Raw genomic sequence first — 270671 nt, 5'->3', positions numbered from 1 at the left:
AACGAAACTTGTCTAGCTTGAAGGGGGAAACCAGATGGCGCTATGGTTGGCCCGCTAGATGGCTCTGCCATAGGTCAAACGGATGTTATTGTTCTTATGGTCCTCAGCCCAGAGACTGGTTTGATGCAGCTCTCCATGCTACTCTATCCTGTGCAAGATTCTTCGTCTCCCAGTACCTACTGCAATCTACATCCTTCTGAATCTGTTTAGTGTATTCACCTTTTGGTCTCCCTCTACGATTTTTACCCTCCGTGCTGCCCTCCAACACTAAATCGGAGATCCCTTTATGCCTCAGAATATGTCCTACCAACCGATCCCTTCTTCTACTCAAGTTGTGCCACTAATTTCTCTTCTCCCCTATTCTATTCAGTACCTCCTCATTAGTTATGTGATCTACCCATCTAATCCTCAGGATCCTTCTGTAGCACCACATTTCGAAAGCTTCTGTTATTTTTTTGTCTAAACTATTTATCGTCCACGTTTCACTTCCATACATGGCTACACTCCAGACAAATACTTTCAGAAAAGGCTTCCTGACAGTTAAATCTATACTCGATGTTGACAAATTTCTCTTCTTCAGAAACGCTTTCCTTGCCATTGCCACTCTACATTTTATATCCTCTCTACCTCGACCATCATCAGTTATTTTGATCCCCAAATAGGGTCAAACGGATATCAACTGCGTTTTTTAAATGGGAACCCCAGTTTTTATTACATATTCGTGTAGTACGTAAAGAATTATGAATGTTTTAGGTGGACCACTTTTTTCCCTTTGTAATAGATGGCGCTGTAATAGTCACAAACGTATAAGTACGTGGTATCACGTAACATTCCGCCAATGCGGACGGTATTTGCTTCGTGATACATTACTCCTGTTGAGAGGAATGTCGTTACACGTATTGCCAAATGCACCGAGGTTTACGGACATCATTTTGAGCATTTATTGCATTAATGTGGTATTTACAGGTAATCACGCTGTAACAGCATGCGTTATCAGAAATGGTAAGTGCACAAAGGTACATGTATCACATTGGAGCAACCGAAATAAAATGTTCAAACATAGCTACGTTCTGTATTTTAATTTAAAAAACCTACCTGTTACCAACTGTTCGTCTAAAATTGTGAGCCATATGTTCGTGACTATTACAGCGCCATCTATCACAAAGCGAAAAAAGTGGTGCAACTAGAACATACATATTTCTTTACGCACTACACGAATATGTAATAAAAAATGGGTGTTCCTATTTTTAAAAATGCAGTTGATATCCGTTTGAGCTACGGCAGCGCCATCTTGCGGGCCAACCATAGCGCCATCTGGTTTCCCACTTCAAGCTAGATAAGTTCGTTCTTTGTAGTTTTTTCGTTTGACACTTATTTCGTGAGATATTGGCCCGGTCACGATCAATGGACCACCCTGTATAGTGACAATGCAAAATGTTGATAGTAACAGAGAATTATTTCGCATGGTGAGTACACTATTTTGACGAAGGAAGCGAAGTGGGGTGGAACCAAAAGAATTTACGTGTCTGAATTTGTACGTAAGCGTGGAACACATTAAAGTGCAGCTGCAGCTCTGCTGAGGGTTGTTACAAAACTTCCAACACAGGTCGCTTGACGCTATTCGCTTGCTTCTCACTACAACTCAGGAGGAAATTACTAATTACCGATTACCAATATCAGCAACAGAGCACTCTAGATGTTAGAAACTGAAAACATTTACGTAAGTGATACTGTCGAGTGTCAGTATCTCCTCATCGCAGATAATTTCTGATGTTTGCAGTGAAACGTGCGAGGCGCTTGAAGGCTTTACGAATAAAGTGCGTACAACTAACATAATGCCAATAAAATGTGATTAATGAAATATCCTTCCGATCTGTTACATAGGCAACTTGATAAAATCTGCTATATACAGGGTGTTACAAATAGGTACGGCCAAACTTTCAGGAAACATTCCTCACACACAAATAAACAAAAGATGTTATGTGGACATGTGTCCGGAAACGCTTGATTTCCATGTTAGAGCTCATTTTAGTTTCGTCAGTATGTGCTGTACTTCCTCGATTCACCGACAGTTGGCCCAATTGAAGGAAGGTAATGTTGACTTCGGTGCTTGTGTTGACATGCGTCTCATTGCTCTACAGTACTAGCATCAAGCACATCAGTACGTGGCATCAACAGGTTAGTGTTCATCACGAACGTGGTTTTGCAGTCAGTGCAATGATTACAAATGCGGAGTTGGCAGATGCCCATTTGATGTATGGATTAGCACGGGGCAATAGCCGTGGCGCGGTACGTTTGTATCGAGACAGATTTCCAGAACGAAGGTGTCCCGACAGGAAGACGTTTGAAGCAATTGATCGGCGTCTTAGGGAGCACGGAACATTCTAGCCTATGACTCGCGACTGGGGAAGACCTAGAACGACGAGGACACCTGCAATGGACGAGGCAATTCTTCGTGCAGTTGACGATAACCCTAATGTCAGCGTCAGAGAAGGTGCTGATGTACAAGGTAACGTCGACCACGTCACCGTACGGAGAGTGCTACGGGAGAACCAGTTGTTTCCGTACCATGTACAGCGTGTGCAGGCACTATCAGCAGCTGATAGGCCTCCACGGGTACACTTCTGCGAATGGTTCATCCAACAATGTGTCAATCCTCATTTCAGTGCACGCAATTGTGCAATCACGTCATCAACACAGATTTTCTGTGAACGTTTGGGCAGGCATTGTTGGTGATGTCTTGATTGGGCCCCATGTTCTTCTACCTACGCTCAATGGAGCACGTTATCATGATTTCATACGGGATACTCTACCTGTGCTGTTAGAACATGTGCCTTTACAAGCACGACACAACGTGTGGTTCATGCACGATGGAGCTCCTGCACATTTCAGTCGAAGTGTTCGTACGCTTCTCAACAACAGATTCGGTGATCGATGGATTGGTTGAGGCGGACCAATTCCATGGCCTCCACGCCCTCCTGACCTCAACCCTCTTGACTTTCATTTATGGGGGCATTTGACAGCTCTTGTCTACGCAACCCCGGTACCAAATGTAGAGACCCTTCGTGCTCGTATTGTGGACGGCTGTGATACAATACGCCATTCTCCAGGGCTGCATCAGCGCATCAGGGATTCCATCCGACGGAGGGTGGATGCATGTATCCTCGCTAACGGAGGACATTTTGAACATCAAAGTGTTTGAAGTCACGCTGGTACGTTCTGTTGCTGTGTGTTTCCATTCGATGATTAATGTGGTTTGAAGAGAAGTGATAAAATGAGCTCTAACATGGAAAGTAAGCGTTTCCGGACACATGTCCACATAATATATTTTCTTTCTTTGTGTGTGAGGAATGTTTCCTGAAAGTTTGGCCGTACCTTTTTGTAACACCCTGTATAGGGTGACCCAAAAGTCCATTAACATTTAAAAATTCAGTATTTCACGAAGTAGTAACACGAAAATTGACACACATGCTTAAAGTAACATGGGGTTCCCCCCATGAACCATGGACCTTGCCGTTGGTGGGGAGGCTTGCGTGCCTCAGCGATACAGATGGCCGTACCGTAGGTGCAACCACAACGGAGGGGTATCTGTTGAGAGGCCAGACAAACGTGTGGTTCCTGAAGAGGGGCAGCAGCCTTTTCAGTAGTTGCAGGGGCAACTGGATGATTGACTGATCTGGCCTTGTAACATTAACCAAAACGGCCTTGCTGTGCTGGTACTGCGAACGGCTAAAAGCAAGGGGAAACTACAGCCGTAATTTTTCCCGAGGACATGCAGCTTTACTGTATGATTAAATGATGATGGCGTCCTCTTGGGTAATATATTCCGGAGGTAAAATAGTCCCCCGTTCGGATCTCCGGGCGGGGACTACTCAAGAGGACGTCGTTATCAGGAGAAAGAAAACTGGCGTTCTACGGATCGGAGCGTGGAATGTCAGATCCCTTAATCGGGCAGGTAGGTTAGAAAATTTAAAAACAGAAATGGATAGGTTAAAGTTAGATATAGTGGGAATTAGTGAAGTTCGGTGGTAGGAGGAACAAGACTTTTGGTCAGGTGATTACAGGGTTATAAATACAAAATCAAATAGGGGTAATGCAGGAGTAGGTTTAATAATGAATAAAAAAATAGGAGTGCGGGTAAGCTACTACAAACAGCATAGTGAACGCATTATTGTGGCCAAGATAGACACAAAGCCCATGCCTACTACAGTAGTACAAGTTTATATGCCAACTAGCTCTGCAGATGATGAAGAAATTGATGAAATGTATGACGAGATAAAAGAAATTATTCAGGTAGTGAAGGGAGACGAAAATTTAATAGTCATGGGTGACTGGAATTCGTCAGTAGGAAAAGGGAGAGAAGGAAACATAGTAGGTGAATATGGATTGGGGGGAAGAAATGAAAGAGGAAGCCGCCTTGTAGAATTTTGCACAGAGCATAACTTAATCATAGCTAACACTTGGTTCAAGAATCATAAAAGAAGGTTGTATACCTGGAAGAATCCTGGAGATACTAAAAGGTATCAGATAGATTATATAATGGTAAGACAGAGATTTAAGAACCAGGTTTTAAATTGTAAGACATTTCCAGGGGCAGATGTGGATTCTGACCACAGTCTATTGGTTATGAACTGCAGATTGAAACTGAAGAAACTGCAAAAAGGTGGGAATTTAAGGAGATGGGACCTGGATAAACTGAAATAACCAGAGATTGTAGAGAGTTTGAGGGAGAGCATAAGGGAACAATTGACAGGGATGGGGGAAAGAAATACAGTAGAAGAAGAATGGGTAGCTCTGAGGGATGAAGTAGTGAAGGCAGCAGACGATCAAGTAGGTAAAAAGACGAGGGCTAATAGAAATCCTTGGGTAACAGAAGAAATATTGAATTTAATTGATGAAAGGAGAAAATATAAAAATGCAGTAAATGAAGCAGGCAAAAAGGAATACAAACGTCTCAAAAATGAGATCGACAGGAAGTGCAAAATGGCTAAGCAGGGATGGCTAGAGGACAAATGTAAGGATGTAGAGGCTTGTCTCACTAGGGGTAAGATAGATACTGCCTACAGGAAAATTAAAGAGACCTTTGGAGAGAAGAGAACCACTTGTATGAATATCAAGAGCTCAGATGGCAACCCAGTTCTAAGCAAAGAAGGGAAGGCAGAAAGGTGGAAGGAGTATATAGAGGGTTTGTACAAGGGCGATGTACTTGAGGACAATATTATGGAAATGGAAGAGGATGTAGATGAAGACGAAATGGGAGATAAGATACTGCGTGAAGAGTTTGACAGAGCACTGAAAGACCTGAGTCGAAACAAGGCCCCGGGAATAGACAACATTCCATTAGAACTACTGATGGCCTTGGGAGAGCCAGTCATGACAAAACTCTATCATCTGGTGAACAAGATGTATGAGACAGGCGAAATACCCTCAGACTTCAAGAAGAATATAATAATTCCAATCCCAAAGAAAGCTGGTGTTGACAGATGTGAAAATTACCGAACTATCAGTTTAATAAGTCACAGCTGCAAAATACTAACGCGAATTCTTTACAGACGAATGGAAAAACTGGTAGAAGCGGACCTCGGGGAAGATCAGTTTGGATTCCGTAGAAATGTTGGAACACGTGAGGCAATACTAACCTTACGACTTATCTTAGAAGAAAGATTAAGAAAGGGCAAACCTACGTTTCTAGCATTTGTAGACTTAGAGAAAGCTTTTGACAATGTTAACTGGAATACTCTCTTTCAAATTATGAAGGTGGCAGGGGTAAAATACAGGGAGCGAAAGGCTATATACAATTTGTACAGAAACCAGATGGCAGTTATAAGAGTCGAGGGGCATGAAAGGGAAGCAGTGGTTGGGAAGGGAGTGAGACAGGGTTGTAGCCTCTCCCCGATGTTATTCAATATGTATATTGAGCAAGCAGTAAAGGAAACAAAAGAAAAATTCGGAGTAGGTATTAAAACTCATGGAGAAGAAGTAAAAACTTTGAGGTTCGCCGATGACATTGTAATTCTGTCAGAGACAGCAAAGGACTTGGAAGAGCAGTTGAACGGAATGAACAGTGTCTTGAAAGGAGGATATAAGATGAACATCAACAAAAGCAAAACAAGGATAATGGAATGTAGTCAAATTAAATCGGGTGATGCTGAGGGAATTAGATTAGGAAATGAGACACTTAAAGTACTAAAGGAGTTTTGCTATTTAGGGAGTAAAATAACTGATGATGGTCGAAGTAGAGAGGATATAAAATGTAGACTGGCAATGGCAAGGAAATCGTTTCTGAAGAAGAGAAATTTGTTAACATCGAGTATAGATTTAAGTGTCAAAATGGTTCAAATGGCTCTAAGCACTATGGGACTCAACTGCTGTGGTTATCAGTCCCCTAGAACTTAGAACTACTTAAACCTAACTAACCTAAGGACATCACACACATCCATGCCCGAGGCAGGATTCGAACCTGCGACCGTAGCAGTCCCACGGTTCCGGACTGCGCGCCTAGAACCGCGAGACCACCACGGCCGGCATTTAAGTGTCAGGAAGTCGTTTCTGAAAGTATTTGTATGGAGTGTAGCCATGTATGGAAGTGAAACATGGACGATAACTAGTTTGGACAAGAAGAGAATAGAAGCTTTCGAAATGTGGTGCTACAGAAGAATGCTGAATATAAGGTGGGTAGATCGCGTAACTAATGAGGAGGTATTGAACAGGATTGGGGAGAAGAGAAGTTTGTGGCACAACTTGACTAGAAGAACGGATCGGTTGGTAGGACATGTTTTGAGGCATCAAGGGATCACAAATTTAGCATTGGAGGGCAGCGTGGAGGGTAAAAATCGTAGAGGGAGACCAAGAGATGAATACACTAAGCAGATTCAGAAGGATGTAGGTTGCAGTAGGTACTGGGAGATGAAGAAGTTTGCACAGGATAGAGAAGCATGGGGAGCTGCATCAAACCAGTCTCAGGACTGAAGACCACAACAACAACATGGGGTTATATTGAAAAAAAAAAAAGACAAAATGATCAACAGACAGAACTTAATATGATAAAAAGCGATAAATATCGTAACAACTGGCTTTTAGCTAAGATGATGTTCTTTATAACAAATGCTCAACCTGTCCACCGCCATTCGTCAGCACCTGTAGTCGAGGGACAATGTTGTGAACAGCAGTGTAGCAATAAGTATGGTGAGAAACTCCCTAATGAGATGGTATGGTCGAGTTAGACTTGAGACTTTAGCTAAGCCCCAACTAATAATCACCCGGATTGTGGTCTGGGGACCTGGGAGGCCAAGCGGCTCAGCACGCGATCCTTACCAAGCGATGTGCGCAAGAGGTGCCTCACACGTGTGGCAGTATGGGGTGGAGCGCCATCCTGCGTAGAAGTTGTACCTTCCAGCAGGTGTTTATCTGCCAGGCTAGGGTTGATCTGACTCCCTCTCTTTTTTTTTCTTTATTGTTATTTTAAACACCTTGTACAAAGGTGGGCTGGCAGCAGCAGAGTACGCTGCTCTTCAGCCGCGAGTGGTACAATAAATGACATAACGGAGGTACAGATAATACAATAAAAATGGCGGGCAAAAACTGTAGACAAGAAAAGCAATATACACGAAGCCGTTCACGCTGGACAAGAAAACAACACTAAAACCTGTTGACACGGCACACAAAACACGGACGACTGCAACGGCACAGGTGAACGGTGGTGACATGACAGCGAAAGAACACTAAACACAAACACGAAGGCACACACAGGAGACACTGATGGCGATGATCTCCGGCGCGCGTATGTCCACTGAGCGTGTACGAATCTGAGGACCTGCCAAGAGAGGAGGAGGGGGTGGGAGAGGGAGAGGGGAGTGCAGAGATGCCAAGGGCAGGGGGGACAGGGGGAGGAATGAAGGGAGGAGGGGGGGAGGGTAAGCCCAGTGGAAGAGGGGTGGAGGAAGGGTGATGGGGGGAAAGGAGAGAGAAGGGAGGGAGTGTGCCCAAAGGAAAAAACACAGGAAGTGGGAGGGGAGGATCAAATTTGATAGGAGGGGTAGATGGAGGGGAGGAAGGCATCATCAGGGAGAGGGAACTGGCGGAAGCCACCTTGGGAGAGGGTAAGGAGGGTGGAGAGATGGAGACCGTGTGGGACGTGGAAATACAGTCGCGGCAGTGGGCAGGGGTGGGAGAGTATGGGTGAGAGAAGCGGGTAAGGATGACCGAGTTTACGGGAGGTGTAGACGGTCTGTATCCGTTCAAGGAAAAGGAGGAGGTGGGGGAACGCAATTAGCTTGTACAGGATCCGCATGGGGGAGGGGAGACGGATACGATATGCGAGGCGGAGAGCATGGCGTTCAAGGATCAGAAAGGATTTGTAAAAGATAGGGGGGCGGAGATCCAGGCCGGATGAGCGTAACAGAGGATAGGGCGGATAAGGGATTTATAGGTGTGGAGTATGGTGGCGTGGTCCAGACCCCACGTACGGCCGGAAAGGAGATTGAGGAGTCGGGAGCATGCCTTGGCTTGGATTGTCCGGAGATGGGGGGTCCAGGAGAGGCGACGGTCGAGGGTGACACCAAGATACTTAAGGGTGGGGGTGAGGAGGACGGCCATAGATGGTTAGATAGAAATCGAGGCGAAAGGAAGGGGTGGTTCTGCTTACAATGACCGCCTGGGTTTTGGAGGGATTGACCTTAAGCAACCACTGGTTGCACCAAGCGGTGATCCGGTCAAGATGGGATTGGAGAAGGTGTTGGGAACGCTGCAGGGTGGGGGCAAGTAAGGTGGTGTCATCGAAAAGATGTAGGAATCCGTGTTAAGGATGGTGACGTAGGAATGACGGTGGGGGAGAAAGGAGCCCATCAGACGAACGTAGTTAATGGGAAGGGCGAAGGTTTGGAGCTTGAAGAGGAGACCGGAATGCCATATGCGGTCATAGGCACGTTCGAGGTCCAGGGAGAGGAAGATTGCGGAGCGACGAGAATTAAGCTGTTCGGAAAGGAGATGAGTGAGGTGAAGGAGAAGGTCATCGGAAGAGAAGGATGGCCGAAAGCGACACTGGACAAGAAAACAACACTAAAACCTGTTGACACGGCGCACAAAACACGGACGACTGCGACGGGACAGGTGAACGGTGGTGGCGTGACAGCGAAAGAACACTAAACACAAACACTAAGGCACACACACGAGACACTGATGGCGATGATCTCCAGCGCGCGAATGTCCACTGAGCATGTACGAGTCTGAGGAGATGCTGGTGGATGTGTCGGGTGAGGATGGATTCCAGGACCTTGCTGAAGACCGAGGTAAGGCTGATGGGACTTTAGGAGGAGACGGCAGACGGTGGTTTACCGTGTTTAAGGAACATCAGGATATGGGAGGTTTTCCACAGGTCGGGGTAGTAGTCGGTAGTAGCTCTACATTGTAGAGCCTCGCCAGGGTGGAGAGGAAAGAGACAGGAGCTTCACGAAGGTGGCGGTAGGTGACACGATCGTGACCAGGAGCGGTGTTGCGTTTTGTGCGGAGTGTAGCAATGAGATCCTGTGTAGTGATAGCGGCATTGAGTTCCGTGTGTGCAGTGTTGTCCAAGTACTGGAAACCAGATGCGAGGGAAGGGACAGAGGTATCAGTTCGATCGCGGATATCCGGGAAGAGGGAGTAATCGAACTGGGGATCGTCGTGGATGGAAAAGACATCAGAGAGGTAGGAGGCAAAGTGATTGGCCTTACTAAGGGTGTCAGGGAAGGGGTGATCATCATGGAGGAGAGGATAGTAGGGGGAGGGTTTAGTTCCGGTAAAGCGACGGAAGGCTGACCAGAACTTGGACGAGTTTATAGGTAGGGTAGCATTTAAACGGGTGACTCCCTCTCCCACTACAGCTCGTTTTATACACGATTCCCACTGATGTCTTGCTGTCCAGCGCCATCTGTTGGCCAGTTTTTGCACCCGTTTTTGGTTACAACAGAAACTCATGTCATTTCAGGCATTTGTGTCAATATGTACGTTATTCCGCGAGAATTATTGGATTTTCGAATTCTAACGGAATTTCGCTGGGTGGCAGATACCATGGTCCCTAGTAAATCATTTTTATGTATCATCAAAAAATCTCTAAGATAACAATCATACGTGAGCCATGTAATTACAGGTACCTTTAACGTAAACAATGACAAAGATGTTTTTAATTTTAATCAGTGTAATATATGTATTTGTTCTTGTCTTCTTGCAAAGAAATTTCTTTCAATAAAATTTCTTTTAATAAAATAAGTAGATAGCTTGCACTTTCCCCTCCCCGCATGATGTTTGCATATACTGTAATGGAGTTCCCGCCTTTCTCGCATCCACACTAGGGCTTTAGAGTGTGTCTCGTGTTCTTCGTTCAAAGAAATGTCGCCCGAAGAAGTCGGGACTTCCCAACAGGCAGTTTCTGGACAAGTGGCCACAAAAGCCTCAACAATTTTGTATGTGTTACTTTTTCTTCGGTATTTATGCTGTGGATCTCCTGTATCCCTGAAAGAAGTACAGAGGCTGCACTAAAATATGGGATCACTGAGAGAAATATTTGCTTCACCATCAATGCAGATTTTTACCAAGAGTGGGCTGTTGTATCTGACCACAAAGGACACCCACATGCAACGTCTTCAACACGTTCCGTGGTCCGAACAGCGTTCTGTGTAGTTTTTACTGTATTGTGTAAGAGCTAAGCGAATTCTAACGGGGACAAATTGTTGGTTCTCCCATGTGGGCACTTCCGTAACCAAGGTATTCGCAGAGCGTGGTGTTTCAAGAGGCATCGTATAGAAAATTTGTACAGCTTGCACGGAAAGCGGGAAAACATCTTCCGCTAAGTTGGGACTCAGCCTAAGGTGTGTGTTGAGTGATGTGACGGACGATCATTGAAGAGAATTGTTACGAAAAGTAAAAAGATGACACAGTAGCAAAAGTGTCTGCCGAACTGTATGTTGCTCTCGCGAGCCGGTAGACAGCACGATGGCAGGTCCAGAAGCAGAAAATTTCAGGTAGAGATGAAATTCCAAAACGGTCTATGGAACAATGGTACTAGTCTGGTGGGACGAGTTTTGTTTCACGCTGTTACCAAGTTCTGGGCTAGTTGATGTCGAAATACATGGCGAAGGTTCGGTGATGAGCAGGCTTATCGTGGTACTCCATGGGTCCCATGGTTGGTCAGCAAGATCGCATTACCGCCAAGGACTATGCGACCACTTTGGCTGATCAGGCCTGTAGTCCTAATGGACTATGGGCTATTGTTGCTGAATGCTGATGCTGTGTTGCAAGATGGCAGGGCTTCTGTTCACATAATATACATCACCTAGGACAGGTTTTGTGACGACGAGGATGTATTGTCGCATTTACCTGGTCACCACAGTCACCACATATAAATCTTGTTGAGCCTTTATTGACAGCTTTGGAGACAATGGTGTGTCATTGTTGTCAACCACAGCCATCGTTACCTGAACTTGCCACTATTTTCTCATAAGTTTGGTATACGATTTCCCTCAAAACATTGCAGGATCGGTATCCATCCATCTCGAGACGACTGGAAGCTCTTTTGAATGCCAGAGATTTAAGCATGCTGATGTGTTGTGTTTGTGATACTTTCACATTTTCGTTGTCCCCTATATTATACCCACATTAATTAGTCAGTAACATCACAATGCCTTCAGACTGATTTATCCCTCACACAGCTCATGTCAAAAACAACAAAACAGAAGACGCACGCTTTCCCTACTGCTGGCGCCGAAGGAGGGAGGAGGGGAACTTCTTTTACTGGTTTGTAGTGGTATTCAAATGTAGGTTCTGGCTCACTTTGAGAAATCGGTTAAAATATTAAAATTTAACGGTTAAATTTTAGGTTCTTAAAGTTGTACCATATAATTCATCTGGGTGAAAAATTTGGTTCTGTTCATTTACAAAATTATACCAAATTTTTATTTGACTGAAATACAGTACATAATGCGAACAATCCAAATAAAACAAGGCAAAGGAGATAAATATAATAATATGATAAAAGTAGTTGTTGAAGAATGTTTTCCTAGTTTCTCAAAAAGAAATCTTCACAGTTCATTAGAAAAAATTCATGAAGGTTTAATAAAGAAATATACAGAAAAGCCAGTCAAATATGTTTTGATGAACAATGTTTGTCAGTGAATCGACAGATTGTCAGCAATTCGTAGTGAAGAATTATCTAGAAATAACAAAATATCCCAATGAAGTTGGAATAACTCAATCATTAACATATAAATTTCGTCATTTTTCTATTAATGATAAAAAGGAATTCCATATTTGATTAGATTTTTCAATAATCTTCCTTATATATTTTGGAAATCCGGAAAAAACAGAAAATGATTATTTAGTACTATAATTAATAAATTACCTTATAAATTATATATTCCTGGTTATAATTATTGTGGTCCTCAGACAAGATTAGAATAATTATTATACAAAAGTGATGAAGGAATTAATAAATTGGATGAAGCTTGTAAAAAACATCAAATTTTTTTATAAACATAATAAAGATTTGGAAAAAAGACACAAATCCGATAAAGAACTTAAGTTAAATGCAAAACAAAGAATGTATTCAAATTCAACATCAGTTAGGGAGATAGCGTACAGAATAATAAAATTAGGAGTGAGTACTGAAAATGATGAAGATGGATGGAGTTTATAAAATTCATTTATAATTTTTTAATCTCTATAAATGAATAACTTTAGTATAGATGGTAAATTGGTAAAATTAAACTAAAATCAATTATAGGTAAATTAAATATTGTGCAATAAAATAGTATCTGTAAATTTTTCGCTGATAGTCAAAAAAGAAAGACACATAAGAAAAACGGTGGAAATTTTCGTACTGCATTAGATATTCATATTGTGAAAAGAATTAACCTACATCTAGTAAAAAAGAAAGAAGGTTCTGGATTAACAAAATATGAAGGAGTATTTTTACCAGTGTTATTGGCTTCCTTGGGTGCTGTTGGTTCATTAATTGGTAGAATTCTTTTTTGTTGTTTCATCTGTTCATAATAAAGAAAAAATCATAACAAAATACAAGAACAAAGAAGACGTAATTTAAAGATAGAAAAGAAAGGGAATCCGTCTTCAGGCCACGAGTGGCCTACCGTGAACATCTGACCGCCGTGTTATCCTTGGCGCAGGATGTGGATAGGAGGGGCCTGGGGTCAGCACGTCGTTATGATGGTATTCTTGACCAAAGCCGCTACTATTCGGTCGAGTAGCTCCTCAGTTGGCATCACGAGGCTGAGTGCACCCCGAAAAATGGCAACAGCACATGGCGGCCTGGATGGTCACCCATACAAGTGCCAATCACGCCCGACAGTGCTTAACTTTGGTGATCTCACGGGAACCGGTGTAACCACTGCGGCAAGGCCGTTGCCCCAGAAAAGAAAGGACAGGATTGAAAAAATTAAAAAAATTCAAAGAAATTATCAAAAACATAGCTACTGTGTATCTTTTTTTGATGTAGAAGAATTAATTAAATAAAAATTAAACACTTCTGTGGTGTATTCATGATTTATGAGTTATCTGGTAAATCAGTAATAACTGAATATGGTATAGTTAATTTAGATATTTCCAATAATATTCATACTCATTGGATTTGTTATTATAAATCTAAAATACAAATTATTTTCGTTTTGTTTGGTGGAAATATCCAAAAGAATTATTAAATTATTTAGGTAAAAATAACTTGTATTATAATGCTGAAAGAATACACAATTTTTATGAATTTATTTGTAGTCATTTATATTCATTTGTCTCAAAACTATTATCAAATGTTTACAAATTTTGTGAAATTTTAAGTTTAATAAATTGACATTTTTGGAAATAAGTTATATCTGAAAGACAATGGAGAATTAGAAAAAATCAAAGATTTTCAATCATTAGAACAGAAAATTAAACAAGAATTAGCTAATCTTAGTGAGATGATAAAGATAAGAGAATCAACAATTATAGATATTCAGTCACTAGAACCGAAAATTAAAAAAAAATTTGATTCAAAATTGGAAAAATAAAATTGTCATTACAGTCGTTTGAAACAAAATTTAAAAGTAATGTCCAGGATCACAGGGTTCCGGGTTCGATTCCTGCCTGGGTTCGGGATATTCTCTGCCTAGGGACTGGGTGACTGTGTTGTCCTCATCATTTCATCATCATCATCATTCGTGACAGTGACTAGATTGGACTGGGTAAAAAAAATGGACTGTGTAAAAACTGGGAATTTTTAAGGGTTCTGATAACTGCACAGTTGAACACCCCTACATAAGAAAAAGAAAAAAGAATTCTATTGTACCAATAAATGTTTATGATTTTGCTAACAGTATTTAGAAAAAGAATCAACCAATCTTTTTACAAAACCTGAACACACAAGTATTTTAATACAGTTCAATAATTATATCATAAAGAGGAATTTTAAAAAATCTTGTTAGAAAGAATGAATATTCAAGTATTTTAATACAGTTCAATAAATATGTCTCTAAAATGTATTTTAATGTAAAGGTTAATCAACTTAATAAAACTAATCTAACAAATTACTCTACAAGAACGGAAATAGAAAAAGTTTTTTTCAGATTAATCCTCAAAGAAAGATTTAGCTCCACACACGAATCAATGAACTAATCTTTGAAATGAAATATGGTAAACAAATATTGAAATTTCGTTTATAAGAGGAATTGAACAACAAGTACATAATTTCGAGGAGTATGATTTTATTTTTAAGAAAATCGTTGTTTTTGGTGAAAACATAATTAAAAAATTACCTTTAACAATTCTGATATTTTGTTAAGCGTATTTCATAATCGCTACAAAATAACCAATTCTATAAATCAATAAAAATATTACATAAATGAAGTTTTCTAATAGTAAAATTTACATCTTCTAATAAAACTGTAGCAGGATGTTTAAAAATAATTTTGTTTGGTGCATTGCTGTTAGAATGAAATGAAGACGAAAGGTTAGAACTACAATTATTTAACCGAAATTCAACATAATCTTTTTGTATTTTTTAATACTTTCAAAGGAAACCAAACGACAGTTAAAATCGTCCTTTAAACCAGACGCCATTTAAAAGAACAGTCAAGAATTTAAAATTTAAGCGTTGACATTTAATGGTTAAAATTGTAATATAATAACGAATTGTCGAACTTGAACCCTAAAACAGTATTTTAACCAAGAACCTAAAATTTTGTAGTTAAAATTTAATATTTTATCCGCTTTTTTCAGCCTGAGCCAGAATGCCCATTGTATACTACTGTTCACTAAAAGGCCGACAAGCAGCGCAATACGACCGATCACAGCGAATGCGAACCGAATGCTACCGACTGCCAGTTGCTCACGTGCACTGGCATGTATAACACAGAGAATTATCGTTCCCCGTTGCGCTTTCGCTGATATTCTCAAAAGCGTAAAGGGGGTTTAAGACACAGACCGCACTTAGCATTTCGTGCAAGAATATAAAACTAGTCATTTTACAAGAAGGCATCACTCTCGGGAAAAGCACTTACTCATCGTACGTCGCAGGACCAGCGAAGTGTACCGAGCAGTTGTTGGGAAAAAGCGCAACTCATGCTGATTATCAACAAAAGTGTCATCGCACTCATACGGATAACTATAGGCCTATATCACTGACGTTAGTCTGTTGTAGAATCATGTGACACGTTCTCACGTATTATGACGTTGCTGTAGAACGAATCACCTCTATAAAAAGCAACAGAGATTCCTTATACACAGATCTTGAAAAACACATGTCACTGTGTTTCGTCCATGAAATACAGAGCACCGTGTGCAAAGGTACCCAGGGCGATGACGTGCTCCTTGACTTAAGGAATGCATTCGATGCGGTTCAGTGTTGTCGTAGAGTGAACAAGTACTCGACATCGTTCTTAACAGAACAAACACGACAGATGTGAAGGCAGTACGGAAAGGACCCCAAGAGAGTGTTATTAGGGATTTACTGCTTGAAAACTATATATATTTACATTCTTGCGGATGCTCCGTGGAGGCTTCGCGAGGCTCCTCTCAAATCACGCTCCTGTCTGTAGGAAGGAAGCAGCGCCAGCAGACTGTAGGGAGGATCAGAAAGACCAACAGAGGATCGACTGATGATGCATGGGTCGTAATAAATGTAGCTTGCTAAGTACGAAATAGGCGAAAAGTTCCGCTATTCTTCGAATACACAACGGCTAACAAACACCTGAAACAGTAGTAAAAGCATATGCCAGTCTGTGGTTCATTTGGAGAATCTTAAGGAATTGTAAATGATACATAGAAGAAGTGGCCTAAAAACACTTGTTGGAGGGAGTCTTGCGTACAACTCCCTGTCGGGGACCGTTACAAGTGGGAGTAATAGAGGAGATAGATAAGATGAAACGAAGTGTGAGGCGTTTCGTCTTGCGATCGTTTACTCGGTGCGCGAGAGCGTTACACGTATGTTGATCAAACTCTAGTGGCAGGTTTTGCAAGAGAGGCGTCGTGCGCCACGAAGAAGCTTACTTTTGAAACTCTAAAAGAGTGCCTTCCACGAAGCGTTGGACAATATATTAATCCCTCCCACAAATCTCTCGCGAAATGATCACGACTACGAAATCAGAAAATAGAGCAAATATGGACCTTCACCAACAGGCATCCTTCAAGTCTTCCATTCGTGAAATGGTCTAAACAATATCAAATAATTTCTCCTAATCCAATATAGATGCCTAACTCCGAACATATAACCCTGAAAATGTATGCTTGTGCATTTTCAGTACATTGAAGAGCCAAGGAAACTGGTACACTTGCCTAATATCGTGTAGGGCCTCCGCGAGCACACAGAAGTGCTGCGACAAGACATGTCATGGACTCGACTAATGTCTGAAGTAATGCTGGATGGAAATGACACCATGAATCCTGCAGGGATGTCCATAAATCCGCAGGAGTACAAAGAGTGGAGATCTCTTCTGAACAGCACGTTGCAAGGCATCCCAGATATGCTCAATAAAGTTCATGTCTGGAGAGTTTGCTGCCAGCGAAAGTGTTTAAACTCAGAAGAGTGTTCCTGGAGCCACTCTATAGCAATTGTGGACGTATGGGGTGTCGCATTGTCCTGCTGGAATTGCCCAAGTACTTCGGAATGCACAAGGTGATCAAACAGCATTCTTACGTACGTGTCCTGTCAGAATCGTATCTAGATTGCACACGCCCCACACCATTACAGAGCCTCCACAAGCTTGAACAGTCCCCTGCTGACATGACATGTCCATGGATTTATGAGGCTGTCTCTATACCCGTACACGTCCACCCACTTCATACAATTTAAAACTAGACTCGTCCGACCAGGCAACATGTTTCGTCATCAGCAGTCCAATATCAGTATTGACGGGCCCAGGCGAGGCGTAAAGCATTGTGTCGGGTTGTCATGAAGCGTACACGAGTGGGCCTTTGGCTATGAAAGCCCATATCGATGATGTTTCGATGAATGGTTCGCACGCTGACACTTTTTATGGTCCAGCACTGAAATCTGCAGCAACTGGCGGAATGGTTGCACTTCTGTCACGTTGAACGGTTCTCTTCAGTCGTCGTTGGTCCTGTTCTTGAAGGATCTTTTTCCGGTCGCAACAATGTTGGAGATTCCATGTTTCACCGTAAATCTCCACTTCATCGCTACCTCTGAGATGCTGTGTCCCATCGCTCGTGCGCCGACTATAACACCACGTTCAAACTCACGTAAATTTTGATAACCTGCCATTGTAGCAGCAGTAACCGATCTAACAAGTGGTCCAGACACCTGCTGCCTGATGTAGGCGCTGCCGACGGCAGCGCAGTATTCTGCCTGTTTACATATCTGTATATTTGAAACGCATGTCTATACCAGTTTCTTTGGCGCTTCGGTGTAGCTATGATAAGACGTGCAAAATTTAAAACGAAAAACGTGGGGCGCATGCAATAGATAATTGACGGGATGCATAACTGTGACGAACAGTTTAATTGTACTACAAATGATATGAACTGTTATGTGATTTTCTCAACGGCAACTATTCTCTATAGTCCTTACCATTACCTGTTCCATACGCTCCATGTTAGGGGTTATGAATTTGTGTGGAGCTAGGAGAAATTATTTTATATTTAAAACGTGTTATACTAAACGTTTTTATGTAAATAATTATTTTCTGCTTTTTCATCCTCCGCATGGAGTTCTTGAATCGATTTCAAACATTTTGATGAGAGTACAACACAGACTCGTGGTAAATTTCGGGTTTATTTCAGTTTCTCTTCAACTGAGTCAACCAAAATACTGCTTCCGCCTACGGACATCTCGAAAAAAAAGTCCTTGAACGTAAAAATTAGGGAGTATGGACCTCATGCGGAAACCAGCAATCGTTTTTATCGCGAAACGTCCGATACTGGTACAGGAGTAAGGTGAAATAGCAGTGATACGCAAAATACCCTGATCCGAACACCGGGCAAGGAAGCTACTTAATATTGCGTTGTCATCCTGTGAGCTCTCTTGAAAATTTATCGAGAAATTAGTTTCAATTCAGTAACAAAATCTGTATCGAAGAGACAAACAGACGAGGAAGTAACTTAATAAACATGAGGTATAAATGCGGAGGAGATAGTGGTTGCAAAGTAACCTACGCCACACACTTTGAGCTGGCTAGCGGAGCATTTATGGAGATGTAGAAGTATCAGTCACCTCCTTACCAGAGCATGCCGTCTATTCGGAGCGCTGCAGTACTGCTACCACGAGCTGGTGCGACCCTGCGGCGCTGACGTGGGGCCCGGTCCAGAGGCGCCGTGCATGCGGCAGCCGGTTGTACAGAGCATCGCAGTAACGTGCGGGTGGACATGGAGGCGTGACGGAATGACAGCAAGCAGCTGTCACGTTTACAAGCGTCAGTGATAAAACAAAAGACAAAGGACTCTCTCTCAGATACCAAGCACGCTGTGAGAAGTTCACGATGACTGCTTCTTCTTCTTCTTCTTAATATTATTATTATTATCATTATTAGTATTCATGACGAAGTAAACAAATTTAAATGTGTTGGTCCTAGAACTCAAGGTTTAACACGTGCCCCACAACACACTGACGTTCCGTCTGAAGAAATGTTCCAAAAAGTTACGGAAGAAAGATATCGGTTTACCGCGCTCTCTACAACTAGGTCATTAGAGACGCAATTGAAGCTGAAATTGATAAAACCGTTGGAAGTATATGGACTTTGGCCTTTCAAAGGAAAGCTGATTTAGGAGAACCAAAATAAAACTGTCTGTGGATAGCTAGGCGTGGTATGAAACCCGCTCCTTCCGAATGGAACGGTCGATAGCGTTCGTGGTGACAAAAGAAAGCGAATGAGAAAAGTTTGTGTCGTGTTGATTCTGTAAGAAAAATCAACACTCGAACATTATGTCTGGTAAAGTTGAAAAATATTGCGAAGGGAGTCTGGAGCCGTATTGCAAATCCTGAGAGATACCTTCTGTCGTAGCTGCGCTTCTAAAACAAGTAGTAGACTCTTTGTTGTTAGGAAAAGAGACAACGATCTTCCCGTGAGTCACAGTCATTATTTCGAAATCTATAGGAGTTTTTTTATTCTTAACTGAAAATTTTGAAGCTGAAGCTAAGAACTGCGCGCAGAACGTAATATTACGCGACTATGATGGACCTTAGCTACTGAGATGGCAAAATTGGACTATCAGAGATTCTAAATTTCTCTCCACCCACCCTTTTTCCCAGAATTGCGCGTATTTTCCCTCGTCAATGTCAGTGTTTTGGAGGAACGAAATGTTCTTAGAATAAAAAAGTTATCCGTAGCGTAAACGACTGTTGTACAGAGATGGAATAGCTTTTTTATGCTAAGGCAATTTAGGGTTTAGAATTTACGATTTCACACGTCAAACTAATGACTCCTTTCCCGTGCATCGTGACAGCAGGACTCGCTTCTTCTTAAGGGGCTCCGGAAAGGCTCAAAATCATGAAAAGTTCAAGTTTTACTTTTTTGCGTTTTCTGAATCTGCAGACTATTACCTTTTAATAGATATATAATTTATTCCTTTCCGAAGACTACAACTATTTTTAACTTTTTTTTTGAAATGTGTTCTACATGGGCGTGACCCACTGTGGCGCTGTTAAACTGCTGTCAAATGGTGTTATTATTAACGTCCATGTTCATCAGGTACATTTTAGTGATGTGAGATAAAGTATGTGTTGTGGCTAACCTGTGATGGTTCAATATATATCGCTGGTGTGATTGTCGATTGTTTCATGTTTATTTACTCTGTCGTTATCTCGAAAATATTCGTAATTAATTCTGTTTCTTGAGTCTCTGTTTTGTTGAAGTATAATAATGAGTAAAAGTAAAGTTATTAGAAATCCTCTGAAGGCTTTTAAGAAAAGGAGAAATGTTGGAAAGCCAAAGGTATGTGTTATTACTGTAAACAATAAAGACGATAACCAAGTGAGTGAACCTAACCTCTCAAGTACACCTGCCCATAGCAGTCAAAGTGGGAAAGAAAATACTTCACAGAAGAAGCTTGGTTCAATGAGTGAAAACTATGAATGTTTTATGGGCGAATCGAATGTGAATGAAATATTTGATATGTCGGTTCTCAAAGGAATTTTTTCAAACTGTGTAAGATGTATTCATTGTAGTGAAGTTGGTCTGGAACTCTCCATAATAAAGCACGTAGGACTCGCTAGTGAAATACAACTGAAATGTGATAAGTGTTCATACATGACCACCTTTTGGAACAGTGTTGCAGTAACTGCAACTGAAGAAAATGGTAGCAAAATCTACGAACACAACATTAGATTTGTTTATTCCTTGCGTTCAGTTGGTAAGGGTGCTACTGCAGGTGCAATTTTCTGTAGCATCATGAATCTTCCAAATCCCCCAACCAAGTTTACGACCTATAATAAATTAATAGGGTCTAAAGTAGAAGATGTCTGTATAGAATCTATGAAGAACGCTGTGGAAGAGGCAGTAATGGAAAATAATGGTAACAGAGATTTGACTGCAGCGTTCGATGGTATCTGGCATAAACGGGGACACACATCTCTTCATGGTGTAGTATCTGCCACCAGTATGTATACAGGGAAAGTTTTAGATGTAGCAGTAATATCAAAATATTGTAGATGTCCACAAAAATATAAAGGTACACATGAAAATAATTGCAAAGCTAACTATAGTGGCAGTAGTGGAGTAATGGAAGTGGCTGGTGTTGCCAGTATATTCCAGCGTTCTGAGGCGTGTGATAAAGTGCGATATGTTAATTACCTTGGTGACGGTGATTATAAAAGTTTCAAACATGTTAAAGGACTGAAGCCCTATAGTGATGATGTTGTAGTGCAGAAATTTGAGTGTATTGGACACGTACAGAAGCGAATGGGAATAAGACTTCGGCGACTGAAAGCTTCGTACAAAAAACAAAAACTCAGTGATGGTAAAGGGTTGGATGGGAAGGGAAGGTTAACTGACAGTGTAATTGACAAAATACAGAACTATTATGGAATGGCTATTAGGCAAAATACACAAAGTGTCGACGAAATGAAGAAGGCTGTTTGGGCTCTTTTTTTTCATACTTCTTCAACCGATGAAAATCCCCAACATAGCTTGTGTCCCAAAGAAGAAGACAGTTGGTGTAAATATAACAAAGGATTGCTAACTGGTGAAGTGTACACTCATAAGCATAGTCTGCCTCATGCAATAATGGAGGTGATAAAACCTATTTTCAGAGACTTAGCAGCACCTGAACTGTTGAAAAAGTGTATTCACGGAAAAACTCAAAACCCCAATGAAAGTGTAAATAGTGTTATATGGTCGAGAATCCCCAAGACTGTATTTGTTGGAATAGAAACACTTCACTTTGGTGTGTATGATGCTGTTGCGACTTTCAATGACGGCAACATTGTAAGGTGCAAGGTATTTAGAAATATGGGAATGAAGATAGGTTCTAACATGGTACGAGCGATGATTGCTTTAGACAAGGAACGCCTTCGGGCTGCAGACAGGGCTGTAAAGAGTCTAGAAATACAAGCAAGAGTAAACAGGAGGAGGAACAAGAGGAAGCTGGAGGAGGAGTTTGCAGAGGATGAAGATAATCCATCCTATGGACCTGGAATGCACTAAAAAGTTAATCCAATCTTTGTCGCTCGATTCCCAAAACTTTTATTTTCTCATACTAATTACATGTTTTCTAAGGATCTTCCAAACATATTTGTTTCAAACTTTCAGTAAATGTTACACAGTACCTTCTGCATAATTTAACACAGCTTTTTTCCAAAAAACTGTATATTTTTGAATATATAAATAAAAAATTGCAAAAAAATGTTGTGAATTTTCATTACAATTGAAAAAAAATCATCTTTAATAACTGAACTAAAATTTTGTAAAATCCCTGTGTTAAGTTGAAGTTCAACTTCCTACCTCAAATACTTTGTGAGGAAAGATGTAATTTATAAGCGTTATTTTAACATTGCAAGTATAGGGCGTTCCGGAGCCCCTTAACTGGGCAAAGTGGCGAAACGTAAGACTTCCCACAGTACTTGGGCTCCGTGACGTAGCTGCACTACTTCATCAATGGAACAAACGTGACTCTTCAGGCTTTTCCCGGTGCATATGTTCAATAAAAATCTCCCGAAATTAACACCAGATCAAGTTTTGTGTGTCTGACAATATTTCCTCGATACAACTCCTTGACATCGTCAGATGGTTTCTGCTGGGCACTGGCGATACGGGGACGTCCATTAATTTCGTGAGTTAAATCGGAGGGGAAGGGGTCCAGCAGAATCTCACCGTACATCATTTAAAGGGAGAAGGAGGTGGGCAATGAAACTCTCACGTCACCTTTTGAACTTTAGAGCTGTCCTTGAAGTAACCGATTTGTAACAGTTCGTTGTGTCCCTGTGGTGCCAACTGCTCCTTAGATTGCTGGTGCAGACGCAGTCTGAAGCTCCAGAGCCGTAAGCCGGACACGATGGTCTTCCCTCTCGGTAGGACCATGCGACCCTCCAGAGGCCGGCCTCACAGCGCATAAAGCGAACCTGATTTTCATCTTCATAGTGGCGCGAAATTTGAATATGCATCATCTTTCAGATGTAGAAACACACCTATGAACTTTAGCTAATGTCGCACAACTCAGCTCCTTCATTCGTGTTGCGAGGTTAGTTACGCCTTCACGAGCAGTAAGGGCTGAAACGTGTTAGAGAACGGCGAGCCCTAGCGGCTTGGTTTGCCAGAGTGCTGTGACAGTGCGCCCACGTCTTTAAGACACACCCTTTCCTCCTGTGCGCTAGGGAAAGAGTCAGTTACAAATCTGAAACTTTGGAGCAACTAGCCAGTGCCAAAGAGGTGATTCCTCGTGAAGTTTACACTCTTTTGTAGAAACTTACTTTGTCAGTGAATACAGCTGAATGAGATATACAGCACTTGTTCTGTCCCCACTGTGGAACTTTAGGGCCATTGTCTCAATGCGCTCTTTCAGGTGCAGACTGTCCCATACGACACTGGTGCTCGAATTCTGATGTCCTCCAAGTAAGTTATACGAGTATTTTGTATCTCCATCCTTTTGACAGGAGGTTTTGGGGAGCACGGCCGTTCACTATTGTAAAAAAAATGAAATGCTTACAACCGTCCTTATGATCTTATTTATTGTGTACCTATCAGTTTCGTCGGCCGGAGTGGCCGAGCGGTTCTAGGCCCTACAGCCTGGAACCGCGCGACCGCTATGGTCGCAGTTTCGAATCCTGCCTCGGACATGAATGTTTGTGATGTCCTTAGGTTAGTTAGGTTTAAGTAGTTCTAGGGAACTGATGACCTCAGAAGTTAAGTCTCGTAGTGCTCAGAGGCATTTGAACCATTATGAGCTATCAGTTTCGGCGCTTGTGTCATCTTCGGGCCAATGTTGATGCTGAAGTGGATATCACGATCCATATATACACTGCATCGGTGGCCAACATAACTAACTTACGCAGACTATCGGAAACTCAGTGCTGACACCACAGTTATAGATAGTCTCCGTAAGCCAGTTATGTTGGCCACTGATGGAATGCATATATGGATAGTGATATTCCCTTCGGCATCAACTACGGCCTGAAGATGGCGCACTGAAGCGCCGAAACTGGTAGCTACACAATAAATAAGATCATAAGGACGGTGTAGCCATTTCATTTTCTTGCAAATAAATTATTTTGAGGGCAGACAGACGCTGTACAGATCAATTAAAAACTAACTTTTCCCCTATGCGTGGTAAAATCCGACTGCCAGCCTGACTGGCACGACGTTTGATGTGCAAGTCTGACTTACTAAGGCCATTTTCGGTACGTGAAAATTCTTGCAGGGATGTGAAGGATGGCTCAGAGGCAAAGCGAGGAGGACGTTCTGGTACTAGATTCTGATGGGAGCACGAGAGAACCATTCTGGCGGCAGACTGGGTTGGGAGCAGACTTTTGAGTCTGGTGTTGGATGCCGAGGAGAGAAGACCCCTACATACTGTTGCTCTCTGATCCCGAAGTGTGCGGTCTCTGCCTTCTCTCCATGATGGCGATGGTTTTATTTGGTACATGCTGCATCACTTGATAGGGTGCTAGCTTCGGCCAGAACTTAAATAACAGTTAAACAGCTTTGCAGGAACGCGTATTTTATGTGGTTGGACCCCATTAATTCCACCAGATGCTTTTTCCTTTGAATCCTGGACAAACGACAGTTTCACGAATCGAGTCTGCACATGCCACGCAAATTGCTCACTGAGTCTGGGACAGGTGTAGCTCACCCTGTGCATGTTGAACTAACCTTCATTTTGAAGTAATATGATGGTCAAAGCAATTCTTTCTGGATACTACCTGAATATGCAGACCTTTTGCGAAGCTTACCAGAGGTGATGTGTTTCATTTATGTCCCACTAGTGTTTCCTGTGGTACACTCGCTAGTTTAGGATGTACTGTACCTGTGATCCCTTAAGGATAACTGTTACGATGTTGTTTCCTTTTTCATCCCTGAATTCTATATGTATTCTTATGCCTTTTGTGAGAATTATGAGAAACATTAAACAATCGAATATAATGTGAACTGATATTTTCCTTTCCATAGCTATATCCAGCAACCAGCTGCCATTCACACTGTATGACATGTTTGGCCTGCATAGGATGTTGCACACTCACACTAAATCTCGTAAGCACCTTGTTTCCTGAGGCTGTGATCGTCTGTGACATGACAGAACAAATTCCTATTCCGCTAGGAGTCGAAAAACACATCTAATGTAGTATCTGACGAGGATTCATTCCATATATGAGGAAATGCTGCAAGTAGTATAACAATGGGGGTGCCACCCCACTGTCCATTGTTGCCAGATGTATCCAACATGGGGGCAATGATGTCATCCAAGACAGCGGCCTGTAGACTTGGCAACAGCGCTTGATGTAATCCAAGATGGCGGCCGTGACGTCAGCTGATGACATGAATACTGTTATCCAAGATGGCGGCTTTTGGTTGGAAAGTACTACACCCCCCTGGTGACAAGTTTGAATTTTGGCAGTAATAAATTGAATTATGTGCTTCTACGGGTCACCTGGCATCCCCCCCACTTTCTGACCTTTTTTGCATGATGTTGAGTCATCCTCTTGGAAAATGGGTGGGAATTTCGAATTTTGGCGGGAATTTCTTTGACCCATGGCTGTGCTGATGTGCCCACCTACCCTATTTGCGGGAATTTTGAATTTGGGACGTATTTTTTTTCTACACTCACGTGACCAGAATTGGTGGCCCATGTTCAGTCTTTGCTGAGCTGTCATTGTGGAACCATCATGATGTGTTCGATCACCGAGATGAATGTGTAGGATAGAGTAGGTTTCAACAGCTGCGTTACATGCACACATTCGAAGAAGGACTGTAGCCACAGTTCATGAGGTATGGAAGACTATCATAATGGAAGAGCATAGGAGAAAGAAGCAGAAGAATTCAGTTCAGCAGATTGCGACAACGGAGAGGGATGGAAGCAAGATGCATGTCAGAACCGATATGTGCTCATGTGCATGTGCAAACAGTTGAGATATTTCACATCAAGTATTCACTCTCCCAAAACGGAAGAGGCAGGCAGTTGATGTCAATTCGCTTCACTGGAAACAAATTTGTAGGAGTTTAACAGCCATGTTACCTGTAAACATACAGCTGAGGACCGCACCCATAGCCTCCTACATGTAGAATGAAAGCAAGTGTTAATGCTTGAGCATATGAAGAGGAAGAATATGGTCTTGCAAATAAATGCTTTGCATCAAGATGCATTACACAATGCATGGAAACATCTGCCTCTGCTGGAACTGTCTGTCATTTCTAAAACCTACATATAAGCTCCCACCCCACAAGAGACAACTGCCTCCAATCCAGCAGACCAAGGAACTGAGCAAGTTCCCAAGTTCACCATTGGAGGGCACAGCGATAGGTCACATGATCATGCAGTTCAGCCAATAGGAGCACAACATCATGATGATATAGGCATGGTGCATATAAGGAGAGTCCCATCAGCTGCTCAAAAACTATCGCCATCAGTCAGCCAGGATGATGAACCGTCAGTCAGCCCAGCAGAACAGGAGGAGGAAGCAGCATAAAGTAAGTATCTACTTCGCTCTATTATTATTATTATTTTCGATTATTCCCATTTATGAGAGCGTTTGAACTTGAATTCCTTTATGATTATTGTTTATGTTTCTTCAGAGCCAAAATTTTCTTCATGTGTTCACTGTGTTGTTTCTTTCGCTCTGCTGTCCATTTGCATCCTAGTCTCTTCTGTGTTGTGGTGTCAAATTTGTTTTTTGATGATGTTCCTGAATTCAGTTCTATTTTCTGCATCATTTACTGTTATGTGTGCTTGTCTGAGGTCCTCTTCAACTTCTTTTATCCAGTTTGTTTTCCCCTGCCTGAGTTGATGACTTTAAGAATTCGCTTTGAAATTCTGTTTTCATTCATCCTATGGATATGTCCGTAGAATTGCATTCTTCTTTTCCTTATTGTATCCGTAATATTGTCAGTGTATTTATATAATTCTGATGTTGGTCTCTTCTTCCAGATTCCTTGCTCTCTTATCAGGCCAAAAATTTTCCTGAGAATTTTCCTTTCTTGTTTCTCCATTTCTTTGATTTTAGTTTGCCCACCTATTTGTGTTGTTTCAGATGCATACAGTGCCTCCGGAAGTACGACAGGGTTGTAGTGCTTTAATTTTGCGTTAATGGATATGGACTTTTTGTTATAATAGTTCCACGTGAGTTTATATGCTTTCTGTAATTTTTTTATTCTTTCCACATTGGCCTTTAGGTTGCTCCCTGATGGCTGGATGATTTCTCCCAGGTACTTAAAATGTGGTACTTGTACGACTTTCCCATGGGTTGTCACAATAGGCAATTTGTCTTGTGGCACTATTTCTATGTACTGGGTTTTCTCATATGAGATTTGCAGGCCAGTTCTTTGTGCAATTTCGTGTAACTTCTCTATGGCGTTAGTGGCTTCTTTTCTATTATTTGTGAGAATTGCAAGGTCATCCACAAAAGCTAAACACTTCACATTGAATCTATTATCTTTTCTAATGCCAATTTGGATTCCTTTGACTTCTTTTTCCCATGTCCTGATAATTTTTTCAAGAATGATATTAAAGAGTAATGGTGAAAGTCCGTCACCCTGTCGCACTCCAGTTTGGATTTCAAATGGTTCCGAGATATCCCCCATAAATTTAACCATGGAGACCGTGTCAGTTAATATTTCCTGAATGATTGCTCTTGTCTTTCTGTCAATGCTGAATTCTTCCAGCGTCTTGCAGAGCGCTACTCTGTCTATTGAGTCGTAGGCCTTTTTAAAATCTACAAAAGTGACCACTGTGTTTTGGGTGTTTCTCATCTGGAGAATCATTTTCAGATTCCATATCTGCTCTATGCATGATCGTCCCTTGCGAAAACCAGCCTGGTATTCTCCTATTTGCGGGTCAGCTTGTTCTTCTAATCTATTCACGAGAACTTTTGATAGGATTTTATATGTGACCGGTACGAGTGAGGTACCCCTGTAATTATTTGGTTCAGTTTTGTCCCCTTTTTTGTTGAGTGGATGGATGAGTGCGCATTTCCATTCAGAAGGGATGTGTTCTGTTTCCCAAATGTTTAATATGATTTTGTGAATTTTTCCTGTTAATCTTTCATCATTTAGTTTCCATAGTTCTGCAATAATTCCATCTTCTCCTGGGGCTCTATTGTTTTTCAGTGTCTTAATAATTTCTACTATTTCGTTGATGGTTGGCGGTTTAGCGTCAGGATTTGGTGTAGACGTCTCGTAGTGAATATCCTCTGTAGGTCTTTCGCAGTTGAGAAGTTTGTTGAAACAGTCTGCGAGGATTTGGCAGTTATTCTTCGTGTTAGTTTCTAGTGAACCATCCGGTTTCTTGAAGCAAAGATTGGGTGGCTGGTATCCTGCAATATGTTCTTTAAACGTCTTATAAAAATTCCTGGTGTTGTTCTTCTTAAAGTCTTGTTCTATCTCACCTAGTCGCCGTTTGTCATAATTTCTTTTTTCCCTCAGAATAGTTTTCGATGTTTGTTTTCGGATTACTAGAAATTGTAATTGTGACTATTGAAGTTTTTCCAGGCATTGGTCCTTTCTTCTATTGCTTGGTCACATATTATATTCCACCACCTGTGTTTTCTCCTTCTCGGGGGTTGACCCAATTTCATCGTGGATTTGAGGACGTCCACAAGTTCTGTCCAGTTTGTGGTGTTTGTCTGACTAATTTCCTGTAAGATGTTTTCCTTGTTGAGTTTTATGTATTCGTGGTCTGGTGTCAGCACTTTGGTTAGTTTTGGCTTTTTTCTATTTGGTTGTAGTCTGGTCTTTATCTGTAGAATATGGTGTGAGTCAAAAAATCCTCTTCTCGTTTTCACATTCAGAATTTCTGCTGTGTTACTCTTGGAGATGGCCACATGGTCTATCTGGAATTCACCCAACATTGTGTTTGGCGACTTCCAAGTATACAGTTTCTTGTTGGGTTTTTTGAATTGTGTTGACATAATTACGAGGCCGAAATTTTCGCAAAAGCTTATCAATCTTTCCCCATTCTTGTTAGTTTTCTTGTGAGCTGTATGGATTCCGGTGATTTTCCTGTATTTTTTCTCTTTGCCTAATTGTGCGTTAAAGTCGCCTAACAAGATTATTACATACTGTTTGGCGATTTTGTTTGTCGTCTCTTCAAGGTCATTGCAGAAGTCATCCACTTTCTGGCGGTTCTTCTTGTTATACTCGTAGTTATTTGTGGGTGCGTGTGCGTTGATCAAGGTATGTGGTTTGTTGGCCGATTTGACGGAGAGCGTTGATATACGTTCTGAGGCAGACTGGAAGTCAATAACAGAGTCGCTGATAGATTTGTGGACTGCAAATGCTATACCAAACTGTTTGAGTCCTTTCTCACTAGTTTTAACTGCTGGTTTTCCTTTGTAGATCCTGTAGTTGTCTGTGTCAAAATGGTTTTCGTCCGTAAATCGTGTTTCCTGGATTGCAAGGATTTTGATCTGGAATTTTTGCAGCACGTCTGTAAGTTGTTTGATCTTGCCCAGTTTGAAAAGAGTATTAGTATTAAGTGTACCGATGAAGTGTCTTTGTTTTGTGTGTAATAATTTGGACGTCGCCTGGTTCTCAACCGTAGGCGCAACATGATGCTCCTGGTCCCCCGGAATCCGATGACCAGGTGAAGCCAGCCTTGCGACTGGTGCCCGGGGTAGTGGATTCATTCCTTGTGTTATCATCATGTTTGGTTTTCAAGTTGAAAACTAACTTGGTGGTGGTCCTTCTGAGGAAAGATCACGAGGAATACGACTTGATTGTTGAGATCAAGAAGGTTGCTGCAGCCGCACCATCTAGGCGAACAGACGCTGACCCCTAACCGCTGGATACCAGGAAGACGGTAGTGGATTTCGGTTGATAGTTTTGGTCCACCCCGGGTATTTTATTTCCCCGGTACCCTCCATATCTGGAGAGCATTCCCCTATCCGCCACCTGGGGAGGCGCCCGATGGGAGACTAGCAACTCCACACGGGCTACTTCGCTCTATTAGTATTATTGTTATTATTATTATTTCTCTAGCAGCAACGTATGATGCTAATGACTATTTTTCTCTCCATAGTCCCCCTCCATCTTGTTTGGGTCAGCACACGTGTCAGCAAGATCCGACCTGTCGGCACCGGCAAGTTCCAGCCCATCGTGAACCACACCCATGGTGCTGGCAAGATCAAACCTGCTAGGACCAGGAAGTTCTCTCCCATCGTGTCCCGCACACGTGGTAGCAGCAAGCTCCGGCCTGTCGAGGCTCACAGTTTCCAACCCGCAGGCGTCTGCACCGAGGGCACCGGTGGTTGTGGTCTCAGCCATGGAGGATACTCTGACGCAGCTTCTCGACATGCTGGATCAGGATAATGAAACTCGATTTTCCGTGCCGCTCAATATTGTCAAGGGTGCAACATCATACTGGGATCCATCGTATTCACTGTCCATTGAGCCAAGTGCAAGAGACATTCCAGCATCAGTGAAAGAACAGATGGCTAACTGTGTTGGTGTGGATGTTGTGGATGAGACGCTATCTACCCCCAGTGCACTGCCACCTTTACTATTCGCCTCATGCCATACCTTAACAACTACCGGTTCAAAAGTCTTCGTCTAGGAACTGAAGTTTCACAATATGAAGATGAGTCAGCTGTGTTAGTGCTTGAAAATGTGCCAAAAAATTAAAGTGCGTTTTTCAGACTATGAGTGGGATGAACTCTATCGCACAGAAGCTTACATCAAGAGGCATATGACTACGGAATATGTTCCAGCCCAATACTACCAGGCATCTACTGTGGAGGCCTAACTGTGAGTAAATTATCAATGTATGATGATGCTACACTAAGAGTTAAAAGTGCTGACGGGCAGAGTATTTACATGCAGCATTCGGCAGTTGATAACTTGTTCAATCTGATGGAAGGACTAAATAGATGGCTCCCTTATGTTCAAGCTGTATACACTGATATCATGAACTGGCTTCACACATGCAGCATTCAGAAAGAAGATATAGATCACTGTTTTAATACCTGTATAACTGGTGTGCCGAAGTCTCTCGCTATTCGTCGAATAGGTGTGGAAAAAGTTGAAATTAAATTTACTGATGGAATACCAGACAATTGCAATGCACCGATAACACTGTGGGATATATGTGCAGAATTTGAGGGATATATGAAGCAGCTATTTTCCAAATACTGCTCTGCTGCACCGATTAAAAAAAAAAGAAAGAAGAAAGTGATCTTTTTGACGGTGATAATGCTATATAAAATTGTCAGTGGTGAATAAACAAATATATTTATTATCTTAAATTTGTGTTTGTGTTATTTGTCCAGACAAAATGACCCTGCACATAACGCCACATGTGATAACGCACATTTTCTTTTTTATATAAAAACCTACTGCACTCCAGGACCTGACACAGTAGGTACCATGGCAGGCTGGGTGAAGCACCCTCGCAACAAGAACTTTGTGTAGGGCTCCTTCCCAACAGCATACGAACTATAATTGCAGTTTCCTCAAACTGTGGCAAAACAAAAGTTCTCATGGCTCTGCTAACAGACACTGATGGAGTCCGCTTCGAGCCTGTCTACATATTCTCCAAAACACTACCTCAACCCAAGTATCGGTTACTGCAGACAATATTAGATGGCGTAGTTGGTGTAGTTGGTGTAACATTCAGAGAAAGTAAAGACTTGCCTCCACCTGAAGATGTAAAGCCAAACACGGTCTTCATATCTGACGATGTAGCCGTTGGAAAGCAGGACCAGATCTGTAGATATTTCTGCTCTGGTCGTCATATGGGTGCTGACGTATTTTATCTGAGTGAAACATATCCCAGGATCCCAAAACAGTTGGTCAGGTATACTCCAACCTCATTAGAGCATTCAAACAAGACAAGCTCAATTTACAACACATTTACCAGGGTCATGTAGGTACTGACATGTCGTACAATAAATTTGTAAAAACATATCAAGTTTGCTCGACTCACTCACTGTACAGGTTTCTCGTTATTGATAAAACTCGAAACCTGAATGATGATAGATACAGCCGGAACTTCCAGCAGTTTCTCCACATATAATCGTACAAAATAGGTGAATGCATCAGTATACTCTACAACATGGACAAGTTCTCACACATGTCGGGCGCTCAGTCTTAGAGGTTACGTTTACATAGACAAAATGCTCCCATCTATACTGATACGAAATTTCTAACCCTTGAGGGAAAGCAGCATACTCGGTAAGGCTGTAAGGGAATTAATGGACAATCAGGTAGTTTTTGTGCTTGACCAACACCAGCTAGAGAAAAGAATTGGCGCAATTTAGGGGGAAAATAGACGGCCGGCCGGTGTGGCCGAGTGGTTCTAGGCGCTTCAGTCTGGAACCGCGCGACCGCTACGGTCGCAGGTTCGAATCCTGCCTCGGGCATGGATGTGTGTGATGTCCTTAGGTTAGTTAGGTTTAAGTACTTCTAAGTTATAGGGGACTGATGACCTCAGATGTTAAGTCCCATAGTGCCCAGAGCCATTTGAACCATTTAGAAATAGAAGCTGAGGTTCTTATTATTGAGGAGGAGGAAGAGGATTCGGGAAAGAAGAAGAAGAAATAGAATAACAAAGCATATATAAAGCTTCGCGATATACAGAGCTCAGATTAGTATGCGTCAAGATGTCGACTAAGCATAAGGCCATTCAGGCGCGTAAAGCTGTTCTAGAAAAATTACGTGTTTTGAAGACGGGGCTTATGGAGCGGGAGATAACACTAAGAGAGACATTTAAACCTGGTACCGAATCTATCAGAAAGCTAGCATCACGAGATGATGAGAGTGTTGAGAACCATCCAATTGCTGACTTCACTAACCAGTACATGACTAGGACAGATAGAAGATTCGGTGTCAACAAGGAGAGACCGTACATGCTCGGCTCTCAATCTATAAGTTTAACTGATAGCACGATACGGATCGGAGATAAGGTGTATAAAAGAACACCTGGCTTAATGAAACTCAACTTCCTAAGAGCCTCAAAACACTTAAAATACTCCTCCAGTGATCGCAAGGTGTTTGGAGAAATACTAAGTTGACTGAATTATATAAGAATGCAGACGGCGCATTGAAAAGTCCACAAAACTCTAAACACAGTAGCATTATACAACCTTTATTGAGTGAGCAGCCCCAAAGCATTTGTGTAGGTCTTGACATTCAACATAAACGAGTGAGCAGATGAACTAATAGATAGACTTCGGCTGTTGATGGCTTCGGCTGCAGCGGGTTATACAGCACATTCGAATGAGGTTGTCTCAATAATTTCAGAACTTAGAGAAAGAGGAATCATCGAATAATAATAGCAAGTATGGAAACAGTAGTTCAGGAGCTGCACAAACCAACATTCAGAACACACCCTCGCAGACATGTGATGATTAAAGGACTGGATGACTTATGGCAGACGAATCTTGTGGATATGGGTCTGTACAACAGTGAGAATAAAGGTTTCAAGTATATTTTAATGGTCATAGATACATACTCTAAATTCCCATGGGCATTACCTGAAAAACCAAAGACAGAGAGAGATGTAGCTGCGATGTTCGAGCGTTTGCTGCAAACAGGGACGAATCGATGTCCAGACAACCTTCAAACAGATTATGGTAGAAACTTTTGCAATGAATATTTCAAGACTGTGATGGAGCGGTACGGAATACACCACTACTCAACATTTCCCAACATGAAAGTGAGTATTGTGGAGAGTGAACAGAACAGTGAAAGCTCAAATGTGGAAGCGATTTGATCTTCGTGGGTCGTACAAATGGACGAATATCCTACCGCAGCTAATAGCAAAGTATAATCGAAACAAACACAATGGAATAAAAAAGAGACCGATTGATGTTCGTGAAATTCACTCAAGGAGTCGGTATATTTCCGCATTAAAATGGTGGATCCACGCAAACAAAGGTTTAATGTAGGTGACTAAGTACGCATTTCAAAGCACAATACTACATTTGAGAAATCGTACTTACCAAACTGGTCAGCTGAAATATTCACAATATCCAAAGTGCAGAGAACGAACCGCCGAACATACATATCAATGTATAGCAAGGGTGAAGAAATTGCAGGATGCTTTTACACAGAGGAATTGCAGGAGAGCTCTGTTACAGATGTATTCCTCGTCGAACGTGTAATAAGATGTCGTGGGAATAGAGCACTAGTTAAATGGTTGGAATTTCCTTTATCAGAAAACAGCTGAATTGATGCTGACGAATTAGTATACACTACTGGCCATTAAAATTGCTACACCATGAAGAAATGCAGATGTTAAACGGGTATTCATTGGACAAATATATTATACTAGAACTGACATGTGATTACATTTTCACGCAATTTGGTTGCATAGATCCTGAGAAATCAGTACCCAGAACAACCACCTCTGGACGTAATAACGGCCTTGATACGCCTGGGCATTGAGTCAAACAGAGCTTGGATAGCGTGTACAGGTACACGCAGCTTCAACACGATACCACAGTTCATCAAGAGTAGTGACTGGTGTATTGTGACGAGCTAGTTGCTCGGCCACCATTGACCAGACGTTTTCAATTGGTGAGAGATCTGGAGAATGTGCTGGCCAGGGCAGCAGTCGAACATTCTTTGTATCCAGAAAGGCCCATAGAGGACCTGCAACATGCGATCGTGCATTATCCTGCTGAAATGTAGGGTTTCGCAGGGATCAAATGAAGGGTAGAGCCACGAGTCGTGACACATCTGGAATGTAACGTCCACTGTTCAAAGTGCCGTCAATGCGAACAAGAGGTGAGCGAGACGTATAGCCAATGGCACCCCATACCATCACGCCGGGTGATACGCCAGTATGGTGATGACGAATACACGCTTCCAATGTGCGTTCACCGCGATGTCGCCAAACACGGATGCGACCATCATGATGCTGTAAACAGAACCTGGAGTCATCCGAAAAAATGACGTTTTGCCATTCGTGCACCCAGGTTCGTCGTTGAGTACACCACCGCAGGAGCTCCTGTCTGTGATGCAGCGTCAAGGGTAACCGCAGCCATGGTCTCCGAGCTGATAGTCCGTGCTGCTGCAAATGTCGTCAAACTGTTCGTGAAGATGGTTGTTGTCTTGCAAACGTCCCCATCTGTTGAATCAGGGATCGAGACGTGGCTGCACGATCCGTTACAGCCATGCGGATAAGATGCCTGTCATCTCGACTGCTGGTGATACGAGGCCGTTGGGATCCAGCACGGCGTTCCGTATTACCCTCCTGAACCCAACGATTCCATATTCTGCTAACAGTCATTGGATCTCGACCAACGCGAGCTGCAATGTCGCGATACGATAAACCGCAATCGCGATTACAATCCGACCTTTATCAAAGTCGGAAACGTGATGGCACGCATTTCTCCTCCTTACACGAGGCATCACAACAACGTTTCACCAGGCAACGCCGGTCAACTGCTGTTTGTGTATGAGAAATAGGTTGGAAACTTTCCTCATGTCAGCACGTTGTAGGTGTCGCCACCGGCGCCAGCCTTGTGTGAATGCTCTGAAAAGCTAATCATTTGCATATCACAGCATCTTCTTCCTGTCGGTAGAATTTCGCGTCTGTAGCACATCATCTCCGTGGTGTAGCAATTTTAATGGCCAGTAGTGTATAATAGTATGCATAGACCTCAGTCACCTCAGTAGCTTAGAATGCATTATAGGAGACACACCATAATAAGAGCTGGAGGTGGTATTCCCGACCAGTTGAATTACACATTCCGGGATATAACTTCTGTGGACCAGGAACAAAGCTTCAGCAACGGTTGGCACGTGGCGATAGAGGTATTAACCTACTCGACTAAGCTGCCTGGAGCACGACCTAACCTACGCCGCGAATAAAGATCTCCCAGCACGTCACGTCGCAGACAGAATTTTTGCTGATAGAGCCAAGGAAATAAGACGAAGAAAAGATATTGGTATAGGTCAACGTGTGGCTGCATTCTTTGTTGGTAAAACCATGCGTGGTAAAATTAAGGCAGGCTTAGGAGTATCATGTCGTGTTTGGAAACCCAGAATCTACTATGTAGGAATCAACATGGATTCCGGAAACAGCGATCGTGTGAGACCCAACTCGCGTTATTTGTTCATGAGACCCAGAAAATATTAGATACAGGCTCCCAGGTAGATGCTATTTTTCTTGACTTCCGGAAGGCGTTCGATACAGTTCCGCACTGTCGCCTGATAAACAAAGTAAGAGCCTACGGAATATCAGACCAGCTGTGTGGCTGGATTGAAGATTTTTTAGCAAACAGAACACAGCATGTTGTTATCAATGGAGAGACGTCTACAGACGTTAAAGTAACCTCTGGCGTGCCACAGGGGAGTGATATGGGACCATTGCTTTTCACAATATATATAAATGACCTAGTAGATAGTGTCGGAAGTTCCATGCGGCTTTTCGCGGATGATGCTGTAGTATACAGAGAAGTTGCAGCATTAGAAAATTGTAGCGAAATGCAGGAAGAACTGCAGCGGATAGGCACTTGGTGCAGGGAGTGGCAACTGTCCCTTAACATAGACAAATGTAATGTATTGCGAATTCATAGAAAGAAGGATCCTTTATTGTATGATTATATGATAGCGGAACAAACACTGGTAGCAGTTACTTCTGTAAAATATCTGGGAGTATGCGTGCGGAACGATTTGAAGTGGAATGATCATATAAAATTAATTGTTGGTAAGGCGGGTACCAGGTTGAGATTCATTGGGAGAGTGCTTAGAAAATGTAGTCCATCAACAAAGGAGGTGGCTTACAAAACACTCGTTCGACCTATACTTGAGTATTGCTCATCAGTGTGGGATCCGTACGAGATCGGGTTGACGGAGGAGATAGAGAAGATCCAAAGAAGAGCGGCGCGTTTCGTCACAGGGTTATTTGGTAACCGTGATAGCGTTACGGAGATGTTTAATAAACTCAAGTGGCAGACTCTGCAAGAGAGGCGCTCTGCATCGCGGTGTAGCTTGCTCGCCAGGTTTCGAGAGGGTGCGTTTCTGGATGAGGTATCGAGTATATTGCTTCCCCCTACTTATACCTCCCGAGGAGATCACGAATGTAAAATTAGAGAGATTAGAGCGCGCACGGAGGCTTTCCGACAGTCGTTCTTCCCGCGAACCATACGCGACTGGAACAGGAAAGGGAGGTAATGACAGTGGCACGTAAAGTGCCCTCCGCCACACACCGTTGGGTGGCTTGCGGAGTGTGAATGTAGATGTAGATGTAGATGAATTTAAAATGAATTATGAAAGCAGCGCGGTCCGCTTTGGGGAAGAAAAAGAAGTAATCAGGCTGCCTAGAAAGCCACATTACCTCGATGTGTTCAGCTAAGCACACAATGATGAGTAAGGAGAAGAAGAACAAGAAGAAGGGTACAAGTAAATCATCTCGCATTCTTCCTTTACCCAAGACATCAGGCGGAATTATTCCGTTCCTCGTTCCAGTCCCTGCGGCTCTATCAGCAGTTGGCTCGCTCGCCGGAGGGGCTGCAGCTGTAGCGAAAACAGTCAAGAATGCTCAAAACTCCTAAGCGCAGCTATAGTAGGAAAGAAGACATAATCCTGTCATGGAAGCTGCAGCCATTGGAAAGAGTCTGTACTTGAAACCGTACAAGAAATGACTTGGCCTCTTCATAAATTAAAAAGAAAAAAGGCCGTTAGCTATTGTACATAATCGAGCACTCAAGAATGAAGGTCTGCTTCAGGTTGTTAAAGAAAAACTCCACATTCCGGGATTCCGCGGTGTCTTAATGCGAGATGCATTACTGAAGACAATGTGGTTGACTAATGAATGTGGAATTGTAAATTTAGGTGTTGCAGGAGGTCCAGGAACCCATTGGGTCTCATATGACAAGGAAAGTGCAAATACATGGCTCTGAGCACTATGGGGCATAACATCTATGGTCATAAGTCCCCCAGAACTTAGAACTACTTAAACCTAACTAACCTAAGGACATCACACAGCACCCAGTCATCACGAGGCAGAGAAAATCCCTGACCCCGCCGAGAATCGAACCCGGGAACCCGGGCGAGGGAAGCGAGAACGCTACCGCACGACCACGAGCTGCGGACAGTGCAAATACAGTTTATTACTTTGATTCATTTGGAGATTTACAGCCACCTGAAAAATTGCACCGATACTCCACCAGCAAAAGACGAGTCTTCTACAATTTTCAGCAATATCAGTACTTTAACACATACTTGTACTTGTGTGGATATCTCTGCATCACGTTCCTCCTCACATCCTTGATGAAACAGCTTGTAAAACTAGACCAATGATAAGAGCATACTCAACATCCAGGACGGTTGAAGTATGTAAGAGCCATCACTGAACGTGACCCCTTCATCAGGTGAGGTTTAGATGCGATGTCGTACACTCTGACGTTAAAAGAACGAGCGTCTGTATTACGTGCAAATTACTTTCCGCTGATCGATTTAAGTTCTGGTGATTGGAGTATTGCGTTGATTGCTCTGGAGACGTATAACAGCATCCCAAATATCACAAACGCCAACAGTAAACTGCATCTGGAAATTGACGGTCAGAAGGATATTCTAGAAATACGGCCTGGTCCCTACGACATTGATGATTTAAACGAAGTCTTAAAACACTCTGGAAAAGGTATTGAACTACGCGCAAACATAAATATGCTTAAATACGTACAGAGATTGCGGATTTAACAGGTTCACTGCTTGTTTCGCAGAGACAGTGTTTTGGTGAAGGATTCCAGTAAATTTTACGCATCAGATCAGGTTGTGGACGTACTACCAGTCAGCACAATCCAGGTTGAGTGTAATGTAGCCACAAACTCATATCTCAACGATAAGATGATTCACTGTATTTACGGATTCTTCCCTACATATGGAACCGGGTATAAGACAGTTCAGACCCACAAAAACGCGATATACCTCCAAGTGACAGTTCAGACATTCAAATACCTGGAGCTACGTATTGTGGATCAGAATAATCGACTTGTCGACCTTCGGGGTGAAGAAATCATTGTACGTCTGCATCTAAGACAAGAGCTCACAGTCAATCAATGTGCCACAGAAGCGCAAGATGATAACGCGCCTTAATTACGGGTTCATTATTTCATTTGGTCTCAAGTCGTGTGATGACGTCACTCAACGTAACGCAGTCAGTGGAGTAGGATGATGGAATTAAACGTCATGAATTTCACTCAAAAAAGCCCTATGCTTCAACCTTATTTAACAAAAATTATGAAATTAGGATTGTTATTCAGCAGCAGGACTCTTTAACACTACCTTGCAAGAGCTTCTTACATTTGGACTGCACATTTTAAAAAACTGATGGCTCTGCGATAACACTCTCGAAGCTGACCCATAATGCTCCAGCATTCCTGTGTCAAGAGATCCATTATGAACTTAATGGAATATAAATCGACCGCACATGTAATGTCGGGCTAGCACCAACCTGCCTGCGATTCGAACAGCTTGGAAAATGCAGGGTGGTTCATAGACGCGCCAGATGTCGGATATACTCGATTTACTGCTTGCGTGCCTCTAAAAAAGCTCTGAGGACATGCAACGAATTATTATGAATGCCAAAGAGGAACTTCTTTTGGTGCGGAGTGCAACTGATGGCAATTCATACACTCAAACAGGGCAGAGGACGTCGAAATCTAGATTAATAGTGTAGTATGGAAAATGCCCCACGTCAGTGTTACTGACGAGGAACGCTTCTAATTTTTAAAAGCACTTAGCTGCCGCCAACTTTCCGATCATGGGAGATTAGAGATTAGATTAGATTAGTACTTGTTCCATAGATCATGAATACGACATTTCGTAATGATGTGGAACTTGTCAGGTTAATAAAAGGTGTCTTTACAAGATATTACATTAGACAAAATATTACATGACACTCAATATTTGTATTTTTTTTTTTTTTTTTTTTTTTTTGTGGAGGTTGGGAAATTACCCACTTACTATATCCAAAAATTCATCTAATGAGTAGAAGGAGTTGCCATTAAGAAATTCTTTTAATTTCCTTTTTAATGCTATGTGGCTATCTGTTAGACTTTTGATGCTATTAGGTAAGTGACCAAAGACTTTTGTGGCAGCATAATGTACCCCCTTCTGAGCCAAAGTTAGATTTAACCTTGAGTAGTGAAGATCATCCTTTCTCTTAGTGTTGTAACCATGTACACTGCTATTACTTTTGAATTCGTTCGGATTGTTAATAACAAATTTCATAAGTGAATATATATATTGTGAGGCTACAGTGAAGATTTCTAGCTCTTTATATAAGTGTCTGCAGGATGATCTTGGATGAGCTCCAGCAATTATTCTGATTACACGCTTTTGTGCAATGAACACTCTTTTACTCAATGATGAGTTACCCCAGAATATGATGCCATACGAAAGCAGAGAATGGAAATAGACGTGGTAAGCTAATTTGCTCAGATGTATATCGCCAAAATTTGCAATGACCCTAATAGCATAAGTAGCTGAACTCAAATGTTTCAGCAGATCCTCAGTGTGTTTTTTCCAGTTCAACCCCTCATCAATGCATACACATAGATTCTTGAATACCCTGTCTTACCTACAGCATCAACACATCCATCAGCTATTAAAACATAAGTGCAATTGGAGGCACCTCGATTCACCATAGTTGTTGCATTTCACACTCAAAAGCGAGGGAATACATCAAAAGACTCAAGTGAATTTGACCAATACAAGTTAACTAACGCCATAGTCTACTTGAATTCGGAACACTATCCATACGATAATTTACGTCTACGGTGGGACAGCAATGTATACAGTCTGGCATTTGACAAGTCTGCAAGATTACGTGCATCTTACTATGAAGGAGTTGAAAATGAGGGTTTTCTACCCAGTCCACAGAATTTCAAGAAGCTTTCACCAATAATTGTGATTGACTGCTTAAAACAGAATGAGATAATTAAATCACGATCGGTAGATGTACGGATTGAATTTTAATCTTCAAGAAACTTCCCAAATCACACTGCAGCATATGCTCTAGTTCTGCATGACCGTGTTGTAAACTATTATCCACTCACAGGTGTTGTACAGCGAGCTGTATAAACTAATTGGTGCTGTGCTAGGTCCAGCACAGTCCACGATGTTACCCCAGGGTGTAAGGATCGTAGCTGACAATCAAGTGTTCTATTACAACGAACGCAAGCGATTCATAATTGAAGACTGTGCAATAACAGCCTTCACACAAAGTGATGGAGTAGTAGAAACATTCGCAGCAAGCATTACATCGCCGAAACCATTCAAGAATGAGAAGTGCGTTAAAACAAGGAGAAGTGCAAAATGGCTAATACGTTTCTTTCATAGACCACTTGGACGATCTTGGTATACCTTATAAAGAATTGATGACGTTACTTTGAGTATTCGATCATCCTGACACCATCATCTACGTCAAAGGCGAGGAGAAGATCGCATGGATGCAGCGAATCTTCAAGTTTGCATCTATTCAAGACCTAGAATTCTACAGGTGCCCTGCTATCTACAAACTCAAGAAGAAGAAGAAGATGTGTGAAAATAGTGTTGTGTCTGCTTATGAAAATGTAAAATTACTTTTAAGTTGGATTAATAAATATGAATGAATTTTCTAACTAAAATTCGGTTTTTCCTTTCTACCTAACTCCTACTTAGGTAGCACGTAGCTTTGGCCACATCCTATGTCTGCGGCTTTGTTCAGGCACAGGAGATATAATTTCAGGCATACTTGCTACATGTCCTTGGAAGCGGACACGAACCCGAGCCGCTTGTTCCCAAAAACATACACGTGCAGCCCGACAGGCGAAATCCCATACAATCATTACATATATTTTGTTATCGTACATCTTAAACTTCACCTCCTTAATAGCATTCATCTTCAGCAAAACTAATGTCATTTGAGATATGCACAGCCTTTATATACATATACATAAATAATGCAACAGGGGATAGTGTTTTATGTAAATAACAACAACAAAGGCGTATGGTGACTAATTTTTTCTTGGTTTATTTAGTTCACACAAATACAATATAGTTCTTGAGGTACAATATAATTCTTGACGTACAATACAGTATTCTTGAGGAATAAATTGACTCTACTGTTCCAATGCAGAAATACTTTTAACTTACATTCTACAACACTAACACTGGTAGTAATGTCTTTTATAAATCTACACTATGTGGAGATACTTTCTTCACTACTACAACTAAATTCCACAGCCCCAGTAGCATAGACTGTGAGCTATATACACTTAAAAACTATTCTGACGTGGATGGCCAGTGGGAGTTGAAAAACTTAAAAGCTATTCTATTCACAACACGCACATGGCTACAGATATGTTGCATATGAACAGATATACAGATATATCAATATGCTATTTCAATATTTTTTCTTTATTCTTGTTCTTTCTTCACACACATGGTGTCCATATATATAAATTTTGTTCTTTTTCTTTGTTTTCCACACATCCTCACTCTCTCTGTGTGTATGCATATACACATGTAAATACTACACAAAAATATTTACACGATACACACACACACACACAATAAATTACTTACACTATGATAAAATGGTCATACTACTACTCCATGGACTCTGTCTCTCTCTCTCTCTCTCTCTCTCTCGCTATCACTCAATCAGAGTCCCCCACCCCTTCTCTCGCTACAAAGTGAGTAGTGTGAGTATAGGAGAGTTTCAATCTCGTCATCACAAATGTCCCTTTTTTCGTCATGAGGCGACAGACCGGTTTTAGACTGCACCACAGTGTACGCCTAGCGTCCTCTCGACCAAATGCTGGTCTGCCATACCATATGCGGTGGTTACAGTGCTGCACGGTGAACACCACCTCACAGGCACCACTAATAGTCTCTGAAAGAGAGGCCTCTCGATGCCATGCGATGCATACCCATAGTCCGCCTCTGGGTGGCGCCTTCCAATATCCGATACGCAAACTACACAATCGGCAATCCATTCGCGTCGTCCTTCATAAGACTGATAACCTACTTGATATGTGAAATAATTCCACGAGGAAATGTCGAATTCATTACCGTGGCACCTAATTACTTCATATGGATAACAGATCTTCACCCAATAGATGACGCTATCTGTATCCATATCAAGTAATTTAGGATCTGCGAAGTGCGTTTTGACAAACTCATAACGAAAGCGGTACATGTGGAGTTTGGATAGGTCTAGTATGCACATCCCCACATAAATAGGTTTCGTAAACTCTACTACAGTCTTTGTCAACTCCACAGCAACAAAGTTCGTATTGAACATGCTGACCCGCTTAAAATTTGGTCTGGCAATGCATTTTCTTACGCCATAACGCCCATTCAATTCGGTTATTATCAAAATTTCACGTTGTTCTCTCAAATTCTCTATTTCTTTTCCGAAAATTGAATTATTCATTAATTTATAAAAATCTTTCTCAAAGTCACACATCATGGAAGCTCTCTGTTTCGTATTCAAATTAATATACTCCTTCAACCAGGGGCACTGCTTGAACGGGATTCTAATGAGCTCCATACCCAAGCTGACACACTGCTGGAGACAATGATAATGAGTGATGTACGTCTACCTATCGTCCAGAATTGTCATCAGTTTTGGTATGGAGCCTCGTTATGGAACTAGTTGCTCTGGACACAGCGGCAAATCGGTGTGCGCATCATGCAAACTAACAGGGTACGTGAGTTCTGCCTCCACCACATATCCTATTTCAGAATCAGCTGCCATACCCCTCATGATTTTTCCAACTAATTCCTTTCATTCGTCTTCGTAATTCCTTTCATTCGTCTTCGTAATTCCTTTCATTCGTCTTCGGACACCCATCGAAACTCATCAACTGGCAGTGATTGCTGCTTGGCATGACCATATAAATTATTTACATCCAGGTACATTCTGTAATGCGAATCAAAGGATGGGATGAACCTGTCACCCATCTGCGGGTTATTTGCTTTCGCGTGCCTATTGACACATTGGCAAATTCCCCCATAGATCCCTTGCGCAAAGAAAAGAAGTATGTCAGCATCGGTCAATAATTCAATGGTGCACTTCGTTTTCTTGAGCATTGCGTCCCAAGACAACCCAGGTGTCATGTAATAAAAGGCGGGATCCAGAGAATGTGTGGTCATGCATAGACTCTGGAATTTCTCGAAAACGTCAGCAAGCAACTGCACGTCTGTGCCCATGTAAAGCCGTGCGTACTTTCCTAAAGTGGAAATATTGAATTCCCGCCATACATTCACGGCCTGCTCATACTCTGCATCCGTTATGGTGTCGCCTGTAAGGTTGCTGGAGAACGCAGTTATGGTGGGTATCCTAGTTTCGTTGAGTTTCGCCATACTATCCACATACTCATATGGGAAAACCCCCTTCCTAGTCACAAGTTGAAAGTTTTCCTCGTCGGGAAATACAGCCCTAGATGTGCATATCCCCCCAAGGTAGAGTTTGAATGCGTTTCTGGAGTGGCGCCTGCATAAAACATAGTGTATCAAGGAAGCGGAGCGTAATTCGTGGCGTCATTTGTTTGGAGAATGAAATGTGTCTCACGACGCTCTCAGGTAGGACACTTACGTGATTTTTCTCCCAACCGAAACAGCCAAGTGCTAAACTAGAAAGTGACTGTCATACCTGCTTAAATTATGAAAGAAAACTGGTATGTGTCTAGGTATCTGTTACTTCAAATTGCATGTGTTGTGAGCTGTGCCATGGAACTTCCCCGTAAAATGACAGTGGTCCCTATGAAGAGTTTTCTGTCTAACGGCACCCACAAATATGACAATCAACCGTGTTATTATATTTGTCGTGGGAACGTTGGCGCTCTGAAGCTTATCAACCTCCAATGAAAATTTTTCGAACTCAGTGTGCAGCCAAACCGCAGAATTATCCCTGATGTAAGATTTGTAGCGGTTAAATCTGGAATCATAGGACAATACAATTTGGTACATATGGTACATGTTTTTTTGTAAGGGTGGTATGTGAGGCTGTAGGCTCACCTTCACAGCTGATCATGGGAGCAAGAAGGCATTCAAAGTCGGCATAGACTACAAATGGGCATTGGTCCTGTTGGTGAGCATTTGGAACTGTATGAATTTGTTTTCTTCAGTAGGCATAATAACACGTACTGGGTCTTTGGAAGCACAGTCTACTAGATGCACCATTTATTACTTGTCAGAGAAGAAATAATTCCGACACTTTAAGGAAATATGCTTTTTACAGTTATAGTTATTCAGTCGGCTCTAAAGGAGTCAGGACATGTCTTTGATCCAAACATAATGATAATTATCACTTTCAGAGAAGAGCAGCATGTTTACATGCAACTCACACTCACCCGCAAATTTTGAGGTATGGAGGGAGCCGACGACAATATGCTTGTCTTGCTCATCTGACATGCTTTTCTTCTCCAGGCCCTAAACATGAACTGATATGCTGGTGTTCTGCTCCTCAAATTGACGTATATCCTGGACATTGATAGGGAAATCGATACCATCGAAGTTACAACACCCATGAATATTTTCACCTACATGGTATGTACTCGGATGCCCATGATTATCTCTGTAATTGTAGTTTCTTTCACAAGCCGCCGGCCGCGGTGGCCGTGCGGTTCTAGGCGCTGCAGTCTGGAACCGCGGGACTGCTACGGTCGCAGGTTCGAATCCTGCCTCGGGCATGGATGTGTGTTATGTCCTTAGGTTAGTTAGGTTTAAGTAGTTCTAAGTTCTAGGGGACTGATGACCTAAGATGTTAAGTCCCATAGTGCTCAGAACCATTTTTCACAAGCCAGGATTGACCACGCAAAATAAGCCTCATCCTTTGTATTTTCGACATTAATGCATGTCTGCTTATTAGCTATATCTTTAGGGAGCTTCATATAGCCAGACCCTCCATTTACCAGATCGTAGACATGTGTATGGATGTTCGGGTGTAGTATTCAGCTGAGTGTTTTAGCTGACCCTCTGACTTCCATCTCTGAAAACCGGCCCAATATAGCAATCAAAGTGAAGTTACGAAACCACCCGGCGATTGATGTGCTCCACGTTATCACGTCATCCCCCCCCCCCCAAAGATAATGAATACTCGTCTCTTCAAGACGAGACTCAACTTTGGGGGGGGGGGGGGAGGGTGCGATGATTTGATGCAAAGCACTGTATTGCATTTAATGGCGGGATACCGAAGATCATTGACTACCTTGAGAAGCTCCGTTTCCACGAGAGGAAGGTGTGCCCTTAGAAAACCAACAGAGCCGTGGTACCCTTCTGCCAGGGTCTTGATCCTGGTGAATGAGATTTGCTGCTAAAAAGCATCTGCAATCACCAAGCACTCTAAGTGCGGTATGGTATCACTGACCTGATGTCCTTCACTAAAAGGATGGGAGAGGGAGCTGCCTGTAGCCATGGGTTCACTGTCATTCATATTACTACTACTACTACTACTACTACTAGGCTGATTTGTCCACCCAGTGGATGACTGAGTTGGGGTGGTGGTCTGCAGTGTCATACACGTGGGGGTGACATGCATGCAGTTGAATAGTACCTGCTGGCAATAGGTGGGTGGAGCCAAAGTTGAGGCGCCACTGTCCGGTCAGTTGGAACAGCCGGGCATAGCTGTGGGCGGGGCACAGTGAATAACGCTGGGCCAAAGCTGCAGGCTCACCCCAGAATTAGACAGTCCACCACCAATTTGTGAGGCATCGGTGGTCATCTGTTGCTGCTGCCCGCCTCCACGGATGACCACGGGCAGGGCGGAAGGGAGGTGGGGACCCAGTGATGGTTGACTCCGTGATGCACAGGTTCAGGTAGGTTGAACCTCGGCTGATAGCCTTGTGGTGATTGGCGAAACTCATGGCTCTGCTCGTAGTACTGGATCTCTAAAGACAGTGCGCCACACCCTGACACCTCCTGTGGCCATCTGAGGCTTCCCCTCTGTGAAAAAATAATAAGCATTGCATTATAGAGCATTTTTAGATAATTATAAACAGATATGGAAATATGAATGATAATAATAAGAATAATATGAAAGCTATAATAATACTCACCTTATTCGTTCCAGGGCCACAGTTCAGTCACAGCAGCCAGCGCTTCTTTGTGAAATTCGGGACTGAAGTCCCCACCCACAACACACTGTGCATCGATAAATGCCTCACGCTAAAAGTGCGCATTTAAATAATGAAGCCAATCCAAATTACCTGTAGCAAAAAAAAAAAAAAAAAAGAAAAGAGAGATTAGAATTAGAGAAAATATATGTGCACAAAAATGTGTTTACATATCGATGGATTCGAATCTTACACAGGAGAGATGGCTCCTCCTCCTGGCGATAAACACCGTCCTCTGTATTGGCTGCGCTGCACCCTCTGCCGATTCATCTGCAACACCACCAATGAAGTATATACTATATTACGGTGTTATCGCACACTCGACATACTACGAAAACACAAAATAAATTTCATACTCGTGTTTTGGAGCTGACAGGGTCGGATTCTCTCTTCCCAGCGCATCATCCAGCGCGTCCAGCACCTCAGCGACGAATGCTGAAATTAGAAGAAAACGAATTCACTTTCACGCATGCACAGAGTAGTTTTGTATTCTAAACGGGGTTTCACACACTAAATAACACTCATATGATAGCAATACCTTATGTGGGACCTCGTTCAGGTGAGGGCGCTTCTCCTCACCACTGCAGTTGGCTGAAGATATCTTTATGATAACTGTGAATAAGACAACGAAATGCAGACAGACGGACTGGCTGACTGTATTGGAATGGAGGAGGACACAAGGGTGCTAGGGTTCAGATAGGAGGCCGAGCCTCCTCCCACGTCACCAAGATGCGAACCAATGTGTGTTGACTTTCTTGGGGTGAGCCCACTAGCATCCCTGGCGACTGGAGCCTGAACTGACCAGATGTGCCCAAAACCTCGAAGAGACCTGAGTCTCTGATCATTTATAGATTTACAGCGATACAATTCGTACTGTAAGTAACAAAACTGTTTCTAATACATGATGGATGATATTGAATTCAACCTCTACAACTGAAATCATTAAGTGTATTCTATTAATTAACCACGCTATATAACCAGCTCAGTGTATTCAGCAGATATATCAGAAGTTTCAGCTGCAAAGAATGCAATTAGGGCTCCAAACACTTTAGAAATATTCTGGCAAATAGCTGGATGAACGAAGCGAGTATTTTTCACAAACTTTACTGGATGCGAGAATGCTTTCAACACTTATCGGGTGGTTGATGAGATATTGCAACTCCCTCAAAGTCTGCAAACTTTGTGATTTTCCATGGTGAATGTTAAATACGAGCAATTCTATGTTGCTAGTATTAATACTAGCTTTGAGTGTTTTATGTAGTGTTTCTTACATTTAGCGTAGCATTGTAAAAAGCTGAAGCAAATGATTTACAAAGTCATCAGATGATAAAAAATGGAAATTTTACTATTTAGGAAAGGTGTACAGTCATAAAGATAAAATTTCAAGTAGCGCTATTGGTGGAATCGACGGCTTATATGACCGCTGAAAGTTTAGTAAATTATTCTACCATGATGCTGGAAAATTTTTACATCAGATTTCTCGAAATGTATAGTTATAACCAAATTTGCACTCGTTTGTACTAAAGTGTTATATGTTTTGAACTTTTCAGAGCTGGAGTTAAATATCTAATGGGTTGAATAGATGTCTTTCAATGTCTTGTTATGCCTGGAAATTATATCAAAGGTGAATATCTTCTTGAGTGATAGAATGAAACGTGCAAGAGAATAATAAAGTAATGAACGCTACAGACAAAGATATAGTCCACTGTAAATTATTATTCTATCGTTCTGCCGCGCACCTAGCAGGATGGTGCAAAAAAATTTCTCAAAATTTAATAGTCATAACTTTTGTACTGAAGTGTTATACGTTTCGAACTCTTTAGAGCTGGAGTTAAATATCTAACATGTTTAATAGATGCCTTTCAGTCTTTCAATACTTCAAAAAGTCGAGACCCATATGTGAAGAGCTTTGAAGGAATTCTTTGTTCATTGCTGTTAAGAACATCTGCCTGTGTTCCCTAGCAGCGCATTGCCTTCGTTTACATTGTTCCTGTTTTAGGAAATATCGACACCTCAATCTCTTAAGGAGCTCGCAATGCCTTTGTTGTCGCTGTTACCTATTATGAAAGCATTCTCAGACTCCTGCAGGCTGGTGTTTGTGTCGTGGCGCCGGCAGGACTGGGAGCAGGCGAATCTTTTGTTCTTACAGGTAACAGGACAGTTGGAAGCTCTGGTGTTTGTGTCGCAGTGCCGGCGGGCGCTCTCTAGCAGTGAACTCGCGAACTAGCTCAGTTTTTTGGTCTTCTGGATCAGAGGCAGTTGTCTCTTGTCGGGAAGGGCCTGAGATAGATGTTACCATGCATTATGTAATGCATGTTTAATGCGAAGCATTTATTTGCAGGACTGTATTCTTCCTCTTCATATGTTCAAGCATTAATGCTCATTTCCATCCTTCATGAAGGAGGCTATGGGCGCAGTCCTCAGCTGTATGCTTACAGGTAACATGGCTGTTAAACTGCTCCTGGTCAGATACCAATAGCTCTTCAATAGAACACATGCTCCTTCCACACCAACAGTGCAACAAGCACTGATATGCCAGCCTCTTGCAGTGGTAACACCACCCTAATCCAATACTGTTGTAGGTAGATAATAAATTTAAACAAATTAGAACAAATTAAAAATATTCAAACAAATTTATACAAATTTAAACAAATTATATTCCAATTGAATGACATAATGAGCAGTCTCTAGTGGCGGCAACACCCTACTGACTCTCCTCAGTTGCAGGAGTAAGCTCTTAGAAAAAAATTGGAAATTCATCATGCAACAAAGTCAGTAAGGGGGAGCGGGGAACTGCCAGGTGACCTGTAGAAGCGCATAATTCAATTTCCCACCAAAATTCAAACTTCCCACTTGGGGGGGGCGTGGCATGGAGGCATGGCACTTTCCTGCCAAAAGCCGCCATATTGGATAATGGTACTCGCGTCATCAGCTGACGTCACGGCCACCGTCTTGGATTACATCATGCACTGTTCCCAAGTCTAAAGGCTGCCATCTTGGGTGACGCCATCACCCCCATCTTGGATACATCTGGCAACAATGGAAAGTGAGATGGCACCCCTGTTGTTCTACTACTGCCACCAAAGTACGACAAGGAAACTGCAGTAACAGCTGCTTCCATTTCTTCATTTTTTTTCTCTTTCAGCGGGACTCGTTAACATTGAATGCAAACTGAATTTGTCTTTCAGAATCACAAATCTGTCGAAAACTGTGGTAGGCGCTGAGTCTCACTCAACAGGCAATCACCATCAGAAAAAACGGGTGCTCTGTGAAACATAGTGTGCAATACACCACCAGTTGTGCCAGATGGAGGTAACTTGTAGCCTGTAGGCACAATTCAGTGTGAGTAGACATGCAATACACAATATGCTACTGTGCTCTGTCGGCTTTCCTTTGTACCAAAACATCCATCAAGAATTATGTGCCGTCCTTAATCCATCGCCACCATAAACTGAATATCCGTATTCCTAAACAGACACAAAATTAAATCTGTCTTTCGGCCTCCAGCGAAACTGGAGATTTTTTTTTGCCATCAGTTTTCTGACTGGTTTGATGTTGACCTCACCACTTCCCCTGTGATGAAGTCTTCATTCAGAGTAGCACTTAGACCCAGTATCCTCAGTTATGTGCTGGATGCATTCCAGTCTCTGTCTTTCCCTAAAATTTTTACTCCCTCCAGCTCCCTATAGTACCATAGAAGTTATTCCCTCATGTCTTAACACATGTCCGCCCATCCTGTTCCTTCTTCCAACACTGTTCTCCACATTTGCTTTTGCTATGGAGAACCTCCCCATTTCTTATCAGTCCACATAACTTTCAACATCCTTCTACACCACCACATCTCAGATACTTAGACTGTGTTCTGTTCCTGTGTTCCACATTGCATGCTATGCTCCAAATGCACATCATTACAAATTTCTTCCTCAAATTAAAACTAGTCTGATACTAGTACACTTCTCTTGACCTGCAGTGCCCTCTTTGCTGTGCCCCTAGTCTGTTTTTTATATCCTCCATGCTTAGTCCCTGACATGGTACTTTGCTTCCAAATTAGCACTTCCTCTTCACATCATCTACTTTGTGATTACTTACTTTGGTGTTAAGTTTATCGTTAATCTCTTTTCTGCTACTCTCAATTTCTTCGTATTTCTTAGGTTTACCCTCAAAACATATCCTGTACTCATTACACTATTCATTCCATTCACCAGGTCCCATAATTCTTCATCCAGTTTCACTGAGGGTAGCGATGTCATCAGCAAACCTAGTAACTGATATCATTTCATCACAAATTTTAATCACCCTCCAAAACTCTTGCTTTATTGCTCCTTCGATATATGGACTGAATAACGGGCAAAAGGCTTCACACCTCTCTTACATCCTTTCCAACTTTCAACCTGAGGATTTCGTTACTGGTCCACCATTCTTATTGTTCCCTATTTCTTTTTTTTTTTACAAACTGTACATTTCCCTTGTATCTCTATAACTTATACCAATATTTCTGAGAATTTTGAACATCTAGCATCTCCTTTCATCCAGGAGCTCTAGTCCTGCAAGTTTCGGAGGAGAACTTCTGTGAAATCAGGAAAGTAGGAGTGAGGCATTAGCAGAAGTAAAGCTGTGAGGATCAGTCGTGAATACTGTTTGGACAGCTCACTAGGTACAACACTTTCCTGCAAAAGTCTGAGGTTCCAGTTTCGAGTCCCTGCACATACTTTTAATATCCCAGGAAGACGACGTGCGTTGTTTTACTTCAGTTGAGACGTTCAATACTGAGGATGCGATGATTTAGTCTAAGCTTTTATTATACGCCAGCACTTTTTTATGGCATCAGCGAGACAATAGTTAACTGAAGGAGATGGGTGCAAAGCAGAGTACTCCCTACGGTTTCTGAAGAAAATGAAGCCTTTCGTTTGGGAGTTACATTGTGACCAGCATGTATTTATTGCAATTTTTCTTTCCTGAAATTACGGACGATGTCGGAGACAGCGACTAGGAGGTTGAACAGAGATTGTTGCCATTGTATATTTCCAGTGCAGTGGTCGAATTTCGGTAATCACCGAGTGAGTGTTCTGTTCTGTCAGGGTTTTGATTCATCATCGCGACTTACAGCAGGCTGTCGACCCCTCTCGTTAACTGTTTTCACTAACACGGGAGCGCAGTAAGCTGCTCCGGGTTCGCCAGTTATCAGTTCCTTTAAATACCCACGTGTGTGCTGCCGGGTCACGTTTTGTGTATCCTACAGGAAGCGTTTCTTCTAGGCAGCTGTTCGGCACCGTCAGGTGTTGTCAGCTGGTTACTGCTTCCAACGGGCAACTTCCGCTCTCCGCTCGGTACCTCATTCATTGTCCTGAGCTAAGGCAATGCTCTGGTTTTGCAGATTCATCCAGTTTCCCCAGACGTGTACAACGATACTGTTCATGACATCGGTCTTGCACTGTACAAGAAGTCTGGTCAACGTACGTCATTCCACACTCACAAGGAATCTTATACACACCTTGGATCCTGAGGCAGAGATTATGTTTGGCAGGACCTAAAAGATTCCAAGGGCAAATAAGTGTGAAAACTATCGCATCGAGCTTAATAACAAGAGTAATATACAACAGATGGAAAGACAACTAAGGGACTGTTTGGCTTCAGGAGAGACCAGATAATGGATACAAGACTGAAGAAAAATCCGGATACTGGCAGAGAGTTTTATGACTAAGAAGTTTTAAAAGAACGCAATGTTTACGCCAGGCTTGTTTACCGTCCACGGCATTTTCATTGGTTCAGCCTCTTTTACAGATATTGAAAAGGAAACCTCACTCACAACCAACTTTGCCAAAATAAGCAAGTTGCCTTTATGTCAAGGTAAGCTCTACATTAAAACCCTTCCTGTAGCATGCACGGATATGAGAAAATCCCTGTAAAGCTGCTATTAAGCGAGTATCCCAACTTCCTTGTGTTTTAGTACGACTATTGAAGATCTACGATACATCGATTACAGCTAGCAACATTGTTCGCTACAGCCCCTATCCATGTCACCATGGACAAGATACTTTGTAGGTATTTGGTTATAGACCAATGATGAGCTGCCCGGAGTAGCAGTTCTTTGTATACAATGCACGGTTTAGTTGTTCTCTTACGTGATTTTGAAAAGAACTGAACAGTAAGCGTCTTTTTGTCCAAGCTGAATACCGTATACTAGTTTTTCTGTAAAGTTTAACCTAGTGTTTATCACTTAACTACGAAAGTCAGTTCACGGAACTCACAAAATATGCAAACAATTTAAGCACTCTGTCTTCAGGTAACGAGTGGCCTACCGGGACCATCCGACCGCCATGTCATCCTCTGTGGAGGATGCGGATAGGAGGGGCGTGGGGTCAGCACACCGCTCTCCCGGTCGTTATGATAGTATTCTTGACCGAATCCGCTACTATTCGGTCGAGTAGCTCCTCAATTGGCATCACGAGGCTGCGTGCACCCCGAAAAATGGCAACAGCGCACGGCGGCCTGGATGGCCACCCATCCAAGTGCCGACCACGCCCGACAGCGCTTAACTTCGGTAACTGGCGGGAACCGGTGTATCCACTGCGGCAAGGCCGTTGCCCATATGCAACCAATTACAAAAAATAGTAAATGTTACTCGGCACAGACAAAAAGAGTGTTATGATTTCAGTTATTCTGAACTGTACTTAGGTTCTACCTAACAACTGCTTACGTCAGCAACAGACAGAATTTCTTCTACAGCTTAACGCAGTTAGACAAAGTCTGCGCCTTTTGCGCATCGATGCACGTATACTTCCCAGATATGGGTGAAATCTACGTTCAGTTTTCTGCCCTGGGCTGCGTCGTCTGCGGCGGGGGCTACGCTGGTTGTAGCGTCAGCTAGGACCCCAGTGGAACGGAAATTGGAAATTAGTGGTATGGTCTTACGGGGTCAAACAGCTGAGGTCATCGCTCCCTAAGCTTATAAACTACTTAATGTAACTTAAACTAAAGGTAGACACACACCCACCCATACCCGAGGGAGGACGAACCTCCGACGGGGGGTGGCGGAGGGGGTGGGGGGGGGGGGGGAACCACGCGAACCGTGACAACGTGCCTGAGACAGCGCGGCTACTCCGCGACCTGCGAATGGACTGTGGACATTGGTGGGGTTGCGAATCTCTGAGTGGAAGGTGAAAGCAGCAGACTCAGTGGTGCATCGTTAAGTCTTAAAAACAGTTTTGAGGGTCTTTGCCGTTACTGACAGTGCGTCTGAGCTACTGAGCAGGCATTAACGCAGCAATTCAGAAAATCAAATGGTTCAAATGGCTCTGAGCACTATGGGACTTAACTTCTGAGGTCATCAGTCCGCTAGAACTTAGAACTACTTAAACCTAACTAACCTAAGGACATCACACACATCCATGCCCGAGGCAGGATTCGAACCTGCGACCGTAGCGGTCGTGCGGTTCCAGATTGTAGCGCCTAGAACCGCTCGGCTACTCCGGCCAGCAATTCCGAAATTACCGTGGGACGTGGCGCCTTATATAGCTCCTCCCTTGAGCCTCTGTATCGGGAGAATGACTCATGTGTACACAGTGACAGATGGTCTGAAGCGGGTTCAGACGAGTAAACTTTCATCAGCTAGAGGACAGTAGTGCACAGAGACATTCAAGAAACAGGTCAAGAGAATGTTTTTGTGAATTGTTCTGTTTATTTCTTGAAGGCTTTTTTGTTTATCTATATTTGTACAGTTTTTTATAAGCTTTAGCAGTGTGAATGATGCGTGAATGTGGTCTAAAGTAAATATCTAGATCATTGCTCTACTGATGAATGCTGTACGAACCAGTGTGAGAAGGTTTTAAGACAGTGTGAATGCAAACGACGGGGAATTTTGTATCATAATATGTGAAGTAACTTTATGGTAAAAGGAAAGCTAATTCGAGTGCAAACGAAAATAGTTAATAACGTAAAGTACAAACATACGTCAAATGTTCAATATTTATTTCGGGAAAAAGTACAGTTCGAAAGTTGTTATTTGTTGATTTTTAGTCATGAAAAGCGCGGACTAACGCGGGAGAATAATGTTTTTCTATTGGCCTTAAAAAAATGACAAATCAGAACGGAGTATTCTTCGTGCATCTTTGCTCTTGTTGATGACTGTGTTAAGATTAGCACGAGCTTGGCAGTGAACGTGCACATTATCAAGGTTCAGAATATACCGAATGTTGTGGATTGGCAAGAGAGCCAACCCACTATGAGAGGAAGCCGAAAGGCACGCGTTTTAACTCACGCAGGCTGGCGTGAGGTCTGGAACAGGTCAAGGAAATGAGACTAACAAAAAACGTGCGTAGCTGCTGGAATACTTAACTTTAATCCATAATTGGTGAACATCGCTCTTGACGGTACATGTTTTACAGCATTAATAGTAACTGGTAATGGCGCCTTGCTAGGTCGTAGCAAATGACGTAGCTGAAGGCTATCGTCTCGGCAAATGAGAGCGTAATTTGTCAGTGAACCATCGCTAGCAAAGTCGGCTGTACAACTGGGACGAGTGCTAGGAAGTCTCTCTAGACCTGCCGTGTGGCGGCGCTCGGTCTGCAATCACTGAGAGTGGCGACACGCGGGTCCGACGTATACTAACGGACCGCGGCCGATTTAAAGGCTAGCACCTAGCAAGTGTGATGTCTGGCGGTGACACCACACCGAAGCTTTGCCAGTATTTACACCTTTCATTCAAAATTAAGTCCTTTACCCGATTCTTGAAGTAGTTACGTTGTATGCAGCCCGGTGCAAGTTGCAGTACCGTGGGTTTCTGCTCGGCGATCTGCTACAACGAGTTCACACGTAGGTGCAGGAAATAGACGAGTTGAGCACGCGATGCCGATGAGTGCGGACAACGAAGCGCGCGCGTCCGAGTCAGCCCCCACAATGGCGACGACCCCTGCAACGGGATACCAGTTCGATTCTACACAGAGTACGCGAAAGAACTTGCCCCCCTTCTAACAGCCGTGTACCGCAAGTCTCTAGAGGAACGGAGGGTTCCAAATGATTGGAAAAGAGCACAGGTAGTCCCAGTCTTCAAGAAGGGTCGTCTAGCAGATGCGCAAAACTATAGACCTTTATCTCTGACGTCGATCTGTTGTAGAATTTTAAAACATGTTTTTTGCTCGAGTATCATGTCGTTTTTGGAAACCCAGAATCTACTATGTAGGAATCAACATGGATTCCGGAAACAGCGATCGTGTGAGACCCAACTCGCTTTACTTGTTCATGAGACCCAGAAAATATTAGATACAGGCTCCCAGGTAGATGCTATTTTTCTTGACTTCCGGAAGGCGTTCGATACAGTTCCGCACTGTCGCCTGATAAACAAAGTAAGAGCCTACGGAATATCAGACCAGCTGTGTGGCTGGATTGAAGAGTTTTTAGCAAACAGAACACAGCATGTTGTTATCAATGGAGAGACGTCTACAGACGTTAAAGTAACCTCTGGCGTGCCACAGGGGAGTGTTATGGGACCATTGCTTTTCACAATATATATAAATTACCTAGTAGATAGTGTCGGAAGTTCCATGCGGCTTTTCGCGGATGATGCTGTAGTATACAGAGAAGTTGCAGCATTAGAAAATTGTAGCGAAATGCAGGAAGATCTGCAGCGGATAGGCACTTGGTGCAGGGAGTGGCAACTGTCGCTTAACATAGACAAATGTAATGTATTGCGAATACATAGAAAGAAGGATCCTTTATTGTATGATTATATGATAGCGGAACAAACACTGGTAGCAGTTACTTCTGTAAAATATCTGGGAGTATGCGTGCGGAACGATTTGAAGTGGAATGATAATATAAAATTAATTGTTGGTAAGGCGGGTACCAGGTTGAGATTCATTGGGAGAGTCCTTAGAAAATGTAGTCCATCAACAAAGGAGGTGGCTTACAAAACACTAGTTCGACCTATACTTGAGTATTGCTCATCAGTGTGGGATCCGTACCAGATCGGCTTGACGGAGGAGATAGAGAAGATCCAGAGAAGAGCGGCGCGTTTCGTCACAGGGTTATTTGGTAACCGTGATAGCGTTACGGAGATGTTTAATAAACTCAAGTGGCAGACTCTGCAAGAGAGGCGCTCTGCATCGCGGTGTAGCTTGCTCGCCAGGTTTCGAGAGGGTGCGTTTCTGGATGAGGTATCGAATATATTGCTTTCCCCTACTTATACCTCCCGAGGAGATCACGAATGTAAATTTAGAGAGATTAGACCGCGCACGGAGGCTTTCAGACAGTCGTTCTCCCCGCGAACCATACGCGACTGGAACAGGAAAGGGAGGTAATGACAGTGGCACGTAAAGTGCCCTCCGCCACACACCGTTGGGTGGCTTGCGGAGTATAAATGTAGATGTAGATGTAGAACGACAACTGATTCTGAAAGGCAACATAATGAGGACAGGACCACGACGAGCGCTGTGCGAATGGAGAGAGAAGCAGATAAAGAGGGGACATGGCTCTGGCCGGAACTCAATACGCGAACTCCCGCCCGTTACTATTTACCATACCAAGAACTACATAGAACTCAACAAGGCGCTGAAGGAGAATATTGACGGCAATCTTAAGGCCATCTACCAACCAGAGAGGATCAAACATCACACTGAATCCTATGAAGATCAACGCACGGGCCATCAATTTCTTTGTGTCGAAGGTCATCCACTTTTTTACACATCAGGCCGCAGAAGACAAGGATCTCAAAGTGGTTGTAAAACGTCTACCTGCCGAAGTTACGGAGGAAGAACTGAAAGATGCACTCATAGAGAAGGGTTTCCCGGTCATCAACGTCCACCAATTTAAAAATCGAGACGACAACACCAAGGAATTACGACCTCAAGCTGCTTACTGTGTCACGATGCCAGCCCAAAAGGAAAACTACAAGATTTACGACATCAAATACCATCTGTATACTAAAGTCGTTATTGAAACCTACAACAAACAAAAAGGACCTGTTCAATGTCGCCACTGCCAGTGATTCGAATATGCAGTTAATTATTGCAGCTTGCCTGCTCGCTGTGTTCGATGTAGAAGGCAACACAGATCTTCAGCACGTATTCATTCATCCCAGAGGAGCTCCACCGAAATGTGTTAACTGTGAAAAGGGCCATCCTGCCACATGGCGTGGCTGCCAGAAGTACCAGGAACTTCTCAGGAAACATAGACAACGGTCTCCGCCGCAGCCCTTGTAACCCCCCCTCACTTATCGACCTTAATGACAGTGAAAAATTAAACCGCGTGTACCTAATGGAAATTTGGGAAAAGCAATCGTCACCGAAGTTAATCTGTCGGTAAAGAGGGAGGAAAGGGTTACATCTAAATGAAAGGAAAAATGCAAATGAAACTGGTGGAAATTAATTTTGAAAAGGGGTAAAGTTAATAAAGAAAGTAAATGTGCGGCCGTTACGTTAACAATTAACTAGCGGTAATTAGATATTTGAGATTTGGGGGAAATTACGGTCGCCAGTCCTATGGACAATTACTATAGTAACTGAAAAAGAAAGGTTATTACACATATAATTAGCACTAGAAGCGTGGCAACTGAAGGTTGACACGTGTAGTGTGGAAACTGAAAGTTTGCCAGAAGTAACAAATTTCGCTACACTCTGACTTAATTTAGCAAAAGAATTAATGAAACCGGAAAATTGAAAGTTAATTTAGTGACTGAAATTAATAGTGAGCTTTGTTTCTGAAGCGCATCGAAATTCAGTAAAATACGGTTAGTGTTGGGCTACCTCAACAATAATTTCAAAAGCTATTTGAATCTACGCAATTTAGAAATAAGAGATTTAACTTTGAACTTGAATTAAATGATTCTGAACAATCAACAATAGTAAAATTTAGTACGTACCAAGCTGAACTGCAGTCACAGGTAAGCCAAAATACGGTAACAAAACTCGCACTCTTAATTTGTGCTTGTGTAATCTAAATATTGTAGCCAGCTATGAATACCTTAACTGAACTTCGAAATTAAAGCAGTGAAATCGAATGATATTACTTTAATGCTGGCGTTTGAATTTCAACGACACCAGGGTTCATTCCGGAAAAGGAAGAGACCCTGCTTGGTAATGCAGTTGGGACAATGACCAACAAAGGTTCATGCTACGTTGCTGTAATTTAGAGAGGAAAATTTAACAGTTTGAAAAGCTGAGGTCTGCCATACAGTTCTGAAACTTTACGTGCTACCAGTCTTCCTTGTTAGTTGATTAAAGGTTTGAAGTCGTCGATCGAGGAGGTGGCGACAGTCACTCATTGTCGGCCGTCGCTGATGCAGAAGCTGGATGTTGGCGCGCCTTCTTCTCGACACGGTCTCCAGCCGAAACGGGCTCTTGATGAGCGCCAGCTAATGCTTCCCGTCCGCGACACCGTGTCAGAAACTATCATAGCAAGTCGAGCGCAATTACATGCTGCCAAACCCCGAAAGCGCGGCAACTCGCGGGAGCGTCACACAACACACCTGCTCCACTGCCCTCCTCCAGCCAGACTCTCTCTGCTCTGCCCGCGCTCCACGAGGCAGAGTTAACACTACCAAAGATCCTAAACACTTTGGTTCTCCACACGACCTATCGATGTATTCGTTCGATAGCATAGTTTTCCCTAGGCAGGACCCAGCGTAAAAATACAAATCATATTTACAAAACAAACCAATTATACATCGACATAAATGCATAAAACAATTACAATATATAAAGACACAGAAATGTCATATTTTCAGGTAACAAAATAAGGAAAAAAATTTATAGTACATTAGATGGAAATAGGAGGATATGCATTTCCGGCGTTACACCCTCTTAACGAAGGACTCGTGTACTACGGAACTCCAACCTGACGACCCATCCACCGCCACACCGTCAGCAAACACCACGAGAACAGCCGGCGACGACACGGCAGCCAGTACTACAGCCTCCTCCTGAAGCATGCCCACCACGACAGCAACGCCAGCATTATTCATACGCCCACGCAGCATCACCACGACGACCGGAACCGGAAACCTACATCTCACCAGCACATTTGATGGAATCCATAGCTCCAGCGCTCTCTGATGTCGCTAACAGCAACAACTAGTGGGGATACTTTCTTTAATCGAAAGTGTGTTGAAGGCCTTTGGGACACCTTAAGATGGATCGCCCTGGGATCACGAGAGACCTGAAAATCTGTATATGAAACGCTAACGGACTGAAACACAAGAAAACAGAATTCACTGACTTTTTACGACGTCACAAATTCGACATCGCACTTGTATTGGAGACGCACCTTCGTCCAACAACTGAGCTCAGATTTCGTAACATGTACGTCTATAGAACGGACAGACAAGGCCAACGAGGTGTAGGGACAGCGGCACCATCATGAAACGCTACCACGCCTCCTACATCTGGAGGCAACAGCAGTAACGGTTCGATCGGCGGCAGGCAACATCACTTTCATCAAGGCGTACAACAGCCCCGGTAATCAACTGGTGCCAGATGAACTACGGAGTATCTTCACCAATTTTGACAAAATCTTCCTAGGAGGTGACCTTGATAGCAAGTACGTCGCGTGGAATTCCCAGCGTACGAACCCTCCTGGACGAACTTTGATTGCCATGGAAGAAGAACTGGGCATCACAGTCCATGTTCCACGAGAGCCCACACGGATTCCTTACTTCGATCGGCAAGAAGCAGACGTCCTACATATTGCTCTCATCAAAGACACTGAGACGAACCTCCAGCTCCGCACCGTCGATGATCTCTCGTCGGACCACCGACCTAATCACAGCATAGTGGAAAACGCAACGGACAACTTTCCCCCCCCCCCCCCCCCCCCGTTCACAATCTCTGAACTGGGGTCAATTTCGGACAATATCCGCCCGACGTAGCACGTTCCAACACCGGAAGGCATCGACATCGCCGTACAACCTTTGACGTAGAACATAAAGGTAGCCAAACGGAGGGCAACTACTCACACGGTCTACCCTGTAGTAGCTTTCGACGAGTTTCCGCCTCTACTCCAAGACCTCAAGACACAGAGAAACAGGAGCAGGCGACGTTGGTTCCGCTATAGAAACCCGATCTATTGACGAGAAAGACACGTCTTAACACGAGAACTGCACAGGAGAGTGGCAGTGTGGCGACAGCAGGTCTGGGAAGATAGGATGGATGAATTCTTACTTCGAACCAAGAACGAATGGTAGTCAAGAACATACGACACCAGCGGCCACCTAAGCGAGCCATCAGAGGACCAGATGGCCTCCACTATGACGAACTCGCCCAGGCGGAGCTGTATGCTGCGACTTACCAAGAACAGATGTCTACACCAGCGACCCCCGTGAACGACGTCCAGCCGGCCGAAGTGGCCGTGCGGTTAAAGGCGCTGCAGTCTGGAACCGCAAGACCGCTACGGTCGCAGGTTCGAATCCTGCCTCGGGCATGGATGTTTGTGATGTCCTTGGGTTAGTTAGGTGTAACTAGTTCTAAGTTCTAGGGGACTAATGACCTCAGCAGTTGAGTCCCATAGTGCTCAGAGCCATTTGAACCATTTTGAACGACGTCCACCTGCAAGAACAGGAAGCCATGGTCAAAGCAGAATGGACTGCTTTTCGTATTACACTTGTGCAGAGCCGCCCACAGCTCATGACACCAGCCAAGATTCGTAAAATTATCCGGAAGACTCGGAATAACGCGCCAGGCAACGACTTCATAAGCAACACCGATTTGAAACAGTTGCCCAAGAAGCCAACTGCGCTCCTTACCCGAATTTTCAACAGCTGTCTCCTGTAGGGATATTTTCCTGCGGCATCGAAGACGGCTCGAATAGTTCCAATACCAAAGCCAGGTAAAGACCCAGCAGAACTCAACAGTTACCGGCCAATTAGCCTCTTGCCGACCCTTGGCAAGGTGCTCGAGAGAGTGCTGTTGAAGAGGCTCCATGACACGCCTACAGCGCATGATGTTATACGACCCGAACAATTCGGTTTCAAGGACAAGTTATCTGCCGAACTTCAACTTCTACGGATCACCGAACGGATACCAGAAGGATACAACAAGCAGCACTTCACAGGTGGTGTATTCCTTGACATCGAAAAAGCATACAATAAGGTGTGGCGGCCCAACCTTATCGTCAAACTACATCGCACCACCTCTATTGCTGATTCTTACATTGGACTCATAAACAACTTTCTGCAGGACAGGAAACTGTATGTCCGAGTCGACGATAAAAACTCCGAAATGAAACTGATCTCCGCAGGAATTCCGCAGGGCTCTGTCATTTCGCCTCTGCTTTTCAACTTATATATAAATGACATCCCAACACTCCCCCTTGTTACGGCGAGTTTTTATGCAGACGATACGGCCTTTCTGACGACTGGACGACACTTGGACCAGCTCATCGCTAGGATGCAACGGCAGCTTGATGTTATGGAACGCTGGGCGCTGCAAAATAAATAACGATCAACCCGACGAAGATGGCAGCCGTTACGTTCACACGGAGGAAACCAGTTCTGAACGACAGACTCCAAATAGCTGACCAATTTATTCCATGGTCGCCGGGAGTGAAGTACCTCGGTGTCTACTTTGACAAAAAATTGCTCTTTACGCAGCATATTGACGACAAAAAGACAGCAGCCCAGAAGATGGCCAGGTCATTGATTCCGTTCCTGAAGAGTAAGGATCTCAACCCTAAGAGTAAACTCCAATTGTATAAGGCAACGGTGGAACCCACAATGTTGTATGGCTCCACCTCGTGGGGAACTACGTGCGTCTCCAACTACAACAAACTCCAAGCGCTGCGAAACATTTGCTACCGATGGATCATAGGCGCTCCACGGTGGACAAGAAACGTCGACATCCGCACCGCACTCCACGACACCACTATACAAGAGAAGGTCCATGACAAGGCTCTACGAGTTTTTGACAACCTCGATGCCCTTAGGGACGCAATTCGACAATTAGAATCGGTTGGAACGGTAAACCCTGCAAGGTGGCACAAGTACCGAATACCGAAGTCAATAACGTTTCACCCTCCCCCCCCCCCCCAAATAGGCGATCTGTCATAACAGGAAGCGGTCACACATAACAACCTAGACACATCTCACCCTCCACAGGAGATAGACATCACCAAAGACAGTGGGCTAAAGGACCCATTGAGTGCCCAAGCCTAACTGAATATGTAATGAATAAAGTGAATAAGACGTTCTCGGTTTTCATGCCGCGCCAGTTCGAACAAAATCCTCGAGCATTCGATGATCATCTCCACCATCGTTATCAGGACTTCACTGACTGCCGGGGCTGCTACGGTTTCTCGCTTGTATAGACATGATGACATCATCAGTAGCCAATCAGATAGGCCCAATGTGGCGCGCGCGCGTGACCCGGGCAGCTAGCGGAGCTGTTGCCCGTGGCAGCACCGGTGACGTCAGGTGGCGCCAGGGGCAGGCGCCACGTTTGAAACTGCCGCTCCCGCGTCGCCCATCCGTCTCTGCTTTCTTTCGAAGTCCAACACCCACCCCCATGCCCTGTTGAGTGTGCACCCCTGGTTTATATTGAAATTGTTGTTTAAACGAATCTCTGCCGCCTCCTTTATAACGGATTCCCAATATGTAGAAGCATGAGCCAACACTTCTGTATTTTCGAACTGTATTTTATGTCCATTTTCTGGGTAATGCTCCGCTATGGCCGACTTGTGAAGTTCCCTTTGTTTTAGATGGCACTTGTGCTCAGTACAACGCTCCGCAGCCGTGCGAATTGTTTGTCCGATATACATGCTGCCACAATCACATGAAACACCATACAGGCCGCACTCGAAGAGCAATGTCGTCTTGAACAGGGCGCAACATATCTCGTATATTGGGGGAGGGCCGGAACACTGGTCTTAGCCCATGTTTCTGCAGCAGACGTCCTGACTTACTGCTAGTTGCTCCACAGTATGGCAGGAATACAGTCCGTTTGGCCTCTTCTACTGATTCACCAGGTGTCTTTTGTCGGCGGTCCTTGAAAGCGTTTGCGATGTCTCTTTTGCTGTATCCATTTTCCCCGAAAACACGTTTTAAGTTCTGCAATTCAGACTGTAGGTGGTTGTCGTCAGAGATAATCTTGGCTCTATGAACCAACGCGTTCAGGACAGCTTTCTTGTGTACAGGGTGGTGGAAACTATTGGCGTTCAAGTACCGATCAGTGTGCGTTGGTTTCCGGTACATTGAATGACCAAGCTGGCCTCCTGCCTTCCGCTCAAGCAAAACATTCAAGAATGGTAGCTTGCCGTGCTTCTCCATCTCGACAGTAAATTTAATGTTGGGATGGACACCATTCATATGATCGACGAACTGCTGTAGTGTATCTTCACTATGAGACCATATCAAGAAGGTGTCACATCGTATCGTAGAAAGCAAGGCGGCCGTAATGTCGCAGTTTGCAGAGCCTGCTCCTCAAAGTGCTCCATGAAGAAATTTGCGACTGTTGGAGACAGTGGTGATCCCATGGCTGTGCCGCCCGTCATCTCATAATATTCATCGCAGTACAAAAAGTACGTTGTCGTTAGGACGTGACGGAACAACTTAATGATTTCAGATGGAAAATGTTGGGCCAAAACATCCAGCGTATCTTGTATTGGCACCCACGAAAAAGTGACATAACGTCCATGCTAACCATTAGGTCGTTTGGGCCTATCTTCATTCTCTTGAGTGTCTCAACAAACTGATGCGAGTTGACAACATGGTGTTAGCAATGTCCCAATTTTGGTGCTAATAATCCTGCCAGATGTTTAGCAAGTCTGTAGGTGGGCGAACTGATTGCACTATGCACTAACAATGGGCCTCAGAGGAAAACATTCCTCGTGTATCTTTGGGTAATCCACAAAGCCTGGGAGGTCTGGCGGCACGAGGCATTAGTTTCTTTACCAGATGAAGTGGTGAAGAATCCTTTAGTAACTTTCCTGTCTTTCTGACAATGGCCTGTGTGGGATCAAGACTAAGCTTGCGGTACGTGGCGTCTTCTAATAAATGTAGCATCTTCAGGTGGTAGTCTGCAGAGTTCAGAACCACGGTGGCATTCCCTTTGTCGGCCCCTCTGAGGCCCACTGTTAGTGCAATCAGTTCGCCCATCTACAGACTTGCCCTTTTGTGTGCCACAGAGTACCAGCTTTTACCCCAAGGTGTAGGGTATATAACCGTATGTTGCACAGCGCTGAGGAATATTAAATATAATCTGCAGCATGTGAAATAAATCCTCATAGTTCATATACATCTTTCATGTCTTGTTTGTCTTTCACCGAAATAAATTTGACGTTCCAAGAATAAAAACTTCCACATCCTTAGCTACCAGATTAGTCCCCAACTTCCTCTACTAGAAATGCCAACCTCAGTGTTTGTTCGCACCTTTGAAGAGGATCAGCCCCAGTCGCGGCAGATGAGGTCTCCCATCCTGACTCCTGTTCAGCTAAACTCCGCTGCTTTCAGCTGCCCAGCAGCCAAACTCGGCAACTTGTCCTAAACGTCTTCAACCGCCCGTTTAGGACCTCCGCAACTAGCGACAGCTTGTGGTTTTCTGTTCATCACTCTCCGCAATACATCAGTAACACATATTCTACGAGTGTAGCAATATTAATCTAATGAACATTATTACATTTTTATCACAAACTTACAAAAAGGTAAATCATTGTCTTGATTACGTTAACGAAAAACTTTACATGAAAGAAAGTTCTTGCTAACGACCACCAATTGCAAGTAGCCTTATCAGAAGGTATAGCTACGCTAACGAAAACATTTGAGATTTGTACGAAACACACTTGAAGGAGTGCTGTACGTTCATTTCCCATTTTTCCGCTACAAAATTTTATTCTGAGTGAATACATGTATTTCTTTGGTTTTTGCTACGGATCTTTAACTGAATCCATTTAGACAAGTGTAGGTGGGTGTTTGTACTATTCTCAAGCTGCAAAACTGAAAATGTTCGAGTGACCGATTGAAACAAATATTAAAACAAAATTAGAAACACTTGCAAGTTTTTGTTGTTCTACAAACATCGCTCGATTCGTCTGCCCTAAAGATGTTCTTTAAATCAAAAATGCATCTGATAAATCCTCATGGGTCAAGCAACGTTATTTCGTTGTGTTTGTTAGTAGTTTTCCTGCCTTCAGTCTCACTATGCTAAATGTCTAACAGTACTTTTCAGTAATTTGCTTCCTCGGAAACTGTGCTCGTCTCTACCACCAGCTACAAGCTACGTGGCGCTAGGGTAAGGTTACCGGACGAATCTGTTTCGCACAAAACGTGCTCGGCTGAGTGGCAAGTTACGGACTTCGCATAGGGGGACTAGTGCGCCTTTCTCCGATTGCGGCGGCGTGGTTTCTTTCGTCCATTACTTGTGTGTGTGTGTGTGTGTGTGTGTGTAGTGTGCGCTGAAGAGATCATCCTTGATGACTTATTCTTCTAGGATGGGATGTAAGGATAAAAGGTAAACACTTTATTTATTATGTGTCCTCGGAGTCTTCCGTGACGGCATACATGAATAAAACGTTCTCGCCGGCCGTTGTGGCCGTGCGGTTCTAGGCGCTTCAGTCTGGAACCGCGTCACCGCTACTGTCGCGGGGCTCGCATCCTGCCTCGGGCATGGATGTGTGTGATGTCCTTAGGTTAGTGAGGTTTAAGTAGTTCTAAGTTCTAGGGGACTGATGACCACAGATGTTAAGTCCCATAGCGCTCAGAGCCATTTGAACCATTTGAAAACGTTCTCGGTTTTCAGTCGTGAAGGCGTTTCACGATCATTTTCAAAACGGCTGTTTGTCTCACACGACTTCAGACTCTTCTCAGTCTTTTTTATGGTCTAGACCGGGAGTTCTACAACCTTTTTTTATTAATTTGCCACGAAGATACTTTTGTTGCACCTAGTTTTTGTAGGGAGACTCCGTGATCACGGCGCATTTCCCCCTCCACCTGGTTGATGATGGTCTCTCGTAATGAGGAACCGACTTTACACTCTCCGGTGATACAGTGGGTGAAGACTGTGTCTGCACAGCGGTCGACGGACCAGGATGTGGAGAAGAAGCGGTAACCAACGCTGTTGTGTTCTCAGAATCTGGCATCATTCTTTCTGTTGTATCTGATGGTGCAAACTCCTCTTCGTCATATGCATTTGCATTAAGCTGAAAAATACCTGTCTTTTAGAACCCATATAGGTCATTTTGCATTGGTGCTGCTCTAGTGCATGCAAGTCCGAACAACTCAGCTATTTGGTACTGGGTTGCCACTCTTCCCGAATGGCTGTTAAGGCATGTCTTAATTTACTAACTGTATAGAGTGCTTAATGGTCTCATCTCAAATGAGATTACACCTCTTCGATAAGGGATAAGTAATCACATTATTAGTGACAAAATAATGTAAAATTGGTGTAAAATAATTATAAACTGTGTATGTAATTGTTGTTGTTAAAATGTCTACACACAAGTGGCTTACCATTAAAAGCATGTACATGTTACGTCACATATAAGTTATATATAACGAAGTCATGGAGTAATGAAACTTCCTGGCAGATTAAAACTGTGTGCCAGACCGAAACTCGAACTCCGGACCTTTGCCTCCCGCAGACAAGTGCTCTACCAACTGAACCACCTGAGCACGACTCACGCCCCGTCCTCACAGCTTTACTTCTGCCAGTACCTCCTCTCCTACCTTCCAAAGCTTACAGAAGCTCTCCTGCGAACCTTACAGTTTGGAAGGTAGGAGAAGAGGTACTGACAGAAGTAAAAGCTGTGAGGACGGGGCGTGAGTCGTGCTCTGCTAGCTCAGATGGTAGAGCACTTGGTAGAGGTCCCGAGTTCGAGTCTCGGTCCGGCACACAGTTTTAATCTGCCAGGAAGTTTCATATCAGCGCACACTCCGCTGCAGAGTGAAAATCTCATCATGGAGTAATATCTGCTAGTTCCGGTTTTACCCCGTTTCTTCCAGCAGATTTTACATCAACTGTACCTTATCTGTGAAATTCCTTCTGTTTAAGAATGAAGTTAAGGAATAATTTAACATGGCATATGCTCATAAAGCCTGTTAAAAGTACTATTCATTGTTTTACTGGTTTCAGCTTGTAACACGACTTTATAAGTTCCTTATTGAACACAAAATATCACATAGTAAGATACACAGCCACGGAAACGTAACACTGCCAAGCCTCGTGGCGGTACTGGCGTTGCCGACTGTCTTCATGGCGTAATGGTCAAAGAACAACATTACCGACTCGTAAAGAGAATTCTGAGGGGTCCCGGTTTCGCCCCTATACCCGATTACACTTCAGCTGCCCCCAACATTCGCCTGGTGGTTGGATCCCCTGACGGAAAAACTGCAGCAAGTGGGGAAGGAAGGCGAGATGTACAGCAGGCTGGGCCGGCGGCTGCCGAGCGCCCTGGGTGCACAAGGCGGCGAACCGTGGCTCGTCTCGCTTGCCATCTGGTTTAAATCGCTTCTTACAGGTGTCTGGACAACGTAGTGAAGGTAGCTTACACCGGAGCGGCTCTCCACACTTGCGTTTAATCAGCACAAACCGTGACAAATGCGTCTACCAGATACACGAAATCTTTTCGAGTATCTTCCTCGTAACGCGACTGGCGGCCTCTCCCCGCTTCCCAAGGCAACACTATGTCTACGGCGCGGCAACTTCCCTCCCGTAGCAGTAATCAATATACAGGATGATTTTTTTGCATCGTTTACAAACTCTAGGGTTTCATCGATGACAGGATACGGAACAAAAAAAGTCTAATGAACTCATGTCCGGAAATGCACGGTTTCCATACTAGAGACAATTTATTCAATCTCTGTAACAGAGACTGCGGTCTAATACTCGCTGTACCATACAGCCACATGCATGGTTTCCTCCTAGAGGGCGGTACTGTTCCTCGTACGTCATTCCCTAGCGCTCTCTCCTACCATTGTAATTGGTACTGTTCTGTCCGATTCACTTCTCTTGCTGACTCGCCTTTTAGTGGATGTGATACAGCGTTGCCGACACGGTGTTTACTTACGGAAAGGCAAATGGCAATGGGCGGCGGGCATCAGGTTAGCATCGGGAGACCTATCCCCGCCGACACAGCACAGCATTCACATCAAAAGCTAAAGTACCGTGGTGCCATGTCAAGCTACGTTACTTAGCTGAGGAACAGGCCCGGCCCCACTTCGTGGAAAGCAGTCGGTTAGCCGCGGACGCTACGTTGGAAAGCTTGAAATGGTACCACGGTAGTTTAGCGTTTTATGTTTGACCGTGACTTATTCTGGCATGTATTAATTTATTTTATGCTTCTGAAGAAGGCTAGATTACTCTAGCTGAAACCTGGGTAAAGACCAGTAACATTTAGCAACTAAGGCGGATTTTTGACGTATTAATTTATCACAATTGCTGACAGGACTCCAAAATGTTAAAAATTCTTAAAGAAAAATAAGCTCGAGGTAGTAGCTTTTTTAGTAAGACTGGCGAGTCCTGTGGGGAGGAGAAAGCTTCCCTTTCACTGGCTACACCCTTGTTTATTATTGTTTACGGTCTACTTTGACACTTTAGGTTATGACTCTGAAATATCAACAAAATAAAGCACCGCCTGATGGAAGTCGCAACTTCAGTTTTCATATTCTGTGCACTTGACCGTGCCAGGCCGACGAATGTCTTCCCAAAAGTAAATACTTAGGTAAGTATCCGCAGCCAGTTGCACGAAATACAGGGATGTTTCCACTTATACATATATTTCTAAAGATGCATTTGATACAGCTTTCAAGTCCATGAAACTCTGATTAAAGGAATAACACGTAATAGTGCTTCTGGGTGATGAATAGATGAATATTCGTTTTCTACATGACTGTAGACGACACGAATTAAAATCACATGGAAATTATGTTTTAATATATTTCTTCAAAGAAAGAGTTAGTTCTGCAATTCCTGTGCTCAAAACATGGAAGGTGGTTCACATGTAATCAGACTTACGCTCAATAAAGTAGTTGCAGAGACCGTATTAGATAATATAACAGAGGTAATTTCTTCTAATTTTTAGACTAAGACAAAAGAATTTCATGCTTAAACTCAAGAACAGTACCAAAAGAAGGGAGATTAAAATATACATTCCCAGTAACGTTGGAAACACTGCCAAGTTGCTCAAAGCTGAGAATAGTAATCCCCCGTTTCCTCTTTAGTGGTACAATCCTATTATTTGACTCAGTTTCAGGAAACTGTCGGATTTCAAGCTTACATTCTTAAACTGTACATAAAATAAAGTTTTAAGTTTAGACTCACTGTAACGTTGACAGTCACTGTTGCACGGGACCGGCAAAACTAATCAGAACCGTTTCCTTGCTTAAGGTACTATCCTATCCGCCACTCTGCCTCACTTAATATCAGACTTGCCGCACAGGCATTCGGAATTGTCACCTCCTGAGGCCTACTTCAGTTCCTTCCCTGTCATTTTGTCACCTGGCCCGACACAGAAAAATTGCTGACTGAAATTTGAGTGTGCCACCGTTATTTATTTACGACGTTTTTGTGTATTAAAAGCATCAAGTCACAGAACTGTAAACGTATGATGTCGGAGGGTACCCCACAGACGTCTAGATAGGAAGAGAGCTAACAAGCTGGATGCAGGTGGGTGCGTGTCGCTGCAACTATAGTGTTTCTCCTATTCGGAGGTAGCACAGTGTGTCATCACCTTTACCTCTGACGGTTTCTTTACATGTATGATACGTTAACTTTATTTACAAGTACTGCATATGTTACTCATTTTTAGGGAGATCTCAACAGGAAAATAAATTCCATCGCCTTAATACTTTCAAACGAACCACCAAGTTTTGCGGATTCTAGGAAAAGCAGTTTCCATCCTGTTTATGTTCTTTTTTCGTTGGAAACTCCAAATTTCTATGACTAGTTTGAGAGCCATTATGCGCAGACTGGGCTACCTCCTCTGATTTTTAATTCATTTCTTCATTTTCATCTGCTACTTTTAAAATTAACGAAATCATCCTTGTAGTGTTAAACTGATTCCTGGAGACGGATGAGTGGTTGCATAGTCCATACGCAGTTTCACTACGTCTCTTCCTTCTAGTTTCCTTTAGATTCAAGTTCATTTAGTGCATGTTTTTTAGCAATGCCAATTGCTTGCTAGTATTGTGTTTCTTTGTGAGCTGTGGTGAGGCGTGGTGCTTTATGTCGCTCCTGTCTGGAGCCTGTGTATCGGGGAAGCGACTCACGCGTGCACAGTGACAGATGGTCTGAAGTGGGTTCAGTCGATTACGTAGCTCTAATTTTCATCCACCAGAATACAGTGGAGAACAGAGACTTTCAAGAAACAGGTCAAGAGAATGTTTTTATGAATTGTTTTGTTTATTTCTTCAAGGGGTCTTTATTTGTGTTTGTACAGTTTTGTGTGTGCTTTTAGTAGTGTGAATGATGCTTGAATGTGGTCTAAGGTAAATATGTAGATCCTTGTTCTACTAATGAACGCTCTAGTGTGTGTGAATGCAGACGACGGGGAATTTTGTATCATACTACACACATCAAAAAAAGTTTTGCATTACCTCGATTCCAAGAGTTCCGCAACCTGTACAGAAAATTGGAATAGAGATCCACATAAACATCATTTCCGCACTTTTTATTGCTCATGAAAACCACAAATTGCATGTTGTGCCACCATACCGCCAGATCTCCAGAGGTGGCGGTCCGGACTGATGTACACACCGGTACCTCTAATACCCAGTAGCACGTTCTCTTGCATGCCTGTATTTGTCGTGGCATAGTGTTCACAAGTTCATCAAGGCACTGTTGGTCCAGACTGTCCCATTCCTCAGCGGCGATTCGGCGTAGATCCGTCAGAGTGGTTGGTGGGTCACGCCGTCCATAAACAGCCCCTTTCGGTCTATCCCAGGCATGTTCGATACGGTTCATGTCTGGTGAACATGCTGGCCACTCTAGTCGAGCGAAGCGATGTTGTTATCATGAAGGAAGTCACTCACAAGATGTGCACGATGGGGGCGCGAACTGTCGTCCATGGAGATGAATGCCTCAACGATATGCTGCCGATATGGTTGTACTATCGGTCGGAGGATGGCATTCACGTATCATACAGCCGTTACGGCGCCTTCCATGTCCACCAGCGGCGTACGTCGGCCCCACATAATGCCACCCCAAAACAGCAGGGAACCTCCACCTTGCTGCATTCGTTGGATAGTGTGTCCAAGGCGTTCAGCGTGACCGGGTTACCTCCAAACACGTCTCCGACGATTTTCTGGTTGAAGGCATATGCGACACTCATCGGTGAAGAGGACGTGATGCCAATCCTGAGCGATCCATTCGGCTTGTTCTATGGACCATCTGTACCGCACTGCATGGTGTTATGGTTGCAAAGATGGACCTACCTACCCATGGACGTCAGGAGTGAAGTTGCGCATCATGCTGCCTACTGCGCACAGTTTGAGTCCTAACTAGACGCCCTCTTGTTGCACGAAAAGCATTATTCAACATGGTGGCGTTGCCGTAGGGGTTTCTCCGAGCCATAATCCGTAGGTAGCGGTCACCCACTGCAGTAATAACCCTCGGGCGGCCTGAGCGAGGTGTGTCGTCGACAGTTCCTGTCTCTCTGTATCTCCTCCATGTTCGAACACCATCGCTCTGGTTCACTCCGAAACGGCTGGACACTTCCCTTGTTGAGAGCCCTTCCTGGCACAAAGTGACACTGCGGACGCGATCGAATCGCGGTACTGACCGTCCAGGCATGGCTGAACTACAGGCAACACGAGCCGTGCACCTCCTTCCTGGTGGAATGACTGGAACTGATCGGCTGTCGGACCCCCTCCGTCTAATAGGCGCTGCTCATGCATGGTTGTTTACTTCGTTGGGCAGCTTCACTGACATCTCTGAATAGTGAAAGGGACTGTGTCTGTGGTACAAGATCCAGAGTAAACGTGTATCTTCAGGACTTCTGGGAACTGGGGTGATGCAAAACTTTTTTTGATGTGTGTATGTTAAGAAACTTTATTGTAAAAGGAAAGCTAATTCGAGTGTAAATTAAAATAGTTAATAACGTAAAGTATAAACAAAATACCAGAATATTAAATATTTATTTCGGGAAAAAGTACAGTTCGAAAGCGCGGACTAATGCGGGAGAATAACGTTTTTCTATTGGCCTTAAAGAATACTGACCAATCAGAACGGAGTATTCTTCGCACGTCTTCTCTCTTGGAGATAGAGAATGCTTATAAGTAGTCGGAGCCCAGCCTTTCAGTGGTACAGTCGTGTGTAGTATGAGCTCCATAGGAAGTTATAGTTTGCCGGTTTTATTTGTGCTACATGCCTCAAAAGCGCCTGGAAGTGAAGGCATATTTATTCGAGAGTGTCTTTTAGAAAGTACGAATTTTTGAAGTAATTTTGTGTATCAGGAAAGACAATATTGAGCAGATAGGTGACCAAAAACCTGAGTGCATTAGAAACCGATAAACTTAATAGTGTGGCAAGCATTTTCATTTAAGAACAATCCGTGCTTAGTTGCTGTGTACATTTCGGGAAATACGTTACCATAAACTTGCTAACGTGAATGAAAGGGTTTGTGCATGGCTGTTAGGATTAGCACCAGCTTGGCAGTGAACTTGTAATTCTCAGCTTCAGAATATACCGAAGTTTTGCCAGTATTTCCACCTTTCATTCAAAATTACGATCTTTACCCATGTCTTAGATAGTTACGTTGTATGCAGCCTGGTGCGAGCTGCAATACAGTAGGTTTCTGCTCGGCGTTCCTACTGCCGATCTGCTGCAACGAGTTCACAGGTAGGTGCAGGACAAAAGGAACCCTGCCATCGCAGTGGGAAGAACTGGAAGAGGCAAGAGGGAAGTCGCTCGTAGTTTCCCTGTCAGCCATTCCGAAGAGGAGGAGTTTCCTAGCGCAGCAAGCGTTTGCCGGCTTAGAGTCAACATCTGAAGCTGAACATTCCATTATCAGCTACCGGGATGGCACTATCAGTGGGACACCTCAGTTCCACAAGACAGCAGTGCCTTTGGGTGTGGGGCTCTCTCAAGAAACGTACAGGCGGACAACGCTTGCGTCTGGGCTGGGGCATATATAGTCTTTCTCACCGAATGCCCACCGGTCTGTGAAAATAGGAAATCAGTTTTGCTTTGAAATGGTGCATTTCTGAAAAAGCTTTCACTAGGATAGCATCTCTCTACGTTGCGTGGGAAGCAGTCGCTACTTTGGGCTATTCTTTGTTCCCGTTTTTTTAGGAGCGGAGGGCACAGTACCGAATCTGGGAAAAGATTTGACGACTCATTTCTCTGTAAGCAAGAATGCAGCACATACCTTCAATCATAAAATTTCCATGAGTGGGAGATGTAACTTTCATGTTTCACTTGCCATTGGAGCTAGGCCTCCAATTGTCGGAGGAAGGTGCATGAAATTACAATATCGCTCTCTGGAGTGGAGAAGCGGAGGCATTAATTGGTAGGCACACTCAGAGTGCTTCCTTAAGCACTTTTCGCACTCGCTCCGGCCTTCAGAGACGAGGGACATCTGGTAGTCCTGCAACTGATGCAAATTGGAGGTACTAAAACCTAGATTACCGTTTTCTTCCTTGCGAGGACGATGGTCGTGTACCACTTACAAAGTAAAACGGTAACGCAAGAGTAATAACAACACATTTTCCCCATGACAGAATCGACATTTATGGAGATAGAATAGTGGCACTTTGCTTTGCTCAACACCTCTACTTCTCTTTGTGAGAACATTACTGGAACACCTTGCTGTGGACATCAAGCAGGGTACGCCGTGAAGCTACCCTTCCCTTTACGAGAACTATTCTCACTCTGGGCCAGTAAGCAAGCGACCGCAGTAGCCTGCCTTATTTCGCCCGCAATGTCGCCAACCAGTCACTGTAGCAGTGAGTGCCAGTCGCACCAGTCTGTGAAGCCTCAATCACCAGATGATCTTTATGATCTTTATTCCGGTCAATCTCGGAGGGACGTTAAATTCTAATGTTCCTTTCTTTCCCCTATAGTGTTGCCAGTCCCCTGAAGATTAGATGGGTAGATCACATAACTAATGAGGAGGTATTGAATAGAATTGGGGAGAAGAGGAGTTTGTGGCACAACGTGACTAGAAGAAGGGATCGGTTGGTAGGACATGTTATGAGGCATCAAGGGATCACCAATTTAGTACTGGAGGGCAGCATGGAGGGTAAAAATAGTAGAGGGAGACCAATAGATGAATACACTAAGCATTGAGAAGGATGTAGGCTGCAATAGGTACTGGGAGATGAAGGAGCTCCCACAGGATAGAGTAGCACGGAGAGCTGCACCAAACGAGTTTCAGGACTGAAGACCACAACAACAACAACAAAATCCTAATCAATCTCGGAGGGACGTTAAATCCTAATGTTCCTTTCTTTCCACTATAGTGTTGCCAGACCCCTCATGCCACTGGAACGACACAGAAGATACCGTCCGTCACGGAATGGACGCTCTCGATATGGTTTGCTTCGTCTGCACAGTGTTAAGTGATTGAATATGTGTCTCATTCATCGACAAAAGACGTGACAGTGTATTCACAGAACATAGAACCGAAAATGGTCAGTACTAAGATTTGCGTTCTGGTTTCTTTTCTAACAGCAAGACATCATGTAGTTTTTAAGAAAAAGGAATCTCTAAAGTCCATGTTTGTTACTTGAACTTATGTTTGTGTGTTTCATGTTAGCAATGCGACAAAGGGTTACTTAACTTGTTGTTGCATAAACAGAGATACAAGCGAACTCGTAGCGTTACTAACTAACCTAAGGACATCACACACATCCATGCCCGAGGCAGGATTCGAACCTGCGACCGGAGCGGTCGCTCGGCTCCAGACTGTAGCGCCTAGAACCGCACGGCCACTCCGGCCGGCTTCAGTTAGTATGTGTCAGTCAACACTATTTTTACTCTGTCTATGTGTCTCAATAAGTCTGGCGGATTTTGCTTGCTGATGTTGTCAATAGTGCATTTCGGTAGCTGTGAGTAAATTATAGTATGATTAGTAGGAGCTACTGAACACAGTTAAATTAATGTGAAAAGGTGTTATTTCCTACTCTGTTGCCAAGTAATTTGCGTGAATCTGGTAACTGCGGAGCCATCAGTAGAATGGAAATAAGAATGTTATCTTCCATGACGGAGCTTGTACACTTGGGGCCATAGAGGAAGTGATTGAGAATAGGGAGCGACCTGAATTGGGGGGCCATAAATGCTGATTGCAGTGACCTGCCCATGCGACTGCTTCTGAGAAACAGTCTTCAGTGTTTCTTAGCTGCAAGGGGACTCCTGGTCGAAGCTCTCTCCTCCTTCCGCTTAGGGTCGGACATAAGGGCAACGGTTCGCAAAACATTTTACCCGGGCCAGGCGCCAGTCCATCGTGGAAGACGGCGGGATGGCTGAAAGTGGGTGGAGGAAGCTATTTAAGAGAGACTGCTGTAAACGAAGCTTTTGTGCAAATGCTGGGAGAGTCATAAATCTCAGTGCGTTCTCATGTTAGAAGTCGCCAGGTTTTTTTAGTAAACGGCATAACCTTATATTTCAAGGGCACCACTGTCTGGGAGGTTTAACAGCTTTCTTTCAGAAACTGAAAATGGTTGACCCAGAAAGATTAGGTCACTCCATAAATGAGAAAAGTGGTCCTATCTAGGAAGAATTTTTTTTTTTTTTTTTTTTTTTTTGCCAAAACATGGCCATGCTTACGGGTAGAACGACGCTTTCTCAATCTATAATCTTCTTTTTACGTACAAGAGAGATTTGGAGGCGCTGACTGGCTCATCTGAGTATATGCAATTAGAGGTTTGCTCCCCCGCGTCGGACCAGGCCAACAGAACACTCAAAAGGAGAGATTCAGTGAGTGGGAGCAAAGTTTGGTCGGCCTGTGCAGTGTGCGGGTGGTTTCGTTTCGCTGATTGGGCTTGGTGGAAGGTGGTTGTGCGGATTCGGGGGACATCGTCTTCTGGTCCTCCCCTTGTGGAGAACGTCAGCTCTTTCCCAAGTGGGTGAGAGCTGTGGTCTGTATCTTGTGGTGGACGAAGAGCCTGTGGTAGTTTCCATCATCTCGGGCACATCATGTGTCACAAGGGTGAACTTGTTTGTGTTGAGACGGCCGTCTGACGTTTTACAATTCCACCACGCGCCTTCGTGCCTGTGCGTCAAAGTGGTCTGGCCAGACAAGAGAATGGATCCACTTCACACTGACATCGACAGGGACTTCAGGGCTATGATAGGGACGTTCCCTGCGTTCTGGCAATCAGAACGCCAGACGGCGTAGTTTGCATGTTTTCACAGATGCGGCAGAACATTCCAGCTGCCTCAGTACACTTCTCCTCGCCCGCAGCGATCCCTTTTCTGCTGCTGCGTGGTATAGCTGATCGTAGTTCATCGCAATTTTACAAATTTGGGCTTCACAGTGGATTCATGTAAACAAAAGGCAGATTGCGTTGTAAAATGGATTTAATCGGCGGAGAATTTTTGCAGCTTCCACCCCAATGTAAGCTCTATCTATGAAATACTATTCCTTGACTGATTTGTGTTTGTCATTTTTGTGTAAGATTTATCAGTTGATTGTCCAAGAGCCAGCAGCTGTGGCCGAGCGGTTGTAGGCGCTTTAGTCTGGAACCGCACAGCTGCTACGGTCGCAGGTTCGAATCCTGCGTCGGGCATGGATGTGTGTGATGTCCTTAGTTTAGTTAGGTTTTAGTAGTTCTAAGTCTAGGGGACTGATGACATCAGATGTTAAGTCCCATAGTGATTAGAGCCATTTGAACCATTTGATTGTCCGAGAAGCTGTAGTTACTAAACTTTTAATAAAATTTGTCATGAAGCTTGGGGTATTCATTTCATTGCAATTTCATTCTAACGAGCTGCATGGTCACCGATAGTATCTGTTCTTTCGGACATGTCCGAAAGAACAGATACCATCTTCACATATATATAAGGCTCACAGGCCATTTGACCTTCTTCTGTGCGGATGCACAAACAGTGCCCGAACTCTTACGGGAATCGGCAAAAAGCCGCGAGTAATGAGTATAATGGGCAGGGAAACTATGAATATAGTGCGGGACAATAAGTTGGGAATGTGGGTCTCACTGGAGGTGTGCCAGAGATAAATACCTGCAGTCGCACTATCATCTGTGTCATCGGTGGCTCAGATGGATAGACGTCCGACCCCAGTAGCTGAGTGGTCTGCACGACAGACCGTCAATCCTCAGAGCCCGGGTTCGATTCCCGGCTGAGTCGGAGATTTTCTTCGCTCCGGGACTGGATGTTGTGTGTCCTAATCAACCTCTTTGGACCGGCACGGTAGCTCAGCATGTTCGGTCAGAGGGTTTAGCTACCCTCTGTAATAAATAACACAGATCAACGAACAACCTGAACGAGTGTCATCAGACGTCCGTCACGAACAAATTCAACGAACAATATAGAACAAAATGAAATGCAGCTAAATTGTAAATTTGCCATTATTTTGGAAACTTAAATACACTGTTCTCATTCATACTCCCTCAGCTATTCACTGTTTTCATTTTATTGTGGTGCTACATAGATACAACAGTAGTGTAATGTTCAACATTATTAAATTAATTAATTTGATTATTGATTTGACTTCTTAAAGTGATTACATGCGTAGGGCAACAAAAGAGCCATAAGTAAATTTACTAATTGATAGAGAAGACTCAGGTGAGTAGCACATGATTTGAAAGTTATTGCCAAAGTAATCTTTTTTATGTAAAAATTGTAACATTTAGGTTCACTCAGACATAAATAGATGATTAAAGTAAGCGACAGGCTACATGGGCTTGTGACAATTGGCAGAGCGTTGCATGGTCTGATAAATCCAGAAACCTTCTTCATTGTGCCAGTGGAAAGGCGCGAATCCGTCGTCTTCCAGGGGAACACTTCCCCGATACCTGCACTGCACGACAAAGACAAGCTGGCGGCGGCTCCGTCCTGCTCTGGGGAACTTTCACGTGGGCACTCGTGGAGCTGGTGGCGCTGGTGCAACGCACCACGACGGCTGAGGAGGGCCGTACACTGGTCGCCGAGCGTTTCCCGACTGCGGTAGCATTTTCAAAGAGATAATGCGCCATGTCACAAGGCCAGGAGTGAGATTCAGTAGTTCGAGGAACACAGTGGCGAGTTCCAGTTGATGTGCTGGACCCCACCCCCCTCCCAACTCGGGATATCTGAAGCCAATCGAGCCCATCGCCCATCTGGAATGTAATTGAACGTTGTGTCATAGCTCATAGCCTCCCGCCACCCCCCCCCCCCCCCACCCCCCCACCTCTACCAAATCTACTGGAATGAGGTGACGCGTGTTCAGATGTGGTGCCAACGTCCTACAGCAAACCACCAAGGTCTCATGGCTTCCATGCCACAATGCGCCGCCGCTGGTATCAATGTCAAAGGTGGACATACCAGCTATTATGTAGGTGATTATAATGTTCTCTGATCACTTAATTGTGCATCTCTTTTAGCAACTCCAACTGCATGCTAGTTTCATGGTTCTTTGTGATCGGTGGGAGCATCTGAGAGGGAGAAGTTCGTCACAGATTGCTCGGCAGGCGTCTCGACTCGAAGGGGAGATTCCTAACGCAGTATGGATTTGCCAACCTACAATCTACACCTGTGGCTGACTGCTGCATTGTGTTGGGGAGACTGTGTAAGTGGAGCGCCCCACTTTTACAGGGCAGCAGAGCGTGTGGAAACAGTATCTTGGTTGTTAAGCGTCAAACTTAATAGAATACTTGTAGGTAGCCTTATATTTGGTGGAGGAAGGGGTACGAAATTACAATGTCGGACTCTGGTTGGTTGAAGAAGGGAGTCACGACGGGCGTTGTATGGTAGACACTCTTGTGGTAATATTGTTGCAGGTCTTGGCTTTCTTGAAGTACTTTTTCCCGTACGCTCTGGACTTGCAAAATTTTCTGCTGATGAACTGCGGAGGGCGGAAGTACGTTGGAGACGAGGAACATCTGGCCACCCTGCAACTGGTGCTTGGGGCTCTTCCCATTGGGACCAGATACATCTTCCAACTATAGTTATCGACCACAGGTTTTCGAGACCGATGAAGTTTGTGGGTGACTGGACCATGGATTACATTCAACCTGAAATCTTCTTTGTACATGAGTCACCAATGACTGATGGGGCAAAACACTGTGCCTGGGGCCATGTACAGCACCATGGGCAGATTAGTATAATCGATCATGCAACTAACCACTGAATTCTGTGGTTGTCCATCAAAGTGTGGTGTTGCCCATTTGCCAGTGCGGTCTTGCCACCCTTAAATTATACTAATAAATTGCATCAATATTTTATGTGGTATTATCTCATTGTTCCATGTTGATCTCATGGAATACACGAAGAGAAATTAAATTTTGTTAATTCACTGGACCTTGAATTTAATCTATGTATTGAGAAATTCTATCGCACTTCATGTTAGATATTGTAAATTTAGAGGTATCGACACCATAACCCAGTTACTCACTTACATTTTTGTGTCATTAAAATAATTAATTTCCATTGCGTAACAATTTTAATAAGTAGTTGAGTTCGTGGAAGCTGTTTCTTCAACGCAGGTCCAAACGGAGCAGATACTTCTTACAGTCGTTTGTTTCTGGGCTCACTGACGTTGTCCACGGTTCCACTGGAACTACAGGCAGAAAGCCATCTGTGGGGTGCTGAATACAACCCTTAACAAGAGAGCCGTGAGGAGGGTCACGGGCAAAGACAACATTAAAAGTTCAATCACATTCGAAATTGAATAATGGTGTTAAATGTGTCGTGTGGCTCACGGAATTATGGACGCAAGACACGAACACAATTAAACGTCGGTTTAATAAATAAGTTATGAAATCTGACAACTTCGTGAAATTTTTTGTTTTTAATTCTACTCACCTAACTTATCTCGTTCGCATACCTATAAACATAATGAGTACGTAGTAAAAATGAAATACTAGTTATTTCTGAAAGATACCGGTTGCAACCTTCTCCACATGATCAACTGTGTAACGTATCCAAAATTTCTCAGTACAGTATCAATACTTGATTACTAAAAAAATATAATACTTAAAGACTGATGGCCCTTGTTTTGATTGCTCGCGCAGTGATTAGCTGTTTATCGCAGAGTAATCTAGAGTGACAGTCAGCGAAACTCACTTATAGATAAAGTTCGTGAGTCACTTGATTTCCTTACAAAAACATAGACATTAGAGAAAAAAATTCTTCAGATTACATAAAACGTTTCAGATGATTTACTTTTCGTTTTCTTGGTTCATTCTCGCATCATATTGCGCAATACAGTGGCCTTTCTATGTGAAGTTTTGCAAATTAACTTTACTATCTTCGTTGATTGACAGATCTGATTGGGTCGCATCAGGATGGCAGAGAGCAGTCGTGCTGCGTATTCGTCTGCTCACTGAAAGTGAGGTCGATCATATACGACTGTGTGGTGTCGTTCTGCCTTACATAACCTACTCTGGCTGCGGAAAACACATCATCTCCGGTATGTGGCAACTAATAGTTAAAAATTCTTGATCAGTAGGTTTTGTGCCAAACCTCTTCGGATTGTACGCCGAAGTGAGGACACAACTCAGATATTCTAGTTGGTGTTTTTCGACAGAAGTAGGCATTCTATCGGGACCGTATTTCATCTTCTCCCTTCCTTAAACAAAGTCAACAGAACGAACTCATCGGTACATAACACACATACTCTTCAGACCTCTACATGAGAGAATTACAGTTCAGACACGAGCTATGCAATTGGCGCCCACTAGAAAAAAACGAAGAAAAGGAAAAAAAGTCATACAAGTGCGTAAAATAATTTCACCTGAGTGTAATCAAACAAGCGACAATTTCTTTCAAAAAAAGAAACTAACATTTCTTATCAAAGAAAAGCCAGAAAACTGCCCTGGAAAACGTGAAGTTACAAATAAATTGTATATGCGTATAAAACTTGGCTATTGCTCAGTTGCCAACTTAACTATTTTCCAACCTAACAAGATAACGTATATTTGCAGTGGAGTATGTACACAAACCACACAAAGATGGTGGTAAATTAAGCATAATTTCAGTTGACTAAAGATGATTGTGAATACTGCTGCACATTGTGTTATGTCATCTTTCTATTTTCCACCATGATTGACATCTCGGCATTTTCTTACTCTTGGAATCGAGCAATCATATTTCTTTTATTCCTGGATCGATTCCTTTCTTTTCTGTCTATTCTCACAATTTCCACCGTGCATCCACCCATTCTTCCGCAAACAGTGGTACGTAGTGCCATACGTCGGACGTGGTATTACGCAACAACTGTAAACTTTTCGTTTGATATGTATTGCAGTCCTCGTATTCAAAACTCTCCCCTTAGTTTATCACGTCATTCAAGGACATTTTTTTCTGCTTTTCTTCTGTTTCTCTGCCCGTAAGTTCAATGTTTCCCCACGCATACGTCAAACCTACACGTAGCCAAACCGTAGGAGCAGCCACATGTGAAGGGTGTCTGCGCAGATGCCAGATCAACACCTGGTTAGAAGAGGGGCAGGGCAACAGTCTGGATGATTGGCTCTTGTGGTTTTATAACATTAGCCAACGTGGCCTTGCTGTGCTCGTACTAATGGGACTGTACAGCCCTTTTTTCCGATGGCATGTGGCTCTGTTGTATAGTACGACGATGATGGAATTCTCTCCGACAAAATATTCCTTAGGAAATAGTCGTCAACAGAAGCAACTATCTACCGTTCCACGCGTCATAGCGTGTTAGAGCAGTTAACAGTGTAGGTAGGTCACAGAATTTAACAAGGGAACTCGGTTGATTGAAGTTATATCTGGTGGACATTAATCAAGTGCTGTGGCAGAAAGGACAGGCCTTCTAGTCAGGCGAACACGAGGTTATGAAAACAAAATAAAATAGGGGTAATGCATGAATAGTTCTAGCAATGGATATGTAAATGTGAATGTGGGAGAGCTATTATGAAACGCATAGTGAACGCGTTATCCTATCCGAGACAGATACTAAGTCAACACCCACCACAATAGCACAAATCTACTAGTTCCGGAATGATGACAGATAGAGTGAATGTACACTGAGGTGAAAAGGGCCTGATATCATGTCGTACCTTCCTTCCGCCCGGCGTAGTGAGCACCTCGACGTGGCATGGATTGAACAAGTCGTATTAAGACCCCTGCAGAAATATTGAACCATGCTGACACTGTAGAGAAAGTATTGCCAGTGCAAGATTTTGTGCACGAACTGGACTCTCTATTATGCCCCATTAAAGTTCGATGGCATTCATATCGAGCAGTCTGGGAGGTCAAATTATTCCCTCGAACTGTCCAGAACGTTCTTCAAACCAATTGCGGACAATTATAGCCCGGTGACATAGCGCATTGTCATCCATAACAGTCCCATGGTGAATGGCTGCAAATGGTCTCCAAGTAAGAGAACATAATCACTTTCTATTATCGGTTCGATTGGACCAGAGGGTCCAGTCCATTGCTTGTAAACACAATCCACACCATTATGAAACCACCACCAGCACGCTCGGTGCCTTGTTAACAACTTGAGTCCATGGATTCGTTGGGTCTGCGCCCTACCACCAGCTCTAACCAACTGAAATCGGGACTCATCTGTCCAGGCGAAGAATTTCCAGTCGTCTTGGGGCCAACCGATATGGTCACGAGCACAAGAGAGCTGCTGGCGAAGGCACTCGCGTCGGTCGGCTGGTGCCGTAGCCCATAACGCCAAATTTCGCATCACTGTCCTAACAGATACGTATGACCCACATTTATTTCTGTGCTGATTTCCACCATTGTTGGTTGTCTGTTAGCACTGACAACTCTAACGAAACGCCGCTGCTCTCGATCGTTAAATGAAAGCTGTCGACCACTGCGTTGTCCGTGGTTAGAGGTAATGCATAAAATTTGGTTTTCTCGGCACACGCTTGATATTGTGGATCTCGGAACATTGATCCCCTAAAGAATTCCGAAATGAAATGTTCCATGCGTCTGCTACAACTACTATTTCGCGTTCACAGTCTGTTTCTCGTCGTGCGGCCATTATCACGTTGAAAATCCAATCCAAACGAGTCACCTGAATTCAAATAACAGCTCCGTCAATGCAGTGCCCTTTTATACTTTGTGTACGGTGCACTACCACGAGATAATTGGTGAGATCACCAAGGGAAACGGGAATTTGCTAGTGATGGATAACTGGAATTCGATTGTAGGGAAAGGGAGAAAAGGTGAAGTAGTAGGAGAAAATGGACTGGAGGAGAGAAATGAAAGGGGGAACCGTATGGCAGAATTTTGCACAGGGTACAATTCAGTCATTAGTGGTACATGGTATGAGACGATTAAAGAAGGTTGTATACGAGGAATGAAATTTTTATGGTGTTTTTGTTTTTCTATCCGTAGGGTCGATGTTCCTCCACGAAACACTAACATTGCCGCAGTGGGGTGAATTTTTTACCAAAAAACTACAGATAGCCGTAGCGTGCAATCACTTCGGAAAGTTTCAGGCAGATTACTTGACGCTAATACGGAGACTGAATCCGGTTTTCAGTCTGCATAACAATTCCAGGAGCACCCATCCGGACGGCCGCGTGCGTTAAAAGGCCGCTTCCGGGATTCTGGCAGACCTCCGAGGTGCGTTAGCGACGAGTGCTGCAGTGCGCCGGACAGCCTGGATGCGGTTTTAGCCTGTTTTCCACATCTGGTTTGGTGAATACCAGGCTGGCACCCACGTCACACGATTCGCAGATATGTGGAAAACGCTATCACACTTTGACGTGCGATACCACTAGACACAGATAGATGCGGTACAGAAGTTAGATCCCATGGAGAAAAGGGCTGAGGACAGCAGGGGCATTCGGCCACCACTCTCAACCACTAACACAGCCAAATTTCAGTAAATGACATGCTGACGCTTGAAGATACGGGATAACACCAAGAGAAAGAAGAAGAAGAAAACTCCAGGAACAGATGTACGATATCATTTATTGGTTGTGAACTGGAGATTAAAATTCAAGAAAATGTAGAAAGGTAGGAAGTTAAGTAGATGCTTTTGGTTAAGCTGCAAGAACCAGAGCTTTCTAAAGCTGCAAAAGTACCAATAGGCAACGACTGACTGAAACAGGGGACAGTTTTGCAATAGGAGACGAATGGACAGCTTTGGGAGACGAAATACTGAAATGAAATGATGATATGGCAGCACTGGTCAGGAGGACCCGTCTGGGTGATGATGATCATGATGATGATGTTTGGTTAGTGGGACACTCAACTGCGCTGTCATCAGCGCCCGGACCCGTCTGGAGTTTGTTCGCCCGCCCGATAGAACTCTCTTTTTGACAACACTTCGGTATCTTGCGCTTCGATGAAGATAAGAGGAAATGATTAGGACAACATAAACACCCAGTCTCCTATCGCAGAAAATCACCGAGCACGACTAATCTAACCTAGTACCACACGATGTAGAGTCAGCGTCGTTAAACATTACACCACTAGCGAAAGACAGGGCTGAGTGCAGCAGACGATGTGAAAGGCAAAGAGACCAGGGCCAGTAGAAGTCTTTGGATAACACGGTTGTTGTTGTGGTCTTCAGTCCTGAGACTGGTTTGATGCAGCTCTCCATCCTACTCTATCCTGAGCAAGCTTCTTCATCTCCCAGTACCTACTGCAACCTACATCCTTCTGAATCTGCTTAGTGTATTGATCTCTTGGTCTCCCTCTACGATTTTTACACTCCACGCTGCCCTCCAATGCTAAATTTGTGATCCCTTGATGCCTCAAAACATGTCCTACCAACCGATCCCTTCTTCTAGTCAAGTTGTGCCACAAACTTCTCTTCTCCCCAATCCTATTCAATACCTCCTCATTAGTTACGTGATCTACCCACCTTATCTTCAGCATTCTTCTCGGTAAGCCTTCCATAAAACATTGGATGTATGTGAGAGAACTGAATACATTGATTTCGAAAACTTTCTCTTCGTGTAACGTATTCAGTTACTGAGCAAAGCTGACTGTTGCTTGGCCCCTGTGTTGCGCATAGGAACTGTGTCGTAAAATAAAACTTTAAACTTCATGAAACGCAAAATTTGAAATCTAATTAAATGCCAAAAGAAGCTAACTGCGTTCTTGGTGAAAACTATATAACTATAACTCAATACCGAAGTACATTACGAACGTAGCGTGATATGAAGTGCAGTATTTGAATTCGAATAACTACAGAAATTAATTACTATTCTACTCGGAAGAAAATTCTGAGGCGAGGCCCGCCCTGAAATAAAAGTGACTTACCTTTTACTTAGCATGCTGTTTTTGTGTCTAGAGTATTGACGCTCTTTAAAGCAAATACAAATCAGCAGATGCTGCAGCTGAAGATAAATAATCTACTCTAAAGATTTTTGCTTGTCGGAAACAACCTGTCACTGCGTGTGGCCTGAGGTGCAATCCAAACACGACAGAATACTTAAAACTTTAGTATGATTCATGGAGGTGGATTTCACTTTAAAGAAAATTGTTTTCGAGAAATAAAACACTGATTATTGACGAAGAGACTGCACAACATAAGAAGACTCCAGCAATTACAAAATTCTCTCATAACAAAGAAACTGCAAACATTAGTTTAAAATTCCTCCAAAATCTTCACCACGAAATTAAACAACAAGAAAAATATTATAAATGAGTTTTCATCTGCTTATTAAAGTATTTCAGACTATTTCTCCCAGATTCGGGGAATCTGTCGCTGATCGAAGCCGCCTCGTGGATTACAGATGAGAGATAGCCTGTCAGCCAACCTGGATGTAATCTTTAGGCGGTTTCCCACATTCAAGCGGGTGAGCGCCGGTCAGGTAGCCACGTCCTGCCTTAATTACGTGCTATGCAAACACTTAGATAACGTTCAGTCGTTTGAACGTGAGATTTACTTCAGATGCAGACAGGTGGGGAACACAAATTCCGTCCCAGGCGAAGGGGGGGGGGGGGGTTTATTTGCGTTAGGAAGGGCGTCCAGTCACCAACAGTGAGTAAGACTTGCCAAACTTCATGTAGCAATGCCGACCCCGTAGAGAAACGCGAAAAGTCAGGGGCGATAAAGTAGACGTGTTATATTCACTGAAACAAGTCTAACGCCCAACACCCTAGGAAAGCAGGAAGCATTTAGTGTGCGCAAAATACCGTGGCCGGTAGATGCGCAGTCGGCAGGGAACGCGTGTGCATTAATTATTATGCAAATGTGGCCGTGGAATTAGATAAATAATTAACTGCCCTTGCTTGCTTTAAAGCTCCTACACCTGAGGGAAATAACCAACTGAAGTAAGTAATTACGAAGTTAACTAATATGTAAGTTCCTTGAAACTAAATTATTTCGTGACAGGGAGGGTTCTTATTAAAATTCAGCTGAGTTAAAATCGTTCATTGCTATCAGTTCAGAGAAAATGCAGATTATCTTCACTGTCTTGGGTGCTCTTAATTAGAGTCCTTACTGTACGTCGTCTAAAATTCTATAGTCCCTGCGGGAATTGTAATGGTGATCGACGATCTCATTGAATACAAGCAGCTGCAGGTCTCCGCCGGTCGCCCGTAAACTGCCGATAATATTTAGGACTTTGTATCGGAGCTTGGGAAACTGCTCCAGTGCAATTCAGTTATCATTTGATCGACGATGAGTAGCCGGACAGCAGATTACTTCAGTCATCGGTAAAAACACCTCCCGATGTATCCTAAGGCCGTGATCCAATTTAATCAGGAAACACCTCGAACCAAGTGTCCAAAGATCCTACAGAAGCCTTACACTATTGGAAATGCACCGTTTATAAAATGAAACTTCTTTACATAGCTTTTCAACACATTATTATATCCTTAGAAGAGATAAAAACTTTGAGGTTCACCGATGACATTGTAATTCTGTCAGAGACAGCAAAGGACATGGAAGAGCAGCTGAACGGAATGGATGGTGTCTTGAAAGGAGGATATAATATTAACATCAACAAAAGCAAAACGAAGATAATGGAATGTAGTCGAATTAAGGCGGGTGATGCTGAGGGTATTAGATTAGGAAATGAGACACTTAAAGTAGTAAAGGAGTTTTGCTATTTGCGGAGAAAAATAACAGATGATGGTCGAAGTAGAGAGGATATAAAATGTACACTGCCAATGGGAAGGAAAGCGTTTCTGAAGAGGAAAAATTTGTTAACATCGAGTATAGATTTAAATGTCAGGAACTCGTTTCTGAAAGTATTTGTATGGAGCGTAGCCATGTATGGAAGTCAAACGTGGACGATAAATAGCTAGACAAGAAGAGAATAGAAGCTTTCGAAATGTGGTGCTACAGAAGAATGCTGAAGATCAGACGGGTAGATCACATAACTAATAAGGAGGTATTGAATAGAATTGGGGAGAAGAGGAGCTTGTGGCACAAGTTCACTAGAAGAAGGGATCGGTTGGTAGGACATGTTCTGAGACATCGAGGGATCACCAATTTAGTATTGAAGGGCAGCGTGGAGGGTAAAAATCGTAGAGGGAGACCAAGAGATGAATACACCAAGCAGATTCAGAAGGATGTAGGTTGCAGTGGGTTCTGGGAGATGAAGAAGCTTGCACAGGATAGAGTAGCATGGAGAGCTGCATCAAACCAGTCTCAGGACTGAAGACCACAACAACAAAAACATTATATCCTTGAGCAAAATTACAGTCTGCTCTCTTCAGTACTTTTAACACATCCGGCACATTGGCAAAGTAAAGTGAAATTCAGAATGAGATTTTCACTCTGCAGCGGAGTGTGCGCTGATATGAAACTTCCTGGCAGATTAAAACTGTGTGCCCGACCGAGACTCGAACTCGAGACCTTTGCCTTTCGCGGGCAAGTGCTCTACCAACTGTTTTTTTTGTGTGTGTGTATATATATATATTTGAATTACAAAAAACAAAAAAAAAAGTTGCATGGTGCGAGATTCGATCCGCCGACCTTCCTCTTTTGTTTTTTTTTTTTAAACGAAAAGAATAACATCCGCTAGGTTTCTTCGAGATTCGAACCCGGGTTCTCCCATTCCGAGTCAGTTAACTTGGCCAATGCGCTATTTTTTTTTCTAACCTTTTTTTTTATACTGGTTTCTCCTTCCAGTAAACAAAAATGAGTCTCCTTCGCCGTGTTGGCGAAGAAGCAATCTTTTGGAATAAAAAAAGTTTCTCAAAGCCAAACTCAAATTTCTTTTTCCTTTAAGAACAAAATGTGAGGAATAAATAAGGAAAAGTTTTTTTTTCAAAAATAAACAAAGACGCAAATTATACTGGTTTCTCCTTCCAGTAAACAAAAATGAGTCTCCTCCGTCTTGTTGGCGAAGAAGCAATCTTTTGGAACAAAAAAAGTTTCTCAAAGCCAAAATCAAATTTCTTTTTCCTTTAAGAACAAACTATGAGGAATAAATAAGAAAAAGCTTTTTAAGTCATCGTGCGACTTATAGTTAAAGTCCAGTTCTAACAGGAGCTCTTGAAGTGTATCCGCCTACAGCATGCCAGCTCGTCCAAACGTGTCCTCTCCTGGCGTAGACGTGGGTTCTGGGTTGCAGATCTATGCAGGTCGGTTCGTTTTATACAGTTTTCAGCTTCTCAGGGCTTGGACGTTCCAGCTACTAGGTGGGTCATCGAAAGTGCTCCGTAAGAAATTGGAAAAATATTGTTTATAGCGTGGGTTGCGTATCAGGACGCAGTGTCGTTCGTTGAGATAAGTCCAATATCCTAGCGTAGATTTGTCGCCAGAAGTAAAAAGATAGCGGATCGTGTGGCCACAGATCCAATTCACAGAGTTAGTTTTGGCGAAGGGGTAGAAAGTCTTATCGGGGTACAAAAGCATGTGGACGTCGATCTGAACCGGTGTCTGGCGAGTAAGAAACGCCAAAATTCGCCGCGCAAGTGTCCAGACGTCTAGCGCTGTGCCACAGTGGAACCGGTGGACATCCGTGTCATCCACTCCACAGTGGGTGCAGAGGGATGAATCGGCGAGATGGATGCGGTGCAGACGATCTCGGTTAACTTGTTTGTCATTCACGGTGATGTACCACGCTGATTGAATGTCTGATTCGAGAAAACGCGCATGGATCGCCTTCCATATGTGTCGCCACACGTACTGTGGATACTTACGTTCGATGGGGTTGGACGGGCGGCACTGTTGTAACAATTCGGAGACTGTTTTCGTGAGGTACAAACGTGTAAGTGGTAAGTACCGGTAGATATAACTGAACTCCAGGAAAAATCGTTGGATGTAATAAAAGGGGGTTGGAATGGTCGATACCAGTACTGGGGCGGAGAAGGAGGCCGGTGCATAGTTGTGAAGCAGGAGGCTAGTAAGGCTCTGTGGGCAACGATGCCAAAGTTTTAGTTGGGAGCTGACGTATAGTGCCTTGACACGAGTCGGCACGTGGATGAGTCCCACCCCGCCACGATCTCGTGGCAGTGCAAGGGATTCATACTGCACCTTGAATAACATCCCCGAGCTGACGAAGGAGCCGAAAGCCATCAACAGTCGTCGCGCCAGGAGATTTGGGACCGGTAGTACTTGAGCCACGTGTGGTATACGGGAAGCGTGATACATGTTCACGTATTGCGCGCGTTGGAGAACGTCCTCCAACTGAGCTACCGAAGCACGACTCACGCCCGGTACTCACAGCTTTACTTCTGCCAGTACCTCGTCTCCTACCTTCCAAACTTTACGAAAGCTACAGTCAGCCATCCGTTACCCAAACTGGAGGAAGAAGAAACTTTCATTAAAGAAAAATTTAACTTAGCACCACAAAATAAAGTAGGTCCATGAATAAGAACAAATTGAGTAGTTTTACCAACTCCTCTTATTTCGTTCTTTTTACCCTTCGCAGATGATGTCGAAGCACCAAGGGTGCCGTCCAAATTGACAAGTGATTTGTAAACCAGCATTCGCAGGCGACGACGAAAACATGCTAACGCTTGCTTATCAGCAAGGTTGCGCAACCGGAAGTGAATTTTCCAGCAACAAACAGACAAGTAAAATAATAGACGGAGAAAAATTCTAAGTACCCCAACAGTGGACAACAATGAAAACAGGATTACATAATATCTATTTTAAGAACAAATGCTAACGCTGTACAGGAAGTGCTTATCAGCAAGGATGCGCAACCGTGAGGTAAAAGGTAGGAACCCTCACTAGCAATAATAATCTCGGAAACAGGAATAGTACGGTAGGCTAAGATTTCCCGAGTTTCAAAGGATTCCAAACCGGCTCTTCCTGCATTGTTGCAAGCAACGAAAGCTACAGTTACCCATCCGTTACCCAAACTGGAGGAAGAAGAAACTTTCATTAAGGAAAAATTTAACCTCGCACCACAAAATAAAGTAGGTCCATTAATAAGAACAAATTGAGTAGTTTTACCTACTCCTCTTGTTTCGTTCTTTTTACCCTTCGCAGAAGATGTCGAAGCACCAAGAGTCCCGTCCACATTGACAAGTGATTTGTAAACCAGCATTCGCCGGCGACGACGAAAACTAGCAATAATAATCTCAGAAACCGGTATAGTACGGTAAGCTAAGATTTCCCGAGTTTCAAAGGATTCCAAACCGGCTCTTCCTGCATTGTTACAAGCAACGAAAGCTACAGTTAGCCATCCGTTACCCAAACTGTAGGAAGAAGAAACTTTAATTAAAGAAAAATTTAACTTAGCACCACAAAATAAAGTAGGTAAATGAATAAGAACAAATTGAGTAGTTTTACCAACTCCTCTTATTTCGTTCTTTTCACCCTTCGCAGATGATGTCGAAGCACCAAGGGTGCCGTCCACATTGACAAGTGATTTGTAAACCAGCATTCGCCGGCGACGACGAAAACAACGTTTACGCATCATTGTAAGAAGCAGTGCCTCAGTGGCTATTCACTCAAACCGAGCGAATGCGCTAGACATGACAGTGTGCTATTTATAGCATCAGTCCTGGCGCACGCAGCGGATGTGGACTCTTATCAGCGCGATTGCGCAACCGGAAGTGAATTTTCCAGCAACACAGACCCTTCAGAAATTCGGCTTCACGCAATGTTGTGCGAAGCTTATGTAATGTGGCCGAGCGAGCGGTTCTAGGCGCTACAGTCTGGAAACACGCGACCGCTACGGTCGCAGGTTCGAATCCTGCCTCGGGCATGGATGTGTGTGATGTCCTTAGGTTAGGTTCAAGTAGTTCTACGTCCTAGGGGACTGATGACCTCAGAAGTTAAGTCCCATAGTGCTCAGAGCCATTTTTTTTATCTAATGTGATCCGATCTCTGTGATTATAATAATTCTATATATGAGGCTGAATCGCGTCTTGTGGGGAAAAATCAAGTAGCGCTTGGTTAGTGCTTCGTATGAAACGTGTGTATTTTATTAGCAACGTTGTGTGAGTATGTGTGTGTGTGTGTGTGTGTGTGTGTGTGTGTGTGTGTGTGTGTGTGTCAGTGTGGTGCTTTGGTGTGGTTTTTAGGCGAGACGAAATACGAAATCAAAAGAGGCAGATCCAGGTTTGTGAGTCAAACACATCAATAAAGAAAACCGGACAAGGAATTGAAAATGAACTGACCAATTGTTACAGCAGTTCGACGTGACGTTGAGCGCTCTGATAGGTGAAGTATCAACTATCAAGTAATTTTAATCGGACTGTAGTTACTTCCTATCTTGGTTGAATGCATGCATTGTTGATCCTCCTTTTGAACAAGGAAAAGGACTGCATGTTTCCTACTTACGTAAGCCCGTGGAGAATTATGTCAACTGTCGTCTTTTAAGTTTGTCTTGGAATCCACGATCAACTACATTTTCACCTTTGGAGGGAAAAAGACTGACACTTACAGCAGTATTTTTGGTGATTCTTATGAGGACTACAGTTCTCTAGGAAAACTCAGAGAAACCTTCTGTACTCAAATGTCTTGGACGTTAAACACATGAAAACAAGTCAGTGGTTAAAGTAAAATTATTGCAGCAAAATAAAAGAGGTTTAAAAATGAAAACGAATGAAACTTTTAAGTTGATTTGAAAGGAGGTCGTCTTAAATGCATGGTGGAGCATATGTCCTCAAACTGCTCCAACTGCAGCTAGTAAAATAACAATGTACTCCTGTCTATTCTGGCCCCTGTACGCAAAGAACAACGCCGGCACAGCAAAGCACAACTTGACAGCGCACCAGGTTACCTTTATACTACTCAATCAGAAAAGTTATAGGACAAGTTAAGTATGTTATAATGGAACTAAAGGCTGCTTTAAACCATTTGTTTCCTTTAAATTTGAACGAGGTGAGTCAAAAGTTATTTGTCTTCAACAGAAATTAATTTTTATTTTTATGTAAAACAGAAGTTAATCAGAAGTAATCTGTCTTTCACAGAAACGTACTTCCTATTGACTGAAGCAAATGTTAAACGTAAGTTAGGAATGAAATAACATCAAACGAACCTCGAATTAGGTTAACAACATGGACGAGAGTAACACTGCGGGAGAAACACTACGGAAGGAAGACTGCACGGAGGCTATCGCACCGAGACATCCTTATCTTTGCAGCTCGTTGACGGGAGATTAAAGAATCTGAATTGAAATTGAAGTCGGAAAATAAGGTTGCGAATCCGATACATATGACAAGCGAACTGCCCAGATTACGGATCGCACTAGCACGAATTGCGAAAACTTAACCTATGCTCCGAGGCAGCTGAGTGCAGCAAACAGTCAATAATTGCCGTCAACTATCGACGCTGTCGACCACCGAACGTGTCCCTTGACAATGCGTCTCCGATTGCTCGAAAAATTCCTTCCGGCTGCTCACGTTCCAACCTCTCGAAAATCACACGTGGAGTGAAATTTTGGAGCAACTGGCGCCAACCCATGGGACCGTAAGATGCAAGAACCGAGTAGCCAATTATAGTAGCCACTTTTATCTCCAAGGGGTGGCAAGGCAGTCGCGGTCACCGCTACCCACCTCGGCGTCGCTCGCGAGGGGCGTTGAGACGCCAGCCAAGGGAAGGACGACCGCCAAGGATGCGTGGCTGACGCACTGAGACTTACCGACGTGTTCTCTGTTGCTACAACAGGCCACGCTACCTCGCCCTGTCACAGCCAGTAGAAAGCGAAGGTTTCTCTTCTAGAAATGTGTGTGTGTGTGAATTCCTAAGGCACCAAACTGCTGAGGTGATCGGTCCCTATTTCTCTTCTAGCAAATAGTCCGAGAGACCATCCATACTCTGTTCATCATAAGAATAAACGTGATGTAAACAAAAATAAACGCCATGATAGTTCAGAGGCCGTAGCACACGTACACTGGTGTTGTTATGACGTTCTTTGAAGTAGGTCCTACTTATCTTTTAGGTACCTTATTACTAAGTTACGTTAAATGAAACTTTAAGATATTCTAATATATTAACAGCGACCAACGTTTTTCTTAAACACGCTTCAGCTATGTAGATTTTATTTCAGCCGGCCGGAGTGGCCGAGCGGTTCTAGGCGCTTCAGTCTGGAACCGCGCGACCGCTACGGTCGCAGGTTCGAATCCTGCCTCGGGCATGGATGTGTGTGATGTCCTTAGGTTAGTTAGGTTTAAGTAGTTCTAAGTCCTAGGGGACTGATGACCTCAGCTGTTAAGTCCCATAGTGCTCAGAGCCATTTGATTTTATTTCAAAAATCGTTGTACAGTCTCAGTCTCTGTACTGTTGTGTTCTGATTGTTGCGCTGTTAAAACGCAGTATGAAAATAGCTGAGGCTGCTTCCTGCTTCGTCGTGAAACACCCGTGTGGAACACTGTTACAAGTGCCGAGAAATAGGTAGTTATTAATGTTTTTCATAAATTTACGGGAAAAAATTGGCTCTGAAGTTTTTGGAGGGACTATATGTGATATAGTTGAGGTTAAAACGTAACCGAACGTAGAGCAGAATCGGTAGCGAAGTGGACAGATAAAATGCTGCAGTTCGAGGATCGCTGGTTCAAGGCTCACTGTCATCATAACTTCGATCAATTTTAAATACCTACATCTTGTAATTCCAAAATTCATCCTTTTTTGTGAATAATGCACGTATCCTTGTTTCTCGTTAAATATTGCACGCGAAATTCCTATTTTCATTTCAAACATAAATTCTGAATTGTCGATATCTTACGAAATATTGTTAATAAAGGTTGCTTAAATTAAGAAAACATAACGATTTAATTTTTAGGAGAAAAAGGGAAACCAAGTATTCTTTATTTGGACTATGTCCATTGTTTTATACCACAGATGTAGGTAAGTGCCGTAGAAACAAGAAGAACAATCATTTTCACAGCATCGAGCACACCACACAAATGCTGTATTTTATACTTGCCACTATACCACTACAATATGAACGAAACTGACCTGGAGCCAAGTTACAGGGTTTGGACCTAGAAGCAACAAGACTGTTAAGCTGCCAGACGTACTGGAACTAACGCACACAACTTTTTCACGCGTCACTGCCGAACGCTGGTGGCATATAAAACGGCTCGTAATAAAAGAAGAGGGGGAAAATGCGGCGCCTAACTGACTTCCTGCACTCTGTTGTTGATCGACTCTTTATCAACGTAACAGATGCCCGTTCCAGAACTGAAACGTATATCAAAGATTCGGATAAGGAAGAAACTAAGAGGTTACTAGGTGACTGACTGTAATTAATACGTTCGGTAGCTTCAGTATTCAACAGTTCAAAAAATGGCTCTGAGCACTATGGGACTTAACATCTGAAGTCATCAGTCCCCTAGACTTAGAACTACTTCAACCTAACTAACCTAAGGACATCACACACATCCATGCCCCAGGCAGGATTCGAACCTGCGAGTGTAGCAGCAGCGCAGCTCCGGACTGAAGCGTCTAGAACCGCTCGGCCACAGCAGCCGGCCGTTGTCGCGCATTATCGCTTAATCCACGTGCGCGTAACACAGCATAAAACGTATCCTTATGATCGTTCTTGACTGTACTGTACACAGCTTGCCATAGTGCTCAGAGCCATTTGAACCGTTTTGATATTTTCTGTAGCAAACACAAGAGGAATCTTTTTTTTGCATCATATCTCACAAAGCCTGTTAGGACGTGTTCATCCATCTGATCTTTGCCCCCCTCCCCTCTTCCCTCCCAGAAAAAATTCTGTATCCGACCCTCTATGTAGTCATTCATGTGGACTGGATTGGGAATATCCCAAATCAAATGTTTACCAAAGGCGATTTATCATCTCTCATTCTGTTACAAGTAGGATTTTTATAGTATACTACCAGTATCTATCCAGTGTTCCATTTTTGTCGTATTTCCTTGTTTCCGCGTACTCTTACTTTAAATCTCATTTCATGTGGAATCAGTCCTTTGTTAATCCTATGTTACATTGTACTAGGCTACGACTTAAATAATGTCTACCGTGAAGTATCAAAACGAATTGCACGATAACATTTTCTGTGTTAGCTTGCTGTATGTGCACGTTCCGAAAGCCAATAAACTGACAAGGTAAAAACAAAAAAAAGAAGCTGGTGTCCCAGCTCTCATAAAGTGCGGAGGTGACGTCACGCAAGCCAGAACTGTGCGGGCACGGGTAAACAGATGCGCCTTCGACTGCTTACTTCTTGTGGATGTGACGGGAAGCAAAAATGTCAAGTAGCGGAAGACCAGCGCCTGCTCCATTATAAGAAACATCTCTTCAGTGACGGAGACGGGCGTCCGCAGTCTGCCAGCTGTATTACAAAGCGCTTGCTTCCACAAAGAAATATAACTTACAGCATCATTACAAACACCTTCACGCAGTAGATTTCGATCGAATAGAAGGGAGTGGTTGGAAGGAAATTTGAAGGGAAACGTACAGAAAGATGTAAGTTAAAAAATATTGTAACTCGTGACTTTTTAGAACCGTAAGAACTTCTTGTCCTACTGTAATTCAATTTAGCTGGATGCTGCTGAAGAAGAGAATCTAAAAGAAGTAGCCCACATCGTAGCACTGAACAGCAAGCTGTTCGTTTTGAGACCTTCTGTTAAATCACGTCTAGCAGCAGCAGAATGCATAGTTCCAAACGAATTAACAACTTTTGAAAGCGTTTGTCTGTCAAATCAAACGAAGTGCCATCGAATCCTCGACACAGCAGTTAATTTCGAGGTGCGACTCAGGAATAAAGGCCACAGTTTCACAGCTTTTTTCTCGCACTCTGTAAGAGCACAGATATATCTGTTTGAACTCAAAGTGCTACTTTTGTACGTAGTTTGGACTTGCAGCTGGAAGTTACGAGGATCTACTACATATGGTACTACGGGATTATATAACACGGGTCGATATTTTTGAAGTATGTAGTCATGAATTTGCCTTGGGAAAATCTTCATTCTGCGGCCAAAGATGCTGCACCACAGAGGGCAGGCATCAGCAAGGGCCGGCCGCGGTGGTCTAGCGGTTCTAGGCGCTCAGTCCGGAACCGCGTGACTGCTACGGTCGCAGGTTCGAATCCTGCCTCGGGCATGGATGTGTGTGATGTCCTTACGTTAGTTAGGTTTAAGTAGGTCTAAGTTCTAGGGGACTGATGACCACAGATGTTAAGTCACATAGTGCTCAGAGCCATTTGAACCAACCATCAGCAAGGTTTCGTCTCTCGCTTAAAAAATAAAATGGAGAATGATTTTGGAAAAACATCTGCGGTATACACTATTTCATTCATCAGCAGGCACTGTATGCTAAATCTGTGGAACTTCATCATTTAACGGACATTGCGGCGAAGTCTATGAACTTTGTACGAAGGCACTGCGTCAATCATCGTCAGTTCGAAGGGCTTCTTCGAGATATAGAGATATACCTTACCACTGCACAGTTCGGTTGATCAGCAGACGTAAGACTGCTGCTTTAAAAAAAATGGTTAGTAAATTGCTTTGTTTCTACATATGAATGGGGCAGAAGTTCCTCGCCTCAGGAAACCAAAGTGGTTATCAGACGATGCTTTTCTGGCACAATGAATGTGTAGCTAAAGGAGAAAAAATCGTTGTACTACACATGCACTACTTACATAATTGAACGTAGTTAACCCTGTGCCTTTCAACAATAAGTGAAGTGCTGCATCATGATGACGGAAATACGCAGGCTCCCAATAAAAACGGCAAACAGGACACAAGGCACTGTTTGCTAGCAAGAGGACTTAGGCGAAATGTCAAGCTGCATAGAACAACAACTGTACCGACTGTAAGAAGCCTGACGATGATGGAAAATCGAAACATGTAGCTTCAGATAAAGCTGTTTATTATAATTGGTAGCAGTACTATTTGTTACTGTCTAGGAAAAGAACCCAGACAGATCAAATTGTGGTGTCACCGCCAGACACCACACTTGCTAGGTGGTAGTCTTTAAATCGGCCGCGGTCCGTTAGTATACGTCGGACCCGCGTGTCGCCACTGTCAGTGATTGCAGACCGAGCGCCACCACACGGCAGGTCTAGAGAGACGTCCTAGCACTCGCCCCAGTTGTACAGCAGACTTTGCCAGAGATGGATCACTGACAAATACGCTCTCATTTGCCGAGACGATAGTTAGCATAGCCTTCAGCTACGTCATTTGCTACGACCTAGCAAGGCGCCATTACCAGTTTATATTGAGATTATAATTCATGTTTCAACAAGAGCGATGTTCTCCAATTATGGATTAAAGTTAAGTATTCAAGCAACTACGGTCTTTTCTTATTAGACTCAACTCCTTTAATTGTTCCAGACCTCACGCCTGTCTGCGTGAGCTTAAACGCGTGCATTTCGGCCTCCTCTAGCAACACGGTGTTGGCTCTTCTGCCAACACATCACAAATATTTACCAAAAGCGTGTGAGTGTGAACGCAGCACTAAAAATTTACAAAGTTTTCACTGCGTAAAAGACTTAACTTTGCTAGTATAGCGAGTAAAACCTACAAAATAAGGTCATTTATTTGCTACGCAGTCACGAAACGAGAAACGACGCTACGTTTTATTGTACTTTTATTGTAGATTCTGAAAAAAAAGAAGCAATGAAATTAAGTCACGCTTGCTTAGTGTTGATTCTAAGTTTTCTGGATGTTTTAAACTCACAATTACATGCTACGCGTAACTAAAAATTGTCTTTATGCCGAGTTTCTATTTGTTTCTCTTCCCCCCACCCCACACCCTCCTCCTCTCCCACCTTCGGGGGGGGGGGAGGGGGCGGCACGTGGTCCCGTGCCCCCGTGTCCTTTGCTCCCCCCCCCCCCCCGAATCCGGCCTTGACTGTAACAATAACATGTTCTTGGTATGTCCTGTGAGAAATGTTTCAAAAGAGAATTTAATTTAATATCTGTGCAGGTCTATAAGTATCATCTAGGGAGAACAGTGTACAAGAACCAGAGTTCTGTATTCCAGCCACACGTATAGGTACGGCACTATTCAGAGAGCTACATTTGGAGGCTGAGCGTGCTGTGTAGCACGGGGGGCTACAGTCACATAATTGAGTTTTGGTCTTCATCTGGCATTCTACGTACCAGCAGCATGAGATTAGTAGCGCTGGGAGCTGTAGCTTCATGTCTGTCGGCACTGTTGAAGAACTCCTACAGTGGCTGATACGTTGCAACATCGTTCGATGCTAACAAGGTCTAGAGGCTGCTTGGGAACTGAAGACCAAGGGCCCGAAGGTTACTTGCAAAGATATTTATGTTATACATGTCCCGAGGATCTTGTAGAAATATATGATTTGGATGTTCTTCCACTCCGCAAACGCGTGGAGAGCTGGTGCTTGGGTTGGGCCGATAGAGGTGTTTATTGAAGTTCAGATGATTAAATTTCAGCCGCGCTATATTTGTCGTGAAGCTCCTTGAAGTCTGCGCTTTATTATACCGTGGTACACTTGGAATCGTGGGACGAACTAATGCGTAGTGACTGCCTTTGATTTTGGTTGTTCACAATCATTTCTCTTGCCAGTCCGAGGTCAACCGCTTTTTGTGGAGAATGGCTAGCATACCTATAAGGGAGACTGTCACATTTAATAGGTCCATACAGAGATGCCTATTTTGGTATGGCATCTACTTGTTCATTTCCAGGTATCACAGAGTGGCCTTTAATCTATACCGTCACAATGTTGCGACAGTTCCTCTGCATCCCTAACGCAATGTCGACAATTGCTGCAACTATGAGGTTGGTACAACTATTATGGTTGTTTCTAATCTGTTGTAGGGCTTACATACATGAGCGCCCCAGAATCTATACGCAAGGCTTTGTACTGCATAACGTCAAGTCTTTGGATCGTGCTGTCTGATGCTGATCCGTGGCATAAGTGTCCGGAATCAAAGTATACTGGTCCCGGCGGAGGTTCCTCCCTTGGGCATGGGTGTGTGTATTTGTCCTTAGGATAATTTAGGTTAAGTAGCGTGTAAGCTTAGGGACTGATGACCTTAGCACTTAAGTCCCATAAGATTTCATACACATGGAACATCGAATCAAAGTGTACCCATAGTAGGGACCGATATAGAGACATCGCTGTCCGCCGGCCACAACCCCATCATACTCCCGCTGTAGCTCTGACGGGATTGCAGGTAATGTGTGTCGGACATGAGGATCCCACCTTAGCCAATCTTCGATAATCATTCCAATACACTGAGCAGTTTTCTCAACTGGAAAAGTATGTTGTAGCACTTACATCGTCTGGAGAAATGAAAACCTGTCTCGAGTAAAGATCATATGAGTAGACATTCTATCAGAGATTTCAAATCCACATTCTGTACACCACTCACGCAGATAGGACATGAACCGTGAATTTACTTTCAAAACCTTTTCTTAAGAATTTACTAGCGATTCATCAACGACATTAATACATTTAATCACACTATGTGAGCGTGAAAGAAGTTGCCAGTGGGTAACTGATGATAACAAATTAAATTTCTTTCAACAAATGAAAATTTTATTCCGAAAAGCCCCTTTTTTTCTAACCAGATTTCAAATTATAATCCGAAAGCACCCTCTAGATATCAAGTTACAATTTATTCAGAGGCAGAAAGAACACATTTTGACAGTATGAGCTTTCGGGCTGAGAACCTTGCCGCTCCCTTTTGACACGGCCGTAGTCACGACCGCTCACAAGAACCTCTGAAAGACTACACTGGCACAAATCTGCAACACACCAGATTACCTTAAACTAAAAATTTTAAGAACTCACACAAGCACATAAACTATGCACCCCGTAGGAGGGATGGAAATGGTAGAAAACACTAACATTAAAAAATTAACTTGCCACCGAAGGTACAACTTGATTTTATAAAAATATATAAAAAAAAACTCTTACGGTGGAAGGGTGGCAACTTTATATACTAAAATGACCATTTAAATAAAAACCCATGAATGCAGTCTTACATAAAATATACAAGGTTGGACAAACATACTCCACATTACACACATACCGCCTCTCAAGATGATAGGCAAGATAAAAACATTTCAGGAATTCGGTTGTTACACTTCAAGCAAGAAATTCGTTAACACCGAATCCGACAAACATGACAGAGGCGGCTATTAAGGTACGCCAGCCCGGCACACAGACAGACAGACATTAACTGCCTAACAAATGCGGACGAGAGACAGACGAGCAAGCTGAGGACGAGGGACTGACCAAGAACACAAGTAGAATTTAAAAAGTAAATGAAACAACATATCACGAATCACTTAACTTTTAATGAACTGCGATGTCTGGCACAGCACCCCCAAAACGCTCTCCCGAACCGTCCGCTGCCAGCCGCTTCAACGGACGCTGGAAGGCGCGCCGATCTCCCGTCTCCCGTCTCACGGCGTCGCAGCTCGCACCGGCCAGACCGATGTCGTGGGTTGACTCCTGTTGCTCTCGCGTCGACCGAGAAGTCACTACACCTCGCTACACGGCGCGGCCCACTGGACTGACGTGGCGACCTCACATGCGCCAACGCTCAAGGCGGACAAGTCACCTTGTGTCCCAGTGCGTGACCGACCAACCGATCGATTCAACCGCCAATGACCATTGCCTGAGCAAAGTCGAGAAGACTGGCGGACTAAAACATACTAGCACTCCGGACGACAGACAGACACAGACTGCTCCACACTGACCCGGCTGACCAACTGACCAAACTCGCCGCCTGGCGAGTTTTTTTTTTTTTAATTGTAATTTCATTCCCCCCCGGCACAATCCGCCGCTCTTCAGCCGAGTGACATGACAACTAAAACAAGAATAAAATGTTACATATATAAGGCGATAAAAAAGGGGAACATAAAACAGAGTAAGGGGAGAAAATGGAAGTAAAAATATACTGACATGGAGACGTTTATGGATGGACATTAAAAAAGTCACCAGAAAGTTGAAAAACACAGTTGGCGATTCTTAAAATACAAAGAAGACACTGAATGCACATGCAGAGGTTAAAAGTCCTTCGATGCAGCGGCGGAGACAGCCGCACTGCTGTGATGAGCTGGACGACACCAGACATGGGAGTGGCAGAACGTCTTGTGTTCACAGGTGTCTCGGCTCTGCGTACGGCATCAAGATGGACAAACTGCAGGAGGAGGCTCTGAGGAAGACGAATTTTTGCACGTTTCATTCAGGAGGCCCTGACACGATGATACGACGAACCACTGCATGTACAACAAGACCACGTCTGTTTTGTGCAGCTTGTAATTCGGACAGCAGCCATTAAATTTCTGACTGGCTAAGTACGGCAAGTGGAAAAGAGCGAGTATAGATAGATAGCGAGATGGATTTAGGTGAGTATGATAAACCTCTTTCCTCGAAAATATCCTCCTTTATACTGCCTCTGTGCTGCCACAGATGACGTGCCACTGATCTCATTTTTACTAAGACTGTAGTACACGCGCGGGGCCTACTTGCTTCCGCCCTGAGTGGAATACATAAATTCTGAATAATGTTCACCAACCTGCAGTCTTCTATAGTTGTTTTCTCCTGCGCAGAGAAAGCACGTAGTTCATGGGTCCGTCATCTTCAAGCTGTAATAAACTGTTAGTGAGGAACTGGTATCGTAAAGATAATTAAATATTATTAAATTTTGAATTGCTTTGTCTAAATAGAATGCCACCCGGTTTTTTTTTCTTTTTTTGTTAACAGAATACGCGAAACTGTACAATTATAGTCCACTTTACGAATCACAAATAATTTTCAATCTTAACACTTTCACAGAGAATAAATACAATTAACTACTTGTTTGCGCAAGTACTATCAAATTACTTCTCAATGACTTGTCCAAAAAACCAGATACTTCTAATTAAGGTCTGTTCTCCGAGACTGCCGATCCACTTGTGGTTTTACAGCCGAACCACTTCGCCCGTCATCCAAGTTAGGCGCGATCTTATGATTTCCGAAGTACTTCGTCTGCCTTTTCCTTTAGCAATTGTTCATTATTCTGCCGGTAATCAACACTTTCGAAGTAATGGAACGATAGCTGCTGTTGAGGGATGCTTTTATATGAAAGGCAAGTAAATTCACCGTTTAGTTTCTCTAATATTAGTGACAGAAGTTTATCATTTTGGCGCGCTATTTCCGAAGAATGCAGTCAATCGCGGAGGAGGCCCGCAGTTTAGGCGCTCTTTCTTGCGTTACACACACTGGATAAACCATCTGTCAGTGGTACCTCACACCACACTAATTCATTTTCCCCTCCGCTGCATTCTCAGCTGCTCTAAGAAGAGCGTCTTGTAGCTGAATATGGTGGCTGTAAAGCCAGAAATATTACACAAGTCCAGTGCGTCTGCTTTATCTTAAAGGTTTCGTGACGTTGTCTTTTAACAAAATAACGCAAGATCACATATTACAACTGCTGTCCTGACCCACCTCTCTACACAGAACGTTGGACCGTTGGTCTGCACAGCGCGCTCACCGACAGCTGCTCATGGATTGCCGAGAGACTGGCACTCCAGCCCTCGCTAGCCGCTACGACCGACGAGTTTTGCAACATAGCTGAACCAGCGTTCAGTCTCCTACCCATGTGTCTCTCACCCAAGATCAGCTGGGCTCGATGGACAGCCAGGTTAGAGCGATTATTGCTGCCAGAGCTGACAGCTCCATGTAAACAATTTCGCTTCCTGTGTATCCCCAGATCACCCGCAAATTTAATCATGTTTTCTTCCTACTACAATGTACGTGCACAGTAACTAACATTTTGTTATTTTCTGTGCTTCCTGGTGCTGCAATTTTAATAGCTAGTACTTTAATTAAAGAGGCCGAGCAAGAAAACTCAACGAGGGGCTCGAAATACTTACTTATGGATTGGAGTATGGTGCAGAGATGTCACTCAAGTCTAAAAAATAAATAAATAAATAAATAAAAGGTAGTAGTTGACCGAGAACTGGTGAGCTATTTACATAGTAGAACAGTTCATGGTGAGATGACACTCCATGAATTACAGCGTCTGTAAAGGAACTTCTAGTAGAACATAGGCTACTTCATAATAGGCGTACAAACAAAGTGTAAGGCTAGAATAAATCCGATACAGAGGCCGCACATTTTATATCTTCTGTTATGTCGCGGTAGAATTACTTTAAATATTGTTACAAATTAATAGAGCGTAGGTTTAAAATGTTTCCATTAGATCACATGCGAGCAAAACGTGGGCAAGTGTAAAGAAAAGGGGGAAAAGAAGAACCAAAGGAATTGCTGCATGAGCGGCGTCTGTCTCTGGAACGCGGTACAGATGCCGACTTTTCTCGGGAGAAACGCCACGCGTAAAATAATAACAAAATCAAATTTAAACTGATTTCTTCAACTTTAATATAACTGATCACTATAATATACAACACAATAATATGCATACAACTGAGCAGTAACATGAACTGATTTACAGTGTACAAGGTACGAGGTACACATTTACATAGATTCTTTCTTTATACTTTATACACTGGACTCGCATTCTGGAGGACGACGGTTCAATCCCGCGTCCGGCCATCCTGATTTAGGTTTTCCGTGATTTCCCTAACTCGCTCCAGGCAAATGCCGGGATGGTTCCTTTCAAAGGGCACGGCCGACTTCCTTCCCTATCCTTCTCTAATCCGATGAGACCGATGACCTCGCTGTCTGGTCTCCTTCCCCACACAACCCAACCCTTTCTTTATACTTAGTTCTCTAGCGTCCTTCCTACCACAATCTACACATATGTCCACACATGTAGAGCGTGATTCACGAAGCCACTGGCTTCAGCTCACATTTTGGATCCAGTCACCTTTTTTGTGGATAGGAAATAATTTTCCCAACATTCACAGCAGCGTCTGGTTTCTGAATTTAATGGGTTCTTTCCAGTTCTTGCAATGACCGTCGTAGCTGATCGTGTCCTGACCTGCGCAGTGACGGATTTTCATACTTCAGTGTTTGTAGCTGACGTCAGTAAATGCTTTGGGTTAAGCTGTGGTGCATATCAGGTCAAGTTGAGCTGACAGTTTTTTTTTTCGTTTATTCCTGAAATAAAGCATTAATTGTAACAAAAGAAGACTTGTCACATTGTTGTTATAGATCATGTACCAGTATAGTTAATTATTTTTTCCAAAATACCTAATATTAATGTGACGGTTATCGTTATTACACGTGGCCATTTGAAAATTGTTGACAGTTATTTTCACAAACGTCATATTTATATTTATTTGGTGAATCCCTGTTTTTTTGCACTGTCAAACTTATTTCGCCGCTTCCTCAGGTGTAGAGGACGAACTATGGCAGGCAGCATTAGTTTTCTGTCGATTCTTCAACAACGCATATTCGTTTTCTTCTTATTACGCTTTTATAACAAATGAAATCCGTTTATATCCATAATGTCCGTTTTTCCCATTATAAGCGTTTGTATTTTATGATTTTTGCGTAATCCAGTACAGATACCAAAACAATTGACATATTACAGTATAGCAGAAAGTATTGTAGGCTAGAGATTTCCTGTGGTGTGTTAGATACAAACTTTCCGTCATTTTAAAACGTTAGTCTTTCATCGAGTTTTATATCTAAGGATGAACATACATTCTAACGTCCAATATATCTCAGCAAGCATTTTGAAGAAGTTCTCTCTCACAAGTGAGATTTCCATCAGTTTACCTAATCTGCAGGATACAACACAAGACTTATGTCAATATACGTGAAAGTCTTTACTTCTAGTATAAAGCACAACATTTTATCTATAAGAAAAGTATCATAAACTGTGCGCTATAATTGCGTAATGACATACTCGGCTTCCTGCCCCGAGTTGCGTGACTTAGATTTGGTTCAGTAAAATGACGCCATGTGCAGCCTATATTATGGGGATACTGGAGTACACACAGAGCTTAATTTTCGCTCCACTGCAAAGATGAGTGATACAGATGTGTCAGTGTCTTTGTGAAACAGCAGAAATCACTAAACTTGAACAAGACCCCAGCGTCTGACGCAGTCCCTATGACATCCTGTGTAGAATTTGCAGCTGAATGAGGCTCCTTCTTCACGGTAATATGCCATAGAACCCTCAAATATGTCTCTGTGTTCAGCGGTGAGAGGGAAACCTCTGCTTACATCCATCTATAAGAAGGATACGTGGGGTGTTCACGAAACTACGCGCCGTCACCATTGACATCCACCTGTTGCGGAACATTAGAACATGTTCTGAGCTCAGCCGCAATGAGGTACCTCGTACAGAATGACCTCCTCCTAGAGAACCAGGATCCGCTCCGCAAAAGTCGGCCATGCACATGACGTTCTGAAAGTTATGGGTCAAGGCATACAAGTGGATACGGTTTTCTGGACTTCCGAAAAGCTTTCAAGTCGGTAATCTATGTTTATTAACGAATGTACGATGGTAAGGGATATCAAATGAAATTTGTGATTAGACTGAGGAGTTCTCTCTGAAACGAAAGCAACATGAAGTCTTGGGAGGAGAGTCACTGACATGCGTGAAAGTAACTTCAGGCGTGCTCCAGGACAGTGCGTTGGGACCCACTGTTATATGTGTTGTATAGTAACGACCTGGAGGCAATATTATTAATAAATTTAGGTTTTTTTCAGATGATACACTTACCTCTGATAACGTACTATCAGAACCAAGTTGCTGAAGCACATTTTCATAACAGACAGTTACCATACATTTTACAGTTCTTTCAAAGACTTGTAAACGGCATTTAAATTCACGAATTTGACTAGATTTACTGCAAGTATTCACACTTCCGCTTTTGTTCTCATCCAGTAACAACACAAGCATCTGCACATGCACTTTTTTGTTAGTTTAGGCTTGATACACACACTAGAGATCCAAAGGTATTCAATACCAATAACTGCCACTATTTACTTTTCACCTGCAGAGGCGGCACACTATGCTTCATTAGATCTCTGTGAAGCTTTTAAATACTTAAAGGTTATTTCTTACTGACAGAACAACTTAAAATATTATTTGTTACTGACATAACAGCTGTGTATTAAGAATCAATTTCTTTCACGAAATTGGCTCTCAAATGATTTCAAGAATTGTAGGAATAACATTACTGTGTATGTCAGACATCTGGAAGAGGCGCTCACCACAAAGTACACACGTGAAGAAAAAAAAAAAAAATAAATGAAAATAAAAAAAAAATGAAAATTCTGGAGCACGTGTGCTACAACAAGCTGCCAAGCTGCGTCTTGCCGATCAGCTTGACACTCGGTAAACTCCGATATCAGAGGACATCGGAGCTAATCTCAAATGAAATCGATTTGTCGCCGATGTCTTGAGAGCGGAGAAGATAGTGCGCTATAGCAGCAGCAGAGATTTACCTGGTTTTGTACGAAGTTTGCGCTTTTTGAGTCAGCAGGCTACATGGATCCTGGTCACGTTCCTACCGTGATGATATTGGCGGTCGTACTGTCTTTGGTGGGCACAGCTGTAACGCAGCAGCCCACCGCAAGCTTTCCTGAGGACTTCATTTTCGGCGCCGCTACGGCCTCGTATCAAGTGGAAGGAGCCTGGAACGAGGACGGTAAGAAAATTTCAGCCTTAGCATTCATTTTTCTCTGGCTGAACCCACATTTTGCGAAGTCTCATAGGGCGTGACGACTAATTCAGGCTTGCTCTTACTGTCGTTAATACATCACGTTCTATCTCTGCCACAAATTTACCCCAACGTGATGTACAAGGCGATTCAGTGATCATGTTACAATCTCTCAGAGATTGTGGAGAAGGGAAAATGTATCACTCCGAGGTAAGGGACCCCGGTCCGGAAACGAAAGAGTCGAAAGTTACTTGCGAGAATCATTCTGACAACTCTGACAGTGGTACACATGCACTGGTAGCGTTGTTGTCAAGATTGTAGGGCAGGACACTTTCACAGTGATAGTGTGGACAAGAGTTATGAGCACTTGTTCATTTCTGCTACTGTGAATCTCGTTTTTTTCTACAAAACGAGACTCAGCTCTTAAGGCATGCTCAGAGCCTGTATTCATTGGACATGTTTTTCTTGTTTTGGTCCACACCTACTCCTTAAAAAAATAAAAAAATTAGAAAACACCCTTGCAGTACAAGAGATGGCTTTCGAAGCTGAACAAGTGCTCGTAGCTGTTACGTACGCATTTTCAATATTTGATCTCTCATGCATTTTCAGAGTACACGTAAGACTTCTTGCTTATGTATCTAAGATCTAGCAGTTTCAGGAAGTAGGATATGTGTGATTGGTTCCCACGAGGGCGCTAACACCGCATGGATGTCAGGAGACCTTCCGTGATGCCTTGAAGATGGAACTTGCTGTTAAGAGACCTCACCAACCACACACACACACACACACACACACACACACACACACGGTATCATTTTCTGATAAGGAATACATCCCTTTCTCCCTGTCATTTTTATATGCACACATGAGTGAGGTGCATTGTTTACATTACACAAAGCGTGGTACTCAAATCTCAGCCAGTAGTCGTTCTAATTCGGTGCTTTAAGTGTACCTTGGCACCTGATATTATAAGGGACGATCAAAAAGAAACGATCCCGAGGCCTAATTACAGAAACCAGTACTTGTATGTTAGAACTATTGGGCCCTGGCTGTTGAGACACTTGTCCCGCTGTGACACAAGGCGGTGAATGGCTGTCTCATAAAATTCCCAGAGCTGTGATCTTAACCAGTTCCGCACATACAGCTGGACGTCGTCGTCCGAGGTGAATCGTTTACCCCTCAGAGCATTTTTAAGGGGACCAAAAATGGTGTAATCACAGGGAGAGGGGTCATGACTGTATGGAGGGTGGCCGAGAACCTCCCATTTGAATTTCTGTAGGAGTGCCGCGACTGTGTTAGCCGTATGAGGTTCTACGTTTTCTTGGAGCAGAATGACGCCATAGATGAGAGTGCATCGTTTTGATTTGATCGCTTGGCGAAGGGTGGTCAAGGTTTGCAAGTAATGCTGGGCATTCACTGTTGTCCCATGTAGCAGGACGTGAATCAGAAGGGGGCCATCTTGGTCAAAGGACAACGTCAGCATAAGCTTTCCTGCACTTGTGTGGATGTCGTGGCTTTTTTGGGTGGTGGTGACCCTGGATGCTTCCACTGGAGACGTTGTCATTTTGATTCTGGTTCGCAGTGATGCCACCATGACTCATCTCCAGCCACCACTCGTGCCAGGAACGCATTCCCTTCCCGAGGATAGCGCTGCAGATGAACAAGACAGTGGGCCGTTCGACATGCTTCCTGGTATGGTTGGGCACAGATTTTGCGCATGTGCAGTCGTTCCTTCATCTTGGTGTCAACACTTCCGTTGCCGGCCGGAGTGGCCGAGCGGTTAAAGGCGCTACAGTCTGGAACCGCACGACCGCTACGGTCGCAGGTTCGAATCCTGCCTCGGGCATGGATGTGTGTCATGTCCTTAGGTTAGTTAGGTTTAAGTAGTTCTAAGTTCTAGGGGACTTATGACCACAGCAGTTGAGTCCCATAGTGCTCAGAGCCATTTGAACCAATCAACACTTCCGTCGCTCAATCCGATCACGGCGGCTATGGCTTTCACTGTAACTCTGCGGTACTGGGTAACGAGAGCATCCACCAGCTGGACGATGTCATCGGTAATGCAATGTGGTGCTCCAGACCGTGCATCATCGGCTAACGACACCTGTCCTTCCCTGAGCGCTTGTGCTGCGCCTTCACCCTTGCAAGGGACAGGCAGTGTTCGGCGTACCCTTGTGACATTCGTCGATGAATATCCGTTCCTCCTACTCCTTCCGCTGTCAGAAAACTAGCAATACCTCTTTGCTCTTCTGTTGACGCCTCCATGTCACTGTTTGCAATGCGACTGGCAGCATGCTTCTGCTAGCTCTGACGTGCGCGCGTGCCCTCTAGCGACGAGCTGTGAACTTCCACGCTCTGGTTGGAAACATCTCGTCACACACGCCACGATATTACCCTCCTGTCACCGGTTTGCGCATTCCAGACTCCTGCTCGTTTCTTTTTGAATGCCCCTTACAGTTTATCGACAAAGGCAAAAAACAGAATGTCAGCATTGGCAGTGGAGATCGTCATGTGAGAATCTTGGATTTTGAGCAAGCCACAGTTGAGAGATTCAGTAATGTTGCATCCACCTACATTCTTATAGTTGACATGTGCTACGGTCGTAACACTTTGCACACTATTGCAGGCGATATATGTACAGCATCAGAAGATTTATGTACTAGAAATAACTGGTGTGGATATAATGCATTGGTTTCCTTACAAAGGTTCAACACACGTATTCTTCACAAATGAAGTCTCCTTCATATATGCCACACATTTTTAAGAGTTAGGATAGTCTCGTTTGTAACTATGTCAACCAATATGCGATTGCTGGTAGCTCTCATTAACAAAGGTTTGGCAGAGGCTGGAATGGTTGTTAATGATCTTGTAAAATCTGTATGTCTGCAAGCCGACTTACCAGCTGATTTTGGAGCCCAAAATTACGGAACTATTGTGCTGATTGGAGCATGATGAATATTCCAATGTTGATACGCACTTACAGCTTAGTGTAACGCTGGATAGATCGTGCAAATCATCTTGCGTTGCCAGAACATTCATCTGATTTGAAACATCGTAATTTTGTTTCTTTGGGGGGATTATGTGAAGACTCTGTAGTGTGGTAATCGGTTGTGACGTATGCTGTGATATTTCCGTTGCTATAATATTACGTCCTGCATCTGGGTCTCCATCTCAGAGTGTTTTTAATACGCCCCGACTCCTTGAACATGCTATTCTTTCATTGAAAAACTATCATAAAGTGGAACGGGGTGTGCGGTGTCATTCTTTAAGAGACAACATTATTTTTTCTGCAGTAGCACAACCAAATTCGTGGAGACACCTTGCATAGCTGACATTATTGTACCTAGAAAAATTGAGATTTTCATCCGTTAACGTACAGTGATACGAAAGCTATCTACAGTGCGTTGTGTGATGCTTGTGACCGTGTTTGGTGTGATGGCGTGAACGTAAGGAAATGTACGTGAGCTCTCGGAAACTGTGGAGGTGTCGGGGATGATCGTAAATAGTTAGTCAATGACAAAACATCGCAGTAAATAACACGCATACACGTATGATGGAAATCGGAGACTACGTTTGTATACTTAAAGAACAAAAGTAAAGAAAAAGTAGAACGACAAGGAATACTATATCGAACGTACACGAACAGCATACAACCGATGTTGCAGCGCGCTCAAGTACGGAAGTAGGTCTTGGTGGTATATATTAGATTTCAGTAATAGAAACTTGAACGAAATGTTGGAAACTGTAGTAATGTGACGTGTATGGGAATATCTTTTAAGGATGTACCAGATCAAAACCGAAATAGACGGCATTATGTGAACATAGACGTAGCTAACCACTTTGCTTCATTGTTGAGTCACTGGAAAGAGAACTTTGTTGAAAAAGGATCAGATCTGGTGCCATGGAAACACTCTTTCTTCAACGTAATGTGCCACTCATCGCTGTAATGGTCTCAAGCATGAGAGGCTGTCAGTCCAGATTCGCATTGATCTCTTTGCTTTACGGTCAAAATTTGGCCTTTGCTTAAGGTGACAATTTGGCTTGACAGGTGAAAAATTTTTGTTAAACGAGGAGGTGATAGCTTGTCAAAAGATATTTCTCAGATGGATTCGAAGAGTTACAATCTCCCTGGCTAAAGTGCATACTAATAGCGCAGGGTACGATGGGAAATAAGTTTATAGGGAAAGTCTTCATTTCTTATTCGCCAGTCTTATGTGTATCCTCTTAAGTGATGCACCGCAAAAAGGGTCGATAACGGCTATCGGATCGGAGAAAAGTCGAGTACACCAACAAATACGTCGGGAACAACGGCGACAGTACACAAAACTAGCAAAGCTAATACAGTTTTACAGATGAGATGACAAAACACTGAAGTTTCATTCTTGACACTGACTCCAGCATATATACAGTGTGATTCTTATTAACGTTTAAAAATCTATGATGCAACGTAGATGAAGCTGAGACAAGTAATATAATATAAGACGCAAAGGCCCACGAATATCGGGAAATAACCCGAAAGTGGGTGAGAAATGAGGAATATGTGACGTCGCCAGATGACGTACCTCGCCGCACGGTGCAGCGGTTGGACTTACCAGTCTGTCGAACCTGATCTACCCAACCCAACTCACGTATTGAGGTCGGTGTGGTTCCGGAACTAGGTGCGCGAATCCAGCTCGCTTGTCACTCAGGGTTCGAGTTTCGCGTCTGACAGGCAGCATCCTTTCCATTGCGTTAGACAATTATGTGTTTACATTGAGGTAAGACTCGTTATTTTATTTACCGGTCTTGCAGTTTCTGCTGGTTTATTGCGAAGTACATTACAACAAAAGTGTGTCGTATTGCGTCACAAGGAGACGGGTATAGACTTCCGAATTTCGTCGTCACCAGTTAATGATCTACATTTTCTTAACTAAATAATGTCTGTAAAGAAAAGAAAGATGGGACGAAAGGAAAGAAACACAAAATAAGATCATCTTTGGCTCGGTTACAGCGAGGACAGTAATTTTGCGACTTTTACGTTTACAACAGATCATGTTTACAAATTTATTCGAAATTTGCTCCGTTGTGCAGAAATGCGTAGTACTACCCCCTACTGGCGACAGTAAGGTCGACAAAGTTGCTTGATGACTTCACATACCGAGCGAGGTGGCGCAGTGGTTAGACACTGGACTCGCATTCGGGAGGACGACGGTTCAATCCCGCGTCCGGCCATCCTGATCTAGGTTTTCCGTGATTTTCCTAAACCGCTCCAGGCAAATGCCGGGATGGTTCCTTTCAAAGGGCACGGCCGACTTCCTTCCCCGTCCTTCCCTAATCCGATGAGACCGATGACCTCGCTGTCTGGTCTCCTTCCCCAAAACCTACCTACCTACTTCACATATTCAACATTTGTCACCCAATTACTTATTACTTATTTATCGCAGTGGCGTCAACGTCGCTTCGTGTGTTTTTAAACGATAGTAATAAGCAGCATCAAGTATGTGAAAAAATATCTGGAGAATACAACTGATTTTGAGGAACGGGAAAGAATACCGAAAAAATACTGACTCACAGCAACACGAACCAATCTTAGCAGGAAATACTCATCGATCCTGTACCAGAAGAAACGGAAAAACCTGTGGTTTTGAGAATGCGATCATCAACGGATAATTGAAAAACATTTGAAGTCGAAATAAAGAATAAATAGTGTGCACGAAACTTTGCTACAGAAAGTGTAGAAGGAATGGAGAACTTGCCGGTTGGAATTAAAGAATGACACGACCTTGTTAGCACCAAAATGTCGTCAAACATGGTGGTCATAGCACTAAGTAGAAACGCCCAGCAAAGAGTACGGCAAACCTACGAAGGACAGTGGTGAGCGAGGGAAAGTGTTTCTAAGGGTGAGCAAATCCGAAGAGGAAATGCTCCCCTAATCCGAAGAGTGTGAGGAAATGTTACTCAATTCTTGGCTGGGAATTAGAACCTCATAGAGAGATTACATGTGGGAGAAGCAAAGGTGTAAACTGTAAAGAAAGAGTGAATGGGACGTTAGACCCTAATCCATGTAGCTTCATTGAAACCGGTAATAATGAATGATACAGATAGCTATTCTGTTTCCAAGTTAAACATTATGACCACCTGTCTAATAGCCGGTGAGTCCACCTTTGGAACGGATAACAGTGGCGACGCAACATGGCATGGAAGCAGTGAGGCCTCGGCACGTCGCTGGAGGGAGGTGGCACCACATCTGCACACACAAGTCACTTAATTCCCATATATTCCGGCGAGGTGGGCGATGAGCTCTGACGCTACGTTCAATCACGACCCAGATGTGTTCGATCGGGCTCAGATCTGGCGCATTGGGGGGCCAGTACGTCAACTGGAACTCTCCACTGTGTTCCTCTAACCACTCCATTACACTCCTGGCCTTGTGACATGGCGGGTTATCTTATTTAAAAATGCCACTCCCGTCGGGAAACATGATCGCGAAGGTGTTTACGTGGTCTGCAATCAGTGTACGATACTCCTCGCCTGTCATGGTGCATGGCACGAGCTCCACTGGACCGACGGATGCTCATATGAATATCCTCCAGAGCGTAACGGAGCCGCCGTCAGCTTGCCTCCGTCCCACTGTACAGGTATGAAGGGGCTGCTCCTCTAAAGATGACGCATTCGCGCCCTCCCATCGGCATCATAAGGAAGGTATCGGGATTCATTAGACGGCGCAGCGCACTGCCCCTGCACCGACGTCCAGTGCCGATTGTCACGAGCGCTTTTCAGTCGCAGTCACTGATGTCGTGATGTTGTACTGGTAGATGCACGGGTCGTTCGCTGCGGAGGCCCATCGTTAGGAGTGCCCGGTGCACTGTGTGTACAGACACACTTGATGTTCAGGTGGATCAAAACAAAATGTCCAGACACTCTGTGACCAAAATGGTACTGAAACAGGCCGAAATACTAAACGTCTTTTTCCAAAGCTGTTTCACAGAGGAAGACTGCACTGTAGTTGCTTCTCTAGATTGTCGCACAGATGACAAAATGGTAGATATCTAAATAGACGACAAACGGATAGAGAAACAATTAAAATCGCTCAAAAGAGGACAGGCCGCTGGACCTGATGGGATACCAGTTGGATTTTACACAGAGTACGCGAAGGAACTTGCCCCCCTTCTTGCAGCGGTGTACCGTAGGTCTCTAGAAGAGCGTAGCGTTCCAAAGGATTGGAAAAGGGCACAGGTCATCCCCGTTTTCAAGAAGGGACGTCGAACAGATGTGCAGAACTATAGACCTATATCTCTAACGTCGATCGGTTGTAGAATTTTGGAACACGTATTATGTTCGAGTATAATGACTTTTCTGGAGACTAGAATTCTACTCTGTAGGAATCAGCATGGGTTCCGAAAAGGTCGTGTGAAACCCAGCTCGCGCTATTCGTCCACGAGACTCAGAGGGCCATAGACACGGGTTCACAGGTAGACACCGTGTTTCTTGACTTCCGCAAGGCGTTCGATACAGTTCCCCACAGTAGTTTAATGAATAAAGTAAGAGCATATGGACTATAGGACCAATTGTGTGATTGGATTGAAGAGTTCCTACATAACAGAACGCAGCATGTCATTCTCAATGGAGAGAAGTATTCCGAAGTAAGAGTGATTTCAGGTGTGCCGCAGGGGAGTGTTGTAGGACCGTTGCTATTCACAATATACATAAATGAACTGGTGGATGACATCGGAAGTTCACTGAGGCTTTTTGCGGATGATGCTGTGGTATATCGAGAGGTTGTAACAATGGAAAATTGTACTGAAATGCAGGAGGATCTGCAGCGAATTGACACATGGTGCAGGGAATGGCAATTGAATCTCAATGTAGACAAGTGTAATGTGCTGCGAATACATAGAAAGATAGATCCCTTATCATTTAGCTACAAAATAGCAGGTCAGCAACTGGAAGCAGTTAATTCCATAAATTATCTGGCAGTACGCATTAGGAGTGATTTAAAATGGAATGATCATATAAAGTTTATCGTCGGTAAAGCAGATGCCAGACTGAGATTCATTGGAAGAATCCTAAGGAAATGCAATCCGAAAACAAAGGAAGTAGGTTACAGTACGCTTGTTCGCCCACTGCTTGAATACTGCTCAGCAGTGTGGGATCCGTACCAGATAGGGTTGATAGAAGAGATAGAGAAGATCCAACGGAGAGCAGCGCGCTTCGTTACAGGATCATTTAGCAATCGCGAAAGCGTTACGGAGATGATAGATAAACTCCAGTGGAAGACTCTGCAGGAGAGACGCTCAGTAGCTCGGTACGTGCTTTTGTTAAAATTTCGAGAACATACCTTCACCGAAGAGTCCAACAGTATATTGCTCCCTCCTACGTATATCTCGCGAAGAGACCATGAGGATAAAATCAGAGAGATTAGAGCCCACACAGAAGCACACCGACAATCCTTCTTTCCACGAACAATACGAGACTGGAATAGAAGGGAGAACCGATAGAGGGACTCAAGGTACCCTCCGCCACACACCGTCAGGTGGCTTGCGGAGTATGGATGTAGATGTAGATGTACCCATCATGAAAGTCTGATGTTAGTTACGCCGCCGGCCGCAGTGGTCTCGCGGTTGTAGGCGCGCAGTCCGGAACCGCGCGACTGCTACGGTCGCAGGTTCGAATCCTGCCTCGGGCATGGATGTGTGTGATGTCCTTAGGTTAGTTAGGTTTAAGTAGTTCTAAGTTCTAGGGGACTGATGACCACAGCTGTTAAGTCCCATAGTGCTCTGAGCCATTTGAACCATTTGTTAGTTACGCCACAGTTCGCTGCCTGTCTGTTTCACCAGTCTACCCAGCCTATGACGGCCGACATCTGTAATGAAGGACGGCCGCCCATTCCCACGACGTCTGGACGCGGTTTGACCTCGGTTTCGCCACGTGTTGAAGACACTCGCCACAGCACTCCTCGAACAGCCGACAAGTCGTGCAGTTTCCGAAACGCCCGTGCCGAACCTCCGGGACATAAAACTCTGCTCTCGGCCAAACCGAGATCGATCGCCCCCCCCCCCTTCCATATTCTACACACGGGCAGCTCGCTCACTGATACCACATGCACAGTGCGTGCGTCTAACTAGCTGTCATTCCTCGCCAGATGACGCTGCTATCGCCTGGACAGGTTTACATCGATAGTATGCATGTGGTCATAATGTTCTGGCTGATCAGTGTATTTATAAAACGTTATTCCTACTAAAGGACAGTATCAACATTAAAAGCTGTCCACTGTTTATATAATATTGATATCACCCAAGTTTTGGCCTGCTGGACGAACTTTCGCCATATAAATTGGAGTTTTCCCTAGTTGCCTGTTTCCCTTTGAACAAACAATGACTATCATTTGCAAGTCCCACAGAATGCGAACCCACTGAAGTCGCAAGAAACATTATTTGAACGTAACCCTATGTTTTATAGTAAAGTGCGTATCGGAAACGCTAGGAGACTTCAGGACAGCCGAACAGGGGATAACATTTCAACATGGACCCTCCCTCTCATGCATTTTACTTACAGGATAGTTGGCGTTCCTGTACTCAGCAATACTGGATGGTGTGCTGGAGTACATACCAGGAAGAAGTATAGCGTACCGAGTTGATTCTAAGTCACATTTATTCATAAAATAGAGCGAACTTACAAACTTCAGCAAACTTTTAAGGGGCTCCGGAACGCCCTATACTTGCAATGTTAAAATAACGCTTATAAATTACATCTTTCCTCACAAAGTATTTGAGGTAGGAAGTTGAACTTTTTACAGATTATTTATTGGAATATGGGCTACAACTTAACACAGGGATTTTACAAAATTTTAGTTCAGTTATTAAAGATGATTTTTTTTCAATTGTAATCAAAATTCACATTTTTTTGCAATTTTTTATTTATATATTCAAAAATATACAGTTTTTTGGAAAAAGGCTGTGTTAAATTATGCAGAAGCTACTGTGTAACATTTACTGAAAGTTTGAAACAAATATGTTTGGAAGATCCTTAGAAAACATGTAATTAGTATGAGAAAATAAAAGTTTTGGGAATCGAGCGACAAAGATTGGATTAACTTTTTAGTGCATTCCAGGTCCATAGGATGGATTATCTTCATCCTCTGCAAACTCCTCCTCCAGCTTCCTCTTGTTCCTCCTCCTGTTTACTCTTGCTTGTATTTCTAGACTCTTTACAGCCCTGTCTGCAGCCCGAAGGCGTTCCTTGTCTAAAGCAAGCATCGCTCGTACCATGTTAGAACCTATCTTCATTCCCATATTTCTAAATACCTTTGGCTTTCCAACATTTCTCCTTTTCTTAAAAGCCTTCAGAGGATTTCTAATAACTTATCTTTTACTCATTATTATAGTTCAACAAAACAGAGACTCAAGAAAGAGAATTAATTACGAATATTTTCGAGATAACGACAGAGTAAATAAACATGAAACAATCGACAATCACACCAGCGATATATATTGAACCATCACAGGTTAGCCACAACACATACTTTATCTCACATCACTAAAATGTACCTGATGAACACGGACGTTAATAATAACACCATTTGACAGCAGTTTAACAGCGCCACAGTGGGTCACGCCCATGTAGAACACATTTCAAAAAAAATTTAAAAATAGTTGTAGTCTTCGGAATTGAATAAATTATATATCTATTAAAAGGTAATAGTCTGCATATTCAGAAAACGCAAAAAAGTAAAAATTGAACTTTTCATGATTTTGAGCCTTTCCGGAGCCCCTTAAAGCAATCCTTTCACTATGGTTCTTTAAGGGGCATCTGTCTTCCACAATGCTAGTCATTCGTATTCAGCGGGGATTGAGCTCGGTGAAGGAAGCAACAAGAACACTCATCTGCTACAAAAACTCAGATAGTGAAACATTAAGAAAGGAAAAGTTCACCATCTCTCGCGCAGTTCGAGATGTGAAAACTTGCTTGCGCCCCCCCCCCCCCCCCCCCCCGCAGCGGAAAGACGTCACGAAACGTAATCAGGATCACGATGCATGAAGTGAATAGTGACCAGATATGGAACAAAGACGTACCTGACGGAATCTACGAGGGCTGTTCAATAAAGAATGATTATAATTTTTTATTGTCATAATTTCTCGGGCTAAAATTTAATCTTATGATATTCTGTTAGCTTAATGTGCAACAAACACGTAGTTTCATGGTTGGGACTCCTGGTCCCCGCTTGGAAGAGGCAGGTAAGGTCAAACATGTTCAGTATCTCCTACCGCTGCAATGGAGATAAGACGCGAGGAACACTATGCGGCTTTGAAATTCTGCTTTCATCTCAACAAATCTTCAGCTGAGGCCTACACAATGTTACAGGAGGCCTATGGAGAGTCTTCCCTACAGCACAGCTCGATAGTGGTTTAAAATGCTTAAAGAGGGAAGACAATCAGTTTCAAAGGAAGGAGGACTCGGTGCTCCAGTTACTGCTCTTACAGAAGAAAACATCAACACTGCTGCTGTCATTGTGGGAGAGGATCGACGAATTACCTTCAGATCACATTCAGAAATACTAAACATTTCACTGGGTGCCACCCACACGTTGGTGACAGAAAAATTACAAATGACACGGGTTTTTGCGCGATGGGTTCCAAGATTATTGATTCCCGAACAAAAGGACATTCGCGTACAGGTCTGCATGGAGTTAAAGTTGATGTTAGAGGAAGATAGGAGTTTCTTTCAAATGTAATCACTGCTGATGAAAACTGGCTACACTATTTTGAACCTGATGGCTTTCAAAACAATATGAATTGAAATGTGGTGGCCTTCAACTACGCACCCTCTGACGCAGAGTTGAAATATTAAGTTTTGGCTGGTTTCGTTGTCAAGGGGCTGGGATACGTAGTTGCCAAATTACAGGCCAAATGCTGCTGAGTCTACAGTATACGATAAGAATGCACAAATGAATCCAATGGTCGAAGGTTTCTATCACTCAGCAATTGCGAATTATGAAAGCAACATATAAGTTTATAAATGAAAATTTGCAATTAAATAATATCTGCAGGTACTATCTTAACGACTTTAATTGATGAGTACGATAGTAGAAGTACTTTTGAGAATGCGGTATATTTCTGCAAAACACTTATTGGCGTCGATGGTCCAGCAATTAAATAAAATGAAACTTCCTGGCAGATTAAAACTGTGTGCCCGACGGAGACTCGAACTCGGGACCTTTGCCTTTCGCGGGCAAGTGCTCTACCATCTGAGCTACCGAAGCACGACTCACGCCCGCTACTCACAGCTTTACTAGTGCCAGTATCTCGCCTCCTCCGCAAGGTTCGCAGGAGAACTGTAAAGTTTGGAAGGTAGGAGGCGAGATACTGGCAGAAGTAAAGCTGAGTACCGGACGTGAGTCGTGCTTCGGTAGCTCAGATGGTAGAGCACTTGCCCGCGAAAGGCAAAGGTCCCGAGTTCGAGTCTCGGTCCGGCACACAGTTTTAATCAGCCAGGAAGTTTCATATCAGCGCACACTCCGCTGCAGAGTGAAAATCTCATTCTGGAAACATCCCCCAGACTGTGACTAAGCCATGTCTCCGCTTATCCTTTCTTTCAGGAGTGCTAGTTCTGCAAGGTTCGCAGGAGAGCTTCTGTAAAGTTTGGTAGGTAGGAGGCGAGATACTGGCAGAAGTAAAGCTGTGAGTACCGGACGTGAGTCGTGCTTCGGTAGCTCAGATGGTAGAGCACTTGCCCGCGAAAGGCAAAGGTCCCGAGTTCGAGTCTCGGTCCGGCACACAGTTTTAATCAGCCAGGAAGTTTCATATCAGCGCACACTCCGCTGCAGAGTGAAAATCTCATTCTGGAAACATCCCCCAGACTGTGACTAAGCCATGTCTCCGCTTATCCTTTCTTTCAGGAGTGCTAGTTCTGCAAGGTTCGCAGGAGAGCTTCTGTAAAGTTTGGTAGGTAGGAGGCGAGATACTGGCAGAAGTAAAGCTGTGAGTACCGGACGTGAGTCGTGCTTCGGTAGCTCAGATGGTAGAGCACTTGCCCGCGAAAGGCAAAGGTCCCTAGTTCGAGTCTCGGTCGGGCACACAGTTTTAATCTGCCAGGAAGTTTCATATCAGCGCACACTCCGCTGCAGAGTGAAAATCTCATTCTGGAAACATCCCCCAGACTGTGACTAAGCCATGTCTCCGCTTATCCTTTCTTTCAGGAGTGCTAGTTCTGCAAGGTTCGCAGGAGAGCTTCTGTAAAGTTTGGTAGGTAGGAGGCGAGATACTGGCAGAAGTAAAGCTGTGAGTACCGGACGTGAGTCGTGCTTCGGTAGCTCAGATGGTAGAGCACTTGCCCGCGAAAGGCAAAGGTCCCGAGTTCGAGTCTCGGTCCGGCACACAGTTTTAATCAGCCAAGAAGTTTCATATCAGCGCACACTCCGCTGCAGAGTGAAAATCTCATTCTGGAAACATCCCCCAGACTGTGACTAAGCCATGTCTCCGCTTATCCTTTCTTTCAGGAGTGCTAGTTCTGCAAGGTTCGCAGGAGAGCTTCTGTAAAGTTTGGTAGGTAGGAGGCGAGATACTAGCAGAAGTAAAGCTGTGAGTACCGGACGTGAGTCGTGCTTCGGTAGCTCAGATGGTAGAGCACTTGCCCGCGAAAGGCAAAGGTCCCTAGTTCGAGTCTCGGTCGGGCACACAGTTTTAATCTGCCAGGAAGTTTCATATCAGCGCACACTCCGCTGCAGAGTGAAAATCTCATTCTGGAAACATCCCCCAGACTGTGACTAAGCCATGTCTCCGCTTATCCTTTCTTTCAGGAGTGCTAGTTCTGCAAGGTTCGCAGGAGAACTTCTGTAAAGTTTGGTAGGTAGGAGGCGAGATACTGGCAGAAGTAAAGCTGTGAGTACCGGACGTGAGTCGTGCTTCGGTAGCTCAGATGGTAGAGCACTTGCCCGCGAAAGGCAAAGGTCCCGAGTTCGAGTTTCGGTCGGGCACACAGTTTTAATCAGCCAGGAAGTTTCATATCAGCGCACACTCCGCTGCAGAGTGAAAATCTCATTCTGGAAACATCCCCCAGACTGTGACTAAGCCATGTCTCCGCTTATCCTTTCTTTCAGGAGTGCTAGTTCTGCAAGGTTCGCAGGAGAGCTTCTGTAAAGTTTGGTAGGTAGGAGGCGAGATACTGGCAGAAGTAAAGCTGTGAGTACCGGACGTGAGTCGTGCTTCGGTAGCTCAGATGGTAGAGCACTTGCCCGCGAAAGGCAAAGGTCCCGAGTTCGAGTCTCGGTCGGGCACACAGTTTTAATCAGCCAGGAAGTTTCATATCAGCGCACACTCCGCTGCAGAGTGAAAATCTCATTCTGGAAACATCCCCCAGACTGTGACTAAGCCATGTCTCCGCTTATCCTTTCTTTCAGGAGTGCTAGTTCTGCAAGGTTCGCAGGAGAGCTTCTGTAAAGTTTGGTAGGTAGGAGGCGAGATACTGGCAGAAGTAAAGCTGTGAGTACCGGACGTGAGTCGTGCTTCGGTAGCTCAGATGGTAGAGCACTTGCCCGCGAAAGGCAAAGGTCCCTAGTTCGAGTCTCGGTCGGGCACACAGTTTTAATCTGTCAGGAAGTTTCACATCAGCGCACACTCCGCTGCAGAGTGAAAATCTCATTCTGGAAACATCCCCCAGACTGTGACTAAGCCATGTCTCCGCTTATCCTTTCTTTCAGGAGTGCTAGTTCTGCAAGGTTCGCAGGAGAGCTTCTGTAAAGTTTGGTAGGTAGGAGGCGAGATACTGGCAGAAGTAAAGCTGTGAGTACCGGACGTGAGTCGTACTTCGGTAGCTCAGATGGTAGAGCACTTGCCCGCGAAAGGCAAAGGTCCCGAGTTCGAGTCTCGGTCGGGCACACAGTTTTAATCTGCCAGGAAGTTTCATATCAGCACACACTCCGCTGCAGAGTGAAAATCTCATTCTGGAAACATCCCCCAGACTGTGACTAAGCCATGTCTCCGCTTATCCTTTCTTTCAGGAGTGCTAGTTCTGCAAGGTTCGCAGGAGAGCTTCTGTAAAGTTTGGTAGGTAGGAGGCGAGATACTGGCAGAAGTAAAGCTGTGAGTACCGGACGTGAGTCGTGCTTCGGTAGCTCAGATGGTAGAGCACTTGCCCGCGAAAGGCAAAGGTCCCGAGTTCGAGTTTCGGTCGGGCACACAGTTTTAATCAGCCAGGAAGTTTCATATCAGCGCACACTCCGCTGCAGAGTGAAAATCTCATTCTGGAAACATCCCCCAGACTGTGACTAAGCCATGTCTCCGCTTATCCTTTCTTTCAGGAGTGCTAGTTCTGCAAGGTTCGCAGGAGAGCTTCTGTAAAGTTTGGTAGGTAGGAGGCGAGATACTGGCAGAAGTAAAGCTGTGAGTACCGGACGTGAGTCGTGCTTCGGTAGCTCAGATGGTAGAGCACTTGCCCGCGAAAGGCAAAGGTCCCGAGTTCGAGTCTCGGTCGGGCACACAGTTTTAATCAGCCAGGAAGTTTCATATCAGCGCACACTCCGCTGCAGAGTGAAAATCTCATTCTGGAAACATCCCCCAGACTGTGACTAAGCCATGTCTCCGCTTATCCTTTCTTTCAGGAGTGCTAGTTCTGCAAGGTTCGCAGGAGAGCTTCTGTAAAGTTTGGTAGGTAGGAGGCGAGATACTGGCAGAAGTAAAGCTGTGAGTACCGGACGTGAGTCGTGCTTCGGTAGCTCAGATGGTAGAGCACTTGCCCGCGAAAGGCAAAGGTCCCTAGTTCGAGTCTCGGTCGGGCACACAGTTTTAATCAGCCAGGAAGTTTCATATCAGCGCACACTCCGCTGCAGAGTGAAAATCTCATTCTGGAAACATCCCCCAGACTGTGACTAAGCCATGTCTCCGCTTATCCTTTCTTTCAGGAGTGCTAGTTCTGCAAGGTTCGCAGGAGAGCTTCTGTAAAGTTTGGTAGGTAGGAGGCGAGATACTGGCAGAAGTAAAGCTGTGAGTACCGGACGTGAGTCGTGCTTCGGTAGCTCAGATGGTAGAGCACTTGCCCGCGAAAGGCAAAGGTCCCGAGTTCGAGTCTCGGTCGGGCACACAGTTTTAATCTGCCAGGAAGTTTCATATCAGCACACACTCCGCTGCAGAGTGAAAATCTCATTCTGGAAACATCCCCCAGACTGTGACTAAGCCATGTCTCCGCTTATCCTTTCTTTCAGGAGTGCTAGTTCTGCAAGGTTCGCAGGAGAACTTCTGTAAAGTTTGGTAGGTAGGAGGCGAGATACTGGCAGAAGTAAAGCTGTGAGTACCGGACGTGAGTCGTGCTTCGGTAGCTCAGATGGTAGAGCACTTGCCCGCGAAAGGCAAAGGTCCCGAGTTCGAGTCTCGGTCGGGCACACAGTTTTAATCAGCCAGGAAGTTTCATATCAGCGCACACTCCGCTGCAGAGTGAAAATCTCATTCTGGAAACATCCCCCAGACTGTGACTAAGCCATGTCTCCGCTTATCCTTTCTTTCAGGAGTGCTAGTTCTGCAAGGTTCGCAGGAGAACTTCTGTAAAGTTTGGTAGGTAGGAGGCGAGATACTGGCAGAAGTAAAGCTGTGAGTACCGGACGTGAATCGTGCTTCGGTAGCTCAGATGGTAGAGCACTTGCCCGCGAAAGGCAAAGGTCCCTAGTTCGAGTCTCGGTCGGGCACACTGTTTTAATCTGCCAGGAAGTTTCATATCAGCGCACACTCCGCTGCAGAGTGAAAATCTCATTCTGGAAACATCCCCCAGACTGTGACTAAGCCATGTCTCCGCTTATCCTTTCTTTCAGGAGTGCTAGTTCTGCAAGGTTCGCAGGAGAGCTTCTGTAAAGTTTGGTAGGTAGGAGGCGAGATACTGGCAGAAGTAAAGCTGTGAGTACCGGACGTGAGTCGTGCTTCGGTAGCTCAGATGGTAGAGCACTTGCCCGCGAAAGGCAAAGGTCCCGAGTTCGAGTCTCGGTCGGGCACACAGTTTTAATCTGCCAGGAAGTTTCATATCAGCACACACTCCGCTGCAGAGTGAAAATCTCATTCTGGAAACATCCCCCAGACTGTGACTAAGCCATGTCTCCGCTTATCCTTTCTTTCAGGAGTGCTAGTTCTGCAAGGTTCGCAGGAGAGCTTCTGTAAAGTTTGGTAGGTAGGAGGCGAGATACTGGCAGAAGTAAAGCTGTGAGTACCGGATGTGAGTCGTGCTTCGGTAGCTCAGATGGTAGAGCACTTGCCCGCGAAAGGCAAAGGTCCCGAGTTCGAGTTTCGGTCGGGCACACAGTTTTAATCAGCCAGGAAGTTTCATATCAGCGCACACTCCGCTGCAGAGTGAAAATCTCATTCTGGAAACATCCCCCAGACTGTGACTAAGCCATGTCTCCGCTTATCCTTTCTTTCAGGAGTGCTAGTTCTGCAAGGTTCGCAGGAGAGCTTCTGTAAAGTTTGGTAGGTAGGAGGCGAGATACTGGCAGAAGTAAAGCTGTGAGTACCGGACGTGAGTCGTGCTTCGGTAGCTCAGATGGTAGAGCACTTGCCCGCGAAAGGCAAAGGTCCCGAGTTCGAGTCTCGGTCGGGCACACAGTTTTAATCTGCCAGGAAGTTTCATATCAGCACACACTCCGCTGCAGAGTGAAAATCTCATTCTGGAAACATCCCCCAGACTGTGACTAAGCCATGTCTCCGCTTATCCTTTCTTTCAGGAGTGCTAGTTCTGCAAGGTTCGCAGGAGAGCTTCTGTAAAGTTTGGTAGGTAGGAGGCGAGATACTGGCAGAAGTAAAGCTGTGAGTACCGGACGTGAGTCGTGCTTCGGTAGCTCAGATGGTAGAGCACTTGCCCGCGAAAGGCAAAGGTCCCGAGTTCGAGTCTCGGTCGGGCACACAGTTTTAATCTGCCAGGAAGTTTCATATCAGCACACACTCCGCTGCAGAGTGAAAATCTCATTCTGGAAACATCCCCCAGACTGTGACTAAGCCATGTCTCCGCTTATCCTTTCTTTCAGGAGTGCTAGTTCTGCAAGGTTCGCAGGAGAACTTCTGTAAAGTTTGGTAGGTAGGAGGCGAGATACTGGCAGAAGTAAAGCTGTGAGTACCGGACGTGAGTCGTGCTTCGGTAGCTCAGATGGTAGAGCACTTGCCCGCGAAAGGCAAAGGTCCCGAGTTCGAGTTTCGGTCGGGCACACAGTTTTAATCAGCCAGGAAGTTTCATATCAGCGCACACTCCGCTGCAGAGTGAAAATCTCATTCTGGAAACATCCCCCAGACTGTGACTAAGCCATGTCTCCGCTTATCCTTTCTTTCAGGAGTGCTAGTTCTGCAAGGTTCGCAGGAGAACTTCTGTAAAGTTTGGTAGGTAGGAGGCGAGATACTGGCAGAAGTAAAGCTGTGAGTACCGGACGTGAGTCGTGCTTCGGTAGCTCATATGGTAGAGCACTTGCCCGCGAAAGGCAAAGGTCCCTAGTTCGAGTCTCGGTCGGGCACACTGTTTTAATCTGCCAGGAAGTTTCATATCAGCGCACACTCCGCTGCAGAGTGAAAATCTCATTCTGGAAACATCCCCCAGACTGTGACTAAGCCATGTCTCCGCTTATCCTTTCTTTCAGGAGTGCTAGTTCTGCAAGGTTCGCAGGAGAACTTCTGTAAAGTTTGGTAGGTAGGAGGCGAGATACTGGCAGAAGTAAAGCTGTGAGTACCGGACGTGAGTCGTGCTTCGGTAGCTCAGATGGTAGAGCACTTGCCCGCGAAAGGCAAAGGTCCCGAGTTCGAGTCTCGGTCGGGCACACAGTTTTAATCTGCCAGGAAGTTTCATATCAGCGCACACTCCGCTGCAGAGTGAAAATCTCATTCTGGAAACATCCCCCAGACTGTGACTAAGCCATGTCTCCGCTTATCCTTTCTTTCAGGAGTGCTAGTTCTGCAAGGTTCGCAGGAGAACTTCTGTAAAGTTTGGTAGGTAGGAGGCGAGATACTGGCAGAAGTAAAGCTGTGAGTACCGGACGTGAGTCGTGCTTCGGTAGCTCAGATGGTAGAGCACTTGCCCGCGAAAGGCAAAGGTCCCTAGTTCGAGTCTCGGTCGGGCACACAGTTTTAATCTGCCAGGAAGTTTCATATCAGCGCACACTCCGCTGCAGAGTGAAAATCTCATTCTGGAAACATCCCCCAGGCTGTGGCTAAGCCATGTCTCCGCTTATCCTTTCTTTCAGGAGTGCTAGTTCTGCAAGGTTCGCAGGAGAACTTCTGTAAAGTTTGGTAGGTAGGAGGCGAGATACTGGCAGAAGTAAAGCTGTGAGTACCGGACGTGAGTCGTGCTTCGGTAGCTCAGATGGTAGAGCACTTGCCCGCGAAAGGCAAAGGTCCCGAGTTCGAGTTTCGGTCGGGCACACAGTTTTAATCAGCCAGGAAGTTTCATATCAGCGCACACTCCGCTGCAGAGTGAAAATCTCATTCTGGAAACATCCCCCAGGCTGTGGCTAAGCCATGTCTCCGCAATATCCTTTCTTTCAGGAGTGCTAGTTCTGCAAGGTTCGCAGGAGAGCTTCTGTAAAGTTTGGAAGGTAGGAGACGAGATACTGGCAGAAGTAAAGCTGTGAGTACCGGACGTGAGTCGTGCTTCGGTAGCTCAGATGGTAGAGCACTTGCCCGCGAAAGGCAAAGGTCCCGAGTTCGAGTCTCGGTCGGGCACACAGTTTTAATCTGCCAGGAAGTTTCATATCAGCGCACACTCCGCTGCAGAGTGAAAATCTCATTCTGGAAACATCCCCCAGGCTGTGGCTAAGCCATGTCTCCGCAATATCCTTTCTTTCAGGAGTGCTAGTTCTGCAAGGTTCGCAGGAGAGCTTCTGTAAAGTTTGGAAGGTAGGAGGCGAGATACTGGCAGAAGTAAAGCTGTGAGTACCGGACGTGAGTCGTGCTTCGGTAGCTCAGATGGTAGAGCACTTGCCCGCGAATGGCAAAGGTCCCTAATTCGAGTCTCGGTCGGGCACACAGTTTTAATCTGCCAGGAAGTTTCATATCAGCGCACACTCCGTTGCAGAGTGAAAATTTCATTCTGAATTAAATAAAATATAAGTTGAATAACAGAGAAGCAATAGATTCCTACAGTACGTAATTAGTTATGAACAGCAACATAGCTCGCTAGATATTCACTTCTAAACGCACACTACGTCTTCACTGTAGAAGCCATATAAATCTCACAAGTGTACAAGTCAGCACTACGAAATGTTTCTATCTGCCGCGACAACGTGCAAACCGCTCCAGACTCCATAAGTCTCTCCCGCGACTCTCCGTCTGTCGCGCCGTCGCGTCCAGCACCCCACGTGTCCTGTGCGACTCCCCTCGCGCCGCACTCTTCCGAACTACCACGTGTCCTCCCCGGAGACGATAGCTGTGATTGGCTAGAGTGTTCCCGCCGTGTCTTCAAGCCAACGCCCACTCACAAACATAATGAAACATACGAAATACTGGAGTTACATTTAAATAACTTGAAATTAAAGAAATATTTCTACGGCTGGACCATAAACACGCTCTAACACACACTATTAGATACATAAACAATTGAAATAAACATATATCAACGGACTAGAACAAAAGGTAAACCAGTAGCCTAATGTTCAAATGGTTCAAATGGCTCTGAGCACTATGGGACTCAACATCTTAGGTCATAAGTCCCCTAGAACTTAGAACTACTTAAACCTAACTAACCTAAGGACGTCACACACACCCATGCCCGAGGCAGGATTCGAACCTGCGACCGTAGCAGTCCCGCGGTTCCGGACTGCAGCGCCAGAACCGCTAGACCACCGCGGCCGGCGTAGTAGCCTAATGTCTCTGTGCTTTCTAAAACACAGTAAATATTTCTTCATGAATAGTACATACCGAATATAAACAAAGACATAGATGAGTAAGTAAATTTATAAACATGCTGCTCCTGTCTTTTAGTGTAACTGTGGAGTACTTATGGCCTGATGCGATCGATAATAATCGGCCACTTTGACCTCCAATAACTCATGTACTATATAAGTTATTTTCGGCAGACATATGGGAATAATATGTAGCACTTGAAAAAATAGTTATCCGCTGCGGAGGTGCATATACCCTTTCTGCAGGAATTTGTAAGGGGACAACCTTCTTGTCACCCAAAGTACTGTTATCCTAGATGGTGGTTGTGACATCAGCTGATGACGTCATCCACTATGCCGGCTGTGACGTCATCCAATGACATCATCCAAAATACAGGCCAAGATGTCAGCTAATGACACAGTATGTGACGTCGCATGACATTAGCTGATGACGCGACTGACGTCGTTCAAGAAGCTACTGTGAAGTCAGCTGATGACATGAGTACTGTTGACCAAGATGGTGTGAAAGTTAAACGCCCCCCTGCCACGACCCCTGGCAGGGAGTTTGAATTTTGGAAGGAAGGTAGGTGAATTGGGCTACTTCCACTAACCTAACTCCTCCTCCCCTCGCCCAGAAAATGGCGGGAAGTTCGAATTGCGTCAGGACAATGCAACACATCACGTCTGCCTGTACTAACCTAAAAAAATGGGGGGAAAGTAGCTCATGTGAGCTACCTCCACTAACCTAGGTCATCCCACAGCCACCTGTTCCTTTGAACTGCCGAGTAGAGAACTCGGCCTGTGGTAATATAAGTCTTTATTTTGCATGCAGTCTTTATTTAAACAATTATAGGTAGCAGCTCCATCCAGTGTGTTCATCATGGGGTCTGGAATGCAACTGACCTAGTACACAGTACTGCCATCAGAGTGCACTGTCATCCCCCCATGATGTAATCCTACATAGCAGTCTGTGAGGTAAAATGGTGGGAAGACTCAGCATATGCTGGGCTGCTGGAGAGAGGAAGGAGTGTGCTTTATTTTCGAGCAGTTTATTTAAGGACGGACTTCACACGGTTTATTTATTAGACTGATACAAAACACATAATCTGACATGCTTCAGATCACATCACACAGCCTATAGACCTGCAAACTACTCGTAAATTACCGAAGTAACGCATGTTAAACGCTCTGCAGACATGTAAACAAATCCTAAATTTCCGAAATATAGCACTACACTGCACACAGAGATGCAAACTACTCGCAAATAATGCAGTACACAGATGTGCAGACACGAAATCAACTCGTAAATTGTCAAAATAATGCAATACACAGCATACAGACCTGCAAACTACTCGAGAATCACCGAAATACTGCGGTACACTAATGTGCAGACCTACAAACTACTCGTAAATCACTGAAATAATGCATATACAACGCTCTTCCAACACGCTCACAACACTTAAACAGACAGAAGTAATGTAGTGACAAACACTATTTGCAGGTAAAAACGCTTTCGACCTATCATCAACGTATCAGAGGCTCCAAGGGCGCGCATGGGTCGTCGCCACCGCAAGCCACCGCCAGACGCAAGCGAGCGTGAGCCATCACTCCCACGCTGCTGCCGCCTACAGTGAGCAGATGAAAGTCGCGTCTCTTTTTGGGTATACTGTTAGAGTTCTTCGAGTGTTGTACTGATGTCACAGAACTCCAAGGCGTGGGGATCACACCGGTCCCATACATGAAACGCCACTGGGCAGCATGTGTGTTTACCATTGCTGACACTATACCTGTGGATACTGATGTCACATATCGTGCTATAGAAATCTGTTCCAGAATAACACAGGCTGCTGTCTCCCTAGCGATCCTAATGGGATATAAGAGCTGCATCTATCCATGCACACGTACCCATCGTGGCTGACACATCGCCGCGAAGCATCTGCATGGCGACTCACCATGTAAAAGGTTCTCAACGTTATACTGATGTCACATGGCTATGTAAACTAAGAGCCAAGTCGACCACTCGGAAATTGTATAGTGTCCCAGAAATAGTTAACGGTCACTTTTGTAGGAGCTTTTATAATGTCTTACCTTGTCTGCATGAAAATTCTAGCAGAACCTGTTTACGATAATAGCGCAGAATAACGCCGCTCCTACTTTCAACAAACATCTCTGAAACACAGATGTTCTCACCACAATGTAGAGGCTCCTACGTCGTGGCACAAAGGATGCCTTGTGAAATAAATGGAGCATTATGATTCTTACTGAATTTACCCGCCCAATTACGGATGCCGCCGGTGTGGAAGTGCCATCCGCCATTCTTTTTTTCTTTCTGCAGACGAGACTTTCAGTGGCAAAAAACTATTTCGCTCTGATCACCATGTTGCACCGACAATTAAACCTTGAAAAGTGGCCTACGGATCGTCAAATACGGAAAGACTCTTGAAAGGGCTCTGTTGGATTCCTTTCATGTTAATTTCTTAAATATGTTGTCATTTACAGCATAAATTCCTCTTCTAAATTTACTGTGGTGTTTCAGACTATCTGGGAGGAGACTGAGCAGTGGAACGTGTTACTTTTACACATAAACAAGAACGATCTGTCACACTACTACACGTTAAAGCACAGTTTATATGTAATTCATGTCACACAGTCTCATACGGAACCTACATCCGCTTTCTTTTATATACTGTATATGATAAGATACTGTCATCCCCCTTCCCTTCTGTGTCAGAGGATGAAGGAGCAAATTTATTTCTAGTTGCATGCTTGATGGTAGCAGACAAGCCTGTCTGCTAGAGAACAGGTAGCTACACTTTCTAAAAGCAGAGAGGTTTCTATTCTTAGTATAGTCCTGTCCGTCCCTTGTCATGTTGGTATAGGAAGCTGCGTCTCTGGTCACTTCCGTTTGTATCTGTGAGGTACCCTCAGGAAGGGACCACGGCAGTCTGTCCGTGGCGAGCGTCTGAAATGGTAAGATCTCCGGCTAAGCGCGTGTCTGCTAAGTCCGTAGGACAATGGATTTCTTAAGTTCAGCCTAACTGAAAATTTAATCACCTTTATTTCAGGTTTGGATCTAAAATATCTAATGTTATCTTAAATTGCAACGCAGTGTATTTCGAGTGTGAAGTTCAGAATATCTTCCAGTAGTTACTTTGTCACTACTTTGTGAGTAAAGTGGAACCACATGTTGATCACTAACTGTAACTAAGATCATCAGTCTTAAATGCGAATGTGTGTGAGATTATAACGTTTCATCTTAAAAATATTTTTCAATATATCAACTTTTCTTTATGTTCAACCTACGTGGGCTGTACTTTGTGAGACCAGTACCACATGCTTATACAATTGTTGGACCCATCAGGTTAATAGTAAGACGATAGTAACCAGTTCGAGGTTTTTCTTTTGTAAATTGCTTTTCGATCTAATTTACTTTAATTATCAAAATTATTGTGGAGTTACACTGTTTGTGTAAACCGAGTTGACCACGTGAAGCATGTGGTGTAATCATCAAAGTAGCCCTAAGCTATTCTTTTCGGGAAGATTTCACAGAGAGTTAGTATGAATTTATATACCAGTGAGTGGTAATTACATGATGGACAGGATTGCGCTACGAACGTAACTTCTATGGGTGAAAATTGAATCGGTTGGTTGTGGTTAATTTCCTCAACGTTCTTCGTGGTTATTTTATGAATGAAGTGTTGTATGCAGTCTCCCAGTCTTGGCTCCAATTTGATGTGTTCCGTAAGATTACAAACTCACGTTTTCAGAATCCTAAATAAGGCACCAGTTTAGTTATGAATCAAGTTTAAAATGCTGAAATTTCAATGATCAATGTTAAAATAAATTTCCAAATATAAACTTATTTATTTCTTTTTATTTAAATTCTCTTATATATATTAAATATATATATATAAATATATATTAAATTCTCTTATATATATATATATATATATATATATATATATATATATATATATATCACCGGTTGTCGGATGACTATTAAAAGATTATAATTAATGTTAGTCTGGTTGGGAATTTGGTAAGCTAGACTGGATAGCTGGTGAAACAGTTGCTCAGTAATGCAAGGTTAATTTCCCCAGACAGCTCACAGCTTTTAACCCACTTTTATGGTCTTGAATATCAGCACCCCAATCAGATCAAATAAAAGCAACAACATTACACTCTTACTCAATTACACCGCTCTGCCACCGAGGACAGGAGGAGAGCGTGAAACAGATCTCTGACACAGCAATGTATCAGTGCACACCGTGTCGATGTAGTAAACATACAAAAATCGCCCCGTTTACGTCATTTGTATAGCTATCAACCACCAGACACTCGTACATATACCACAAAGACAGAAAGCACCATATACAGGGTGAGTCACCTAACATTACTGCTGGATATATTTCGTAAACCACATCAAATACTGACGAATCGATTCCACGGACCGAACGTGAGGAGAGGGGCTAGTGTAATTGGTTAATACAAACCATAAAAAAATGCACGGAAGTATGTTTTTTAACACAAACCTACGTTTTTGTAAATGGAACCCCGTTAGTTTTGTTAGGACATCTGAACATATAAACAAATACGTAATCAGTGCCGTTTGTTGCATTGTAAAATGTTAATTGCATCCATTTAAAAAAAACGTAGGTTTGTGTTAAAAAACATACTTCCGTAAATTATTGTATGGTTTGTATTAAACAATTACACTAACCCCTCTCCTCACGTTCGGTCTGTGGAATCGGTTCGTCAGTATTTGATGTGGTTTACGAAATACATCCAGCGGTAACGTTACGTGACTCACCCTGTATACTCCTCACAGCACTAGATATTTTCCGCAGCCGAGGGTCACAAGTCATCCACTCTGATGCATGACCAGAGTGCCCTCAGCAGACTGAAGTCATTCTCAGAACTGTTCTACAAATTTGGGCTCGTTATGCCCTTGTTACTGATCCTGGTCCGGACCTGCTAGCTTGCTTGCTTTTCTACACCGATCTCCAGACTCTGGGATTACAACAACACATGTATTTTCGCATTGGTTTGTCTTAATATTATACAATTTTCGCAGTAATTCTCGATATCAATCACACAGCCATATCCTACCATTCGCTCGCACAACATGATTCTGAAGATATGGACTGGAAATTATTTCTCTATAAACCCGAAATTTTAGCGAGGTGGAGCCCACTGTAAACCACTGAGTAACTAGAAACTTATCACATCTGTGAAGACCTTTACGTGATAATTCGAAAAAAATAGAAGAAACTGATGTTTCCACTAGTGAATACCAACGTCGGTGATGTAAGAGATTCCAAATCATCCCTATAATTTACAAAGTCAACTAATGTGTTTCTCATGTCAAGAAAACCAGCAAACGTGTCTTCCACCCATCTTTCACCTGCTAGATGCACACACCACAATCAATGTTCCTTCAACTAAATAAAGGCGCTAAATATGCAGAAGCAGTCAAACGAACAATTTACATGAGAGGGAATAACGGTCCAGCGGAAACACACATCCATATTGAATCTTATCAAATTTCCACACGATCACGAAAGCTATCCAACACATACTACGTATTAGTTTGCTAGTCTAGAGGACAACACAGTTCAGTTAGCTACATTCTACACTCCAACAGGACTCTGCATTCAGACGGCTCCTACCGTTAACGGGAAACGTGAATCATTCCCACCACAGGTCAATGGCGCTGCACGCCGAGCATGCATAGACAGTATCGTCCTAGGGAAAAAACCGGCCTCTTATATATTGTATCCCTGTACTTACAACTAAATGTTGCGATTGTGGTCTTAGTCGAACAACATTCGACAATGAATGAAGTATCAAAAATACACCCTGCTGACAGCTATGGCTCAGCAAACAGAAATATCAGTACCATTCTAATGACTTGATATACTCTTCCTATTGCTATCGCAGTACTTCACGTCAAATTCATACCTTCCCTACGACTGGACATAGTCATTTCCTTTGCTCATGTCAGAACACAAACACATACTTTATAAGCCTGAAGCTCAGGCGAAACTACCATGCACCCCCTACTACCAAGTATAGTACTGCACTATTTTCATAAACAGATTCTGTTAGGACAAGAATTTCCGTGCAGACAAGCTGAGATATCATAAAAGCTCCCACAAAAGCGACCGTTAACTATTTCTGGGACACTATACATTTTCCGAGAGGTCGACTTGCTCCTATTTTACACGTCCATATGACGTCAGAGAACCTTTTAGATGGTCAGTCGCCAAGCAAATGCTTCCTCAGTGATGTATCAGCCATGCTGGGTGCATGGGCATGACTAGACGAAGCTCATGTGTCCCATTAGGATCACTAGGGAGAAAGCAGCCTGTGCTAGTCTGGAACAGATTTCTATAGCGCGATCTGTGATGTCAGTATCCACAGGTATAGCGTCATCAACGGTAAACACACGTGCTGCCCTGAGGCGTTTGGCGTATGGGACCAGTGTGAGCGTGCCTTTAGTTCTGTGACGTCAGTATGACACCCTAAGAACTCCAACTCTACCCAAAAATAGACGCGACTTTCATCTGCTTGCTGTAGGCGGCATCAGCGTGAGAGTGACGGCTCGCACTGACTTGCGTCCAGCAGTGGCTCATGGTGGCGTCGTCACATGCGCGCTCTTGGAGCCTCTGATACATTGACGACAGTTCGAAAGTGTTTTTACATGCAAAGACTGTTTGTGCACTACATTATTTCTGGTTGTTTCAGCATTGTGAGCGTGTTGGAAGAGCGTTACATATGCATTATTTCAGTGATTTACGAGTAGTTTGTAGGTCTGCACATTAGTGTACCGCAGTATTTCGGTGATTCTCGAATAGTTTGCAGGTCTGTATGCTGTGTATTGCATTATTTTGACAATTTACGATTTCGTGTCTGCACATCAGTGTACTGCATTTTTTACGAGTAGTTTGCATCTCTGTATGCAGTGTAGTGCATTATTTCGGAAATTTAGGATTTGTTTACACGTCTGCAGAGCGTTTAACATGCGTTATTTCGGTAACTGATGTGATCCAAAGCATGTCAGATTACCTGTTTTGTATCAGTGTGAAATCCGTCGTTAAATAAATTGCTCGAAAATAAGTAAAGTACACTCCTTCCTCTCTCCAGCAGCCCAGCACATGCTGAGTCATTTTCTCACAATTTTACCCCCAGACCACCATCTTAGGATTACATCATCGGAGGGATGACAGAGCCCTCTGGTGGCAGTACTGTGTACTAGGTCAATTGGATTCCAGACCTCAGGGTGGACAGACCAGATGGCGGTACTGCCTCAAATTGTTTAAATAAAGACTGCAAGCAAAATAAACACTTATGTCCACCACAGGCCGAGTTCTCTTTCAAGCAATTCCTAGGAAGAGGTCGCGTTCAGATGACTGAAGTTGTGGAAGTAGCCTAAGTTAGGTATTTTCCCGCCATTTTTTTAGGTTAGAAGAGGTAGCTGTGGTGTGCTGCATTTTCCTGATGGAAATTGAACTTGCCACCATTTTCTGTGGGAGGGGAGGGGGGTTTACCTGTCTTCTCTCCAAAATTCAAACCAGGGGGGTTTACCTGTCTTCTCCCATAAATTCAAACCAGGGGGGGTGTGGCAGTTTCCCACCATATTGGAAAATGGTACTCGTGTCATCAGCTGTCTTCGTAGCAGCCATCTCTAATGACGTCAGTTGCGTCATCAGCTGACGTCACGTGACGTCACATACCTGCGTCATCATCTGTTGTCACGGCCGCCATATTGTGTGATGTCATCAGCTGACGTCACGGTCGCCATCTTGGATAACAGGGTTTCACGAGCTTTGTCCCCTACTAATATTCCCCTGGATTTAAGCCTAAGAAATATGAAACGTTGCGCTAGTTGGTGGGTGGAATTACCAAATCCTTAAGATACAATAGCTGTAATGGTCTTGTCAAGATATCTACAACACTTCACAACAATGCACGTAACTATATAGCAAAAAAATATTGCCAAGAAATGCAGATAAAGACGTACAACTTGTTAGAGAGAAAAGTTTTTAAAACAAAATTCATTACGCCTTGCAAAGGCTTACTCACAAAAATAAACGCCCAAAAGCAGAAGTTCCTATCTGGAGTACTACTGTAGATCAGAAAACCTAAGTGCCGTGGAAGAACGCGTATCGGCATTACTGTACAGGGTGCCTCTTTTCCGAGTCGTCAGGCACATTTTCTCTGCTGCTTTGCTTGGCGTAGCTGCAGTCAGCTGAAACAAACACCCCTGACCGTCTTTCTCATGGGACGCCCTGTGTCGAAGAAATGCGTTGGTTTGTTCCCGTTACAAACAAAATTATTTTTAAAGTAGAATTGTGAGTGCCTGTTCGATAGAGCACTCCATTATTAGTCTAGTGCGATATTTCTTTATCGATATTTGTTAACAGAGACGAGGAGTAACGAGTACTCCAGCAGCGACTCAGTAGCGCTGCACGTTTGGTGGCAGCAGGCAGCGCTGTCGCTGCCACAATACTGGTTATTCTTCGAGTTTTACCGTCCCTGTTAACACATATCCATAATACGAATATCGGACTAGACTAATTTGGGAACAATCTATCGAATGTGGACGTGCAATTCTACTTTGAAATAATTTTGTTTGTGATGGGAACCAAACTGATGCTTTCCGTTGTCAATGCACGTTGCGTGAGAGACGTGATGAGCGGAAATCGTTTTAGCTGACACCAGCTGAGCAGTGAACAAACTAAATTTCTAATTTCCCCTTCGTGGGGGACCACAGTCAAAAGAATTTTTTTTTAATGACATTTCCGCCATTTGACTTCGTTTATTTTACACAGTCCCGATTTCGGCCATCCCGCACACCCACCTCGCAGAGTATTCCACCCCTCAGCCACCCCAGGACATCCGGCGCGCCCTCGGCTGCCTTTGTCTCCACACTCCCCACAATCCTCACACTCTTGTCACCTACCCTTCCCCTTGACGCCCACTACCACCCATCTTCATTGTTCCTCTACTGAAGAGTCGTGTTCTGTTTTGAGTTTTGTGGCAGTCCCGCTACTATTGGTGTGACGTGGAAGTTGTTGCACAAGTGCGAAATCTTTTATGTCTCCACAAATTAGTAAGTTACGACTTTAAAATATTGCAGCAACGCTATCTTTTCGGGATCAAGATTTTATTGTGTCTCCTAAGCGATTGTATTTGCACTCTGGATGTTGTGACTATGCAAGACAGCCAAGTCACAACGACAGGAAGCCGAAAGGCACGCGTTAAGCTCACGCAGATTGGCGTGAGGTCTGGAACAGGACAATGTCTGTAGAATTGCAATGAAGTACGAAAATCTTGTAATACTTAACTTTAATCCATAATCGGTGTACATCGCTCGTGTACAGATATAATCTCCATTTTTATATACTGGTAATGGCGCCTTGCTAGGTCGTAGCCAATGTAGCTGAAGGCTATGCTAACTATCGTCTCGGCAAATGAGAGCGTAATTGTCAGTAATCCATCTCTGGCAAAGTCGGCTGTACAACTGGGGCGAGTGCCAGGACGTCTCTCTAGACCTGCCGTGTGGTGGCGCTCGGTCTGCTATCACTGACAGTGGCGACACGCGGGTCCGACGTATACTACCGGACCGCGGCCGATTTAAAGGCTACCACCTAGCAAGTGTGGTGTCTGGCGGTGACACCACACTGGACATGGAGTATTACAATGTAATCGTGTAAGAGTTACCAACATGTGTCGTAAGGACATGTTAAGCATGTAGCTAAATAAATATCTATCTACCGTTTCTTGGTAACATCTCTGGTAACACAAAGATCATACGGCTCACATAGTAGTGCCTCTTGGTTACGATCTCTACCACTGTTTCTGTTCCGGCGTAACGACAAACGCCAGTACGAATATGAAGAACGCAAGAGCAGAGGGGCTGTGAGACGACGTCAGCCAACAGCCCGCTGATCAGGACCGCGCCACGGCATATAATAAAGTAGACATAGGGCATCCTTGACGCACAGAGCGGCGTATAGGAATCGGTCCTACAAGCCTCCCATTGACTTGTACCATCGAGACCGCGGGAAGTAGTAACCGGCGAATGGCATCGACAAAGAGCAATGGGAACCCCATACGTGTCGCCACCATGAGGAGGAATGGGTGTCGAACGCGATCAAAGGCACTCGTGAAATCGACGGATACCAGTGCTGCACGAAGGCGACAAACCGACGCCAGTGCAATGAGGTCACGGCATTCTCCTAGGGCTGTTTGTAAGGTGGCCCCACAACCACGTGCAGTCTGCTCAGGTGAAAGGACCGTAGGTAAGACGGTGCGTATGCGCGCTGCTAAGAGGCGTGCATAGATTTTATAGTCTGCATTCAGTAGTGTAAGGGGACGATATGCAGAGACATGAGATCCTTCCTTCGGTTTAGGCACAGGTAGAAGAATGCCAGTGACGAATTCAGGTGGAATTGGGAAGGACGGAGTAAAGAGTTCCTGAATCATTTCCGTCCAGCGAGGAAGCATTAACGTGGTGAACGCCCGGTAAAACTCCACTGGGAGACCATCTGGTCCGGGTGATTTGTTCTTGGCCCGTTTGTTGATCGCATGTACCACCTCTTCTGCGGTGATTGCAGACATCATGGACGTTGACTCCGCTACGGTGAGGGTCCGATCAGGGGAAGGACGGAGATCATCAGGAATGGGCGTCGCCATCGGTTCATCATCATAAAATTGGCGATAATGTTCAGCAAAGGCAGACACCACTGCCGCCTGTGTTGTGTGGTGAACACCATCGGAGGTCGTGATATTGGGGACAAAAAGTCGACGTCGACGATTATGGTCGGATGCGGCATGGATTGTGGATGGGGTTTCGTCGTGGAGGAGGTCTTGTCGTCGGGAACGCACCACGACACCATGCAGTCGTGCACGTTGAAGAGAGAGGAGACGAGCTTTAGTACGCTGTCGTTCCCTATGGGTGTCTGGTGATGGAGGGAGCGCATCGAGCTCACGGAGGACGGCGTAGTGAAAATTTGTGGTGTCTCGACGCCATGCTGCTGCTTCCTTGCCACATTGTATGAAGGCCTTTCTGATCGCAGGTTTGGCACATTTGAGCCACCAATGGAACGTGGACGTGTACTGCGGAAGGCGTCTTTCGCAAGACGCCCATGTAGTGGCAATACATTGTCGGCAGTGTGGATCATTAAGGAGGGAGGTATTAAGCTTCCAGTAACCTCTGCTGCGCCACACTGACTGAGGTGGCAGAGCCAGGGAGCAAATGACGGCGCAATGGTCCGAAAATGCAAGGGGCCATCGTTCCGCTTGGGCGACTTCATTGCCGAGGTGAGCAGAGACATAAAACCGGTCCAGTCTGCTCGCAGAATGTGCTGTATAATGGGTAAAACTATCCGAAGACAGTATAAGCACCGCTCCTGCCAGCCTCGGCCGGACAGTAAAGACGGACACTGGTAGACTCGAAGTGAGCACTAGAGGAGCTGTTACTTGTCATCCATATCCATTACTTGAATGAACATTCTGTATAGCGAAAGAAATTGATTATTTGCACGTTGCCAATAGCTTGCGACACGACATAACCAAAGTTAAGTATTGTCAGTCTACTTTATTGTAATAAAAACCATTAATGTATTTTGCTTGAATTGTTGTATAGCTATCCGAGAAGGCAGCATCCTTTAGGCACCCTGTAAGAGACGAGTGGGCAGGAGCCCACAGTTGCGACATACGTTAACGCCACTTGACGAACAGAAGCGACGAATGCAGGTCGGGGGAATATAATGGCTGTTAAATACGCCATACTGTGTCCTAATGGTTTTCACTGTACACAGTGTCTGCTATGTTATCTATCTTCGATATGTACTCATGCCGTGTAATATGACAATTGCTATGTAAGACAATTTTTTATTACGATGACATGTCATTGATAGGTCTGATATATTTTACCATGTAAGTAATGCTTCAAAATAGGTAATAACTTCTTGTTCCTACGCGCGCAAATAAATGATATGTATGCTTTATTAATTTTCAGTCGAACATTCGCATGAGAATGGCTATAAAGCCGAAATCGTGATTGCGTACAATACGAGGCTTGTCCAGAAAGTAAGTTCCGATCGATCCCGAAATGGAAACCACAGTGAAAACAAGAAAAATTTTATTTGCGATAGTTAGGTACACCTTCCACCTACTTCTTTACATAGTCGCCGCTCCAGCTTCGAGTTTTGTCGTAGTGTTGTATCAACTTTCCAATATCCTCGTCATAGGAAGCAGCCGCCAGTGGATCAGCGTGGATCACTCCCTTTTTCAGTGATGTAGCCTGCCATTTGGAATGAAGGCTCGCAACAAATAAAGCCGACAAGTATAAGCAACAGTACTATGAACCTCGTGTAGTACGTAATTTCGACTGATCCATAGAATTCCAAAGACACGCGCTGGATAGCTAACATACTGCTGTATTTGCTACGAATTAATGAGTATCTATCGAACGTGAGCAGAACTGATGCAGCAGACGTACCTCTGCCCCCTCCCCTCCTGCTCTACATGTGAAGCAAATCGGGTATACCGGGAAAAAAAGAGGCAACAAAAATACAATTCTAGGACCACGTCGACGGTGGGATAGCTTTCCAACACATGTAACTCTCATAGCATTAGGTTACTATAAAACTGGCAAATAGACGTGCAGAGAATCATGCAGGTCATTGCCACATGCAAACTGGATTGAGAAATGGTCACAGTGAAGAAAGAAAGAAAAAAAAACTTGTCACCACACAATAAGAACTGACCTTAGACTTCAAGCACCGCATAGCAATAAGCAAATCTTCCGAAGACCAATCCAAAATGTGAAAAATACATGTACAATGTAACTGGAAAAGCGAATTGCACATACCTGATCATAGTGTAGCCAGCAGCATATATATGAGGAGACGCTACTCGTATCTGCGAGCGCTACATATCTAGGAAGTATGAGAGCAGGCATCAGCATGTGAGCCTGCACACCGCCCTGAGAATACTGATTCGTCTTGAGTTGTGCAACAAATCTCTTGCACGACTCAAAGAAAGAGTCATTTCATTGGCTCCAAGCATCCACGGGAAAAATCGTATGCAAACTGAGAGTTGAGGGCAGTCTCCGAGGAGTAGCGGTCCAGACCTGTTTTTCAACGGCTTTCGTCGCTTACGCGGCACCGCCTGGGTCGCCGACGGCGATTCACAGTGACGGCAGAGCGCGCCGCCTGGTGAAGACCCGTAACAGCCAGGCCAATAGAAACGTGCTAAAATTAATTCACATTACGCGCCCGTGAGCTGCTGCCTACAGACTTATTAACACGAAAAGTACTTGTACTCGTTATAATGATAGTATCAGTAGATGTACGACCACGAATCCGCCTCCCACATATCGTTAGAGCTACAATAACAAAATGTTGTTGATGACAAATCAAAAATCAGAAGGCTAATACTTCCGGCAGGTCAGGTAGCAGAGTCTATATGCACAGCGAAACTTTATGAAGTCGATGGTACGGGGAGGGAAACGTCTTGAGACAAATAGGCAGTAACTTGGGTCATGTCTGCCGTCGTGATGGAACTCATTAAGAAAAACATTTTGATAACGTATGTAGTGTTACATTACGATCAGTGCATTACAAGACAGATCCATACGCTGTTTCCTACGAAGAAGAAAAAAGAGCAATGATCAACCAATGTGCTTTGTAATTTTGCTTACCAACTTCGTAACAGTTATTGTCTCGTCGCTCTAACGTATTTTTTATAAACCATTATAGGCCGCGATTCTCTTTTTCTTAAAGTGGAGTATCAAGTTATTGCGTCCTACCATTGCCGGATAATTCACAGCACTTACATACCTAGCTAAAATAGAAGATGTATTCGAATTTTAGGAGTCATAATCAGAAAAGATGTGACGCCCAGTTCCATCTGAGCTAGTATTAGTCCCCTACAGAAAACGAATTTCGAACAGATCTCGGCAACTTTAATACATCAGCTCCACAAACAACGTCTCCTATACGTACCGGGAAGGTAAATTCTATCCTATATCGCAACCAGCCAGACCCTATAGAGCAGAAGCTTACATGTCATGTGCATTCTCACTAGAATGTTCCATACTGATTTGTCTATGACGAATCGGCAGTCGGCTGGATGTGCAACATAGAATAACAACAAGCTGTAGACAAAAAAAAATGGTTCAAATGGCTCTGAGCACTATGGGACATAACATCTCAGGTCATCAGTCCCCTAGAACTTAGAACTACTTAAACCTAACTAACCTAAGGACATCACACACATCCATGCCCAAGGCAGCATTCGAACCTGCGACCGTAGCGGTCGCGCGGTTCCAGACTGAAGCGCCTAGAACCGCTCGGCCACCATCGGCCGGCAAGCTGTAGACCATGATGCTATTGTCCGTACCTCGTTGACCCTTTATCGGTCCAGTTTAGTGGGGATGGACGTGCTTCCACCCAGTCAAATCTACATTAATACTATAAATGGCGGTAAGCTGATCCCATGTCAGTCTATCTTAGTAATTTTGTATACCTACAACTTCGCTGTTAACAAGTAGGTCAACCTCTGGAATGCACGTTACCACGTTCAGTAATTAAGAATATAGGGTGACAGTTCTGTAACCAATTATTCGAGCTGATTGTGAGTAATACGTGTGCCTCTTTGCGCGTCATATCTGTTTGAACTCGCTGGAATCTTGTGTTTTAGATCTCATCTCAACCTGCATTACTACTTGCCACCTCTCTCTTCCATCTGTCATCTTTTATGTGTGTATGGTAAACACAGGATGACGATCATTCGTACCAACGACAGAAAACAAAATCTGAGTAAAAGTGGAAGCACCTTCGATCACATAGTGTCGCTACGCTACCAACAACCTAACATACACCTGCTCGATACGTTCTTCAGACATCTATACAACCACCTGTTACGCACTATCTTTCCATTACGAGAATCACTCTGACCAGTTCCCCTCACCCCTCAATGTTTTTAATACACTAGTAAACCCTCTGTAGAACTTGACGCTTTTGGCGGATTTAGAAACCATAAATAATAACCATGTCTTCCATTCTTGATTCAGTAGCGTATACCAGACCCTTAGCTGTAACAAGTCTGACAAACAGACGTTCATCCCATCTCTTCCGCATTGAGAGGGGGGAAGAAACACACTTCGTGATCAAAAGTATCAGGATACGTCTGTAAGCGAGATTTTCACACTCCTAAACATCCCCAGGTCCACTGTTTCTGATGTGATAGTGAAGTGGGAACGTGAAGAGATACGTACCACACATAAGCGTACAGGCCGACCTCGTATGTTTACTGGCAGAGACCGACGACAGTTGAAGAGGGTCGTAATGTGTAATAGGCAGACATCTATCGAAACCATCACAAAGGAATTCCAAACTGAATCAGAATCCACTACAAATACTATGATACACTCCTGGAAATGGAAAAAAGAACACATTGACACCGCTGTGTCAGACCCACCATACTTGCTCCGGACACTGCGAGAGGGCTGTACAAGCAATGATCACACGCACGGCACAGCGGACACACCAGGAACCGCGGTGTTGGCCGTCGAATGGCGCTAGCTGCGCAGCATTTGTGCACCGCCGCCGTCAGTGTCAGCCAGTTTGCCGTGGCATACGGAGCTCCGTCGCAGTCTTTAACACTGGTAGCATGCCGCGACAGCGTGGACGTGAACCGTATGTGCAGTTGACGGACTTTGAGCGAGGGCGTATAGTGGGCGTGCGGGAGGCCGGGTGGACGTACCGCCGAATTGCTCAACACGTGGGGCGTGAGGTATCCACAGTACATCGATGTTGTCGCCAGTGGTCGGCGGAAGGTGCACGTGCCCGTCGACCTGGGACCGGACCGCCGCGTCGCACGGATGCACGCCAAGACCGTAGGATCCTACGCAGTGCCGTAGGGGACCGCACCGCCACTTCCCAGCAAATTAGGGACACTGTTGCTCCTGGGGTATCGGCGAGGACCATTCGCAACCGTCTCCATGAAGCTGGGCTACGGTCCCGCACACCGTTAGGCCGTCTTCCGCTCACGCCCCAACATCGTGCAGCCCGCCTCCAGTGGTGTCGCGACAGGCGTGAATGGAGGGACGAATGGAGACGTGTCGTCTTCAGCGATGAGAGTCGCTTCTGCCTTGGTGCCAATGATGGTCGTATGCGTGTTTGGCGCCGTGCAGGTGAGCGCCACAATCAGGACTGCATACGACCGAGGCACACAGGGCCAACACCCGGCATCATGGTGTGGGGAGCGATCTCCTACACTGGCCGTACACCACTGGTGATCGTCGAGGGGACACTGAATAGTGCACGGTACATCCAAACCGTCATCGAACCCATCGTTCTACCATTCCTAGACCGGCAAGGGAACTTGCTGTTCCAACAGGACAATGCACGTCCGCATGTATCCCGTTCCAACCAACGTGCTCTAGAAGGTGTAAGTCAACTACCCTGGCCAGCAAGATCTCCGGATCTGTCCCCCATTGAGCATGTTTGGGACTGGATGAAGCGTCGTCTCACGCGGTCTGCACTTCCGGCACGAACGCTGGTCCAACTGAGGCGCCCGGTGGAAATGGCATGGCAAGCCGTTCCACAGGACTACATCCAGCATCTCTACGATCGTCTCCATGGGAGAATAGCAGCCTGCATTGCTGCGAAAGGTGGATATACACTGTACTAGTGCCGAAATTGTGCATGCTCTGTTGCCTGTGTCTATGTGCCTGTGGTTCTGTCAGTGTGATCATGTGATGTATCTGACCCCAGGAATGTGTCAATAAAGTTTCCCCTTCCTGGGACAATGAATTCACGGTGTTCTTATTTCAATTTCCAGGAGTGTAGTTAGCCGGGAGGTGAGAATACTTGGATTTCATGGTGGAGCGGCTGTTCATAAACCACACATCACGCCGGTAAATGCCAAACGACGCCTCGCTTGGTGTAAGGAGCGTAAACATTGGACGACTGAATAGTCGAACAACGTTGTGCGGAGTGACAAATCACGATAAATAATGTGGCGATCCGATGGCAGGGTGTGGATATGGCAAATGCCCGGTGGACGTCATCTGCCAGCGTGTGTAGTGCCAACAGTAAAATTCGGAGGCGGTGATGTTATGCTGTGGTCGTGATTTTCATGGAGGGGGCTTGCAGCCCTTGTTGTTTTGCGTGGCACTATCACAGCACAGGCCTTCATTGATGTTTTAAGCACCTTCTTGGTTCCCACAGTTGAAGAGCATTTCGGGGATGGCGTTTGCATCTTTCAAAACGATCGAGCAGCTGCTCATAGCGCACGGCTTGTGGCGGAGTGGTTACACAACAACATCCCTGTAATGGACTGGCCTGCACAGAGTCCTGACCTGAATCATGTAGAACACCTTTGGGATGATTAGGAACGCCGACTTCGTGCATCTCCTCAGTGTAGCACTCCGTGAAGAATGGGCTGCCATCCCCCAAGAAACCTTCAGCACCTGATTGAACGTATTACTGCGAGAGTGGAGTCTGTCATCAAGGCTAAGGGTGGGCCAACACCATGCTGAATTCCAGCGTTATCGATGGAGGCCGCCACGAACTTGTAAGTCATTTTCAGCCAGGTGTCCGGATACTTTTGATCGCATAGAGTATGTTTCTACAGCATACTAATTTACTTACGAGGATTGGACCACGGCGACCCAGATGATTCAGTTACGGCAGCAGCGGTGGCCTACCACGCATATCTGCCGTTGTCAGTATTGTTTTTGGTTATCAGTCTCAGTCCAGTGATTTCGTTACCTGACGGTATTGCGGAGGATAATGTCTTGGATTGACAGAAGTACGTTTCTCATGCTTTACTATAGTACTTTGGAGCAATACTTACGTCTTCTTTGTTGGAGTCCGTGTTAAGAATTTCCATGTAGATAACTAAAACTGAATGCAGATAGAACGTAGCTAAAAAACATCCCTCAGTCTTGAGTCTCAAGACATTTTAAGGCTATTTCCAAATATTATTATTACCTCAAGTGGACAAACTGCTGCTTTTCTGCAAGTTATCCGTTAGCTGACACCACAAGTATGTAATTGGCACAGAGTACAGCCGGCCGGGGTGGCCGAGCGGTTCTAGGCGCTACAGTCTGGAACCGCGCGACCGCTACGGTCGCAGGTTCGAATCCTGCCTCGGTCATGGATAAGTGTGCTGTCCTTAGGTTAGTCAGGTTTAATTAGTTCTATGTTCTAGGGGATTGATGACCTCAGAAGTTAAGTCTATCTTTGTAAATGTGTATTTCACTTTTTTTACTAGATGCAGTTTAACATGCCTACAAAAACATGTGAAAGCAAAATAAGTAGAACGCCTGGTAAGATGTTAGAGAGGGCCTGTTAGCCCTAATCTTGCCAGGTTAAATAAATAAACAAAATATAGCACGACAGTATTCCTGGTGAAGCAGTCTGGTTACAAATATCAGTCCATATCTTCTTCCTCCAGTAAATCTTTACAACACTGACTGTTGCGTCTTCTATTTATAGAAGAGGTAATTACAGTACCACAAAAAGAAGCTAGTACTGATGTGGAATCAACCATTAGGATTAATGCTGCGGTGCCTTCTAGGTAAGGGCGAGAACATCTGGGATCGGATGCTGCACGAACATCCAGAGTACAGCTCCAACGGCGACAATGGGGACGTGGCTTGCGATTCGTACCACAAGTACCAGGAGGACGTGCAGATGCTGAAGGCGCTCGGGGTGAGTCCTCTTCTCCGCTCGGGTGAGCGTAAAGTGTTTTCTTGATTACAAAAGTTTATTTCTGCTAGGTACAGCTATGCCGTTCGTTGCAAATGGTAGCTTAACTCATAAAGGTTTTTATGGATGCACTTCCTCATGTGCACCGTTTGTTGCCAGTAGAACGTCTAGACAATATTCACTTTCTCTCCACGTCTTTGCCTCTACAGCATCTCGTATTCTTGGCGTAAGAGTTTCCACACCAGGTACTGGTGAACTGAACACTTTATCGTAACGTAGCCGACAAAAAGAGTCAAGAGAGGTTATGTCTGGTGAACTGGTGGCCACGATGCTAGACTGTCTCTACAGATCCTTCTGTCCGGAAAGATTCTATCCAAGAACTGGTTAACATCTAACCGCCAGGCAAGCTGTGCATGATCATTTTGAAAAACTACCCTCTGTTGAAAGTTCTGTAACTGAGCGCAAAGTGAAAGTGCGACATGTTCAGTTGAACTGTTGCCGTAACGCTGTGCTAAATGAAAAAGAGCGGTTCAATAATTTTGTTGTGCATTAAGCCACTCAGCTCATTCACTTCGGCCTGTCCCTTATCTGTTGTAACATAATATGAGATGCAGGTTCTACACCATACATATCTGGACATTGTGCTTTCTTACATTCCCAGGGATGTGGAAAGCCTTTTCATCGGAAAAACAAACTTAAGATAATCATTATCTTCATTGATTCTTAACCAGCATGTTCCTAGAAAATGCTGCACATGTGAGCCTAGCATCTAAGCTCGAAGGAGTTGCACTTTGTATGAGTGGAAATGTAGCCATTTGGGTAAAACCTGCACCACAGTGCTCTGAGGTATGCCTGTTTCTCAGATTATACGACGCGTCGATTTCCGTGGAGTGTTTTAAAACGCTGTAGGCGCGGTTATCAGCAGCGTCGACACTCACCTCGTCACCACATTGCCAGTCGCTTTAAACTTTTCATACAAACCGTCGATGCTCTTAACATCTGGGAGATCTCGAGCATACGCACTTCGGAACTGTCGCTGAAGTGACCATGTTTTCTGAAACGTGAAAACACATTGTGCTATCTGCTGCATTGATGCCATTGTGGTTACCGGAACTTCTAAATTACGCCTCTGCGACAGGAGAGACGGAAGAGAGAGAGAGAGAGAGCAGATGCGGCCAGAGCATATCTAGAAGTGTACCCAAAGGGAGTTCATGAGGTAAGCTACCATTTACAAAAGACAAACAATGGAAAGACATGTGGAAGTGCATCCAAAAAAACTTTATACGTTAAATTACCATTTCACACAAATCGCATAGCTGTATGTAGCACAGTTATTTAGGAATAAGTTTTACAGCCAGGAAAAATGATACATACGAGGGTGAGTCACATGAAAACCTTAAATAGTTTTTTAAATATTATTTATTGTGCAGGAGTGGTACAAAGCTGTATCACTTTTCTACATAATCTCCCCCACGCTCAAGTCCTCCAGCGCTTCCAAAGTGCATAAATTCCTGTAGAAAAAGATTCTTTTGGTAGTCCGTGCAACCGCTCATGCACCGCGTGGCGTACGTCTTCATCAAAACGGAACTTCTTTCCTCACATTGCGACTTTGAGTGGTCTCAACATATGGAAATCACTTGGGGCAAGGTTTGGTGAGTATGATGTATGAGGAAGACACAAAAAATGCAGGTCTGTAATTGTTGTAACTATTGTACGGGAAGTGTGGGTTCTTGCATTGTCATGTTGCTAAAGGACACCTGCTGACAGCAATCCACGTCGCTTTGATTTGATTGCAGGCCGCCGATGATTTTTTAGGAAATCTGTATATGATGCACTGGTAACAGTGGTCCCTCTAGGCATGTAATGCTCCAAAATGACGCCTTTTTCGTCCCAAAAGAGAGTCTGCATAACCTTTCCTGCTGATGGTTCTGTTCGAAACTTCTTTGGTTTTGGTGATGAGGAATGGCGCCATTCCTTGCTCGCTCTCTTCGTTTCCGGTTGGTGGAAGTGACCCAGGTTTCGTCCCCAGTAACGATTCTTGCAAGGAAGCCATCACCTTGTCGTTCAAAGCCCCGAAGAAGTTCTTCACAAGCATCAACACGTCATTCTCTCATTTCAGGAGTCAGCTGCCATGGCACCCATCTTGCAGACACTTTGTGAAACTGGAGCTCATCACGCACAATGTGGTGTGCCGACCCATGACTAATCTGTAAACATGCTGCAGTGTCATTCAGTGTCACTCTGCGGCTTTCCTTCAGTAGGCCTATGGCTTCAACTGCTGCAATGTTCTGTGGAGCCACAACTCGTTGTGCCTGACCTGGACGAGGAGCACCTTCCACTGACGTCACACCATTTGCGAACTTCCTGTTCCATTCATAGACTTGCTGCTGTGACAAACATGCATCACCTTCATTCGTCGATGAATTTCAATAGGCTTCACACGTTCACTACGCAAAAACTGAATAACAGAACACTGTTCTTCCCTGGTGCAAGTCGCAAGTGAGGTGGACATTTTTATACTGATACTGCGACCGTATGTGTGCATCTGCACTATGCTGCCACCTACAGGCCATTTTGCACGCTGTCTGTAGCACGCTCACCAACTTACAGGATAACGGCACTAAATTTCGATTTGTTATTACAAATTTAAGGTTTTCATTTGACTCACCCTCGTACATGTTGTCATCAGCGCCCGTACAAAGTTCGAGGTTTTTTCATAGTCCAATTTTTCACAGTCCAATCTAGCCACTGTCATGAATGATGACGAGGATGATGAAATGATGGAGGTAACACAAACACCCAGTCCCTGGGCAGAGAAAATCCCCAACCCGGCCGGGAATCGAACCCGGGACAAGCTTAATCAAGAGGTAGCAACGCTAGCCACTAGACCACGAGCTGCGGACGAAGAGCACAGCTGTCTCTTACTCCTGTAAAATAGCGTGTCACCTCGTGCCACTTTCAATGGGGCTTTATAGAGGGTATCGATGCTGTCAAGCTCGTCGAACCCTGCAATATCAATTTGTGGGCCATTCTGATGTGACAGTGGTCCGATGTTGGACAGTACTCGTTGTGAAGTTTCTGTCGTACCACATCCGATGACAGCAAGGATGGACCGCTGTATTCTACCTCGAACACTTTGTAAAGCCTCTCATATATCCATCTGCCATCCGACAGCAAATATTTTGCTCAATGTAATATCGTCATCCTGGCTAGCAGCAGCCGAACTAGCAAATAATCGTCCCATGTGTAGGCTGCCATTAACCACTGAAATGGCTGCATTTGGAGTGACACGATGAGAGACATGGCACTGTGGCGTGGTCCTGTACTGCCACAGATGACCATCGTCGGCAAGTATAGCGGCGACCTGGGGAGTGGTCCCGCTCTTCCACTGTTTTACAGAGGCGCAGCGGTACGTCATACTGTGGGGAACTGTGAGGTACGACTTCACGACACAGCTGGTACTGACAGCGGCAACTCTGATCGCACAGTGGTACGTCAAAGACGTCCTTCGTCCTCGTGTTTGTCTCTCATGCGACAGTATCGTGGTGCCGTTTTACAACAGGCCAAACCTCGTCTACACGTGGCACGTATTCTATGAACTATCTGCGTGATGTTAAGGTAGACACGTAGTGAGCAATATCCCCAGATCAGTTGCCGCTGGAACATTTATGGACCAGCTCGAATGGTAACTCTTGTCACGATTCAGTATCAGCGATTTCGAGGACCAGTTACAAAATATGTGGGCCAGCTTTCCTCAGAAGAGGATACAACTTTTTATTTTTTTTATTTTTTTGAGTTATCAGTCTTATGACTGATTTGATGCGGCCCGCTGATAATCCCTCTCTTGTGCCAACCTTTTCGTCTCGGAGTAGCACTTGTAACGTACGTCCTCAGATATTATTCCTCTAAAGTTTTTGCCCTCTACAGCTCCCTCTAGTATCACGGAAGTCATTCCCTGATGTCTGAACAGATGCCCTATCACCCTGTCCCTTCTCCTTGTTAGTGTACTCCACATATTCCTTTTTCTCTCCGATTCTGCGCAGAACCTCCTCATTCCACATCTTATCAGTTCACTTAATTTTAACATTCGTCTGTAGCACAACATCCCAAATGCTTCTATTCCCTTCTGTTCCGGTTTTCCTACAGTCCATGTTTCACATCCACACGCTGATGTGCTCGAAACGTACATTCCCAGAACTTTCTTCCTGAAATTAAGGCCTGTGGTTGATACTAGTTGACTTCTCTTGACCAGGAATGCCCTTTTTACCATTGATAGTCTGCTTTTGACGTCCTCCGTCCGTCGTAGGTAGTAGAATTCTTAACTTCATCTACTTCGTGACCATCAGTCCTGATGTTAAGTTTCTCACTGTTTCCATTTCTGCTACTTTTCATAATTTTCACCTTCCTCCGATTTACTCTCAATCCGGATTCTGTACTCATTAGACTGTTCGTTCCATCCAGCAGATTATGTAATTCTTCTTCGCTTTCACTTAGGTTAGCAATGTTATCAGCGAATCGTATTATTGATATCCTTTAACCTTCAACTTTATTTCTACTCCCGAACCTTTCTTTTATTTCCAGCATTGCTTCTTCGATGTACAGATTCAACATTAGGGGCGAAAGACTACATCCCTGTCTTAAACACTTTTTAATCCGAGCACTTCGTTCTTGGTCGTCTACTCTTTATTATTCCCTCTTGGCTCATGTACATATTGTATATTACCCGACTCTCTCTATAGCTTATCCCTATTTTTCTCGGAATTTCGAACACCTTGAACCATTTTACTTTGTCGAACGCCTTTTCGGGGGCGACAAATCCTATGAATGTGTTTTGATTTCTCGCATGTGCCTTTACCTGTCCTAAACCCAAACTGATCGTCATCTAACACATCCTCAAACTTTCTTTTTCATTCGTCTGTATGTTATTCTTGTCAGCAACTTGGATGCATGAGCTGTTAATCTGACTGTGCGATAATCCTCACACTTGTCAGCTCTTGCAGTCTTCGGAATTGTGTGGGTGATATTTTTCCGAAGGTCAGATGGTATGTCGCCAAGCTCATACGTTGTACACACGACCTTGAATAGTCGTTTTGTTGCCACTTCCCCCAGTGATTTTATAAATTCTGATGAAATATTTCTATCTCTTCTCCCTTATATGATTTTAATTCTTCGAAGGTTCTTCTAAATTCTGATTCTAATACTGGATCCCCTAACTCTTCTAAATCGACTCCTGTTTTATCTTCTATCAGATCAGACAAAATCTTCCCCCTCATAGAGGGCTTCAATGTAATCTTTTCATCTGTCTGCTTTCTCCTCTGCATTTAACAGTGAAATTCCCGTTTCATTTTTAATGTTACCAACCTTGCTTTTCATTCCACCGAAGGTTCTTTTGACTTTCCTATTTGCTGAGCCAGTCCTTGCAACAATCATATCTTTTTCGATTTCTTCACATTTTTCATGCAGCCATTTCGGCTTAGATTCCCTGCGCTTCTTATTTATTTCATTCCTCAGCAACTTGCATTTCTGTATTCCTGAATTTCTCTGAACTTTTTGTACTTTCTTCTTCCATCGATCTACTGAAGTATTTCTCCTGTTACCTATTGTTTCTTTGCAGTTACCTTCTTTGTGCCTATGTTTTTCTTCTCGACTTCGGTGACTGCCCTTCTTACAGATGTCCATTCCTCTTTAACTGTACTGCCTACTGTGCTATTCATTGTAGCTGCATGTATAGCCTAAGAGAACTTCAAGCATATTTCGTAATTCCTTCGTACTCATGACACCCTTACCAAGTGAATCAGTGCATTTATCCGTGCCAGAGGCATACCTATGTCATGATCACACTACTATGTTCTTTGTGAATTTGACGCGAGTTTTTAATCGCTTTAATAACGTCACGTACCCTCTCAACCCAAGAGGTTTCGTTTCATTCGTTCATCCCCTTCTGCGTGCTTCATTCTGTTTTTTTCAGGGAGTGTATTTTAACGCTGTGATGCCCTCTTTATTTCAAGAAACAATACACCCATGTTGACAATTTTCCAGTTCTAGGCAAACGCTGGCGTCTCATGGAGGGGACACAGCGGCAAATGTAACTAATGCACAGATAAACTCCACAGGTTTCTTCTTGTTTATTTAAGTATTTTCTCTCGTCAGACACTATCGTTAGATGTTCATTATCCTAATGACACCACGATTTAAAACTCCGTTAGGAGCCATCATTGAAACAAAATGGTCTGAGTTGGATGTGACATTTTTATCTCGCACCTGATCATCGAAACTAGTCAAATAAAGCAAATAATTCGCGACCTATGCCAGTTTCCCTGCATATTAATTTTCAGGTACTGTTCCACAGTTATTTATCGGTCTACGAACAAAATTTTCCAAACTTCCTCAGCATTTACGGTACCATAAGGTACTTTCGATACGTGTGCGTGGGTACTGAGTACCTGAACCTACCCGCGATAGGTGGACGTGTACCGGTTCTCCATCTCGTGGGCGCGCATCCTGCCCACCGGGGACCTCGACATCATCAACCAGCCGGGCATCGACTACTACAACAACCTCATCAACGAGCTGCTCGCGAACGGAATCCAGCCTATGGTAAGAAATAAAGTTTCTTGTAGCAAACTTTACTCACAATTGTTCCATGTGACTGAATAGACGCATCAGAATAATTGTCAATTGTTTTTCAAGTAATTATAAAGTCATCCTCAGCGAATGTACGCTCCCGTAAGTTTTGAAAAAAAATCCCGATGTGTTTTCAGATATCTACAGCAAATACAACAAGCAATATTAATGTAACACATGTAAATGATTCATTGTATGAGGAAACTATTGAAACTTTTTTGGGCGTCTTAAGGTACATTTTCTGGCACAACCCTTGACTTAAAAGGAAAATATTTGCTGTAGAAAACTGTTTGACCCCCAGTCATGATGTAGATGCCTATCCTGAAAGCTAAGCGTTATAAACGCACCATCACAGAAACATTTGCTATTGAAATTCATTATAAGTACTCCACTACAATCTAACAGTACTAGTACCCACAGCTACAATATTAGAGCAGCGTATGACCCATACTCACTATTCCCTAGACTTGTCAATGAGTCAGAAATACGTTCAGCATAGTATACAGCCACAAAAATCTTTGATCAGATACCTAACAACTTATTCTGTCTAACAAGAAGGAAAGAAAAAATTAAATACAGCTTAAAACCCGTTTCTTACCGAGAAAGTCTTCTATTTTATAGGCAAGATTCCAAAACCAACAGCATTAGTGGTATAGCAGACAATTGTTTTTACTTTTATCGTTAAATTTAAGTACGGTTCAGTACTGACATAAGTAATATGAAAGATTAATATGTTCCTTTTCATGGAGTTTATGCTGTGGTGCTGTTTGGTGATGTCAGAGTGCATATACCAATACAGACAAACCAATGAGACTATTTAGCCTTCAATTGACTCGCTCTCGACAGTTTCTGCGGAAATCGTACCATTGATCTATGAATAAAGGACTATAACAAGCTGATGCTATGCTATAATGTGACATACTTCATTTTGAATTTTCTGTTGCATCTAAAATGGTTCGTGAAGTAAGAATAACGTGAGGAATATTTCGTCAAGAGCACAGTGGACCAAAGTGTCCGCCTAGATGAACATCTATATATGACGGACAAAACTTCCCAATATGTATCTACTTCACAAAGAAGTGCCTACAAATATAAATCGGAAACTGGCGGGCAGTTTTCAGTCTGAGGGTCAAAAGCCATTTATCGTCATGTCTCCTATTGTAGGTAAAATACTGATAGTAAAATTCTCATTGGATCAGACACCACCAGAATACTGTGTATTAGCCAAGTAGCTACGTAGCCACACATCAAATCGATTGTGCTATTTCAGGACAAACTATCTGAACCTGAGAGTGATAAATGTTCCTCTTTCATCTCAAATTCACAGGGTCACAAAAAAGCTGAGCACCTACAACACATCGTAGAACGCCAATCACAGCAACCTGTATTTTTCATTACAAACTTTTGCTTCGTACAAGTACACAGCATCGGTGGGACTGTAAATGATTAAGAGGTGCAATTCTCTCTAAGAGGCAGAACTGCCAGTACAGTGTACTAGTTTGTTTAGTTTTGATACCAGTCCTGGTAAGGCACGTAAGGGGCGCTCACGGCATCAGACGTTGAATGAACGCTTTGAAGGACACAGAAGTGGCGCCTACTCGTGTGTGACAGCGTTGTCAGAACCTTACAGTGTTTCAATGGGACCTCCTTGTGGGCTTCCATTTGGCCGACAGGTCCAGTGATGGAATATCCTGTTCTGTGAGGCATTTGGGAGTGGAATGGCCTGATGCAGGATTGCTTGTCAAAACATGAGGACAGGCATATTTTTCATCCAGCTTCCAGTTGACCACGTCTGGCCACTACAACGGAGGATCGCCGTATTGTGCATCGAGCATATTGTAACCTCTTCACACCTGCGCCAGCCACCTGAGAACAAGTAATGGTCTCCCTGCAGCATCCCGCACTATTCGTCAGGGTCTAGCAGCAGCCACACGAAGGGGTTCCTGACCTACGCGCAGGGCGCCGTTAACATCATAACACGAACGGCTGCATCTGGAGTGGTTCTGTGTAATGCTGACGAATGTCATCGCATTGTGTTCAGCAATGTACTGTGGTTCTGCACAATCCCAAATGACCTTGGGAGAGGTCCTATACTTCCAATGTTGTGGAGAGACACAGCGGCTTTACTCCTGTTGTCACGGTGTGGTGAGCTATCGGGTACGACTTCAAGTTAAGGCTCTAACAGCGCAACAGTACATCGTCGACACGCTGTGATGCCACGTGTTGGGCTGCACACGGAAAGAAAGCGGGATACCTGTGCAGGGAGGCCCGGCGTGAGGCGGCTTTATCCAGCATGGGAAATATCCCCTTGTTATGAAATGAACTGGCACGCAACGGCAGCCGGGTGGCGGAACCGAGCCGGAATCTGCGAGACATTCTTTGCCCGCTTTTGGGGCGCCGGTTGGCGATATGCTGTGCTGACAGAACTGAGGCGCACGCACTGCCATCTTTCTCAAACGATTTTACAGAAACTAAGTGGTTAAAAAAGATTTTTTGTGATACATACAGCTTTATACATCGGGTTTACGGTGAAGTGCCCATCGTCTCGCTATTTGTCGTACTTATTGTCATACTGTCATGCAGGTAAGACGCTGCACGAAGTTGGGAAAAGTTTGCAATGAAAAATACAGGTTGCTATGATTTTGCGATTTTACCTTTGGTGCATATTACAACACATGCTGCTGCGAATAAAATTTAGCTAAAATTCTAAATTTTTCTTCGGACTTGGAAGGAGGTCTCTGTCTCCAATCTCGAGAAAATGGAGTTTATGTAGCATTTTCACTTCCGACTGCATGAAATATTCATAAAATACTTCATATCTCTTAAACTGGTCGATATATCGAAACGATATTTGGGCAAATGATAGCACATAATGAGGAGAGTATTGTGCCATATAGTTAACAGACATAACATTCTTACCCACGTCGATATAGCCGAAGTTACAGTTATTTAAGTTTCTTTCAATCAAGTGCTGTAATTTTTAGAAAGTCGTTGATAGCTAATGAAGAGAAAATAAAAGTGAAATTCCTTAAATTATGTTACAGCTAATCAATACAATCAGATTTCCCATAAGCTATTGGCCTCTCTGGTCGTCTATTGCTTATTTAATAAGACACTGTGTTTCAAGATTCTGTCGCAGTAGCTATTGCAAGGTGTGTTTTGTAATTTATATTGTGCTTTCGCAAAATAAGCAAAATCAAACCTACCAACATAAGAAATGTAGCCATTCCTCATAACTGATAGCGTTTCCTCAAATGATAATTTGTTAACAATTCAGATAAAAATAAATCGCCAACTTTGCTGCAATTCTGGTGGAATCGTGTAACCCTTATATTTTTAATAGTGAACGACTGGAGTGGAAAGTTATCAGAGGATTTTCTCCTTGTTTTTCATCTGAGAAATGTGAAAATACTCCGCAGCAAATAGTTATTTCTCTTCCTATTCTTTGGTTCAAATGGTTCTGAGCACTATGGGACTTAACTTCTAAGGTCATCAGTCCCCTAGAACTTCGGACTACTTAAAGCTAACTAACCTAAGGACATCACATACATCCATGCCCGAGGCAGGATTCGAACCTGCGACCGTAGTCGTAGCGCGGTTCCCGACTGAAGTGCCTAGAACCGCTCGGTCACAGCGGCCGGCTTATCTTTTAATGTGTTAAAGATAAATTATACGTATTTGTTATCTATTTAAACTGTAATGAGTAGTCTCAAGTAGTTCGTAAAGTAATGACTATCATGTTTTTGTAACATTGTTATCCATAGATACAAAGATTTCCTATTTCTAATAGAACAATAAGGCTTTTTTGCTGCAGAGTAGAACTGAGCTTCGCAACATTGAACGTGTGAAGACACCGGCGCCTTTGAGAACATTGCCATCTATTCACCAAAGTGAATATCACTGATGAATCAAAAGATATTTGTAGTAAGAAGATTCACTCTCTCACTTTGTACAGGGATAGGAGTGGAAAGATGGTTCGCCGTTTGCTGTACCTTTTCGTGCGTCAAATATGACTGAGGGGCATAAAGCTTTCCTTTCGTAAATTTCAGCCCCAGCGGTTTATCATTAAAGGTATGGTGCGTTACGGGATTCCCCTGGAGAGCAACAGAATTTGTGATTTATTTTCATCTGAGCTGATAAACGTTTTCAGTCAGAAATCGCCACTGGTGACGCTTTTCGGAATTGAGAGAAGGGTAACAAGGAAGGCCAAGATAAATCGTACCTTTTGTGCAGTTTCAGAGAAATCTTGGAACCTAGTGCCTTTTTAATAAGGAGCAGGTAGTACTGAAATACGATTTTTTTTTCTGCCGCTTAAACCTGCTGAAACGGTGGTTTATTAAGTGAAGAACTGATGACGATTCAAGAAGTACTGTCAAGAAGTACTTATCAAGAAGTACTGTACTTCTTCGATATAAAAGTAAACGTGTAATTTTTTTCATTTATTTTGTTGTTAAAACACGTAGCAAATCTGGTTTCACTATCATTGGCCCTTAAATTTATATTGTTTCACAACTTAATGAACCGCTTGAGATTGCTCGTTAAGGTTAAACCTAGACATAAATATTAAAATAACTTACAGGAACGCAGCTGGGTGAAGTCGATATTTTGACACGAGCACAAGCAAATAAAGGCATATTAAGTAGGCAGAGGCAGCAGATCGGCTACTTTCTGTTTTTATTGTGTACTATTAGTGAATTGTTGTTAAATTTTTAATTTATTACTATTAGCATAATTTCCTTCCAATTTTATTATTTCATAGAATTGGCAGACAAGTCTTTAATCTTTTGAAATAAATTAAGCATTGTTCTTCATTGCCACGTCACATCGTAAAAGTATTTTCAGGCTAGGGTTGGTGCCATTCTGCAATACAACGGATGTCCCGCGACGATGGCGAGGGCCTGCCGTTTAGACCATGTGGGAGCAAGCCCTGCACGCTGCACATGCTCGCCTACCTTAAGCCACGACACGCCGCAATAGGGACACTGATGTCTCAGCAATGTCGTACCTATTCTTATGTCATGTGTTTGTTGCTCTTTTCTGTCGGCATTGTTATTAAAATACCTCTGATCCGCTTTTCCCAATTTCTATAATAAAGCAATATTTGTAAACAATGTAAATTTTACGAATGAAAATTACGCGTTTTTAATTGTTTTCAAACGAAAACTTTTAGCACAGCTGCTACGGCTGATTGATATTTCGGTTTTTTTCTCGGTTATTAGTAAAAAATAGAAAGATTTTTATAACCTAGTTCAAGGAAATACCAAGAAATACGGATTATTCAGGACTAAATACCGTTGTCCGTTTTTACCGGTCGGTTTTTCCCATTCCTAACGCATACTACTGGCTTTCTTTCTGTCCTACTTCACTCTTAATCGTTGCACTATTTTATGACAAACGTGCTAGATATCACAAAACGCACTACTGGCCATTAAAATTGCTGCACCACGAAGATGACGTGTACAGGCGCGAAATTTAATCGACAGGAAGAAGATGCTGTGATATGCAAATGATTAGCTTTTCAGAGCATTCACACAGGGTTGGCGCCGGTGGCGACACCTACAACGTGCTGACATGAGGAAAGTTTCCAACTGATTTCTCAAACACAAACAGCAGTTAACCGGTGTTGCCTGGTGAAACGTTGATGTGACGCATCGTGTAAGGAGGGGACTACCATCACGTTTCCGACTTTGATAAAGGTCGGATTGTAGCCTATCGCGATTGCGGTTTAACATATCGCGAGATCGCTGCTCGCATTGGTCGAGATCCAATGACTGTTGGCAGAATATGGAATCGTTGGGTTCAGGAGGGTAATACGGAACGCCGTGCTGGATCCCAACGGCCTCGTATCACCAGCAATCGAGATGACAGGCATCTTATCCGCATGGCTGTAACGGATCGTGCAGCCACGTCTCGATCCCTGATTCAACAGATGGGGACGTTTGCAAGACAATAACCATCTGCACGAACAGTTGGACGACGTTTGCAGCAGCATGGACTATCAGGTCGGAAACCATGGCTGCGGTTACCCTTGACGCTGCATCACAGACAGGAGCGCCTGCGATGGTGCACTCAACGACGAACCTGAGTGCACGAACGTCAAAACGTCATTTTATCAGATGAATCCAAATTCTGTTTACAGCATCATGATGGTCGTATCCGTGTTTGGCGACATCGCGGTGAACGCATATTGGAAGCGTGTATTCGTCATCGCCATACTGGCGTATCACCCGGCGTGATGGCATTGGGTGCCATCGGTTACACATCTCGGTCACCTCTTGTTCGCGTTGACGGCACTTTGAACAGTGGACGTTACATTTCATATGTGTTACGACCCGTGGCTCTACCCTTCATTCGATCCCTGCGAAGCCCTACATTACAGCAGGATAATGCACGACTGCATGTTTCAGGTCCTGTACGCACCTTTCTGGATACAGAAAATGCTCGTCTAGTACCCTGGCCAGCACATTCTCCAGATCTCTCACCAATTGAAAACGTCTGGTCAATGGTGGCCGAGCAACTGGCTCGTCACAATACGCCACTCACTACTCTTGATGAACTGTGGTATCGTGTTGAAGCTGCATGGGCAGCTGTACCTGTACACGCAATCCAAGCTCTGTTTGACTCAATGCCCAGGCGTATCACGGCCTTTATTACGACCAGAGGTGGTTGTTCTGTGTGCTGATTTGTCAGGATCTATGCACCCAAATTGCGTTAAGGTGTAATCACATGTCAGTTCTAGTGTAATATATTTGTCCAATGAATACCCTTTTATCATCTGCATTTCTTCTTGGTGTAGCAATTTTAATGGCCAGTAGTGTATTAAAATGTGTACACGCTGGCGGTAGCCTGCCGTAATAGTCTGTTACTAACTACCGACCCGACCGTGTGTCCAGGTGACTATGTACCACTGGGACTTGCCACAAGCTCTGCAGTACATCGGCGGCTGGCCCAACCCGATTCTCGCAGATTACTTCGTCGAGTACGCCCGGCTACTGTTCGACCAATTTGGAGACAGGGTGAGTGTGACGCAAAGCGCGCTGCCGTCGGTACGGTGAGGTGGGAGTGCAGTGAGCGGAGGCGGCGGCTTGTGTGTGGCGGCAGGTGCGCTGGTGGATCACGTTCAACGAGCCGGCCTCGTTCGTCGGCGGCTACTCGTCGGTGGGGCTGGCAGCGCCCTCGCAGAACGCGTCCGGCATCGGCGACTACCTGGCCGCCCACACCGTCCTCAGGGCGCACGCGCGCGCCTACAGGCTCTACGACGAGCAGTACAGGGCTGCGCAGAACGGTCAGTATACTCTCCGTCCTCCTCATCTCAGCTCTGGACAAGTCACCAGTGAGAAACCGAAAGGTGGTATACGCGTTCCTGAGGTGTACTGAAATGGGGTAGTCCCTCTTTCACTACTTCACTGAACAGACTGGATTGTAAAAGAAAAACCTAACCTCTGTCTTATAAAACGTAAAGGAGGGATTTTCATGAAGAGACAGACGTAAAACGTGCAAAGAATTATTGACCAAATTTAAACATTTTAGATGCTGTCATCATCTCCTTATTAAGAGATACACTGTGTGATCAAAAGTGTCCGGACACCCCCAAAAACATATGTATTTCATAATAGGTTCATTGTGCTGCTTGAATACTGCTTACCGGTGTGGGATTCGTACCAGATAGGGTTGATAGAAGAGATAGAGAAGATCCAATGGAGAGCAGAGCGCTTCGTTACAGGATCCTTTAGTAATCGCGAAAGCGTTACGGAGATGACAGATAAACTCCAGTGGAAGACTCTGCAGGAGAGACGCCCAGTAGCTCGGTACGGGCTTTTGTTGAAGTTTCGAGAACGTACCTTCACCGAGGAGTCAAGCAGTATATTGCTCCCTCCTTCGTATATCTCGCGAAGAGCCCCTGAGGATAAAATCAGAGAGATTACAGCCCACACAGAGGCATACCGACAATCTTTCTTTCCACGAGCGATACGAGACTGGAATAGAAGCGAGAACCGATAGAGGTACTCAAGGTACCCTCCGCCACATACCTTCAGGTGGCTTGCGGAGTATGATGGAGATGTAGATGTAGGTGAACATACGTCTTTCATATTAGGTGCATTGTGCTGCCGCCTACTGCCAGTGCCCCATATCAGTGACATCAGTAGTCATTAGACATCATGAGAAAGCGAAATGGGGACCTCCGCGGTACTCACGGACTTCGGACGTGGTCAGGTGATTGGGTGTCACTTGTGCCCAACGCCTGTACGCGAAAATTTCTTCCCTCCTAAACATCCCTAGGTCCACCGTTTCCGATGTGATAGTGAAGTGGAAACGTGAAGGACACGTACAGCACAAAAGTGTACAGCCCGACCTCGTCTGTTGACTGACAGAGATCGCGACATTTGAAGAGGGTCGTAATATGTTATAGGCAGACGTCTATCCAGACCACCACACAGGAATACCAAACTGTATCAGGATCCATCGAAAGTACTACGGCAGTTAGGCGGGAGCTGAAAAAACATGGATTTCGTGGTCGAGTAGTTGCTCATAAGCCACACATCAGGCCAGTATATGCCAAACGAGCCCCAATTGGTGTAAGTAGCGTAAACATTAGAAACTTAACAGTGGAAAAACGTTGTGTGGAGTGACGAATGACGGTACACAATGTGGCGATCCGATGGCAGGATGCGGTATGGCAAATGTCCGGTGAACATCATCTGCCAGTGTGTGTAGTGCCAAAGCAATATTCTGAGGCGTTGGTATTATGGCGTGGTCGTGTTTTTCATGGAGAGGGCTTGCACCCCTTGTTCTTTTGCGTGGCACTATCACAGCACAGACCTACATTGATGTTTTAAGCACCTCCTTAGTTCCCACAGTTGAAGAGCAATTCGCGGATGGCGATTAAATCTTTAAACACGATCGAGGACCTGTTCATAACGCACGGCCTGTGGCGGAGTGGTTACACGACAATAACGTCGCTGTAATGGACTGGCCTGCACAGAGTCCTGACCTTTATACTATAGAACACCTCTGGGATGTTTTGGAACGCCGACTTCGTACCAGGTCTCACCGACCGACATCGATACCTCTCCTCAGTACAGCACTCCGTGAAGAATGGGCTGCCATTCCCCAAGAAACCTTCCAGCACCTGATTGAACATATGGCTGCGAATGTGGAAACTGCCATCAAGGTTAAGGGTCGGCCAACACCATATTGAATTCCAGTATTACCGATGGAGGGCGCCACGAACTTGTAAGTCATTTTCAGCCAGGTGTCTGGATGCTTACTTTTGATCACATAGTGTATAATCTACGTTAAATTTTTCATACAATAATTCAGATGTTAAAGTTAGAAGTTGTGCAATTTACGTGCCTTGAGGCAGGATGTCTCGTCGCGCTCGAATCACCCCGACTATATTCATCTAGACGGCAGTTATAAGTGTCGAGGGGGGCATGAAAGCGAAGCAGTAGTTGAGAAGCAAGTGAGGTAGGGTTCTAGCCTATACACCATGTTATTCAAATTGAACACTGAGCAAGCAGTAAAATGTCGACTGGCAGGTGCAAGAAAAGCGTTTCAGAATGTAGACTGAAAGAGTTAGGAAGTCATTTCTGAAAGTATTTGTATGGAGTAAACAGTTTAGACGAGAAGAGAATAGAAACTTTTGAAATGTGGTGCTACATAAGAATATTCTAGATCTGACGCTGGGTTCAGGCCCGAAACTACTGACGTTACAATAAAATCATCTCAGAAAACTTCTGGCTGGTTACAGGATTTCCAACAGTATAATTTACGAAAACAGCTGCGGTATTCTCGAAGCAAAATGGATAAAATAATCCCTTACTAGTTAGCTAGACAACGGAAGCAGCAGTAAAAAGCGGCGTTGTAGTGTTAGACCTTCACCACTAACGTCGCACTTTACCGCGACTCTTTAAAAAATCTGTTTCCAATATATGAAACAATTTTAAAGGTCTAATTACTAAACTAATTAATTAATAGGTCCAATATTTGACGTTAAGCATGTAAATACATTATTGTTCAAGAGACAGACACTAGTCATATTTCTAGAATGAAATTTTTACTCTGTAGCGGAGTGTGCGCTGAAACGAAACTTCCTGGCACGTTAAACCTGTTTGCCGGACCGAGACTCGAACTCGAGACCTTTGTCTTTTGCTGACAAGTGCACAACCAGAGTTTTATCTGCCACGACCTTTCATATAAACGAACACTCCGCTGGAGACTGAAAATTTCATCCCCTAAACATCCACCAGGTTGTGGCTAAGCCACGCTCGTCTCTGTAATATCTTTTCTTCATCCTGCAAATTTCGGAGAATAACTTACCCGAACTTCGGAACGTAGGAGATGAGGTACTGGCGGAACTAACGCTGTGAGGATAGGTCGCGAGTAGCGCTTGGGCAGCTCAGCCAGTACAGCATCTGATCGTAAAAGGCAAAGGTTCCGAGTTGGAATCTCGGTCTGGCACACAGCTCCAACCAGCTAGGAAGTTTCACTAATTATGTTGCTTTTATTGGTTGCAGATTATTCGCCCATAAACTAATGAAATAATCAAATGCGTAAAGCTTATAAAATACCTGAAACTTAGTTGAAAGTTTGTTGCATGTAGCTAACTGCTATTATTATCAAACACTGGTGAGTGATTTGAGCTGCGTTTCAAGAAAGGATTTTACATGTACGTTCAGTGGTTATGCGAATACTGTCTGTAAAAAGTGTTGCGAGTAGTTAGTAGTATATAAACAATAAATTAAAATGTAATGTCTGTTGCTGAAATTTTACTGCATAAATAGTGGAAGTGTAGTAAGCAATACACTTTTCTCTTTTCATTATTTTATAGACACTGTTAGCGGGATAAACTTTATAAAAGGTTTCAAATTATATTAAAGTGATTTGGAAATTGATAAGTGCTCCCATTCTCAAATACTGGATGCATATGTTGCTGTTGTCGTCTTCAGTCCAGAGACTGGATTGATGCAGCTCTCCATGCTATTCTATCCTGTGCAAGCCTCTTCATCTCCGATTTTTACCCCCACACTTCTCCCCAATACTAAATTACTGATCCGTCGGTGTCTCAGAATGTGACCTATCGACAGATCCTTTCTTGTGCACAAATTTCTTGTCTCTCCGATCTAATCTTGAACATTATTATGTAGCACCACATTTCAAAAGGTTCTATTCTCTTCTTGTCTAAACTGTTTATCGTCCATGTTTCAACACGATACATTGCTCCACTCTGTTTAAACACTTTCAGAAAAGACTTCCTAACTCTTAAATCTATATTCGATGTTAACAAATTTCTCTTCTTCGGAAACGCTTTTCTTATCATTGCCAGACTACTTCGCCCATCATCAGTTATTTTGCTGCCCAAGCAACGTAACTCATCTATTGTTTTAGGTGTCTCGTTTTTAATCTAATTCCCTCAGCATCACCTGATTTAATTCGACTACATTCCATTATTCCTGTTACGATTTTGTTGGTGTTCATCTTGTATACGCTCCTTTCAAGGCAGTGTCCATTCCGTTCGGCTGATTTATGTTCTTTGCTGTCTCTGACAGATTTAAAATGTCATCGCCAAATTTCAAATTTTTTATTTCATCCCCCTAATTCCTACTCCAAATTTTTCTTCCATTTCCTTTACTGCCTGCTCAGTGCGCAGATTGAATAACATCTGGTACAGGCTGCAATCCTACCTCACTTCTCAACGATTGCTTCCCTTTCATGCCCCTTGACGCTTAGAACTGCCGTCTGGGTGAATATAGAGTGGGTAATTTGTCCGCCGTGAGTAATGCTGCCTCAAAGGATATAACTTACACAATTTCTAAATTTAATGTGGGATTTATTGTGTCAGATCTTTGCGGTTGATTACATCTCTTAATAAGGAGATTACGACAGCATTTTAAATGTTTGAATTTGGTCAAATATATAAAATATTGAAAATCCAGTTTCTGGTGTGCGTGGAAACCAATAGACAGGCAACTTTCATTTGAAAACGTGCACCGTTTTAGCGATTTAGTAACATGGAGTCCAGTAACAGACAACGGTCGTAACACTACAGGTAATACGTAGTGGTCAATGATGACCACTTTGACGACCTGTGTACAGACACTCTTTTACCGCATCCAACTAACAGAAGTACCTACGGCACATTCAGAAAATAATTGGGCAGAAATGCTTCGTAGTTTCATGTAAAACTATATGCACCATAATCAAAATATCCACGGGTGTACTGGCGGTCTACAGTGCCCGTTGGACACTGTAGACCGGCAGTACACCCGTGGGTATTTTGATTATCAAATACGCCGGGAGAAACTCAAGAATTATGTGCACCATGTCGCCATCATAGGTCGAAGGTAATGACCTGTTCTATAAGACTGTGATACATAACTCGAAAAAAGACGTAACCGCTTACCTGGATCACTGCGAATAGGGAAATCCTTTATTAGAAGAAAACTAAAAATTCCAACCGACGACTCACTCGTACCTGAAATCATGAACTGCGTTAGCAATTCATGGCTTAAACTGTGAACAATCAATTGAGTGCATTCTGATAAGATGATTACGGTGAAATATCATGCCTCCACAACTCTTAAAGCACTAGGTGCGCTAGTGCTTGTACTTCTCTACCGTGGATTTAAGGGGTGGATACGATCAGTTAGGGGTTCCAGAGGACCAGCCAAAGACATCATTTTTGGTCCCCTGGGGTGACTGTCAATATCAGAGGATGAATGCACCAGCAACACTTCAGCCCTTGCTGGATGACGTAGGGAGAGCGTTAAAATCCTAGCAGTATTTAATGACTCCACGATATTACTATTGTCTCAAGAGATATGAGGGAGCAGGACAGTAAGTAATGTATCACATATTTCTTCTTGCCCATATTCAGTTGAAAAAATGGGGAATTTGTTGCGAGACATAGTGGAATAGTCCCGTTTGAGCCACTACAGTTTCACGAAGTTCTGATAGTTGGCGGCGCTATATGTAACGTCTGTAACGAGGGTGCGTTCCAAGCAGACAGCTGTCATTGAGATTCTTTTCGCGTAAAACCAGAGCGTCGCAGATCTTCGTAGGCGTTTGCAGAATGTTCCCGCAGTCCTAGCAGTGATCGAAAGCACGTTGAATCGTTGGGCGAGACGTCTGTCATCATCGCGACAAGGGCAAGGCAAGCAAACAGCGATCGCCGAAGCGTCGCAAAAAGCGTCGCCATAGTTCGGGTGACACGTCCCCCCCTAGCCTAGGGGACACGGAAGGTATCCTAGCCGAAGAACTGTCTGACACAGAACACGTGCCTTTAGAGGACGCTGACAGGATTCCGTCAGATGGTGACCGGATGTCCTGCCTTTCAGGTGGTCCCTCTTCATTGACACCGACTGACCCAGCGCTGCCGACGAAGGAGTCAGGGACACCAATGTCCCGGCAGCCACGTCGAAATACATCAGAGGGCGTTTCTCGGATGGATGACCACAGCGACTGGGCGGAACCAGTCGAAGACATACATGAATTGCCACCCCCAAATGATGACCACTCACATACAGGATGCACACCATGGAACGACAACAAAGGAGGGCAACCCGTTGGCGGGCACCCTTCTGAGCACGAATAGTGGACTAAAGCCCTTGGAGTTCTCAATGACATGACACGAGCATGACAACGACAACGGACCAAGCATATAAGGTGGGCACAGTGAACATTAACACCGCACGTTCGCTTGCAAAGATGCAACTTTTCCGGGACATGAATTACGCCACAGACGTTGATATTCTGCTGATGCAGGAAACCTGCAATTCTGCTTTTCCCGACGTGCATGGATACAACACTTACCTAGCGCCGACTCCAGATGGAGGACGTGGCACAGCGATACTATTCCGGGAAGGGATTCCGATGTGTGACCTCGATTATCTTCCTTCGGCTCGGGGTTTGGCTATGACCGTGAACGGCATTCGTATCGACAACATCTATGCACCCTCCGGATCTGACAATCGACAGGCGCGTGCACGATTCTACTCGGAGGAGATTGCCCCCCCCCCCCTATTCCGTGGGAGGTATGACCACATCTTGGTAGGGGGGGGGGGATTTTAACTATGTACTCACACCGAAGGATCAAACTCCTAATTTCATCTCCTGCCACGCATTGAACACGATCTGCCGGGACATGTCCCTAATGGACACGTGGGAAAAGATTAATGGGCAGCGAGAGGGTTACATGTATTAATTCATCCTTATTGGTGGATCTCGAATGGCGCCAGCGGATCGAAGAAACATGGCAGACTTGCACTCGCCGTCTGCCGCTGCACCGTACGGTTCTTTCATGGTGGCTGCAGTGTGCAAAACCGGCGATACGAAGAGCTCTCATAACGTATGGCAAGGAAAAAGCGAAATGGCTCCGAGATACACTTGATTATTACTACATGGTGCTCCGCGACCTGTCCTCCAGGGCCCCATCGCCCGAGCGTCAAGCGGAAGTCCATCGCATTTAGACCTGCATTTTATCGATCACGAGACGTCGACTGGAGGGACTTTCGATCCGTGCTCGGTGCTTGGACAACGTCGATGGAGAACGCATTAGCATGCATCATGTGTCCAAGGGACATGCGCGTAATCGCCTATCCCTAATAACAGTGCTCCATGATGACGATGGTCGGCCCTTGACGTCACAACAGGACATTGCTGCTGAGTTTCTGGAGCATTATCGCCTCCTTTTCACCGGGGCGCCGACGGACAATCGGACAGGAGAAGAAATTTTGCGACAGATGCAAACGGAGGTGGATGGTCCGGATGCAGAGGCGCTATTGGAACCCTGTAACATTATGTGATTGCCTTATCATTTTAAATCATTCATTAATCGAGCAGTCGCTCGGCAACAGCTACAGTTAGCAAATAATGTTGTGAAAATGTAAAAGGTGAACGACCTGTGATGTAACTTGTTTATTGTCGAAGCGCCGTCAGAGATGCTGTGAGTTACTGACTTTGAAAACCGCGGCGCGAAAAACGGACAGAAGAAGAACATTTTTACACATTTTGTTTAGATGTACGAGATATTCTCGATGAACAGTTACTCATTCTTCTCTTGTCTCCTGTAACTTGTGTTGGACGCGCATGTCTTGCCGCCGTATTATTATTGTCAAAATTAATATTGTTCTAGTGTAAAGTAAATGTGTAATACTAAAAGTGCCTAGCAGCAGATTTATTGTGCGACGTGTATGTGAAAACGTCAAAGGAATTGTTTTCATTAAGAGAAGTGCCAGTCAAAACGGCATCCATGTTAAATCCGTCATTGCAGTGTAAGTTTGTCTATTACTTGCCATAAATTCAGAGTTAAATGGAACTGGTGTATGGACTATTCATTTACTATAGAATCTATGTCTCACTTCTTCATGAAATTATTTAATTTTCTATATGTTTCTGCCAAATAGAGAGTTCACAGTCACGAATTCTTTCGTCGAGTTCGGACGGAAGTTGCATGCGGCGAAATATTTTCTCCGCGCCATATTCTACTGGTAAATGCATGATAAACTACGGTCCCTTAGGAAATTCATGTTGAGCTATCCAAAATAATTATATTTTGAATAGGCATTTACTCTCCTCTGCAATGCAACTTCCGACTGATCAGACGATCCAACAAGAAACAGCCGTACACGGTCGGCGTTCGCAAATATGTTTCCACCGCTGATTATAGCTATATGTTACAGCACAAAAGTAACATATTGTTATAATTAGAGACTACGAACGGGGACATTTATAACTGTATGTTTATGTATACACATTACGTAAACATATCGTTATAACCCCTAACGGAAGATGACATCCGGGGCGCACTCTCGAAGGGTGCGGTGCATAAATCCCCTGGGCCAGATGGGTTGACACTCGAATTTCATCGCGCATTTGCGGATTTAATGATGTCCCAGTTGGTATTGATGCGTAATGAGTTATTGAGCCCTGACACGGACGTTCCGTCGCAGTTCATGGCGGGACTGCTTATACCAATATCGAAATCGACAGCGAGTGTCAGCGCCCATCAATTTAGACCGCTCACGATGCTCAATACTGACTATAAGATCTTTGCGCGAATGTTGGCGGCAAGGCTCAAGATTGTAATATCCAAGACAATACCACCAGACCAGGCTTGTCTAGGGGTTCGGAACAACATACATTCTATCCTCGGCGAATACCGTGACGTAATTTCCCTGACGGAAGTTTGTCGCATGCGAGCGGCGTTCGTATCGGTGGATTTTGATCGTGCCTTTGACAGGATCAACCATGATTTCCTTGACTCGACCATGCGACGCATGGCGATACCACAGTATTTTATTACCGTCCTCATGCGCCTCCTTCGCGGCGCTTCTTCGACGGTGAGAGTCAATGGCAGGGAGGTAGGAACGATTCCTGTTTGCAGCTCAGTTAGGCAAGGATGTCCCTTGTCGATGATACTGTTTACAATAGCGCTCGAACCATTGATGCAGACTCTTAGACGGACTCTAACAGGCGTCCGACTCCGTGCGAGCTCCTTCACGTGTCGTGCATATGCCGACGACTTGATGATACTCGTCCGGTCGGAGAACGAAGTAAGTCAGGTGGTTACCCTTCTTACTACGTACCAAGTAGCTGCGGGAAGCAGGGTCAACATGAATAAAACCAAGATCATGCACATCGGTCGAGGGCTGGACGCTCTGCACAGTCCGTTTACGACGGTGGACATCTTGCGATGCTTAGGTGTCTTGTTCACCTGATCGCTACGGCAATCAGAGGCGGCGAGCTATCGACGTCTCCTCCAGCACGTCCGACTGCACATACGCAACAATTCACTTCGAACGCACGACCTGCTCCAAAGGGTGGACTACACTAATGTTCACCTGGCCTCGCGACTGCCGCACTTGGCACAGGTACTGCCAATGCCACATGGTATTGCTGACAGATTAATGGCGGCCTTTGGATACTATGTCAGCCAAGGAATGTTGTTTAAGATCAAATACAAGACTTTAACTCTCCCACACCATTCTGGAGGACTTAACCTCACGGATGCGCGGAACAAGGCTCTAGCTCTATACCTGCGAGCGACGCTACGAACTTGGAACCAACGGCAACACGCCATCACGTCGGCCATCCTGGATGTGCTTCTTCCCACGTCCTTTGAACCACCGGTGGCGGTAGGCACAATCTCGCCCTCGTTTTCTCACGTCGCGCGATTTTTTGTTGATTTTAGTTATGTTCAGTTACAGATACCTTCTACAAGAATCCCCCCTTCCCGTGAGATATATCGATACTTGCGGCGTCATCATGGCAGCAATGTTGTCCAACTTAAATGGCTCTGAGCACTATGGGACTCAACTGCTGAGGTCATTAGTCCCCTAGAACTTAGAACGAGTTAAACCTAACTAACCTAAGGACATCACAAACATCCATGCCCGAGGCAGGATTCGAACCTGCGACCGTAGCGGTCTTGCGGTTCCAGACAGCAGCGCCTTTAACCGCACGGCCACTTCGGCCGGCTCCAACTTAAATACCCAACACGAAACTGGCGACAGATTGGCGAGCTGTCCATACACCTCTCCTCATCGCAGCAGCGCGATCGTCATGGTATACATTAATCAACTGCAAGACAGTCAACCGCCAACGATTGTACGACATTCGCATGAAGTTATCATCCGAAATTCCAGATGTAGTGTATTTACGAAAATCAAGAAAGTTTCAGATGCCAGTATCCCCTGTCCATGCTAGCTTCCTCAGTCTGCCTTTCCAACTAAGCTATGAACGTGTTTGACTCCTAGATAATGTTGATATTCGTAGCTCTGTCGATTCCGTCAGCAGTTTATTTTTTCATCGGAAAAACTGACTTCTCCTTTTATTTGTACACACTTCCGTAAACTCACAACACTTCCCCTTCAAGGCTCGATAAATATCGTACTTTTCATGCTGAATTCTACAGCCTTATTATGGTCTTCAACATAGAACAATAATATCACAGTCCGCAAAATGCATGTAGTATGATTATTTTCGTAGTCGTTGTAAGTTGAAGGCTCAATTATAAAACAACAGCAACACTAAGAAATTAATCTTCTCACATTCTGAGAGTCTAATTAGTGTACGGTGAAAGCACAAGCTGATGACCGCAGATACATTTTTTCTAACTAACGTCACAAGTTTGAGAAAATGTATTATGATGTTACAGAAAATATCGTCGCGCACCTATCACCAAGAGAATAGTTTTAAACCACCCAAGTACTACCTTCATACAGTCTCTGAAGAACAGATGCTCTTATTAGTGACAAGGTGACATTGTGTTCATCATCCGTTCAGTTGATCATATAATTTTCCAACGGTTTGCTGTCTTCATTTACGCGTGACTTAACGTATTTTCCATGTAATTAACGTTTCTCTTATCACCCAGATTCCCAGTATTTATTTCCTTTTAGGAGAGCTCTCAATATCCACAATATGTTATCGTTTTTTATCAACGTTATGCCCGATGATTCGACACGTAATGCGTCTCTTATCGCTGCAGGGCGCGTGATCTCTGATCACAAAAGCAAACACACTCTACAGCAGGGCTACCTTTTCGCCGTGCGCAGGCACTCGTCAGATCACATATTCATCTCTCGTAAATACACTATGTGATCAAAAGTATCCGGACACCTGGCTCAAAATGGCTTACAAGTTCGTCGCTCCCTCCATGTACTGCTGCAATTCAATATGGTGTTGGCCCACTCCTAGTCTTGATGACAGCTTCCACTCTCGCAGGCATACTTTCAATCAGGTGCTGGAAGGTTTCTTGGGGAATGGCAGCCCATTCTTCACCGAGTTCTGCACTGAGGAGAGGTATCGATGTCGGCTGGTGAGGCCTGGTACGGAGTCGACGTTCCCAAACATCCCAAAGGTGTTCTATGGTACTCAGGTCAGGATTCTGTGCAGGCCAGTCCATTACAGGGATGTTATTGTCGTGTAACCACTCCGCCACAGGCCCCGCATTATGAACAGGTGCTCGTTCGTGTTGAAAGATGCAAACACCATCGCGCCATAATATCACAGTCTCCGAATTTTATGGTTGGCACTACACACGCAGGCAGATGAAGTTCACTGGGCATTCGCCATACCCACACTCTGCCATCGGATCGCCATTTTGTGTACCGTGATTCGCCATTCCACACAACGTTTTTCCACTGTTCAGTCGTCCAATGTTTACGCTTCTTACACAAAGCGAGGCGTCGTTTGGTATTTACCGGCGTGACGTGTGGCTTATGAGCAGCCGCTCGACCATGATATCCAAGTTTTCTTACCTCCCGCCTTGCAGTGGATCCTGGTACAGTTTGGAATTCCTGTGTGATTGTATGGATAGATGTCTGACTATTACACATTACGACACTCTTCAACTGTCGGTATCTCTGTCAGTCAACAGACGAGGTCGGGCTGTACGCTTTTGTGCTGTACGTGTCTCTTCACGTTTCCACTTCACTACCACATCGGAAACAGTGGACCTAAAGATGTTTAGGAGTGTGGAAATCTTGCGTACACATGTATGACACAAGTGACACCCAATCACCTGACCACGTTCGAAGTCCGTGAGTTCCGCGGAGCGCCCCATTCCTCTCTCTCACGATGTCTGATGACTACTGAGGTCGCTGATATGGAGCACTCGCAGTAGGCGGCAGCACAATGCACCTAATATGAAAGACGTATGTTCATCCACATCTACATCTGTATCCATACTCCGCAAGCCACCTGACGGTGTGTGGCGGAGGGTACCTTGAGTACCTCTATCGGTTCTCGTTTCTATTCCAGTCTCGTATTGCTCGTGGAAAGAAAGATTGTCGGTATGCCTCTGTGTGGGCTGTAATCTCTCTAATTTTATCCTCATGGTCTCTTCGCGAGATATACGGAGGAGGGAGCAATATACTGCTTGACTCCTCGGTGAAGGTATGTTCTCGAAAATTCAACAAAAGCCTGTACTGAGTTACTGAGCGTCTCTCATGTAGAGTCTTGCACTGGAGTTTATCTGTCATCTCCGTAACGCTTTCGCGATTACTAAATGATCCTGTAACGAAGAGCGCTGCTCTCCATTGGATCTTCTCTATCTCTTCTATCAACCCTATCTGGTACGAATCCCACACCGGTGAGCAGTATTCAAGCAGTGGGCGAATAAGTGTACTGTAACCTACTTCCTTTGTTTCGGACTGCATTTCCTTAGGATTCTTCCAATGAATCTCCGTCTGGCATCTGATTAACCGACGATTAATTCTATATGGTCATTCTATTTTAAATCACTCCTAATGGAATTAACTGCTTCCAGTTGCTGACCTGCTATATTGTAGCTAAATGATAAAGGATCTTTCTTTCTATGTATTCGCAGCACATTACACTTGTCTACATTGAGATTCAATTGTCATTCCCTGCACCATGCCTCAATACGTTGCAGATCCTCCTGCATTTCAGTACAATTTTCAATTCTTACAACGCCCCCCCCCCCCCCCCCCGATATACAACAGCATCATCCGCAAAACGCCTCAGTGAACTTTTGGTGATCCACAAGGTCATTTATAAATATTGTGAATAGCAACGGTCCTACGACACTCCCCTGTGGCACACCTTAAATCACTCTTACTTCGGAAGACTTCTCTCCATTGAGAATGACATGCTGCGTTCTGTTGTCTAGGAACTCTTGAATCACACAATTGGTCTGATAGTCCATATGCTCTTACTTTGTTCATTAAACGACTGTGGGGAACTGTATCGAACGCCTTGCGGAAGTCAAGAAACACGGCAACTATCTGGGAACCCGTGTCTATGGCCCTCTGAGACTCGTGGGCGAATAGCGCGAGCTGGGTTTCACACGATCATCTTTTTCGAAACCCATGCTCATTCCTACAGAGTAGATTTCTAGTCTCCAGAAAAGTCATTATTCTTGAACATAATACGTATTCCAAAATACTACAACTGATCGACATTACAGATATAGTCCCTTCTTGAAAACGGGGATGACCTGTGCCGTTTTCCAATCTTTTGGAACGCTACGCTCTTACGCTCTTCTAGAGACCTACGGGACACCGCTGCAAGAAGGGGGGCAAGTTACTTCGCGTACTCTGTGTAAAATCCAACTGGTATCCCATCAGGTGCAGTGGCCTTTCCTCTTCTGAGCGATTTTAATTTCTTTTCTATCACTCTCTCATCTGTTTCGATATCTACAATTTTGTTATCTGTGCGACAATCTGGAGAAGGAACTACAATGCAGTCTTCCTCTGTGAAACGGCGTTGGAAGAAGACATTTAGTATTTCGGCCTTTAGTCTGTCATCCTCTGTTTCAGTACCATTTTGGTCACAGAGTGTCTGGACATTTTGTTTTGATCCACCTACTGCTTTGACGTAAGACAAAAATTTCTTAGGATTTTCTGCCAAGTCATTAGATAGAACTTTACTTTCGCATTCGTTGAACGCCTCCCGCATAGCCCTCCTCACACTACATTTCGCTTCACGTAATTTTTGTTTGTCTGCAAGGCTTTGGCTATGTTTATGTTCGCCGTGAAGTTCCCTTTGCTTACGCAGCAGTTTTCTTACCCGGTTGTTGTACCATCTCTTACGATCTTGCTTGGCACATACTCATCTAAAGCATATTGTACGATAGTTTTGAACTTTGTCCGCTGATCCTCAACACTATCTGTGCTTGAGACAAAACTTTTGTGTTGAGCCGTCAGGTACTCTGTAATCTGCTTTTTGTCACTTTTACTAAACAGAAAAATCTTCCTACCTTTTTTTATACACTCCTGGAAATGGAAAAAAGAACACATTGACACCGGTGTGTCAGACCCACCATACTTGCTCCGGACACTGCGAGAGGGCTGTACAAGCAATGATCACACGCACGGCACAGCGGACACACCAGGAACCGCGGTGTTGGCCGTCGAATGGCGCTAGCTGCGCAGCATTTGTGCACCGCCGCCGTCAGTGTCAGCCAGTTTGCCGTGGCATACGGAGCTCCATCGCAGTCTTTAACACTGGTAGCATGCCGCGACAGCGTGGACATGAACCGTATGTGCAATGACGGACTTTGAGCGAGGGCGTATAGTGGGCATGCGGGAGGCCGGGTGGACGTACCGCCGAATTGCTCAACACGTGCGGCGTGAGGTCTCCACAGTACATCGATGTTGTCGCCAGTGGTCGGCGGAAGGTGCACGTGCCCGTCGACCTGGGACCGGACCGCAGCGATGCACGGATGCACGCCAAGACCGTAGGATCCTACGCAGTGCCGTAGGGGACCGCACCGCCACTTCCCAGCAAATTAGGGACACTGTTGCTCCTGGGGTATCGGCGAGGACCATTCGCAACCGTCTCCATGAAGCTGGGCGACGGTCCCGCACACCGTTAGGCCGTCTTCCGCTCACGCCCCAACATCGTGCAGCCCGCCTCCAGTGGTGTCGCGACAGGCGTGAATGGAGGGACGAATGGAGACGTGTCGTCGTCAGCGATGAGAGTCGCTTCTGCCTTGGTGCCAATGATGGTCGTATGCGTGTTTGGCGCCGTGCAGGTGAGCGCCACAATCAGGACTGCATACGACCGAGGCACACAGGGCCAACACCCGGCATCATGGTGTGGGGAGCGATCTCCTACACTGGCCGTACACCACTGGTGATCGTCGAGGGGACACTGGATAGTGCACGGTACATCCAAACCGTCATCGAACCCATCGTTCTACCATTCCTAGACCGGCAAGGGAACTTGCTGTTCCAACACGACAACGCACGTCCGCATGTATCCCGTGCCACCCAACGTGCTCTAGAAGGTGTAAGTCAACTACCCTGGCCAGCAAGATCTCCGGATCTGTCCCCCATTGAGCATGTTTGGGACTAGATGAAGCGTCGTCTCACGCGGTCTGCACGTCCAGCACGAACGCTGGTCCAACTGAGGCGCCAGGTGGAAATGGCATGGCAAGCCGTTCCACAGGACTACATCCAGCATCCCTACGATCGTCTCCATGGGAGAATAGCAGCCTGCATTGCTGCGAACGGTGGATATACACTGTACTAGTGCCGACATTGTGCATGCTCTGTTGCCTGTGTCTATGTGCCTGTGGTTCTGTCAGTGTGATCATGTGATGTATCTGACCCCAGGAATGTGTCAATAAAGTTTCCCCTTCCTGGGACAATGAATTCACGGTGTTCTTATTTCAATTTCCAGGAGTGTATTTCTATTTACGGCTGAAATCACCGATGCTGTAACCGCTTTATGATCGCAGATTCCCTGATCTGCGTAAGCTGCTTCAGATAGTTCGGGTCTGTTTGTCACCAGAAGGTCTAATAAGTTATTGCCACGAGTCAGTTCTCTGTTTAACTGCTCAAGGTAGTTTTCAGATAATGCACTTAAAAATGTTTTTGGGGGTGTGCGGATATTTTTGATCACATAATTATTCGATGGAAAATGGAGCAGGAGCTTCAGTCCTTTAATACTTTCCTTTTCTGGATACAAGAGAACTCTACTATAAATTAAATTGGCGGAACGAGTCCCTGACGACTCGTAAAAACCGAACTGGACAACATAACGGGTCATGGCCGTATGTGAATATTGAGGCTGCATTCAAGACGAAGTTAGGTATGTAATTCTCAAAACAACCGACGTATTCGTGTTCACGTATTACGCATGTCTGAGAGGACAGCCTTCCCATTAGCAGGACGATGAGCGTCGCCTCGCACCATGGAAAAGCAAAGCGGCTCTGCCCAAGTTCAGAATAGGTCTATGCAACTATGCAATAGACACGTCTAACTTTTTTGGATACTGGTAACATTACCAGAGAGAGTAGAGGCAGCACTTGGAACTAGTTTCACATTATTCAGTTCGTAGTGATAGACGGGAAAGCATGGAGTAGAACAGAAGTGATATCAGCCGTTCCTAAAGGTAGTGTCATAGGCCGTCTGCTATTCCTGATTTACATAATAACCTGCGCAACCGCCTTAGATTGTTTGCAGATGACGCTGTAATTTACCGTCTAGTAAAATCATCAGACGATCAATTCCAATTACAATATGATCTGTGTGTGTGAAATCTTATGTGGCTTAACTGGTAAGGTCATCAGGCAGTAAGCTTACACACTACTTAACCTAAATTATCCTAAGGACAAACACACACACCCATGACCAAGGGAGGACTCGAACCTCCGCCGGGACCAGTCGCAAAATGATCTAGAGAGAATTTCTGTATGGTGCGAAAAGTGGCAATTGGCACTAAACAAAGAAAAGTGCGAGGTCATCCACATTGATACTAATAGAAATCTGATAAATTTTGGGTATACGATAAATCGCACAAATCTAGGGGCTGACAATTCGACTAAATACCTAGGAATTACAATTACGAGCAACTTAAATTGGAAAGACCACGTAGATAATATTGTTGGCAAGGCGAAACAAAGACTGCTCTTACTTGGCAGAACACTTAGAAGACGTGACAGACCCACTAAAGAAACAGCCTACATTACACCTGTCCGTCCTCTGCTGGAATATTCCTGCGTGATATGGGATCCTTACCAGGTGGGAGTGACGGAGGACATCGAAAGAGTGCAACGAAGGGCAGCTCGTTTCGTGTTATCGCGCAATAGGTGTGAGAGTGTCACTGGTATGATATGCGAGTTGGGGTGGCAGTCACTGAGACAAAGGCGGTTTTGTTTGCGGCGAGATCTATTTATGAAATTTCAATCACCAACTTTCTCTTCTGAATGCGAAAATATTTTGTTGATACCCACCTACGTAGGGAAATGATCATCATAATTAAATAACGGAAATCAGAGCTCGAACGGAAAGATTTAGGTGTTCCTTTTTCCCACCCGCCATTCGAGACTGGAATGGTAGAAAAGTTGTATGAAAATGGTTCAATGAACCCTCTGCCGGGCACTAAAGTGTGAACTGCAGAGTAACCATGTAGATGTAGATGTGGATGTAATCAGTAAGCAGAATGGAGAAAAATTCGAGGGGAAAAGCAAAGTGGTCAGTATATTTGAGTCGCTACCAGGGAGAGGCGTGGTTCAAATGAAAACATAGCTGTACATGTTTAGTACGAGTATTTTCCATGATCTCCACAAATCGCTAAAGAGAAATGCCAAGCGTGACGCTTCGAAAAGAACACGGAAGAGTACTTTCTCCTTCCTTGCCTAATCAAGCTTCTGTTTGAAATTCCCATCCCAGTTAGCAAGCAAGAAAGTTAAACATCAAACAAGATAATTACGTTTTAACTATAAGTATTCACCATTCATCCACTACTTGATTTCATTCGGAGGAACCAATTGCGCATCAAATCCTGATTTACTTGTGCTTCTCTCCTTTTTCTGCCCGTTAACTATGGTCGGACCTGTTATGTGAAGCCAGACACATTTCTTCGCCTTTTTCGCCATTTATTGGGATCAGATCAGCTGTTGATGGCACAGATCTACAGACAAGTGAAAAAAACGAGAAACATCTTCAGGCGAGTGGCATAGTGTCTTCACAGCTCAAAAGCCAAACACAGGCTCGCAGAACTGGCTTGCAAGGCCCCTGTTTCTAATGTCGCACTTCTCACCAGCTTTTTCTCAAACAGGATTTATTTCAATAATTTTGTGATTAGCAAACTAATTTTGTTAGAAGCATAAATTTTTAGAAATCTGAGTAATAAGGTCACAAGAATATAGCACTGGTTATTCAAATCTCATGCAATTTCACAAAATAATATAGTAGAATCGAAAGTTTTACCATCAATAACTATTCAGATGTAGTAATTTTGAAGAAAAAAGTCGGTTCAGCCAAAAGTGGAGAAAGGGAGGTCTTAAAGTCAAGGGTTGTATTACCTGTGTAGTAATTTTTGGTAATATATTCGTTGTCAGGTTAGACTGTTCACATAAATACACATTCCCCATTTCAAATGACGTATACACTTTCGTTCCTGTTCGCTTGTTGACCCGCACAATGCCTTCCACTCCACAGTCACTTTCCCCAAAGGTACTGGTCTTGGGAACTTTCGACTAGCTGCGGATAGGAAGTATAAAAAGGTGGTTACATTTCCGACGACTATGAAGTCATTTCAGACGAAGCATGAACTGTATCTTGGGTGAGGGGTGGTAGCTAAACTTTCATTATTACAGCAGTCAATACCTGTGTTTTAAATGCTCTAGATACTACTTTATATCTAAATTATACGACACATTTTGTAACGCGTTGTCATTTAGTGTAAGGTGCTGGTGGGTAAAGCTGTTTTGTTATCGCGCGCAAGTGGATATCTTAATCTATTCTCAAGCCCAGGGTAGTAAACAGACATTCTACATAGCTATTAATTTTGGCCCTGTAATACCAATAATGTTAGGTGCAGCTCGTCTCAAATTAATTACAAATTCTACTGTGACATAACAAGAATGCACAAATTGATATAAATGAGAGTTTGGGAATTTTTCTGAAATGACAACACAACCTCTCCCTTTTTCATTCTACATTTAATTTATCGCTGCTTTCAGGGTTCAAGTGATACATAACACGCAAATTCAATTACTTTCAACTCTCAACAAAATAATTAACATTTAGACATTGAATATGTGATTATTAAATCTTTATCTCTATATTTGAGAATGTTATAACTAGCAAAACAATTAAATCTTCATCAGTGAAATTTACATCTACGTTGTCGTAGCTGTTCAATTGACTAAGTTGGTGGAGAATGAAATTTTATCTTTTAAGGGGGGTAGGACGTCAAACGGGCCGACTTGGAGCAGGAGAGGCACCACAGGACATTTTAATTTCCACTGTCTATACTTTTACAAGTAAATTCATATAACTTTGTCAGCATGACCAGGAAGGATTCAGGATTCACACTAGTAGCAGCGGAAGTTCAAAACCATAGCAAAATATTTTTGTTTACATGTGAAATTTCATCATTTTTTTTTCACTTACTATTGGCTGCATTTGTTGCTATAGGTACACTTTTCTTCATAAGTAAGAGAGACTGTTCGAAGAATTTTGCGCAGCATACAAACCACACTTACAGGTGTCTGAAAATCTAGAATCTATTTTATTTATGAAAAAATGAATGAGCTGTTACTTTTTAAACTTTATGTTAAGAAAAAAATCTAATTTTGTAGTTAATTATCTCAATTTTTACCACAGTTTTTAATAGATTTGGAAAATTCTAGAGTTTCATACACCTGTAAGTATGGTTTGTATGCTTTGCAAAATTCATCAAAGAATCTGTCTTACTTGTGAAGAAAAATGGACCTATAGCAACAAATGCAGCCAACAGTAAGTGAAAGAATGATGAAACTTCATATCTAAAAAAAAAATTGTTATGTTTTTGCACTTCCACTGCTATGAGTGTGAAGCCTTCCTGGTCATGGTGACAAAGTTTTATGAATTTATTTGTAAAAGTATAGACAGAAGAAAATAAAATGTCCTGTGGTGCCTCTCTTGCTCCAAGTCGGCCCGTTTGACGTCCTACCCCCCTAAAACTAATCAAACTCTCGTGTACTCAGTGGAGGGTATGTTAGTATTCAACTCTTGAAATTCTATATTCAAAGCGTACACAGGTTGGAGTCAGCAAACTCTCGACTCGACATTTAATGTCACCTAATGCGCGTTGGTACATTAGCAATGGGGAACTGCGGCGGAGTTGTCTCCGTGCTGGATCTGAAATGCGAGTTCCCTACGCCGGCCTCGACAAAATCGCGCAGTCTCAACTTTCCTGCGTTCCGTAGAACATTAAATTTTCCCTAGTCGAAATAATGGCTATTGCACACTCGCTAAGGGATGGAGCGGCGTGCACAATGCTCTGCCAGCAAAAATTCCCGCAGGAATGTGAACTACCACTTTACATCTGTCGTCACGATGTGTGAAGTGTACCGCCCTCACTTCGCACACGTAAAGGTCTCAACGTCTTCGCTATTTTTGCACACGTGGGTGTGGCCTGGTGCGAGACGAGAGAGCTCTGCTAATTTAGTTCTGAAAAATGCTTTTATAAGACGTGACTCTCCCCACCGTGTCTCTTCTATGTCACACAGTATGGCTTCAGCCAACCGCTTCCTCGTTATAGGTGAATTTTTATTTTTCTTGCCGGGTCGCCGTTAGCGTTGTTAGTGCTGTCGAGCCAATTACCCACAGTCTCAGCTGTGTTTATTTAAAAGGTATTATATTGTTCTCGCCTTATTTCTTTCTGCGCTGCAACTGGGCCTTTTGTTGTTAATGTTAATTGGGGTTCACCAGTGCCATTAGCCAAATGCACAAAACTGCATTCACTTTATCTCATTTATGCATGCCCCTGTCGTTATAAGGGTAGATACTGTTTTGTTATTCGGTACATGAGATTATTACAGTTGCTTCCTCTTAACAATATAGAGTTATTTTCTGGGGATTTTATTCTGTATCGTAATTGTGAAGCTCATGTAAGGTCCGAAAAATGTGGACGCCTTACAATGTGATCACATATAAATAATTATTTGATTCAGCAAGTGTTGTAACTAACAAAAGCGTTTATTTTGAGTGGTGTTTGAGTTCAAAACGCATGTTTCACGCACAGCAATAAATGTTCATCATCCCACAATTTATTTTAAATTAAACGAAGTAGTTAAAAACTAATGATAGAATTAACACTTAATTTTTCTTTTATATGGTCTATTAAGTACGTAATATGCAGTACGTTCCTAATGCTGTGGGAATTTTACTAAACATAATATCAAACACCTTTCAGCCGTCTGATTTCCAAACTGTTATTTTATTGGGCTACCAGTTTAGGCAAATTCTTACGCCAAGTTCAGGATCCCTGACTGACGTGTAGGAAGACGCCAACCTCGGTTGAGGTCAACATAGGGGCCAACATTCAAAGTCAGGTATCAGTAGATTTCTGCTTGATACAGAATCACTACAAACATCATCTGCCGACTTTTAGATAAACATGTTAAAAGTGTACAGTACCTAAAATTACTGCACAGGTGACAGATATTTGTATTACCCTTGACATTAAAACCTCCATTTCTCCACTTCCGAAAGCACAGATATTTACTCCAAAATTAATATATTTGAAAAGTTATTGATGATAAAAACTTTCGATTCAACTATATTATTTTGTAAAATTGAATAAGATTTGAATAACCAGCGCTATATTCTTGTAACCCTAATTCACAGATTTCTAAAAATTTATACTTTTGTAAAAATTAATTTGGTAATTGTAAAATTATTGAAATAAAATCTTTAGTTCGAGAAAATGCTAGCAGGAAATGGAATATTAGAAGCGTGGGCCTTGTGCGCCAATTGTGCGCATCTGTGTTTAGCTTTTGAGCTCTGAAGAGGCTATGCCACTCGCCTGAAGACATTTCTCGTCCGTTCCACTTATCTGTAGGAACTGTGCCTAGTAACATCAAGTATTAAAATCATCACAAACTGTCAACCCTTTTTCTTTGTGGGAGCTCTCTACCCCAACCACTTGTTACTGAAGACGTTACTCTGCAGACTAAGAGATGGTACCAACATGATGGCTCTCCTGCCCACAGTGTACGCAGTACTACAGAATTTCTTCACAAACTGTAACGCTCAAATGCGAGATGGCAAGTGACAGGTATCTTACACAGGGCGATTCACCTAAAACTTTCACCGCAAATATTTCCGAAATGAAAAGTGCTACTGACGTGCCGTTTTCACAGAATGGATTGGTAGTCAGCGGTTCGTATTGTCAATTAATCGACAGATTGTTATGATACTTGTAAAGTGTATTTCTTGAACAAACATATCCTTTCAAAAGGCAACAATGCCTACTGACATTAACAAACTGAACGTAGGCTACATTAGAAAGTCGGCGTTGTTTGTTGCAGGAGTCTAGTGCGAGTCGCTTACGAGATATCGTATTTTGAAAAGTGCCCACACCGTCACTTGTACAGTATCCGTGGTAGCAAACGTTAAAGAACAACACTCCTCCATACCAAGTTATATGGATTATGAATCGTAACGAGACAAATGACCATCACAGATTTTCAAAATGAACACTGGCAGCGGCAATAAGCGCTTCCATTGTGGTGTGGAACGACTGCTGTACACATGCTATCATTTCAGCGGAGACGTCTGAGCAGGTCGCAGTAAGACGTCGTTGCGTATCATTGGCCGTAGGTGGTATGTCCTCGTTGACAGCGCCTTCCAGCTTTCCCCGGACAAAAACGTCCACAGGCGTCAAATCCGGTGAACGGGCCGACCGAAGTACAGGTCGTCTGCGTCCAGTCTAACGACTTGGAAACAATTCGTGAAGCCGCACTGCGTAGCCGCGTGGTCTGAGGCGTCTTGCCACGGTTCGCGCAGCTTCCTCCGTCGGAGGTTCGAGTCCTCCATCGAGCATGGGCGTCTGTGTTGTCCTTACCATAAGTTAGTTTGAGTAGATTAAGCAGTGTGTAAGCCTAGGGACCGATGACCTCAGCAGTTTGGTCCCACAGGAACTCACTACAAATTTCAAGTTATTAAATTTACAGTTGGTGAAGAAATGCTGCAGTACTGCGTACACTGTGGGCAGGACAGTCATCATGTTGGTACTACAGGTTTCTCTTAGTCTGCAGAGTAACGTCTTCTAGCATCCGTGGAAGATGGTGTGGTCTATTAGGAGGCTGCAATAGTGCGCATTCTGTGTTCCGCCTATGAAATCGGGCCTGTGAGATGGTGGTTCACTATCCCACACTATACGTTTACACTCCATGTAACGAAGCCAGCAGGGATTGCCAACAGATCAATAGTGCATGTTTCAGTGGTTTACGGGGCCGTCCTTTGTATACGTGTCTTAATCACTAAACAAGATACAGGGTACATCTGGAGTATCCACTCTTAATGCCCGTGTACAGAAGTTAACACGTTTCTCGTAGTCGTTTCCATGCAGCTAGAACACATAGGACGCTTGCCTGACTCATGCCACTTCCTCGTGCGACTGCGCAGCTGCTAACTTACGGACCAACTGCAATAGTAGCAAGAACATTAATTTCCTCCTCTCACTTTCAACTAACTGGCTGAAGAAGCTGATAAATAATAGCTGAGATGGTTGAGGTCTATTGGGGTATCTTGCCGCGTATTGTACTAGAACTAACTGCGTTCTTCCTATACTCTACACACACCATGAGCATGTCGGCTTTTTCTGCACTGGTGAATCTCATCGTCGACTCACGACCTGTTATTTGGACTGTCACACCACTGACGAGCAAGTCGCAATGCACACAAGCACACTGTAAGCAAACATAAGAACATCGTACCTACCAACTGCGCAGGTTGAATGGCACAAACAAGTGTGGTCTGGAAACTTTCCACAATAAGATATCTCGTAAACGATTTGTACTAGAATCCTGCAACAAACACCACTGACATTCTAATTTATCCTACTTTTAGTCCGTTAATGTCAGTAGGCATTGTTCCATTAAAAAAGTATGTGTATGCACAAAAAATACACTTTTTAAGTAAAAATTATTATTACAGTCTGTTTATTACCTAACAATACGAGCCACTGACTGCAAATCCACTATGGGAAAACCGCACATCAATAGCACTTTCCATTTCCCCAGTACATGCGGTGCAAGTTGTAGTTTGAAATTTTTGAAAACATAGCGATCTTAAAAGTAGTTAAAATTAAAAATTAAAACAGTCTTGATCGCATTGTTGTTAAATTTCTATTTTTTATTTTTTTATTAGAGTGAGTGGCCGGTTTCGACTCTATGAAAGAGTCATCTTCAGGCTCTGTAATGATACATCGCCAAAGTAGTATAGACCTTATAATAAGCATCAATTAAAGATCCATAAAGAAAATATGCATATCCGCCCAATTGTCAATAATATGAGTTGCCCCTCATAAAAATTGAATAAAAAATTGAATGAGCTTTTAAAATCTTTTTACGTTTATGAAAAACGTTTTAGTGTCAAAAACAGTTACGAACTAGCTCTGACAATCTATGATATAGATATACCGGATGGTGCTAGGTTTGCCTCACTAGATATAAAATATCTATACACTAAAATACCAATAAAAGAAACTATTGATATTATTAAAAATAACTTATTACATCATAAAATTATGGACACAGAAGAAGTAACAGAGTTCATCGATCTACTAGGACACACATAAGCTTTTAACTACTTTTCTTTTAACGGTAAAATCTGTTTTCAAAAAGATGACCTATCAATGGGTAATTACCTAGTCGGTACCATAGCAGATATCTTTGTTACTCACGTTGAACTACAATGCTTTGAACAAAACCCGGAAATTGCTAATAAAATCATCTACTACAAGCGATATATATATGATACACTTTTACTCTTCAATGGGACCATAGATGAAATAGATACCTTGAAAAATTGTTTAAATAGTATACATCCGAAACTGATCTTTATGGTAGAACATGAAATTCATAAAAGTATACACTTTTTAGATCTGACTATTACAAACAAAGAGAATAAACATCAATTTGCAAATTTACTGAAAACCGATAACAGATGTCTTTATTAACACCACCTCGTGCTATCCATCGAGACAGAAAAAAGCATTCCTCCAGTCAATGATCAATAGACTAAATAAATTACCACTCACCACAGAGGAACTACAGAAAGAGAGAATAATATTGAAGCAGATTGCTAGTGTAAATGATTTCAATCCCAATGACATTGACTTCATGTTTAATAAGATACAGGATGCACATAGTGCACCTGAATCCAGTCATCGAAAATACTCCAAAATGAGTTACATGGGGTATATCTCCGATAAAATAAATAAATTATTTAGAAATACCGAGCTCACAATAGGGTATTCGTTACCAATAACCAGCTTCAAAATAGACTCAGAAACAATATTAATCGAAAAACAACACCTAATATCAAAATTCAGGAGTATATAAATTACAATGTGATGACTGTGAAAAACAATACATCGGACAAACTGGCCGTAACTTTGCTATTCGGTTTAAAGAACATGTGGCTGGTACCAGTCGTTATAAATCCTTGTTTGGCAAACATTTCAATGACTGCATTCCGAAGGATTAATTCATACGAAATCCGTTACTTAACGCATAAGAGGAAATTGGAAGCTATGCACATCCTAAAAGTGAACCCCTATCTCTACTCAATGAACAACTAGACTTTAGGGAAAAACATTTTTATGGCCTTTTTGAAGACCTATTATAAAGAACTGCTCTTTCGGTTTCGTATTATTACGTTCAGTGTAGCCATGTATGGAAGTGAAACGTGGACGATAAATAGCTTAGACAAGAAGAGAATAGAAGCTTTCAAAATGTGGTGCTACAGAAGAATGCTGAAGATTAGATGGGTAGATCACATAACTAATGAGGAGGTATTGAATAGAATTGGGGAGAAGAGGAGCTTGTGGGACAACTTGACTAGAAGAAGGGATCGGTTGGTAGGACATGTTCTGAGACATCGAGGGATCACCAATTTAGTAGTGGAGGGCAGCGTGGAGGGTAAAAATCGTAGAGGGAGACCAAGAGATGAATACACTAAGCAGATTCAGAAGGATGTAGGCTGCAGTAGGTACTGGGAGATAATGAAGCTTGCACAGGATAGAGTAGCGTGGAGAGCTGCATCAAACCAGTCTCAGGACTGAAGACCACAACAACAACAACAACGTTCATATAAATTTTTATATTAAGCTGATGCTTGCTTTATCATTAGCATTTTACAATCACGTTTTTTTAACTATCTGTATCTCATTTTTATAATGGTTCTTATTTTAAAAACCACAACACAACAGCATATAAACTGTCACTTCACACTTTTCTTTTTTTTTTTTTTTTTGTTATCCATATTTTTCCATCAAAGGATGCTAGTCGTTACTTATTTTTGATGTCCACCTTATACTTTGCCATAACGGTATCAGGCACCTGATTCCCGCCAATCATCATATACTTTCATTAGCATCCAGTTGCCAATATTATAACCTATAATACGCTCCTGGAAATGGAAAAAAGAACACATTGACACCGGTGTGTCAGACCCACCATACTTGCTCCGGACACTGCGAGAGGGCTGTACAAGCAATGATCACACGCACGGCACAGCGGACACACCAGGAACCGCGGTGTTGGCCGTCGAATGGCGCTAGCTGCGCAGCATTTGTGCACCGCCGCCGTCAGTGTCAGCCAGTTTGGCGTGGCATACGGAGCTCCATCGCAGTCTTTAACACTGGTAGCATGCCGCGACAGCGTGGACGTGAACCGTATGTGCAGTTGACGGACTTTGAGCGAGGGCGTATAGTGGGCATGCGGGAGGCCGGGTGGACGTACCGCCGAATTGCTCAACACGTGGGGCGTGAGGTCTCCACAGTACATCGATGTTGTCGCCAGTGGTCGGCGGAAGGTGCACGTGCCCGTCGACCTGGGACCGGACCGCAGCGACGCACGGATGCACGCCAAGACCGTAGGATCCTACGCAGTGCCGTAGGGGACCGCACCGCCACTTCCCAGCAAATTAGGGACACTGTTGCTCCTGGGGTATCGGCGAGGACCATTCGCAACCGTCTCCATGAAGCTGGGCTACGGTCCCGCACACCGTTAGGCCGTCTTCCGCTCACGCCCCAACATCGTGCAGCCCGCCTCCAATGGTGTCGCGACAGGCGTGAATGGAGGGACGAATGGAGACGTGTCGTCTTCAGCGATGAGAGTCGCTTCTGCCTTGGTGCCAATGATGGTCGTATGCGTGTTTGGCGCCGTGCAGGTGAGCGCCACAATCAGGACTGCATACGACCGAGGCACACAGGGCCAACACCCGGCATCATGGTGTGGGGAGCGATCTCCTACACTGGCCGTACACCACTGGTGATCGTCGAGGGGACACTGAATAGTGCACGGTACATCCAAACCGTCATCGAACCCATCGTTCTACCATTCCTAGACCGGCAAGGGAACTTGCTGTTCCAACAGGACAATGCACGTCCGCATGTATCCCGTGCCACCCAACGTGCTCTAGAAGGTGTAAGTCAACTACCCTGGCCAGCAAGATCTCCGGATCTGTCCCCCATTGAGCATGTTTGGGACTGGATGAAGCGTCGTCTCACGCGGTCTGCACGTCCAGCACGAACGCTGGTCCAACTGAGGCGCCAGGTGGAAATGGCATGGCAAGCCGTTCCACAGGACTACATCCAGCATCTCTACGATCGTCTCCATGGGAGAATAGCAGCCTGCATTGCTGCGAAAGGTGGATATACACTGTACTAGTGCCGACATTGTGCATGCTCTGTTGCCTGTGTCTATGTGCCTGTGGTTCTGTCAGTGTGATCATGTGATGTATCTGACCCCAGGAATGTGTCAATAAAGTTTCCCCTTTCTGGGACAATGAATTCACGGTGTTCTTATTTCAATTTCCTGGAGTGTATGTCCAGCCTGACAAAGACAATTTCTTGTGAACAGATTTTAGAAAAAAACGTAATTATAAGCTCATTATAAACCTAAAATTTTATCCTTTTATGACGTATAATTTCGTCATAATGACGTATACAATGCCATATTGACAAAGCGTCAAATTCCGCCAATTATAACCTTGTTACAGCACCATAGATTATCGCAGTGAGAATAAGACGCTATTTTCATAGCAACCGCCGACATATCTATGCAAATATTGTTTTCGTGGTCGAAATGTCAACCCTTGAGATATCTTTCGCAGTACACAATAATCTGTGATCATCTGATGCCTGCCTCACCGGGCTAGGACGCCTTTTCCATGGCAACTATCGATGCACTTAAGTAACATCGTTCGGCTGTTATTACAGAAATGTTGGTGTGGTTCCGCCATAGTTCATTTATTTTCTATGGCGCTGACATCGGAAGGGAACAAAATTAACCGTATTTCTACGGCATCACATAATCGTAACATACGACGTATCTCCCCCTAGTACAATCTTTGACAGTACCACTAACGTCCACAGCGGAACAGGACACCATTTCCATGGTAACCCTCGATTATCCACGTAAACACTGGGGCAACGACAATCTTTGGTGCAGATTTGTAGTTCTGAGCATAGAAGGCAGCATACTCTAAGCCTTCTTTCATATGAACCATTTTAATAGTATAATTTATATTCATTGACGAATAATGATCAATAATTGACATTACGATGTATTCCAACTGTAACTGTTCCTTCGTAATTATGTAATAAGTTATCTAATCATGAACGTGTTTTCTGATTGGCTACTTATGATGTCCTACTCAGAACGGTGGGTGTGACCAGCCATATTAATACCTGGTCCCTCTATGCACGCCGGCCGGTGTGTCCGAGCAGTTCTAGGCGCTTCAGTCTGGAACCGCGCGACCGCTACGGTCGCAGGTTCGAATCCTGCCTCAGGCATGGATGTTTGTGATGTACTTAGGTTCGTTAGGTTTAAGTAGTTCTAAGTTCTAGGGGACTGATGACCTCCGATGTTAAGTCTCATAGTGCTCAGAGCCATTCGACCCATTTTGAGCCCTCTATGCAGTCAGCAGTTACACGAGCGTCGAGGGTCGATGTAACTCATCTAGTAGTGTCCATCCACCGCTCTGGGTATAATTTATTACTATTTATCTTATATATATATATATATATATATATATATATATATATATATATATATATATATATATATATAATATGCTTATTATAACATCTATACTACTCTGGCAATATATCTTTACAGAGTTTGAAGATGACTCTTTCATAGAGTCGAAACCAGTCACTCACTCCAATAAAATAAAATATTTTAACAAGATTGCGATCAAGACTGGTTTAAATTTTAATTTTAACTTCTCACCTAAGTTGCAATTTCAAAATGTCTGGGAGTAAGGTCACACTATCGCCCTTTCTCCTTGATTTTTTTTTTCATCCGAAAAATACCCAAGTGGACATTCTGCTTTACTGCATAGTGCATTAATGTCGCGTTAGAAAGAAATAAATCGACTGAGAAAAGCAGTTTTAATAACCAAAAAGTAAACAGAGAGGGAAGAAACTTGTTTACAGAACAAATAACAGGTATTTGATAAAAAAATTAATTACATAAGTAATTATCATTTTAAAATGCCGTGAAGATATCGCAGCAGCTAAACTATACTACAGTAAAACTGAAGCATTGGAAGAAAGATTGGAATGATTTTCTCAATTTAAAACGAAAAACTTCGTACTTGAAATGAAAATACTAATCCGTTTATTGTAATGGCAATTCTGTATTTTTTTTAAACTCTTATTTCACAAGAACATAAACCTCACAGAAAAAAACAGAAACCTCACTATCTTTACAGAGGTCTTACAAGGCAATGCTTTTACGATTATGTAAATTGAAAAGAATTAAACTGAAATGACCTGAGCTGAGGTGGGGTGGTGAAATGTTCTGATGCAAGTATCGCTAACATTACTAGTATGTATCAGCAAAAACCATTACTTTAAAACGTACCCATGCTGCAAATCCATTCTTTCTCTTCCATAAACGCTACGTCTGTAAGTCCTTCCGTCAGATTAATGATTCCTAATAACTTTCTTCATCAAAATCTTCTTCCAGTATGCACTATGCTGAAACTTCAGCTAACTTACTCCATGTCCAACACTCGACTACTAATGATTCCTAATAACTTTCTTCATCAAAATCTTCTTCCAGTATGCACTATGCTGAAAGTTCAGCTAACTTACTCCATGTCCAACACTCGACTACACTCCGCTTTACAACTAATCCAAAGATACACAGTTTCAGAGATACTACTGTCACTGCCGTAAGTCGACTATTCCACAGATGTCACACGCGACTGCTTCGCTCTCGTAACATGAAATTTCCACTCATTCTGGCACTATCTGTAAATAAATGTCCAATCCACCTATATCTGTCCACCTTTCTTAATCCCCACCCCATTTGATAAAATTTTCGTGCGTTTTTATGTTGTCTTACAATGGGAGATGAAGAAGCTTGCACAGGATAGAGTAGCATGGAGAGCTGCATCAAACCAGTCTCAGGACTGAAGACCACAACAACAACAACAACAATGTGAAAACTATGAAAATTTCACAAGATGCATAAATATACAAAAGTATAGGTACTATTATTCCAAGAATATGTCTTAACAGAAAACAGAGCTCCTAACCTATCCCTTTACCTCAAATATCGGTGAAATATGTCCTCATACTACTCATCATAAACTTCATCACACATCATCAACAAAATATAGCAACAATGGCTTCAACGCACAAATACCCTCATATCTCATAAAACTTCACCAATTTCCCAATACAACGCTTATTCTCTGCTTAGTCTGCACGAATTGGCAGATACGAAAAACTACATCGTTAGCTGCTTACTAAGAAAATCACTTACAGTACTACTTTCATTCTTCACTCAGAATCAAGAAACTTGAGCAATTTTACCACTGTTTACTTACATACTTCATGAAATTGTATACAAACTTTCTCTATAGTTGATTATCATGTACCAACTTAGTGGAAAAAAAATTGATTGTATCCCTAATGAGCTACATAACATTCCACACATCTGCCAACATAGTATTTACTCAAATCGACTTATGTGTGGTATGCGGTGCATTTCTGTGTACATAGTGACTCAAATTCGATTGCACACTCGTGCGCTGTTCTTTTAACTCTGTAGGGTCCGATGTAGAGACAGAAGAATTTCTAACTAAGAGACTTAATTTTACTTGATACTGGTTGAGATTTGACTCAAACTTTTTGTCCTACGTGGAATTTCGAGTCTTGTGCCTCTAACATCATCTATATTTCAGCCTTCACCTTTTGAACCAGTATTACAGAAGGTCTCACACAGAATTTGTTATGCTCACTAACCTGAAACTGGTGTTGAAATCCCTTAGGTGATCGGTCTATGTGTAAACACTATCACATGTTCTTGTAAAATTATGCTAAAGTCTTTCCTATCATGTTTATCACAGTTCTCTGGTTCATCTTTTGATGAATTAGTGTACTTAAATAATTACCTGATCTTAACTGTCGATTTATGTATAATGATAAGCTGTTTACTGTCAACAGAATCGGGTGAGTATATCATTATACAGGAAACATACGCGGCTGATCTCTTCTCCCTGTGAACGCCACTAATCTTCAAATTTTATAACAACATGTTGATCCAAAATTGTTAGATTAATTTCTGCATCATTATCGTTCACTACTTCTTTGTACTGATTAAAGAAATTGACACCTAAAATTATTTGAGTAGAGAGCAACGGCACAATGAGAAATTTCGTAGCAAAACTATGTCCCTGACAAGTAAATTATAGAAAGGTCTCATGTTTAACTACAACAGTTGATTCAGTGATGGCACCTTGTATTTCAATTTTCGTAAGAGGCAACGTCGGGCAAAGTATAGTTTTTGTGCATTATTATATGCTGACTTGCTGATAACTGATATTCCGCTACCTGAGTCCAAAAGTGCGGTAAAACTATTGTTAGCAACGCAAATGTTGATTACAGGTTGTACAATTAGTTTTAGTCCTTGTGCGGCTTCACTGAGTGTGGCTTCAGTTGGCAGACACTGCAGTCATGTATGTGTGAGTAGCGTTTGCGAGTGTGTGGGTGTGTTTGTCGTTTGTTTTTGACAAAGGTTTTGTTGGCCGAAAGCTTATTGTCTGACAATCTTTTTGTTGTGCCTATCTGCGACTCAGCATCTCTGCTGTACGATGAGTAGCAACTTTCCTTTCCATAATATTGTTTACAAATATGTTATAGTTGTCACGGTTGAACTCACTGTTTCAAGGAAATTACGAATAAGAAATTTTGCAGTAGAGCATCGCTCTTGTAGTAAAACTTGAAGACGTGATGTTTCCCACAAGTGAGCCATCTTTATGCACTGGTACGCTGTACGAAATAACGGTTGCTAGCCGCCTTCCAATGTAAACATTCCTGAACTTCACATATTGTGGAAATCCGACTCAAACCAACATTAAAATTAAACACAGTCTGCCTGAAAAAAAATTACTATCCAATAAATCAAATTAAAAACTGTTACAAAAGTAACGAAAATATGATTTTTATGTCGTTACTACAACTTAAAAACAGTTCAGATTAAAGATAGTAATAGATCGCAACTAGATTTTGGACGATAACGAGGGAGGGGGGAGGGGGGAAGGGGGATAAAGGACGTAGTAGGCTCGGATGAATTAAAGCAATCCCCCGAATATATCTTTTAGAAACGAAGGAACTATACCCCTTCTACTCTTCACAAATCGTTACCCATCGTTCCGCATCTGAAATGGTTTTCATAATTGAATGTCGCCTGGGTGACCAAATTGGGCGATATTTTTCTATCTAATGAGACAAATTTGAGCAAACTGTTAATGAAATACAACCATCGCCGTTTGAGCTACATTTTTGTTTATCAGCTCGATTTTTGGGCGACACGGGCAAATCCAAGTGTACCGGTATTTTTAAACAGTGATGCTAATTTAATGTCATTTGTTATGATGTTCATACCTCCGCTGCCTTGTGAAATACTGAAATATTGCAACCCCTAAGTTCTGTCAGTTTCCAAATAACTGCTCTAGATTGGTAATTAGACAGTAAATATTTTTGATTTACCATAACACTAGTGGACGATCCCAAATGATTTTCTTCTTCTTTCTTATAACAAACTTATCCATAATTTGAAACCATCACAACAACACCCAGCACGAAAGCAGTGAGGGAGGACTTACATTAAATTCAACTGCAAGTAAGAACTGAACTGATCAGCAAAACAACAACCGAGTTCAAGTAAGGCCAACAATGTACAGTAGTTGGTCTTTGCTTAAATACGGGTGGGTGACAGCTGATACTGCTAGCGATAGCTTGAATCTATCAATGGCCTTGGTAACTCGACAGCGCGTATCCCTTTTTCGTCGTATGACTGAAAATCAAAATATCTTTTAATTTCACTATTTGGCAGCTAGGTCATGTGTAATTTCATTTAGATGATGGGGGTGTCCGGTCCTTACAAGCCAGCCCGTTGGCTCTGTCCTTGACCCATCTCGCAGATATTATTCTCTTCCTCAAATCATTTGCCAGAATGCGGAGTACTGATGGGGTAATTCCTGTGGCTTCAGAGAGTATCTCACAAGTAGCACTTACATCTTCTTCAAGAGCATGGGCCACAAGTTTCACACTTCGTTCATCTGTTGACGTTTTTGCGATCACCACGAAAACGATTAACCCAACGTGAAATTGTACTACGGTCCACTGTGAACTCACCACGAACTTCACCTAACGCACTGTGAATTTCTTTCGGGTTTTTGCCGCGTTAAGTTTCGAGCTTGATGTACGACGTCTGGTCGTCAACAGTCACAGTACCCGAAGCCCATGCAAGGTCCATTTACAACTCTTGTCAATTTTACGTTATGGTACACAGCGAGAAAACAGAGACACGTGCTTCTTCCTCAAGCTCCCAACTACATCTAACGTAATTTTCATTGTTGTTGCATCTAACAATCCACAGTAACATCGACCGTAGCATTATTTATCAAATTCCCCTCACAGTTGATGGCGACCTTCGCTGAAGCACTCCTCAATATGGAAATTTGTCATTAAGTAATCGGTCATTCAATACAATTATGGTAGCAAAACCTAACTTCTTTCGTACGTTTGTAATAATTACGTGAAGTGAGAACCTACTTTGATCAGAAGCTCTTCGAAGCGCACTGAACGTGACTCTTCTTGGAGTGACTATGCGTAACTGAGGAGATGTAGAGTGATACCGGTACGCTGTTGCCGTAGGATTGCGGCAATGTACGGACTCACAAACTGAAGTTGCCGGCTTTCCCTTGCTTGCCATCATGCTCACCCCTTCCCCTACATATTCCCTTGAGTACTAACAAATATGAACTTTATCTAATGATGTAAGGTAACAATGATAAACGTTGGAGAGGCAACACTTGTCAATTAATATATTATTACTAGAGGAAAAGATATAACATAATTAAAAATATATGTCCGTTTCTATGATGAAGAAGACTTGGGCGCCTACCACATGCATCCATATCACTAATGTAGACCGAAAATTAATTTCTAAATAAAAGAGAAACTAGTAATTATAAAAATGAGGTCTAGGATTTTGTGGTGCACTAACTCTCACGAATTGCGCAGTCTAAACACAGTCTTGTTCCAGGCACTGTTGGGATCACGCTGAACAGTCAGGGTTACGAGGCAGCCACAAACTCTACAGCGGATGAGGAGGCAGTTGAGAGGAGTCTCCAGTTTCAGGTAATTTCCATGAATAAATTGATCAACGCAGGTACAGAGATGTAACTGCAACACATCGTGTTAGCAAGAGTGCAGCTCACGTTAAAAGACGCAAAAATATTCTGTGGATCTGCTGTTGCTCCACCAACGAATTTAATTCAATGAAGCACTGTCCTGGGGTGGATATCATTCAAGGCTCGTAAATAACTTGTGAAAACAGTACGTACAATACTATAACGAATATTATAAGTGGTTAAAACTACACTGGAGAGCCAAAGAAACTGGTACACCTGCCTAATATGGGATAGGGCCCCCGTGAACAGGCCGAAGTGCCGCAACACGACGTGACACAGACTCGACTAGTGTCTGAAGCAGTGCTGGAGGGAATTGACACCATGAATCCTACAGGGTTGTCCATAAATCCGTAAGAGTACGAGGGAGTTGTAATTTCCCCCCTACTTCCTAATTCCAGCTGTTGTCCACGATAAGCAAATTCTTTTATAAAAAATTTGAGACGAGTGAAGATTACAGCAAACTTCCTAGTTCACTTAGATTTTCGTGTACAGTTGGCTTCCGTTCTTCTTCTCTAGGGGTCTGATTCTTGATCTAAATAAATTTGAAGTTTGTTATTGCTGAATCTTTATGGTCACGATAATTTATTTTGTCGCATTTTAGTATATCATACAGTCCCTTGAATTTTCACATTAACAACCGAAATTACATTGTTCGTTCGAAATACAAAATTACGTCCAATCACATGAAAGGCATGCTTACTACTTACCTCACTAAGCCGAAATACAATATTCCAAAGGATTTACAAGTTTTCTTGACAAATTAATTTCTATTAGTTTCGATTATTATGCCATAACAGAATCCAGAAACAAGCATAGTAAACAGTACTAGATTGTGACATTAATAATAGAAATTCTGAGTGTGCCAAATAATTCGTGATTTCAAATGTTTCTAAAAAAATAATTTTAACTATATATTCAAAGCTACTGCTTATCGATTGTAACATCGAAAATAAAGTAATTCCTTTTCATAAATTTTAGTTTGAAATATAACATATTGTGTATAAAATTGTATGAAAGTTTTTAGAAAAGCAGCTGAGATAATACTGATCTGTCCAAAATTCGAAAAATAATACTGGTATCGACAACTACAGTTAAGAAAAAGTAATGTTAGAGGAGGATGTCCCGTTACAGGATGCATATCTCTTCTGAACAGTGTGTTGCAAGGCATCCCAGATACGCTCAATAATATTCATGTGTGGGGAGTTCGGTGTCCAGCGGAAGTGTTTAAACTCGGGAGAGTGTTCCTTGAGCCACTCTGTAGCAATTCTGGACGTGTGGGGTATCAAATTGTTCTACTGGAATTGCCCACGTCCGTCGGAATGCACAAGAGACATGTATGTAAGCAGGTGATCAAACATGATGCTTACGTACGTGTCACCTGTCAGAGTCGTATGTAGACGTATGAGGGGTGCGATATCGCTCCAACTGCATACGCCCCACACCATTACACAGCCTCCACCAGCTTCAACAGTCCCTTGCTGACATGCAGGGTCCATGGATTCATGAGATTGTCTCCATGCCCGTACACGTCCATCCGCTCGATACAATTTGAAACGGGATTCGTCCGACCAGGTAATATGTTTCCAGTCATCAACAATCTAATGTCGGTGTTAATGGGCTCAGGCGGGGCGTAGAGCTTTGTGCCGTGCAATCATCAAGGGTACACGAGTGGGCCTTCGGCTCCGAAAGCCCATATCGATGATGTTTTGTTGAATGGTTCGAACACTGATATTTGCCCTAATGGTTCACACACTAACACTTGCTAAAGGCCCAGCACTGAAATCTGCAGCAATTTGCGGGAAGGTTGCACTTCTGTCACGTTGGACGGTTCCCTTCAGTCATCGTTGGTCCCGTTCTTGCAGGATCTTTTTCCGGCTGCAGCGATGTCGGAGATTTGATCTTTTACCGGATTCCTCATATTCACGGTACTCTCGCGAAATGCTCGTACGGGAAAATCCCCACTTCATCGCTACCTAGGAGATGCTGTGTCCCGTCGCTCGTGCGCCGACTATAACACCACGTTCAAACTCACTTATAGCTTGATAACCTGTCGTTGTAGCAGCAGTAACCGATCTAATGACTGCGCCAGACACTTATTGCCAGTTTAGATACTCTGTATTTGTATGCGCATGGCTACACCAGTTTCTTTGGAGCTTCAGTGTAGATCAGACATAAGCACATTTCATCTTTTTTCATCAATTGCGTGACAGAATTTGCAAGAAGGCTAAGTTATGTTACAGAAAATGAATTACTTCGGTGTTATTACGAATTAATTTTTAATGACATGTATAGAGGACTCAATACAACACATGAGAAAAAATTATTGCTATCGTGTTCGCCCTTGTATATGCTTTTAAAGGCCTTCAGTAACTAACAGAACATTTGCTTTAATGGTCCTCTAACGCTTATAATATTGCCTTCAATTGTAATTCAAATGAGACCAGGGGATTAGATAAATAATTAACTGTTGTTACTTGCTTTACTACTCCTACATCTGAAGGGAGTAATCAACTCGAGTAACTAGTTATGAAGGTACCTAATGTTCAGGTTCAGCGAAATTAAATTATTTCGTGACAGGAAAGATTCTTATTAGTTGAACTGAGTTAAAATTGAAAATACAGATTCCCTTCAGTGTCTGCTCTGGATTAGACTCTTTCCTGTATTTCGTTGAAAATTCAATAGTCCGTGCCGAGAATTAGCGATCTCGTTGTGTAAAAGCAGCTGAAGATCTACGCCGGTCTTCTGTAAGTTGCTAGCAATATTTATGGCTTTGTGTAGAAGTTTCGAGAACTGATCCAGTTATCATTTGTTTCGACGATGCGTAGTAGTACAGCAGATTACTTAGAGACCGTAATGCAGACTCGTCAGCAAAAATCACGAACAAAATGTCCGACGGTCCTACAGAAGCCTTTCACAGAAGTTCACTCTTGGAAATGCACCGTTTATGAAATGAAACTTACTTAAATTCCTTTTCAACACTGTATTATATCGTTGAGGAAAATTAGAGTCTCTTCTCTTCAGTAACTTTAACATATAGCAAAGTAAAATAAAAATGCCTTTAATGGCAGACAACAATGAGTTACAATTCTGTTCAAGATTTGTACAAATCTGTTCTCGATCGCAAATTGTAACACAGTGTATCACCTGTCTCTGCTTTTTGCTTTAGATTTAGCTCTGACTTAGAACACGGCTGAGATACGTACTGATATTGTCTTAGTGATATTTTTGTGGAAAAATACAAATATCTGGTTCAATAACGTATCTGTGTCTTGACTCAACGAAGTTTTGGCCAAATGGAGATCTCGGCTTCCTGTTACTTGATTTCACTGCTTCTCGCCGGCAAGGAATCTCTTGGCTCACTGAGAAGAATCTCAAGAGGCGGTAGCTACTCGTAGTCTAGCCTAGGGGAATTTGTTTTTTTAAAGACACCACATGAGCAGTACAACTTGCACAGGCTGTCGAGACATGACAGCCTCTCTAGCATACCAGTAAAAACAGAAAATATTCATGCCGGCTACCGGATCGTGGCTATTGTGGACGACTCTTACTAGGAAGGAGGGCATGGAGCCTGTAGATGCAGCTAGCGCCTTATGGAGACATGGGTTGATACAAAGGAGGTCCCAGTGGCTGTCCTATCAATTAGGTCTATACTCAGCTCAATGTCCCTCCAGAAAATCTTTAAAATGATTTTAAACTATTTCAGAACTATAGAACTGATGAAATAACATTTTCCCAGAGACACGTGAGTCTCAACTTTATCTTTGATAAGGACAGAAGTTGAAGTAATGAATTGAAACCTGTGCCTTAGCCTGGACTTGAACCCAGGCCTCCTGCTTACTAGGCAAATGTGCGAATCACTGCTTCACTGCAGCACTGTGGCTGCCTCATCTGCACACAGCACTCTAGTCCATTGTCTTCCCTAACAGAAACTTCAGTTCACACTTTCAGCCCACTTTCCCCTTCTCAGATTGTCATTATTGCCAAGGCTCTAAGAAATTGGGACTGTGTTAGGGTGAGCACTGAACTTAGGTAGTCCACGCAGCTGTAACAGCCACAGTACCATGGTGCTGTAATTGTTAGCACATGTGTCTAGGAAGATGGCGACCTGGGTTCGAGTCAAGTCCAGGCCATGGCAAAAAATTTAATTCGTTGCTGCAGCTTCTATCCTTACTTCAAAACTATTTCTTAGTAATGAAATCTAGGAAGTACTTCGTTTCCCTTGGAGCAAAAAAAGCATGTTACACAGTCGTTGCGGAAATGATGGTAATTGCGTACATCATTCTGTTTCGAACTCGATTGGATCTACGGGATTAAAAAGAATGGGAAGTGGAGACTAACATCATGTCAAAGTAAACTTTAGCTCCATTTATTGAGGAAACAGATGTACCTGTTCAATGAGGTGTCAAAGAGTTTCAGGCGTTCGTCTCAATAATACCGAAAACGTGCCTTTAACAAAGGCACAGATACTACTTCCCCTCATTCGTAGGGCCTGTACCGTTGAGCTGCTGCTCATTATCCAAGGGATGCAACTGTAGGCAACAGTTGGAGAATAACCTCTTATTTTATGCACTAAAGAAATGCCTAAACACTGTATGTGTCTTAGTTACGTAATCTGTGGTCTTTGTTAAGTTACTGTTGAAACATTTAGTGGTCAAATATAATATAGCAGTTTCAGGTAGCAGGTAAGTAAGGCAGTAAGGTAGTGAACGCGATTTTTTTTTTTTTTTGTGATCAATACTTCAAACTGTACTCCAACACATCGTCGGAAATGGTCTGTGTTGTAAGAAAGACGGCTTGGAAGAAGTTACTTGGGTTTGTTAATAAGGGGTTGGACCCCCATTTTTCCCTAATACAGTTGCGATTCTTCTTGGGATACAAGCATATAATGACTGTATAATCTTCAGCGGAATGTTATGCTACTCTTCGATCAGGATCTCTTCTAACTCCTGTAGTGAAGAGGGAGGTGGAAATCTGCTCCGGAGTCTGCGCTCCAATACCGCCCACAAGGGTTCGATAATATTGAAATCCGGGGACTGTGCTGGCCAGGGAAGACACTGCAGATCAGTTGCATGCTCTTCATACCACAGTTGTACTGTCCGGGTGTGTGAATGGGTGCATTATCGTCCTGAAATATGGCATCATTGTTTGGGAACAACACTTGAATCATGGGGTGCACCTTTTTTTTGGTCATCAGTCTACTGACTGGTTTGATGCGGCACGCCACGAATTCCTTTCCTGTGCTAACCTCTTCATCTCAGAGTAGCACTTGCAACCTACGTCCTCAATTATTTGCTTGACGTATTCCAATCTCTGCCTTCCTCTACAGTTTTTGCCCTCTACAGCTCCCTCTAGTACCCTGGAAGTCATTCCCTCATGTCTTAGCAGATGTCCTATCATCCTGTCCCTTCTCCTTATCAGTGTTTTCCACATATTCCTTTCCTCTCCGATTCTGCGTAGAACCTCCTCATTACTTACCTTATCAGTCCACCTAATTTTCAACATTCGTCTATAGCACCACATATCAAATGCTTCGATTCTCTTCTGTTCCGGTTTTCCCACAGTCCATGTTTCACTACCATACAATGCTGTACTCCAGACGTACATCCTCAGAAATTTCTTCCTCAAATTAAGGCTGGTATTTGATATCAGTAGACTTCTCTTGGCCAGAAATGCCTTTTTTGCCATAACGAGTCTGTTTTTGATGTCCTCCTTGCTCCGTCGGTCATTGGTTATTTTACTGCCTAGGTAGCAGAATTCCTTAACTTCATTGACTTCGTGACCATCAATCCTGATGTTAAGTTTCTCGCTGTTCTCATTTCTACTACTTCTCATTACCTTCGTCTTTCTCCGATTTACTCTCAAACCATACTGCTCCCGACACCATGTTTTACGCTTCTTTGCGTTGGTTGTCGTCATTAATGGTTTCCGTATAAGAACTCGTCCACGAATATTCGATGTATGAAGTTCTCGGCGGACAGTGTCGATAGATACGGGGTCTCGAAGATGACTATTGAGCTCTGCAGCCACTGTTGCTGCCGTAGTTTTGTGTTGTTTTGACACAAGTCATGTTAGCGTATGGCGATTTCTGTCATTTAGTTTTGATTTGCGCCCACTATTACGTTTACACGATGATGTCTTTCCATGTTCTGTGTAGGCTGTCATGGGTGTTGAAACAGTTGCTCTTGACACATTCTATAAATTGGCTGTCTTGGTTGCTGACGCTCCAGCTAATCGGGGCCCCACAATGTGCCCTCTCTGGAACGCTGTTCGGTCTTTCATTGCACGCCGACCTCGGCCTGTGAATGCAAGTATGAAGTATGCGATACTCGTCCATCGCAACACGTGCCTTACCTGCGTTGTTGACCGTCAAACACAGTCATCCCATTACTACCACTGTTCACATTATTTTGCCTATCGCCTGTAAGTGCATTATGGATATCATACTTAAATGCTCGAATAATGCCTTGGAGAAGTCATATAAACTGTATCGTTGGAAGAAGTTTACTTCTTCCTCAAAACGGGGCATAGTTTAAAAGTTGTAAAGGGCTCTTAACTATTTCGCACCTCAAGCCCATATCTAATCAGGGAAATGAGCTAATACGGACAAAAATATTGATACTTTGTAAGAACGTGGCTTATAGTTATTACTGCCATTTGCTGACATAAATCTGGTTACATTAAGTACTAACTGTATTGGAAACTCGTTTCCTCAGATCACAAAAGTTTTAGTCGTCGTTACCTTATACACAACAATGCATAGCGCCGACTATGATATGTGAGGCAATAACTCTTCCAATACGAGGTTTCGGTATCAGCACTGACGCTACGATGAAACATAAATTATCGTAATACATCTGTGAAACACAGTCTAGCACTGTGCAGTGTGTGTTGCGTTCCTGTATCTGCCATGTGATTCACGATTCAGTGTGCTGGGTGTGTTTCAGAATGTATCTTCTGGGGTTATGTTCGGAGATTAGACATTCCGAGTCAGGATGTTTGAGTCACTTCGTGAGAATTAGTTCCGAAGACCACACCTCACCTAAAGATGTTTATTTACAACTTAATCTGTTGTGACCTAGAAGTCAGATGTTTAGGTTGTTTGTTAACGTTTAGAATATTCAGCTTTGGAGGCAGAAAATGGCCAAGAATGTTTCTAAAATTTATAGACACCGCTCAAAAGGAAAATGGTTCCAAATGTGACACTAGTATTGCTACGTCGATATCAGTTTCTTGTCAAGTACCCAGTGAGCACTAACAGAGTCCTCCCCCGCCAACGGCAGCTCGGCCTGTACGCGCACCCCATCTTCAGCCGGGACGGCGACTACCCGGCTGTGGTGCGCCAGCGGGTGGACGCCAACAGCCGAGCCGAGGGGAGGCCCCGCTCACGGCTGCCAACGTTCACACACGACCAAGTCGACTACATTAAAGGTAAGAGATTTCTTAGCTGTATCTTTTGAGATTACGACCTGTTACAGGACTCAAGTGTGCTACGTCCAATAGATACTTCATCATTCAAAGATTTTTAAAAACGCTCACAAATATTCTATCTCAAGTATCCTTCCTTTACACATGAAACGAGCCATCACTACACCGATTATTAACACATTTGGACGTTCCCTGAACCTGGACTGATATTTTAGAAACACACGTGAACGTGTTCAGAAGCTTTTTAGGTGAACCTGTGTTACTATATTTGCACCTGTTAGACCACCACAAATCAAAATCAGTCTTGACAAAGAGCTTTAACCAAATGCTCACTGTCTCTTGACAGTTTTGCCCTAAATCATAGCTACATACTGAATTAATTCTCCGAGTCGATTTCGTGAAAAATGCTTGTGTGAAAGAGTTATGTAGGTTGCCCAAAAACATTTTACAGGTTTCACCCTTTCATATTTACTTGCATCCTGTGACTGGTGAAAACGCTACAGAAAACACCAGTTTCTATGATGGCAACGATCTGCCGAGAGTGTGAAGATCAAACTCGTCGCCAACTCAGTCGGCGAAAATACAGTTGATGGCGAAATTATGGCTGTAAGTAAACAGCTTAAAACAATACCGAGAAAAATAGAAGCAACAATGTACAAATCGGTAGATAAATCAACAATTCTAGCTAATGCGAATTCGTTTTCTTATTCCATTACTAAAGTGTCCTCGCAGATACGCATGGTTGAAAACCTTACCAACCGGAACAGAGGCTACCAATTATCACACGTGGAATCGCACCTTTTCTACCATTTGCGTCTAGCAAAGATGACAGAGTACGCAGAGGATTACGCTGAGCAACAGCCCGTATGAAAACTGAGATTAGAATTTCAACCATCGAGGGCGCCGTCAGCTAACCGTGTGTAGACCATCTACACCATTTCATAAAAAATATCTGGACGCCGATTAGTCGGCATTCATGTTGGGTGTGTTCACCCTCGGCTTTTATTGGGGCTTGATTTCTGCTGCGGATATTTTCAGTGAGGTGTGTGACTGGTAGTGAATGTTGAGGTAATGATATTGGACGCTGGGATATGGAAAGAGGTCGATGTTATGACTTAAGTCACAGGTGTTCCACTGAGATCATATTGGGACTTCGGGCAGTCCATTCCATTTCAGGAATGTAACTGTCGCCAAACCATTGCCTCGCACATGCTACTTTACGACACGGTGCACTGCCAGCTGATGCAATCATCCTCTCCAAACTGTTCCTCTACTGTATGCAGTACACAGAGCTGTAAAACGTGTACGTATCCTTCTGCATTTAATGTTTTCTTAAGCATAACAAGGGGACTGTACCAACGCCGTAACACCAACTCTTCTGTCTTTCACTCTTGGCTCTACACCTGATGGCAGATAATGTTCTCCAGGAATTCGCTTGACCCAAACCCTTTCATCTCACCGACATAAGATCCAGCGTGATTTATCACACTAAAACACTCGTTTCCAGTCATCTACTAAACTGTGGCTACTGAGATGTGCTGCTTATGAGGAGGTTGCAAACAATCTTGTAAGTAGGGCGTTCACACCTAATACCGTTTTACATACCGTAAAGGAACCCTAAAAAAATTAAAATATGCTGAGGTGTTGAGAGGCTGGTAAAATTGGTGGAAAGTTCAATTTGCCACGTTAGCTGTTTTGTTGTAGTCGCTCAGGGACTGATACAACCGGCTTGATACTATACACGTTCACCCTCAAGAGTTTTACTGCGTAAAAAAAAAAATGCAAACCTTTATAACAAACTTACTAGACATTTACTCAGTCCAGGATTTTTAATATCAAGATTAAAATCATGGCACGTGAATTATTAAAGAAAGGCACGAGCTCCTGTCATAAAATTACTTGTAAGGTCTGATGTACCATTTTATCTAAATGGCTTAACGTGTGAACTAAGGTGCCACGAAGAGCACTACCGACACGTGCACCAACAGAAGTCAAACTTAATAACGTCAACTGTCACTGATAATTTATAGTTCACGTTCAGAGAGCGCCAGACGTCCCTAAATTGAAAGTGTTATAAAAGTAATGGTGATGAACGTCCAACAGGGGATACAAGTAGACCCAAATGAAACAATAATCTTTACAACAGTGTCGGACTCACATGTGGTAACGTGAAACCGTACAGACTATTGAACATCTGTACATTGAGCGTACCACTCCCATCTATACAACATCGGAAATTGTAGGTGTGTTGCTAAAATGAAAGTCTAGGGGAGGCGAAATTTCTCACTGTCCTAAATACTACGAAGGAAACATGACTTAAAGACGGTACTTACCACATATTAAGAATTCTGATCTTAGTGAGTCAATAGCACCATTGTTATAAAGTTTTGCACGAAAGTTTTTGTACGCGGAAATGCCCCTGGGGATGTACGTGTATTGTGCGCAACTATTGTACCAGTCTCTGAGCGGGAACAATGAAACAGCTAATGCGACATATTCGACTACCTATCAATTTTACCAACATTTCAACACCTCAGTATGTTTTAATTTGTTTGAGTGTTCCTTTCTGTACTTATAATTGTGAGGTGATGCTCGGCCATTATACCTCATCTGTTTTAAGTCCAGAATCCTAGCCACTGTCCTAGCTGGGCTGCTGGCAGAACTTCGGAAGTCACGAGTTATTCCTCCCGCAGATTACTCGCGATTTTTCACAACCGACCTCTGCAATGCTGGACGGTCCCTGTCCCTCAGTACTTGAGTATGATCGTTCCTTTGCGTTTTCACTTCACGAGCACACCATCAACAACCGAATTTGGCAACTTTAGAAGCGGTGAAATGTCGCGATGGGCTTCTTATTCAGCTGACGCTCAACGACTAGTCGACGTCCGAAGTCACTGAGCTGTCTTGATCGACCTATTCTGCTGCTACTCTTTGTCTGTTGACAGCACAGTGCTTCCCACCTCATTGTCATACCCGTGGATTCGCCTCACGTCGTATATAGTGGCCAATTTCTCGTAAAATAGGGGGATCTGGCTACTCTGGATCAGAGTATTGTAGGAGTCCAGTCCCAGACGCCTACAGTTGTGAGGAGACAACCAGGAGAGATACGGTGGCGAAGTCATTATTCCAGAGAGCGCCAAGAAAACATTGCCACTAATACATGTGTTACGTAGAATCGCACCACGGCCAGACCTGCACAGCAGCGCATTATCAGCAGCGGAATGCCGGCGTGTGATCCATTCGCAGTACCATCAGCACAGTAAATCGTCAGGTGGCAGCTGTCTCGTCACGGGACTGCCATTGACGCTTGGAATCTGGCGGCATTCAGCTCTGCGTAGCGATCTCCGAAGTACTCTCTTGAACGTCGAAGATTTAAACGTGCAGGTCAAGCCTCCAGCAGGCCTGCAGGGTGATGACTGCCTCCACGTTAGGTCACAGTCGTCTCGCAAGTACGAAGCACAGCTGGCAGCTGTAGCATCCTTGCAGTGGTTCCATAGACGGTCGAAGAGAGCTAGGCGTGCTGAAGATCGATCTCCCCCCAACGCTGGATACCTGCAGCTGACACAAGGAGCAGTCAGCAATCAGCACTCGTCAATCAGTAACCAGACATTTATTAAGAAGTGTGGTGTATTTATGTCGGAAATTTATTCGTCGGAAATGTAATGATTAAAATCTCATGGAGAAAGGAATGTGTGGAGTCGATTCGAACTACAGGTTTCGCAAAGCCTCTTCAGTTGCGCACGTTGCGAGTAGACGAACTCTCTCATGTTGAACGATTATAGGCGCCACGCTGCCTCTAAAACTACGAACCCGACATCGGAGGTTTAAAGACAGTCTGCAGTATACACTGAGAAGAATTTATCGTTGTCACTCGTAGCAGATAATCAGTTACGTAAAGTCGACGAGCTTTCCAAAACACAATCAAAAGAATTTTTTGCGGATTGTAGTGATTTGAACTTATTCGACTAGGAGAAAATGGATGTCTTTTCTCTTCTGGGTCGAAATGATGAACCTCTGACTCCTCCCCCGTCGCAACATTCAAAAGTAAGTCGCCTCCTCCATCTCGGCAGTGCTACAGTAAATGCTCGCAGCATTGCAGTCGACACTCTCTCTTCTCGTCTGTTGGAGGGATTGCTTGCAACATTCCAGTCGACACTGTCTGTTCTCGTCTGTTGGACAGCTTGGCACTTACCGTGTACAGATTTTACGTTATCCTCATTGTTCAGTAATGAAGCCGACACGTTCCTTGGATACTCCAATATGGTTTTCCCTACGTTTTTCGGTGATTATCCGATCGCCGACGAGTTTGCGATATTTATCATCAATGGCAGACACGTCAACTGCGTGTTTCAGCAACAATTACGTCTTTTCCAGGCTTACAGCCACGAAATTTTAGTACCCGTCTGTTGCAGTAGAATTATCAACAGGATAATCACAACGGCAAGCATTTAAACGGCGATGAATCTCACACGGAGTAACTTTTTCAGCAATTAAATTTTCGACAGCAGCTTACTCCTTAACTCGCGTTCACATTGCACTAGAACGCGCCTCCTTTCTTCCGCTCTCAAAATTGCGACACATTCAAATGGCGCGTACATATAGAGGGGGGGGGGGGGATTTATCTTCCGCGTGGCACTTGGCGCGTTGCTCAATATCATTTAAATAGCTTTCTACAAGCATGTGAGCACAACGTTTCATCTTACCCTCCTACATTCGACGAAACATGGCCGCCATGACGGCGTAACAACTCCCTCCCTGTGTACAGTACAGCCACTTTAGCAGTGTGGATAGTCTTGCAACAATGGTCATGACGAAAGCGCAAGACGAACACAGCGCGCTCATACACTGTGCAATGTGGGCAGCCGATGTCGGTGTTCAAAAAATGGTTCAAATGGCTGTGAGCACTATGGCACTTATCTTCTGAGGTCATCAGTCCCCTACAACATAGAACTACTTAAACCTAACTAACCTAAGGACAACACACACATCCATGCCCGAGGCAGGATTCGAACCTGCGACCGTAGCGGTCACGCGGTTCGAGACTGTAGCGCCTAGAACCTCTCGGCCACCCCGGCCGGCTGTCGGTCTTCGCCTCCTCTCCTGAGGTGCGCAGGTGCGCCCGGCAAGTGGAGAGGCGAAATATCGCGCGTGGTAGAAAACGGCGTTCAGCTGCACTCAGGAAACGTCGTGGAGCAGTCAAGAGCACAACCATAATCAAACAAGTTTTAAAATCGAGTCCAGAAAAGCGAAGTGTTAGTCGTATTCTAGAATCGGCGCAACGAAAGCTTCAGTGGCGAGATACGAACTGCCGATCCGCCAGCCGGTTCGCGTGTTTGTTTCCTGTGAAGGGACAACGGCCGTCACCGCGCGGCGTGTTTGACGCGTCCTCAGGGCTCCTGGCCGCCAAATGCTGAAGTGTGCTATGGTGGAGGTAATGCTGCCTAGAGATGGGCCAACTCGTTTATCCTTGGGAACTAGTTCACTGCTGATCGTTCTTTTTTGGGAACCGTTCATTTTTACTCGTTCACCGTTCATTTAACGGCTGAAAGCAAGGGGAAACTACAGCCGTAATTTTTCCCGAGGACATGCAGCTTTACTTTGAGAGCTGCATCAAACCAGTCTCAGGACTGAAGACCACAGCAGCAGCAGACCGTTCATTTGTGCTTGGTATATGGTTCTTATGAAAAACTGAAAACTAGTAGTGTAGGTGACTGAAGGATGGAGGGCACCAAGAGAGGGCACTTGCCTCCCCCCCTGGAGTATAGAATTTTTATTCAGTACAGAATTCTTACACACTTTTAGAAGTAATTTCTGTGATTCTGCAGAACCTCTCGTTTAGCCAACCGTAGCCTTGTGCGGCTGATCGCAGGGAAATAATATAGGGTGGCGCACGGAAAACAGGCCCCGAGTACAGACTGCTCGCCAATTACGGGCGATGTGTTGTCCGTTACGAGCAGATACAACAAACAGACAAGAACATGAAAATCTCACACGACGCGCGTAAGCTATAGCTGATGTAGTCCTGTAAACCTGTTGGTGGCTGTTTCCCAACTTAATAGACCATAAGGGTCTTGTATAAAATTCTTCCTTTCAACTTCCACTACATAGCTATGCTACGTTGTAAACAATAATCGTTTACACCCTATATATACTTCACGCTTTCTCTGAGTTCGTAGGCGAAGTAGAGACTTCATAGAAGCATAAAATAAAATGTGGTTTTCTCATACTTGCGTCACACGCTTAGCAAAAATTAGGTTTTTATGTTGCATTATTAAAGTTAATGCAGCATTAATAATAATAATAAAGTTCGCAGTAATAATGTTTTTGGTTTGAAAGCTGCTTCTGAACAAATGTTTTTGAGATAAGAAGTAAATACGATTTTATGGCAATGTATGTCTTTTCAAATGGAGAGGCACCGCTTTTCCTACTGAGCCAAAATGACCCACAACGCACTTTTTTTTTTTTTTTCAAAGTAACAAAAGTTGCAGGTAACGCAAATTGGAAACAACCAAACTTAAAAATAATTAGAGCCTTCCTAAATGTAATGTTTTGTGTATGAAAGATACACGAAAATCGTTTTATATGAATTTTCTTACATTAAATAACTAAGCAAATTATTGAAAGTCAGCTGCTAAATCAAGTCAATGAAACCAAAAAATATATGAATAACAAAAAAAAACTTGCCTTGTTAGAAGTATGTCTTCTGCTGTTCATCGACATAATGAAGTGAGCTGATATGCCCTTTTGTTACCTGAGAAGACGTACCTATTACATACAACGTAATTTTTATGTAATTTACGTAACTATAAATTACTTTTTGATTACCGGTCGTGGACGCTGAATAGCCAGAAGCAAGTGCAAGAACAGTTTGGAACACATGTAAAATAGGCGAGCGCAGTGAACGAAACGAACAACTGGATACTGAACTAACTAGGAGCAGTCGGCAGTGGAACTGAGACAGGTGGTCATGCGAAGAACGACGAGTGCGGCCGAGGGAGACCGAGACTGAGACGAGCACGCGACCGAGGTTGGAACGAGAACTGCCGAAGTGACCGCCGCGACCAAAGTGAACTAGTGAAATATGAAGCGATCATTCCTCGTTCCCGGAAAGTGTAGGTAGACCGTCGCGACCGAAGTGAACTACGAGCCGATCGTTCCTCTTCCCGGGAACTATAAGTAGACCGCCGCGACCGAAGTGAACTATGAACCGATCGTTCCTTGGAATTCGTTCCTCGGTCCTTTCGTTCATCTTGGTGAACCGTTCCTTTGCACCCGTTCGTTCCCGAGCTACCCATCTCTAATGCTGCCGCCGCTCTCCGAGTCAGCCTCCACATCTGGCGTGGCGTTACATTTGAATGCAACATCTGTTTTCAATAGATTCGCCCTTGACCAATCCGAGCCACGATTCAGAAATACAAGGCGCCTTTGGAAAGTTCGGTGAATGGCCTAAGAAAATGAATAGAGCCTTACAATCACCTTGAACTGCCTTCAGAGTCATTACCGTCAACTGCAACACGCTTCTGACATCGGTTGTGAGGCTGTTGGAAACTCTTGGAAAGCGATTCTTGTGAAATTGTTCGAAGCACTGTTCTCACGCACAACGTATTCGAAGCGTAAGCCTTCCGGAGCTGATCTTATTCGAAGCGTAAGCCTTCCGGAGCTGATCTAACTGGAAAAGGCGCCCATATTGCGTTATAAGTCACGTAATCTCTATTTGTGTAGAATGTTTTTGCGAAATGGCTTTGAGCACTATAGGAGTTAACATCTGAGGTCATCAGTGCCCTAGAACTTAGAACTACTTAAACCTAACTAACCTAAGGACATCACATACATCCAAGCCCAAGGCAGGCTTCGAACCTGCGACCGTAGCAGTCGCGCGGTTCCGGACTGAAGCGCCTAGAACCGCTTGGCCACCGCGGCCGGCTTTTGCGAAATGTTTTTGACATCTAGACTGACAGTTTATTCTCGTTGATGCTTTGTGTTCGACAGTTAACTCGCTGATGCAATGTGGGCATCTGTTCGAACTAGACGTTTACTGGAGATTGCCGCAATAACCGAAACAAGCCTGTAGTAAGGAAGTACCGCTAATAATTAAACTATTTGCAGCTTGCCTGGAATAGTTCGTTATATACTGTCATATTATGACGTATTGTACGCCGCGGGCCCGGCAAAAAAAGTGTCTTTTCAGCAAAATCTGCATCCATCAATTCGGGCAAATACGATTTTAATGCCATTAGGTAGTTACTGTCGCCAACTCATCTAGAATGGGATTCTCTGTTATTCTGCTCTTTATCTAATAATTCCACATCAGATGTTCGAGGTAAATAATACGTCGTAGATCCATTCATACCAGGCACGAAATGATTACCTGTGAATATTTCTCGAACGGGGAAAACCACCGAAAAAGAAATAACGTTTTCAGTATATAGGGCAATTTTATAGAGAAGATTCATAATCCATACATCTGGAAACAAATGTTTCAGTAGATAACGGCTTGTATGTGACACACTAAAGTTTGGTATCTTAATTTGTCCTACGATATGGCTCTACAATCGTTTCCTCATACAAACCCATGCAGAGAGCTGAGTGCTCAGACACGCTGCGGATATGCAGCAGCACGTGAGCCCCGTGCTTCGAGCGATGCCACAGGAAGCAACTGCTGACAGTTTCCTGCAGCCTCACAACTCACGTCCGAAGTATGTTGTAGCTGACGCTGATTACTTTGGAGGCCAGTAAAGGTATTTTGTTTGTAACTCTCGTTTCCTTTATTTTCTGAGAGGATTCACCGTACCTTTCAGACGCACCTCGTATATTCCATCTCACGATAACCGTAAAGGCTTGAGAAGATAAAGTGAGCGACAAACAAAATGACTGTTTATTTGTATTAATATGAAATTCCCGTGCCCTAACGACCACAAAATGGTCGAGAACGTACGAAAGGCTCATCTATGAAAGGTACCAAATCCGTAAAATCTAATTTAACGGGAGGGAAAAAAATTGTTTACAAACTACAGTAACAACAGAATATGTTTCGTAGCTTTGTTACTATATACAGAGAGATGTTGAGACACATTAGGCAAAGTATCTCTGTTGAATTTTTATTTGTTTAATTGTTATTGCGCAAATAAAAATGTATTTGGTACCTTTAAGCAGAAAATTGTGTAGGATTGGCAGATGTTGTTCTGGGGATACATTATGTTACTAAAAGCAGTAAAATATAGTTGACTGATTCATATGCATTGTTTTGTACTGCAGTTTACACTTTTCAGGCTTATTTTGAACTGTTATTAGCCTAAAGGTTTAGAAATATTGAAAAGAAAATTTGTGAGAATATTTTTATTTCATCAAGCATTTTACACACTATTTTCATCTTTACCCAAACTGGACGGTGAACTAAATGGCATCCCCTGGCACTTTCTGCAGAAAATACACTACTGGCCATTAAAATTGCTACACCAAGAAGAAATGCAGACGATAAACGGGTATTCATTGGACAAATATATTATACTATAACTGACATGTGATTACATTTTCATGCAATTTGGGTGCATAGATCCTGAGAAATCAGTACCTACAACAACCACCTCTGGCCGTAATAACGGCCTTCATACGCCTGGGCATTGAGTCAAACAGAGCTTGGATGGCGTGTACAGGTACAGCTGCCCATGCGGCTTCAACACGATACCACAGTTCATCAAGAGTAGTGACTGGTGTATTGTGACGAGCCAGTTGTTCGGTCACCATTGACCAGACGTTTTCAGTTGGTGAGAGATCTGGGGAATGTGCTGGCCAGGGCAGCAGTCGAACATTTTCTGTATCCAGAAAGGCCCATACAGGACCTGCAACACGCGGTTGTGCATTATCCTGCTGAAATGTTGGGTTTAGCAGGAATCGAATGAAAAGTACAGCCACGGGTCGTAACACATCTGAAATGTAACGTCCACTGTTCAAAGTGCCGTCACTGCGAACAAGAGGTGACCGAGACGTGTAACCAATGGCACCCCATACCACCACACCGGGTGATACGCCAGTATGGCTATGACGAATACACGCTTCCAATGTGCGTTCACCGCGATTTCGCCAAACACGGATGCGACCATCATGATGCTGTAAACAGAACCTGCATTCATTCGAAAAAAGGACGTTTTGCCATTCATGCAACCAGGTTCGTCGTTGAGTGCACCATCGCAGGCGATCCTGTCAGTGATGCAGCGTCAAGGATAACCGCAGCCATGGTCTCCGAGCTGATAGTCCATGCTGCTGCAAACGTTGTCGAACTGTTCGTGCAGATGGTTGTTGTCTTGCAAACGTCCCCATCTGTTGACTCAGGGATCGAGACGTGGCTGCACGATCCGTTACAGCCTTGCGGATAAGATGCCTGTCATCTCGACTGCTAGTGATACGAGGCCGTTGTGATCCAGCACGGCGTTCCATATTTTGCTAACAGTCATTGGATTTCGACCAACACCAACAGCAACGTCGCGATACGATAAACCGCTATCGCGATAGGCTACAATCCGACCTTGTCGGAAACGTGATGGTACGCATTTCTCCTTCTTACACGAGGCATCACCACAACGTTTCACCAGGAAACGCCGGTCAACTGCTGTTTGTGTATAAGAAATCGGTTGGAAACTTTCCTCATGTCAGTACGTTGTAGGTGTCGCTACCGACGCCAACCTTGTGTGAATGCTCTGAAAAGCTAATCATTTGCATATCACAGCATCTTCTTCCTGTCGGTTAAATTTCGCGTCTGTAGCACGTCATCTTCGTGGTGTTGCAATTGTAATGGCCAGTAGTGTATTAAAGACCTACTGTACAACAGGCAACAAGGACGTAACCCACTAACGTCTACCATCCTTAAGGAGACTGACATCTTCACAATATCTTTTCCCTACATGTAGGCTACATAACTTTCGTTCCTGTGTAAATTAATTAACAAAAAGTAAACGTGCTTCAAAACAAAGGACAGCTTTACTTTGCTGCAGGTTGTCTTTATTAATCACTTCATTGTCACTAACATCATTGGGGATTCTGTACCTTTTTCTTCATTCAGTGCTCCATTATAAAAGGGCAAATCCCCTCCTGAATATCCCAAGTCCCCGAAGTTTAATTATGCCACTCCTTTTTGTAAGTTGTACATGGCGTTTAGCATAAAGTTTCTTAATCTTTGTCATAATGTGCTCATATCTTACTGAGCTTTTTTAGGCTTTTCTGTTCACAATGAAATGTTTCCCCGTAGAATGGGTGCAGATCAACCAGACCTATTTGTGCCTGTAAAGTAGTCCTCTCCTCCCCGCTTATCTTTATGCGTTTTGAAAACGGCACACAGACTTCGAACAGATCATGCCAGATGACACAGCCTTACCTTTGTTGTCCTAACCTTTAAATTTGCAATGTGAAGTAGAGTTTACGATATTCACAAAATAACATCCACATTTTTCGAATATTCAGGTCTACAGGAACATATTGTGTCCCCAGTGCTGCCCCTCGGCTTTAACGCTTTTCTCTCCATTTTAATAATTGAATGCGGTAAGAAGTCTATTCCTGAAGTTACTTCAGCCCTCAGTCTAGACCCACCTCTCTTCACTGGACCAATAACGCCCGTCCGCTGTTTTGCTTTTGCAATATTTTCATCCATTCGCCTACCAGTGTTCGATACACTTAGAAATATATCTCGACGCACGTTTACAATTCCAGTCTCAGATTTTACTTTATATAAGTATTTTACAGACGTCGCCATCTTGACTGTTGACACCTTTACCATTTACCTAATTGGGTCTGCGCCTCTCCGGTGAAATTAGGTCAATGGATGAGGAACTGAAGTTCTTTTCTGAAACAGAACCTTTATTTTTAAAGAAACTGTCATGTAAATTCTGAATTTCAGTTGGCGATAAGTGTGCAGCACTGCAGAGGCCACTGTCATGGTCACAACTCATTTGAGGCCCTACACTAGCCTTTTTGCATGCTTATTTTGTTTCGCGACATTTGTGTTCCACTTTTTCGGGCCATGTAGCCAACCTTTTCCTTGGATTTCCAGTCTCCGTTGGTGATTCGTAGTATTCATCTGATATACCAGACTGCATAATTTAATAAAAAATGCTCACAAAAAAGAATTTCACACATGTCCTTGCAACATAAAAGAATTTCATGTAAAAAATGTCGGCCATGTTGTGTTTGACGTCATTACCAAGAAGAGCAACGATTGGCTACAGGGATTTGGTACTTTTCGTAAACGAAATAAGACTGAATTTGATACTCTCCGGCGTGAATCGCAAGTGTTAAAGGGCAATATATAGCGGATACGGTACGCTTTGACACACTTTGACACACATAACAGTTACTGTTACACAGGTAATGGTTCCAAGTAACGCACCCACCTGTTACCTCATTTTTCAGTTTTTCGAATGTGGTATCTTTTGGAGATGAGCTTCTCATACACGCGAATGAAAAATTGAGTGACTACGTTCCCCAAGTGCTGCAACCACTACTCTTAAGAATGTCTACGACGTGTTTGCATAGCGTAATGCAGTGGGTGTGACAGGTGAGGACTCTGCTACTACGTAACGCTATTGCGAGTCGTCATTCGACTGAGTACATTCCTGCATACTGTCGTTCGCCAGCAGTCTCAAAATGTACTTGAAGTCAGTAAACAACTGCGTTGCGGTAGTTATTGTCCGGTAAGACGAATTGGTTACCCAGTCTTAGCGGGTTGCTCCACTAGGTGCAGTCACGCTGCAGTTCAAAGTAGCGAGCACTGTTATCTCGCAGTGCGAGCACTAAATATGATCACGGAAAATATCTCTGTGGTAGGCCGCGACAGCCTGTTATTAACGTCAGCTACCTAGTAGAGGAATAAAACACTGACAGAAGAAATGTTTCATTTTTGGCGCAGAGATATAGATTTCTCTAGACCTTTCCATCAGGGAAAAAATGTGAAGCAGTCTCCATGATTCAATTCAGGCACTTCGGCGTAATTAGCAAATAAATGCTAACTATTATACCACGTGGTCAGTTATAACTGTAGTCTATATATAATGAATATGTGTCCTCTTATTTCCTCATTTCTTACCTTGTCATCTCGGAAATTCTACAGGCTCTATTCACCACAAAGATAATAATGTGATCTGATCTATTTTCTACGTTAGCAATATTACAGTGCCTAATGAGGACTTTGTGTTTCAGGAACGTCTGACTTCTTCGGAATAAATCATTATGCCACAAAATTCGTGATATCCGGCGAGGAAGGTGTATCGCCTTCCATGACTCGGGATACGGGGACCGTCCTAGTTGATACACAGGTATGGAAAAAAACTGTATATACCACCTAGACGGCCATTTTATGTTACTTCTACTGGAGAACATCACACTAAACACAACAAAACTCATTTTCACAATGACTTTGGAAATGATACAATATTTTAACATACAACACGCCTGTTGTCCTGCAGAGAGGTAGTAGGACATTCTTGTAGTTTTTTGCGGCTACGGAAACTATGTTTGTGATAAGAAAGAAGTATGCTGATTGTCGTTGTTCCACGCTATGGAGCTCATAATGCCGAATATTCCGCTGAGTGTCATTATCATAGTGTCATTATCATCATAGTGTCATTATCATCACGAAGCCAAATAGTCCCTCCAAACTTCCTTAAAATCGCTAAGTAATGGATGTGCGTTCGAAAAAATGTCCTGTAGCGTTTGCTAGCTTAAGTTTTTCGTCATTGCTTACAATCACTTGACGCGAATTCCAGGATAGTTCACTGAAGAATGACAAGTTTCTTATTCGTCACATTCAGCCGAAGACAACAAGTAAGAAACCGGTCGAAACGTCGCTTCAGAACGAACGCATTACTCTGTTGGGTTCCCGAGCAAATTTCATCAATATTGGCTATTGGAAGTAGTAATTTGAGTACGGTAATAATGAATACAGCCTGCATTTAACTTGTAAAGAACAGACAAAAAGCTAATAAATAAACAGAAAAATTACGTTCTGGACCATAGGCTACGAAAAAATAATGGAATTAGTCACGTGAATAGTTTCCATTTCTGTAACGATTTCGCCACCGGTATGTACTTCATTTTCTGTATATTGGTTTTGAATAAAGTGTACATTGTATCACACGTCCTGTTATAATGCAGGTGCTTACTCTTCGGTGTGGATGATATACACATACCCACGATAGTATTCACGCAAGTGTACACACACACACACACACACACACACACACATAACTTAATTTTTGCTACCGTTCACGGCAAGCCAGCCCAGGTTTACATTTCAACAAGATAATGCCCGCCCGCATACGGCGAGAGTTTCTACTGCTTGTCTTCGAGCTTGCTAAATCCTACCTTAGCTTGCAAGGGCGCGGTGTCTCTCTCAAACTGAGAACTTTCGGAGCTCTATAGGCAGAGCCCTCAAACCTGCTGTGGATGCTGACAACCTAACCTGCCAGTTGGGCAGAATATCCCTCACGAGGACGTCCAACAACGTTATCAGTCAATGCCAAGGCTGCTTGCATAAGGATCAGAGATGGACCAACAAGTATTGACTTGCTCAATTTGTGGAGCTCGTCCTGTTAAATAAATCATACAATTTTTCTGAAATGATTTGTTTTTCTGTACAAATACATCACATCTACCGATTTCCGCCCAATTCGCATACCCCCATAGGGCTCATAATTCTTTTGTGAATACTCGCTTGCCTACCACGGGGCCCCAGCTTCTGCAGTATTACTTCCATTCCACACTGCAAGCTTATACTTCCACTCTTCCTTTCCCCTTCTATCAAAAGGTTTTCCTGGCGCAGACCCTGTTTTGATCTGGCTTATGTTTTGGATTCGAGTTCCCCTTTCAGTATTCTCTACAAAGTTTCATTAAAGAAATACATGATCTCCATTGTTGAGTTTGAACTACCATCAATTTTTAAAATTTCCCTAAAGTGCGGATCGTGCAGGGAGGGTTGCCCAGTACAGTGTATATCCAAAACCCAGCATGGTAGCCATCCTGTAATCGGTGGGAGGGGGGGAGGGTCAAGTATCTGCACAGTAGTGGCCCCCGAGGCCATGCAGGGTTCGCACTGCTGGTGCCCGAGCTGAAAACTTCCCATATGTGCCAGGAGTATGTGCACATCGTGACTTGGGCATGAGAACTGAAAAACGGATTATTGGCCAAGTAGGTGTTTCTAAGGCTAGTCCATGAGGAGTGCTCTAGTTTGGAGTGGGTGGCACCGCAAATAAAGCCACAAATGAGTCGCAAATAAAGTGGATGAAGTTATTTCCCCGCTGGTGGCCATGTGGCTCAAGCAGTCTCAATGGAAGGGAAGTCCTCTTTTAATGTAGAGAGATATGACCTTAAGATTTTCCTTTCCCTGGCTATGCCATGGGCGGAATGTAGGGCTAAGCGGCAAGTGGAAAAGTACTCCTTCCATTACTTGATTTGCACAAGGGCTGGTGGGAATTCCTTCTTCACAACAAAGCTCTTATTCTTTGGGGAGAACGTAGAAGACAAGTTTCTGGAAACGGCAGCCGTCTCTAAAATGAACAGAGGGTCAGTTTGGATCAAAACAACATCCCCCACCCAGTCATAGGCGTTGCTCACTTGTAACAAGCTGGGTGACGTAACAGTGACTGTCACTCCCCATAATAGTCTAAATGTGATTCAGGTCACCATTTATCATCATGCTCTTGGTATCTGACGACGCGCTACGTGCCAACTTGGAGCAACAGGATATTCAGTTTGTGCTTTGTGTACATATGGGGCAAAAACTATAGGGTTACTAACAGTGCCTTCATCTAGGCCTTTGAGGGCTGTTCTTTGCCTGAAAAGGTCGAGATGGTGGTATACCAATGTGGCGTGAAACTATACGTTGCCCCCTACCCCCTCAAGTGTTTGAAATTCGGCAGATGTCTTTGTGTTGCAATGCCAGCTCCTAGCTCAAAGGAAAAGGAGAGTCCAGTGGTGCCGACAGCACCAGATCCCGCCTGTTCCACTCCTATGGCCGAAGCAGAGGTTCTGGCGGCCCCTGAGGCCCGTGGCCTCATCACACAACAGAACCCAGACCCTGTGTGTGTTGGTTACCCCTCAACCAGTGGCAGCAGGTGACCCCAGGGACCTGCCTCCTTGGTGCCTTCATGGCTTCACAGGACATCGACAACATTAATCTACAGTGGAATTATAGCGTTTTTTTCCATCATCTGGTTGAGCTACTGCATTTTTTAAGCGCTTCGTCTGACTTCTGCACTGTCATCCACAAGATTTGGTTTCCAGCAACGTAGACCCAGGCCTTCTTGGATGCTGCGGATATTATAAGAATCGCGCTACCTTTGACAGGGCAATGGGTGGAATTTGCACATATGTTCTGGACACTCTTTATAGCAAACTTGTACCTCTTAATACACCTTTTGAGGCTGTGGCTCTTCAGATAAGGGAATTTCAGGATATTATCATTTGCGATGTTTACCTCCCTCCTGATGGTGATGTGTCTCAGAACATATAGTTTTCACTGATTTCTCAGCTCCCCCACATTTCCTAATCTTGTGTGACTTCGACGCGCATAACCCTTTGTGGGGTGAAACCAGGTTCACTGTCCATGGTAAAGACATCGAAAATTTACTGGCACAGCTTGACGTTTGCCTCTCGAATATTGGTACACCCACACACTTCATTGTGGTGTATAGGACTTGCTCGATACTTGAGCCTTCCATTTGCAGCCCTAGACTTCTTCCATCCATCCACTGGAGAGTCGACAATGAACTGTATGGCAGTGACCACTTCCTGATCTTCGTCTCCCTCCCTCAACATCGCTCCTGTGGACGCCTTCGTAAATGGACTCTCAACAATGCTGATTGGGGTGCTTTCGCCTCTGCTATCGTCCTTGCTCCCAGCCTCAAGGAGACATTAATGAGGAAGTCAAGAATACAACTATAGCCATTGTTTTGGCACCTTATTTGGCGATTGTTCCTTGGGCCCCTCCCATCGGAGGACAGTACCTTGTTATGCATCAGATATCGCAGAGGCCATTAGAGATCGTAGGTGGGTTCTCCTGCCCCATAAGCGGCACCCACTGATGGTGCACCTCATTATGTTTAAACATCTCCACCCCCAGGTCAGCCACCTAATAAAGCGATGGAAACAAGAATGCTGGGAATAGCATGTTTGAACCATCAGACCATGTACCCACCCCCTCGCAGGTTTGGGTCTCTACGGATGCCAGACACCTGCTGATGTATCTGCTATTACCTAGAATGGCACTGTCTGCACTGATCCAGACGCCATCATTGAACATTTTGCTCTGCATTCTGCTCGAGCCTCTGCATCTGAGAATTATCAACTTGCCTTTCATGGCCTAGAACAGCAGGTAGAACAAAAGCAATTATTGTTTACTACACGCCACCTGGAGCCACACAATGCGTTATCGTCCCAGTGCTGAAACCTGGTAAAGAGCTGCTAGAGATGGACAGCTACCACCCCACTAGTCTCACCAATGCTCTGTGTAAGTTGCTCGAACACATGGTGAGCCAGCGGCTGTGTTAGCCCCTTGAGACTCGGGGTCTTCTGTCTCCATCCCAGGGTGGTTACTGAATATCTGGTTTACCTGGAGTCCACCATGCTAACAACTTTAGCCCGACGTCAGCACCTTACAGCCGACTTATTCGACCTGCAGAAGGCTTATGACACCACATGGCCGCAACATATACTTGCTACATTACATGAGTGGGGCCTCTAGCGTCCGCTCCCGATCTTTATCCAGAACATCAGGTTCGAGTTGATGCGTTCCACAGTAGCCTACATATAGAAGAGAATGGGGTCCGGCAGGGCCCTGTACTGGATGTCCCTCACTTCATAGTAGTCATCAACGGACAAGTAGCAGCTGTGGGGTCCTCAGTATCACCCTCCTGGTATGCTGACGATTTTTGCCTCTTCTTTTATGTGGGCGTCTCTGAACGTCGGCCACAAGGCGCCATATGAAGGCGCAGCTATGTTTCCTCACCCATGGCTTTCGGTTTCCAGTCACCAAGACCCATAACCAGAACTTTACGTCTACGACCAAGTGATGTTGCGGAAGCCTATCGCTTTTTAGGTCTGGTCTTTGATTTTTGATTGACATGGATTCCTCATCTTCGCCAGATAATGCGAAAGTGCTCGCTGCTCGCTGCATATTAATACACTTCACTAACACCAGCTGGGGTGCACATTGCACTACCCTTCTGCAGTTTTACAAAGCCCATCTTGTTTATGGGAGTCTGGTTTACAGTATGGCGTCGCCCTCAGCATTGTGGATATAGGATCAGATACACCACTGTGTGATTCCACTTGCGACAGGAGTGTTTGAACAAGCCTTATGAACAGCTTACACGTGGAGGCTGGAGTCCCTCCATTGTGGATTAGGCGCCAACAACAGCTTGTCAGTTTTGATACCGATGTTTCCAGCTCCCATAATCATCTGACGTACCATCTACTCTTTCCAAAGACAGAAATCCATTTCCCACATATCTGAACAGTTGTTCCGTCTTCTACCACTCCTCCAGGCCCACGCACGTACTTTCCCATTGTGCATCCGTCGGCCACAGCTTTGCTTTGACCTATCACGTGGTCCGAAGGACTCTGTCCGTCCTGAGGTCCTACGTCACCAATTTTTGTCAATCCTTGGCGCATCCTGGGGTTCAGAAGTAGTCTATACTGATGGCTCAATGGTTGCTGGTCATGTGGTCTTTGCTTATACCCATATGAGGCACACTGAACTGCACTCCTTTTCTGGATGGCTGTAGTGTTTCTGCTGCCGGGTTTGTAGTCATCCCTCATGCTCTTGAGGATATCCATTCCTGCACTGGTGAGTCCCTTATCGTCGACAGTAAGTTGTTGAGCAGTTTAGTCACGACCAGTGTTACAGTCGCCATCCCTTGGTCATGGCTATCCAAGATTCCCCGCATGCCCTTGAAGAATGTGGACGCTCAGTGACCTTCGTCTGGACCCCAGACCACGTCGAGATCCTGAGAAATCAACTCGCTGATAGCCTGGACAAACTGGCTACCAGTAAACTGACTCTTGAGATCGGTATCCCGGAGACAGACTTCCTATCGGTATTACAATGTCAAGTTTTAGGAACATAGAATATGGAATGGTTCACTCTGACTTCAGCAAACAATCTACACGTGATAAAAGAGACTAAGAATTCGGTGCTTCTCTTGCCATGTCGGTGTTGTTAGTCTTTCCTATGCAATTTCTGATTGGAGTACCTCTGGTAAGTGGCAGGGCTGGGGGATGTATGTCCCTTCATGGCAGTCTGCTTTTGGGGGCTGCTCCTTAGATGGGGCACCTTGCCTGCCTTTATTCCTCTGTCCATCTTTCTTCTTTTTGTCCCTTATCTCGCCATCGTTGACTATTCGTAGACCCCAGTGTTTCCTTCCCTTGGGCTTTCCACAGTAAGCTATGTCTAATCTACAGTCATATATATAGCACTGTCTGTTCCAGGACAAAGGGACTGATGACCAAGTAGTTTGGTCCATCATCCAACCAACCAACCAACCCATTTGCATAATTCCTTCTGGTGCTTTTATTTTATTTTTTTCCCTTAGACTGAATTTAGATTCTTTCGGAAACTCGATGGTGTCGCGATCTTGTAAAACTGCATGTTTTCTAACGGTGTGTTGTGCTATTTTAGTGGTACTATTTTACTGTAGTTTAACGTTCCCAATGCTTGCGGCTGTGACTTACATAACTTTTATCTTAATATTACCTGCAAGCTAAACGGTATATGCGGCAAGAGCGCTCATTTGTTAAATGACACAGTGAAAATGCTGAGTGTGGTGCGAAGTTGAGCATTGGATGATGAAGGAGCACCAACATCGCAGCTCACCTTAAGACCAACAAACATAGTGTGGAACTTCAAGATCAAACATACATTACTACCTATTGGTACATCTTGGTTGAATTTTCACAAACTATTCCATGTTCTAATTCATGTATCCAAACAGAGATTTTAGTAATCACAGCTTTGTGGACAGGTGAAAAAGAAGCAGACACAAGTTAGAAACAGAAAAGTTTCTGCCTTGTACGGGCTTCTGCAATTTGATACTTAATGAAAATAAACTTCTGAAGCAAAACGTCACCACTAAAAAGTAGGAGTTAGGTACCAGTAAGTCTATACCATCTTCAATGCTAAATATGAGAAATTTGTGTCGATATTTATATTCAAATTCTCTATGCAATACTGCTACTGACCTATCGTCTAGTATGGTAGATTATTTTGAAGTGAATTATTTTTGAACCTATACAGACGTTAATTCTAGCATGTCCTGAGTTTAACTCATTTGTAATTAGTTTTTTAGCTTTATTTTGAAAATGTCTATAATTTAGTGAAAAACAATATAGGAATCTTACCCATGAACAAATATTTGCAATGTGTGAGTGAATGCGTTTACAAGGACAACAGTGGGACACCTGCTCTGTCGAGGTTTCTTAACTCACCACCTGTCATGTGAGCAGCTAGCATGTAAACTGACCTGTTAGTTACCACCAAAAGACAGAGTGGATGTTCTTCGAGATCTTTACGCTGAAAACAATGTGGGTCGTTAGCGGTAATCGAAACGGTGCTCTCGGCGCTTGTAGTTCCCGACGATAACCAGATACCAGGGGCTGCTTCCGCAAATTCCAACATAATGCTCAAGTAATAAATGGGTACGACGAACCTACTTTAGTTTCAGGGGGGGTAGCCTCCCTGCAACTCTTGTCCCTGACGGTGTCCAGATAAGCAATAAGTATTCCCTGTACATTAGCATTTCGGCTTGAGGACTCTCTTACAGTTTCTCGCTGACGGTTTCTAATGCTTTTCAGAACTACCCCACGGGATTCCGCAACCTTCTGAACTGGATAGCGGCCGAGTACCCTGGCTACCAGGTCATGGTCACGGAGAACGGCCTCCGGACTGGTGCAGGGCTCAACGACACGGACCGCATCGAGTACTACGTGGTGAGTACAGTGAGAAGACGGGCTCTCCGCTGCCCTTACAAAAAATCACAAACGTGTGTTGAAAAAATGAGTGCTTAGCGCGTAACAAAGGAAGCAACAAAAAACGAGAAATGTCTTACCTCGTCCAAATCGATTCCCATTTCTCCTTCTACAATATCGGCGCACAGTTCATCTCCCTTGTAGAGGCCCCCAATGTACACTTTCCGCCAAAGCACACTCTCCTCCACATTTAAGTGTGAATTTCCTTTTCCACTCCTAATGTGCTCGAACTTGCTTTTGAAAGAAATCACTTTTCCTTACGTTGAAGCTGTCCTTCGGACATTTTTCCAGGAGTCATTTTTGTTTTAGGTTTCTTCCATTGGCCTTCGCAGAGGTATCCATTCTCTTCAACTAAGCTGCCTGTTCTGGTATTCATTATCGCAGACCTACAACCTTAGAGAAATTCAAACGCACATCATTATTCCTCAAAGTTTCAGTCCTCTGCTTTCTTATACAGTGATTTTTCCTGAAGATTCTCCTAAGCTTTAGCCTACTTACCATCATTACTTAATTGTTGTGTGGTCTGCATTTTCTCTTGAGTCCGCTTTGCAGTCCAATATCTGGTTTCGGAATGTCTGTCTCACCACGATGAAATCCAGTTGGTATCTTCCCGTGTCTCCGGGCGTTCTGCAACTATACCTCCTTCTCGTGTGAGTCTCCAAGGATTTGTTTACCTGTAATTGCAGAACGGAAGAAGTTATTCTTCTCTCTAATTCCTGATAGCGAGCCCGTATTCTCCTATCAACTGTCTCTCAGTTCTTCCACTACTATAGCGCTCGTATCCTTAATAATTATTAGATTTTCATTTTTCTTTACATATTAACGGTGAACTGCCTGCGTAAAATTTTCTCTTATGCTTGTAAAGTCGTTGGCATTCGTTTGTTCTTTATTCGGATGAGGATAATCCAGTCACTGAACTGTTCACAGTAACTTACTCTTTGTTCTACTTTCCTATCCATATCGAGCTACTCCTATTATTCTATTTTCTGCTGCTGTTGATCTTACCCTATAAGAGTCTGATCAGGAATCCTTGTCTTCTTTGCATCTGACTTGACTGACGTCTACTGTATCTACATTAGCATAGTGCTGTGGAATGTGGAAAAAACAGCAAGTTGGCGCTCATAGAAAGAAGAACAACACCAAAAATGCAACAGGAGCGTAATATGTAAGAAACTGTCTACGCAGCCTGCCACTGATGATGCCTTGCAGAAAATAAAGGCGAAACGCGTATGACACTAAAATTGTGTTTTATTCAGTTGCTGTCAGACGGTCCATAAGTGAAAATTATCAATATACCGTTTTAAATTGGTTCAAATGGCTCTGAGCACTATGGGACTTAACATCTGTGGTCATCAGTCCCCTAGAACATAGAACTACTTAAACCTAACTAACCTAAGGACATCACACACATCCATGCCCGAGGCAGGATTCGAACCTGCGACCGTAGCGGTCACGCGGATCCAGACTGAAGTGCCTAGAACCGCACGGCCACACCGACCGGCCTAAAATTCGTTTTACCGTTTGAAAGTTTCATCGCGAGAAGTATCGCATAGCATCAATTTTTAGTTAATTGCCATATACAGGATGCTGAAATATAGTCGCAGTTAGAACAGCACATTTCGCAACGAAATTGTGTAAAAAGATATTTTATACCGCACTGAAACTGTGAACCAATTTTTACTTTATTACATGTTTTTGTAAATTTATATTGTCATGTACGAAAAACAAGGCACTGTGATGAGGATTGTCATTTACGAACTCAAAAACTGAAGGAGCTAGCGCTAAAACACCTACAGTAAAAATATAGTTCCGGAGAGAAAAATAGTTTTATTTTAATAAAATGATACAGTCTTCTTCTGAATGTCCTAGACACACTAGAAGCCCCTATGGCATCATACCAATGGAGTTCCCCTTGCGCCATGACGAAAATTTTTGGCAAAAACTGGGAGAAAGGCAACTGTTGCGAAATCTCTTTGTTCTACATCTACATGGATGTTCTGCAAATCACCGTAACAATAATTATCTATTATTTCAATCTCGAGCAGCCCGCGGAATAAACTAACACCTGTATCTTTCCGTGCGAGCTCTGATTTCCTTTACTTTTTTTAGGATGATCGTTTCTCCCTATGAAGGTGCGCGTCAACAAAATATTTTCGCATTCGGAGGAGAAACTTGGTGATTGAAATTTCGTGAGAAGGTTCTGCCGCAACGAAAAACGCCTTTGTTTTAAGGACGGCCACCCCAAATTCTGTACCATTTCCGTGACACTCTCTTCCCTATTTCGGGATAACACAAAACGTGCTGCGCTTCTTTGAACTTTCTCGATGTATCCCGTTAATCGTATCTGGTAAGGATCCCAGACCACGCAGCAGTACTCCAAAAGAGGACGGACAAGCGTAGTGTAGGCAGTCTCTTCAGTAGATCTGTTGCATTTTCTAAATGTTCAGCTTGGTAACTGTCCCGCACGGAAATGTAGTTGGCATGCGTCTCAACTTTATACTCTCTTATTCCTCAGAGTTTAACAGCTTTCTTTCAAGAATAAACTGCTGTTAAAAGAAACTTCGTTCACTTCTGTATTTAGTAATTGCTGAAAATTGGTTATTGCTGATGGAGATTAGTGGTAACTCAATCCTAGTCAACTAGTATTCCAGGTACTTGATTCGAAACATTTTATTAGTTGTTAGTGTAGCGAAGGAAGAAACTTCATGGTTTAGAAACATGCAGCGGTCACTAATTCTTATTCACAGCTTTTCTTGAGCTTTCATTTTAGTTCTTGAAAGACTTTTTTAGGTGGATGCCTTTTTGCACGATCAACTTTCCACATTAATATTAGCTGCAGCTATCTGTTTACTAAAATTGCTCATCCTCATTTCGAACAAACGCCAGACTATGAAATCCACATAGTATAATTAAAATATCTATCACTTATTTATATACACTCCTGGAAATGGAAAAAAGAACACATTGACACCGGTGTGTCAGACCCACCATACTTGCTCCGGACACTGCGAGAGGGCTGTACAAGCAATGATCACACGCACGGCACAGCGGACACACCAGGAACCGCGGTGCTGGCCGTCGAATGGCGCTAGCTGCGCAGCATTTGTGCACCGCCGCCGTCAGTGTCAGCCAGTTTGGCGTGGCATACGGAGCTCCATCGCAGTCTTTAACACTGGTAGCATGCCGCGACAGCGTGGACGTGAACCGTATGTGCAGTTGACGGACTTTGAGCGAGGGCGTATAGTGGGCATGCGGGAGGCCGGGTGGACGTACCGCCGAATTGCTCAACACGTGGGGCGTGAGGTCTCCACAGTACATCGATGTTGTCGCCAGTGGTCGGCGGAAGGTGCACGTGCCCGTCGACCTGGGACCGGACCGCAGCGACGCACGGATGCACGCCAAGACCGTAGGATCCTACGCAGTGCCGTAGGGGACCGCACCGCCACTTCCCAGCAAATTAGGGACACTGTTGCTCCTGGCGTATCGGCGAGGATCATTCGCAACCGTCTCCATGAAGCTGGGCTACGGTCCCGCCCACCGTTAGGCCGTCTTCCGCTCACGCCCCAACATCGTGCAGCCCGCCTCCAGTGGTGTCGCGACAGGCGTGAATGGAGGGACGAATGGAGACGTGTCGTCTTCAGCGATGAGAGTCGCTTCTGCCTTGGTGCCAATGATGGTCGTATGCGTGTTTGGCGCCGTGCAGGTGAGCGCCACAATCAGGACTGCATACGACCGAGGCACACAGGGCCAACACCCGGCATCATGGTGTGGGGAGCGATCTCCTACACTGGCCGTACACCACTGGTGATCGTCGAGGGGACACTGAATAGTGCACGGTACATCCAAACCGTCATCGAACCCATCGTTCTACCATTCCTAGACCGGCAAGGGAACTTGCTGTTCCAACAGGACAATGCTCGTCCGCATGTATCCCGTGCCACCCAACGTGCTCTAGAAGGTGTAAGTCAACTACCCTGGCCAGCAAGATCTCCGGATCTGTCCCCCATTGAGCATGTTTGGGACTGGATGAAGCGTCGTCTCACGCGGTCTGCACGTCCAGCACGAACGCTGGTCCAACTGAGGCGCCAGGTGGAAATGGCATGGCAAGCCGTTCCACAGGACTACATCCAGCATCTCTACGATCGTCTCCATGGGAGAATAGCAGCCTGCATTGCTGCGAAAGGTGGATATACACTGTACTAGTGCCGACATTGTGCATGCTCTGTTGCCTGTGTCTATGTGCCTGTGGTTCTATCAGTGTGATCATGTGATGTATCTGACCCCAGGAATGTGTCAATAAAGTTTCCCCTTCCTGGGACAATGAATTCACGGTGTTCTTATTTCAATTTCCAGGAGTGTAGTTCATGTAACACGTTAATGGGATTCACTCCCACGGTCCAGTCAGACACCTATCTAGATAATGTGACATACATATTAATATGGAGGTCTCGCTATAAACAAATAATTGTTATTTGTTGTTGTTGTGGTCTTCATTCCTGAGACTGGTTTGATGCAGCTCTCCATGCTACCCTATGCTGTGCACGTTTCTTCATCTCCCAGTACCTGCCGAAACCTACATCCTTCTGAATCTGCTTAGTGTATTCATCTCTTGGTCTACGATTTTTACCCTCCACACTGCCCTGCAAAGCTAAATTCGTGATTCCTTGATGCCTCAGAACATGTCCTACCAACCGGTCCCTTCTTCTCGTCAAGTTTTGCCACAAACTCCTCTTTTCCCCATCTAATCTTCAGTATTCTTCTGTAGCACCACATTTCGAAAGCTTCTATTCTCTTCCTGTCCAAACTATTTATCGTCCATGTTTCACTTCCATACATGGCTACACTCCATACAAATACTTTCAGAAACGACTTCCTGACACTTAAATCTATACTCGATGTTAACAAATTTCTCTTCTTCAGAAATGCTGTCCTTGTCATTGCCAGTCTACATTTTATATCCTCTCTACTTCGACCATCATCAGTTATTTTGCTTCCCAAATAGCAAAACTCCTTTACTACTTTAAGTGTCTCATTTCCTAATCTAATTCCGTTAGCATCCCATGATTACTTCAACTACATTCCATTATTCTTGTTTTGCTTTTGTTGATGTTCATCTTATATCCTCCTTTCAAGACAATGTTCATTCCGTTCGACTGCTCTTCCAAGTCCTTTGCTGCCTCTGACAGAATTACAATGTCATCGGCGAACCTCAAAGTTTTTATTTCTTCTCCATGGAATTTAGTACCTACTCCAAATTTTTCTTCTGTTTCCTTTACTGCTTGCTCAATATACAGATTGAATAACATCGGGGAAAGGCTACAACCCTGTCTCACTCCCTTCCCAACCACTGCTTCCCTTTCATGTCCATCGACTCTTATAACTGCCATCTGGTTTCTGTATAAATTGTAAATAGCCTTTCGCTCCCTGTATTTTACCCCTGCCACCTTTAGAATTTGGAAGAGAGTATTCCAGTCAACATTGTCAAAAGCTTTCTCTAAGTCTACAAATGCTAGTAACGTAGGTTTGCCTTTTCTTAATCTAGCTTCTTAAGTCGTAAGGTCAGTATTGCCTCACGTGTTCCAATATTTCTACGGAATCCAAACCGATCTTCCCCGATGTCGGCTTCTACCAGTTTTTCCATTCGTCTATAAAGAATTCGTGTTAATATTTTGCAGCTGTGACTTATTAAACTAATAGTTCTGTAATTTTCACATCTGTCAACACCTGCTTTCTTTGGGATTGGAATTATTATATTCTTCTTGAAGTCTGAGGGTATTTCGCCTGTCTCATACATCTTGCTCACCAGATGGTAGAGTTTTGTCATGACTGGCTCTCCCAAGGCCGTCAGTAGTTCTAATGGAATGTTGTCTACTCCCGGGGCCTTGTTTCGACTCAGGTCTTTCAGTGCTCTGTCAAACTCTTCACGCAGTATCTTATCTCCCATTTCACCTTCATCTACATTCTCTTCCATTTCTATAATATTGTCCTCAAGTACATCGCCCTTGTATAGACCCTCAATATACTCCTTCCACCTTTCTGCTTTCCCTTCTTTGCTTAGTACTGGGTTTCCATCTGAGCTCTTGATGTTCATACAAGTGGTTCTCTTATCTCCAAAGGTCTCTTTAATTTTCCTGTAGGCAGTATCTATCTTACCCCTAGTGAGATAAGCATCTACATCCTTACATTTGTCTTCTAGCCATGCCTGCTTAGCCATTTTTCACTTCCTGTCGATCTCATTTTTGAGACGTTTGTATTCCTTTTTGCCTGCTTCATTTACTGCATTTTTATATTTTCTCCTTTCATCAATTAAATTCAATATTTCTTCTGTTACCCGAGGATTTCTACTAGCCCTCGTCTTTTTACCTACTTGATCCTCTGCTGCCTTCACTACTTCATCCCTCAGAGCTACCCATTCATCTTCTACTGTATTTCTTTCCCCCACTGCTGTCAATTGTTCCCTTATGCTCTCCCTGAAACTCTGTACAACCTCTGGTTTAGTCAGTTTATCTAGGTCCCATCTCCTTAAATTCCCACCTTTTTGCAGTTTCTTCAATTTTCATCTGCAGTTCATAACCAATAGATTGTGGTCAGAGTCCACATCTGCCCCCGGAAATGTCTTACAATTTAAAACCTGGTTCCTAAATCTCTGACTTACTATTATATAATCTATCTGATACCTTTTAGTATAATTGTTACGTTCAGTAAACTTTTTGAGCGACTGAGAAACTGCTCGTGGCATTTTCTTGTCTCTTCCTAACCTATGAAGAAGAATTCTTTGAGATCAAATGTTACCTTTAATTGAAAAGCAGTCCCCGAATAATTGTACGGAAAGTCATGAATGTGTCTCTGCAAACTTTTTCATTAGTTGGAATATTATCGGCAACCACTCAAACCCTATAGTGAACAAGATATTTTGTATTCAAAACGAAATAACGGATACTGTGCATATGTAATCATTATTCTTACTAGTTTGCTCGTGGTATATTGTTTGGCAAGTCATTCATTGCATTACATCCTCAATCGTAAGACATACAAAATAAGAAGCGTAAACTGGAAAATGTAATGGTAAAATGAAAATTTAAAAAATTCACCTCTTCCTTGCTTGTTTTAGGACTCTATGCCAGAATTTGCCTTAATCGATTTGGATAAACTGCAGAAAGCTTAAATCTTAACGACAGTATGGGCGCTTACCTTCGGAACTCATAGCCATATCAAAGTGACAGAAAGAGCAGGCAACGCGTCGCTTCATAAAAGCACCGATATTACTGTACGGACGTGGTCAAATATTCGGATTTGGTGTCGCTAACTTTCACACGGGACTAGCTCCATATGAATTGACGGAGACTCTTCTTCTGAGAAATGTTTCGAACGTTGACTGTTTTTCTGGACTCACCCTTTCTTGATTTTCAGCTGCTGAAACCTTATTTTAGCCGCGTGTGATTGATAAAATTAGTTGATTATGCCAGTGACAATGAGGCTGCATCAAACTAGCAAAAACAAAGAACTATAGAGTTTTAATAAAACCTTCAATTATGCTTCAATTATTTAAAATGTTTTCGTGGGTCAGATACCAAAACTTTGGAAAGGCGTGATGAACCAATAGAAGTTTACAGATATTGAATTTGATGGTAGGCTAATGTGGTAGTGAAATGCATACACTGTTTCCACGTATCGTCTGGAATTTTCCTCTGTCTGCTTCTTTGCCGTTGAAACATTTATTATAACCATATTTTTTACATAATATTATTTTCTGTTATGCGAGAAGCCAAGAACATACCGAAACTGCTTTCATCTCACAAACTGATTACGAAGAATTTCGCTACACTGAACGCAGTGAGGTGTGTAGATGTCATTTTTATGCATTTTATACACAAATGAAAGGTTTGTGCATTCATGTTATTCTTGTGGTTCAGAATTGTTCACAATATTCGTTTAATTATAGGCTTACAATTATGCAAGGTTCCTATTCTTTTGTGAAAATGTCGAAACCTGAAAACTGCAATAGTTCTGGCGACGATTTGTATTATAATAAAAAACAAAAACAATTAAAAGAAAGAATGAAGGAAATTTGATTGGTAATTGTCCTTTCGCTTGCAATGAAAAGAGAATATTAGTACAATTGCATTATTATGAGATGTTCTGCGTGTATTGTTCATTCCCTTACCTTGCGTTGTTTCTTTTTCTGTGTCCATCACTATATATATTTTAATTATGTTTCTCGTCTTCTGAAACTTCTCCTCCTGTTAATTTTACGAAAATATGACCATGGACTTCTTTTCATCCATTTCAACTGTAGATGCAGGCAGCCGACTACAGGGAACACCAGAGCCTCTCTAGATGATATAAAATAAGAAATTCTTCTTAACTTGGTTCTATTTCACTTTAATAAAAATGCTTAATGCTGTTATTAAGTCTTCTCTTATTCAGAAACACACAATATACGAAACACTCGTATCCGTCATACTCCGAGCAGTACAGTTTAACAAAACTTCTACAAACGAGAGAGGGAAACAAAATCTTGTACAAAAAATTGAATGATGTTTTACGGTCATTTGTCTACGCTTTACTGCGCATTCATAACTAATGTCTTTGCCAACGCTTATAGTCGGTTTTAGATTCTGTCGTTATGGTTGAACTAAGTTGTTTATGAGTTCCAAACTGTGCTTTTTCCGGTTTATATTTTCATCAAGAGAGACACCTAAAGATTCTAAAGTTTCCAGACCATTTCTTGTTTCCTCACCGTGTGTTGCGTTTATCGTCGGTTTAGTACCCCCATAAGTGCAGAACCAAATATGTTGGGTCTTTTTAAAATGGATGGTGAGACCATTCGCAGAAAACCAGTCAATGATATTTTTAAGAAACTTGTTTACCGTTCCTTCTGTTTCTGTATGTATGCTCAGCTCGAGTACAATACAAGAGTCATCTCGAAAAGAAACTAATCCTGCTTTCTGACTGTTAGACAGAAGATCGTTTAAATATATGAGCAAAAATAATGGACTAAAGACTGAGCCTTTGAGAAACCAATACGTGATTTCTCCCGTGTTGGAATAATGTCCGTGCAGTGCACTGATTGAATTAATAAGTACAACTTTCTACATCCTTTCCGTTAGACATAATGGTTGAGTATACCATCAATGAGAGTAAAATTCAATTTATCTAGAGAATTCTGCGATTCCCACAGTAAAATGCCTTGGATAGGTTGCAGAAAATACCAGATGGCGTTGTTTCATTATTTAATCCTTGTAAAATTTGGTGAGTGAATATACAAATGGCATTCCCAGTAGAGAAACTCTTCTGAAATCCGAACTGTGATCTGCTGAGGATGTTACTGTAGCTCAGGTGTGGTACTACTCTGAATGCATCTCCTTCTAAAAAGTTTTGGAAAGTTATGTCAGCAGTGAAACAGATCTGCACTTATTACCGTCCCTCCTGTCACCTTTCTTATGGCGAGGTCTGACAACGGCATATTTCAATCTCTCTGGAAAAATGCCCCTAATCAGTGATGAATTACGTAATTCAGATAAGACAGGGCTTATTACTTTGAAACAAATCTTTAGTACTGTTTAGGAAACATGATCAAAACCAGACGAGTTTCTATTTTTGAGAGAACAACATTCTTAATTTCAGGAGGAGTTGGTGATACATTCATAGAACTGAATTTTATGAGAGTTGCTTTTTTTAACATACTGCTGTGATATTTCTCTTTAACTATTTTTCCTTATAATTTCTACTGTATTTAAGAACTGGTTATTAAATATGTTTGTTGCCTGTGGCTCATCACTTGTAGCCCTTCCACTCAGATCAGTTGTGATGTGGCCCTGTTCTGTGGCTGGTGGTCCTGTCTCTCGTTTCGCTACATTCCACAGGGCGTGAAGTTTGCTGTCGGAATTACTGATTTCTTATGTTATACACATGCTCCTTAATTTTTTAATGCTTATCTTAGCATTTTGAGTAGTTTTTGTGGTGTGCAACTACAACAGGATATCTCCTTGTTCTGACCAATGGATACGTTTTTCTATTCCTTACACCACCTACTTTAATCATTTTAGTGATCTATGGTTTTTTAATACCTGTTTAATGTCCTTTCTGATTCACTTTTGAGGAAAGATGTTTTCAAATAATGATATGAACTATTAATGGAATGGATTAAACTTTACGTTAGCATTTGGTTCATTATAATTTTTTTTTCCAGTTCAACTCACGTAAACTATTCTTAGAAACATTTGTCCTGGAGTCATTAATTATTCTTATTTCCACTGATCAGTATAAATGCTTTAAGGAACTATCTTATCTCTCCTAACTGCGCATGACGACCAGAGAGAGTATTTGTTACTGGGTAAACGTTTACTTTCTGGCTTTGAACGTCATCAAAGAAAACATTACCAGTTAGGGTCCTTCTGTCTTTCTTCATCCATGTTAGAAAATTAATTACTAACAAGGGGAGGCCGCCAATTGTGAAATTCAGATTCGATTCATACTGCGCATAATAAAAGCTCATGGCCACAGGTGTAATGTGACAAAGCACCAAGATGCACTTCTCAGCCGTTGTCGAGAAAATCGACAGTTAAAAGAAACCGTTGCGGTGAAATACTCTCTACGATTAATAATTTTCTACAGCGTCGTGGCGCAGCGGTAAGCGCTCGGGTTCGTAATCCGAAGGTCGCCGGATCGAATCTCGCGCCATGCAACTTTCTTTATTATTTTTTTGTAATTCAAAAATATATATATATATATATATATATATATATATATATATATATATATATAAACTATTAATGAATTGCTTATTCATGTTGGTGAAGGCAGATTTTCCGTTTGTTTAAAGGGTGTACCAAAGCTCTCACGTCCGCACTGATTTTCGACGATGTTATAAGTTGCGCTAGGGACCGCATCTACCTTCCTTCGAAGTTAGCAGGCAACTACGCTGTTATGCGGCGGCTCGTTTCGGCCCATTCAACATCTGTCCTTCAAGTGTAACGAGCGAGTAACGGAGTTTATATTTCATACCTGCCACAGCAAATTTGTGTTCGTGGGGTCTCTATTCTAATTCGAACGTTTGACTTACGCTATACGTATTCGTTTCGGAATATTGTTTCTACGTCTTCCGTTAACTATACGTGGTTAACATTATGAAGACAATTAATAACATTTGTGAAATACAACTTTGTTTGCGGAAAACATAATGATGTTCGAAGTCGCCAGTTTTTCCACGACAAACGACTTTCAACAACTTATTATATGCATAACTGTTGCAACTGATTGCCGGGAATATATATATATATATATATATATATATATATATATATATATATATATATATGTGTGTGTGTGTGTGTGTGTGTGTGTGTGTGTGTGTGTATACACACACATTTGAATTACAAAAAACAAATACTAAAAGAAAAAAGTTTGCGTGGCGCGAGATTCAATCCGGCGACCTTCGGATTACGAACCCGAGCGCTTACAGCTGCGCCACGACGCTGTAGAAATGTATTAATCATAGAGAGTATTTCACCGTAACGGTTTCTTTTAACTGTCGATTTTCTCGACAACGGCTGAGAAGTGCATCTTGGTGCCCTGCCACATTACACCTCTGGCCATGGGCTTTTATTATGCGCAGTACGAATCGAATCAGAATTTCACAATTGGCGGCCTGCCCTTGTAAGATCAAGTTTGAAGATCCAAATATCTTTTTCAGATCTTTTTCTTATCAGAATCCTTTAGAAAATTTACACTGAGCTTGCTGCTATCTCACAGATAGCATAGTAGTGAATTCAAATTTCATAAACAGTTCAAAATTTCCCAGTGTGGATCTATGTACAGTTACTATTAAAAGTGAACTATTTTTCACTGTGAATTCACGAGGACACACGCTACAAAATCTACTTGTCTCAATGTTTTTGAACTTGTGTTCTATCTTGATATGTGTAAAATCTCCTCTTTTGCTATATTAGCTCTGCTTGAGTAAGCTGCTCGAGTGTAATTTTTTATATGTACATTATCCAACTCTGTGGTTACGAGGTCTTCAAATAGGCATAGACCTCTCAAAAGTTTTGAAATAAACAAGACGCTCTTCTAACTTATTACTGTCCTCAGATACTCTAACGAAATAAGCAAACTTTACGTTACTGTGCATTAACTAAGCATTTTTCACTTCTTTCAAAACAGGGTGCCTGAACCCTGTGTCTAAACTCAAAAAGGTACCTCTGTGACACAAGTAACCTCAGAGGTTTTGCTTTGTGTGATGGTGGTCCCTGTATATTATCTGCAAGAAGCACAGCTAACCTATCTTCCCCTCTCCTGTTTAGGTGTAGGCCATGTCTAGAATACACACATCTTCCAGTTGCAGCAACAGGCTGTTTACTCATAAGAGATTCGTTTTCAGTCAGCAGCAGCGTACTCAATTCATTGTTCACACACCTCACAACAGTGATAACCCAGGGTTGCTCTTTGTTGTGTAGGACCTCCAAATAACTCACATTTCATTGACATTTCGACTTCTGTTTCATCCAGGTTACCTCTAATGCTGTAATTTCTGTCCTTAGCTATGCTATTTCCCAACTCATCTACTACAGTAACGTTATCCTAGCACTTGGTTTCACAATATTTGTGATGTTACGTTGTTCCTAATTTGTACTGCACCATCGGGCATACTGCACACCCATGTTTCCTGATCTCTTCTGCTGCCGACCACCATCTGTTGCCCACTTCAACCTATCTAGTTCAAATCTGGGATGTTTAATTCAGCCTATATGGCACCAATCATTTCCTCCTGTTCAGCGATTCTCTTGTTTTTCATACATAGGTTATAGTTGCATAGGAGAGTCTTGCTGAGTTTCCCATTCAGTTCACCAGAGTCTCTTAAGAGAATTTATATTTAGTTTAACATATTGCAGTACGTTTCAAGGGCGTTTTGCCCACGTGTACAGAAATGTGTTGATTAAAGAGAAGATGTGTTAATCTGAACTAACGTACGCTATTGTTTTGTTTACTTTTCTGCTGCTGGAGTAGCTATTGGGATATTTGCAGGGAGGAGGGGCAGTGGGTGGCGAGAAATAGATGTCCATTGATGTCTTCTGGTGGTGTGGAGCTGTGCCTCGTTGTTTCTTGCAGCTGACACAACAGCTTGTGTGAGATGCACATAGTTTTGCATCAGTTGCTATTATGCGATACGCGTGAGATACACTTTTATTGTATCAGTTCTTCACTTGCTATTTTGCGGTCCCAAAGCTCCATTCGCCTTATCGAAACACTGATGAAACTGTTGTGTAGCATTGCATTATTTCATTGCTTAGTCTGGCACAGTATTGGGTGTATTTATCTGTACACAACGTTCCTACATAGACTTAAACAATTTACACTAGTACAATATAGCGGCCTGACAGTTTGACAGTCATTTGTTTCACATTGACACATCTTAAACTTGTTGCATTAGAATCGGCTTAAGGCTGCTGAAGAATTCTAAGGCTTTGTGTTCACTTAACTCATTAAGAATATCTTTTTTCTTGTATTACGAAAGAATATTTCCATTTCTTCCATTACACATATTATTTTACTTTCTTTAGATTTTGCGCAAAATTTCCAGCTTGTCTGTGATTTTCAAAGGGTCGTCCATGTCTTTAATGTGTGCTGCTGCTGTGATTTGTTACATTTCTTCAGTCTGCAGCCGTATATATGCTCTTTAAATCGATTTCTGAAGTTCTGATGTTTCTTCCAGTCTGGCGTATATGATATTTGTTGCGTTGGCTACTGGTAATGGTTTAAATGCCACATATGTCAAGATATGTAATTAATGATTTTGTACGGTGAATAAGCTTGCTACTTAGACTGCTAGCGGTTGTTAAGCTCATTTTTACACATGTGTTTCTGAATTGACAACGTAATTCATCAGACATACCAAGATTTGGCATTTTTACGTATTTAATTTTTGGGACCCCGTCAATTGCAAGTTTAGTTTGCTGGTTTTTGTTGTGTTTACTTTTTGTATGTTGTGGCATTGTGTGATAAGTATAGCGTCATATCCAACGTTTATGGCTGTGCATTTTACTATTTGCATTTCCTGCGGCGGTTCTGTATACTGAAATAGAAATTTCCAGGTTCTGTATAGTACTGATCTATACACAGCTTTCTTGAGGGAGATGGAATGAGCACAGTATGTTTATTGATGTTGCGTAAATTTTGGTGATATCATTTTTTATTACAAAAGTAAGAAAATCTACTTCTTAGTACAGGTTTCATTTCTGAGACAAAGATCACCGAATTTCAGCAAATATCTTTTCTCTGGGAGAGTAGTTTCCTCAAAATTACATTGAGTAAATCAGGAAAATGGAGTTAAATTTTGGTCAAAAGATGGACATTATAATATGTTCCTACACAGGGTACAATCTTTCAGATTATGTACAAGATTAATTTCTCTCTTGCAGTCTTATCTTGATGCTGTCCTACAAGCTGTTAACACTGATGGTGTTCCAGTGATTGGATACGTCGCCTGGAGCCTCATGGACAATTTGGAATGGACTGGCGGATTCTCGTGAGTAATAACCACTGTCTAGAATATTTGTTACAATTTATGGTCGTGCTTCAGTTTTCTTCATATACACCCTTGATGATATTTCTTTAACAAAATGTGCTAGCATCATTAATGAAGGCTGCACGAAGCTACAACTGCCTGAAAAGTAGGCAGTAGAGGGGCACTGTTTAAACGAGGGTCACGGCGTGAAATCAGGTTGTAAGTAGGCTGTTTATGTTTTCTTATTGGCAACGTTACGTAGCGCTCTGTGCTGTGTGTAGTCTGTGGCTGCTTTGCATTGTTGTAATACTCGCCATTGTAGTGTTAGGCAGGTGGCTGTGAACAGCGCGTAGCGTTGCTCAGTTGGAGGTGAGCCGCCAGCAGTGGTGGATGTGGGGAGAGAGATGGCGGAGTTTTGAAATTTGTCATGAACTGCTCTATATATATATATATATATATATATATATATATATATATATATATATATATATGTGTATATGATGATATCAAGGTAAATACATTGTTTGTTCTCTATTAATATCTTTCATTTGCTAACTATCCCTATCAGTAGTTAGTGCCTTCCATAGTTTGAATCTTTTATTTAGCTGGCAGTAGTGGCGCTCGCTGTATTGCAGTAACTTGAGTAGCGAAGATTTTTGTGAGGTAAGTGATTTGTGAAAGGTATAGTTTAATGTTAGTCAGGGCCATTATTTCGTAGGGTTATTGAAAGTCAGATTGCGTTGCGCTAAAAAAAATATTGTGCGTCAGTTTAAGCACAGTCGTGTAGAAATTTTTCTAAAGGGGAAGTTTCAAGGTGAGACCCTAATAGTTTCCGGTGCGTCCGGTTTACAAGCAGTGAATTTGAATTAGGTTGGGAGACAGCTTGATTATTAGAGAGAAGTACTTCCTGTTAGCAGGACATGAAACCTTGTGTTGTGCTGCATTAAATCGCAACGTTCTTTGGTGCGGACGACCCGGGCATCTGAGGATAGTCTTTGATGCGACACATCGTTGATGCCGATGCTCGACTATGGGCAGCACCACAGTCCCATTTTTTGGGCCAGCACCTGTGCTGGACGGCGCATGCGCCGTGTAGGGTACGGGTGTCTGTATAGGACGAAGCTTTCCAGCGTTAGCATCAGTGTTCAGTGGGACACTGCAACAATAGCCTCTCTCCTGAAGAAGGTGGACAAATTGATCGCTGAAATATCTAGTCATCTTGGTTTTAGCATCTATCAGCAAACTCGAGGTGAATACCATCATTAAAGAAAGTTGCTTGTGTGTGAAGTCTGTTTATGGACTAAAACTTTTTATACAAAAGCAAATCAAAGTAATGACAACATACACGTAAGGATAAAAGATTTAACAAAAAAATCCTAGTCACAGATTTTTCTGACATGACGTGGGAAAATAAATATCTAAATTTACTATACAGACGCCTTGTCTTCTACTGATGTTGAACTGGTTTTCCAGTTTACTTCCTTGAGGACTGATTAATTGTCTCATGTTCAGCTCGTGCCCAGAGAGTCAGCAACAACACATATAGTGATAAGCCAGAGCCTTGTGACCACCGACGTACTATCGGTATAAAGCCGTCCAAACGATAGTAGCATCAGTGGGAGGGAAATGACTGCTAGTCAGACACGCGGACAGTGCACGTTGCATCAGTGAGCGCGCAGTCCGTATGCAGAATGGGGAAGGCGCGCGATCTATCTGAATTTGACAGAGGGCAGACTGGGATTGCCCAGAGGTTCGACAAGAGCACTTCGGAAACTGCACGAGTTGTCGCGTGTTCGAGGAGTGCTGTGGTGAGTGTCTTCAAGGTAAAACCGCGTCCAGACGCCGTGGGGTTGGGCGTCCACCCCTCATCAGAGGTGACAGACGTCTTAGGCTGGGCAGACAGGTAAAAACAGGGCAGGCGGCAAACTATGGCGCAACTAACACCAGACTTTAACGCCGGGCAGAATAAAAGTGTATCTGAACACACGGTGCACCGAACACTTCTAAGGATGGGCCTCCGCAGCCGACGACCTATGCATGTGCCAATGTTAACACCACAACATCGCGACATCGAAAGTACAACTCAGGTGGGCATGTGACCATCGGTACTGGACGTTGGAGCATTGCGTCGTCTGGTGAATTCCGATACCTTCTTCATCACGCCGATGGCAGGTCGCGAATCCGTCGTCTTCCAGGGGAACAGCTCCTTGACACATGTACAGCGGGGCGGAGACAAGCTGGCGGTTATTCCATTATCCTCTGGCGAACATTCACGTGTGCATCCATGGGTCCAGTGGCACCGTGATGACCGACCAGCATCGCACTCCGGTTGCAGCCCAGGCACACCTCTTCATGACGATCATGTTACCCGACGTTGGCGTTATTCAAAAAGATAATGCGCCGTGTGACACTGCCAGGAGTCTGATGGAGTGGTCTGAGGAACACAGTGGCGAGTTCCAGATGATGTGCTGGACCCACAGCTCGCCAAATCTGAACCTGATCGAAGAAAACTGGGTTGTGACTGAACATGGCGTCACAGGTCATCGCCCCCCCCTCCCCGGAATTAGGTGGCTTGTGTGAGCAGATGTGGTGCCAAATCGCTCCATCGACCTAGCAGGGCCTCATTGCTTCCATGCCACGACGCGTCGCGGCTGTTACCCGCGCGAGAGGTGGACCCACCGGCTATTATGCAGGTCGTCATAACGTTCTGGCTGGTAAGTGTACATTTCAAAATCGCTACATTCAGTACCAGCGACGCACGTTTATGGTTACCAGTTCATGACTTTTAAATGTATCGGGTGATCAAAAAGTCGGTTGTTGTTGTTGTTGTTGTGGTCTTCAGTCCTGAGACTGGTTTGATGCAGCTCTCCATGCTACTCTATCCTGTGCAAGCTTCTTCATCTCCCAGTACCTACTGCAACCTACATCCTTCTCAATCTGCTTAGTGTATTGATCTCTTGGTCTCCCTCTACGATTTTTACCCTCCACGCTGCCCTCCAATGCTAAATTTGTGATCCCTTGATGCCTCAAAACATGTCCTACCAACCGATCCCTTCTTCTAGTCAAGTTATGCCACAAATTTCTCTTCTCCCCAATCCTATTCAATACCTCCTCATTAGTTACGTGATCTACCCACCTTATCTTGAGCATTCTTCTGTAACACCACATTTCGAAAGCTTCTATTCTCTTCTTGTCCAAACTATTTACCGTCCATGTTTCACTTCCATACGTGGCTGCACTCCATACAAATACTTTCAGAAACGACTTCCTGACACTTAAATCTATACTCGATGTTAACAAATTTCTCTTCTTCAGAAACGATTTCCTTGCCATTGCCAGTCTACATTTTATATCCTCTCTACTTCGACCATCATCAGTTATTTTACTCCCTAAATAGCAAAACTCCTTTACTACTTTAAGTGTCTCATTTCCTAATCTAATCCCCTCAGCATCATCCGATTTAATTTGGCTACATTCCATTATCCTCGTTTTGCTTTTGTTGATGTTCATCTTATATCCTCCTTTCAAGACACTGTCCATTCCGTTCAACTGCTCTTCCAAGTCCTTTGCTGTCTCTGACAGAATTACAATGTCCTCGGCGAACCTCAAAGTTTTTACTTCTTCTCCATGAATTTTAATACCTACTCCGAATTTTTCTTTTGTTTCCTTTACTGCTTGCTCAATATGCAGATTGAATAACATCGGGGAGAGGCTACAACCCTGTCTCACTCCTTTCCCAACCACTGCTTCCCTTTCATGCCCCTCGACTCTTATAACTGCCATCTGGTTTCTGTACAAATTGTAAATAGCCTTTCGCTCCCTGTATTTTACCCCTGCTACCTTCAGAATTTGAAAGAGAGTATTCCAGTTAACGTTGTCAAAAGCTTTCTCTAAGTCTACAAATGCTAGAAACGTAGGTTTGCCTTTCTTAATCTTTCTTCTAAGATAAGTCGTAAGGTTAGTATTGCCTCACGTGTTCCAACATTTCTACGGAATCCAAACTGATCTTCTCTGAGGTCCGCTTCTACCAGTTTTTCCATTCGTCTGTAAAGAATTCGCGTTAGTATTTTGCAGCTGTGACTTATGAAACTGATAGTTCGTTAATTTTCACATCTGTCAACACCTGCTTTCTTTGGTATTGGAATTATTATATTCTTCTTGAAGTCTGTGGGTATTTCGCCAGTCTCATACATCTTGCTCACCAGATGGTAGAGTTTTGTCATGACTGGCTCTCCCAAGGCCATCAGTAGTTCTAATGGAATGTTGTCTACTCCCGGGGCCTTGTTTCGATTTAGGTCTTTCAGTGCTCTGTCAAACTCTTCACGCAGTATCTTATCTCCCATTTCATCTTCATCTACATCCTCTTCCACTTCCATAACACTGTCCTCAAGTACATCGCCCTTGTATAAACCCTCTATATACTCCTTCCACCTTTCTGCCTTCCCTTCTTTGCTTGGAACTGGGTTGCCATCTGAGCTCTTGATATTCATACAAGTGGTTCTCTTCTCTCCAAAGGTCTCTTTAATTTTCCTGTAGGCAGTATCTATCTTACCCCTAGTGAGACAAGCCTCTACATCCTTACATTTGTCCTCTAGCCATCCCTGCTTAGCCATTTTGCACTTTCTGTCGATCTCATTTTTGAGACGTTTGTATTCCCTTTGGCCTGCTTCATTTACTGCATTTTTATATTTTCTCCTTTCATCAATTAAATTCAATATTTCTTCTGTTACCCAAGGATTTCTATTAGCCCTCGTCTTTTTACCTACTTGATCCTCTGCTGCCTTCACTACTTCATCCCTCAGAGCTACCCATTCTTCTTCTACTGTATTTCTTTCCCCCATTCCTGTCAATTGTTCCCTTATGCTCTCCCTGAAACTCTCTACAACCTCTGGTTCTTTCAGTTTATCCAGGTCCCATCTCCTTAAATTCCCACCTTTTTGCAGTTTCTTCAGTTTCAATCTGCAGTTCATAACCAATAGATTGTGGTCAGAATCCACATCTGCCCCTGGAAATGTCTTACAATTTAAAACCTGGTTCCTAAATCTCTGTCTTACCATTATATAATCTATCTGATACCTATTAGTATCTCCAGGATTCTTCCAGGTATACAACCTTCTTTTATGATTCTTGAACCAAGTGTTAGCTATGATTAAGTTATGCTCTGTGCAAAATTCTACAAGGCGGCTTCCTCTTTCATTTCTTCCCCCCAATCCATATTCACCTACTATGTTTCCTTCTCTCCCTTTTCCTACTGACGAATTCCAGTCACCCATGACTATTAAATTTTCGTCTCCCTTCACTACCTGAATAATTTCTTTTATCTCGTCATACATTTCATCAATTTCTTCATCATCTGCAGAGCTAGTTGGCATATAAACTTGTACTACTATAGTAGGCATGGGCTTTGTGTCTATGCGTTCACTATGCTGTTTGTAGTAGCTAACCCGCACTCCTATTTTTTTATTCATTATTAAACCTACTCCTGCATTACCCCTATTTGATTTTGTATTTATAATCCTGTAATCACCTGACCAAAAGTCTTGTTCCTCCTGCCACCGAACTTCACTAATTCCCACTATATCTAACTTTAACCTCTCCATTTCCCTTTTTAAATTTTCTAACCTACCTGCCCGATTAAGGGATCCGACATTCCACGCTCCGATCCGTAGAACGCCAGTTTTCTTTCTCCTGATAACGACGTCCTCTTGAGTAGTCCCCGCCCGGAGATCCGAATGGGGGACTATTTTACCTCCGGAATATTTTACCCAAGAGGACGCCATCATCATTTAATCATACAGTAAAGCTGCATGTCGGTATAAATTTGAAAACTGAATAAATCACGGAATAATGTAGATAGAGAGGTACAAATTGACACACATGCTTGCAATGACATGGGATTTTATTAGAACCAAAAGAGTACAAAAGTCCAAAAAATGTCCGACAGATGGGGCACTTCATCTGATCAGAATAGCAATAATTAGCATAACACCGTTCCTCACAACCGACTTCTAATCAAGCTGCGGGCCTATGGGATATCGTCTCAGTTGTGCGACTGGATTCGTGATTTCCTGTCAGGAAGGTCGCAGTTCGTAGTAATAGGTGGCAAATCATCGAGTAAAACTGAAGTGAAATCAGGTGTTCCCCAGGGAAGCGTCTTGGGACCTCTGCTGTTCCTGATCTATATAAATGATCTGGGTGACAATCTGAGCAGTTCTCTTAGGTTTTTCGCAGATGATGCTGTAATTTACCGTCTAATAAGGTCATCCGAAGACCAGTATCAGTTGCAAAGCGATTTAGAAAAGATTGCTGTATGGTGTGGCAGGTGGAAGTTGACGCTAAATAACGAAAAGTGTGAGGTGATCCACATGAGTTCCAAAAGAAATCCGTTGGAATTCGATTACTCGATAAATAGTACAATTCTCAAGGCTGTCAATTCAACTTAGTACCTGGGTGTTAAAATTATGAACAACTTCGGTTGGAAAGATCACATAGATAATATTGTGGGGAAGACGAGCCAAAGGTTGCGTTTCATTGGCAGGACACTTAGAAGATGCAACAAGTCCACTAAAGAGACAGCTTACACTACACTCGTTAGTCCTGTGTTAGAATATTGCTGCGCGGTGCGGGATCCTTACCAGGTGGGATTGACGGAGGACATCGAAAGGGTGCAAAAAAGGGCAGTTCGTTTTTTATTATCACGTAATAGGGGAGAGAGTGTGGCAGATATGATACGCGAGTTGGGATGGAAGTCATTAAAGCAAAGACGTTTTTCGTCGCGGCGAGATCTATTTACGAAATTTCGGTCACCAACTTTCTCTTCCGAATGCGAAAATATTTTGTTGGGCCCAACCTACATAGGTAGTAATGATCATCAAAATAAAATAAGAGAGAGCTCGAACAGAAAGGTTTAGGTGTTCGTTTTTCCCGCGTGCTGTTCGGGAGTGGAATGGTAGAGAGATAGTATGATTGTGGTTCGACGAACCCTCTGCCAAGCACTTAAATGTGAATTGCAGAGTAGTCATGTAGGTGTAGATGTAGATGTAGATGTAGAACAAAGTAAGACAAAGCAAAGATGATGTTCTTCACAGGAAATGCTCAATATGTCCACCATTATTCCTCAACAATAGCTGTAGTCGAGGAATAATGTTGTGAACAGCACTGTAAAGCATGTCCGGAGTTATGGATTGGCGTAGGATGTTGTCTTTCAGCGTCCCTAGAGATGTCGGTCGACCACGATGCACTTGCGACTTCAGGTAACCCCAAAGCCAATAATCGCATGGACTGAGGTCTGGGGACCTGGGACGCCAAGTATGACGAAAGTGGTGGCTGAGCAAACGATCATCACCAAACGACGCACATCTGTCGGACACTTTGTGAACTTTGTTTTTTTTGTCTAATAAATCCCCATGTCAGTCCATGCACGTGTGTTAATTTTTACCACTCTATCTACATTACTCCGTGGTTTATTAAGTTTTCAAATTTATACTGACTTTTTGATCACACGGTATTTATTTATGTTTTTCTATCAACAGAAGAGTCACTGTAATGGTTAATTTCATTTCAGTAAGTCATCTGTTCTTAGGTGTAGGTGAATCAATACAATTTGTCGCCAGAATATTGCGAAAAATACATTTTCCTTCAGTGCATCAACATTGGTTCACATGTTGATAGTTTTCAAAAGTAATGTCCCAGAATTCACTGCTGAATGTACTGTTATTATGCAGTATACATCTGTATCTATACGGCTATTCTGTAAATCACACTTGTACTCTGACAAAGTGTTCAATGAACTACCTTCATATCAACTCTAGAAGAGCGCGCGAAAAGAAAACGAACACCTGTATCTTTCCCTGCGAGCTCTGATTTCCCTTATTTTATTATGATGACCGTTTCTCCCTAGATCTGACAGCAACAGGAAACCCCAGATCCCGTATCATGTCCGCGACACCCTCTCCCCTATTTCTCGATAGTACGAGACGAGATGCCCTTCTTTCAACTACCTCGATGCACTCCGTTAAACCTGTCTGGTAACGATCCCACATGTGGGAGAAGTGCTTCAAAAGAGGACCGACAAGGGTAGTGTAGACATTCTCGTTAGATTTTTTTGCATCTTCAAAGCGTCCTGCCAATAAAAAGCAGTTTTTGGTTCGCCTTCCCCAAAACACTTTCTATGTGTCCTTTCCAGTTTAAGTTGTTCGTAATTCTAATTCATAGTTATTTAGTAGGACCTGTTTTGCGCAGTATGGAGGATCAACTCCGTCCTTTGTTAATTTATTTGGTATAAACCTCTCAATTGCTGTTGATACTATTTTTTTGAATTCAAGTCACATCTGGTATACAACTACACTGTTAATTTAGGAGAGGAGATTGTCTTTCAGGAAGGTAACAAGCAAATTTTTATTTGCTTTTTGAATACATACATCTTTCTTTTATTGTTGGTGGGTTTGGGAGTTACGGTATTCAGTCTCGCTACGACAACCCCATACCTGTATCCGTTCTGATGCTCGTTATTCGCTCAGGATTATTTGTCGCTAAGAGGTCAAGTGTGGTTTCACAGCCGTTTACTTTTCGAGTGGGTTCATGAACTAATTGCTCGAAATAACTATCAGAGAATGCGCTTAGCATAATCTTGGATGATATTTTACGTGTACCACCGGATTTAAACATGTATTTTCTCCAGGATATCGAGATTGAAGTCACCACCAACTATAACTGTGTGAGACAGGTTAAGTCACTGAAATTAGACTCAGGTTTTCTTTGAACATTGCAGCAGTTGTATCATCTGAGTTGGTAGGTCGACAAAAGAATCCAATCATTTTATTCCGGTTGCCAAGAATGGCCTCTACCCATACTAACTCACAGGAACTATTTAGTTCAATTTTGCTACAATATAAACTACTTCTCACAGCAACAAACACTGCACTGCCCAACTGTATTTAGCCTATCCTTGCTGAACACCGTTAGCTCCTTCGTATTTCGTCTGAACTTGTCTTTGGGTTTGGCCAGCTTTCAGTGCCTATAACGATTTGAGCGTCAGTGCTTTCTATTTTCGCTTGGAGCTCTGGTAATTTCCCAACACAACTATGATAATTTACAACTGTTATGCCGATGGTACCTAGATGTACGTTCTTCTTGTTTTCGATCTGCACCTTTTGAGACTGAAGCACTTTTTGTGTTTCCCCGAGACACTTTAACCTAAGAAACCTCCCAATCCACACCCATGTAGCTACCCATGTAGCTACCCATGTAGCTGACTTCTGCGTGTAATGGTCTCCTGAAGTATTTAGCAGAACCCGAAACCCCACCACCCTGTGGCTCAAGTTTACGTATTTGCATCCTACACGGTCAGAAAACCGTCTGACCCTCTGATTCAGACCCTCCACTCGGCTCTGTAGCAGTTTTCACAATCGGTTCTGTCGACTGTTTTGCAAATGGTGAGCTATTTTGTCTCACAAGCATGACAGGCAACCTTTACCATTTCAGATAGCCGCTCGAAACCAGAGGTAATCTCTTACAGTCCAAAGTAACACACATCATTGGTTCCGACGAGATCCACCAGCTGCAGTTGGCTACACTCTACGTTCTTCATGGCATCCGGAAAGACCCGTTCCACGTCTGGAATCATTCCACCTGGTACGCAAGCGGAGTGCACATTGGCTTTCTTCCCCTCCTTGGCAGCCATGTCCCTAAGAAGCGCCGTAACGTGCCTGAAATTGCAGGCCCCAACTGCTAATAATCCCACCCTCTGGGACTGCCCAGATATTGCAGGCTGAGAGGTTTCTGAAACAACAGCATCTGGATGAGAGACAGTGTCAGGCACAGATAGCACCTGGAACCTGTTAGTTAGACTAACCGCGCTAACAGCGGAGGCCTTATGTTCGTTCAGTCGACCAGGAAGTCTCTTGCAGCCCGCGATGCCGCGTGGTGACCTCCTACCCGACCACAGGTGAGGGGTCAACCTCAGTGAGAGCAGTACTGGGCTGGCCACCAGTGCACACCGATCAGTGGACTCTGGGTAGTGCTGGATGTCCGTTGGATCACCACGCTCGGTCCCCAACTGTGATGCGTGTCCACTACAACCTCAAGCAGTGTAACAGAAGCCATCACAGCCTGGGGCTGACAGCGAAGTGTCACCAACGCAGTTCGCATTTGCACACAGCAATCACAGTTCGTATTCATACTAAAGACAGAGGAAAACTACACTAAGCAAACAAACGACTATAACACGCGCTGCCGATCTCTGTCTTAGACACTAACAAACATAAGAACTGTGGATAGTAAATTAAAATAGATACGCAGAGATGCAAAAGCTAAACTGCCAAAGCACACAGATGAGACTAAATAATTCGCTCCTGGTTAGGAACTTCTAAAAGTCATAAATATTTCAGACACAAACGAAATTGCGAGAACTGTGTCTATACCTCGTTCATCATAAGAATAAACCTGATGCAAATAAATACAAACGCGATGTTTGGTCAAGCAGCCGTAGCTCTCGTACACTGGTGTTGTTCCGCTCTTGGAAGTAGGTCCAACTTATGTATTGGATATCTTATTACTATGCCACTCTAAATGAATAAGACATTCTGATGTATCATCAGCCACTAAAGTCTTTCTTAATCGTACTTAGCTTACATAATTTTTGTTTCAAAAATCGTCAGTTTCTGTAATCTCTACTTGTGCTCTGATTGTCTCTCTGTTAATACGTACCGTGAAAATGGATGACACTGCTTCCTGCTTCGTAGTGAAACACTCTTAATGGCGAGAAAGAAGTTTTTCTTAATGTTTTTCACAATATTACAGAGAAAAACCAGCTTAGACGTATTTAGTGGACTATATAATAAATTTAAGATAGCTGATGTGATTGTATGCATACCGTATACTGTAGCGCCGTGGAATGACACTCGTGTATGCAAGTAGGCGGCGGTTCGAAACACATTGTGAGTACAGCTTTTTTTGTTCGGTTTGTATATGTCAATCACTTAAATATGAAATTCATGAAATGTATATTTTATTTAACGCATACTTAACCATAATTTTTCAACAAAAATGCACGTCTCCCTAGTTTCTACTTATATTCGCACGTAAAATTCTGGTTTTCATTGCAAATATACATTTTTAATTATCGATATTTTATATAAGATTGTTGAAGTTAAGAAAACATTAGACAATTAAATTTTTTGGGGAAAAATGAAAAATCAGATATACTTTATTTGAATATACCCCTTGTTTTGTAGGACATATGTTGTCTCACAGAGTGATAAGCGTCGTAGAAACACGGAAAACAATAATTTTCACGGCGTCGAGCACACTGTACAAACGCCTCATTTTCACGGTTGTCATCTTCACACTGCAATCTGAACCCAACAGATGTGCAGCAAAGCTAAAGTATTTGTCGCCAAAAGTAACGAGACATTTAAGCTGTCAAACGTGCTGTAAGTAATGCACGAAGCTTCGTGACACGTCGCTGCCGAATGATGACGAAATGCAGAACAGCATATCATAAAGGAGGAGGAGGAAATGCGGATTTTTTTTGGTGGCTTGCAATTCTGTTGCCGATCGCCTCGTTATCAACGTAGCAGTACTGAAATGTATTCCTCAGTGTCCGATATGAAAGGAGTTCAGAGATTACCAGACGAATGACAGTAATACCTTGAGTGGCTTCAGTATTTAACTACATGGAAAATCAGCAGTGCGCTTTTACGCCACACAGAGCTCATGCAGAAAAATTACCTTTGTTAAAGTCAGGAATTTTCATCACTCTAGTTTTTCATTACAGTACTGTGTTAGCTAAAATCGAGAGCATGTCATGTTTTCCGTACGGTTACCTGAGAAGCGTATCTCCTTAGTTTAGCCATATATTATTTCCTCCTGTTTAAAAAATGAATGACATTCAAACTTATATGGTTTCTCTGCTCGTCTCTTTTTACGTCTTTACTGCAACTGTTCACGTCACTGCAGTTTCGTTGGGTCACTTGCCTGGCCAGTGCTGTCCAAGTTAAATGCGCCGGTGAAGTTATTGCCCCGTATCGTCGCTGAATAGGTATACGCGTAATGCACAACACAAAACGTATTCTTATTATCGTACTTGACTGTACTCGAGACAGCTTGGCCTCTGCGCCACGTGAATCGGGACCCAGTGAGGTCCCAGAAAACGCGGAAGAATGCACAGTGCAATGTTTACATGAGGTTTACTCTTATTATGAACGGAATATGGTAAATATTAAAGTAACACGTAGAAATTCAAAAATTAGACTACCAAACCACACAGATAAAACTATATAATTCGCTTCTGGCTAGGAACTCGTAAAATTTCACAAAATCGGTTACTTCCCTGTTGAATATTTACCATGTAACCTTCTCACTGGTGTGAGTCTAAGTGAATGAAGTGTACGAGGCGTTCGTACGTTTCTTAAGTGTTTTATTGTGTCAGGAGGACTACGAACGGTATTCTTATACAAATTTATATTTAATTGTGATCATGAAAATGTATAGTGTAATCTGGGAGAGAGATCTGATCGATTAACAAGAACACGGAGTCCTACATTCTTTACATGACCACGAACACTGAACTGTCGAAACTGGAAGGCAAGACAGCATGGACAGCGCATATCATTGCCTTCGCGGTGAGTTGTCAACTACGGTAGATCGAAGTGAGGGTAAATGTAATGTTATGATTTTTGTATATGCATTAGGATGTTTGTTACACCTCCTTTTGTTTTTGATTCTTCTCTTCTGCAGTCACAGTTTAACAAATGATACCGTGGTTATTCCATCACCTGAACTGTCAAAAGTCCTACGTGGACGAGACTCATTACACTGTGTTTAACGCGGTCGCTCTGATAATTTTGATTTTGTTTAAAAATCAGTGTACCTAGATCATAAACTCTTCTCAAGTTCAAAATTGCTTTTTTTTTTACAGCTCAGGTTTTTATCTCGGTGCATTCTTCAACAAACCAACATTCTATTTTTAAGGCACTGCGACAAACTAATAAATAATATTTTCTCGTTTTCATATATTATGCATCCCCATTCTCCTCGATTACTTTGTAAACGAGTGTAGAATATTTACAGTAACCACTGCAGACTCTTTAAATAGAGCCAAATGCGTCTGATCCTAATAAGAATTTCTATAGTCACAAAAGGCGAAATAACTCCCATGTTACTTGTAGGATGTTCATCCTTGCTCTTCCTATAAATTTGTGTGGACGTTTTCAGTATTATTGGTCATGCCAATTGAGGAGCTACTCGACCGAACAGTAGCGGCTTCGGTCAAGACTACTACTTGAAATCGAAGTCGAACCAGCAACATTTTTTGCGAAAAATTTATCTACTCTGCCAAGCGTTTTTAGAACATTTGCTTCGCGTTCTCGCCTTTCCTACGACAATTTCCAAAATGCCGCCCCACTTAATTTTACATATTCGCTTTTTTCTCTCCAACAGTCAAAACAAAAGAAAAAAATTGTAAAACGAAAGAAAGAACGACTGTAGCCACTTCCAGTCGTACTACACTGCACATGAGGACAAAGCTTTCTACTGTAAATACGGTACACGAGCACAAAGATTCATTGTCGCCCGTTTCTCCGTTGTCAGTGAACAGTAGAAACACAGCTGCCGTCTGGAATTCGTCTCGTAAAGAAAACGGGACAGTCCCTTTTTTGGCTTCTGTTTCCCGCGTCGCCGGAATTTTATCTGGGACGCAAATATGTTCTGAATATCCTTGACGCTGTCTTTCTAATTTAAAAAGCAAATAATTTTTGCAATTTCTTGCTGTGAGGTGTGCTGGATCGACTCATATTACACTTATTCTTATAACTTTTTAGCGCTTTCTGTGGGTAGAGAAGACAGACTATAAAGTTTAAGTAGTGTTGTTGGCAGTTCATGTGGTGTGTTGCCATTTGTGTGAACATTGCTGTTATGTTTACACGCATACGCACCTTTTGTTCCAACATAAAATAAAAATAACCTTTCCTCGAAGGAAAACAGTTAGTTAAGAGGTTTAATATAAAATTCGCAATGCCACGTACTATTCGATACCACAGAGTGGGAACTTTTATATCGTGCATGTTGCAGCACAATAAATGAGACAAACGAAAGTTGGTTTCTTCTTCTTTCTTCGCCAAAAAAAAGGAAGGAAGTAAATAAATACAATTTTTATACTGTTGTGAAGTGTATTTCACACATTATCAGATATTCTGCTTATGTTCTTTTCGTATAAACATATGTTTAAACATGCGAAACATTCCCAGTATCGACATGTTTTGTTAAACGGGTGTCATTAAATCGAAGTTCAGATACTGAAGACCACAGAGTTTCACATTAATTACAGTCATGGAGGGTTGACTTGATACTTTCCCGTAATTTCTACAGGAAATTTAAGTTGAGATGGTTTTTACATACTGAGACCCACACATGTTACAGTATTTAAGAAATTGTTGATTATCACAGCTTTCGCGGGGTCTCGGTATTTTCACGGGGAAAATACGGTAGGGTTAAGCAGAAGTCGACAACATTCTCGGAATAATAACAACGTTTCAAACATTGTTTTGTAAATTGCCGTCCAGACAGCTTACTTCAAAATATTTTGAACAATCATGAACATGACACGAGATAGAAACCCAATGTTAAATTTACATTCCATCACCAAGTAAACTATGTATATTTCCAAGCATGTACTGCCGAATTTTGTTCTTAGGCTTATTTAAAGTAGCAAGCTGTTTAACAATATTAAAAAATTTTGTCATTTGTAAACGCAGTTATTTTAAAACGTAAAAGGTTAAAATGGATAGAGAGCAAAAAATGCCGCCCCCTTAAGGTGCCGGTCTCTATGACCGTGCCTGCGGGCCTATATGTACACTACTGGCCATTAAAATTGCTACACCACGAAGATGGAAGTGCTACAGACGCGAAATTTAACCGACATGGAGAAGATGCTGTGATATGCAAATGACTAGCTTTTCAGAGCATTCACACAAGATTGGCGCCGGTGGCGACATCTACAACGTGCTAACATGAGGAAAGTTTCCAACCGATTTCTCATACACAAACAACAGTTGACAGGCGCTGGCTGGTGAAACGTTGTTGTGATGCCTCGTCTAAGGAGAAGAACTGCGTACCATCACGTTTCCGACTTCGATAAAGGTCGGATTGTAGCCTATCGCGATTGCGGTTTATCGTATCGCGACATTGCTGCTCGCGTTAGTCGAGATCCAATGTCTGTTAGCAGAATATTGAATCGGTGGGTTCAGGAGGGTAATACGGAACGCCGTGCTGGATGCCAACGGCCTCGTATCACTAGCAGTCGAGATGACAGGCATCTTATCCACATGGCTGTAACGTATCGTGCAGCCACGTCTCGATCCCTGAGTCAACAGATGGGGACGTTTGCAAGACAACAACCATCTACACGAACAGTTCGACGACGTTTGCAGCAGCATGGACTATCAGCTCGGAGACCATGGCTGCGATTACTCTTGAAGCTGCATCACAGACAGGAGCGCCTGCGATGGTGTACTAAACGACGAACCTGGGTGCACGAATGGCAAAACGTCATTTTTTCGGATGAATCCAGGTTCTGTTTACAGCATCATGATGGACGCATCCGTGATTGGCGACATTGCGGTGAACGCACATTGGAAGCGTGTATTCGTCATCGCCATACTGGCGTTTCCCCGGCGTGATATTATGGGGTGCCATTGGTTACACGTCTCGGTCACCTCTTGTTGGCATTGGCGGCATTTTGAACAGTGGACGTTACGTTTCAGATGTGTTACGACCCGTGGGTCTACCCTTCAATCGATCCCTGCGAAACCCAACATTTCAGCAGGAGAATGCACGACCGCATGTTGCAGGTCCTGTACGGGCTTTTCTGGATACAGAAAATGTTCGACTGCTGCCCTGGCCAGCACATTCTCCAGATCTCTCACCAATTGGAAACGTGTGGTCAATGGTGGCAGAGCAACTAACTGTGGTATCGTGTTGAAGCTGCATGGGCAGCTGTACCTGTACACGCCATCCAAGCTCTGTTTGACTCAATGCCCAGGCGTATCAAGGCCGTTATTACAGCCAGAGGTGGTTGTTCTTGGTACTGATTTCTCAGGATCTATGCACCCAAACTGCGTGAAAACGTAATCACATGTCAGTTCTAGTATAATATATTTGTCCAATGAATACCCGTTTATCACCTGCATTTCTTCTTGGTGTAGCAATTTTAATGGCCAGTAGAGAAAATCCGCCGCCGCATGAGAGTGATGTGCGGCAGTGGGGCACTAACTGTGAAGCAGGACGTTCAGGGCTCCACTATGCGGGCGGTCAGCCAAGGAAACAAGTGCTAACCAACGATCTTCCTCAGCCAGTGGATCAAACGACTCGAGAAGATGGTCTACTAAGAGCAATTTCGAGCAGCTAACTATACTGCAGTGCCTGATAACTGTGCAGGGTGCAAACAAAATTTAATTAACAGTTGTAAATAGCCGTTCAGCCCCTGTATTTTACCCATGCTACCTTCAGAATTTCAAAGAGAGTATTCTAATCAACATTGACAAAAGCTTTCTCTAAGTCTACAAATGCTATAAACGTGGGTTCGCCTTTCAGCACCCTATTCTCTAAGTCGTAAGGTCAGTATTGCCTCACGGGTTCCTACATTTCTGCGAAATCCAAACTGATCTTCCCCGAGGTCGGCTTCTATCAATTTTTACGTTCTTTTGTAAGGCATTCGTGTTAGTACTTTACAACTATGACATATTAAATTGATGTTTCGGTAATATTTACACCTGTCAGCACTTGCTTTCTTTGGTATTGGAACTACCACATTCTTTTTGAAGTTTGACGGTATTTCTCCTGTCTTACGTATCTTGCATACCAGATGGAGGAATTTTGTCGTGGCTGGCTCTCCCAAGGCTATATTTCAGTGCTCTGTAAATTGTTCTCATTTCTCACATCTCCTCTTCATCTACGTCATCTCCCATGTCTATGATATTGTCTGCAAATTCATCTCCCTTGTATAGACCCTCTATATACTCTTTCGACCTTTCTACACTCCAATAACTCTTTTTTTTAAAAAAAAAAAAAGCACCACGAAGAAGTTATTCGAATGGGGCTAAAAACGGTACGTGTGATGTGCATAAACGGACAAACCAGTGCTGAGAATTTCAGAAAAACTGGAAGATTTATTCGAGAGGAACAGCTTCACAATTTGAGCGAGTCATTAAAGTGTTGCATCGCCTCTGACCCTTAAACAACCAGTTATCCAGCTTGGCATTGATATACCGAGTTGTTGGGTGCCCTCCTGACTGGTATCGCGTCCAATTATGTCCAATTGGCGCGTTGTATCGTCAGAATCCAGAGCTAACTGGAGGGCCCTACCTGCAATGTTCCGAATGTGCTCAACTGGGGAGAGAACAGGCGATCTCGCTGGCCAAGGTAGAAGCACGAAAACAACAAGTAGAAACTCTCGCCGCGTACGGGCAGGCAGTATGTCGCTGAAGTTTAAGCCCAGCATAGTTTGCTGCGCAGAGCAACAAAACAGGGCGTGAAATATCGCTGCCGTACCGCTGTTCTGTAAGGATGTCGTGGATAACATCTATGGGGTCCTGCTATGGAAAGAAGTGGCACTGAGACCATCACTGCCGGTTGTCGGGTTGTATGGTGGGCGGTAGTTACGTTGGCAATCCAAAGCTGTCCTGGGCGTCTCGAGTCACGTCTGGAATCTCATTGACTGGAGTAGGATTGTCTTCAACGGTGAGTCCCGCTTCGAATTGAGCCCCGATGGCTCCCCAGACAGTGGTGGCATGCCAACCTCATTGCCGCCAGCCGTACAGCCCGGCAGCAAGGGGTGATGGTCTGCGGTGACATTTCCTTTCATAGCAGGACCCCTTTGGTTGTCGTCCGTGTCACCTTTAGACCACAACGGTACGTCAGCGATATTCTACGCCCCATTTTGTTGCTCTTCCTGGCAAGCCGTACTGGGCTTACACTTCAGTAAGACGATGCCCTCCCGCACAGGTCGAGAGTTTCCACCGCCTGTCTTCGTGCTTGCCAAACCGTATCTTGACCAACAAAATAGCCCAGTTGACCACATTTGGAACATTATGGGCAGGGCCCTTCAATCACCTCGGGATTCTGACGATCCTTCGCACGAACTGGATAGAAGTCGGCGCGATATCCCTCAGGTGGACATCCAAAGACTCAGTCGATCAATGCTAAGCCGAATAACTGCCTGCATAAGTGAAAGAGGTGAAGCAATGCGTTATTACACTCGCTCAAATTGTGAAGCTGTTTCAGTTCAAAAAATCGTCCAATTTTTCTGAAATTGTAATCATTTGTTTGTCTGTACATCTACTGATTTCCGCCCCATTCGGATAATTTCTTCATGACGCTTCATTTTTTTATTTTTTCAAGTCTCGTAAATAGAAATTCTCGTGTAGTAATACGAATGAAGTTGGAAAACAGTTCTTGAAGGTGACGTATAGCTTTTCCTTTCGTTTTGCAGGACGTTCAGCTGGCAACATTGGAAGGAATATTGTGTGGAATAGTTGTAAAACTGTACAGTAGTTTTTACAAACGCAATGGATTGTACCAGTTGTCTGGGACATTAATCGAATAGAGTAACCATAAACACGTTATCTACATTTTGTCAAAAACAGCACTGTCTTGTATTAAGTAATTTCTTGTATTGATGGGTTACGTAAAAAAATACATTTTAATGTGTGAGTGTAAAAGTTTGAACAGTTGTGTAAAGGAAGCGCTAGTTATTTTTTTAAATTTCGAAACGCCTGTGGATACGTGGATACGTGTTACCAAGCAAAATTTTCTATTTTGGGATATACGTTTCCTGTTGTTTGCAGTAGGCCTATCTGTAAAGACGAGCTCTATTTCTTGGATTCCTTGTGGTTGTGAATTTATCATTAGTCGTCGTTTTATTCTCTGGCATAGTGACTGTGTTTTATACATTCCATACATGAACAGTAGAACGCCTACTTTTCCTTGTAGTTCGTGATTTTTTAGTTTCTACCTTTGTAAAAAACGGTTCATTATCTCTTAAATGCACTTGTGCAGCGGATCATCAATTCCCCAAGTTTTCCTCCGGCATGTTGCATCCCCTTTTTATCCACTCTTTGACTAGCCGCTTTGTGTTCACAGCAAATTCTGAAGCATGCGATCTTAGAAGAATGATTCATTGTCTTAGCTTTAACGCTACGTAAATTTTTTCCACGTAAGATTTTATCCGAAGATAAGCGCCGTCAAATCTAACAGTTCAAATTTTTTCATCTTTTCTAGCACTTTTCCTGGATCATCACACGTACATAAACGTTTCATTCTGCGGCTCGTCTGATATTTCCATAATGAGTGTTCATCCATTTTTGTCGACCATTAGGATCTATCATTAGCTTAGTTTCGTCGAAGAAAACTTTGTGATTGAGCTGTTTAATCACTGTGTTGACATTCTGTCTTCAGATAGTTAAGTCATCACTGAAGGTCCGACGATTAACAAGAATTTGTTCCAGCTGGCAGCCTAGCATCAGTTACCTCTTTCTACTTGGATATTACCTGCAATTGAGGATCTGTAAAACAAGCGTGTTTTACTTGTATTAAACGGTTATTTTAAGTAAAACATTACATATTATAAGGGGCGATCAAAATGTTTCCGTCTGAGGACGTTGCTGTAGCGTTTATGCAACTGCGATGGTGGTATACAAGCACGAACATTTACGCAACGGATTACTGTGGTATTGGTGTCTTTCTGACGTGCATGCGCTATATGTGGAAACGTGAACTATGGCGACATTATTACGAGATGAGTCCGAAGAGGACCAGCGTGCTGTTGTTATTCTTACCGTGGCCGCTGAAGGGCAAACACCAATAGACATCCATCGGAGAAGAAGAATGTATCTGGGGCAGCATGTCCGTCGGAAACCACCACTGTGGAACGGCGCGCCAAGTTCTGAGCTCGTCGCGGTTCGACACAAGACGCCAGTCGATCTGAGAGAGCCGGCCGCTGTGACCGAGCGGTTCTAGGCCCTTCAGTCCGGAAGCGCGCTGCTGCGACTGTCGCAGGTTCGAATCCTGCCTCGGGCATGGATGTGTGTAATGTTCTTAGGTTAGTTAGGTTTAAGTAGTTCTAAGTTTAGGGGACTGATGACCTCAGATGTTAAGTTCCATACTGCTTAGAGGCATTTGAACCATTTTTTAATCTGAGAGACTTCGAGAAGTAGGGCCAACTAATGTGGGAGGCACTGCAGTATTCGCCTTATAGTCCTGACCTCTCCCTAGCGATTATCACAGTCCATTAAAAAAGGCCTTGAAAGGTCGACGATTACAGTCGGAGGAGCATGTGCAGCAGGCGGCTCCGAACGTTCACGCGGCAGGACACAATGTTGTACCAAACGGGTATCTTCAGCCTGCGGCGTCGATAGGATGATTACCTCAATGCTCACGACAATTTTGCCTGATCTGTATACCGAATCTGGACACGCGGCCTTCTAACGCAAAACTTTTTGACCGCCCCTTATAGATACAAATCAATGTACATATGTGTAATGCTACGTTATTAAACACATCTGTCTACAGTAAACACTATGAAACGTAATTTTGTCTTTTTTTTGTTTACACAGTGTGAAGTTCGGGCTGTACGAAGTGGACTTCGACGACCCAGACTTGCCAAGGACACCAAAGGCATCCGCTGGCGTGATGGGCGATATTTTCAGGACCAAACAGCTACCTACCGACTTCTTGCGATCTTTTGTGTAAATGTCTGTGAAACTGTTATAGTTCTCCATGCTCTGGCAGTACGCCAGAACCCCTGATCTTCGCTTTTGATGTTTCCTCCAGCCGTGTAAAAATGTGAAAGTCGAAGTGTGAGTTAATAAGTCATCATACTGTACTCGTAGGTATCATTTTATTCGTTGATTTCTCCCTATCCTCCTGCAATAACGTACTTCCTTTGTTGTTAATCTGGTGTCGTCTCTCGTAAATCAAAATGGTGTAATCTTCCTGAATTTCAGATTCTTAGTATGCGATACTCAGCACACGCAGCGTACTAAATTATCACCGAACAGGCTTGGAAACAATAACAGCGCTTCGTTCAGAATAAAATATTTTGCTTGGGTGTTAACAGCTTGTCCTTAAATAATGAGTCAGTTCAGATGTCTCAATAACAATTGAAACACCTCTCATCACGGGTGAGTTATGTATGGTAATGAGCTCACACATTACGTCATGCACACTGACTAAAATTTTCAACTCAGTTGACGAGAGTTTACCGTTGTAGATAAAACCACGCGTTGTACACTCTTTTTTTTTCACTTCGAATCACCCATCTTTGGGGTAGTCAGATCAATCACTTCTTAGATGCTTGTGCTCTCTTTACTCCCCATAGTTCTTCATTCTATCTGATCTCTTCTTTCTTTCTTCCTCTGATATCTGAATTGGTTTCCTGGTGGTGATCTTAACTTGGAACCTCTTAGTTATGTCTTTGGTCACGATCCTGGTTCTTTAACATGACGTCGGTAATCTGGAGTTCTCTCAAATCCTATTCCACTGCCTTAAACCATTTGGGTTTAGTCTTTTTTTTTTTTTGTAAAAGAGATCAAAGATTTGTTTAGTTAGTCTCTCGAGACTCATTCGGAGTATGTGTCCATAGAAATCCATCCTCCATTTCCTCATGGTTTCCGAGAGTCTCTCCGACTTTGCATAGAAGGCTTCGTTTCTACAGAAAACGTCTTTGTCATTCTGGAATTTGGGACCGATAATCTTGCTCAAAATGTCCCTCTCCTTGATTTCCAGTTTCTCCATTTGCGTTTCCCTCCCCATGACTAGTGTATCTGCTGCATGGAGTGTTTCCGTCTTAATTACTGTGCTATAAAGCCTTATTTTAGTGTTCCAAGACAGAGCATTCCTACTGTACATGTTTATGGTTTTCTGGAAAACTAGTTCCATTATGGTTCTTCTTGCTTACATGTCTTTCCCTACAAGGTACACTCTTTATTCAAGCAAAATAAAATATTTGTTTCAAGATAAAGTTTTGTAGTTTGGCACATTAAGTGAAGTGAACATTACATTTTTGATTCTGGAAAAAGAATCCCGCTGAGTGAAACGAACAAAATTGACGAAGATTCAGCAAAAGCTAACTGCGGACTCGAAAGGAAGAATGCTATCAAGAAATGTTGATCTGATGCAACACATTAAAGTGTTAACTTGTACGGCGTCTGTTAAAAACAGAAAACTGTATCCAACATGAGAACCTGACTAAATCGAAACGCGGTTCGACAGACACCAATACACGAACTGCACAACGGAACAATCTGTCAGTATTTTAGAGATATTCTGGTATGACTCGATTAATAAACAACTTCTGTAGGCAGTTCCTGTCCTTGAGGATGAAGATAAAAAATTAAATCACGGATACGATTAATCATACATGGAATGACAACGCCACACCATCTGAAAACAATATGATAAGAACTCGGCAGGCGCAACTTCGCTGTTCCGCAGCGTGACTTACCGGACTTTTATAAAATTGACCCTAACATACAGCTGTGACTCCTCATAGATATTGTTCTGTCACAGTAAAAAACAATAATCCACACTAACATTAGTGACAAGGTAGTCATTCATTATTACTTCATAAAGAGCATGAGGTACGAGAATTAGTCCGACCAAAGTAAAGAAACTGGAAAAATTCAAATAAATTACGGTCTATTAGAGTAATTACTACAACAAACAGTCGCATAAATTAGTACAACACACAGCATATTGATCACTTAAAACATTTACATTTCGCTCCTGTCAAGAATCGGCAATATTAATAAAATAAAGTAATCAGAATGAGATTTTCACTCTGCAACGGAGTGTGCGCTGATATGAAACTTCCTGGCAGATTAAAACTGTGTGCTGGACTGAGATTCGAACTCGGCACCTTTGCCTTTCGTGGGCAAGTGCTCTACCATCTGAGCTACCCAAGCATGAATCACGCCCCGTCCTCTCAGCTTTACTTCCGCCAGTACCTCATCTCCTACTTCCCAAACTTAACAGAAGCTCTCCTGCGAACCTTGCAGAACTAGCACTCCTGGAAGAAAGGATGGTAGAGCATTTGCCCGCGAAAGACAAAGGTCCCGAGTTCGAGTCTCTCTCCAACACACGGTTTTAATCTGCCAGGAAGTTTCATATCAGCGCACACTCCGCTGCAGAGTAAAAATCTCATTCTGAAAACATCCCCCAGGCTGTGGCTAAGCCATGTCTCCGCAATATCCTTTCTTCCAGGACTGCTAGTTCTGCAAGGTCTGCAGGAGAGCTTCTGTGAAGTTTGGAAAGTAGGAGACGAGGTACTGGCGGAAGAAAAGATGTGAGGACGGGGCGTGAGTCATGCTTGGGTAGCTCAGATGGCAGAGCACTTTTCCCGCGAAAGGTAAAGGTCCCGAGTTCGAGTCTCGGTCCAGCACACAGGTTTAATCTGCCCGGAAGTTTCAAAATAAAGTAATATTTCCCATATGTATGGTGAATGAAAACTGCCTATCGCGGGTTCAATATGAAAGTAACCAATGCTGAATATTCGGCGTAATCGTCACTCTGCTGCATGGTTCACCAACAAAACCTAATCAGTCATTTTGCCACCAAATACATTCGAAGACGCTAGAAAAGAAGCGGTAACACCTTGCTACGGATCCTTCGCAGAGTACGTAGGGAGAATCAATTCAGAAAACATACCTTGCTCTCTCAAAACTAATACTGCAGCCACCTTCTGTACCAATACTACTCTAAGGTGGCACATGTCATGGGACAGCGCTATGCACATATACAGATGGCGGTAGCGTCACGTGATCAAGGTACAAAAGGGTCGTGCACTGGCGAAGCTGTCATTTGCACGCAGGTGATTCGTGTGAAAAGGTTCCCGACGTGATTGTTGACACACGACGGCGTTAACAGACTCTGAACGCGAAATGATCGTTGGAGATAGGCGCATGACACATTCCGTTTCGGAAATCGTTAGGAAATTCAGTATTCCACGATCCACAGTGTCAAGGATTACCTTTCACCACGGACAATGCAATGGCCGACGGCCTTCACTTAACGACCGAGACCAGCGGCGTTTGCGTAGGTTTGTCAGAGCTAACAGATTAGCAACTCTGCGTGAAATCAATGTGGGACGTACGACGAACGTAACGGTTAGGACAGCGACACAAAATTTGGCGTTAATGGGACACGACAGCAGACGACCGACGCGAGTCGCGAGTGCTTTTGTCAACAGCACGACATCGCCTGGGCTAGTGATCATATCAGTTGGGCCACAAACGATTAGAAAACGGTGGCCTAGTCAGATGCGTCCCGATTTCAGTTATTAAGATCTTATGGTAGGGTTCGAGTGTGGCGTAGACCCTACGAAACCATGGATGCAAGTTGTCAATAAGGCACTGTGTAAGATGGTGTTGACTCCATAACGGTGTGGGCAGGGCAGGGTCTTCTGGATGTTCGGGTACTTGAAGGCCATTTGCAGGCATTCCTGGACTTCATGTTCCCAAACAACGATGGAATGACGATGCGCCATATCACGAGGACATGATATCTGACAACTGGTTCAAAGAAGTTCTGGACAAATCGAGCGAACGATTTGGCCACTCAGATCTCCCGACTTGAGCCCCGTCGAACATTCATAGGACATCATCGACAGGTTATCTCCTGCACAAATTCCTGTACCGGCAGTGCTTTCGCAGTTACGGTCGGCCAGAGAAGCAAGTATTTCTGCAGGGGCCTTCCAACGACCTGCTACGAGGAGCTGCTGCGCTACGCCGGCCTTAAGGACACGATATTGGCAGGTATTGTGTGACTTTCTCCACCTCAGTGTAATTACAATCCCAAAGAAAGCAGGTGTTGAGAGATGCGAAAATACCGAACTTCAGTTTAATAAGTCACAGCTGCAAAATACTAACGCGAATTCTTTACAGACGAATGGAAAAACTGGTAGAAGCTGACCTCGCGGAAGATCAGTTTGGAATCAGTAGAAATGTTGGAACACGTGAGGCAATACTGACCCTACGACTTATCATAGAAAATAGATTAAGGAAAGGCAAACCTACGTTTCTAGCATTTGTAGACTTAGAGAAAGCTTTTGACAATGTTGACTGGAATACTCTCTTTCAAATTCTGAAGGTGGCAGGGGTAAAATACAGGGAGCGAAAGGCTATTTACAATTTGTACAGCAACCAGGTGGCAGTTATAAGAGTCGAGGGACATGAAAGGGAAGCAGTGGTTGGGAAGGGAATGAGACAGAGTTGTAGCCTCTCCCCGATGCTATTCAATCTCTATATTGAGCAAGCACTAAAGGAAACAAAAGAAAAATTCGGAGTAGGTATTAAAATCCATGGAGAAGAAATAAAAACTTTGAGGTTCGCCGATGACATTGTAATTCTGTCAGAAACAGCAAAGGAAGAGCAGTTGAACGGAATGGACAGTGTCATGAAACGAGGGTATAAGATGAACATCAACAAAAGCAAAACGAGGATAATGGAATGTAGTCGAATTAAGTTGGGTGATGCTGAGGGAATTAGATTAGGAAATGAGACACTTAAAGTAGTAAAGGAGTTTTGCTATTTGGGGAGCAAAAGAATTGATGATGGTCGAAGTAGAGAGGATATTAAATGTAGACTGGCAATGGCAAGGAAATCGTTTCTGAAGAAGAGAAATTTATTAACATCGAGTATTGATTTAAGTGTTAGGAAGTCGTTTCTGAAAGTATTTGTATGGAGTGTAGCCATGTATGGAAGTGAAACGTGGACGATAAATAGTTTACACAAAAAGAGAATAGAAACTTTCGAAAAGTGGTGCTACAGAAGAATGCTGAAGATCAGATGGGTAGATCACATAACCAATGAGGAGGTATTGAATAGAATTGGGGAGAAGAGGAGTTTGTGGCACAACTTGACTAGAAGAAGGGATCGGCTGGTAGGACATGTTCTGAGGCATCAAGGGTTCACCAACTTAGTACTGGAGGGCAGCGTGGAGGGTAAAAATCGTAGAGGGAGACCAAGAGATGAGTACACTAAGCAGATTCAGAAGGATGTAGGCTGCAGTAGGTACTGGGAGATGAAGAAACTTGCACAGGATAGAGTAGCATGGAGAGCACCATCAAACCAATCTCAGGATTGAAGACCACATAATCAACAGTGTAATATCATGCACTCCTTCCCTTCAACCGAGTGGCAACAGAATTATCAGGCGACAGCTTGTCCGATACAGAAAACTGTCAACCAACCTCTTCCGGCTCAGCACTGGCTCCTCGCATCAACTCACAATAACATGTACCTCAAGCACAAAACGGCTCGGCACCGCCTACACTTAACAGCATGTGCTGCGCTAAATGGAAGGGTCCACAGAGGACTGCACACATCTGACAGTGGGCTGGCCGCCACGTTCAACTCCATCCATACAACGGACTCTTCACAAAAGCCGCATTGCAACTGCCCCCTGTCCTTCCTTCCAACACAACGCACTTACGTGACACCACCGCGCCCTAGGCGTTCCTCACTCCAAAGATCCGTAGTGAAACGTAAACACTTCCGAAGTAGCAGGCGGATATCTAAAGGGACCAGCAAACTGTAGGAAAGCCCGCATCTCGTGGTCGTGCGGTAGCGTTCTCGCTTCCCACGCCCGGGTTCCCGGGTTCGATTCCCGGCGGGGTCAGGGATTTTCTCTGCCTCGTGATGGCTGGGTGTTGTGTGATGTCCTTAGGTTAGTTAGTTTTAAGTAGTTCTAAGTTCTAGGGGACTAATGATCATAGCTGTTAAGTCCCATAGTGCTCAGAGCCATTTGAAACTGTAGGAAGACATACCAAAGAACTCTCCCGTAATGGACATGTAAAAATATGTAATTGGAATGAAAGGTGGATCAGGCAACAGAAATAAGAAAAGGAACTAGAATCACCAACGGAAAGAGACTGATGTTTATCAGTGAACTCATTCTGTGTCGGTAAGAACTGAGAACTATCAGTAGGGAGAATAATTAGTATTAATAGATTAAACAAAGATAAGGTTTTGATGATGACATAGCTTTGCTGGCTGAAGATATGAATATTGCTAGTACCAGTTTGGATGCACTGAAGAATAGCCGTGGACAATATGCTATGAAGATAAATCTTAAAAACGCTAAGATGATGGTGTCTGCCAGGCGAAATAAATAAATATGAAAGATATGGTAAAAGAAGAATCAAGATTTAATTGTTTGATGGCAGAATAAGTAGCAATTAGTAATGCATAGAAAATGTGTGGACGAGAGCAGCTATAGATAAATACATTTCGCATAATGAACAAAGTATTTTCTGAGTGTTCTTCATAAGCAACAGTATGCAACAACACAAGACAAAGGTAACTGAAATTAGAATTCTTCGGCGCTGGAATTCGAGCACTGCGAGAATGACAAGAGCACATTTAGACGATTTCGGAATTTGGGTCAGAGGAGACAGAGAAGGTGAAATTGAGAGACATAAGAGGGTATTTGGACATATTACAAAGAGGGATTATTAGCAGGCAGTTGCAGATCACAAAAAGGATTGGAAAAAATGGTTGGGTCATCCAGAATGAAGTGTAAATGGGCAAAGCGACTGTGGTGTGCGTACTGAAAGACCTTCGGTACACACACCATCAGATTATTTGACTTGTCGCTCTAGCGAAGTAGGCGAGTGTCAGCAATATGTCTCGTGTTTATCTTCTGCCGTTAGGTCAGACGATAGAAATGTCACTTGCACGCTTAGAGTAGCAGATTGACGGTGACCAACTTTAAACAGAACTTGATTAATTTTCACACACATTTATTAAAATAATAACAAGCATAAAAATAACTTAACTTGGTTCTGGATGCTATTTACAATTGACATTCTGAAGTTCCTTTGGTCTTGGTATGTTAATCTTATTCTCACATATCTCTGATACTTGACAAAGTGTCTATTCATTTATCTTCATGGCTACGTACAGGAATGTGATAATCTTATTAGGCGCAGACTTAAACTTGACTACAGACTAATGCAGACTAATGCAGACTATTGCAGACTGACTAATCGGAGGTCTGTACACTCTTTATAATACCTCGTGCATTCAGGTATCACTGCGCGAGTGTGACCCGCGAGGAGAAAAGGTTCTACGTTAGCAGCAATCTCATTGGCTGCATTAAATATTAACATGCGGATCGGCGGAAGCAGAATTTGGTCCGTCTCTAAGACAGCGCCATCTCGTGGTGCGGAGACGGACGAGCGCTGCGCCTGCGCTGTCGTGCTTAGCGGGGCGCGCTCTATTGGGAAAGTTGTGTACGCAGTGACTATGCAGAACTATGTACACTACAGCGACGTAGAAAATACCACCTAATGGATAACATCAGCCTACAGTCTTTACACTGCGAAATTAAAAGGATGGCTAAGAGAGGAATGAAGAACGTCGAGTTTCCAGAAAAACAAAAGCTCGCCTCTAGGAGTTAGCACGGGGTTATGATGATGATTTAATAAAATGAATGATATGAATGCTAAAAGTATGTCTTATTTGAATAGTGGATTAGGCACTGTCTTTGAAGACTAAAAGAGCTTTAATAAGTAATATGCATAAGTTAAGCTAGGCAGAAATGTGTGTGTTCTATTTTCAGAGACGAGTGCCTTTGGTGGAAGAGATGAGCAAAAAGGGCAACTATGTCAAGTCTGGGCACCGTAACGGCGACTTCAGATTCTGTGAGACGTTTTACTCAGGGTACAATTCTAGTAGAAGAACTACGCATATCTTTTCGTATATCAACTGTTAATCTGTATCACCATGGCCCCATATCTTTCACTGCTGACTGATGCAGCACGGGAATTTCCTAAGATACGCAGTTAAACCTACAAGCCAAGATATTCATCTGCTTCGACCATTGATAAGCGGAAGAGGGGAATGAGGGTGGGAAGGGAGAGGCAGTCTGTAGTAGTTCTTCCTAAAAGTTAACATATTAAAAAATGAAGACTGAATATTTTTTCATTCTTATCAAAACGTTAAATGAAGTCCAGAATAAAAGACTTTATCCTTACTATATTTCGAGCATTTACAATCATATACCGTTGAGGAAGCTTTAATCAGTTCATTACTTCAGTTGGTCTGACATTCCAACTGTTTCTGCAGAAATCTTTATCTAAAGAGCTTTACGGTTCGTAAGGGAAAGACTATTGGACATAGTAAACAAAGGTACTTGGTATATTTAGAGGTATTTTGCAGGCTACTGTGACCAAACCGATTGCTAACTCAGTTTTCTCTTCAGGTGGACGGAAGGGCGTTTCCCAGAAAGCGAGATATGTCAAATACTGAATGTTTCAAATTGTAGTGGTCCTTTATACTGTTACTTCATTAAATGCTTATCTCGATGATCACATATATATTACAAGTATGATAGCCTTTCGTTATCTTCGACTTGCGTTATCTGTACACTTAACGAGTCAATCCTGCGACAACTTAAATACTTCACCTTGTTTACAATAACAACAAAACTAATGATAAGATCAGTTAAACGGATACAAGATCAGTTAAACTGAATGAATTTTTCATGTCTTTTGGACAGTAGATTAAAATACTCGAGAGGTACATAAGTCAAGTATTCTTATGTCAAAATGTCGACAAAGAAAGTCATCTCTGTTTCACATATATAAATAATAAAATGGTTCGATAACACCAGAGGAAGACGTTACAACACGTCACCGCCAATTTTTAGCTTTTGTTAGTTACATGTTCCCAGTGAATGATTTTAATGATCATCGACTAAATTTATTTTTTAATATAGTTGCATGTTTACCATTTAAATATGAGATTACGTTACACAAAAGAATATTTATGCGAATATAAAAATATCTATATAATGTTTTTGATCTTAATTACCTGCAAGTATCTGAAAAAAAATTCAGAGTTGGAATAGAATTAGTTATCAAGGAAGAAGATATTGTAGCTTATTTCTAGATCTAGCAATGCTGTCTATTGGTTGCTTAACACCATTGGTTAGTGTATGAAAATTTTTCTGAATTGAAGTCTATTTTGTTACAAAGTATGAAATTGATTTTTCCAACTCGTACTGTAAATATTGGTGTCATTATTGTGTACTTAAGACAAATTTAATTACTGAAAGTACATACAAACAATACATAGCTCCTCAAACAAGTATTTTCCGGCCGAATGAGTTTTTCTTGGGACGCACTTTTTTCTTGTTTGAGTCATCAGTCTTCTGGCTGGTTTGACGCGGTCCGCAACTAATTCCTTTCCTGTGCCAGCTTCATCTCAGAGTAGCACTTGCAAACTACGTCCTCAACTATTTGCTCGACGTATTCCAACCTCTTGTCTTCCTCTACAGCTTTTGCCCTTTACAGCTCCCTCTACTACCATGGAAGTTATTCGCTGATGAAGTAACAGATGTCCTATCATCCTGTCATTTCTCTTTGTCAGTTTTTCCACATATTCTTTTCCTCTCCGATGCTGCGCAGAACATCCTCATTCATTTTCAACATTCCTCTGTAGCACGACATCTCAAATGCTTGGATTCTATTCTGTTCCGGTTTTCCCACAGTCCATGTTTCACTGCCATACAATGCTGTGCTCCAAACGTACACTCTCAGAAATTTCTTCCTTAAATTAAGACCTATGTTTGATACTAGCAGACTTCTCATGGCCAGGAATGCTCTTTTTGCCAGTGCTAGTCTACTTTTGGTGTCCTCATTGCTCCGTCCGTCATTGGCTATTTGCTGCTTAGACAGCAAAATTCGTTAACTTCGTCTACTTCGCGACCATCAATCCTGATAAGTTTTCCACAGATCTCATTTCTGCTTCTTCTCATTACTTTCTTCGATTTACACTCTCAATCCATATTCTGTACTCATTAGGCTGTTCATTCCATTCAGCAGATCATTTAATTCTTCTTCACTTTCACTGAGGATATCAATGTCATCAGCGAATCGTATCATTGATATCCTTTCATCTAGAATTTTATTTCCACTTATGAATCTTTCTTCTTTTCTTTATTTATGATAATAAATTGTACAATCACCATTAAATTTCACATACTCCACTCTACCCTTTCCTTTAATCCATATATGTACATTTTCATCTACTTTAGTTGCCTGAAAACTTTCCATAATTACTCCAGATCCTGAAAATAATTTGATTTTGACATTGCTGAATGAAAATAAGACCAAGATTTAAGTGTCTCACTGGCGCCGTAGCCTTTAATAAGCAGAACTGCATATTCTGCAATTCCCTTGTTTAAGGCGAAACTCATTTGTAGAAAATCGGTTAATACATTCATGAAGCACCTTATTCACCATTTCCCATAATTCTGTGTGCCTATTGCGGT

At 43.4% G+C, this 270671-nt stretch overlaps 1 protein-coding gene and 1 pseudogene across 2 annotated transcripts; one reads left to right on the top strand and one right to left on the bottom strand.

The window, feature by feature from the left end:
* Positions 1 to 13276: 13276 nt before the first annotated feature.
* LOC126199810 (5S ribosomal RNA) lies at positions 13277 to 13394 on the bottom strand (annotated as a pseudogene).
* A 94401-nt stretch (positions 13395 to 107795) lies between these two features.
* Positions 107796 to 260226, top strand: LOC126199264 (myrosinase 1-like). 2 transcript variants are annotated; one of them, XM_049936067.1, is made up of 11 exons: positions 107797 to 108032; positions 147457 to 147590; positions 154050 to 154184; positions 161105 to 161227; positions 161313 to 161496; positions 196258 to 196352; positions 203686 to 203833; positions 217016 to 217131; positions 224663 to 224797; positions 239257 to 239363; positions 259952 to 260226. In XM_049936067.1, exons 1-11 carry the CDS (start codon positions 107873 to 107875, stop codon positions 260085 to 260087), a joined length of 1473 nt encoding a protein of 490 aa, XP_049792024.1. In that variant the 5' UTR covers positions 107797 to 107872; the 3' UTR covers positions 260088 to 260226. The 2 variants fall into 2 exon arrangements, with proteins under 2 accessions (XP_049792025.1, XP_049792024.1); XM_049936068.1 differs by lacking the exon at positions 154050 to 154184 and having other exon boundaries at positions 107796 to 108032.
* Positions 260227 to 270671: the final 10445 nt, after the last annotated feature.

Source organism: Schistocerca nitens, chromosome 8 (genome assembly GCF_023898315.1).
Source record: "Schistocerca nitens isolate TAMUIC-IGC-003100 chromosome 8, iqSchNite1.1, whole genome shotgun sequence".
NCBI classification, from domain to species: Eukaryota; Metazoa; Arthropoda; class Insecta; order Orthoptera; family Acrididae; genus Schistocerca; species Schistocerca nitens.
This window is presented reverse-complemented; position numbering and strand designations above follow the sequence as displayed.

Coding starts and splice junctions, on each gene's coding strand:
- LOC126199264 (XM_049936067.1), top strand. CDS start 107,873: ATGGATCCTGGTCACGTTCCTACCGTGATGATATTGGCGGTCGTACTG. Junction 217,132..224,662: donor CCGTCCTAGTTGATACACAG/GTATGGAAAAAA, acceptor AATGCTTTTCAG/AACTACCCCACGGGATTCCG. Junction 239,364..259,951: donor GAATGGACTGGCGGATTCTC/GTGAGTAATAAC, acceptor TTGTTTACACAG/TGTGAAGTTCGGGCTGTACG.